At 46.9% G+C, this 288,358-nt stretch overlaps 13 protein-coding genes and 1 pseudogene across 21 annotated transcripts; 13 read left to right on the forward strand and 1 right to left on the reverse strand.

The window, feature by feature from the left end:
• Positions 1–27,849: 27,849 nt before the first annotated feature.
• Positions 27,850–28,836, reverse strand: LOC138793331 (olfactory receptor 52K1-like). Its single transcript, XM_069971858.1, has one exon. It carries the CDS (start codon positions 28,834–28,836, stop codon positions 27,850–27,852), a length of 987 nt encoding a protein of 328 aa, XP_069827959.1.
• Positions 28,837–40,681: 11,845 nt separating this feature from the next.
• On the forward strand, positions 40,682–41,649 carry LOC138793332 (olfactory receptor 52N4-like; annotated as a pseudogene).
• A 31,194-nt stretch (positions 41,650–72,843) lies between these two features.
• LOC138793333 (olfactory receptor 52Z1P-like) lies at positions 72,844–76,277 on the forward strand. Its single transcript, XM_069971859.1, has 2 exons — positions 72,844–73,763; positions 76,229–76,277. The coding sequence occupies exons 1-2, from the start codon at positions 72,844–72,846 to the stop codon at positions 76,275–76,277; spliced, it is 969 nt and encodes a 322-aa protein (XP_069827960.1).
• Positions 76,278–81,046: 4,769 nt separating this feature from the next.
• Positions 81,047–82,638, forward strand: LOC138793334 (olfactory receptor 52Z1P-like). The gene is made up of 2 exons (XM_069971860.1): positions 81,047–81,135; positions 81,649–82,638. Exon 2 carries the CDS (start codon positions 81,679–81,681, stop codon positions 82,636–82,638), a length of 960 nt encoding a protein of 319 aa, XP_069827961.1. The 5' UTR covers positions 81,047–81,135; positions 81,649–81,678.
• On the forward strand, positions 81,066–95,099 carry LOC138793335 (olfactory receptor 52B2-like). The gene is made up of 4 exons (XM_069971861.1): positions 81,066–81,135; positions 87,724–87,837; positions 88,744–89,042; positions 94,373–95,099. The coding sequence occupies exons 3-4, from the start codon at positions 88,780–88,782 to the stop codon at positions 95,097–95,099; spliced, it is 990 nt and encodes a 329-aa protein (XP_069827962.1). The 5' UTR covers positions 81,066–81,135; positions 87,724–87,837; positions 88,744–88,779.
• A 5,755-nt stretch (positions 95,100–100,854) lies between these two features.
• On the forward strand, positions 100,855–109,109 carry LOC138793336 (olfactory receptor 51G2-like). The gene is made up of 2 exons (XM_069971863.1): positions 100,855–100,986; positions 108,159–109,109. The coding sequence occupies exons 1-2, from the start codon at positions 100,855–100,857 to the stop codon at positions 109,107–109,109; spliced, it is 1,083 nt and encodes a 360-aa protein (XP_069827964.1).
• Positions 109,110–115,808: 6,699 nt separating this feature from the next.
• On the forward strand, positions 115,809–122,033 carry LOC138792195 (olfactory receptor 51G2-like). 2 transcript variants are annotated; one of them, XM_069969329.1, is made up of 2 exons: positions 115,809–115,920; positions 120,891–122,033. In XM_069969329.1, the coding sequence occupies exon 2, from the start codon at positions 120,951–120,953 to the stop codon at positions 121,893–121,895; it is 945 nt and encodes a 314-aa protein (XP_069825430.1). In that variant the 5' UTR covers positions 115,809–115,920; positions 120,891–120,950; the 3' UTR covers positions 121,896–122,033. The 2 variants fall into 2 exon arrangements, with proteins under 2 accessions (XP_069825430.1, XP_069825431.1); XM_069969330.1 differs by lacking the exon at positions 115,809–115,920 and adding an exon at positions 117,732–117,811.
• Positions 122,034–123,281: 1,248 nt separating this feature from the next.
• On the forward strand, positions 123,282–175,816 carry LOC138792194 (olfactory receptor 51E1-like). 3 transcript variants are annotated; one of them, XM_069969325.1, is made up of 3 exons: positions 123,282–123,334; positions 171,904–172,095; positions 173,230–175,816. In XM_069969325.1, exon 3 carries the CDS (start codon positions 173,261–173,263, stop codon positions 174,224–174,226), a length of 966 nt encoding a protein of 321 aa, XP_069825426.1. In that variant the 5' UTR covers positions 123,282–123,334; positions 171,904–172,095; positions 173,230–173,260; the 3' UTR covers positions 174,227–175,816. The 3 variants fall into 3 exon arrangements, with proteins under 3 accessions (XP_069825426.1, XP_069825429.1, XP_069825425.1); XM_069969328.1 differs by lacking the exon at positions 123,282–123,334 and adding an exon at positions 149,559–149,606; XM_069969324.1 differs by lacking the exon at positions 123,282–123,334 and adding an exon at positions 163,795–163,880.
• On the forward strand, positions 132,510–134,438 carry LOC138793337 (olfactory receptor 51E1-like). The gene has a single exon (XM_069971864.1). The coding sequence runs from the start codon at positions 132,510–132,512 to the stop codon at positions 133,464–133,466; it is 957 nt and encodes a 318-aa protein (XP_069827965.1). The 3' UTR covers positions 133,467–134,438.
• Positions 145,925–146,860, forward strand: LOC138793338 (olfactory receptor 51G2-like). The gene has a single exon (XM_069971865.1). The coding sequence runs from the start codon at positions 145,925–145,927 to the stop codon at positions 146,858–146,860; it is 936 nt and encodes a 311-aa protein (XP_069827966.1).
• A 10,386-nt stretch (positions 175,817–186,202) lies between the features above and the next one.
• Positions 186,203–187,144, forward strand: LOC138793339 (olfactory receptor 51E1-like). Its single transcript, XM_069971866.1, has one exon. It carries the CDS (start codon positions 186,203–186,205, stop codon positions 187,142–187,144), a length of 942 nt encoding a protein of 313 aa, XP_069827967.1.
• Positions 187,145–199,187: 12,043 nt separating this feature from the next.
• LOC138793340 (olfactory receptor 51G2-like) lies at positions 199,188–200,168 on the forward strand. Its single transcript, XM_069971867.1, has one exon. It carries the CDS (start codon positions 199,188–199,190, stop codon positions 200,166–200,168), a length of 981 nt encoding a protein of 326 aa, XP_069827968.1.
• Positions 200,169–215,463: 15,295 nt separating this feature from the next.
• LOC138793354 (olfactory receptor 51G2-like) lies at positions 215,464–244,362 on the forward strand. 2 transcript variants are annotated; one of them, XM_069971890.1, is made up of 2 exons: positions 215,464–215,522; positions 243,157–244,362. In XM_069971890.1, the coding sequence occupies exon 2, from the start codon at positions 243,273–243,275 to the stop codon at positions 244,197–244,199; it is 927 nt and encodes a 308-aa protein (XP_069827991.1). In that variant the 5' UTR covers positions 215,464–215,522; positions 243,157–243,272; the 3' UTR covers positions 244,200–244,362. The 2 variants fall into 2 exon arrangements, with proteins under 2 accessions (XP_069827991.1, XP_069827990.1); XM_069971889.1 differs by lacking the exon at positions 215,464–215,522 and adding an exon at positions 236,426–236,481.
• LOC138793353 (olfactory receptor 51E1-like) lies at positions 236,424–282,157 on the forward strand. Of its 5 annotated transcripts, none has more exons than XM_069971887.1 (3): positions 236,424–236,481; positions 273,821–274,004; positions 280,004–282,157. In XM_069971887.1, the coding sequence occupies exon 3, from the start codon at positions 280,035–280,037 to the stop codon at positions 281,001–281,003; it is 969 nt and encodes a 322-aa protein (XP_069827988.1). In that variant the 5' UTR covers positions 236,424–236,481; positions 273,821–274,004; positions 280,004–280,034; the 3' UTR covers positions 281,004–282,157. The 5 variants fall into 5 exon arrangements, with proteins under 5 accessions (XP_069827988.1, XP_069827987.1, XP_069827985.1 ...); XM_069971886.1 differs by lacking the exon at positions 236,424–236,481 and adding an exon at positions 246,128–246,571; XM_069971884.1 differs by lacking the exon at positions 236,424–236,481 and adding an exon at positions 246,128–246,560.
• Positions 282,158–288,358: the final 6,201 nt, after the last annotated feature.

Consider the following 288,358-nt stretch of genomic DNA (forward strand, 5'->3'; position numbering starts at 1 on the left):
ACGGCCGGAAATATACATAGTGTGAACATAGCCTTAGGCTGGGTTCACACTACGTATATTTCAGTCAGTATTGTGGTCCTCATATTGCAACCAAAACCAGGAGGGGATTGAAAACACTGAAAGGCTCTGTTCACACAATGTTGAAATTGAGTGGATGGACGTTATTTAAAGTGGTAGTGCGGCGCTAAACATTTATTCACAAAATAACACAAGTTACAAAGTTATACAACTTTGTAATGTGTGCTATTTAAGTGACTGGCCCCCTTCCCCGTGTTCTCTCCAACCCCGGAAGTGTGGTGCAGTATACTCACCAGATGACTGTCGACCCCCAGCCGCCATCTTGTGACAATGACGACAACTTCAGGAGACCGGCCGAACCGCTCCAGCCGTCCCTTATGCCGGCCCCCCTTTGCCGCGTCATCAGCCGCGTCATCAGCATAACTGTGCTCAGCCAATCGCAGCTGAACAGCTGATGACGCGGCAGAGGGGGGCGGCATGAGGGACTGCTGGAGCGCTCTGGCTGGCCTCCCAAAGATGGCGTTGTTGACCCAAGATGGCGGCCGGGGTCAACAGCAATTGAGTAAGTATAATGCACCACACTTCGAAGGTGGGGGGAACAGGGGGAAGGGGGCCAGTCACTTAAATAACACACATTACAAAGTTGTATAACTTTGTAATGTGTGTTATTTAGTGAATAAATGTTAAACACCGCACTACCCCTTTAAGAAGGTGTTCCACAGTGTGGCCATGCTAATCCAAGGTGATGCCAGTGGCCGAGCCGTGTCAGTAACTTCTTTCTCCTCCTCCTCCTCCTCCTCCTTGGCCTTTAGTTGAGCCAACTCTGATAGACGGGACCTCTGCCAGTAGCGCATCTACCAGCTTGCGCTTGTATTCCCCATCTTTAGATCACGCTCCACTGCTGGGATAACATTGTTGTCTTTGTAGCAGGGGCCCAGCAGGGTGGCCACCCAGTATACAGCACTGGTCAGCATGCGGGCAACTCAGCGGCCATTGCACAGGCGCTGTACATCTGTACTTTCTATCGCTACCTTGTTTGTGTATATGTGACTTTTCGATCACTTTTTATTACAATTTTTCTGGAATTGATGGAATTTTTTTGCACTTTCACCGTTCACCGTGTGCGATCAGGAATGTCATGTAATAGTTTGGGTGATTCCGCACGCGGTGATCAGGACCGCTTCTGCCATGAGATCCTGCGGATCTGCAGGGGGCGGCAAAATGTTTCCCCTGCTGTCATTTTACAGCAGGAAATTACATTTCCCATCATTCATTTCTCTGATTGGTTCATTCGTGTACTCGCCCCCTTAGCTTTCTTTCCTGCCCTCTGCTGTCATTACTAATGCACAGTAATCACAGGGCTGTTTTTTTTTTGTTATTACTGATTTTGCATCACATCATTCCATACTAGCTGATGATGTAGCAGAGCTGACGCGCACATGGTGTAGCTAGAGTATGTGCTGCATAACAGGCATCTGTTTACTGGAGGTAGGGGTGTAGTGTAGGTTTAGACCTTCCATCCATACTCTAAGACCATCTATAACACTTACAATATACAGAGCCGAGACACAAAGACAGGTACATATGCATGCATTCACTGACAGCAAGCAGAGATAGAACTATAATACTTCATATTACAGAAATCTAGGCTCAGGGACACATGTAAGTCTATGAAAGCAGCACAGGTGCATGGAGATGATGCAGATGATGTCTCCAAGTCAATAGACAGCTAACCCGGCCCCAGAGAGGAGATCACATGTCCTGTGACTACAAAGGGAGGAGGAAGAGGAAGCTGAGCGTGGTCAGAGTGGACCTAGAGTAGAGGATCTTACACATCCAGATCAGATAACTATGAAAAAGAAACACAGGGATAGGGCGCAGATTAGGTTATACATGTATATTAGAGATAGGGTGGTATTGGGAAGGGGGATAGTTTAGAACATTGCTTTTGTTACCTGGATAACCCTTGTTCAGGTCTGGGGACCCAAACACAAAGATTCAGGCTTGGGACGTCCGCTCATCTCTAGGTAAATATAAACCAGGTTTCCATGGATAATCAGTGATGAATAATTTTGTATTTTTTTTTACGTTACTATTTTATGTTACTATTTGTGCAGAAATGTGTCAGTCTCGTTTTTGCACTTATTTGTTGAATCACCTTTTATTTTTAATAGATCTTTTCTTCTGCCAATTGCTTATTGGCTTCTGCTAAATACAATGTACAATTCCTCACTAGAAATGCCAAAAACCTCACTGTATAGAAAAACAAGGGATAAAAATAACAAGGTACATTGCAAAAGTTACCACGCCTCTTAAGTTCTTTGTCGTACGTTGTATGGGTTAGATGTCTATAACATAAAAATGAAAGTCAGTCTGTCAGTCCTGTATAGACTTCCAAACGCCTGAACTGTTTGACCCCAAATTTGGCCCACAGATACATAGGGTGCCCGAGAAGGTTACAGCGAAGGTCCGGTCCCCGCCAGAGGTACAGGAGGGTTAGGGGAAGGGGGAAGAGCTCCCCATAGAGATGACTGGGAAAATCTCCACACTGCACACACAGGTGATATAATTAGCACTGCAGCTCCCCAGCAGTAATGGCAGTTGGAAGCCTTAGCAACCAATAGAATTACTACTTTCATTTTAATAGGGAGATGGAATTTTTTTTGTTGCTAGGGCAGCTGCCTTACAACAGATCCACAGAAATATCTGGTAGACCCACAACTATACAGTGCAGGTATACAGGACACTACAGGAACCCAAAACTATATACTACAGGTATACAGGACCCCAAACTATACACTACAGGTATACAGGAACCCAAAACTATACACAACAGGTATAGAGAACCTGAACCAACCATATATTACTGGTATACAGGACCCAAAAACTATATACTACAGGTATACAGGACCCCAAAACTATACACTACAGGTATACAGGACCTCCATTAACTCTATACTACAGGTATACAGGACCTCAAAACTATACACTACAGGTATACAGGAACCCAAAACTATACACTACAGGTATACAGGACCTGAACCAACTATATACTACAGGTATACAGGACCCCAAACTATACACTAAAGGTATACAGGAACCCAAAACTATACACAACAGGTATACAGGACCTGAACCAACCATATATTACTGGTTTACAGGACCCAAAAACTATATACTACAGGTATACAGGACCCCAAAATTATACACTACAGGTATACAGGACCTCCACCAACTCTATACTACAGGTATACAGGACCTCAAAACTATACACTACAGGTATACAGGACCTCAACCAACTAAATACTACAGGGGTACAGGACCCAAAACTATACACTACAGGTATACAGGGCCCCAAAACTATACACTACAGGTATCCAAGACCCTCAAACTATAAACTATAAACTACAAATATACAGGACCTCCACCAACTATACAGTATAGGTATACAGCATCTTCACCAACTAACACTGCCAATGTTGTATATAACCAGGCTCTGTATATAACACTGCCAATGTTGTAAATAATCAGGCTGTATATAACACTGCCAATGTTGTAGATAACCAGGCTCTGTATGTAACACTGTAGATGTTGTTTATAACCAGGCTGTATACAACACTGCCAATGTTGTATATAACCAGGCTCTGTACATAACACTGCCAATGTTGTATATAACCAGGCTCTGTATACCACTACCAATGTTGTATATAACCATTCTATATATGCACCTGGGTGTATGAGGTGTGTCAGTACTTAGGCTGCTCCACGCCTGCAAACTGTTCAGTAATATATCAAGGAGACACACACCACACAGTGGCAGACTTTTAACTTTGCACTCTTTAGTAGTTTTTCAAACTTTACATGGTAAATATTCACCACACGTTTATTTCACATGTCCATGAGAAACATAGTGCATGTAGAGGCAGCGACTTCAGTGGAAGACGTCCGGCATTAGCTGCATCTCAGCATCCCGAGAAGTTCTCCATATGTTCCATCGGAGGAGCAAGACACACGTGGAACGTCTGCGCTCTGATCGGCAACGTTTCAAGGGACAACACCCCCTTTCTCAAGCATAACGCAAGTGCACACCATCACCATGACTTATACAGCGAAATCTCGCAATATTACATCTGTAACAATTAAATCAATGTGAGTAATTACACAATCCACAAAATAAGATGTTATATTTTAAATTCTAACGGAGCAAAATTTACTAGAAACTCTGTTGTTGGTGACCCTGGACATTAAAAGTTTATGCACTAATATACGGGTACAGGAGGGTCTGGAGGCAGTAAGAGAACTTTTATGCCGCGATGCCATGCTGGACAATGGAAAAATGTATTTTCTCATGCAACTATTGGAGAGAATTCTTACTAAGAATTATTTCAGGTTGGGAGAGGGGCACTACTTGCTGCTGCAGGGGACTTCAATGGGGTTCCCTGTAGCTCCAAGTTTTGGAAATATCTTTATATATAAGTTTGAAGAAGAATTTGTCTGAGCACATACATTAAGTGAATATGTCGCCCTATGGTTGAGATATATGGACGATGTCTTCCTCCTATGGAGGGGGACTCGTCCACTACTAGATGAATATGTGTCTTACCTTAAGTGATGTCATGCATTGATAGAATTTGCATCAGAATGTAGTGAGCGCACTATACACTACTTAGATGTAGAAGTGAGAAAAGGAGAAGAAGCAGGATCAGTTGTGACTACGTTGTTCACCAAGGAAACAGATAGGAAGGGGTTACTTACCAGAGAGAGTTGCCATGCACCACAGGTTTTATGGGGAATCCCTAAGAGCAAGTTTACACGAGTACGTGGAATTTGAAGAGACAATGAATATGAAGAGAAAAAAGAAAGGGTAAATAAGGGTATAGAAGAGGTCAGATAGTAAAGGTGGAAGTACACCAAGGGAAGACATTAGCAAGTATAAAAAGACAAAAAAAGAAAGGAAGACGACTTACTATTTATTTCCACATACGATGGTCATTCTAAGTTGATTAAGAGAACAGTGAACAAATATTGGAATAGGTTGCAAGCAGACCCCAAATTTGGAAGGATATTTAATAGCAGACCCAGATTTGTACACTGTAAAGGTAAATCCATTGCTAATTACCTGGTAAGGGCCGACATTGGGGAGAAGAATAAATCCAGACAGATGTTTTTGCATGCCAAGAAAGTGGGTACATTCCCATGCTTGACATATCAAAATTGTAATGCCATCATGAAAGGGGACAGTGTTAGGCACCCATCTAAAGGGACGACAATTGAGATCAGAGGATGGTATACATGTGACTCTAAACAGGTCATTTATATGCTCAAATGCCCATGTGGCAAAAGGTATATTGGACAAACGTCAAGAAAGGTTAAAATACAGTTGAATGAACACAGAGTTGCCATTGGTAATTTCAGTGGCAGAAAACAGGACGAGTCACAATTTGGTGAGACCAGCGTAGCCAACACAGGGTTAGCGAATTACGCTGGATGATCCCAGAGGAAGTGAGGTCAGTAGGTCAGGAGGAGGCTAAGAAGAAACTACTGCAGCACAAAGTATTTTGGATGAAGAAATGAGACACTCTTACACCAAGAGGATTAAATGAGATTTGTCATTTTAATGTTGTTGTTTTTTTAACACTTTATTTTTGCTTTTATTAAAACAAACCAAAGACTCATCTAAGCAGGAAAAGAAGAGGTAAAGCATATATTCCCCACTATTGAGAAAGACATCAGCAGTCATTACATTTATATGATTTCCATAATTAAATATGCAGAGGCCCAATCTCCCTGACGCCAACCGCGAGACATCTCGCCACTAACAACTGCAACCTGTCTCAGTCCCCTATTACCATTCCTCCCCCTAAGCCTAATTGCCTATGATTCCATACCCTCCAGCCCACCCACCGGGTGACAGACCACCAGCCTCATTCTTTGGTCAAGATTTGCCACTTTTCATCTGTTACTCACTCCATTGTCTCTATCTGAAATAAGGCTCAAAAAGAGCCAGACCATTCGTACAAGTTAATTAAAGCGGTACTAAAGGTCGGCCTACCACCCTTCGGAATTATTCAGTACTGTCAAGTCCACTCAACTATTCACATGTATACAAGTGCGTGCGTCCTCATATTATAAGGCACACTCGCCCTATACCCAATGCTCCAAGTGGCTCTTCCAACCATATATTAAGGTGGAACAGACCCATGGTGAGCACCAGGTCATTCTTCACACATACCTGGTTCAAAAGTGGCTACATATGAACTTGATGTAATCTAGTTGTTAAACATTCAATTACATTATGTAGGCATATACTATTCATATACACATTGCCCCTAAATATATCTCAAAATCCACATAACATATTAACTTGCATTTTGTATTGCACTATTTGGCCGGGGCCACTACTCCACCACCCACTACACAGGCCGGAGAAAAAAAAACATCTTAGTACTTTTTTCAAAGTTTTTTTCCCCACTTTGATCCCTCCAGATTCCCCCAAAACAGCAAAAAGCAGAGAAGGTGTCAATTTAATACCAAATGCTACCAATACCAAATTTTGTATACCTCTAACCAATAAATCTGGATCTGTGGACAGACCCAAAGCATATGCAGAAAATCAGACTCCACCGATCCGCATCTAGGACACTCCCCAGCTCGCCTTTTCTTGATCTTATTTAAAAAAAAAATGGAGTATAATACAACTTGTGGTTTCTATTAAATTGTATTAACTGGTGATTGCCCGATCTGGAGCCCAAAGAAACATTTTGATAGATCTTACTCCATTGTTTGTCACTAATAGGCCCCAGATCTCTCACCCATTTCTTTTTACTGTTATTACTTCTACTGTTCTTTTTATATAACAGTAAATATAAGAGACAATTTTCGTTTTAATTGTTCCCTTGTGCATTTGCTCAATCAGGGTGTCCAGATCGAACTCCACCTTCTTTAACCATGCCGTATTTTCCAACATAACCTAACATAATCGTACCATACATTGTCCGCCAACTCGTATTCTCCCCTAATCCTATTCCAATCTTTGATTTAGCCTCTTACATATATATCACCTAAATTTAAAATTCCCTTTCCTGCCAAACTATCCAACACCCCAATTCTTCGTACCTCTAGAATACTCTCATTCCACCATATAGGGGTAAACTCAAATACCGATTTTAAATTTCATATATCCTTTAACATCTCCCAAGCTCTAATTGCTGTCCCCACCAGGGGTTGGTTTCCCTTTCCTCCTTTCCTCCATACTCCCATTTCTAAGATTTCATACAGGTTAAATAGACCAGACCAAATTACTTTCATACCCCCTCACCAGCCGATACCCTTATCCTTTTTAGATATCTATCTGATATCCAAATCGGAGATACCCCAAAAATATATAAAAATCTAGGGAGACAAATAGGTTTACATGAGACCATCCTGTCCATTTTAGAGATGGGGAGTTTTTGCCATACCGTTTCTCTCTACCTCCTCTATTATATTTCTCAAATTCAGTTCATTAACCTCCTCTATATCCCTAGAAACTCTAATGCCCAGATATCTAAAGCTGCTATTTTCTACCAACACCCTCAACTGGGGGAGGGAGAAATCTAATCCCCTACCCAGGGGCATTAGAATTAATTTGCTCCAATTAATACTTAGGCCTGAAATATAACCAATCTCTCCAATCAAATCCATTACTTTTGGCACACTCCTACGGGGGTCCTCAAGAAACAACAATACGTCGGCGGCGTAGAGCAACACCCTGCCCCCCCCACCTCTCGCCCCAAAGCCTATTATATCAGGATCCATTCTTATCAACTGGACCAAGGGCTCAATGCTAAGGACGAAAAGTAGAGGGGAGAGGGGACACCCCTGCCTAGTACCCCGACGCAGTGAAAAAAACTCTGATCTCTCCCCGTTAACCAATACAGCTGCTCTTGGATTCTTATACAATAACTGCACCAACTCTATATACCTAGGGCAAATGCCAAAATGTTTCATTACTTCCCACAGGTACCCCCACTCCACCCTGTCAAAGGCCTTAGTGGCATCTAATGACAGGATGGAGTGGGAGCACGGAGCACTCACCAGCTGCAAACACTCTCCTAATGTTATATTTGGCCATTCTGCCTGGTATAAACCCACATTGGTCCTCGTGGACCAGCTCGGGAATAACTTTCTGCAATCTAGTCGCCAACAATTTTGCAATGATCTTCGCATCCACATTTATCAGAGAAATTGGACGGTATGCCTCCATCTCCAGCTTATTTTTATCAGGTTTCAAAATAATGGATATTGCTGCCTCTTCCATTGAAGTCGGTAACTGCCCAGCCTCTACTGAAGATTTTATCACTTCCAACAGCTTTGGCAAGAGAATATCACGATGCTTTTTATACAATTCATACGGCAAACCATCTATACCTGGCGCTGTGTCCCCGGGGGAGTGATCCAATGCATTACTTAGCTCTTCTAAAGTTATCTGTGCATCTAACTCCACCTGCTGTTCTGAGTTCAACCTAGGAAGGCAACATCTATCTAGTACTTTATTAACGTCATCACTAGAGATCTCATGTTCAGATGCATAAACATTAGAAAAACCATTTCTAAACTGCTCTAATATCTCCTGTGTTCCATTGACTATATCACCAGCGGGAGTTTTAATCGCCTGAATGTCCCTATTAGCTAACTGATTTTTCACAATAGCCATTAGGCCTTTATTTGGAGCACCCAACCCCAAATAATTTTTTCCCCCAAAAAAAGCCATCTGGTTTCCTACTTTTTCTAAGAAATAGTTATCTAACTTTTGCTGGGCTGTCTCAAACCCAAGTTTTGCCTCATCTGACCCAGTTCTCTTATATTCCTCCTCCCTCTAGTTTTCTTTCCTTAACCCTATAGCCCTTCTTAAGTACACTAATTACCCCCAAGTATTTCCCTCTTATCACCGCCTTTAGTGTATCCCACACCACCTGTAATGGTTTCGAGTTAATTTTAATTTTCCATATTTCTTCAAATTCCTTCCCCAATTCTCCAATATTTGGAATTAAATTCAACCAGTGACCATTTATTCTAATGTTAAGTGATCTACTTATGCCCCCTGTAACTAAAGCCCCTATTTCACGGGTCGTTAAGAGGAGCAAACGAGCGCTCTCAGCACTCGTAGCGCTCGTTTGCTCCCCGCTCCCTGCTTGCTGCCGCCGCTATTCAATGCGGCTGCAGCGAGCGGTGAGTGCGGGAGGGGTGGCGGGGAGCTGCGGGGGGGGGGGGGGGGACTGCCCGGGGGATCGCTAATCGTCCGGGCAGCCCATAGGATAGTGCAGCGTCTGCTGCCAATGTTCCTATTCAACGCAGCGGCAGCAGCAGATCGCTGCTACATCAGTCACTTGGTTTTTCAATATGTTGAAAAACAAGCGACTGCAACGATCAGCCGACATGAACGATGTCAGCTGATTGTTGCACCCTATTCCACGTCCGTAGCGGACGATAATCATTCCGTGGAATAGGGCCTTAACTCAAACATAACTGGTGCATGATCAGATAAGCCTCTACTTGGGTGTTTAGACTTTTTACCTTCTGTAACATTAACCCATTCACAAACCCAATGTCTATTCTTGATAGTGTACCCTTTGCCCTATTCCAGCACGTGTACTCCTTTTTCTCCGGGTTTCTATCCCTCCAAACATCGTGCAATCCGTGTTCCAAAACCATAACCCCTAGTGCTGTTCTACGCAAATTTAACCTACAAAAAAACAAACAAAGAAAAAAAACACCCTAAAGAGCAGCCGCTGCAGGTCATCAGGACCCGTTTGCAGGCTGATGAGGGACTCCTGAATCGTTTACTGGCTGCTCTTAATCCTCCTCCTGGCGTCGGTAATGTACATATTAACCCCTCGCTGTTGGCTCTGAGCACAGGGAGCCACTGGTCCGCGCGGGTCACACCCACTGGCCAGCCTTAGCCCAGACTCTATTCCCCCCTCCGGCCGGCGCAGCAGCCGTTCTCGTCCTCCTTCCCCCAGTTGGCTCACTAGCCGTTCCCGAGCCCCTTCTCCCACGCCCCTCCTCCTTTCCGGAAGTGACGCGGCCGCCACTTCCGGTTGGCGCGCGGCAACTACTGGATCCTCCGCGCACATTTATAAAGCAGCAATTGGTGCCCAGGCGAGCTGCAGATCATCCTCTGAGCGCCCTCCATCTCCCCCCCCCTCAATATGCCAGCAGCAGGGGAGGCTCCGCCGGCGGCCGGATCAGAGCCTGCAGCAATTCAACCTCCGTCCGCCTCAATTCCACCTCCGCCCGCCGCAATTCCACCGGCCGCAGTACTAACGGCCCAGGTTCCTCCTCCCTCCATGGCCCCCTCCTCAGTCATGGCCCCCCCTTCTTCAGTAGTGACCACTCCTGTTCCCATAAGCTGCCTCACAGCAGCAGCAGTTACAGCCCCAGGTGCTCAGTCAGCAGCACCTCTGATCCCAAATATTGAGCACAGTGCTGCTGCATCTCACAGAAGACCCCTCAGACCCCGCCATCATTCAGGGTCCTCATCTTCATCTCCTGATAGCTGCAGTCACCGTGGTTTGCGGCTACGCCATTCCCGCCGCCATTCCCGAACATCCAGGAGATCCAGGTCATCCCGCTGGCGGTCTCCGTCATCCTCAGATTGGTCCTCTAGTGATACTGGCCGGTCACATGTTCGCAGGAGGCAGGAGCCTCCACCGTCCAGGACACGCAGCCTGGTTCTACAGGAGGAATCACCCGCTCTCCCCCTTCCCTTCGCCTATTTCTCCTATTCCTCCTGTTTTTCCAGCTCCTCCTGCTCCACCTGTGCGTCCTCCACCGGCTGCACCTGTGATTCCTCTCTTACCTCCTTCATCTGCGGCTGCTGGTGAGTTTAATTATGCTAATGCTTGGGGGGGGGCGGGTCAAGGGGATCTGTTAAATTTATTAAAATCATTGTTGGAAAAATCTCCTTCCCCTACTGCTGGATCTGCTGCTGCTAAAGAGAGTCCACGTCCGCACACCGGTGTGCTAAAGGACTCCTTTTTCTGTGGGAATATATAGATATTTGGTCCCTCATTTCAGTAGAACAATTTACCATCGACAAGGAGCGGCGCCTTGCAGACGCCAGGCCCTATGAGCGATGACCTTATGAGCGTAAGCGAAAACCGGCTAAAACAATGAACAATTGGTTACAGGCCTTTGCTGTGTTAGGATGCATGATGGGGAAGAAGCACCCGGAGCGTTGTCAGGAACTCTTCATCTACTTTGACACCGTTTATTCCGCTTACAAAACACACAGAATTTCGTCTGCGTTTAAGCCTCCAGTCTGAAATAGGCTGGGGGGTTTAAAGCAACAGATGTCTGTTTACGGCTCATGACTGCGCCGCAACGTCCGTACCCCTTTCAGAACGCGGCCACTGTCTCTGGAGCAACAGCCCGGGGACAGTGGCCGGGCGGAGACCAGGTGCATGCTGGTTGTTCAATGAGGGTTATTGCAGGTTTGCCGGTTTGTGCAAATACCGGCATGAGTGTTCAGCCTGCGGAAGTAACCATCCTGCAATCCTTTGCAAGCCCCACAATTCAAAAACACGCCCAGGTGTTAGTGACGTGAAGGACTCTGGTGAGCGCAGCCGCGAAGTCAGTACCCCAATAAGCAGACAGCTACGCAGTTAAGAGATGGTTTTCTGTTTGTTTTTTTCATCCCCTTTTATCTAAACCGTGCCCCCTTTTTTTCTGAAAACCTAAAATCAGCCAAGGAACAACCACAGGTCCTGAAGGAAAAATTAGCTAAAGAAGTTTCCCTGTGTAGAATTGAAGGCCCCTTTGATTCCCCCCTTTTAAGAATTTGAGAGTTTCCCCCTTGGGTGTTGTCCCCAAGAAGGAACCTGGCAAATATCGTCTCATCCACCACCTTTCGTACCCGAAGGGTGTTTCGGTAAACAACGGAATTTCTCCGGAGGATGCTTCAGTTTCCTATGTCTCCTTTGACCGAGCAGTCATGTTGATTGCTCAAGCCGGACACGGAGCCCTGATGGCCAAATCCGACATTGAATCCGTCTTCTCCCAGTCCATCCCGATTGCTATCATTTCCTGGGTTGCCACTTCAAAGGGAAGTATTACTACGACACCTGTCTTCCAATGGGCTGTTCCATATCTTGCCACTTTTTTGAGATGTTCAGCTCGTTCATCGAGTGGGTGGTAAGGTATGAAACAGGTTCCACACCGATAATTCCCTATCTGGATGACTTCCTTTTTGTAGCGGTGATAGTAACTGCCTTTATCTACTGAATACGTTTAGTTTCTTTATGAAGCATTTCGGTGTCCTGGTATCTGAAGAGAAGATGGAGGGCCCTACCACCACGCTGTCGTTTTTGGGCATAGAAACAGACTCTGTTCAAATGGTAGTAGCCTAGTACCCTACGGCAGATGCAGTCCCTGTTGGGCCTTTTAGTTTTCGCTTGTCGGGTAATGCCGATGGGCAGGGTCTTCTTCCGGTGCCTGACGCTATCCACCCGAGGAGTCAGGGCCCCTGGACATCGCATGAGGCTCACCAGACAGCTGAAAGGTGATTTGCAGGTTTGGAGATCATTCTTGGGGTGTTACAATGGGCGAACTTGCCTTAGAGGAGTCGAATGCAGTAACGGTGAACTCGAGCTTTATACGGACGCTTCTGGTGCCTGCGGTTTCGGTGCCATCTTTCAGACTGCATGGTGTTTTTCTGCCTGGCCGGAGCACTGGGGGGCGTCCTTATGTAAGAATTTGGCTCTCCTGGAGCTCTTCCCTATTGTAGTAGCTATTGAAATATGGGGTTCTCAATTCAGCAACAGACAAATATGTTTCTGGACTGACAACTTAGGTGTTGTTTACTATATCAATCGCCTGTCTTCCTCTTCCCTTCCGGTATTATTGTTGTTGCGACATATGGTTTTGTGTTGTTTAGAGTTCAACATTTATTTCCGAGCGCACTGTGTCCCCGGTAAGCAGAAGACCATTGCTGATGCTTTGTCTCGCTGTCATTGGCAGGAATTCCAGACGCTCTTCCCAACAGCGGATACCCATGGCCATTAGTGCCCTCAACACCTCTGGCACATAGTGGACAGCAGCTCATGACTTTAATTAGCTCTTCTGTGACACCCCCAACATGGCAGAGGCACGGTAAGGCGTGGGAGACTTGGTTGCAAATAGCGGGCTCAAGACAAATAGCTGTTTGCGATACTGTAAGGCTGCAGGTCACGATTGATTATTTGTTACACTTGCGTGGATCCGGCTTCTCCAGCACAGTCGCGATGCGCTCCCTTTCTGGCGTGGCATTTTTCCTTAAGCTGCACAGGTGGCCCGACAAAGCATTTTATAATTAGGCAAGCGCTAAATGGCTGAAGGGAGGAGCTCGTGCGTCGGGAAGCGAGATGCCCAGTGTCATACAGACTGCTAACACAGTTAGACAAAGCATGTCAAATTGTTTGCGCCTCATCTTTTAAGGCGCACCTTTTTTTGGCGTGTTTCTGCACTGCCTTTATTCGGAGCCCTGCGGATCGGGGAACTCTTGCCGCCTTCAAAACATAAACAAGGGGGCCTTCTTTTTAAAGATGTCCTGGTCGCGAATAGCTCTATGCACCTGCGCTTGCGCTGCTCTAAAACTGACCAATATCACAAGGGAACCTGGATACCAATAAAAGGGGTCCAGGGCATAATTTGCCCTGTGCGATGCGTCACCGACTATTTGTCTATACGGCCTCAATGAACAAATTTTTTCCTCTACGCAGATTTCAGTCCTCTTACAAGATACCAATTTATCTCTCATTTACGTCGCTGTTTAACCCCTTAAGGACGGGGCCCATTTTCGTTTTTGCATTTTCGGTTTTGCATTTGCACTTGCATTTTTCCACCTAGAAACCCACATGAGCCCTTATTTTTTGCGTCACTAATTGTACTTTGCAATTACAGGCTGAATTTTTGCATAAAGTACACTGCGAAACCAGAAAAAAATTCAAAGTGTGGTGAAATAGAAAACAAAAACGCATTTCTTTTATTTGAGGGAACTGTGTTTTTACACCATTCGCCCTGGGGTAAAACTGACTTGTTATGCATGTTCATCAAGTCGTTACGATTAAAACGATATGTAACATGTATAACTTATATTGTATCTGATGGCCTGTAAAAAATTCAAACCACTGTTAACAAATATACGTCCCTTAAAATCGCTCCATTCCCAGGCTTATAGCGCTTTTATCCTTTGGTCTATGGGGCTGTGTCAGGTGTCATTTTTTGCGCCATGATGTGTTATTTCTATCGGTACCTTGATTGCGCATATACGACTTTTTGATCGCTTTTTATTACATTTTTTCTGGATTTGATGCGACCAAAAATGCGCAATTTTGCACTTTGGGATTTTTTTGCGCTGACGCCGTTTACCGAGCGAGATCAGGAATGTGATTAATTAATAGTTCAGGCGATTACACACGCGGCGATACCAAACATGTTTATTTATTTATTTGTTTACTTTTATTTAAAACCTGGGAAACGGGGGGTGATTCAGACTTTTATTAGGGGAGGGGGCTTTTTACTATAAACAACACTTTTTTTTTTTTACACTTATACTAGAAGCCCCCCTGGGGTTAGGGTTATTCCCCCCTGGGGTTAGGGTTATTCCCCCTGGGGTTAGGGTTATTCCCCCTGGGGTTAGGGTTATTCCCCCCCTGGGGTTAGGGTTATTCCCCCCCTGGGGTTAGGGTTATTCCCCCCCTGGGGTTAGGGTTATTCCCCCCCTGGGGTTAGGGTTATTCCCCCTGGGGTTAGGGTTATCCCCCCCTGGGGTTAGGGTTATTCCCCCTGGGGTTAGGGTTATTCCCCCTGGGGGACTTCTAGTATATATACTTTGATCTCTCATTGAGATCTCTGCAGTATAGATATGCTGCAGAGATCAATGAGATAGGCACTCGTTTACTTCCGGCTGCTGCAGCCAGAAGTAAACGAGTGCCGAGCTGGGGACGGCGCCATCTTGGACGAGTCCCCGGCCGGCATCAGTAACGGAGATCGCTCCTCCGGGACAACGTCCCGGAGGAGCGATCTCCCCCACTAGACACCAGGGAACGGTTGCCTCCGGCAATCGGAGGCAGCTGTCAACTTTGACAGCTGCCTCCGATTAGCTAATTAGCGGGCACGGCGATCAGACCGTGCCTGCTAATAGTGGCGGTCCCGGGCTACACGCGGCACCCGGGACGCGGCATCGCTTTGAAGTGCTAATGAGGACATATGACGTACCAGTACGTCATATGTCCTTAAGAGGTTAACTGCGGTTGGGGCCCTTGCCAACGAATTCGCCTCCCATTCCTTCAGAATCGGGGCAGCCACGGAGGCTGCCAGGGCGGCTTTTTAGAAGCCAAAGTTCAGCGGATCGGCTGGTGGCGTTCAGCATGTTTTCTGCTACATATATTCGGCCTGACTTGTTATTATAACTCTTCTGTGGTTCTAATTTTATTTTGTGTTACAGGTCCTAATAGGCCTGAAATATGGTTACTGGGTCACTCATATATCGCCAGAGCGCTAAATTGAGCGGAATGTCGGCCTGGAGGTCGCAACCTAGGTTTTCAGGGTATTGAGGTCCACTGGCGCGGCATCAGCGGTCTATGATGGCCCCAAATATTCCCAGAGGTGGTGTATATCAGCAACAGTGTATCTGGTCCGGTCATCCTAGTGCTTCACGCTGGAGGAAACAACTTATGTTCCATGCGGATTGGCCGATCTGTTAACGCTGATGAGAGCTGACATGGAACGGTTCTCGACCTTCTTTCAAGACATCGTTCTGGTTTGGTCTGAAATTGTGTCACGGCTAGTATGGCAGAGGGCTCGTGAAGCAGAGGCAGTAGGGCGGGCCCGGAGGTCCATTAACTCAAGGGTCTCTAGATTCGTCAGGTTAAGGTCTTGGGTGGTGGTCAGACACAGGCAGCTTGAGGGGGATAACAGCCACCTTATGCGGCCAGATAGGGTGCACCTTTAAGACATAGGTTCGGATATCTTCATTTCTGGCCTCCAGGACGGCATCGAGCAGGCCATGTACTTGCTTGGTGGGGGTCGGAGCCCATTATAGGCCTATAGGTCTCCTCCTTGGCGGTTATGGTGGATAAAGTGTCTGAGAAATGGGAGCCTGCACGTACAAGGTGCTCGCTGGGAGTCCGGCAGCCGTCACGCAGCGTCCAGCCTGGTTACTATATCTCCACGTTGGAGAGTTTTCTTTGCGTGCCTTAAGTTTAAAGACAAAATAATAAATGCTGTGGCCGACCCTTGTCCAGCAAAAGGTTAAAGATTGTCGTGTCTTTCTTGTTCACTACTTGAGTAGCACATTGCCAAGGAGTTTGGGCTTACCTGGCTGCAGTCAGGCCAGGACACTGCTTCACTAGGGGAAGTAAAGAACCACGACTTGTCCTCATATTCAGTCCTAAGTTTTGCTGGAAAAATGACGGCATACTTAATATGCTTTTGTCTTAACCTTTTTTTAATCTGTAAAACTCCATCCTCTTTTTTTGGGTCTCACACGCAAAGTCCGGGTACAATGAAATGCAATTATTGTCAAATTTTAACTCTTTACTCTCCCTTGCCTTCCTAAGAATTACCTCCTTATCTCTGAAAGACAACACTTTCATTAATATTGGCCTTGGAAATCCTCCTGGAGGGGGGGGGGGGGGGGGGGGTTAGATGGCACTCTATGAATCCGCTCTATACACACTGACTCAGCCACCCCAAGCGTATTAAACAGCTAGTTCTGCATAAAACCTAGCACATCCTTTCCCTCCACACCTTCGGGAACCCCACTGCTCTAATATTATTTCTGGAACAATCTTCCAATTCTACCACCTTCCTTTTTAACACCTGATTTTCCTCCAACAAAATCTTTACATTACCCTGGACATTTTGCATAGTATCTTCTAGTGAACTTATCCGGACTTCCACTTCATCAAACCTCTCCCTCATCTTGTTAAAATCAGACCTTATGAGGGATATATCTGACCCAATAGACCCCACTTGTAGCGATAAATCAGATATGGAGGAATCACACTTTTTAATTGTAGATCGTACTTCTCCCAGCCAGGGTGGGCACTCTCCCCCATCACCCCCTGAGGCTCCACCACTCTCTTTACCACTGAAGCTTTTATCCCCAGCTTTTCCTGTGCTTTTAGATTTCACAATATTAGGAGAGCACAGCCATGAATAAAGAATGGGACCAGAATGTCCTCCAAAACCAACTTCCCCCAACCGTCCAAGAGCAGTTTGGCCACCAACAATGCCTTTTTCCAGCATGATGGAGCACCTTGCCATAAAGCAAAGGTGATAACTAAATGGCTCAGGGAACAACAAAGAGAGATTTTGGGTCCATGGCCTGGAAACTCCCCAAATCTTAATCCCATTGAGAACTTGTGGGCAATCATCAAGAGACGGGTGGACAAACAAAAACCAACAAATTCTGACAAAATGCAAGCATTGAGTGTGCAAGAATGGACGGCTATCAGTCAGGATTTGGTCCAGAAGTTGATGAGAGCAGCCGGGGAGAATTGCAGAGGTCCTGAAGAAGAAGCCGCAACACTGCAAATATTATAGACTTGCTGCAGTAACTCATCTACCTGTCAGTATAAGCTTCTGTTACTCATAATATGATGGAAATTCTATTTCTGTATGTGATAAAAACATCTGACAAACACACAGAAAAACCAGAGGGCAGAGGATCATGGGAAAATAGAAGATTTGTGTCATTCTCAAAACCTTTGGCCATGACTGTATATAACCAGGCTCAGTATAACACTGCCAATGTTGCATTTAACCAAGCTGTATATAACACTGCCAATGTTGTATATAATCAGGCTCTGTATATAACACTGCCAATGTTGTATATAATCAGGCTCTGTATACAGTCTGATCACATGACATCTCAGTTTGGCTATTAGGTAGCAGCTAATATCCAGAGCAGCCGCCATGTGCAGCACGGACAGCCTCTAGACAGGCACTTAGTGACTTAATGAGGTCCTGGTAGGTGTCACAGGTATCTGGAGCCATGCCAACTGCATCCCACAGCTGCTGGAGGGTCTATAGAGCCAACACTTTTATCCAGGTCCTACAGATGCATAATTGGGTTCAGGTCTGGGGAATTAGGGGCCAGTGTAGTACTTGGAAGTCATGCATGGTCTTCTGACCAATATTGGACATTTGTAGACCTGTGACATGTCGCATTGTCTTGCTGGAAGATTCCATTTGACCTTTTGGATTCATACCTAGGTCAGGTGACAGTGTCCAGAGAACACCACAGAAACATTCCCCACCATAATGCTCACCTGGCACATCAACATCCACCCGTTCCATGGAGCAAACCGCTCATCAGAGAAGACAACCCTGATGCTGATCACTGAACTCTTATGTTGAGCACATATCTGAGAACCCCCTGGTTTACTCCACTGTAGCCTATCAGTCCCCCTCGTAGCATTCACCGTTCTACAATGGCACGTGGGTTTCCGTGTTGCTTACTCACAATGGTCCCATATGTCAGACATGCCGCCATCCTGATAATTTTCCAAGAGCTGATATATATACCCACTAGTGATGAGCGAGTACTAAAATGCTCGGGTGCTCATTACTCGAGACAAGTATTTCCCGATACTCGAGTGCTCGTTTCGAGTAACGAACCCCATTGAAGTCAATGGGAGACTCAAGCATTTTTTGCAGGGGACCCAAGTTCGCTAGAGGAAAGGTCGTGTGAAAACCTGTCAACCTCAGAAATTAATGGAAACACAACGGAAATGGACAGGAAACAGCAGGGGCAGCATGTATGCATGCCTCTGAGGCTGCCTAATGGCACCATTATGCCTAATTCTGTGCAACAGCCTGGTTAAAACAGAGGTAGGCATAGGGACCACCCAAAAACTCTGACACAGCATGGCAGTGAGAACACAGGGAACCATTAAAACAGAGGTAGCATATCATGAACCAACCAAAAATTCAGCCTGACACAGCATAGTGGTGAGGACAGAGTGAACAAGGTAGAAGCGGTAGCCAGTCAGCCTTCCAAAAATTACAGTAACAGCAACAGTAACCAACATGGAGGCCAGGCAGGAGCAACAGTAACCAACATGGAGGCCAGGCAGGAGCAACAGTAACCAACATGGAGGCAAGGGCAGGCAACACAGTAGTCAGCAGTAGTCAACATGGATGCCAGGCAGCATCAGCAGTAGCCAACATGGAGGCAAGGGCAGGCACACCAGTAGTCAGCAGTAGTCAACATGGATGCCAGTTAAGGCCCAGCAGTAGCCAACATGGAGGCAAGGGCAGGCACCACGGTAGTCAGCAGTAGTCAACATGGATGCCAGTAAAGGCCCAGCAGTAGTCAACATGGATGCCAGTAAAGGCCCAGCAGTAGTCAACATGGATGCCAGTTAAGGCCCAGCAGTAGCCAACATGGAGGCAAGGGCAGGCACACCAGTAGTCAACATGGATGCCAGTAAAGGCCCAGCAGTAGCCAACATGGAGGCAAGGGCAGGCCCAGCAGTAGTCAACATGGATGCCAGTAAAGGCCCAGCAGTAGCCAACATGGAGGCAAGGGCAGGCACACCAGTAGTCAACATGGATGTCTATTACTGCTCTGGTCAATCCTGCCTTAAAAACGGCTATAACATAAAAAAAAGTTCGAAGGTACTGGTGAAAGAATGGCAGAGGACACCCGTAAGATAAGATGACATCCACAGATAATATGGTTCGAAATAGACAAGACAAGGAAGGTAAATTGAATTTGACTATTAAATTGACTCTAGCAGTTGGGGTAACATTCCCTGCATCATGTGACTCCCCACTTCTCCCCCCACCATTGTTTTGTGTTTGACCTCGTCCTCGACCCTTACCCCTGGGGTTCACCATTTTATGGTCACTGCACAGTATGGAACTTAGATAGGCCTTGTGTATGAAATACAGAAATCAGGAAAAATACTTGTGCTCCCACAAGTTTTGGGGGCTGTACGGTACAATCTGGTACTGGCTGGACCTAGATACATGCTGTGATACCCGCTTACAATGAGCAGTGAAGTTCTATGCCTGATGTACTACAAATCCCAGCAATACAGTGTAGTCCCCATGAGTTTTGGGGGGGCTGTACGGTACAATCCGGCTAGGCCAGCTGTCAGTCACTATCAAGGCTACACCTGATGCCTCTGGCTGGATGGCGGGGGCGCGATCGGCGGGCCCCGGGCAACCAGTCCTGCTCCTCCACAGCCGTAGGGCTGTGCGATACAATGTGTTAGTGGCTGGACCAATACACACTCTGTGACACCCCCTTACAATGAGCAGTGACGCTTTATGCAGGATGTACTACAAATCCCAGCAATACAGTGTAGTACCCACTAGTTTAGGGAGGGCTGAACGGTACAATCTGGTATTGGCTGGACCTAGATACACGCTGTGATACCCCTTACAATGAGCAGTGAAGTTCTATGCAGGATGTACTATAAATCCCAGCAATACAATGTAGTACAGCAGGACCAGCAGCCCCAAATTCAAAAAGGAGTACACTGAGCACTTCTTAGGGGTGTGTATGCAACACCTAATGCCCCCTTTCTGCCAGCAGCCGGTCACCACAGTGTGCTGCTGAAATTGTGGTAGCAGCACTACAAGTCCCAGCCAGCAGTCTGTAGTAATACTATTAAAAAACGCTTTTAGGCTATGTTCACACTACGTAAAAGTACAGCTGTTGTTGCCGATGGCAACAATGGCCGTACTTTTACCGCGGTGAAACAATGCCTGTTGTTCTATGGGATCCCGGCCAGAGCGTACACACATCGTATACGCTCCGGCCGGGATCCCATACGCCGCCGCAAATAACTGACATGTCAGTTTTCTGCGGCCGGAATTCAGTGAATTCCGGCCGCAGAAAGCCCTGTCAGTTCACACAGTGAAGCGAGCGGCTCCGGACTGTGCGCTATAGGAAGCTCTGATGCGGGCGCGCTGATGCATCAGAGCTCTGCAGAGATGATCCGGCCAGAGACTGGCCGTTCTGTGACCCAAGTACCATCGAGTACCCTAATACTCGATCGAGTACCAAACTCGGACGAGCATGCTCGCTCATCACTAATACCCACCGAGCCGCTCACCAGAAGAACACCATAATGTGTACGGGGACCTATATGCACCATTTGTAAAACATACGCTTTGTAATGGGGCGAGACGGGATCCAGAATGGAGATTTATTGTGTAAGACATTCGTCTATAATGGAAAACCCCTTAATGCTTTGGGAATTAGAGGGAAGAGAAAAGATTTCTTCTTCTTCCCAACATAAAGGGGCCGATGTGGGCTGAAGTTGTCAACATTGTTATGTAATAATAAAAGGTGATAATATACGGCCACCTGGTTGTACGATACAAGAACGAGGCTTCTTTATGTGAACAGGTAAAATGAGATTAATTTATTAAGATGTCCATGAGGAAAGGGATACATAGGCCAATTGTATACAGATAGATAACAGAGTCTAAGACCAAGAGATACCTGAAAGCTAAAATACAGAAGGAAAAGAAAACGGAACCCCACCTAAAGGGGTCTACCTGCCTCGTAAAGAGGTGGTTGAGAAGCTGAAAATGAAGCACAGGAGATAAAGTTAGGAAATTTGCATTACTCCCAATTAAGAGGTTATCCTGGCTTGGCAAAACATGGTGGCTTTCCTCCAGAAACTGCCCCTCTCCTTTCCGTAGGTTGGATGCGGATTTTGCAACTCTGTTCTATTGAAGTGAATGGAGCTGAACTGCAATACCACACACAACCTGAGGACAGAGGTGGCACTGTAAAGTAGTTGGCTTTTTCTGGATAACTTTTTAACTTTATTTGTACAACACCCATCTGTACCCACAATCTGTCCCCCCAAAACCACTTGTACCTTTGGATAGCTGCTTTTTATCCAAGATCTGTCCTGGGGTCCGTTCGGCAGGTGATGCAATATGACAATAACAAACAACTTTTAAACTTGCAGCCCAGTGCCAAATGGCCATGGCCCTGAGTACCCATACCCTAACCTTGTACCACTCCTCCATCTCTCCTCCCTGTCCTCTTCATCATTTGGAATGCCACTGGCAGGATTTTTCCTATTCCTCTGCAGTGAACACTACACAGGTGCCCTAACGATCCAGCCCATGTGCTGTGCTCACACAGGTGAGGAATAGGAGAAAATCTGCTAATGATGAGGAGGGACAGAGAGGTTGTGCCAGCCTAATGCATACACAATCTAGGCCACGGCTGTTTGGCACAGGGCTGCAAGTTTAAAAGTTGCTTTTTAGGACAATAACTGCATCCCCTGCCGAACAGACCCCAGGACAGATGTTTGATTAAAAGCAGCTATCCGAAGGCACAAGTGGTTTGGGGGGGGGGGGGGGGGGCAGATTGTGAATACAGAGTAGCTTTAAAGACAAAGGGAGTTAAGTAAATTGCAAAACTCTTATGTTTTGTCTCTTTTTGGCTTCACAACCTCCTCAAACCTCCAATGGCCTCAAAAATGATTTACTGCATCTAACATTTCTCCATTCAGCACTCGCTTGCTCCTCATTCCCCGCTTGCTGATGGCACTATTACACACGCCAACAGCGAGCACGCGGGGAAAGGAAAGGGGCCTGGGGAGGTGCGGGGTGAGGAAAGGGGCCTGGGGAGGAAAGGGGCCTGGGGAGGTGCGGGGGGAGGAAAGGGGCCTGGGGAGGTGCGGGGGGAGAAAGAGGCCTGGGGAGGTGCAGGGGGAGGAAAGGGGCCTGGGGAGGTGCGGGGGGAGGAAAGGGGCCTGGGGAGGAAAGGGGCCTGGGGAGGTGCGGGGGGAGGAAAGGGGCCTGGGGAGGTGCGGGGGGAGGAAAGGGGCCTGGGGAGGTGCGGGGGGAGAAAGAGGCCTGGGGAGGTGCAGGGGGAGGAAAGGGGCCTGGGGAGGTGCGGGGGGAGGAAAGGGGCCTGGGGAGGAAAGGGGCCTGGGGAGGTGCGGGGGGAGAAAGGGGCCTGGGGAGGTGCGGGGGGAGAAAGGGGCCTGGGGAGGTGCAGGGGGAGGAAAAGGGCCTGGGGAGGTGCGGGGGGAGATAGGGGCCTGGGGAGGTGCGGTGGGAGAAAGGGGCCTGGGGAGGTGCGGTGGGAGAAAGGGGCCTGGGGAGGTGCGGGGGGAGATAGGGGCCTTGGGAGTTGCGGTGGGAGAAAGGGGCCTGGGGAGGTGCGGTGGGAGGAAAGGGGCCTGGGGAGGTGCGGGGGGAGAAAGGGGCCTGGGGAGGAAAGGGGGGAGGAAAGGGGCTTGGGGAGGAAAGGGGGGAGGAAAGGGGCTTGGGGAGGAAAGGGGGGAGGAAAGGGGCTTGGGGAGGTGCGAGGGGCTGCCCGGATGATCTTTAGGAGCCCATAGGAGAGCTGACACTGCTCCTGTTACATTGAGCGACAGCAGTAGATCGTTGCTATACAGTTGTTTGTCTTTGAACATGTTCACCGACAACAATTGTGCATGTCGGCTGATTGTTGTCTTTTATTACATAAAGCTATTATTGATTGTAATGGACAATTATCGGCCAAATATGTCCAATAATCGTTTGTGTAATAGGGCCTTTAGTGTCTTGGCTTTATCTAAGCTGTCGGGGGAGAGCAAGAAAGTCCTTCAGTGCGTCAGGTAAGTCACACCTTAACCCATAGACGCACTAGGACGTTATAGTACGTGCTGGCAGGAGGTTACTTTCCGCACCAGGACGTACTATAACTTCCCGGCTCCCGGTGATCACTGTTTACATAAACAGTGACCGGGAGCCGAAACTAAACTGTCAGCTGATAGCTGACAGTTCAGTGTAGCTGCTGCTGGACCCCCTGAAGGGCTCCAGTACAGCCAATCACCTGCATCAGAGGATCGGTAACGATTCACGGATGACGGTGAAATAAGCAGTAAACCAGAAGCTGCTGCCGCGCCGTCCCCGCCCCCCGTTGCCGTTTGTTTCTGACCCCCCCCCCGGTGCCGTGTCCTGTGTCCTCTGTACCCCCCCTCCCGTGTCCTGTGTCCTCCGTACCCCGCCTTCCGTGTCCTGTGTCCTCCGTACCCCACCACCTCCCGCGATGTTGTGTCCTCCATCCTCCCCTGATCCGTGTCCTCCGTTTCTCCCCCTCCCTTGATGTTGTATCCTCCCCTGATCCTCCCACTGCTGCTGTGCCATCCCGCCCCCTATCCATACCACCCACCCACCACCGCCGCCGCTGCTGCTCACCGGAGGGTCACAGCCGAGGTCGCTCCATCCCCCTCCTCCTTGCAGCAGCAATAGCTTGCCGGATCCCGGAGCTCAGAGTGGGTTCCGGGACCGGAGAGCCAGTGCTGCAAGGAGGGGGAAGGAGCGATCTCTGCTGTGACCCCCTCCTGCTGCAGCAGCATGTACCAGCGTCTGTGTAATGACGCTGGTACATGCTGCTATATACTGTGATCAGAGCTGCCAATCACAGTATCTGATCATGGATGCAGGCTCTGATCCTTCACTTTGTGAGGAAATCAGAGCCTGCATCCATATATTGTAAAAAACCGACACACACACACATATAATAAAAAGTACCCCCTCCCCTGTGATCTCCCAGTAATAAGGGAGATCAGTTAGTTAGTGTCCGTCAGTCAGCGTCCGTTAGTAAGTGTCAGTCAGCGTCTGTTAGTAAGCGTCAGTCAGCGTCCGTTAGTAAGCGTCAGTCAGCATCCGTTAGTAAGCGCCAGGCAGCGTCCGTTAGTAAGCATCAGTCAGCGTCCTTTAGTAAGCGTAAGCGTCAGTAAGTGTCTGTCAGTATCAGTCAACGTCCGTTAGTAAGTGTCGGTGTCAGTAAGTGTCCGTTAGTAAGCGTCAGTATCAGTCAATGTCAGTTAGTAAGAGTCAGTCAGCGTCCATTAGCAGGTGTCAGCAAGCGTCAGTCACCTTCTGTAAGTGTCAGCCAGCGTCCATTAGTAAGAGTCCGTCAGTGTCCGTTACTGAGCATCAATCAGTGTCAGTTATCGTCAGTCAGCATCCATTAGTAAGTGTGAGTAAGTGTCAGTCAGTGTCCGTTAGTAAGTGTGAGTAAACGTCAGTCCGTGTCCGTTAGTAAGTGTCAGTAAATGTCCGTGCATTTACTGCTACAGCAGTAGTGCACACACAGACATAGGTGCTCCTTCTCTTCTGAACCCTGTTGTGCACCCGTACAATAATTTACGTTCACTAATGGGGTATTTCCGTACTCAGGAAAAATTGCTTTACAAATATCGGGGGGCTTTTTCTCCTCTAAGCTTTTGGAAATTTGAAAAATTTGGGGTTTCACCAATGCATAAGTGTGAAAAATGTGATTTTTCATTTTCACGGCCCACTTTTGCAAAAAACTGTGAATAACCTGTAGGGTCCACATGCCCACTGTACCCCTTGTTACATTCCTTAAGGGGTGTAGTTTTCAAAATGGGGTCACTTATGGGGGGTTCCCACTGTCTCGGCACTAGGGGGGCTCTGTAACTGTAACATGGTCTCCTACATTTATTTCAGCCAAATCCACACTCCAAAATTTAAAGGGTGCTCCTTCTCTTCTGAGCCATGTTGTGCGCTTGTGCAACACTTTATGTCCACAAATTGGGTATTTGTAAAAACTGCAGATTCAGAGGAATACATTTTTTATTGCATTTTACTTTTTATAGCAGGTTTGGTATGAAAGAAATAGGATTGAATTGCAATGTCTGCAAAGAAAATGGAAATTTTTACTTTTCACACTTACTTTGCAGTTATTCCTGTGAAATGCCTAAAGGGTTAAAAACTGTTTTAAATTTCAATTTGAATACTTCAAAGGGTGAAGAGTTCAAAATGGGGTGGATTATGGGGGTTTCTAGGATCCAGGCCTCTGGAATATGCTTCAAAACTGAACTGGTCCCTAAAAAATTCTGAGTTTAAATTTTCACAAAAATTTAGAAAATTGCTAATAAACAATCACAGCCTCTAAAATCCTAAAAAAGTTAAAGCATGTTCACCAAATGCTACCAACATAAAGTAGACATGTTATAGATGTGAATTAATCAATAACCTTTGTGGCATAACTATCTTCCTTATTGGCAGAGACTTTCAAATTTAGAGAAATGCAATTTTTTTCAATTTTTCACAACATTTTGGAGTTTTTCACAAAAAAAAGTTAAAGGTATCGTCTCAAATGTACCACTAACATAAAGTGGAACATGTCAAGAAAAAACACTCTTGGAACCAGAAGGATCGGTAAAAGCATTCCAGAGTTATTAATATATAAAGTGACACATGTCATATTTGAAAAATTTGGCCGTGTCATAAACACCAAAACTAGCTGTGTCCCCTGAGGGTTAAAGGACAACTCCCATGAAAAATGTTTTCCCAGTAATTGAAGCACATTACAAAGTTATATAACGGTGTAATATGCTTCAATCACCTATCTTCCTCCCTTCCCTGTCTTTTCCCCCGATATCCCCCCACCAGGAAGTGAAGGAAACTCACACATACCTAATGACTGTCATCCCCAGGCTCTTCTCTCAGCTCCTTCTTGTGATGATGAGTCAGCAGCAGGAGGGCTGCTCTAGCTCCTGTTACACCAGCCTCCCCCTCCCCTGCCTTGTCAGGTGACTCTGCTTGCTCAGCTCCGATTGGCTGAGCAACTTCAAGCCATCTGAGTCATGTCACTTGCTTATCTTCCCTCGGGACTGACTCCCAGCACATATCCAGCTACAGGACCCCCCTCCTCCTGCTGCCGAGTGGACTCATTGAGTGAAGGAGTCATGTCACTTGTTTATCTTCCCTCCATGACTGACCCCCATCTTATCTCTCCCCTGCTGCCCTGACCTAGTTAGGGGCGGCCATCCTGCAAAGTGAAAGTCTGTGTGTGCAGCTTGAGTGCAGGGTCTGACAACCTGTGTGATTATATAGCAGCCTGATGGAAGAGAGAGAGGGGGTCATATTTAGTGTATGATGGGAGTTGAAGTGAATGGAGGGGCAGGCACTTGCAACGTCACAGCAGCCAAAGTGCATCATGGGAAGCTGAAACCAGGAAGTAAGGAAGAAATAAAGACCAATACTAGAAATCAAGGGGTACGCAGACGGTGGGCAAATTCTAACAGTAACAGCTCAGGAGGGATGATAAGTATAAAAACTATGTTTCTGATTGTTTTTTGGGTTTTTTTCTTAGCACAGGAGTTGTCCTTTAAAGTTGCACAATTCCTTGTAAATGTTGTGGGACATATACTGAAATCCGCACAGTACTCCTCCCCTGGCCTACTACCCTGTCTGCACATGAGGCCTTATCAGGGTATGTGCACACTACGGAATCCTGACAGAACACCCGTCACGGAGTCCACAGCTCACACCCGCTTGAGAAATCTACAGTACAGTAATAACATAGTTCTACCTCTACAGTCACACCACATGTAATATGGTATACAGTGCTGAGTACCTGTGTATAAGGAGGGACCAGGGAGGTTGCAGAGGGATAACCAAGGTTATAAAGGAAATGGATAGAAGGAAGTTGCCTCTCCTGGACACTATAGAGATCTGTACGGCTGCTTTGGGCCTTCCTCTGGATTAACACTGTAGGATCATACATTTGATGAGATGGGGAGAGGGGTCTGTGTCTGGTCTTCTTAGGGTCATAAATAATACATAGACTGTAATATAAACCAAAGTAAATACTGCTTTCCATATAACACGTTCCACAATCTTCATCACTTACAACATTAGGGAATTCAGTACATTCCTTCCAACCTTGTTCATATTTATATTGTGTATTATTGGATGTAACGTGGGAGGAACAATCAGGTGTAGCTGGGACAGAATGATGAGCTGTGTGATCCCCAAACTATAGGCCGCCTATGCAGGATCCATGTCTTTTACGTAGGATCATAGGAAATTCAGCTTTTTATGTTTCAGGTTTAAAGACTTATGGTAAGAAAAGAATTTCCCCACATTCTTCTGAATCTCTTTTGTACTGATTCCGTATATTATTGGATTTAACATGGGAGGAAAGAGTAGATAAAGATTGGACAGAATGACTTGGGTGGACACCACCATGTGCTCCGCGTACCTGTGAGACAGGAATGAGAAGAGTGCTGGGATGTAAGCCACAAGGATGACGCAGATGTGGGTGACACAGGTGTTCCCGACCTTGTACCGAGCCTCGCGAGATGGAAGCCTCAAGACGGCTCTCACTATCAAGGTATATGAGGTCGCAATAAACACAAAATCTATCAATGCCACAGAGAGAGCGACAAATAACCCATAGGCATCATTAATCCTGATGTCGGCACAGGCGAGCTTGGCTACTGCCATGTGTTCACAATAGGTTTGTTCAATACTGTGGCTTCGACAAAATGGCAGCCACCTGAGCAGTAACAGGTGCGGTATCATCAAAACAGTTCCTCTCATGACCACCAGTATGCCAATCTTCATGATGAGAGGGGTGGTGAGAATGGTAACGTACCTCAGGGGGTGACACACTGCCACATAGCGATCAAAGGCCATCGCCAAGAGCACTGAGGAGTTCATGATGGAGAAGGAATGGACAAAGAACATCTGGACCAGGCAGCACTCAAAGCTGATCTCCCGGTTGTTGAACCAGAAGATGAACAGCACTTTGGGTACAGTAGAGTTGGACTGGACAAGGTCAGTGAACAATAACATTGAGAGGAAGAGATACATGGGTTGGTGGAGACTCGGCTCAGTTTTTATGATAAGCAGAACACAAAAATTACTCAACAAAGAAACAAAGTACATGAAAGAGACGGGCAAAGCAATCCACCCATGGACATCTTCTAGTCCGGGGACTCCGGCCAGGAAGAAAGGAGAAGTGAGGCTGAGATTCATAGTGTTACTAGTAATAACCATCATCTGGTCATCTCTGAGATCTTCTCACACATATACGAGGTCCCGATGTCTACAATGTATCTATAAAAAGGATTGCAACAAATAGTAAAATAAAATATGAATACAACATCTACAACCAGGTGACCGGCAGCTGATGAGGGGTAGAAGGAGGATAGAACACAAAGAAGCTCATGCGCACCTCCATGATATCTATCTACATCATAGAGCTGTCGTGCAGTTGCTTGGTTTCACCCATATTGGAGACAAGTGATCACTCATTCATCTCTAGTCCATTCTGTTCTACAAAAATATTTTCTTTGTCAATGTGTAATCAGCTCGGAGATCATCTCCGGGTGTTTAGCTTCGTTGATGTTACCCCCAGGAACGATCTACTTACTGTGGTTGGTGGATGTTCCTGTGTTACTGAGAAGTCGGAGGTTATTATAGAGTCGTGGTATCATCTCTGGGGACCTTCAGGCCTCGAAACAAAATGTCTCGAAATGATTGCACAATTACTTCCAATTATAGACGCTAAGTCCCGGAGGCTTCTTGTGTCTTTCTTGGGAAAATAAGATTCTTAGCTGTGACTTTTCGGGCCTTCAAAGAAAACCTTAACCCCCGAGAGGTTTCACGTTCTCTCCAGATTTATGTCTTTCTTGTATTGTTAAAGAGTTTTGATAGAAATAATGAATGAATGGTCAAAATGGCAAATGGCTGCAAAGTGATGACTGGCTGCGTGTGAAAATGTATTTGCCCTCTACGATACTTACACAATCTGGCAACATTTTTGCTACAATTGTTACAATTGCCAAGCCACCCAGTGTCTCCTCTATGGTACAGGCAGTGCGATTATACCTGCCCATACAAAGTCCCAGAACAGGTGTGCCATTGTTGTACTGTTTTCTCATGTAGGTCAGTGCTACCAGTTGTATATAATATGGGCTGAAGGTGTAGTATTGCACTCCCACCACTAGATGTCTACTGTATGTTTTGCTATTGCCCCGGCCAGCTGAAAGAAAGGTGTTAGCAGATTAAATGTATATGTGACCAAAGTCATGCACTGGGCCACCTACTATATGGAGACTGCACAGAGGAGGCCACCTACTATATGGAGACTGCACAGAGGGGGCCATCTACTATATGGAGACTGCACAGAGGGGAGTCATCTACTGTATGAAGACTGCACAGAGGGGGCCACGTACTACATGGGGGCTGCACAAAGAAAGGCCACCTACTATAAGGAGACTGCACAGAGGGGGCCATCTACTATATGGAGACTGCACAGAGGGGGCCATCTACTATATGGAGACTGCACAGAGGGGGCCATCTACTATATGGAGACTGAACAGAGAGGGCCACGTACTACATGGGGGCTGCACAAAGAAAGGCCACCTACTATATGGAGACTGCACAGAGGAGGCCATCTACTATATGGAGACTGCACAGAGGAGGCCACCTACTATATGGAGACTGCACAGAGGGGGCCATCTACTATATGGAGACTGCACAGAGGGGGGTCATCTACTGTATGAAGACTGCACAGAGGGGGCCACGTACTACATGGGGTGACCAAAGTCATGCACTGGGCCACCTACTATATGGAGACTGCACAGAGGAGGCCACCTACTATATGGAGACTGCACAAAGGAGGCCACCTACTATATGAAGACTGCACAGAGGGCGCCATCTACTATATGGAGACTGCACAGAGGGGGGTCATCTACTGTATGAAGACTGCACAGAGGGGGCCACGTACTACATGGGGGCTGCACAAAGAAAGGCCACCTACTATATGGAGACTGCACAGAGGGGGCCATCTACTATATGAAGACTGCACAGAGGGGGCCACATACTATATGGGGGCTGCACAAAGAAAGGCCACCTACTATATGGAGACTGCACAGAGGGAGCCACCTACTATATGGAGACTGCCCAGAGGGGGGAATCTACTATATGGAGACTGCACAGAGGGGGTCATCTGCTATATGGAGACTGAACAGAGGGAGCCATCTACTATATGGAGACTGCACAGTGGGGGTCACCTACTATATGGAGACTGCACAGTGGGGGTCACCTACTATATGGAGACTGCACAGAGGGAGCCAACTGCTATATGGAGACTGAACAGAGGGAGCCATCTACTATATGGAGACTGCACAGTGGGGGTCATCTACTATATGGAGACTGCACAGTGGAGGCCATCTACTGTATGGAATAAATAACAATTAACCCTTGTTCGACAAAATTAAAAACATACAATTACCCAAACATAATCTTTATTAAATCATGATCCACAAATACCCCATAAGAAATATGTACACAACGGACAATTAAAAACCAATGTGGAGGGTCCAGCTCGCATAATCAGTACACAGATCACACCATTTATTGTACCAGGGAAATATAAATCGTAATCAAAACGTAGACTCCTTATGTACTAATAAAAAGATTGTACAAACATGATGATAAAGTGGTAATACAGACTTCCGGTTCCAGCACAGGGATGTAAAGACACAGCTCCTCCAGACCACCTTTGCCTACCCGCATTTAATCCGCTCTGACCGGAGGAAACGGGAGCTAAGCCAGTCCAGATCTCCCTTGACTCCCCCCCACATCGTCCCTGCATGGATCGATTTGTCCTGCGGGTACCACCGGGCCCGTCAGCTGCCATGCGCAGGGTCACAAGATGGCGGAGGCAGCATGTGTGTCATCGCTCCCTGTGGAGCAAACACTGTACACCGGGACATGTCTTGCAACAGACACGCCAGCAAGCACATCAGGTACAGAAGATATTGATTATGTTCTCCTATCTCAGGACTCTCAAGTCTGCATACCAGCAGGGCCGTCTTAACAGCATTATGGGCCCCTGGGCAGAGGTGCGAATTGCCCCCCCTCCCCCAACCGCCGCCATCAAATCCCCCACATCTTTGCATATAGTGCCCCCCATAGTAGCCAATCCCCCCATATAGTGCCCCCCATAGTAGCCAATCCCCCCATATAGTGCCCCCCATAGTAGCCAATCCCCACATAGTAGCCAGTGCCCCCCATAGTAGCCAATCCCCCCATATAGTGCCCTCCATAGCAGCCAATCCCCCCATATAGTGCCCCCCATAGTAGCCAATCCCCCCATAGTAGCCAGTGCCCACATAGTAGCCAGTGCCCCCCATAGTAGCCAGTGCTCCTCATAGAAGCCAGTGCCCCCATAGTAGCCAGTGCCTCCATAGTAGCCAGTGCCCCCATAGTAGCCAGTGCCCCCCATAGAAGCCAGTGCCCCCCATAGAAGCCAGTGCCCCCCATAGAAGCCAGTGCCCCCATAGTAGCCAGTGCCCTCCATAGTAGCCAGTGCCCCCCATAGTAGCCAGTGCCCCCCATAGTAGCCAGTGCCCCCATAGTAGCCAGTGCCCCGATAGTAGCCAGCCAGCTTCCTTGCGGTGCTCAGCACTACTTGGGAGCCGTCTTCGCTTTATAGGACGCACTTAGTTTTATAAGTGCGTCTTATAAAGCGAAAAATATAGGTCACAGAGGGCAGGGGCCCCCTAGGACGCAAGGGACCCCGGGTAGCCGCTTACCCTGCCCAATGGGTAAGACGGCCCTGCATACCAGCAGAAATGGAGTCGGCACTACAGGGTCAGGTTTTACCTATCAACTATAAGCACCTCGCCCTAGCTGTGGCTGAAAGATTAGCTCCTGACTTGAAAGAGACTCTGATCTCTACACTTACTGCTTCCTTACAAGCACTCCAAATTGAGGTGCAACAACATGCTAAACATATTGGAGACTTGGCACACAGGATGGACCAGGTAAAAAACCTCTCGTCCTCCACTGTTGCGCAGGTCAGAATTAGAGATGAGCTAACTTTTCAAAAGTTCGGTCCGACTTTTGGATGGTTTCGGAAAGTTCGGTTCTACCGAATTTCTGATTTCTTCGGATTTCATAGTTTAAAGCATCTATATGATACGGGGATAGTGTATTTGGTTGAATTTAGGGCTCCACATGTCAGTAACATCATTATTAGGGATAGTCCGAATCTGTCGAGGTTCGGGTTCGTATGAACCGGAACGCTCGGCATCAGATTCCCTCTGTCTGCCCGCTCCGTGCAGCGGGTGGATACAGCGGGGAGACCGCCTGGAAAACTGGGATACAGCCTATGGCTATGGCTGTATCCCAGTTTTCCAGGCGGTCCTCCACGGAGAGGGCAGACAGCGGGAATCATTTCCAAAGGTTCGGGTTCGTACAAACCCAACCTGAACCAGGTTCGGACCATCCCTAATCATTATCTTTTCGATATCTCAAAGTCATTTTTATTTTTTTTAGACTTCAATAGAGATGAGCGAACCGGGTTCGAGTCGATCTGAACCCAAACGTTCGGTATTTGATTAGCTGGGGCTGCTGAACTTGGATAAAGCTCTAAGGTTGTCTGGAAAACATGGATACAGCCAATGACTATATCTCACCATTACAGGGTCTATGCCGGAAACTCACCATTACAGGGTCTATGCAGGAAACTCACCATTACAGGGTCTATGCAGGAAACTCACCATTACAGGGTCTATGCAGGAAACTCACCATTACAGGGTCTATACAGGAAACTCACCATTACAGGGTCTATGCAGGAAACTCACCATTACAGGGTCTATGCAGGAAACTCACCATTACAGGGTCTATGGAGGAAACTCACCATTACAGGGTCTATGCAGGAAACTCACCATTACAGGGTCTATGCAGGAAACTCACCATTACAGGGTCTATGCAGGAAACTCACCATTACAGGGTCTATGGGGGAAACTCACCATTACAGGGTCTATGGGGGAAACTCACCATTACAGGGTCTATGCGGGAAACTCACCATTACAGGGTCTATGCGGGAAACTCACCATTACAGGGTCTATGCGGGAAACTCACCATTACAGGGTCTATGCAGGAAACTCACCATTACAGGGTCTATGCAGGAAACTCACCATTACAGGGTCTATGGGGGAAACTCACCATTACAGGGTCTATGCAGGAAACTCACCATTACAGGGTCTATGCAGGAAACTCACCATTACAGGGTCTATGCAGGAAACTCACCATTACAGGGTCTATGGGGGAAACTCACCATTACAGGGTCTATGCAGGAAACTCACCATTACAGGATCTATGCGGGAAACTCACCATTACAGGGTCTATGGGGGAAACTCACCATTACAGGGTCTATGCGGGAAACTCACCATTACAGGGTATATGCAGGAAACTCACCATTACAGGGTCTATGCAGGAAACTCACCATTACAGGGTCTATGGGGGAAACTCACCATTACAGCGTCTATGCGGGAAACTCACCATTACAGGGTCTATGCAGGAAACTCACCATTACAGGGTCTATGCAGGAAACTCACCATTACAGGGTCTATGGGGGAAACTCACCATTACAGGGTCTATGCAGGAAACTCACCATTACAGGATCTATGCAGGAAACTCACCATTACAGGGTCTATGGGGGAAACTCACCATTACAGGGTCTATGCGGGAAACTCACCATTACAGGGTATATGCAGGAAACTCACCATTACAGGGTCTATGCAGGAAACTCACCATTACAGGGTCTATGCAGGAAACTCACCATTACAGGGTCTATGGGGGAAACTCACCATTACAGCGTCTATGCGGGAAACTCACCATTACAGGGTCTATGCAGGAAACTCACCATTACAGGGTCTATGCAGGAAACTCACCATTACAGGGTCTATGGGGGAAACTCACCATTACAGGGTCTATGCAGGAAACTTACCATTACAGGGTCTATGCAGGAAACTCACCATTACAGAGTCTATGCGGGAAACTCACCATTACAGGGTCTATGCTGGAAACTCACCATTACAGGGTCTATGCAGGAAACTCACCATTACAGGGTCTATGCGGGAAATTCACCATTACAGGGTCTATGCGGGAAATTCACCATTACAGGGTCTATGCGGGAAAAAGGTCACAAATGCAGGAAGGAGCAGCAGTGGAGGGCAGTGGAGGTCAAGCAACAGTAATTTGAGGCCAGGACAGGAGCAGCAGAAGTCGAGATGGAGGCCAGGCAGGAGCAGCAGTAGCCAACATGGAGGACAGGCAGGAGCAACAGTAGCCAACATGGAGGCCAGGCAGGAGCAGCAGTAGCCAACATGGAGGACAGGCAGGAGCAATAGTAGCCAACATGGAGGCCAAGCAGGAGCAACAGTAGTCAACATGGAGGGCAGGCAGGAGCAGCAGTAGTCAACATGGATGCCAGTTAAGTCCCAGCAGTAGTCAACAAGGAGGCAAGGGCAGGCACACCAGTAGTAAACCGAGATGCCAGTTAAGGCCCAGCAGTAGCCAACAAGGAGGCAAGGGCAGGCACAGCAGTAGTCAACATGGTTGCCAGTTAAGGCCCAGCAGTAGCCAATTATGAGGCCAGTGAAGGCCCAGAAGTAGCCAAGATGGAGGCCAGGGCAGGAGTAGTAATGGGGTGATATGAGCAGCAGAAGCAGAATAATGAGGTACATGGACAGGCGAGAGGTAGCAGGGCAGCAGGAAGGGTGGAATGACCAGTAAGGTCTAGTTCACATATAGGCTTTAATAGATGAAGAAAAGGTCCTACATCTTGGTGACAACAGGACCAAATCCTACTCTGTGGTATCAGGAGCAGGTGTCACAAAGTCCTTATCTATCCATGTGGCGCTCGCTCGGATGACACAGTGCTGGCCGGACAGGAGAGTATGTCCAAAGCAAATTCAGTGAGTTGTGGCCAGACATCTAATTTTCCCACCCAGTAGTCCAGGGGTTCAGGGATGTTAGGTGACATAGAGTCCAAAAACACCTGGACTTGCCGCCATGTCCTGCTGCTGTGCGGGTGCTCCTGTTACCCCGGCCTGTGGCTGCATGAAAGCGTGCATCATGGACATCAGGCTCAGACTGGTGCCGCTGCTCGTGCCACCCAAGCTGCTAGAGGAGGATGTGGAGGAGGCAGCGCTGCTGGTGTGGCCCTGGTGGGAATGGCGTGAATGAGAGCGTCGTGTTCCAAAGGCTGCCACTAACTGTGCACCCAGCTCCTCTCTATACTAATTCATTTTTTCCTCCCGTTGGGAAGGGTGAATGAATTTACGCAGCTTGTTGCGATACCGTGGGTCCAGTAGTGTGGCCAGCCACAAGTCGTCCCGTTGACAAATCCTTTGCAAGCGTGGGTCAGCCCGAAAGCATATCAACATGCCCTTAGTCATTTCCACCAGGAAGTGGGAAGGAATCCGTCTCCACAGCATACTGCCAATGGGTACTGCCTCCATCCTCATCATCCTCCTCATAGCCCTGCATATCCTCCTCTGGCCCCCCTCTGGTCTGGCAGGAAGGCTCATCTCCTTCCCCTCCACCCGTCTCCCCTTAGAGTTTCTGTGCGTTCAGGTCCTCCTCCTCCTCCTCAACTTCCTCTCCCTCCTCTTCCGCCAAGCCTTCCTCCAGTGACCCAGGCTGCGACAGTGGCAAGACCTCTTCCCCCTCGCCACTGAGTCGCATCAGCATCACCTCCAGTACATGAAGCATGGGTATGATGCCGCTCAGTCCTGTGTCTTGCCCACTGACCAGGAAGGTGGCCTCCTCAAAGGGTCGTAGCAAGCGGCAGGTGTCATGCATGAGCTGCCACTGGCCGAGCTCCAGGTTATACAGGGGAGTCGCCGTGTCCGCCTGCATCAAGAGGAAATCAGTCAAGGCCTTCCTCTGCTCATAGAGCCGGTCCAGCATGTGGAGGGTGGAGTTCCACCGCGTGGCTACATCGCAAATGAGACGATGGTTGGGAAGACCATTCCTCCGCTGCAGGTCGAGGAGGATGTGGTGAGAGCGACTTGAATGGCTGAAATGGTTACACAGCTTTCGAGCCATTGACAGCACAGTCTGTAAATGGGATGAAGACTTTAGAAAGTGTGTAACTATTAGGTTTAAAACATGTGCCATACATGGGGCAGATAAAAAGGACCCCTTTACACGATCTACACCACCCAAAAAATGTATTTAGGGGCTTAGGTTGCATGAGCTTTTAAAAATTTATTTTCCTAGATCGAAGGGGAGGGAGGCACAGGGAACTGCTAGCTGATCTCCCTGACACTATGGCAGCACGGGGGGAGGAGGAGGAAGCATGGAGGGAGGATGAGGTGGCAACGGGGGATCAACAAAGGCTAGGTCAGGATCACAGCTATACTTCTTCTCTGCTCGCCGATTGTCACAGAAATGAGAGAAGGAGCAATATTTTAGAGTGGTGAATTTGCCTGTGATTGGCCGGCCGGTGGCTACTGGCCAATCACGGGTGATCGGGGGCATGGTTCCACGGGAACGTGACGCTGTCTTGGTCAGCACCAATCACCACTCTATTCCGTTATACAGGCCCGGTATACCTGTATATCGCTGTGAGTGGCCGGTCAGAATTGACCGGCCACTCACAGCGATCAGCGTCACGGGGGGGCGGTGAGGATGCCCCTATGTGACAGTAAACAGCAGCAATCCTCCCCCGATTATGACCCGATGCCCCGTTAAAGGACCTGCATACGTCATGAGTCCTTAAGTGGCAGGATTCCATGACGTACCGGTACTGCATGGGTCCTTAAGGAGTTAAGGAACGTAGAGTTGAGAAGTTCTTTGTCATCTGCGAAACCTTTATCCCTACGTTAATTAAACAAACACACATAGTATCTTACGAGACAATTTGCAAGTGACCCACCAATCTAACAACACAGGGTGGGAATATGTAAGGAAAGTAGCCAACTTTTAGGGCAAATCCAGGAGCATGTGGAGACCCATGGGAACCCCTCCCCCCCCCCCCCTTCCCCTCTTTTTTTCCTGCTTTCTAGGTTTATTGAATTGTCAAGCTTCGGCAAGCATAACAGGCTCCCAAGTGCCTAAATTACTTGGCAGGATTTATTAATGGAGTCATTTTCATATGTTCTGATCCGCTGATCCTCTGTTCCATGCAGGAAGACGCTCCAGTGTAACAAAATTGTATTCTATATAGAGACTACATTCTAGAGAGGGTGTTCTATCTAGAGACTGTACGTTTTCCTACCTTTGTTGTCGGAATTGTGTATACTAATGCATCAATATATGACCAATGTACTCCTGACTACATTATTTGTACATGTGTTGCCGAAGACTTGTTTAATAAAAAGTGTCCTACTGGGGGGGGGTCGTCTCGTACAATCCCAATACGGGAGGTACATTGATGACCCCCTCTTGATATGGATAGGAAGACAATAGGAGGTGGAAAGTTTTGTGACATTCATTAATGCAAATAATGTTAACTTAAAATTTATGTATCAATGTGATTTTTATAAAATTTCTTTTTTGGATATTTAGTTGTATTTTGACCATGGAAAAATTTGTACGGCCTTGTATAGGAAGCTCAGTGCTGGAAATGGCATCCTTCATGTGGCAAGTATCATTATTAAAAATCTCCTTATAGTGGAATTTGTTTGTATACGCCGCAGACTTCCTATAGTAATGCGAGTCATGGTTTGGAGAATCAACTTTTATGCAGGAGTCCTCCCCAACATGTTATTACTAGAGCTAAAATTGCGGCCAAAAAACATCATCTAATTGACGAGGAACGCAATAAGTCGTGCAAAGATGTCAAAAATGATACTTCACGTAAGGGTGACAACACCTCTCCACTTACCTGTTCTACGCAGTATAGTCCTCGGTTTACAGCCATTAAAAATATTATACAGAAATATATCCCACTGTTGTATCATGTGAAAAGGTTCTAAAAGCAGGTGTTAAATGTGTTGCCGCAGGGGATTCCCATTAGTTAATTTACTTTCACCCGGCATGCTACTGAGAGCCATTGAAAAGGTACTTTGTGCCAAACGTAAAGGTGTTCAGGTTCACACCCTCCGTAAAAAGGAAAAACATTTTGGGTTTTGGGTACTAGAGCCCCAACAGGCATGAACCTGAAGTTTGATCTCTCATTCATTTATTGTCTGTTTGGTATCTATTGTACATTGGTTGCCATTTAGTGAATCATATTCAATCGCTTAGTGTGCATTGTAACCTATTGAATAATCTGTCAAAAATCACGTGACCCTTCCAATCATATGTCAGCATTGTTCCACCCCAGGGGGGAGGTTTCTTTTTGCATTGGTGTAAATTTCCTCTTGTATATAAATCTGTAAAATTGTATTATGTAACTGCCATGATTAAGGAATTTGTTATTCAAAAACGCGTTGGACTTTTAAATGATATGAAATAAAGCTTTCTACAATTTTTTTTTTTTATGCTGGAGATGTGTGACATTAAGAGGAAAGTGTGTGTCATAAAGAGCTGTGGAGACTTACAGACCATTCCTGCTGCACAGGGAATTCTGGGAAGAAAGCATATGCGAAATAGCTCTCACACCACTTAGGCAAATTGATATCCCTTCAAGCCAGTGTTTCTTTCCATCTAGGAGTCTTAGAACATTGACTGGGTAGATATGCCAAGCCAAACAATCTCTCCAAAAGGAATGCCTGCCCGTCTGCAGATATCTGTTTCAGGGTTGTTGCCCCTCTTCAGTGCAGAGCAGGGTGTTAACTGGCTAATGAGAGGCCTATAGATGTTGGTCAAAGGGATACTAGTTCTCTAAAAGGAGAGTCCGTCCTAGACGGAGTAAAACACTGACTTGAAGAGACATCACTTTGCATAAATGGTGTGAGAGCTATTTTGCATATCATTTCTTCCCAGGAGTTCTCCAAGTAGACCAGGAATGGTCTTTAGGTCTCCACACATCTTTATGACAGACCCTGCTTATGGAGAACTAGTATACCTTTAACCCACATCTATAGGCCTCTCATTAGCCAGACAACACCCTGCTCTGCACTGAAGAGGAGCAACCGCCCCGAAACAGCTCTCTGCAGATGGGAAGTTTCTCCTTTGAGAGACATTTTTGGCTTGGTATACATCCCCAGTCTAAGACTCCTGAATAGAGTCAAACACTGATTTAAAGAGGCACCACTTTGTTTAGGTGTTGTGAGAGCTATTTTGCATATCCTTTCTTTCTATAATCCCTGCCCAACCAAAGTCCTAACTATTGAGCCCTCTCCCAAAGCATAGGATAAAATAAACAAAGTGCAAAATCCATTACAAAGTCACAAGTTCCAATGTATTTCTCCCCAACAAACAAAAAGGGGGTTTATCAGGGTTGGGGGTCACTTAGGGGGCAATTACTTTTTGACACTTTATCTAGTTTTTAGAGCATTCATTTCCAGTCAGCTTAGTAATTTGATTATTTCATTTGCAACATCTTGTAACGCTAAAGGAAAGAAGGAGTTAAGGTTTTTCTTTAAGGCCCGGGCAAAGTCTCAGCTAGGAAACTTATCTATATTCCCAAGAGAGACACAGAAACCGCAGAGACTCAATTACTATCGGAAATAGATGTGCAGAAAAATCCCAAAGGCTTTCTACAAGGTTTGGATCTCTCTTGGGATGACGCCACCAGTATATAACTACCTGCAACTTCTCAGCAGCACAAAACCCACCGTTCATGTCTGCAGGAGAACGTCTGTGACTAGAGGGGTCTGAGGGGTCTGAGGGGAAACATCAGCAGCCGTGAGAGTCGGAGATGGAGTCATTGTTGATTATATAGAATTGTAGGATATGGTTTTGAGGGTTTTTGTAGAACAGAATGAAGTACAGATGATGGTACCACTCCGGTACATCTGTGCGGTGTAGATGGATATCATGGAGGTGCGGATGAGCTGTGTTCTGTTCTATCCTCTCTTTACCTCCCATCAGCTGCCGGTAACCTGGTTGTGATTGACGGATTAATATTCTTTTTTAATATTAATTTATATTTACCAGTTTCGCTGTAGACATCAGGGACCTCGTGTGTGAAGATTCCATAGACGACCAGATGATGGTTATTATTAGTAACACTATGAATCTCAGCCTCACTTCTCCTTTCTTCCTGGCCGGAGTCCCGGGACTAGAAGATGTCCATGGGTGGATTGCTTTGCCCGTCTCTTTCATGTACTTTGTTTCTTTGTTGGGTAATTTTTGTGTTCTGTTTATCATAAAAACTGAGCCGAGTCTCCACCAACCCATGTATCTCCTTCTTTCTCTGCTATTATTTGCTGACCTTGTCCAGTGTAATTCTACTGTCCCCAAAATGTTGCTTATCTTCTGGTTCAACAACCGAGAGATCAGCTTTGAGGGCTGCCTGGTCCAGATGTTCTTCATCCATTCTTTCTCCATTATGGGTTCCTCGGTGCTCTTGGCGATGGCCTTTGATCGCTATGTGGCAGTGTGTCACCCGCTGAGGTACGTTACCATTCTCACCACCCCTCTCATCATGAAGATTGGCATGTTGGTGACTATGAGAGGAATTCTCTTGATATCACCATACCCATTCTTGGTCAAGCGGCTGCCATTTTGTCAGAGCCACATTATTGAACAGACTTATTGTGAACACATGGCAGTAGCCAAACTTTCCTGCGCTGACATCAGGGTTAATGTCCTATATGGGTTAATTGTTGCAATCGCAGTTGCAGGAGTAGATTTTGTGTTTATCGCAGCGTCTTATACCAAAATAGTGAAGGCCGTCCTGAGGCTTCCATCTCGCGAGGCTCGGTACAAGGTCGGGAACACGTGTGTCACCCACATCTGCGTCATCCTTGTGGCTTACATCCCAGCGCTCTTCTCATTTCTGTCTCAGAGGTTTGGAGGGCACATGATGGTTTCCACCCAAATCATTCTGTCCAATCTCTACCTGGTCTTTCCTCCAATGTTAAATCCAATAATATACGGAATCAGTACAAAAGAGATTCAAAAAAATTTGCTTAAATTCTTCTATTCCCTAAAGCCATGGAAACACTAATATAAAGATCAGTATTTATTATTGCATTGCCACTTATTAATACAGATATGAGAAGACACAGAATATGGGTCCATAAAGTCCAGTGTTAATTTGTAAGAAGGTAAATAATAATCTTGGTTATATATAGGGGATAGATAGTATACACTATATTCCATGTAAAATCTGACTAATGATCTGTACAGAGACAAAACTATGTTCTTCTCATGTACTTCTTCTTGCCTTGGCAGCAGCTGTCCATCCCTGCTTTCTTTTCTGGAGTTTTCCATTTCCTAATATTGGTGATAAAAGGGTGCTCTGCAGGACCCTACATTTACCCACATGAAGAAATAAACATCCACTACCCTGATGATATGAGCGGTGTACCCTGATGATATGAGCGGTGTACCTTGATGATATGAGCGGTGTACATTGATAATACCAGCGGTGTACCTTGATGATACCAGCGGTGTACCTTGATGATATGAGCGGTGTACCCTGATGATATGAGCGGTGTACCCTGATGATATGAGCGGTGTACCCTGATGATATGAGCGGTGTACCTTGATGATACCAGCGGTGTACCTTGATGATATGAGCGGTGTCCCTTGATGATACGAGCGGTGTACCTTGATGATACAAGCGGTGCCCCTTGATGATATGAGCGGTGTACCTTGATGATATGAGCGGTGTACCTTGATGATACGAGCAGTGTACCTTGATGATACAAGCGGTGTACCTTGATGATATGAGCGGTGTCCCTTGATGATACGAGCGGTGTACCTTGATGATACAAGCGGTGCCCCTTGATGATATGAGCGGTGTACCTTGATGATATGAGCGGTGTACATTGATGATATGAGCGGTGTCCCTTGATGATACAAGCGGTGCCCCTTGATGATATGAGCGGTGTACCTTGATGATATGAGCGGTGTCCCTTGATGATATGACCGGTGCACCTTGATGATACCAGCGGTGTACCCTGATGATATGAGCGGTGTACCTTGATGATATGAGCGGTGTACATTGATGATACGAGCGATGTACCTTGATGATATGAGCGGTGCCCCTTGATGATATGAGCGGTGTACATTGATGATATGAGCGGTGTACCTTGATGATACGAGCGGTGCCCCTTGATGATACCAGCGGTGTACCCTGATGATATGAGCGGTGTACCTTGATAATATGAGCGGTGTACTTTGATGATATGAGCGGTGTACCTTGATGATACGAGCGGTGCCCCTTGATGATACCAGCGGTGTACCCTGATGATATGAGCGATGTACCTTGATGATATGAGCGGTGTACATTGATGATATGAGCGGTGTACCTTGATGATATGAGCGGTGCCCCTTGATGATATGAGCGGTGTACATTGATGATATGAGCGGTGTACCTTGATGATACCAGCGATGTACCTTGATGATATGAGCGGTGTACCCTGATGATATGAGCGGTGTACCTTGATGATATGAGCGGTGTACCTTGATGATATGAGCGGTGTACATTGATGATATGAGCGGTGTACCTTGATGATATGAGCGGTGTACCTTGATGATATGAGCGGTGCCCCTTGATGATATGAGCGGTGTACCTTGATGATATGAGCGGTGTACCTTGATGATACCAGCGGTGTACCTTGATGATACCAGCGGTGTACCCTGATGATACCAGCGGTGTACCCTGATGATACGAGCGGTGTACCTTGATGATACGAGCGGTGTACATTGATGATATGAGCGGTGTACATTGATGATATGAGCGATGCACCCTGATGATATGAGCGGTGTACCTTGATGATATGAGCGGTGTACCTTGATGATATGAGCGGTGTACCTTGATGATATGAGCGGTGTACCTTGATGATACGAGCGGTGTACCTTGATGATATGAGCTGTGTACCTTGATGATACGAGCGGTGTACTTTGATGATATGAGCGGTGCACCTTGATGATACGAGCGGTGTACCTTGATGATACCAGCGGTGTACCTTGATGATACGAGCGGTGTACCCTGATGATATGAGCGGTGTACCCTGATGATATGAGCGGTGTACCTTGATGATACCAGCGGTGTACCTTGATGATATGAGCGGTGTACCTTGATGATATGACCAGTGCACCTTGATGATACCAGCGGTGTACCTTGATGATACAAGCGGTGTACCTTGATGATACCAGCGGTGTACCTTGATGATATGAGCGGTGTACCTTGATGATACCAGCGGTGTACCTTGATGATATGAGCGGTGTACCTTGATGATATGAGTAGTGTACCTTGATTATATGAGCAGTGTTGCGACTAGAGCATTATTCACTCTCCAAAACCAGTAGGGAGTGGCACATTAAAAGGGCAAGCCGAAAATATTATGGGCAACTTGAGCAGGAGGCCTCCCCCTTGGCAGTACTGGTGTAAATAAATGATGAGACATCCTCACTTGGTGCTCGGGGAAGAAGAAGAAAGACCATAAGAGCTAAAGGGAGTCTGTGACTCATGTGGGTGAGGAAGGATGACTACTGAGAGACTGGGCCATGTACATTTGAGGGTCAGCAAAGAAGAAACTGGGAGGCCATGAGTAGAATGAAACTCTATAGGTGTAATAGAATCCATGACATTGTCTCAGCTTCAGAGGAAGGTTAGGAGCTCATACTTCTACTCTAGAGAAGCTGGAGGTGGGAAGAAGGGTAAGAGCCTATTGGTCATCTCTTCTCTCTGCTCTGAGTTCAGTTCCACCAGCCTCTTGCTATAGAACCTGGGAGATCATCGCAAGGTCCATCACCTATTGTAAGCACGTAGACCAGGGCCGTTTTAATACATTGGTGGGCCCGGTGCACAGCCCTCAAGAGTGGGCCCCCCCCTTCCCTTTTGGCACATTGTATTATGTACTGAATTTGCCCCCACACTGTATCAAGAGCCCCAATACATACAGTAGTTACCTTATAACACTCCTACCACCATACAGTGATTACATATTACATAAAAACTGCACTAAACAAAACAGAAATTACATAATACATAATACCGCCCTAACACTACAACCCTATAACAGAGTGCAGTTACATCCAGTGACTCACCGGGGGCGTCTTCTCCGATCAGAGTCTGTCACCTTTTCTTTTTCTCTCCATCCAGCCTGGGCCACCTTGAAGTCTTCTCCTGGCTGTGAATCTTCTCTCCAGAATCTGCCAGACAAATATTTTAGGCTCCAACACATACAGTAGTTAGGTCCCTTGTACCCCTATACAGTAGTTACACCCCTCTGTACCCTTACATAGTTACACCCCTCTGTGCCTCCATAGTTTTAAGGTGTCCCTGTAGTATATAGACCCTCATGTGCTCCTCCAGTTATATACAGACCTCCTGTGCGCTCCCCCATTAGTATATAGCCCCCCTGTGTACTCTCCCCAGTAGTATATAGACCCCCTGTGCTCTCCCCCAATAGTATATAGCCCCCCTGTGCTCTCCCCAATAGTATATAGCCCCCTGTGCTCTCCCCAATAGTATATAGCCCCCCTGTGCTCTCCCCAATATATAGCCCCCCTGTGCGCTCTCCCATTAGTATATAGCCCTCCTGTGCTCTCCAATAGTATATAGCCCCCCCTGCTCTCCCACAATAGTATATAGCCCCCCTGTGCTCTCCCCCCAATAGTATATAGCCCCCCTGTGCTCTCCCCCCAATATTATATAGCCCCCCTGTGCTCTCCCCCCAATAGTATATAGCCCCCCTGTGCTCTCCCCAATAGTATATAGCCCCCCTGTGCTCTCCCAAATAGTATATAGCCCCCCTGTGCTCTCCCCCATAGTATATAGCCCCCTGTGCTCCCCAATAGTATATAGACCCCTGTGCTCCCCAATAGTATATAGCTCCCATGTGCTCCCCAATAGTATATAGACCCCTGTGCTCCCCAATAGTATATAGCTCCCCTGTGCTCCCTCATAGTATATAGCTCCCCTGTGCTCCCCCATAGTATATAGCTCCCCTGTGCTCCCCAATAGTATATAGCTCCCCTGTGCTCCCCAATAGTATATAGCTCCCCTGTGCTCCCCAATAGTATAAAGCTCCCCTGTGCTCCCCAATAGTATATAGCCCCCTGTGCTCCCCCATAGTGTATAGCTCCCTGTGCTCCCCCATAGTATATAGCCCCCTGTGCTCACCCATAGTATATAGCCCCTGTGCTCCCCCATAGTATATAGCCCCCTGTGCTCTTCCATAGTATATAGTTCCCCTGTGCTCCCCAATAGTATATAGCTCCCCTGTGCTCCCCAACAGTATATAGCCCCCTGTGCTCCCCCATAGTATATAGCCCCCTGTGCTCCCCCATAGTATATAGCTTCCCCATAGTATATAGCTCCCCTGTGCTCCCCAATAGTATATAGTCCCCTGTGCTCCCCCATAGTATATAGCCCCCTGTGCTCCCCCATAGTATATAGCTCCCCCATAGTATATAGCTCCCCTGTGCTCCCCCATAGTATATAGCCCCCTGTGCTCCCCTATAGTATATAGCTCCCCTGTGCTCCCCCATAGTATATAGCCCCCTGTGCTCCCCCATAGTATATAGCTCCCCTGTGCTCCCCCATAGTATATAGCCCCCTGTGCTCCCCCATAGTATATAGCTCCCCTGTGCTCCCCCATAGTATATAGCTCCCCTGTGCTCCCCCATAGTATATAGCCCCCTGTGCTCCCCAATAGTATATAGCTCCCCCTCCCATATAACATTGAAAAAAACAAACACTTACTCACCTGGGTCCACGCGTTCCTCTTCTCTTCCCTCCTGTGGCCGCACTTCCTGCGGTCACAAGAGGCTGCACTCCCCTTACCCTCGCGCCGACGCTCAGTGACGTCGGGCGCTAGAGGGAGAGTGCGGCCTCTTGTGACCGCAGGAAGTGCGGCCACAGGAGGGACTGACAGGGAGGGAGCCAATGGCTCTCTCTCTGTCAGTATCGCTGCCGCTGAAGCGCTGAAGCGCCGCAGCAGCAGCGGACGGGGGCAGCGGCGGACGGGGGGGCCCTGCAGGGGGCGCCATGGAGGGGTAAGTAGATTACCCATCCATGGCGCTCCCCCCTGACAGGCTGGTGGCTGGAGCCCTGTGCGACCGCATTGGTCGCACATAGCAACGGCCGGCCTGCTCGGGGGGGCCCCTTTAACCAGTGGGCCCGGTGCACGTGCACCATGTGCCCTCTGGTTAAAGCGGCCCTGACGTAGACTATACTTATAATTGAGGGCTGCCATTACTAGTCTTTGCTGTGTGTCCACCATGGTGACAAGTCCTTTCCAGGCCATTGCCCAGAGAATGGAAGCCAGATGTAGTCTACCAAAATTTGCAGCAAGGTCTGGAACATGGCTGAAGTAATGGGATGAGGCAGGAGGTCAATTTGACTATGCAAATAAAAACAACATAGAGTGTAAAACATTTGCAACTATGTATACAACACTTGATCATAGCAATAAATCATAACAATAATAAAGGTAATCAGTGTGATGAATGCATGGAAAAATGTACAATATAAACAAGTCCTATTGTTTCATTCGTTCGTTCACTAATGGGCAGAGGAACAGACGAATGGGAAACTTATGACAGTCTAATAGTAAAGCAGCATTTCTTTGCAAAGGTTCATACCATGCGGAAAACAGATGTTAAGACAGAACATCCAAAATGCCTCTTTGTCCTTTAGCATTTTTTGTGTATCGCCACCCCTAGTGGGTGTCATGGCCGCGGCGGCGTCCCGTGCTCCAGGCCGCCGCCGCGACCTCTCTCTTCCCCATGCAGCCGCCGAGGTCCATGTGCAGGGACCCGGCGCTGCTGCCTGTTCGGCCCCGGGGGGCGCCTTACCTCGCCCCACTCCTGTCTCCGTCTGTGCCGGCCGGCGCGCGTCCCCGCCTCCTAGGGTGCGCGTGCGCCGGCTGTCTCAGATTTAAAGGGCCAGGCCGCCCCTAATTGGTGTATGCACACAATCACTCCCTATAAATCCCAGCATGCCCTGTCCCTCGTGTTGGAGCCTCTACATGCTTCCCATAGCGTTTGGCCCAGCTCCCTGTTGTTCCTGACCTCAGTCCCTGTTCCTAGTCCCTGTCTGCTGTCCCGGTCCCTAGTCCCTGTCCGCTGCTTACCCATTGTTCCTGAGTACTGTCTGCCACCTGCGGTTAAGCCTACAGACCTCTGCCTGCACTATCTTCTGCCTACTGCTCCTGCCACGCCTCGCCTGCCGTCACCAGCAACCAAGCCAGGGGTAGCAACCTGGGGGTCGCCTGCCGCAGCAAGTCCATCCCGCCTTGCGGCGGGCTCTGGTGAATACCAGCGGCCACTTAGACTCCGCTCCCTTGTGCGGTTAGTGCCATCGCTGGTGACGGTCCAGCGGATCCACTACTCCAGGCGCTACAGTGGGCACATGGATCACAGACTCCCCAGATGGACCAGTATCAAAACTGTCTTCCAGGATCTGAACAAGCCTCTATGACCTCTAAAAAACCAAATTTATCTAACATACAACAGGAAGCATTGGATGAATTGATGAGGGTGGAACAAATCGACATAAAGAACTGCGACAAGGGGGGACTGGTCGTAGTAATGGACGCTGACATGTACAATGTCCAAATGTAATCCTTACTCTCTGATCATACTGTTTATCATAGACTCTCTGGTGATCCGACCAGCACGTACATAAAGGAGCTTCAGCAACAATTAAGGGAGGGACAATCCTTGGACATGTTTACAGACAAGGAGGTAGAATACCTCTGCCCAAAAAATCCCATAATTCCAATACTGTATGGTTTGCCCAAAACTCACAAAGGGGAAATACCTCATGCGTCCTATTGTCTCTGGACGCCAGTCATTGTGTGAGAGACTCTGTGCATGGCTAGATGGGGCACTTCAACCCCTGGTACAAACGGTTCCAGGGTATCTTCAGGATACCACAGATGTGGTACAGTCCTTAAAATACAGTGGGGAAAAAAAGTATTTAGTCAGTCACCAATAGTGCAAGTTTCACCACTTAGATGAGAGGCGTCTGTAATTGACACCATATGTAGACCTCAACTATGGGAGACAAAATGAGAAAACAAATCCAGAAAATCACATTGTCTGATTTTGTAAAAATGTATTAGCAAATTATAGTGGAAAATAAGTATTTGGTCAGTAATAAAATTTCCTCTCAATCCTTTGTTCTATATCCTTTGTTGGCAATGACAGAGGTCAAACGTTTTCTGTAAGTTCTCACAAGGTTGGCGCACACTGTTGTTGTTCTGTTGGCCCATTCCTCCATGCAGATCTCCTCTAGAGCAGTGATGTTTTGGGGCTGTCGCTTGGCAACACGGACTTTCACCTCCCTCCAAAGGTTTTCTATAGGGTTGAGATCTGGAGACTGGCTAGGCCACTCCAGGACCTTGAAATGCTTCTTACCAAGCCGCTCCTTCGTTGGCCGTGTGCTTTGGATCATTGTCATGTTGAAAGACCCAGCCACGTTTCAACTTCAATGCCCTTGCTGATGGAAGGAGGTTAGCACTCAAAATCTCACGATACATGGCCCCATTCATTCTTTCATGTACCCGGATCAGTCGTCCTGGCCCCTTTGCAAGAAACAGCCCCAAAGCATGATGTTTCCCCCCCCCCCCCCCCCATGCTTTACAGTAGCTATGGTGTTTGATGCAACTCAGTATTTTTCCTCCAAACACGACAAGTTGTGTTTCTACCAAACAGTTCCACTTTGGTTTCATCAGACCATAGGACATTCTCCCAATACTCTTCTGGATCATCCAAATGCTTTCTAGCAAACTTCAGACGGGCCCAGACATGTACTGGCTTAAGCAGTGGGACCCGTCTGGCACTGCAGGATCTGAGTCCCTGGCAATGGCGTAGTGTCTTACTGATGGTAGGCTTTGTTACATTGCTCCCAGCTCTCTGCACTTCATTCACTAGGTCCCCCTGCGTGGTTCTGGGATTTTTGCTCACCTTTCTTGTGATCATTTTGACCCCACGGGGTCAGATTTTGCGTGGAGCCCCAGATCGAGGGAGATTATCAGTGGTCTTGTATGTCTTCCATTTTCTAATTATTGCTCCCACAGTTGATTTCTTCTCTCCAAGCTGGTTGCCTATTGCAGATTCAGTGTTCCCAGCCTGGTGCAGGGCTACAATTTTGTTTCTGGTGTCCTTTGACAGCTCTTTGGTCTTCACCATAGTGGAGTTTGGAGTCTGACTGTTTGAGGGTGTGCACAGGTGTCTTTTTATACTGATAACAAGTTTAAACAGGTGCCACAGGTACTACAGGTAATGAATGGAGGAAAGATAAGACTCTTAAAGAAAAAGTTACAGGTCTGTGAGAGCCAGAAATCTTGACTGTTTGTAGGTGACAAAATATTTATTTTCCACCATAATTTGCCCATAAATTCTTACAAAATCAGACAATGTGATTTTCGGGATTTGTTTTCTCATTTTCTCTCCCATAGTTGAGGTCTACCTTTTTAAGTGGGAGAACTTTAACTATTGGTGACTGACTAAATACTTTTTTCCCCCACTGTATATGACATGGGAATCACATTTCGCATGGGTGAGAATGGATGTAGTCTCGCTTTATACTTGTATTCCACATACTGTAGCTTTGCAAGCTTTGGATTTCCACTTGCAAACACATAGCGAGTATGACCAAGATTTCATCACATTCATCAAACTCACTACATGGTTACTTGCAACACACAATTTTTTCTTTTGCTCCAATCATTTTTACTTACAGATCAGTGGAGTTTCCATGGGTGCAAAATATTCACCAGCGCTTGCCAACTTAACCATGTTTTTCTGGGAGCACCAGTACATCTACACAGTGTCCAACCCCTTTCTCCGCTCCATGTAATGGTATGGGAGGTACATCGACGACCTCCTCATTGTATGGAGCGGAGAGATGGATGATGTTGACCTTTTCATATACTATGTCAACTCCAATAATTTAAGATTTACAGCGAACACAAATCCGAACATCATGTTTTTTTTGGACCTCACACTTGAGGGTAAGACATGCCAGACAGTGCACACCACTAATCACAGGAAAACCATCTCAGGCAACACCACTCTGCATGCCACCAGCCATCATCCTCCACACACTGTGAAATCCCAGTAGGTGAATTATTGAGGATGAAAAGAAATTGTGATCAGCCAGACAGCTACGCACGAGAAAAAACAGTATGCATCCAGCGCCTCTCTGATAGAGGATATAAAAAATGGATGCTTGAGAGAGCATGCAGGATAGTAGATGTGAGAGATAGAAATGAGCTACCTAATGGTAGGGAAAGGAACAAAACCACAAGGAACAATAGGAAACCCATTTTCGTTACTAGGTACAGCCCCCAGTTTTCCAATATAGGTAAAATTATCAGACAATATTTACCAATTCTACAAGAAGATCCCATATTGAAAAACATACTGTCACAGGGCATTGATGTAATCTCTAGAAGAGCTAAAACATTAGGAGACACTCTCTCACCTTCCCTACCTGAAAGCAGGGTAACAAAACTAATCAAACAACCGATGTGGTTAACTATCAATGGGTTCCACAAATGTGGACCCCATCCCTGCAAAACTTGTCTGTATGCAAAACCATGCACCGAGTACTGTGATTCAGCTGGCACCAAAACGTACAAAATTAAATCCTTTCTTAATTGTAATAGCTATAACGTAGTGTACATCATCCAGTGCACAGACTGTCATCTAATGTACGTAGGGTGCACTACACGTAAGCTGAAGGTACGAGCATGATATAAAACATCCGGGTGGCAGAACATTATCTGGGCATCCCGCCACTTCATTGAGGTACACAAGGGTTCCACACAATCATTTTGCATTTTCGCAATAGAGAAAATCCGTGTGCCCACTAGGGGTGGCGATACACAAAAAATGCTAAAGGACAAAGAGGCATTATGGATGTTCTGTCTTAACATCTGTTTTCCGCATGGTATGAACCTTCGCAAAGAAATGCTGCTTTACTATTAGACTGTCATAAGTTTCCCATTCTTCTGTTCCTCTGCCCATCAGGGAACGAACTCTTGCGGCTGGGACTTGTTTATATTGTACATTTTTCCATGCATTCATTACACTGATTACTGATTTATTATTGTTATGATTTATTGCTATGATCAAGTGTTGTATACATAGTTGCAAATGTTTTACACTCTATGTTGTTTTTATTTGTATAGTCAAATTGACCTCCTGGGTGATTCCGGGGAATTAGTCCAGGTGTCCACTGCCCCGGCACGATTGAGGGGAGGAGTCCGGTGCGGTGCACGCTGGGTACCTGTGACTATAAGCCGTGAACCTCTCAGACGTAGGTTAGCCATGATTAAGGTTGCGGTTGGCCACTGAAACGCGTTGGCGTCTTTTTGGGGGGGTTGCCGCAGTATGTGCATGGTGCGAAGGTGTCAATAAAGCTCGAATTGCATTCACCTGGCCAGGAGCTGGACTCTTTTCCCTTACTGCTTGTCTCTTAGCTGGTTGGAGCGGGAGCCCGTGTTGGGAGGCCAAGGTGGAGGCGGTAAGCTGGCTACTTTTATGTACTAGCAAGACAAAGGACAGATGCAGCCCTAACACTGGCACCCGCTCCGCTGTCCCTGCCTACTTGCCCCAACTGCGCTAAACGGCAGGAGACAACTGGTTGGTGTGAATACGTAACAAGGACAAGACAAACAAAACACAATATATCCAAGTCAGGGGTCCAAGTCAATGACAGTAGGTCGGCTCAGTACAATAATGAGATCTGAGAGAGTAGCCAGAGTCCAGAAAAACAGGTATACCAAAATGCTGGAAACGCTAGGTCAAGCCACATTTGTAAACTAGGCTCTATCGCAGGCAAGGAGGCAGGGGAATTGACAGGCTTATATGGCAGGTGAAGTAACAGCCCCAGAACTTATTGGGGCAGGGAACTTCAGCCTCCTAAACATTTCCCAAGCTGGCTGGCAGCTGCACCTGCCAGTCAGCATTACTGAAAGCGATACAGCTGAGCCCCCGGCTGGGAAGCAGCGCTTTCCCGCTCGTACTCAGATATGGAAGAGTCTAGTTATCTCACCTAATCCCCTTTTGCCCCGCAGTGTCAGGTTTCTATCCTTTTGGGGTAGTACGAGTGGAGCTGGCTTGTAGTGTCCTTTCTTAAAAACTGAGAATGTTGTCAGTAGAGAGCGGTGGAACTTGCACTGTGCTCTACTGCAGGTCCAGTCTTGAGTTTGTCTGTCCCTTTTCTAAGGTGGTCGGCTGTCCTGTTTTAGCTAGTCTGTCCTTGACGTAGGCAAGGGTGAAGACTGCCTTGTCTCTGGTTTCCCTAGGGGTCTTGTCTAGCAACCCATAGTGGTTAGGTAACTAGTGTCAGGAACAACTACATACACGCCCTGCCTGGCCTGTAGCTAACAGGCACTAACTAACAACTAAAGGGAAGTAGTTACTAGAAAGGAAGAGATGTGTGTGTATCTGAACCTAGTGTTATCTGTAGCTGTGCTGTGAAAGTGTGACATCTAGTGGTTGGAGTAAGGAACAGTGGCCTACTGTCCTAACCTGGAAAGTGATACAGTTTTACCAAGGTGTAAGAAGAGAAAATAAAACACGTAGTGGGACACTACACACTACCCCACTTAGAAATAAGCTGTCCCCAATGAAACACCTGAGGAAAAGTGGAGAAGGAAAGTGGCACAGCAAAGGTTAACATATACAATAACAATATATACAATAAGGCAAAAGTCCATAGGTCTGTGACTTTTACATAGGCCTAACTAGGCTAACTAAATGACTTTTCTACACACATAGATCAAAAATCCAGTTTGAATCAAAAGGTTTTGTAAAAGACAGGTCAGCAACAGGGTGGAGAGATGAGCTTAGAGATCTCTATAGCGAGCAGGCGGCTGGTCTAGTGAAATGCTCAGATTTTCTCAAGAGGGGCACCTCTGGAGAAGGCTCAGGAACTCGTCTGGGTTTCAGAAGGTGAACAGTGAGTTCTTGGAGCCAGGTCAGGAAAGTTTTCTTCAGCGCAATAGCTGAATGGACAAACTGGAAGTCTGCAGGTTCTGCACTTAGGAGTACATCTGTCCCTTATTGTAGGAAGTCTGGGAGGTTCCTCCAGAATTATAACAGCGACAGGAGCTGGAGGGGCTCCTCTTCTTTATGGCAGCGCTTCAGCCTATTACTGTGGTCATTCCTCAGTCTTCTGAACTTGATATACACCAGCTGCTGCATAAGGGAGGGCAATAACCACATAGAGTTCCTCATCCCAGAAAGAGTCTAGCTTTCCAAAGTGATGGGTTTTTTTGAGCCATACCCGATCTCAATTTGTAGGAGCTCGACATGAGCCTGACTATTATACTCATTCTCCTGTCATCGGTGGGCCTCTTCCATTCAGGCCCCCACAATCTCTTGAGCTTCATGGATTCTCCACTGGCACTTGTGAACCCAGTCAAAACTAAGCAGGGGGTCAAAGGAGTCCGCTAATTGAACCCCTAGGGCATGGTCCCTAGGCAATTGGCCTTGTCGCCCAAACATCAAGTAGAATGGGGAATATACTGGTCAGCTCTGCGGTACTGTGCCTGGGATAAGTAGCATTAGAATATGCTTTCTTGCCTTTTTACAGGTGTCTTTGCACAAGTATAAAAAAATAAAACATTGTATAGATTCTCAGCAGTTGATTGTGTGGTTTGGCAGTGAAGCGCACTAAAAACACCCACATTTTCACAGAAATCAATAAAGGAAGTCTCTGTTACACTATTGAAGGAGGTTCCCACTTGCGCAAAAACAGACAAATCCTGTTCGTGACTTGCCACATGGAGCGGTGCCGTGGCCCGGGTTGCTGGAACTGATGTTGGGGCCTGCATGTGGGCTCTGGTTTTTAGAAGGCTACTTGTCATGGTGGTCAGGAGTGGTAATACCCAGCCCTGGACACATGGCAACTGGACCTTGGTTAGGACTAAGGTGAGGTGCAAGGTGAAGGTGCAAGTGTGGCGGTAGAGATGACACAGAGTCTCACTTCAAATAACTTGTAAACTTTACTTGAAAAGGTCAAAAATAGTCACAAACAGTGCTCAGGTACTTAGTGCAAAGATAATCAATACAATAGTCAAACAGGTGGATAGATGAGTTGATAGTAGAAATGATAACAGGAGTTAGAGACCGGACAGGAGGGCCCTTGCCTAATGTACTATGTACTTTGCCGAGATGTGTTGAAGTTTTGAGAAGTGTTTGAAGAATCCTTGTACTCACGTATGGAGTATGGAGTCTAGTTATCTAACCTAATCGCCTTCTGCCCCACAATGTCGGGTTAACGTATTGTGGTAGTACTGGGTGGAGCTGGCTTGTAGTGTCCTTCCTACAAAGCTGAGCTTCTTGTCAGTAGAGAGTGGCTTACTGGAACTGTGCTCTACTACAGGTCCAGTCTTGAGTTTGTCTGTCCCTTTTCTAAGGTGGTCAGTTGTCCTGTTTTAGCTAGTCTGTCCTCGGTGTGGGCAAGAGGGAAGACTTCCTTGTCTCCGGTTTCCCTATGGGTCCTGGTTAGGCAGAAGACGGCACTATATCAAGTAAGTGGTGCACGTGGTAGGAAAGAATCCCAGGCAGTATTGTAAATAAATCGCGGCATTCACAGAGTAGGTTATACTTCTTTTATTAAAGTGATTCAAGCAGGTACATGAAAGAGGATGCGTTTCGGTCTATGGCCTTCATCAGCTCAAATAACAGTGATAACTAGCTGCCTTAAAAATACAAATACAGTGGGGGTAACCAACTGATAAAGTCATGGAGACGTCCGATGTAAAAAATACACAATGCAGCAAGAATGAAACATAGTAATGCGGTATATCACGTCCTGCAAGAGAAACACACACAAGACAGTGGTGATCAGGGGAGGGTAGTGTACAATAGCCTTGGGTTCCGTGGAGTGATACAAGGTGAAGCGATGCCTTTCTCTTGCAGGAAGTGAAATACTTACCGCATTACTATGTTTCATTCATACTGCATTACGTGTTGTTTACATCGGACGTCACCATGATGTTATCAGTTGGTTACACCCACTGTATTGGCCGTCTTTTTTGCATATTTAGGGCAGCTAGTTATCACGGTTAGTTGAGCTGATAAAGGCCATAGGCCAAAACGCATCCTCTTTCATGCACCTGCTTGAATAAAAGAAGCATAGCCTACTCTGTGAGTGGCGGGATTTATCGACAATACTCCCTATGGACCGAAAAATCTTTTGCTAGGCAACAAATCAAACAGAGTATTATACTCAAATGTCAACCCCCAAAAAAGAAAAACTTCCCCATATAGAAGAAACATCCGAGCCAACTTTACAAACAATTAATAAAGTTTTTTGATACAATTATATGATAAACAAGACAAAAATTCATAAAATCTTTTTAATACTACAAGGAGGACAACACAAACAACAGCACAACAAAGGGAAAGGAGAGCCACACAGTTCATGCATGAGTTAAATCAAAAAACAGACAACAGCCAGCGAATCATATATATCACAAAGTGTCGTATACATCATGCAATAGAATAACGGAGGCAAAGCATGCACAAACTGTATAACAGAGAATAAAAGTATTAGCCTGAGGTGATAAGATGCAAAGTGCTAGTATCAGCTAATAATCACCTCAAAAGCAATATGGAACGTGTAGTGAAAAGTGAAAATATCATGGATATGAACCATGCAGCTCCCTTACCCACATGAACACCCCAACACACCTTTCGGTACGCCCTTCGTCAGGAGGTGCATGATGGGAAGGGAGAGCAGTATTTACAGGGTGGAAGACCAATCAGAAAACGTTAACAGCAGATGCAAAGGATAATCAATCACTATACCTGGTGATGTAAGGTGTGCTAAGAAACGCCGGCGCCATGTTGAGTGGGACTCTGTGCCACCGCGTCAGCGACGAGTACACGTCACTTCCGCCTGAGATGACATATGCCCCAACCAACATGGCCGCCCGGGACACAGTGTGCATGCGTGCACCGTAAAATTGCACTGCAGCCATTATGGCCCTGATAACTAGATACATTTGAATATCATGGGGAGGTCAAGCAGGGCGGAACTGCATTTATTATACAATGAATAAAGGATAAAAGGCGTCTGTCTGACCATGCGGGGGCTACCTTTCCCTGTCTGCACTGATCTGACATGCTCTGAGAATCTCCTCCACATGGGACGGATGGTCTTCCCTATATAATATTTGCCACAGTTACAAATCAAAGCATATACCACATACTGGCTTTTGCATGTCATAAAGTCATTAACCACATGTTCATGGCCACCTAATTTAATGTATCTACCATTATTTAATGATCTACAGTAGTGGCAATGGCCACACTTAAAATTACCCTTCGCTGACCTGGATGTGAGCCATGACCCTTCGCTGACCTGGATGTGAGCCATGACCCTTCGCTGACCTGGATGTAAGCCATGACCCCTAGCTGACCTGGATGTACAGTAAGCCATGACCCTTCGCTGACCTGAATGTACAGTAAGCCATGACCCTTCGCTGACCTGGATGTGAGCCATGACCCTTCGCTGACCTGAATGTAAGCCATGACCCTTCGCTGACCTGGATGTAAGCCATGACCCCTAGCTGACCTGGATGTACAGTAAGCCATGACCCTTCGCTGACCTGAATGTACAGTAAGCCATGACCCTTCGCTGACCTGGATGTGAGCCATGACCCTTCGCTGACCTGAATGTAAGCCATGACCCTTCGCTGACCTGGATGTAAGCCATGACCCCTAGTTGACCTGGATGTACAGTAAGCCATGACCCTTCGCTGACCTGGATGTAAGCCATGACCCTTCGCTGACCTGGATGTAAGCCATGACCCTTAGCTGACCTGGATGTGAGCCATGACCCTTAGCTGACCTGGATGTAAGCCATGACCCTTCGCTGACCTGGATGTGAGCCATGACCCTTAGCTGACCTCGATGTGAGCCATGACCCTTCGCTGACCTGGATGTAAGCCATGACCCTTAGCTGACCTGGATGTAAGCCATGACCCTTCGCTGACCTGGATGTGAGCCATGACCCTTCGCTGACCTGGATGTAAGCCATGACCCTTAGCTGACCTGGATGTAAGCCATGACCTTTCGCTGACCTGGATGTGAGCCATGACCCCTAGCTGACCTGGATGTACAGTAAGCCATGACCCTTCGCTGACCTGAATGTACAGTAAGCCATGACCCTTCGCTGACCTGGATGTGAGCCATGACCCTTCGCTGACCTGAATGTAAGCCATGACCCTTCGCTGACCTGGATGTAAGCCATGACCCCTAGCTGACCTGGATGTACAGTAAGCCATGACCCTTCGCTGACCTGAATGTACAGTAAGCCATGACCCTTCGCTGACCTGGATGTGAGCCATGACCCTTCGCTGACCTGAATGTAAGCCATGACCCTTCGCTGACCTGGATGTAAGCCATGACCCCTAGTTGACCTGGATGTACAGTAAGCCATGACCCTTCGCTGACCTGGATGTAAGCCATGACCCTTCGCTGACCTGGATGTAAGCCATGACCCTTAGCTGACCTGGATGTGAGCCATGACTCTTAGCTGACCTGGATGTAAGCCATGACCCTTCGCTGACCTGGATGTGAGCCATGACCCTTAGCTGACCTCGATGTGAGCCATGACCCTTCGCTGACCTGGATGTAAGCCATGACCCTTAGCTGACCTGGATGTAAGCCATGACCCTTCGCTGACCTGGATGTGAGCCATGACCCTTCGCTGACCTGGATGTAAGCCATGACCCTTAGCTGACCTGGATGTAAGCCATGACCTTTCGCTGACCTGGATGTGAGCCATGACCCTTCGCTGACCTGGATGTAAGCCATGACCCTTAGCTGACCTGGATGTAAGCCATGACCTTTCGCTGACCTGGATGTGAGCCATGACCCTTAGCTGACCTGGATGTAAGCCATGACCCTTCGCTGACCTGGATGTAAGCCATGACCCTTCGCTGACCTGGATGTAAGCCATGACCCTTAGCTGACCTGGATGTGAGCCATGACCCTTTGCTGACCTGGATGCAAGCCATGACCCTTAGCTGACCTGGATGTAAGCCATGACCCTTCTTTTTGTGGATTCTGTTTGTCAAGTCTCCCATGGACTAGTAGATCTTTAATGTTCTGAGTGCGTCTAGATGTCACTGTGAGGCGCTCAGCAATGTGTCCTCTTAGGTGTTCGTCCTGTTCTACAATGTGCCAGTTTTTGTAAATAGCGTTCTTAATGGTTCTCTCCAGGGGTGAATAATCAAATGTGAATACCACTCTTTTTTATCTGCCTTGTGTTTTTTATTTACATGTATATTACGCTGTTTTGTTGTTGTGAGCAATTGGAGTCTGTTCACACTTGACGCCCTCTGGAGGCTCTCGCTAATTAGTTGTTGGGGATATCCTCTTTTTCTCAGTCGGTGGCTCAATTCCTCTGCCTGTTTAGTGAATAAAATGTCATTGTTATTTATGCGTCTCAATCTGATAAATTGACTGTACGGTAACGCTCTCTTAGTGTGGTGTGGATGGTAGCTAGAGTAATTAAGCAGTGAATTGACAGCCGTCTTTTTTCTATAGCATGATGTGGTAAGTGTGCCGCTGCTAATGTCCAGGTGTACATCTAAGAAGTCCAGCTCCAGTCCCCCATACACAGATGTATAAAACATGTTGAAATTATTATCATTTATGTATCCCACAAACTCCAGGAACCTTTCCTCCCCTCCCGACCACACAATGACAATATCATCTATGTATGTAAAAACCTACCAGACTATATAACATTAAATAGTTAATCAGTTCACAAGATCATAAAAATAAAAAAAGAAAAATAATAATAATCATAGGAAAATTTTAAGTATAATGTTTATGTCAAATAATATAGTTGCAAGGATTTGTGAATAATTGGTGTATCACTATACACTCACCGGCCACTTTATTAGGTACACCTGTCCAACTGCACGTTACCACTTAATTTCTAATCAGCCAATCACATGGCGGCAACTCAGTGCATTTAGGCATGTAGACATGGTCAAGACAATCTCCTGCAGTTCAAACCAAGCATCAGTATGGGGAAGAAAGGTGATTTGAGGCCTTTGAACGTGGCATGGTTGTTGGTGCCAGAAGGGCTGGTCTGAGTATTTCAGAAACTGCTGATCTACTGGGATTTTCACGCACAACCATCTCTAGGGTTTACAGAGAATGGTCCGAAAAAGAAAAACCATCCAGTGAGCGGCAGTTCTGTGGGCGGAAATGCCTTGTTGGTGCCAGAGGTCAGAGGAGAATGGGCAGACTGGTTCCAGCTGATAGAAAGGCAACAGTGACTCAAATAGCCAACCGTTACAACCAAGGTAGGCCGAAGAGCATCTCTGAGCGCACAGTACGGCCAACTCTGAGGCAGATGGGCTACAGCAGCAGAAGACCACACCGGGGGCCACTCCGCTCAGCTAAGAACAGGAAACTGAGGCTACAATTTGCACAAGCTCATCGAAATTGGAAAGTAGAAGATTGGAAAACGTTGCCTGGTCTGATGAGTCTTGATTTCTGCTTGAACATGACAATGAGGTCACTGTACTCCAATGGCCTCCACAGTCACCAGATCTCAATCCAATAGAGCATCTTTGGGATGTGGTGGAACGGGAGATTGGCATCATGGATGTGCAGCCGACAAATCTGCGGCAACTGTGTGATGTCATCATGTCACTATGGACCAAAATCTCTGAGGAAGCTTCCAGCACCTTGTTGTATCTAGGCCACCAAGAATTGAGGCAGTTCTGAAGGCAAAAGGGGGTCCAACCCGTTACTAGCATGGTGTACCTAATAAAGTGGCCGCTGAGTGTATATCTGCTGTTGTCATATAAGCATGACCACAATGAAGTCCTGTGAAAAATTAATTAATTATTGAGAAATGTAAAGAAATGAAAGGGTAAAAGAACATAAGGCAATGAAAAAACGCCATAAGGTATAAAGGGTTAATGTAAGGATAAATGACGTGAAAATGAATTAAGATTATAATGTCAGTGAGTTAATAAAAATGAATGCTGTACATATGGGCCAAATTTGTGTAAAAGTGAAGAAATCATTTGAAGACTGAAAGGGGGAAGAAATATATACATATAGGGGTATATCGCCATCTAGTGTCCATAATCAAAATGTTCAGATACAGTAAATGTTCTTCTCTTCATTTGTTTATTTATAGGAACCATCAACCCCTGTAGACACCAGAACACAAAACAAGCAACCACAAGACAGAAGAAGAAAAGACAGGGACCACCGACAAGACACCACAAAGGGGACGGAAAACAACTAAACAAGAAACACAAAACAGCAAAAGGAAAACGGGGAGAGAAGACCAGGAAGAAACCACACAACAACAGAAAAACAGCAGAAAAGGGAGAAGAGAAAAGAAAGCAGGTAAGTCACCATTAAATCACCATACATTGTAAGCATCTCATCAAATCTTGACCCGAATAAACTAGGGACCAAAGCAACTTCAAGAAGGATTGGTCAAACCTGCCATCAAAACAATAAAGACAAAACTAAAACCAACTAAGCGACAATTAAAACCAATATAATAACAATAAAAGAAATCCCCCCATCTAAAAACCAAACAGTCCTGGATAAAGAAAGGAGAATCAGGACTGAAGGATATAGAATAGAAGAGATAGAAAACTGGATCTAGCTCTCGGTATGATTGGATGCTATGAGTGATTTGATATTTTCTCGAGCCCAGTAGAGAAATTCTTCAGCCTCCTCTATATTGCAGCATGCTATGCATTTTCCACACCGTTTCATACCCCATTTTCCTTGCTATTTGTGAATGGATTAGGGGGTTTGTTACCTGTATAGTGACTTCTGTCTCGCAAGTTCTTAGTTATCGCTGGTTTGTCTTGTAAGTTTCTTGATAGTGTGTGATCTGTTAGGAGAATCGGCCAATACTTGTTTAAAAGTTCCCTGACCTCACGAATTCTGGGGTTAAAGGAGCAAATAAATCTGGTTACCTCATCTTGCTCCTTGTGTTTTTGGTTTCAAAAGCTCCTTCCTATCGCTATTTTTTGCTCGGTTATAGGCTTTTTGGATGACCCTCTTGCCATAGCCTCTTGCTTTAAATCTTTCGGTGAGTTCGCCCGCCTGTTTCTAAAACTCTGACATTTCTGAACAGATTCGCTTAGTCCTTAGATATTGTCCTGTGGGTATGTTATCGAGAAGACGTTGTGGGTGTGAGGAAGAAGCATGTAATAAGGTATTGGCAGCTGTTGGTTTTCTAAATGTGTTGATCTTACCAGTAGCTCCAACTTGTAATCGAACATCCAGGAAATCCAGTGTATTTCTGCTGTACTGATGTACTGAGGTGTGTGTGTAGCTAGACCTAGTGTTATCTGCAGCTGGGCTGTGTGAGAGTGACATCTAGTGGTTAAAGTAAGGAACAGCGGCCTCCTGTCCTAACCCGGGACACTAAAGTGATACAGTTTTATCAAGATGTAAGAAGAGAAAAGAAACCATGTAGTGAGACACTACAACTGGGCACATCAGATATAGTGACTGGGCACATCAGATATAGTGACTGAGCACATCAGGTATAGTGACTGGGCACATCAGATATAGTGACTGAGCACATCAGGTATAGTGACTGGGCACATCAGATATAGTGACTGGGCACATCAGATATAGTGACTGGGCACATCAGGTATAGTGACTGGGCACATCAGGTATAGTGACTGGGCACATCAAGTATAGTGACTGGGCACATCAGATATAGTGACTGGGCACATCAGATATAGTAACTGGGAACATCAGGTATAGTGACTGGGCAAATCTGGTTTAGTGACTGGGCACATCAGGTATAGTGACTGGGCACATCAGGTATAGTGACTGGGCACATCAGATATAGTGACTGGGAACATCAGGTATAGTGACTGGGCACATCAGGTATAGTGACTGGGAACATCAGATATAGTGACTGGGCACATAAGATATAGTGACTGGGCACATAAGATATAGTGACTGGGAACATCAGATATAGTGACTGGGCACATCAAGTATAGTGACTGGGCACATCAGATATAGTGACTGGGCACATCAGATATAGTGACTGGGAACATCAGATATAGTGACTGGGCACATCAAGTATAGTGACTGGGCACATCAGGTATAGTGACTGGGCACATCAGGTATAGTGACTGGGCACATCAGGTATAGTGACTGGGAACATCAGGTATAGTGACTGGGCACAGGATGTACCTCAGTGATTAATGGAAATGAGACACATCAAACACATGGATATCTCTGAAGCACTGAACAATAAGGTGCCAATCCTATGAACGCATCACCAACTGGGGCCATAGCCAGCTGGAAAGATGCATGACTGGAACTGGGCAAGGTTGTATAGAGAGGGAGGGACTGGCAGCGGATCTGATTGGCCAGAGGGTTTCTATATGTCCTGTGTGTCTCCACCCGCACACATTCTCTCTATAGCTCGTCTCCATATAATATGATCCCACAGAAATTTTGACGGCTTTTCTGTTTCTTATCACCAAACCATAAAAATATAAAAGGTAAAAACACTAATATAAACAGGTTCATAAAGTACAAAACACAAGTGTCAGACAATTGTCAGTAAATCACACAGCCTTTACTGATTGGATGAGTATCTAAGCACAGCCACCAACCTAATCAGTCACAGAAAACAACTGCACCATTAACATACCCAGAAACAGTATAAAGACTATCCCAACAGGTTTTCTCTGGTGGTAGCTGGTTTATCAGGGCACAGAAACTGGGATTGAAGGTAATCAGTGATAGTGTGGTGTCCCACCACAGGTGGTTCTTTATCTCTCATGTGCACCTCTTAAAAAGCTCCTTCCTTCATGTTAAGTGGTGATGAAGGGTACTTTGAAGTTTCACCACTAGATGTCAGTGTCTTCTATATGTCTATGTATTTCTATGCATTGCACAGCTGGGGAAGGTCATGGGTTAATGTTTTCTGTGTGCCATGTGTTACTAGTGACTAATAGGAGGTGTTCTCTATTTTCCGCTTTCTTTTGCACGCGCTCATCCCCACCACTCACAGGGAAGTTCACTTAAGCCCCTGTAAAAGGAGTTATTTGGTGGAGGAAGTGCAGCCTGAGTTCTAGTGGGATTCTTGTGGGAGAAAGACACACAGAGCGAGCGTTCTGGCTGTAGTCAAGCCAGGACCAGGCTCCATGGAGATCCCGTTTTTTTTCCTTTTTTTATTTATTTTTTTATTCATTTATTCTATTTAGTTTTCTTGTTTTGTTTTTTTTTCACTTGACTCTCTAACATATGGCAAAGGTGGGAACTAAAATGATTACATGGAATGTAAGGGGATTGTGTGATAAGGTAAAGAGATGTGCGGTCTTTGACAGACTGACTCGGTCTTTGCCAGCAATTGTCTGTCTTTTAGAGACTCATCTAACCAAAGAAACAGCTTATATGATACATAGGAGATGTCTGTGCAGAGCTTTCACTCCTGCTTCTCATCTTACTCCGCTGGAGTTTCAGTACTGGTTCATCATAGGCCAAACTTTGTGCTGTATGAGAAGATGATTGACAGCTGGGGTAGATATATCTTCTTGTATTGTAGGCTGGATGGTATACAGATGATATTGGCCTTTGTATATATCCCCCTCCATTCACATACGAGGTATTGGTACACCTAACACAATTTCTTAAAAATAAGGGTGAAATGCCCCTGTATGTGAGTGGGGATTTTAACATGGTTATGGACCCTCTAAGGGACAGGAGAAGTTTGGGGCGTCCGGCTGCTGTCCAGCACTCCCCCCTAGCTATATTTGCTCGGGAGGTGGGCTGGACAGACACCTGGAGGCACCTTTACCAGGAGAAGCAAGTTCTCATGTTTTAGCTCCTCATATAATTCTGCGTCACGAATAGACATGGTATTGGATCAAGCAGAGATAGAGAAAGCTTTTGTTCAATTTTATCAGGACTTATATACTACGGAAGAGGAAACAACAGCAGTGCTACTAGATAGCTTCTTCTCCAGGATAATACTACCCACCATATCAGGGGAAAAGAAAGAAGCATTAAATGCTCCAATTTCAATGTTAGAAATAAAACAGGCTATTATGTCATCTCCCCTTGGCTCAGCCTCGGGCCCGGTCGGCTTGCCGTTCGAGTTATATAGAAAATACGTTGACTCCCTCCTACCTATTCTCTATGAAGTCATTAATGAATCCTGACAAACTGGGAGACTTCCTTGTTCAGTGCAGGAAGCTATGATTGTTGTTTTTCCAAAAAAAGAGAAAGACCCCAAGCGGTTGGATTCATATAGACCCATATCATTACTTAACTCTGATAACAAAATTTTCGCTAAGATAATCACCAATCGGATAAAAGAGGTCATTACTCAGCTGGTAGGGCCTGAACAAAACGGGTTTATTCCGGGTAGGTCGGTATTTATGAATATTGACCGGGTGATGGCCAATATGCAGCTGGAGACTGGGGTCCCCCGCTCCATCCTGTCGATTGACGCGGTCAAGGTGTTCAACAGGGTGGAGTGGGGTTTCCTATGGAGGGTTCTAGAGGAGTATGGACTAGGTGCTAATATAATTCACTGGATAAAACTGCTGTATAGGTCACCGATGGCCAGACTCATCATTAACCCCTTAGCGACCCATGACGTATCTGATACGTCATGGTGCCGCTCGGGGTGTTCAGAGCGGGGTCCCGCCGGGACCCCGCTCTGAACGGCGCTGATCCCGGCTGACACGTGCAGCCGGGCAGTGCCTCTATTAGCCGGCGCGGGTCCCGTTGCCGCGCCGGCTAATTAAGCCTCTAAGTGCAGCTGTCAAACCTGACAGCTGCACTTAGAGGCTTTGTACACACTATCCCTGGTGTCTAGTGGGACGGATCTCCCACCCGCAATGCGATCGCGGGGGGGGGAGATCCGTTCTTCTGCCCGTGCCGGGCCTCAGCGTCGGAATGACGCTGATCCCGGCTCGGCAATAGATTGCTATGGCCTGCAGCAGGCCATAGCAATCTATGACCGATCTAATCAATCTTTGCTGTGTATATACACAGCATTGATCTCTATCAGAGATCAGTGCTGTCTATATACAAGTCCCCCAGGGGGGCTTATAGTTACAGTAAAAAAAAAAGTAAAAAAGTGTTTTTATTAATAAAAAATCCCCTCCCGTAATAAAAGTCCAAATCACCCCCCTTCTCCCATTTTATAAATATAAATTAATTAATAAATAAATAAATAAACATATTTAGTATCGCCGCGAGCGTAATCGCCCGAACTATTAATTAATCACATTCCTGATCTCGCACGGTAAACGGCGTCTGCGCAAAAAAATTCCAAAGTGCAAAATTGTGCATTTTTGGTCGCATCAAATCCAGAAAAAATGTAATAAAAAACGATCAAAAAGTCGTATATGCGCAATCAAGGTACCGGTAGAAAGAACGCATCATGGCGCAAAAACTGACACCTGACACAGCCCCATAGACCAAAGGATAAAAGCGCTATAAGCCTGGGAATGGAGCGATTTTAAGGAACGTATATTTGTTAACAATGGTTTGAATTTTTTACAGGCCATCAGATACAATAAGTTATACATGTTATATATCGTTGTAATCGTAACGACTTGAGGAACATGCATAACAAGTCAGTTTTACCATAGGACGGACGGCGTAAATGCAAAACTCCCCGAAATCAAAACAAATTCGGTTTTTTTTCAATTTGACAGCGCAAATGATTTTTTTCCGGTTTCGCAGCATATGTTATGGAAAAATAATGCCTGTCATTGCAAAGTACAATTGGTTTCGCAAAAAATAAGCGCTCATATAAGTCTCTCGGTGAAAAAATGCAAGCGCTATGGACTTTTAAACATAAAATGGAAAAAGCAAAAGCGCAAAAACGAAAATAGGCTTTGACCTTAAGGGGTTAATGGTAACGTAACCTCCCAATTTGCCCCCTCTCCCCCCTGTTGTATGCCCTGTATATTGAGCCTTTTTCGCTCTTAATTAAACAAGATCCAAGAATAGAGGGATTTGGTCTCAATGGTACGGAGGAGAAAATCGTGCTTTATACGGATGATCTCCTCCTGTTTGTACGGGAACCAGCAAAGACTATCCCCTTAATAATGGAGAGATTAAAGGAATTTGGTAGGGTTGCTGGGTTAAAGGTAAACTGGAGCAAATCTTCCCTATTGAACATTGAGCATGGGGGTGTACGCCCGATTTCGGGCTGAAGGTGGTGGCATCTGATCAGGGATTTAAATATCTTGGTATCTGGATCTCAGATGAAGTAACCAGATTCACAGAACTAAACCTTAAACCTTTGTTGCATAAAATGGAAAAAAAAAGTAGAAATTTGTGCCAGATTGCCTTTATCGGTGGCCGACCGGTTGGCTTTGATAAAGATGGTCCTCCAACCACAGATCCTATATAATTTAAGGGCATCTCCTGTATGGATATCGGATCGGTGGTTTAGAGGAATAGAGAGGATACTCAATAAGCTGATCTGGGGACGCAAACGTGTTCGCATTAAATACTGTAGCTTTACTTTACGGGAGGGAGAAGGAGGTTTCTCTATGCCAGACTTTAACCTGTACTTTTTGGCGATACAACTCCAGAATTCTATAATAGACCATAATCAGCCCTTGGGGAATGAGGTTATGGGCCAAAAAAAAAATACTTTGATAACATGTTGAGCTTTTTGGAAGCGGGGCTGACTCGCAGTCTACAAGGGGGTGGTGTACTTTATGCACCGTTATGGATTAAAGCATGGGCACGGGTGAAGAAAATCTGTGGTATCAACCACAGTCTTAAGTGTACCCCTCTTTGGGGAAATGACAATTTGGTAGAGTTTAATAAAAATATTGAATATAAATTCTGGACAAATAGGGGGATTAGAAATATTACACAGATATTTTTCCTGGTACACTTCTGCCGTTTGATACAATGGTTCAGGATTACGGCCTTTCGGCTACACATTATTTATATTATAAGCAATTAGAACATGCGGTTAAGTGCACACAGGATAAATCTATTTTCTATACACAGGATCCTGAGATCCCTACACAGGTCCTGGAAATGACAACACATAAGAAAGGGGACTTAGGTAGGTTATATAAATTATAGTGAGATATGGCACAGAAGGAACGCAAACTAAAATAGGTAGGTGGGAGAAAGAAATTGGGTCTATCCCAGGCACTGATTGGGACAGTATAGTAAGGAATAATAAGGTCACTGTATTAGATTATAATTATAGGATTATTCAGTTTAAAATAGTGAATAAATTACATTACACCCCCGATAAATTGGCTAAGATGGGACTGCGGTCTGACTCCAGATGCAGCAAGTGTGGCATGGAAGAAGCAGATCATCTTCACCTACTTTGGAGTTGTGTTTATATACAGGAATATTGGAGGGCAATAGCTGAGACTATTCAATCAAAACTGAGAGTTACTGTTCCCTTTACTTTCTTGTGTATGGTCCTGGGTTCATCTATGGATCTTCTGGGTAAAAAACTGTTGATTACCAAACTGTTACAGTCGGCACGGGTCATCCTTATGAGAGCTTGGATTGATCATAAACCCCCGTCGGTCAAGGAATGGGAAAAATTAATAAAACAGACTCAGCAATATGAAAAGGTCTATTATTATCGCACTATAAAGGGCCGAAAGAATTTCCACTTTATATGGGACTCTTGGGAATAATGATATAGATGAGAGTCTATTTATTATTATATTTATGTAGGTATTGGGGTTTATTTCATTTTATTTGTTTATTTATTCACTTATTTATTTATTTTATTTATTTATTTTTTGTTGTTTATTTCTCCTCCTTAACTCTTACCTCCGCTTCCCCCCTTCCTACTCCACGGCACAGGCGGGATGGGTTGGGTTGGGCGGGGTGGGGTGGAATGGGTGGGATGGGTTGGGAGGGGTGGGGTGGGATGGGTTGGGAGGGGTGGGGTGGGATGGGTTGGGTGGGATGGGTTGGGTTGGGTGGGATGAGTTGGGTTGGGTTGGGTGGGATGAGTTGGGTTGGGTGGGATGGGATGGGTTGGGTTGGGCGGGTTTCTTATAGGGGCTAATAAAGATTTAGATTTAGTGGCATGGGATTAGGGGTTGCAGATAACAGTCCGTATACCCTGAGGGGAATATGCTAACGATAAGATGGACTGTAGAGTGGTGATATTCTTTTGCTGTATTTGTATTATGTATATAATATATATTTATCTGAATAATGTAATGCAACTCACTAAACATGTACAATTAATTGTTAAATGTATATTGTGGAAAATAAAAAATTATTTGAAATAAAAAAAAAAAAGCCAGGGCCAGGCTTATGCCAGGACCCTTGTCTGGGACCAAAAGTGCAGTTTAGTCGACACAAGTGTGTACATATGCAGCCAGTGACCAATAGTTCTTTCAGTATTTCTACTATACCTACTATGCAGAACTAAGGACTTAAAGGGAGAAGAGTCCAGGAACACTCTAACCCACGCCGAGAACAAGTCTAAAAAGTGCAGGGCAGTATCCTGAAACACAACAGGAACTAGCCTGGATAGGACAAAGCTACCAAAAGAGGTCTTTGTATCCTATCTCGCAATGCAGGTAACTGGGAAGTCCCGGAAGCTTAGCTACACCCAGATAACCACAACTGGGGCTTGTATCACCCTCTTAGGATGGGTAGCTCAACACTGTAGGGCAGAAGGAGGTCAGACATAGTTTGTACATGGATACAAGTAAAGTTTTCACTCTAAAGTATTTGTTCAAAGTTCTGCCAGAGTACATTGCTACACTGGGTCAGGGCTCCTTCGACAAACTCTTCTCCCCTCCTCTACTCAACTCTTCAAGCACCGCTACAACTACCTCTCTTCTACTCTACTTCTCTAGACACCTCCTCAAGCACAAACAAGTTCCAGCATTAGAGTGTGTATGAAGATTTATCTATTCTACTGAAGTGAATTGTATTTGCTGAAAGACTTTACAGTAAAGCTGTTCTATTTTTATATCACTGGGAACCTTGGGTTATTTTTCCCCTTTCTGTGGGTGGCGGTACCGATAGTCCGGGTGGGTCAGTTGCCACTCAGGACGGCTGTGACAAGAGCCCAATGGACCAATCACAGCCCGGCAGGTCACCGACCATTGGGGATCACAGCCAGCCACAACACAAAGCAGGTACCAACATCACACCTGTGTGCTGGACAAGCACTGGTGTCAAGACGTTCACACTTTCCGTGAAATTGTCCGTGCGCACGGATCTGTGCACAGGGACAAATTTATAGTCCATTGCTTTGTATTGGGCTATTCACATGTCATTACTCAGAACGGAAGCACTGATTCTGCATGTCACCTCCATGTTCGTCCGTGAAAAGCACGGATGTGATGTAATCAATGTAATTTAAAATGCTTTAAAACAGATCCATGAAAAAACGGACACGGATGCAAATGTGGTGTACCCCCGGAGGTGTAATATCAGAGGAGTGGCCGGTCACTTGCTAGGTGTTGTAGTGTGACACTCCTCCTGTGGTGGATGGCCGAGATACAGCCGGACCTTGGGATGTTGTCATGTGACGCCAGTACCTGGTGGGCGCACAGGTGGGATGGCACACCTGCTTTTAGTTGATAAGGCCGGTTGGACCCTTTTCCCCTGTGGTCAGTGTCCTGCCGGGCTGCTACCGGGTCCCTTGGGATAATGTCACAGATGATGTAGTCACAGGTGTCCAGAGCGGTGTAATGACCCTCCCGGATAGTAGGACCCCCCACCCACAGAAAGGGGAGGTGTCCCAAGGGTGCGGTGTGGATGCTGTGCAGGTGGTGATGACTGACCACAGACTCTTGGAGTAACGTTGAGTTGGTTACTGCTTATAAATGTGGAGCAGGTAATACAGAAGGTCTCTGATACACTTGACAAAAGTTCCAATAAACAATTGCACATAAGACAACCAGATCTGTGATATAAGTAGCGCCCCCAGCAGGTTATCAGGGATAGGACTGTGATCACACTGAGAGTAGCGCCCCCAGCAGGTTATCAGTGATAGAACTGTGATCACACTGAGAGTAGCGCCCCCAGCAGGTTATCAGGGATAGGACTGTGATCACACTGAGAGTAGCGCCCCCAGCAGGTTATCAGTGATAGGACTGTGATCACACTGAGAGTAGCGCCCCCAGCAGGTTATCAGTGATAGGACTGTGATCACATAGAGTAGCGCCCCCAGCAGGTTATCAGTGATAGGACTGTGATCACATAGAGAAGCGCCCCCAGCAGGTTATCAGGGATAGGACTGTGATCACATAGAGTAGCGCCCCCAGCAGGTTATCAGGGATAGGACTGTGATCACATAGAGTAGCGCCCCCAGCAGGTTATCAGGGATAGGACTGTGATCACATAGAGTAGCGCCCCCAGCAGGTTATCAGTGATAGGACTGTGATCACACTGAGAGTAGCGCCCCCAGCAGGTTATCAGTGATAGGACTGTGATCACATAGAGTAGCGCCCCCAGCAGGTTATCAGTGATAGGACTGTGATCACATAGAGTAGCGCCCCCAGCAGGTTATCAAGGATAGGACTGTGATCACACTGAGAGTAGCGCCCCCAGCAGGTTATCAGGGATAGGACTGTGATCACACTGAGAGTAGCGCCCCCAGCAGGTTATCAGTGATAGGACTGTGATCACATAGAGAAGCGCCCCCAGCAGGTTATCAGTGATAGGACTGTGATCACATAGAGTAGCGCCCCCAGCAGGTTATCAGTGATAGGACTGTGATCACATAGAGTAGCGCCCCCAGCAGGTTATCAGTGATAGGACATTATAAATAAAAGCATTATTATAGGACAGGACTGTGAGCACATAAGGGGTTAATATTCTGCACATTTTGTTCTCATTATTTCTATTTATTATATTTCTATGGCTTTTGCTCCGGCCTCGGTCTCCAGAGTGAATTCTTCTCCCGGAGGCTCGGCCTCTGCTGATCAGACCCTGGATATATAGGAGAGGAATCTCCTCGGAGCTCTCGCCGCCTCCTCCTCATCGCTCGCTGCTGGTGAGATCCTTCACTACACTACATTTTTGCCCACATTTAAGAAGAAAATGGCAAAATGAGCAAATATCTAACTCAGAGTTTCCCGCGGGCGGGTTATATCGTATAATAATGTTATGGTTGGCAACGATACGCACAGAGCGATACCCAACATGTCTCCTATATAGGGGAGATGGGGATCATGGGGACATTTACTATTGGCTCTAAAACGTGTGATTATTCCTCTGTTTTTTATCCAGCCGCATGGGACTCATTTACCAAAATATCCATCGACTTCTGCATAAAAATAGAAGAAAAAAAATTGCTGAATATTTGCAGAATAATCACAAAGACATCGGCCTGCCCCAGATGTGGGAACCAATAAAGAGAGGCCGGATCTGTCAGAAGTGCGCTCTAAATAACAAGCACATTCGTTATCTTTATGGTTGGAATCAGTTACGGTCGCTATTCTATAGCATGTAAACTGCCGGCCAATTTCCTATTGGATTATTATAATACTGCCTATGTGTGAATATTGCTACAGGGTGATAGATATGTAACCATATAAATCCATCGCCATTGGTGACCCCAGAGGGATGTGTCACCACTTATTGATGCCATTTTCTTTCTGCCACAATACCTCGTTGAGCATGTAGGTTATTAACCGGTATCAGGCGGTATCCATATCTTGTCTATATCCAGGTGACCTTCTGGTAGGAAATTCATAGTCATACCTAATACCTGATACCTAATGCTCTTTGTTCTTCTGGAAAACTGATAAAGTGGTTTCTCATAGAGCTTTTTACGGTAGTAGTTGTATGTTGGGCGTCCAGTTCTGGTGTGAACTATTCCTTATTGATTTCTGTTCCCAGTTTAGGTTCTGCCAGTGATGATGCCCGACTGCTCTACAGTCTCTATCGGAGGTGGTCCCATGTTTTCAGACTGTCTCTACCTTTAAAGTTTCCGCCAATGTTCTCAGTAGACCTTGGGGATTGGACTCTCTCAGGAACAGGCGAGACTAGATGTCCCATTTGTAGACGCTGTTTGGTTTTGTGGAGGTTTTCTCTTTGGTTCCATCATGTGGAACATTCTGTGGTTTCCATCTTCCACCTTTGCCATACATTTTGCTCTATTCATGGTTTCTTGTTCTCGAAGTATAATATACATTATTAGTAATTTTCAGCTTGTTCTTCACGTCACAGGAGACCAGAGAGAAGAAAGTTTATGTTAATATGTCGAACATGACGGCCTTCCACCCGGACTACTTCCTCCTGATGGGAATCCCCGGTCTAGAGGAGTCACATCTTCTGCTCTCCATCCCGTTCTGTATCATGTATGTCACCGCTCTGCTTGGAAACTCCATCTTGATCTTGGTCATTGGAACCAATAAGTCTCTCCAGCAGCCGATGTACCTGTTCCTGATGATGCTGGCCACCTGTGACATCCTCCTCAGCTCCACCACCGTACCCAAGACTCTCTGCATCTTCTGGTTTAGGTCTCACATAATCTCCTTTGCTGGTTGTATTGTCCAAACATTCTTCATTCATTTTAACTTTGGCACAGAGTCGGCCATCTTGGTGAGCATGGCCTATGATCGATACTACGCCATTTGCCACCCTTTAACATACACCACCACCTTCACCGGATCCTTCATAAGGAAGCTGGTTGTTTTGGTCATTGTTAGAAGTATCTGTATCATATCTCCATTTGTTTTTCTGCTTTACAGATTACCGTATGAGGGCAGCAATGTGATAGAGCACACGTATTGTGAGCACATGTCCATGGCCAGCCTGGCTACTGCCGACATACTGGTCAATGTGGTGTATGGACTCATAATAGCGGCTGCTGCTTCCGGTGTAGACCTGATCCTCATAGTCATTTCTTATGTTGTTATTGTCAGGGCGGTTCTTAGACTTCGGTCCTCAGAGGCGCGTCTCAAGGCCTTCAATACGTGCGTGTCTCATGTCTGTGTCATCACCCTCTTCTACATTCCGGCCTTCTTCTCTTTTATTGCCCATAGAGTTGGCCACAAATACATCTCTGCCCAGTTCCACATCCTCTTTGCCAATTTCTATGTCCTCCTCCCACCAATGATGAACCCGATCATCTATGGGGTGAAGACGAGAGAGATCAGACAGCGGGTGGCCTCCATGTGTTGTAAGGTGCCGCGATGATATTGTCATGTAGACTAATTTCTGCACAATCCCCATATTTCAGTGTCTTCTTATCCTTCTATTTCTTAAATTTCCCCATAGAAATACACATGCATGCTTATGGTGTCCAGGTTAAAAGAGGTACTCCAGCAAAAAAACTTTTTCTTTCAAATCAAATGGTTTCAGAATGTTATGTAGATTTGTAATTAACTTCTATTTAAAAATATCCAGTCTTCCAGTACTTATCAGCTGCTGTATGTCCTGCCAGAAGTGGTGTATTCTCTCCAGTCTGACACAGTGCTCTCTGCTGCCACCTCTGTCCATGTCAGGAACTGTCCAGAGCAGGAGAGGTTTTCTATGGGGATTTGCTGCTGCTCTGGACAGTTCCTGACATGGACAGAGGTGGCAGCAGAGAGCACTGTGTCAGACTGGAGAGAATACACCACTTCCTGCAGGACATACAGCAGCTGCTAAGTACTGGATGACATCAGATTTTTGCAACTATTTGCTTATAGCCAAACCTGAGACAATTATTTCATCATAAAACATAAACATTCATTATGAAAACAGCAACAACATATAAACTGAGATGGCCAGCTGACAGGCCGGGCTGAGTTCCCAGTGGGACACTGCACAATGCCAACTGGAGAAACCTTGTAGTGATGGATAGTTAGTTCATAATGAACTCATCTTCAAAGAGAACTAAATGATTTTCTGGAAAAGATGAGTTCACTATGAAGTAAAGCCAGGGGGCAGCAGAGAGTCCAGCACAGCTGCTCCAGCTCTCTGTCAGTGTCGTCATCCAGCTCACCTGTAGTGCTGCCATCTTGTTAGCCCAGAGCTCCAGTCTTCCATCATGAGTCAGTACCTCCCCACAGGTGTCACTGCTGAGCTCATTCATGTGGTTTAACTATTCTCTCCTGATCTCCTGGCATATTTAGTTCAAAAGTTTATTTAGATCAGTAGTTCACAGATCATATGATGCTCCATCACTTAGGAGGCTCCTTAGGACACAGAGATGTAAGCCGCAGCCATGATGGAGCCTGTACTGTACTTCTCTGTACTCCACCATGTATCTCCATCACCTAGGAGGCTTCTCAGGACACAGAGCTATAAGCCGCAGCCATGATGGAGCCTGTACTGTACTTCTCTATACTCCACCATGTATCTCCATCACCTAGGAGGCTCCTTAGGACACAGAGCTGTAAGCTGCAGCCATGATGGAGCCTGTACTGTACTTCTCTATACTCCACCATGTATCTCCATCACCTATGAGGCTCCTTGGGACACAGAGCTGTAAGCTGCAGCCATGATGGAGCCTGTACTGTACTTCTCTATACTCCACCATGTATCTCCATCACCTATGAGGCTCCTCAGGACACAGAGCTGTAAGCTGCAGCCATGATGGAGCCTGTACTGTACTTCTCTATACTCCACCATGTATCTCCATCACCTATGAGGCTCCTCAGGACACAGAGCTGTAAGCCGCAGCCATGATGGAGCCTGTACTGTACTTCTCTGTACTCCACCATGTATCTCCATCACCTAGGAGGCTCCTTAGGACACAGAGCTGTAAGCTGCAGCCATGATGGAGCCTGTACTGTACTTCTCTATACTCCACCATGTATCTCCATCACCTAGGAGGCTCCTTAGGACACAGAGCTGTAAGCTGCAGCCATGATGGAGCCTGTACTGTACTTCTCTATACTCCACCATGTATCTCCATCACCTAGGAGGCTCCTTAGGACACAGAGCTGTAAGCCGCAGCCATGATGGAGCCTGTACTGTACTTCTCTATACTCCACCATGTATCTCCATCACCTAGGAGGCTCCTTAGGACACAGAGCTGTAAGCCGCAGCCATGATGGAGCCTGTACTGTACTTCTCTATACTCCACCATGTATCTCCATCACCTGACGGAGATGGAGATGAGCTAGTAGTACTCGATCAAGTAGCTATTCAATCGAATATTACACTATTCGATATGTATGTTTTCAAAACTGCAGTAAAAATTTGTTCTCCCACCTTGCTTGGCACTTTTTTCTATGCGGGGGATGTGAGAGGCCCTAGGAGCACGCTGGAATCGCGAAAACAGCGTCTACAATTATTGGCTGGCTTACTCATGTGACCTCCAACTCTAAGAACTTGGGATTTCCTGCTCGTTGTCAGATGCCATCTTGAAGGTTTTGAGAGAGAGATACTGGAGTAGGGACAGTGAGGATTTATCTGATTGTAGACAGGAAAGGCCCTAAAAGTCTCAGGGCTACTACAGTACACAGCACAGCATACATTCATATTGGGCAGGAAACCTTATTGCGCTCTGCGCTACATAAAAAAATCTGTTACGTATCGCCTGCTGCCACACGTCAAACTCTACAAGCATACTATATACACCAGCGTTGGCTTAGTTGAGTTCCTGTTAGATACTAATTGTCACAGAACACCGTATTGCACTCTGCGCAAGGTTTGACAAAAGAAAAAATCTGTTACGTATCGCCTGCCGCCATACATAAAACAGAATTTTTGGAGGGCTCACCTCAAGGGCCTCAAATTTAATTTTGCGTGGTGTCCATGAAACCCACAGCCTTTATATGCAGGACGTGACTGACCACATCACTTAAACACACACAGACAGTTAGTGGTGGGGGCTGTGTGATTTACCCCTTGCCTATGCCATATGTGGTTATCATAGGCAACGTGATTTAAAGGGGTGCAGAAATATTTTTCTTTTGCTTACAATGTGGCTTTCTGTCTATGCTAATGTACAGGAAAAAAGGTTTCCATGCATTTATTACACTTTGCAAAGAGGTTATAATGTGTTTGGAATGTAAAGTTGATAGGCTGTAATAGTGGCGTAATGCTGCGACTTTGGCACGTTAGATGCACCCAGGCATGCATCCCTGCTGTCCCCGATGCATTCCAGAGGTGTTTGCATCAATGTCTGAGGTGTCATTCTGGACTTGGTGACTTCCAAGTGTTGGAATTTAGATTTCCAAGAAACAAGCATTTATCTCCCATAGACTTCAAAGAGTTTCAATACTCTACAAAGCTTTGAGCTTTAGGCTACAAACCCACTTGCCGGATCAGCCGGAGTCCCCTTGCTGCGTATTTGCATCGAGACTCGCTGCAGATCCCGGCCCTATACTTTCAATGGCAGACAAACACGTAGCAGGCATATACATCCCTGCTGCGAGTTTGTCCGCAGCCCGCCCTGTTAACCCCCCGGCCGCCGGAGCTGATACTTTACCTGATCCCGGCTCCGGCTTGCTTGCTCCGGCAGCCCCTTTAACACCTCCCGCAGCCCTGGCTGCCCGATCGCCCACCCGCAGCCCTGATTACCCCCCGCGCAGCACCGATCGCTCCCCCGAAGCCCCAATTGCCCCCCTGCAGCCCCGGCCGCCCAATCGCCCCCCTGATCAGGGCTGCAGGGGAGCGACCGGGCGGCCGGAGCTGCTGGAGGCGTTAAAGGGGCTGCGGGCGGGCGGCTGGCTGGAGTGTATACTTCACCTGGTCCCCGCTCCGGCTTGTTGAAGACACCGGGAACCGCCGAAGCAAGCCGGAGCCGGGATCAGGTAAAGTATCAGCTCCGGCGGCAGGGGGGTTTGTCTGCCATTGAAAGTATAGGGCCGGGATCTGCAGCGAGTCTCGCTGCAAATACGCAGTGAGGGGACTCGCTGGAGATCCGGCAAGTGGGTTTGTAGCCTTATGGTTTATTCGAATGGAATTTCCAGCTTTCAAATATTTTACTACTCGCTCATCTCTATTGACTAACAACACTTTCAAAAGTGAAAATTCTGCGGATAAGCAAAAAAATACGGACGATACGGATCTGCAGAACAGATGATTTGCGGATAACAAAATGTGGATGCAAGTTTCAGTCATCAAAAATATACTGACGTGTGAAAGAGGCCTAAGGCTTTAGAGACATTCTGTGGATAAAGGTACTTTGCTCACCACAGCAGCATCAAGGGCAAAAAAACACCATAAACCAGGATACCCTATACGGGTCGGCCCCAGGGAAATCTCTACAGAGGTGGCAGGCCTACTAGGTGAGAGGGTCTACCAGGTGACTGGGCCTATCAGGTCACAGGGTCTAGCACTGGACATGACTGTGAGCACATGAGGGGTTAATATTCTGCACATTTCAGCCTTATGTGTCTATGGTTTTTGCTCTGGTCTTGGTCTCCCGGGTGAACACTATCTCCCAGTGGCTCGACCTGTGCTGATGAGACCCTGGATATATAGGAGAGGACTTTGCCGGTATCTCAGCCTCATCCTCCCGGTCACACCGCTCCTTGTTGGTGAGTAGAGCGTTCCTTATGATTTTTCACTGCCTCAAATATCACTGTACATTATAAATGTGGGGGCTCAGCCATAATGTGGGGGCTCGGCCACACCACCCATCGGACTGTTAACCCCTTCAGGACACGTCCAGTTTTATCGCTTACATGTAGTCATGTGTTTAGTTTTCTCACTGACTGGGTGATTGTTTCTTTGTTATTGTATTTTATTTGTTCGGTAACGTTAAATCAATAAACCTGTGTTTATTTCTTGAATAAAAAGATATGTAAATCTAAAATTGGTAAAAATTTTCTGCTTTTACAATGGATGACATGCGGAAATCTGTGAGCTTCCCCATCTGTCCTGAGATCTTGTATATTGTAATTCTCAGGATGTTCTATTGCTTAGAAGTTGCATCATTTTACACATTTTAACCCATTAGTCACTGCCAATAGGTCTTTCCACTAATGGGCCTTATTCCGATACATATCGTCTTTTTACAATGTAATTGGAATAGGGATCTGCTCCTGCGTTTCTGGCATCATGGGGGTTCAGCTGTAGCTACCCGTAGTTTAACCTGTTAAATGCCACTATCAAATCATGTCATGTAGCAGGTTCCTTTGGTGATCTACTTACCGATCAGAAGTTCAGCAGCCTGGTCTGGCTTCAGCTCCGTGCCCATGGCGGTCCCGGGGGTCTGTGAAGGCCACAGGCTGTGTACATTGCCTGTCAGTATACAGTGGGGGTGCAGTGTATTGTATCAGAGGTCAGAAGATTATAGTGAATAGTGAATATACACTAATGTACACTAGTGGAAAAGGGAAAAAAGTCAGGTCATTTTGCTGAATTTTAAAGTGAATAATTACAATTTGTGGCCATGTTGACAGAATTTGGTAAATCTCCCTGGTTTCATTTCTCACATTTTTAAGAACATTTTTGAAACCTTTTTTTTTAAAATTATTCAGTTCTGAAGCAGCTTTGAGGGTCCTGTATCCAAAACCCCATAAATCTACTGTATCCCTCCAATTATTCCCGATGGCAGCTAGAATAGTTTGTTAACCCTTTAGGTGTTTTCTTCCAATATTCCTGTTACACAGCAGGGATTTACAGGGAGACGCTCCTCAGTATATATTCCTCTGGTTCTGAAGTTTTTAGAATCTGCCATGTCAGACCTTAGTGCTAGGCCTCAAACAGTTTTTTTTAGGATGTCTTTTAGGCATATGGTAGTATTAAATGAGTACTGTCACTTTAAAATTGTGTTGACCTGCTCTAGAGACAAACCCTGTTATGTTCCTGTCTTCTCCATATAAGCACAGGAGAAAGTCTCTACTGTAAGTCTATGAAGCCCATCTCAGCGTCCCAGAGAGAGAGGCACTTAGCTCTTCTCCCAGCATGATCCAGAGAAGGTGGTGGTTTAAAAAATGAAACGGACAGAGGCAGTGGTAAAATATTGTTTCCACCTAATAAATAATGAAGAGATTTGATACTTCCAATAAGTATTTTGTAGACCCGCACACTAAGATCTGTATCCACTCGACTGTCCAGATGTTTGAACCTTTCTTGCAGTTATTTCTGATACAACTAATAGGTAGTTTTAGTTTACTTATTCATTTTATCCAACAAGGTATAGAGCCAGATACCTGGCACATAATGGGCTGTCGGGCTGGAATCCTTATACATGTTATGGTGTAAATCAAGGAATAACCCGAGGTGGTGCTCTACTGTGGAATAGTGCATACAAAGAGTTAATTGCACCGGCACTACGGGATCCCGGCTGATACACGTTTGACAGACCAGTGTTACCTTCACCTTCTGGTGGTCCTAGTGGTGCTATGTTCCTGATAGTAAGTCCAATCAATGAGTAGTAAGAAGAAAAGCAGTGGAACGGCACTTCACCTTAAAAAGACTTTTTGTCGGCAGGGAGAGAGCGCCTCTCGGTTGCAGTCTACTGTTTATTGTCCGATGAAATAAAGGTGAAGTCTTTTTAAGGTGAAGTGTCGTTCCACTGCTTTTCTTCTTACTACACTACTGTGGAATAGACACATTGTAAATCTGTGCTGAAGATAAAACAACAAGACAGTAGCCTCTCCCCATGAAGAGCAGGGTTATTCCAAGAACCAGTAAACAACTCAATCAAATAGCGGCTGCATCCCAATGAGGCTACAGCTGTTTTGCGTGTGCACGCTTCTTCCAGCCTCATGATAAATTATGGCATCAACATATGTGGGATCAAGAGTGGATTTTGTTCTTATGACATTCACCACACGGTATAAATGACATGTTGACTATTTTACAGATCAGTACGATTACGACCACACCAATTTAGTTATTTATTTTTTAACAAAAACATGTTTCATTGCTGTATTCTAAGAGACGTGACTTTTTGTTTCATTTATTAGCAGAGTTGTGTGGGTTCGTGCTTTGTTTCTACAGGAACAGTTTGCATGTCGGAGACCGGGGTGATAGCCATACTTGAAGAATTTCCTACAGGGTGCTGCACAAAATCACTAAGTGTTTCTATACTGGAGTGTATTAAGCCCATGGCAAAGCCTGATAGGTTTCCTTAGATGGAGGCCATTATCAGGCTTCTCACTCCATCGGCAAGCCACTGGAGGGGGGGGGGAACAGACTTGGCCCCCACCATCTTACAAATGAACAAGGTCTTGACACAATGTTTGAGGATTTTTTGCGGTAGTATTGTTTTTGTATTTTTAATATAATGATCTTATTTGAACAAAATCTTCCATCAAATCCACGTACAAGGAGCTACCACAGTGGAGATAAAGCATTACATGGCTACCTTTGGTATCAATAGTATTTTCTTGTATTGTTGGGTCCTTATACTTTTTTAGCTAATCATTCCACTTTGTCAAAAAACCCATTCAGGTCATCAATATTCCTCATCGATTTCCCCACATTCTGTTCTCAGGTTCTCTCCAAACTTCAACCTGTGATAATCTTTGACTCCTGCACAGTGTGTATCACAGAGGTGGTCCGTCCTTCTCAGGGTGAAGAAGTCTCCATTTTAAACCTGAACGTTCTCCTCGATGTTCACTGTTGATCTTGGTGACTGGATTCCATCAGTAGCAGGTGAGCCTAGATTTATATGAATGACCCCCCCTGGACAGCTTAGTAAACCTGCTACCTACAGATGCTTCTTTTTTTAGGAAAGATTCTAGTTCAAAGTATCACACAGACATGTCAAATGTTTTCATCAGTTGGGGTCCCATTGCGGAGACAATCCGTCTCATCGTAGGAGATGAGCCCAGTATAAGTCTCTGGTAATCAGTTGAAATGGTTGATGAGTCTGGGAATACAGCATGCTGATATGTGCTTCTTCAGGCTCTTCCTAGAGACCATCTGGGTTCCAGCACTGAGATCCCAACCGATCAAAACGTTTTTGACGTGTAAATAATAGTATGCCTTCAGGTAATAATCCCTGGTCATGTTTCCAGGATCTTTGAGGGGTCGCACATTGATTTACTGGGACTCTCCCTCCTATTGGTGGCACTAGAAAGCCACCTATTGTACCTGTCTTATTAATGAGACCTACTCACCATACTAATCAGATTATAACATATTAATTTTCAACTCTGTTAATAGAATACAGGAAAAAGGAAAGTTTATGTGGAAATGTTAAATGTGACCGTCCCCCACCCGGACTACTTCCTCCTGATGGGAATCCCTGGTCTAGAGGAGTCACATCTTCTGCTCTCCATCCCGTTCTGTATCATGTATGTCACCGCTCTGCTTGGAAATTTCATCTTGATCTTGGTCATAGGAACCAATAAGTCTCTCCAACAGCCGATGTACCTGTTCCTGATGATGCTGGCCGCCTGTGACATCCTCCTCAGCTCCACCACCGTACCCAAGACTCTCTGCATCTTCTGGTTTAGGTCTCACATAATCTCCTTTGCAGGTTGTATTGTCCAAACATGCTGCATTCATTTCAACTTTGTGATGGAGTCGGTCATCTTGGTGAGCATGGCCTATGATCGATACTACGCCATTTGCCACCCTTTAACATACACCACCACCTTCACCGGATCCTTCATAAGGAAAATAGTCACTATTGGTCTTGTAAGGAACGTTTGTATGATAACCCCCTTTGCTTTTCTGCTCCACAGATTACCGTATGAGGGCAGCAATGTGATAGAGCACACGTATTGTGAGCACATGTCCATGGCCAGCCTGGCTACTGCCGACATACTGGTCAATGTGGTGTATGGACTCATAATAGCGGCTGCTGCTTCCGGTGTAGACCTGATCCTCATAGTCATTTCTTATGTTGTTATTGTCAGGGCGGTTCTTAGACTTCGGTCCTCAGAGGCGCGTCTCAAGGCCTTCAATACGTGCGTGTCTCATGTCTGTGTCATCACCCTCTTCTACATTCCAGCCTTCTTCTCTTTTATTGCCCATAGAGTTGGCCATAAAAACATCTCTGCCCAGTTCCACATCCTCTTTGCCAATTTCTACGTCCTTTTTCCACCAATGATGAACCCGATCATCTATGAGGTGAAGACAAGAGAGATCAGACAGCGGGTGGCTCATATGCTTTGTAGAGTATCTCTGGGAGGAGGCCATAAAAGATAATTTTAAGGCTATGAGATCTGCACCAAGACATACCGGACTCAATGACTCTTCACACTGTAATACAACTCAAGAAAATCTATGGAAAGGATCGGCCATGTAACGTGTTTGGCATTTATCTTTATGGGGGTTAATCTTCAAAATGAGACACAGTCATGGACAGGGGAGGCGATGTTTATAAAAATTATTTTTTTAATTCTTGACAATGCAGCGTTGATACTCACAGGGACCTGCCCCGGTAGCCACTCACTGCAGAAGCAAGTCCCATCATTTGGCTCAAGCTGCCGGGTGACGTCACACATACCCAAAGGTGTCCCTGGTTACTATGTCACCTGACGGGGGTCTTGGCATGTCAGCAGCTGTGCTGCACCTAAGTGATGGTTGCCTGGTAATCACCTCTTGGATAGGGCCCCTGGCATCCTATAAAGTCAATCATTACCCTGCTATCCATGCTGGCTATTAGACTAGTTTACTAGTGTGCAAGCGTCTCCTTTATTTATTTATTTTTTGAACAATATTTTATTAGTGGCATATGTATTATTTGTATATGTATATTATCACATACTGTACAATACAGCGTAGTCTTACCAAAAAACATAGGTAGAAAAACAGTAACCTATAATATCACCTTAAACATGATATAGATGTCAGATATTCAAATATACTATCAGTAGAATAGAAAGAATTGTCTTTAACAGAGAAAGGTAAAAGCTTAAGAAATTTGGAGTGCACCCAGAGTTCCTTATGGGCGACCATGCAATACCAATCAGTGTCCTTAAATTAATTAATGACAGAGTCTCTCTCTTCTATAGTAAAATCATGAATTAGAAATTGTGTCCATTTGGACATAAATGTTTTTGGTGATTTTTCTTCAGAAGTTCCCAATGAAATATCTGGTAGAATATCCAGTATCTTAATAAACATTTCAGGGAAACTAATAGAGTTAAATGAATTCGTTTAGAAGTAATATATGAGAGGGAGTAGTAGAGTCTATATCAATAAAATGAAAAAGATAACTAAGAGGGAGTAGTGGTATGGCATGGCCCCAAGTGGATAAAAGATAGAGCCGCACAGAGTCCCAAAATCCCTGCACTCGCGTGCCGGCCCAGGCACAATGACACAAGTCTGCTTTAGGAAGTGAACATTTCGGGCAACTGTTTATGTGAGCAGTGTGGGAGTTGGAAAAAGGAATATTAAAGGCATATATAGCCTTGTGTATAAAGTGGAAATGTATTTCACGTAGAACCACATTGGGAGTGGCAGAATGCACTAGTTGAGATCCTCTCAATATTTGTTGGGTCAGATCCTCTCAAGAAATTACGGAGGACCATTTTTTTTTTTTTTTAATTGTCTAGATAATTCTTTTGAGAGCGTGATCTAAGTTCTCCATATGTATGTGATAAAGAATTATGTACCAGTGGCGTTGGGAATAGATTATCAAATTCTATATCACTTTCTGCTTCTGCTATGTCCCGTACTCTGGAAGTAAGAAATTCAATTATAGAATTGTATTGAGGTAAATTAAATGAAGACAATTTAAATCGTGTTCTGACGATATCCCATGATAAGAAAGTGCTGGGATTAGTATCCAGCCGATCCCCAACAGAAGAAACATGTGCACTCTGCCACTCCGAGTAGTCCAATTTGTCTGAGTCAGGTGGGTAAAGTGCTGAATGCCACAGAGGAAATCTTTGATAGACAAAGGGTAAACCATATCATTTTCGTATCGCCTTCCATGTGGCAATGGTGTCTTTAAAGATAACACTTCTCTTAATTTCTGGGGGTAGTTCTGGTAATTTCGCATGTAGCAGGGTGGGTAAAGGCCAAGGTGCTGCTAAAGCTTTCTCAATTAAAATATTGGAGAAATATGACGTGTCCATAATCCAATCTTTAGCGTGGCGAAAGAGAGCGGCTAAATTATATAATCTAATATCTGGGCATTGAGCGCCACCTTTAGAAGTAGGGAGACAGAGAGTGGAATAGGCAATACGAGGTCTCTTTGATTGCCAAATAAATTTAGTGAAATATGATTGGAGTAGGGAAACGTCAGAATGTTTGAGTAAAAGGTGTATTGTTTGCATTGGATATAACAGTTTTCCAAAACACATCATTTTGATTAAGTGGTTACGGCCTAGAATTGACAATGGTAGAGATTCCCATCTCTGGAGATCTTGTTTTATTCTCTTAATTATAGGGCGATAGTTCAGGGAATATAGTGAGGAGGGAGTTCTGCCAATCTGGATTCCAAGATAACTAATATAGGATTTAGCGATGGAGACCCCCGTAGGACCCGAAGTAGACCTCTTATGTGGAGTTAGGTAAAGAAGTTGACTTTTATGTATATTGATTCTATACCCAGAGAAGGAATGAAAAAATGTTAAGGCATCTAATACTGCCGGAACATGTAGATCTGGGTTATCTAAATATATCAAAGTATCATCAGCAAAGCATGTAACTTTAATGGCTTGGGAACCAACCCGTATGCCTGAGAAAAAGTCAGAAGAAATAAGATATCTAGCAAGAGGCTCCATCGCCAAATGGAAAAATAGAGGGGATAGGGGGCAACCCTGTCTGGTACCTTTTTGTAAGGGGAAGCTATCTGAAAGGAAATCTGGGGGAAGGAATTCTAGCTTTCGGAGATGTGTATATTGTGGAAATAAAATCTTTGAATTGACCTGTGATACCGAATATTGTTAAGGTCATGTCCAGCCACTCCCAGCCTTTTCGGTGTAAATTGCCAACAGACCCGGAGAACGACATCCAGATTGGACACCAGACTGGGCCGCTAGTACCGTTCTTATATTAGTGACACCAGAACGTCCTTTTATAAAGCCAACTTGATGGCTGCCTATTAGTGATGGTAGGATGTCTGCCAATCTATTGGTCTTAATCAATTGGTCAACAATTTTAGGTTTAAATTTATTATAGAGATTGGCCTGTAAGAATTAGGAGATATTGGATCCTTCCCCTGTTTGTGTAGTATTCTGATATATGTGGTATCTCCCGAGGGAAGCATGTGATGGTCAGTCAGAATAGTTAAGAAAGTAGAAAGAAGTGTGGGGGAGATGACAGAAGACATAGGTTTATAAAATTCCGCACTATAGCCATCAGGGCCTGGAGCTTTGTTATTTTTAAGTGTAGAGATAGTAATTTCCTCCAATGTGACTGGGGCGTTGAGAGAATCAAGAGAAGGTGTATCAAGAGAAGGTAGAGTTAATGACTCTAGAAAGTTCTTACCAGCAGCCAGATCAAGCCTATCTTTGGAATATAGTGAGCGGTAAAATTGTTGTAAAAGTTGTGATATGACTTTAGGATCTTTTTGTATATTACCCGCTGTATCTCTGAGAGCAGGGATATGTGTAGTAGGTCGACGTCCTTTAGCAAGGTTAGCTAACATTTTCCCTGATTTATTACCATAGCGGAATAAACGGGATATGTATTGATCTCTATATATAGCATTGAGTTTTTCCTGTGCAATTTCGAAAGCTTGTCTAGCTGCTGTCCATTTAGATTTATTGTCATCTGTAGGGGAAGACAGGAAAAGAGTGTATGTAGAGCGCAGATCCTGGGGAAGTTTCTGGACAGCCACATAAGAAATTATTTGGCCCCTTAGAACTGCTTTTGCAGTCTCCCAGAAAAATATTGGGGATTGTGTATGTTGAGCATTGTTAGAATAAAAGTCTGACCACCATTTTTTAATAGTTTGATAAATGATTCATCATTAGCTAAATGAGAAGGAAATCTCCAAATAATATTGGATCCCTTCTGAAAAATATCTCTATAATTGTAAACTAACAGGGGAGTGATCCGAAATGACTATATCATGAATTCCAGAGTCTTCTACTCTGCCAAGAGAGTCCGGTGACACTAAACAGTAGTCTATTCTTGACCAGGCCGTTTGGGAGTGAGAGTAAAAAGAGTATTCTCTACCATCTGGGTGTAGATGACGCCAAGAATCAGATAGGGAGGTAGAATTAAAGGGGTTGTCCGGCGATAAAAAATTATTCACAGAATAACACACATTACAAAGTTATACAACTTTGTAATGTATGTTATGTCTGTGAATGGCCCCCTTCCCCGTGTCCCACCACCCCCACCCGTGTACCCGGAAGTGTGGTGCGCTATACATTACCTGTCACGTGCCGACCACGGTCTCCGATCCTCAGCAGTGACGTCTTCTTCGGGAGGCCGGCGGATCTTCCCGAGTGCCGGCCGCCCTCTGCAGCGTCATCTGAAGCTCAGCCGCGATTGGCTGAGCATAACTGTGCTCAGCCAATCGCGGCTGAGCGGCTGATGACGCGGCCACGTCATCAGCCGCAATTGGCTGAGCTCAGTTATGCTCAGCCAATCGCAGCTGAGCTTCGGATGACGCTGCAGAGGGCGGCCGGCACTCGGGAAGATCCGCCGGCCTCCCGAAGAAGACGTCACTGCTGAGGATCGGAGACCGTGGACGACACGAGATGCGGTGAGTATAATGCACCACACTTCCGGGTCTAGCGTGGGTGGGGGGAAACACGGGGAAGGGGGCCATTCACAGACATAACATACATTACAAAGTTGTATAACTTTGTAATGTGTGTTATTCTGTGAATAATTTTTTATCGCCGGACAACCCCTTTAAGGAAGTTGGATAAAATATTATCTGATGAAGTATATACAGTAGGGGTCTTAGTTCTTTTTCTATCTTCAGTTGTATTAAGAACAGTATTTAGATCTCCACCAACTTTTTTAACATTATTGTCATCTTGCAGAATGAGGTTTTCCAATTTGTTTTTAATAAAAATTTGGTCTCTGAGTGTTGGGACCATAAACGTTATATATACTATAGTTGCCGCCTTACCGCCCGGGCCCCGTAGCAGCTTTATGGTCTGCCATCATGGTACCTAAGCAACTAGTACCTTGGCTGATTTCACTTCTCCAATCACTTCAGACTAATTCTTGAAATTAAACAATTGCATTTTGATCGTTACTTTAACACTGAGCACAGTAAGGGTTAATATTCCACACATTTCGGCCTCATTATTTCTATTGATTATATTTCTATGGCTTTCGTTCCGGTCTGGATTGCCGTTCCGCCTCGGTGTCCAGAGTGAATATTCTTCTACCGGAGGCTCGGCCTGTGCTGATCAGACCCAGGGTATAAAGGACTCTCCTCTCCTCTGTAGGTACCTGGGCTCTCGCCTCTTACTGATCTCACCGCTGGTAAGTACGACCTTCCTCATCATTCCCTTTCATCATGGTTATTGCGATTGTCACTGAATTACATTAATGTGGACAGAAGCTCTACCATTTTTTTAAAAAAAATTCTCACATACAGCACACTACTCACAAAAAGTTTGGGATATTTGCAGGAGCTGGCTTGCAAATTTTAGCCTGGGGGGCAAGCACACATCGGTGGCCCACGAGTAGCGTCCAATCATCAGGGTATGTGTACAAATACTTAAATGAGAACACCGTCTGCACCTAAACATCCCAATCCTTCAAGGAGTGTAGGAAACATAAAAGAGAATTTATACTTATCTGTCCCTGTGCCCCGCAGCCATCCTCCAGCACACCACTGCAGTCACTGACTGGCTGGGCGGGTACTCCCTGCCGGGACATGACAATGCAGGAATAGAATAAACGGCAGCTGTGAGTGAGCTGGTGACCCTCTGCTACAGTTGGCATAGGGGTGGGCAAGTATAGATGCTTTATTATAATACTTGGATGCAGCGTCTATAGCACAGGACACAATACTTGGATGCAGCGTCTATAGTGCAGGACATAATACTTGGATGCATTGTATATAGCGCAGGACATAATACTTGGATACGGCATCTATAGCGCAGGACATAACACTTGGATGCAGCATCTATAGCGCAGGACATAATACTTGGATGGATTGTCTATAGCGCAGGACATAATACTTGGATGCGGCATCTATAGCGCAGGACATAATACTTGGATGCATTGTCTATAGCTTAGTAGTGATAATCCCCGGTCATAATTTAAGGCTCTTAGAGGGGTCGCACATTGACTTACAGGCACGCTCTCTCCTATTGGTGGCACTAGAGAGCCACCTCCTTTTCTTCTTGACAAGACCTTCTTACCTTACACATTCATTTTCAGCTTTATTAATAGAACACTGGAAGGAGGAAAGTTTATATGGAAATGTTGAACATGACCGCCTTCCACCCGGACTACTTCCTCCTGATGGGAATCCCCGGTCTAGAGGAGTCACATCTTCTGCTCTCCATCCCGTTCTGTATCATGTATGTCACCGCTCTGCTTGGAAACTCCATCTTGGTCATTGGAACCAATAAGTCTCTCCAGCAGCCCATGTACCTGTTCCTGAAGATGCTGGCCGCCTGTGACATCCTCCTCAGCTCCACCACCGTACCCAAGACTCTCTGCATCTTCTGGTTTAGGTCTCACATAATCTCCATTGCTGGTTGTATTGTCCAAATATGCTGCATTCATTTTAACATTGTGATGTAGTCCGCCATCTTGGTGAGCATGGCCTATGATCAATACTATGCCAATTGCAAAAACAGACACGGCCATGGACAGGGGAATCATGGCGCTGATGTTGAAAAAAAAAAGATAATTTATTTACTTGTCCTCCTCAGTATTGGGTTTGTTTAGTATTGTGTGATGTAGAGCCGTATAAAATGTGGTGCCTATAAAACTTTGTTCTCCAGAAACTTTTTTTATGCTTTATTGTATAGAAATGATTGTATTGTATGGAAATGCAGAGATGTCCGGATATTCCCTCTTATTTATCCTAGCCTTGATGGATTTACATGCACAGCGTCGTGCTGGAAGCTGAGCGGGGAGGGGGAGGGGAGGGAGGAGGCGTGCATACTGGGGCTCAACACCACCTACTTGACACTTGAGCTTTGAGCATGATCTCAAGTGACGGGTTCCATTTTAGGCAATCTGAGGTAATGAGAAAAGATCTCTTGCTGCTTCTGATTTCCCATTTCATCGGCTGTGGAGGGGGCGCTATATCTCTTCACCATTTTTATGTGTCGATAAGAAATAATATAAGAGCAGTGAGTCTGCAGGCTCCTCTTCTCACCTTTCTCCTCGGGACCTCAGATAATTGTAGATAATTGCTTATCTTTTCTGTCAGAGGTGCGAGGTCCCAGGTGGCTTATATAGAAAAACTATATAAACTGCAGGATCCTCTCATACAGTGAAGAACAACGTCCCCGAGCAGCGACTACGACTCCATCTCCGGTGAGTGAGAAGAAATCTCGGCTTTTACTTCACTAAGTTTATTATTCCTACACAGATAAGTTACTGGGCTTATAGGGTGTCTGCTATCTGAGGGGGTCAGGGAGGGGTATGGGGGGAGATACTGGGCTTATAGGGTGTCTAGAGAGGGCTATAGGGTGAGAAGTTACCAGGCTTAGAGCATGTCTACTATCTGAGGGGATCTGGGATGGGTATAGGGAGAGAGGTTACCAGGCTTATAGGATGTCTACTATCTGAGGGGGTCAGGGAGGGGAATAGGGTGTCTGCTATCTGAGGGGGTCAGGGAGGGGTATAGGGTGTCTGCTATCTGAGGGGGTCAGGGAGGGGTATAGGGTGTCTGCTATCTGAGGGGGTCAGGGAGGGGTATAGGGTGTCTGCTATCTGAGGGGGTCAGAAAAGGTTAAAGCATGAGAAGTTACTGGGCTTATAGGGTGTCTACTATCTGAGGGGGGTCAGGGAAGGTCATAGGATGAGAAGTTACTGGGCTTAAAGGGTGTCTGCTCTCTGAGGGGGGTTAGAGAAGGTTATAGGGTGTCTGGTATCTAAGGGGGGTCAGGGAAGGTTATAGCGTGTCTGCTATCTGAGGGGATCAGGGAGGGGTATAGGGTGAAAAGTTATTGGGCTTATAGGGTGTCTGCTATCTGAGGAGGGTCAGAGAAGGTTATAGGGTGTCTGCTATCTGAGGAGGGTCAGAGAAGATTATAGGGTGAGAAGTTACTGACCCAGAAGTTAGTGACCCAGCCTGGCACAATGTACAGATGTTACGTATCGCTATTAGTGACCCAGCCTGGTATAATGTACAGACATTACGTATCGCTATTAGTGACCCAGCCTGGCACAATGTACAGACGTTACGTATTGCTATCAGTGACCCAGCCTGGTACAATGTACAGACGTTACGTATCGCTATTAGTGACCCAGCCTGGTACAATGTACAGACGTTACGTATGGCTATTAGTGACCCAGCCTGGTACAATGTACAGATGTTACGTATCGCTATTAGTGACCCAGCCTGGTACAATGTACAGACGTTACGTATTGCTATCAGTGACCCAGCCTGGTACAATGTACAGACGTTACGTATCGCTATTAGTGACCCAGCCTGGTACAATGTAGAGACATTACGTATCGCTATCAGTGACCCAGCCTGGTACAATGTACAGACGTTACGTATGGCTATTAGTGACCCAGCCTGGTACAATGTACAGATGTTACGTATCGCTATTAGTGACCCAGCCTGGTACAATGTACAGATGTTACGTATCGCTATTAGTGACCCAGCCTGGTACAATGTACAGACATAACGTATCGCTATTAGTGACCCAGCCTGGTACAATGTACAGATGTTACGTATCGCTATTAGTGACCCAGCCTGGTACAATGTACAGATGTTACGTATCGCTATTAGTGACCCAGCCTGGTACAATGTAAAGACGTTACGTATCGCTATCAGTGACCCAGCCTGGTACAATGTACAGACGTTACGTATCGCTATTAGTGACCCAGCCTGGTATAATGTAGAGACATTACGTATCGCTATTAGTGACCCAGCCTGGTACAATGTACAGACATTACGTATCGCTATTAGTGACCCAGCCTGGTACAATGTACAGACATTACGTATCGCTATTAGTGACCCAGCCTGGTACAATGTACAGACGTTACGTATCGCTATTAGTGACCCAGCCTGGTATAATGTACAGACATTACGTATCGCTATTAGTGACCCAGCCTGGTACAATGTACAGACATTACGTATCGCTATTAGTGACCCAGCCTGGTATATGACCCAGCCTGGTACAATGTACAGACATAACGTATCGCTATTAGTGACCCAGCCTGGTACAATGTACAGATGTTACGTATCGCTATTAGTGACCCAGCCTGGTACAATGTACAGACGTTACGTATCGCTATTAGTGACCCAGCCTGGTATAATGTACAGACATTACGTATCGCTATTAGTGACCCAGCCTGGTACAATGTACAGACGTTACGTATCGCTATTAGTGACCCAGCCTGGTACAATGTACAGATGTTACGTATCACTATTAATGACCCAGCCTGGTATAATGTACAGACGTTACGTATCACTATTAATGACCCAGCCTGGTATAATGTACAGACGTTACGTATCACTATTAATGACCCAGCCTGGTACAATGTACAGACGTTACGTATCGCTATTAGTGACCCAGCCTGGTACAATGTACAGATGTTACGTATCGCTATTAGTGACCCAGCCTGGTACAATGTACAGACATTACGTATCGCTATTAGTGACCCAGCCTGGTATATGACCCAGCCTGGTACAATGTACAGACGTTACGTATCGCTATTAGTGACCCAGCCTGGTACAATGTACAGACATAACGTATCGCTATTAGTGACCCAGCCTGGTACAATGTACAGATGTTACGTATCGCTATTAGTGACCCAGCCTGGTACAATGTACAGACGTTACGTATCGCTATTAGTGACCCAGCCTGGTATAATGTAGAGACATTACGTATCGCTATTAGTGACCCAGCCTGGTACAATGTACAGATGTTACGTATCGCTATTAGTGACCCAGCCTGGTACAATGTACAGATGTTACGTATCGCTATTAGTGACCCAGCCTGGTACAATGTACAGATGTTACGTATCGCTATTAGTGACCCAGCCTGGTACAATGTACAGACGTTACGTATCGCTATTAGTGACCCAGCCTGGTACAATGTACAGACATAACGTATCGCTATTAGTGACCCAGCCTGGTACAATGTACAGACGTTACGTATCGCTATTAGTGACCCAGCCTGGTATAATGTACAGACATTACGTATCGCTATTAGTGACCCAGCCTGGTACAATGTACAGACGTTACGTATCGCTATTAGTGACCCAGCCTGGTACAATGTACAGATGTTACGTATCGCTATTAGTGACCCAGCCTGGTATAATGTACAGACGTTACGTATTGCTATTAGTGACCCAGCCTGGTACAATGTACAGACATTACGTATTGCTATTAGTGACCCAGCCTGGTACAATGTAGAGACATTACGTATCGCTATTAGTGACCCAGCCTGGTACAATGTACAGACATTACGTATTGCTATTAGTGACCCAGCCTGGTACAATGTACAGACGTTACGTATCGCTATTAGTGACCCAGCCTGGTACAATGTACAGACGTTACGTATCGCTATCAGTGACCCAGCCTGGTACAATGTACAGACGTTACGTATCGCTATTAGTGACCCAGCCTGGTACAATGTACAGAGGTTACGTATCGCTATTAGTGACCCAGCCTGGTACAATTTACAGACGTTACGTATCGCTATTAGTGACCCAGCCTGGTACAATGTACAGATGTTACGTATCGCTATTAGTGACCCAGCCTGGTACAATGTACAGACATTACGTATCGCTATCAGTGACCCAGCCTGGTACAATGTACAGACGTTACGTATCGCTATTAGTGACCCAGCCTGGTACAATGTACAGAGGTTACGTATCGCTATTAGTGACCCAGCCTGGTACAATTTACAGACGTTACGTATCGCTATTAGTGACCCAGCCTGGTACAATGTACAGATGTTACGTATCGCTATTAGTGACCCAGCCTGGTACAATGTACAGATGTTACGTATCGCTATTAGTGACCCAGCCTGGTACAATGTACAGACATAACGTATCGCTATTAGTGACCCAGCCTGGTACAATGTACAGATGTTACGTATCGCTATTAGTGACCCAGCCTGGTACAATGTACAGACATAACGTATCGCTATTAGTGACCCAGCCTGGTACAATGTACAGATGTTACGTATCGCTATTAGTGACCCAGCCTGGTACAATGTACAGATGTTACGTATCGCTATTAGTGACCCAGCCTGGTACAATGTACAGACGTTACGTATCGCTATTAGTGACCCAGCCTGGTACAATGTACAGATGTTACGTATCGCTATCAGTGACCCAGCCTGGTACAATGTACAGACGTTACGTATCGCTATTAGTGACCCAGCCTGGTACAATGTACAGATGTTACGTATCGCTATTAGTGACCCAGCCTGGTACAATGTACAGATGTTACATATCACTATTAGTGACCCAGCCTGGTACAATGTACAGACGTTGACTTGTTGGTGTTCCTGAATGCCTCAACCGATTTTGCTTTATATCATGAATGATTTTGTTCTCTTTTTAGATGCAGGAATCTTTTCCCGCCCTGATCTTACTTCATGATGTCGAATATGAGCGGATTCCACCCTGAATACTTCATCTTACTGGGGATCCCAGGCCTGGAGGACTCTCACCTCCTGCTCTCCATCCCCTTCTCTATCATGTACGTAATGGCTTTGTTTGGGAACTCCATGTTAATGTTTATTATTGGCTCCAATGAACATCTCCACCAGCCCATGTACATCTTCTTGATCATGCTGACGGCCACCGATATTCTTCTGAGCTCTTCTGCTGTTCCCAAGACCCTCAGTATATTCTGGTTCAGCTCTCATGAGATTCTCTTTGACTGTTGCCTCATCCAGCTTTTCTTCATCCATTACCTGTTTGTCATTGAGTCGTCCATCCTCCTAACAATGGCTTATGACCGATACATTGCCATTTGCTCCCCGCTCTCCTACACAACCATCATCACATCCTCATTCATCAGGAAGGCAACACTTATAGCCATTATAAGAGCCTTCTGTATTATCACTCCTCTCGTGCTTCTTCTCAATCGGCTTCCATACAGTGGAAGCAATGTCATTGCCCATACCTACTGCGAGCACATAGCAGTGGCCCACAGAGCAACTGCAGACATCACAGTCAATAGTGTCTACGGCTTGGCAGCTGCATTTTCCTCCACAGGAGTAGACTTGATCCTCATTGCTGTGTCCTATGGGGTCATCATTCAGACAGTCCTGAGGCTTCCCAGCTCTGAGGCTCGATCCAAGGCCTTCAATACCAGCATGTCTCATGTATGTGTCATCATTCTCTTCTACATACCGGCATTCTTCTCTTTCATCGCCCATCGAGTCGCACAAGGTAAAATTCCACCTTCTGCTTATATCATGGTGGCCAATCTCTATGTCATCATTCCTCCAATGATGAATCCCATAATCTACGGCATCAGAACCCGAGAGATTAGACACAGGTTGGCCGCCACATTGTGTAAAAACATGAGGAAAAATTCCTTCTCTGTCTTCAGTGTGGGCCAGAAGATAAGACCATTTTAGAGATTCTCAATTGGATCAGCCAAAGAGGGAAGAGACAAGGACAAAATGATGGCATGTGGAGAAAATCTCATTACCAATATATAAGGTGCTCGGAAAGTCTTCGCCTTGGTCACTTTTCACACATTTTGTTATATTGTGTCCTTCCTAATTCATGTTTTCCTCATTTTATTCTGCCCCAAATACCCCATAATGAGAATGTATAAACTTAATTGTAGCAAATCTTATTACAAAAGAAAAACTAACATTTAGAGCTCCTCCTGCTGATCTCAGAGATGCTTCTACACTGTGATTGGAGTCACTAATGGTAAATCAGATGATTGGACTGGATCTGGAGAGACTCCACCCTGTCTGTATAAGGTCTTTCAGCTGACAATGCATCAGAGCAAACACTAGGCCATGTGGAGGAAATAGCTGCCTCTAGAGCTCAAACACAGGATTGTGTGGAGGAGGAAAGAGCTGCCTGTAAAGCTCAGAGACAGGATTGTGTGGAGGAGGAAAGAGCTGCCTGTAAAGCTCAGAGACAGGACTGTGTGGAGGAGGAAAGAGCTGCCTGTAGAGCTCAGAGACAGGACTGTGTGGAGGAGGAAAGAGCTGCCTGTAGAGCTCAGAGACAGGACTGTGTGGAGGAGGAAAGAGCTGCCTGTAGAGCTCAGAGACAGCACTGTGTGGAGGAGGAGGAGGAAAGAGCTGCCTGTAGGGCTCAGAGACAGGACTGTGTGGAGGAGGAAAGAACTTTCCAAATCGTGCCAATCTCATTCTTAAGTGTCTTGTTACAAAGACACTGAAAAAAAGAGATCAGCATTATTTCAAAACGCGCTCTGTATATTTTAATAAAAGTTTTTAGCAGTTATTACCCTATTTATCATGTGGTCTCTTATTAAAAGTGGTCTCTGGGGTTGGCTGCGGTGAGTGTTGTGCCTCGAGTTGCACCAGATGAGAACCTCTAATAGCTCTTTTACCTGTCTGTGAATACTGTATTTCTGAGTTACACTATGGAGCGCTGTTCTTTTTTGTGTTTTTATCAAACCCAATGAGATATCTCTGGAGAGACCTAACAATGGCGCTCAACAATGGCCTCATCCAAGCTTACAGAGGGTGAGAGGATCGGCACAGAAGAATGGCCGAACATCCCCAAATCCAGGTGTAACTCTTGTGGCCTCAAAGCCAGGAATACTGGAGGCTGAATCACTGCCAAAGGGGCTTCACCTCATACTAAGGAGCCGCTCCGAATATTGATGCAGATTATAGGGGTTACAAAGATTTCTACCCCCCTGCCCCCTGTCCTTATTGACAGGGTGTATTAGGGACAGAAAAAAACGGAATGAGGGGCAATAAAACAAAAGTGTCCGAGGCTGAAAACTTCTGAATAGATTTGTCCCTTCTCCCTGGCCTACACCTGACGTATCCCCTACTCACCCGATAGGTGGGCAATGTGGGCGCGGCAAGGTAGGGACGAGGTGTGGCCTTCTCCCACCCCTCATTTATCATGACTTATGCCTGCTGGCCGGCGTAGATAATGATCCAAATCTACACCTGCAGATGTAGATTTGGTGTGCTGGGCACAGGGTCTGGTGCACAGCCGTCCAGATTCAGTAAAAGGTGTGCGCCTCTTATTGAATTCGGCCAGGGAAAATTCGGCAGGATACAAGTACTCCAGTCTTAATAAAGGTTCCCCCTTATGTACATGAAACGACCACAGAGGCCCAATACATGTCACATAGGGCCCTTTTACACAGAAAGATTATCTGCCAAAGATTTGAAGCCAAAACCAGGAACAGACTATAAACAGAGTTCAGGTCATACATGAAAGCCTGAGATTTCTCCTCTTTTCAAATACATTCCTGGCTTTGGCTTCAAATCTTTGGCAGATAATCTGTCAGATAATCTTTCTGTGTAAAAGGGCCCATAGGCGGTGATTGCTCAATTGGTACTGATATATCCAATGAGGCCAGGGGTGAAGTGAGGACAATTGGGTGGACTGTATGGAGTATGACGGGATTACTGAAGTTCTTCCTGTCAATGGTGTCAACACTTATGATGTTTTCTTTTTTTAAATTATAATTATTACTATATGATTGTCCATTACCTCCTGCATTGTACAGAGTGATTAATAAGCATTATATCCCTTTATTACTGCCTTCTGTCTGTTAGGCTTTTCCCATCTCATTTTCTTTACTATCGGTGTATATGCCCAGGGCCGGCCCTGTAAATGCCAAGAAACGATCTCAACATGTACGTTAATTGGAGGCTGTGACGGGGGCCACAATTATAGGGGTAATAAAAAGGAACACATGACGTAGGGATGGTGGTCTCATGACTTCCCCATAAAACTTTGAAGGGCTTTCCCCCTTCCAGTACAGCCGGTCATCCAGCACTATAGTTGTAAGTCACTAGACAGTGGTCGTAGCCACTATGAAGCAATCTGACTGGAAAACTCTCCTGTAGCGATACAATCTGTGAGTTTCCAACCTCCATCACACCATTCGAGAATCCACCCGATAATCCAGGGACTGGTACCACCGACATCTGATGGCAGCATTTATTTACCAAAGCCAATTTAAAGGAACATCCCAGGTCTTAACCCAAGTGAGGCCTCTCTTATGTGCAGGATGGCAACCATCTTATACTATAATGTCGGATACACCTAGCAATCGTTGGCTGCAAACGCCTTTACACAACACAACTGATTGAGCGTCAGGACCACACGAACAATCTTTGTATTGTTTGTGCGGCTATTTAAATACATTGCTATTGGCTGCATATTCCCTGTTTACATGTAGAGATGTACGGCCGATAAACAACAATTTATTAATGAGCGAGTACTAAAATGCTCGGGTGCTCATTTCGAGTAACAAACCCCATTGAAGTCAATAGGAAACTCGAGCATTTTTGCAGGAGACCCAAGCTCGGCACAGGGAAGGTTGTGGGAAAACCTGTCAACCTCAGAAAATGATGGAAACACCACGGAAATGGACAGGAAACAGCGGGGGCAGCATGCATGGATGCCTCTGAGGCTGTCTAATCGCACCATTATGCCAAATTCTGGGCAACAGAATGGCAGTGATCACACAGGGAACCATTAAAACAGAGGTAGCATATGAAGCACCCCAAAATTTTGCCTGACACAGCATGGCGTTGAGAACACAGGGAATAATTAAAGCAAAGGTAGCATATGGACCACCCAAAAACTTAGCCTGACACCACGGAACACCATGGAAATGGAAAGAAAATAGCAGGGGCAGCATGCATGGATGCCTCTGAGGCTGTCTAATCGCACCATTACGCCAAATTATGGGCAACAGCCTGGTGGTCAACCTCACGACAACTGTGCTGACCCAGACCAAGATGGGCAAGGCACATGCGACCACGGTTAAAGGCCTAAAGGTCACTTTGAAGGTCAAAGGCCTTGGAGAGTGTTCTCCTGCCAGTGCCTGACAAGCTGACTGCTCCCCTCCTCCCCTTAATAACTTGTCTTTTTAAGTTACTAGACTGACCTGGGCTGGGGCATGACACCCCCTGACTACTTTAGCAGTTGGGGTAATTTTCTCTGTATCATGTGACTCACCACTTCTCCCCACCGCTGATTTGAGTTTTAGTTTGAATTTCAGTTTGAATTTGAGTGGCTCAGTGGTTAGCACTGTAACCTTGCAGCGCTGGGGTCCTGGGTTCAAATCCCACCAAGAACAACATCTGCATGAAGTTTATAAGTTCTGTCCACGTGATCACCTGTTCACACTGCTGCGGTTTCAATACCGGTGTACCCTGAGGCCCCATAAGTTGCAAGAAGAAGCTAGGGAGTGAATGTCTGTGGTGTGCTTTGAAAATTGAAATTGAACATTAAAAAAAAGGCCATGAAGTGGCCTTTACCGGTCTTTAGATGAGACAGGAGTGGAACCTCCAAAAAATTATGCATGACAGTGAAAACTCAGTGAACAAGGTAAATAAGCAGGCATTCAAACTCACAAAAATTATGCCAGACACAGCACAGTACCGAGGGACAGACACCGCCATGAGGTTCCTAAAAGCCTGGGGCCTGGGCGGGGTACTGACAGAGACAGCATGTGACACAGGGGAAGGAGCAGGGGCGTGACTTGCAGTAACTCAACGGCCTTGAGCACTCATATGCCTGCGCATGCTGGCATTGGTGAGGCTGGTAGTGTTGGCTCTCCTGCTGATCGGATTCTTTAAAAAACCTCCAGATTTGGAAACAGCTAGGCCTGGCCATGGGAGTTTGACTCCATGAAACAGTTGCTGATCTACTTGCTCTGCCCCTGCCTCTCCCTCTGCCCACCCCTCTTCCTCTTCCAACTGGTCCTGTGACTGAACTTGCCTCCCCCTCAGAAGCACGGTCTTCACTAGGCTTATCCACCCAGCTCGGGTCAGTCACCTCGTCCTCATCCACCAGCTCTTCCTCCAATTCCTCACTCTGCTCCCCACTTTGACTTACAGCATGACAACAAGCTCACTGTCTGACAACCGGGTCTCATCGTCATCATCAGACACCTCTTCCAACCCCGCATGCAAGTCCCGACTCTCATCACCCACTGACTGCATGAGCTGCATAGTTTGGGTATCGGGACAGATCAACTGCTCCGGTTGGTCTGTCTCAGGGAAGGGTCCAGAAAAGAGTTCCTGGGAGCATGGTGGTGGATCTGAATCCCTTCTTTCCCTGGAGGGGCCAGGCTGTGGGGAAGGAGGCTGAGCTAATGGAGCAAGGGTTCCACTCCTTTGGCTAGCGTGGGTGGACACATTATCCACCATCCACGTGATCACCAGTTCACATTGCTGCGGTTTCAATAGCGATGTACCCTGAGGCCCCGTAATTTGCGAGAGGAAGCTAGAGAGTGAATGTCTGCGGTGTGCCACTGCTACCTCCTCAACAGGTGCTCCTGTGTCACCCTGCCCTAAACCACGGCCTCTGGCAACTGCATCGCTTGGAACCCCACGCCCTCGACCCTTACCCCTGGGGTTCACTATTTTATGGACAATGCAAAGTCAAGACTGGATAACTGCACTAAAGATCACAGCAAGCAAATATATTACTCAGACTACTTTTGGAGGTAGTTGTATATTGTCGGTGTGTAAGTGCTGCTATATAGTGTATACCACCCTCGCACACAGGGCAATTAGCAGTGAGCTTGGATATGGCTGCACTGAGCATTAAAGAAATAAGAAAATATGCTGGTGGTCACACTAGTTTTTGGAGGTAGTCGTATAGTCTGTGTGTAAGTAGTGGTATATGGTCTATGCTACCTGTTACACAGGACAATGAGCAGTGAGGTTCTATGCAGCTGTACTACAAATCACAACAATATAATGTACAACAGCAGCAGCACCAGCCACAAAATAATATAATAGTACTGAGCACTTCTTAGGGGTCTGTATGCAACACCTAATGCCCCCTTTCTGCCAGCAGACGGTCACCACATTGTGCTGCTAAAATCGTGGTAGCTGAACTGCAAGTCCCAGACAGCAATCTGGAGTAATCAAAAAAAATAAATAACGATTTTAAGCCCTTACAAGGACTGTTGGGTTCTGTATATAGTATTCCTACCTACTGCCGCCTGGAGAAAAAAAGGATTAAATCTCCGGAGGCGACAAGTCTTCTTTACCATGAGAACTGTGAATCTGTGGAACAGTCACCACAGGATCTGGTCACAGCAACAACAGTAGAGGGCTTCAAAACCGGCCTAGACAAGTTCTTAGACCAAAATAATATAAATGAATATGTATATGTATGAGAACTGTGATGAATATGAATATGTATGAGAACTGTGAATCTGTGGAACAGTCACCACAGGATCTGGTCACAGCAAGAACAGTAGAGGGCTTCAAAACCGGCCTAGACAAGTTCTTAGACCAAAATAATATAAATGAATATGTATATGTATGAGAACTGTGATGAATATGAATATGTATGAGAACTGTGAATCTGTGGAACAGTCACCACAGGATCTGGTCACAGCAAGAACAGTAGAGGGCTTCAAAACAGGAGAGACAAGTTCTTAGACCAAAAAAATATAAATGAATATGTATAGAACCTATCACCCCTTCCCTGTATCCATCCCCTCCTTGGTTGAACTTGATGGGCATGTGTCTTTTTTCAACCGTATTAACTATGTAACTATGTAACTACTGGAACGCTAATTCTCTCCCTAACGCTCTCCCTGACCAGCAGCAGCTCTGTCCCTATTCTCTTCCAGCATACATGTGAGGCGAGCCTTGGCGGCCGAGATTTTTATATGGCAGGGTCATCTGATCTGGCCAACCAATCGCTGCTATCGACATGTATGGGTCCTACGGATGTACCAAAGAGTCTCCTGCATGTTGATTGGTTGAGAAATTGCGGCCAAACTTACAGGAGAAGGATGATGCCATTTTCTCGAGTATCGGAGATGCTCGTCCGAGTAATGAGTACCATCTAGTACCCTAATACTCGATCGAGTACCAAGCTAGACATCACTTTTATCTGATTGCTTCTAGCAACACTGATTGCCAATAATCAGCCCGAGTAAAAGGGCCTTTACTCACAATACCAATGTTATTGACCTGTAGACCATAAGTGACCATGTGCCATTCCCTGATACAAGACTGCAGCTCAGTCTCAGCACTATATCGCAGGTATCTCCAGCTTGGGGGTGCATAACCTACCCAGCTAAGCTACATATCCTAGCCCCTCACACCACTGACCCCCTATATAGCCCTTGTTTCTGTTGACCCCTTTTGGCCTTCAAATGGTCCCTGACATTTTAAACAACCTCCTTGAAAGTGATCGTCTATGGGATTTCTAATATTTCTGTAAGTGACTTCATTTACTAGTACACTTGGGATACAGGATACTGATATGCTGACACTTGGGGTACAGGATAGTGACACTTGGGGTACAGGATAGAGACACGCTGCCACTTGGGGTACAGGATAATGATACTTGGGGTACAGGATAATGACACGCTGACACTTGGGGTACAGGATAATGACACTTGGGGTACAGGATAGTGACCCGCTGACACTTGGGGTACAGGATAATGACACTTGAGGTACAAAATAGTGACACTTGCCGTACAGGATAATGACATGCTGACACTTGGGGTACAGGATAGTGACACACTGACACTTGGGGTACAGGATAGTGACACACTGACACTTGAGGTAAATTTTCACACTAGTAGTCGCTCTATGTGATTTCAGGTAATGAGGTGATTTGGGAGTATGCACTTCTCTCATTTTCGGTCTCATACATAAGAGAAAATAATTCCATACAGTCCAGGACTCGGAGGATTTCCCCGGACTATAAATCCTCCTCAGATCTGATCACTCTCTGCAGTCTCTACAGGAAATCTACAAGACATGACCCTGAGCTCCGGCCTCATCACTGCTTCTCATCTCCTGCTGAATCCTCTGCGCTGCTGTGGTGAGTGTGAGGAGTGTGCACTGTGTGGTGAGTGTGAGGAGTGTGCACTATGTGGTGAGTGTGAGGAGTGTGCACTATGTGGTGAGTGTGAGGAGGATAAACATTATGCACATGCATACAGATCAGGTGCGAAGCATAAAATACATAACAGCAAAGCAATAACATGGCATTACTGTATCTTTTATTCACCCGTGCGTATATACACAATGACTTATATACTACTGCGTATATTACACTCTGCAGTCACTGGCACAAGGCAGAGTTGGACAGGACGATCAATGAGATATATATACACTACCGTTCAAAAGTTTTGGGTCACATTGAAATGTCCTTATTTTTGAAGGAAAAGCACTGTACTTTTCAATAAAGATAACTTTAAACTAGTCCTAACTTTACACAAATCCCCTCTATACATTGCTAATGTGGTAAATGACTATTCTAGCTGCAAATGTCTGGTTTTTGGTGCAATATCTACATAGGTGTATAGAGGCCCATTTCCAGCAACTATCACTCCAGTCTTCTAATGGTACAATGTGTTTGCTCATTGGCTCAGAAGGCTAATTGATGATTAGAAAACCCTTGTGCAATCATGTTCACACATCTGAAAACAGTCTAGCTCGTTACAGAAGCTACAAAACTGACCTTCCTTTGAGCAGATTGTGTTTCTGGAGCATCACATTTGTGGGGTCAATTAAACGCTCAAAATAGCCAGAAAAAGAGAACTTTCATCTGAAACTCAACAGTCTATTCTTGTTCTTAGAAATGAAGGCTATTCCATGCGAGAAATTGCTAAGAAATTGAAGATTTCCTACAACGGTGTGTACTACTCCCTTCAGAGGACAGCACAAACAGGCTCTAACCAGAGTAGAAAAAGAAGTGGGAGGCCGCGTTGCACAACTAAGCAAAAAGATAAGCACATTAGAGTCTCTAGTTTGAGAAACAGACGCCTCACAGGTCCCCAACTGGCATCTTCATTACATAGTACCCGCAAAACCCCAGTGTCACCATCTACAGTGAAGAGGCGGCTGCAGGATTTTGGGCTTCAGGGCAGAGTGGCAAAGAAAAAGCCATATCTGAGACTGGCCAATAAAAGAAAAAGATTAAGATGGGCAAAAGAACACAGAGATTGGACAGAGGAAGACTGGAAAAAAGTGTTGTGGACGGATGAATCCAAGTTTGAGGTGTTTGGATCACAAAGAAGAAGGTTTGTGAGACGCAGAAGAAATGAAAAGATGCTGGAAGAATGCCTGACGCCATCTGTTATACATGGTGGAGGTAATGTGATGGTCTGGGGTTGGTGCTGGTAAGGTGGGAGATTTGTACAGGGTAAAAGGGATTCTGAATAAGGAAGGCTATCACTCCATTTTGCCCAGACGCCATGCCATACCCAGTGGGCAGCGCTTGGTTGGAGCCAATTTCATCCTACAACAGGACAATGACCCTAAACACCTCCAAATTGTGCAAGAACTATTTACAGCAGAAGCAGCAGCTGGTATTCTATCATAGGTAATGGAGTGGCCAGCGCAGTCACCAGATCTGAACCCCATTGAGCTGTTGTGGGAGCAGCTTGACCGTATGGTACGCCAGAAGTGCCCATCCAACCAATCCAACTTGTGGGAGCTGCTTCTAGAAGCGTGGGGGGCAATTTCTCCAGCTTACCCCAACAGATTAATAGCTAGAATGCCAAAGGTGTGCAATGCTGGAATTGCCGCAAAAGGAGGATTCTGGGACGGAAGCAAAGAGTGATGTAAAAACAATGTTATATTTTCATTTCACAATGTATGGTGGTGAATAAGTGTGACTTTTCATGGAAAACACAAAATTGTTTGGGTGACCCCAAACTTTTGAACGGTAGTGTGTATATATAAATTATCCCTGAGAAGCACTGCTGGGTTCTTAAGTTTTTTTCCACAGATGACGCTTGCCAATAATGGCTACTACAATACGTACAATACACCTTCATTGGCTCTTTCAGATTGGCGTACATCGCGAGATAAACTTTCGCATGTTTAAATGTGTTCGTAAATGATCATTGTAACCATTCCAATCATCGAACAAATTGTTCGTGATCGCCAAACAATTAGCGGCATGTTCATATGAACCTATACGAACATGTTTGCTTATTACTTATTATACACAATAGGACACATCAGGATAGAACAGTGGAGCGAGCACACAGTGGACATTATATAACTGGGTATTATCATCCACCTCTGTCCTAGATCTCTGCTCCTCACCCCAAGCTCAGGACCTTTTTGTTATCAGAATGAATTATATCAGTTCAATTTCTTAGCGGATTGTTTTGCTAAACTCTGTTCATATTTCATGATTCTTGCGACCTGCGACTCCCATTCAGCTATCTGCGGAGCTTTCTCACTACACCAGTGTCTATGGATTACAACTTTGGCGGTCATAAATAGTCTATTCAGAAGAGAGCCTGTCTCTGAATCTTCCGCAGGTCCCCCCAATAGGATTTCAAACAGGGATACTGTCAATTCCCTTCTCAGTCTATATTTGATGCGTTCCATGATTCCATCCCAAAAAACCTTAATAACAACACATTCCCACACCAGATGAAACATATCTGCTCTTTCCAGATCACATCTGGAGCAGTTAGAGTTCTGTCTTATTCCTGCATCATATAATAAACTGGGGGAATAATATAACCCATAGAAAAACTTAAATTGGATTAAATGGTGCAAAACATTTACAGAGCATTTTCATATTATGCGTAACCAATTCCCATTCTTCATTCTGTATAGTGCCCAATTTCTCCTCCTATTTTACCCATCTGTATTGTACCCGATGTAGTGGTTCCACTTCGTGTTCCAAAAAAGATATTTTTTTAAAGTTTTACGCTTCCATAATTCACTCATCTTATTAAATTTGTGCAATTTTGCATTTCCCCAAATTGGGGTGAACTCCAAACTATTTTTAATCCCACATATATGCTTCACCGCTTTCCATGTCTTAGTGTACAATTTAGCGAAGAGAAAAAAAGCAAACTTATCCCCTTTCAGCTGGCCTCCTTCTAAATTTTCAAAAATCCTTTCCTTCGACACGGCATCTTGAAATATATATATCCAACTGTAGGAGTAAGGACTCCCCGCATCAAGTCTTGTAACTTCATTGCTAAGAAATATAGCCTCAAGTCTGCCATGCTCAGTCCCCCTTCCCTCTCTCTCTGCACCACTAGCTGGTATTTAATCTTCACTTTTCTCCTCCCCCATATTAACCTATTTACCAGGTCAAGTAACCTTTTAAACCATCTATCCTGAATCCAGATTGGGGCTGCGAAAAAAAAAAAAAAAATAGTACCTGGGGGAGGATTATCATCTTCACTATTGCTAATCGATCTGCCATGGAGAGGGGGAGTTTTAACCACACCTCAGTTTTCTTCTCAATTTTCCCTAGTAAGGGCAGAATATTATTTTTACAATAATCCTCCACCCTTATACTCACTTTAGTCCCCAAGTAGTCTAATGTCTGATGGATTTCCAACACCATAACACCAGTCACTAAGGGGGAGGGAAGGGGGTCAACTGGTAAGAAAGAGGATTTCTCCCAATTTATTCTATGCCCAGATAGCTGACCAAACTCATTAATAGTGTTCATGACTATCGGAAGCGTCCTACTGGGGTCTGCAATAAACATAATCATGTCATTCGCATAAAGAAGAATTTTGTCGTTTCTACCATCCATCCCAAAACCAATTATCTTCTCCTCCCTTCTAATCTTCTAATCCAGGGGCTCAATATAGATTGCAAATAATAAAGGAGATAGAGGACACCCTTGGCAGGTGCCTCTACTTAACTTGAAGCTTGGAGTCAGAACATCATTAACCACTACTCTGGCAGTAGGGGAAGAGTAAAGCAGCCTCATCCATCCGATGAAATCTTGATCGAAGTTTAATACCTCCATTACCTTCCATAAGAAACCCGACTCCACCCTGTTAAAGGCTTTTGCAGCGTCTAATGACTAGATGGAGCGGGGAAGATCACATCTCACCTGCAAGTTCCCAAATGCTCTGGAAAGGTTGTCATATATCAGTCTGCCAGGGATAAAGCCGGTCTGCTCTCCCCCCACTACCTTTTCTACTACCCTTGATAGTCTCTGTGCCAACACTTTAGCTATAATTTTACAGTCAGTGTTGAGGACAGAGATCGGACGGTATGATTCTACTCTAAGGGGATCTTTATTTTTCTTTAAATAAGCACAATATTTGCCTCACACATAGACTGCTGCTAATATTATTTCCCTATCATAAATTTTACGGTACAAAAAAAGAAACCTTCCTTTTGCATCAATTCTTTTCTGCAATAGCTGAAAAGGGATCTGTCTATAGATTAAGATGGAGACCCCTGATGAGTAGCTAGTGTAAAAGGAGTGGAATTCCCACCCTGTCCATCTGCTATGTAGTCGAACCGCTACCTCCTCTGTGCAATGTGTCTCAAGGAGACATACGATGGCTGGTAGGCAGCGGGTCAAGACATCGAAGACGGCAACCCGCTTTATCCGATCACTCATGCCCCGAACATTCCAGAAAAACAAGTTAAATGGTGGCATAATTTAACAGAAAAGAAGAAAACAGACAAAACAAAAAGGAACAAAAAAAAAACCTGCACCGCCATCCAGGACCCACCCCCTTCCTGCCTGACTAAACACTGCCAGACTCTGTGCTTCGTCTACTCAATCCTCCCCCTCCCTTCAACCCCCACCCACCATTTTACAGCAACATGATATAAATTATTAACATTATGACTACTGACAGAGCTCCCTCAAAGCCCTACTGAATCCAGCCATGTGACCGCCTCCTGAACATCTACAAATAGATGTGTTATGTTGTTATGCACTATTCTCAGTTTTGCTGGAAATAAAACAGAAAACGGGACATTAGCTTTTGACAACCTTCTCTTCACATCCCTAAAAGACATCTCTGCTGAGTCCCTCTTGAAAAATCCGAGTAGAAAGCGATTCTTGACCCATTGAACAGGAGCTGCTCTTTGTGTCCAGCTAGCCGGAGAATATTATCTCTATGCCCTGAACAAAGAATTTTTAACAACATAGTTTTAGGGGGGGCCCGGGGGTGGGGACTTAAATGGCACCCTATGTGCTCTTTCCACTGTAAAGAGGGGGGTAAGGGCTTGTGTACTGAAGGAATCTATAATCCATTTTTGGCAAAACTCATTATTCCTTCTAGTTCGATCTTCCATATCATTGATTTTTGATTGAAGTGAGCTAACTCCTCTACCATTTATTTCAGCCCGCTCCTGTAGTTTACCCACCATCTCTTCTACACGAGGAACTGATTCTTGCAATAGTCAAACTCTTTCTCGTATTTTATTGCAATCATCCCTTATCAAAGGAATATCTGCTGACACCACCCCCATCTGGTTTGTAAGATCAATAAGAGACTTGTTGCATTCTTGCACTTCACTAAGGATGGTGGCAAGTACCTCTTTAGCTCAAATATTAAACTTTTATATAAATATTTAATCAACTTCAGAGATTGTTAATTTAAGTTTCCATTTCCTGTGGAGTTATCTTGAGCATGGCGAAACTGATGAGGCTGATAATGTTCTGTTATATATAACATAACGCCTATTACTTCCATCCATTAGGGCCTCGTCTCCTGACATTACCTGCAGATCACCATGCTGAACAGCAGCCGTATTCCCACCACTTTCTACCTCATGGGGTTGTCGGGACAAGAGGACATCTATGGTTGGATCTCCATTCCTATGTGTTTCATGTTCTTTGTCTCCATCACCGGGAACGGTCTCATCCTCCATGTGATCTATTGGGACTACAAGCTCCGCCAGCCGATGTTCCTGTTTCTGTCCACGCTGGCCGTCACTGACATCCTCTTCTCACTGTTCACAAGCCCCTCGGTGCTCAGTATCTTCTTGTTCCATCACCACAACATTCAGTCTCAGGCATGTCTTCTACAGATGTTCTTCATCCACTCACTGTCAATCACTGAGTCCTCCATCTTGGTAGCCATGGCCTTTGATCGTTTCATTGCCATCTGTCATCCTCTAAGGTACACAGCCATTCTTACTAACTCAGTGGTGGGCAAGATCATCCTAGTTTCAGTCTTCCGAGGGACACTAATTCATATACCACCAGTGAGTAGTCTTGTGTTCCTTCCATACTGTAAGGGGAACGTCCTGTCCCACTCATACTGTTTGCACCAAGATGTGATGAAGTTGGCGTGTGATGGCACCAATACCTTTAACATCATATATGGCCTTGTGGTAATTCTCTGCACAGTCACTGTAGACTTGATCCTTATCACAATCTCCTACATCTTGATCATCAGATCTGTCCTCCAGGTCACCTCCAAGCTGCAGCAGCATAAACTATTTCACACGTGTGTGTCACATCTCTGTGCCGTCTGCATGTTCTACATCCCGATAGTGACACTATCTATAGTGCACAGATTTATGATACAGGTGCCTCCAGTTTTCATAAAATTTATGGCCAATACATACCTGTTTATTCCACCAATGCTCAACCCAATAATTTACAGCATCAAGAGTCGACAAATACAAGAGAGCTTCTGCAGAGCCTTCCATCTAGGGAAGATCACCGGGTAAAGGATACAAAGCCCAAAATGAATGACCATCAAAAGTCCTGAAGACTTCCATAGTGATCAGCACAGATAACTTCTATTGTATTTGGGGCCATGTGTAAGGGTTAAGAGGGCAGATTTGCCGTTCAGGACAGAGCTTTAGTCATATTAGTGTCACTCAAGGACCTGGGATTCCACCTTAGATTTCTACATTGACTACTAATAAAATGTGATCTGATTCTCCGAATCATGATGCCACCTCAGCTATGCCCTACAGCTCTGATAAGATTTTGTTAAGAGACAGTCATCCTTTTCCTCCATGGTATTTTGCATCCTTGTTGAAAAGTCCCACTTTTGTCTCATTCGTCAATGTAGCATTTTCCCACAAGCACTCTGGATTATCTAATGGATCAGTAAACATGGTGGTACATGGCCATAATGATGATAGATCCAATGGCATCAGGCATGTGGTGGCAGACTTTCCTATTTTCAATTACACTTTGAACTACTTAATTTTAACCCCTTGAAGACCCGGCCAAAAATGACCCAAAGGACCGCGCCAATTTTCATTTTTGCCTTTTCGTTTGTTCCTCCTCCCCTTCTAAGAGTTCTAGCACTTTAATTTTTCTATCTATAGGGCCATGTTTTTTTTCAGGAATAGGCATACTTTGACAGAAACCCCAAAAATATAATTTATGAAAATAAAAATAGGTGAAAATGGAAAAAAGAATGCAATATTATAACTTTTGTGGGGTTCCCGTGTCTACGTAATGCACTATACGGTAAAAGTGACATCGTAACAATATTCTATAGGTCAGTCAAAACACAGCTATATGCAGGTTTACACAGATTCTCCAATGTTTGTTTGTTTTTTATAAAATCCTTTTTTGCTATTTCGTCATAGGCATAGCATTGATCAGTGTTATCGGCGCTCTGCTCATTGAGCCTGCCTGTGGCCATAGGCATATGATTGATCAGTGTTATAGGCACTCTGCCGATTGAACCTGCCTGTGGCAGACTCAATGAGCACAGCACCGATCAGACCGCACGGAGGAAGGTAAGAGACCTCTGGCGGTCCGGCACATCGATTGGCACCCCTGCAGTCACACCGCAGAGGTAAATAACAGGAGCTGCTTAGACTTGAAAGCTGCGATCTCACAGTTTATGGGGTTAATGACAGGCTGCAGTGCAATCGGTGCAGCCAGTCATTAACGATGAGGACCAACTGCTATGAAGCTTACTCTGCTCCATAGCACATGAGGAACTCAGGGCATACCCATAAATCCAGGGTCGTCTAGGGCAGGGGTACTCAACAACTTTTAGTGAGGGGCCACTTACCGGGGTCTATTGTCAGGTGAAGGTCCGAGCTGAACATCAGTAGGAAACGTGTTTTGTTACTTTTCACAAACGTTAAACTATTTACATACAGAATTGCTGCTTATTAGCGGGAAAACTGGCATTTTTTCTCTCTCACCAGTCCTTTAAAGAGAACCAATCACGGAAGAAATTAAAAAATTTTTTATTTTCTAATTCAATGTAATTATTTATTTAATTAACATTTGTAAATACTTTTATTTATTTTTTCGGCCGCGTTTTTGTTTTATTCACTTTTTAATTCACTGTCTCGCGCCGGCTCTTTTCAAAAGAGCCGGCTCGAGACAGGAAGCTCCCGTCATCCACAGCGGCAGCAATGCCGGCCGCCGCCATCTTGATTACGTCATTTGCGTTCCAGTGGTGGAACGCAAGTAGCGTAATCAAGATGGCGGCGGCCGGGCTGAACAAGAGGAACAGGTATAGTATAAGATACAGACTGCAACAGCAGTCTGTATCTTCATTTTGTCTATTTATAAAGATACAGACTGCCTTTGCAGTCTGTATCTTATACTTTACCTGATCCTCTTGTCCGTTGCAGTCTGATGCCGGGCGGCGCCATCTTGAATACGTCACTTGCGTTCCAGCGGTGGAACGCAAGCGACGTAATCAAGATGGCGGCGCCGGCCTTGCTGCAGCAAACAAGAGGAACAGGTAAAGTATAAGATACAGACTGCAAAGGCAATCTGTATCTTCATAAATAGACTGCCTTTACAGTCTGTAGCTTATACTTTACCTGATCCTCTTGTTCGGTGCTGGAAGGCCGGGCGACGCCATCTTGAATACGTCACTTGCGTTCCAGCGGTGAAACGCAAAGTGACGTCATCAAGATGGCGGCGCCCGGCCTTCGTTCAGCAAGCAAGAGAATTGGGTAAAGGGATAAGATACAGACTGCACAGGCAGTCTGTATCTTCTTAGATAGACTTATGGAGAGATTTCCTTTGATAATAGGGATAGTGATTTTTAGGTGATTGGTCCTCTTTAAAATTAGGTACACAGGGGGTGACTGCATTAGTAGTATATAGCTCCCTCTGTAGTATATTGCCCCCCTGTGCGCTCTCCCCCTGTAGTATATAGCCCCTGTGCGCTCTCCCCCTGTAGTATATAGTCCCCCTGTGCACTCTCCCCCTGTAGTATATAGCCCCCCTGTGCTCTCTCCCAGTATATAGCCCCCCATGTGCTCTCTCCCCCTGTATATAGCCCCCCCTGTGCGCTCTCCCCCTGTATATAGCCCCCCCTGTACTCTCTTCCCCTGTAGTATATAGCTCCCCTGTGCTCTCTCCCCCTGTATATAGCCCCCCCTGTACTCTCTTCCCCTGTAGTATATAGCTCCCCTGTGCTCTCTCCCCCTGTATATAGCCCCCCCTGTGCTCTCTCCCCCTGTATATAGCCCCCCCTGTGCTCTCTCCCCCTGTATATAGCCCCCCTGTGCTCTCTCCCCTGTATATAGCCCCCTGTGCTCTTTCCCCCTGTATATAGCTCCCCTGTGCTCTCTCCCCCTGTATATAGCCCCCCCTGTATATAGCCCCCCTGTGCTCTTTCCCCCTGTATATAGCCCCCCTGTGCTCTCTCCCCTGTATATAGCCCCCCTGTGCTCTCTCCCCCTGTATATAGCCCCCCCTGTGCTTTCTCCCCCTGTAGTATATAGCCCCCCTGTGCTCTCTCCCCCTGTATATAGCTCCCCTGTGCTCTCCCCCTGTATATAGCTCCCCTGTGCTCTCTCCCCCTGTATATAGCCCCCTGTGCTTTCTCCCTCTGTATATAGCCCCCCTGTGCTCTCTCCCCTGTATATAGCCCCCCTGTGCTCTCTCCCCCTGTATATAGCCCCCCTGTGCTCTCTCCCCCTGTATATAGCCCCCCTGTGCTCTCTCCCCCTGTATATAGCCCCCCTGTGTTCTCTCCCCCTGTATATAGCCCCCTTTGTTCTCTGCCAGTATACAGGCCCCCTGTACATAGCCCCCTGTGCTCTCTCCCTCTGTATATAGCCCCTCAGTGCTCTCTCCCCCTGTATATAGCCCCCCCTGTCTTTAGTCCCCCCTGGGCTCTCTCCCCCTGTATATAGCCCCCCCGTGCACTCTCCCCGTGTATATAGCCCCCCCTGTGCTCTCTCCCCCTGTATATAGCCCCCCCTGTGCACTCTCTCTCCCTGTATATAGCCCCCCCTGTGCTCTCTCCCCCTGTATACAGCCCCCCGTGCTCTCTCCCCCTGTATACAGCCCCCCGTGCTCTCTCCCCCTGTATATACCCCCCATGTGCGCTCCCCCCCCCCCATATAGCATAAACAAAAAAAAAAAAAACACGTATACTCACCTAAGTCCTGCGCGTCCTCTTCTCTTCCTCCTGTGCCGCACTGCAGCGGTCACTAGAGGCCGCTCTCCCCGCCGGCGCAGGAATGTTACACGACGCCGACACCAGACGGGGAGTGCGGCCTTTAGTGACCGATGCGGCCAGTAAGAGGTGACTGACAGGGAGGGAGCCAATGGCTTCCTCCCTGTCAGTGCTGCTGCTGCTCGGTATCTGGCAGATTACCATTAATAGAAAACCACTCCCTGGGACAACACCCAGGCAGAAGCCCATACTACAGAACTGTGGTGTACTCCACCGTGATGATGTTAAAACAGGTGGTTGAAACTGCTCAGCCAGAGATGAAAATGTCATGATGCCAGTGCTAGTCCAGCACACAGGTGTGATATTGATACCTGCTTTGTGTTGTGGCAGGCTGTATTCCTCTGAAATGGTCGGTGACCTGCCGGGTTGTGATGGGTCCCTTGGGTTCTTGTCACAGTAGTCCTGAGTGGCAATAGACCCACCCAGACTATCAGTACCGTCACCCACAGAAAGGGGAAAAATATCCCCAGGGGTGCGGTTGGTGTGTATAGGTGCTGGTGCGGAGGAAAGGATGACTGAGTCTCAGTGATATAAAAATATAACAGCTTTTGTACAGTACAAAACACTTTTGCAGCAAATAGATAAATCTTTACACGGACTATAGTGCTTGAACTCGTTTGTGCTGAGGAGATACTTGAAGAAGTAGAGTAGAGGTAGTTGTAGCAGTGCTTGAAGAGTTGAAAGTAGAGTAAAACAGCGTAGAGGAGAGGAGTTTGTCAAGGGAGTCCCAACCCAATGTAGTAATATACTCTGCCAGAACTTGAGAGAATACTTGAAAGATGTTTTTTGGACCTGTGTATAGACTACAGCCTGACCACCTTCTGCCCTACAGTGTCAAGGGACTCATCCTAATAGGATGATACAAACCCCAGCTTTGGTTATCTGGGTGAAGCTAAGCTTCTGAGCCTTCCCAGAGACGTAGACCCTTTGGTAGCTTTGTCCTATCCAGGCTAGTTCCTCTTGTGTATCAGGATACTGCCCTTCACTTTTTAGACTGGTTCCCAGCGTAGGCTAGGATGTTCCCAGACTCTTCTCCCTCTGTAGTGTTTATCATTGCATAATAGATATAGTAGGATCTACCCCTTCTCTGTCTCTCCTGCTATCTCTGTATATCTCCCCCTTCTCTGTCTCTCCTGCCATCTATGTATATCTCTCCCCCTTCTCTGTCTCTCCTGCTATCTCTGTATATCTCCCCCTTCTCTGTCTCTCCTGCCATCTCTGTATATCTCCCCCCTTCTCTGTCTCTCCTGCTATCTCTGTATATCTCCCCCTTCTCTGTCTCTCCTGCTATCTCTGTATATCTCCCCCTTCTGTCTCTCCTGCCATCTATGTATATCTCCCCCTTCTCTGTCTCTCCTGCTATCTCTGTATATCTCCCCCCTCTCTGTCTCTCCTGCCATCTCTGTATATCTCCCCCTTCTCTGTCTCTCCTGCTATCTCTGTATATCTCCCTTCTCTGTCTCTCCTGCTATCTCTGTATATCTCCCCGCTTCTCTGTCTCTCCTGCTATATCTGTATATCTATCCCTTCTCTGTCTCTCCTGCTATCTCTGTATATCTCTCCCCCTTCTCTGTCTCTCCTGCTATCTCTGTATATCTCTCCCCCTTCTCTGTCTCTCCTGCTATCTCTGTATATCTCCCCCTTCTCTGTCTCTCCTGCTATCTCTGTATATCCCCCTTCTCTGTCTCTCCTGCTATCTCTGTATATCTCCCCCCTTCTCTGTCTCTCCTGCTATCTCTGTATATCTCTGTATACCTCCCCCTCTGTGCAGGAATAACATATACACTTCTGCCCCTCAGTCACACATACAAGCACCCAGCTTTCCCAGGTAGCAGAGTTGTATATATCAGTCAGTAATAGACAGATAGATGTGAGGTAATCCCATATAGGAGAGTACAGGACCTGCCTGTGTGAGGCCATTACTGACATCCATATAGGAGAGATTCCCTCAGCATGGTCATGTGATCAGTATCCCAGCCTGCCTGCTTATTGGCCAGCAAGCACCATGTGACTAACAGGCCAATCAGAAGTGACAGGACAACTGATGCAAATTAGCCATGAGGAAGGGGGATGGTTTACAGGCCAGGACAGAGGATACCCAGCCCAGAGCAGTGACTGCACACTGACAGGATTACACAAAATGGCCGCACACTGACAGGCTGACACAAAATGGCTGCACACTGACAGGCTGACACAAAATGGCCGCACACTGACAGGCTGACACAACATGACTGCACACTGACAGGCTGACACATAATGGCTGCACACTGACAGGCTGACACAAAATGGCCGCACACTGACAGGATTACACAAAATGGCCGCACACTGACAGGATTACACAAAATGGCCGCACACTGACAGGCTGACACAAAATGGCTGCACACTGACAGGCTGACACAACATGGCCGCACACTGACAGGCTGACACAAAATGGCCGCACACTGACAGGCTGACACAAAATGGCTGCACACTGACAGCCTGACACAAAATGGCCGCACACTGACAGCCTGACACAAAATGGCCGCACACTGACAGGCTGACACAACATGACTGCACACTGACAGGCTGACACAAAATGGCCGCACAATGACAGGCTGACACAAAATGGCCGCACAATGACAGGCTGACACAAAATGTCCGCACACTGACAGGCTGACACATAATGGCTGCACACTGACAGGCTGACACATAATGGCTCCACACTGACAGGCTGACACATAATGGCTGCACACTGACAGGCTGACACAAAATGGCTGCACACTGACAGGCTGACACAAAATGGCCACACACTGACAGGCTGACACAAAATGGCTGCACACTGACAGGCTGACACATAATGGCTGCACACTGACCGGCTGACACAAAATGGCGGCAGCTAGAGATAATAGGGGACACAAAATGGCGGCAGCTACTGATAAGAGGGGACACAAAATGGGGGCAGCTAGAGATAAGAGGGGACACAAGAGGGGAGATAATAGGAATCAACAGTAATAGGAAAAACAGCAACTACAGAACTTCCTGGGCAGCGGAGAGCAGAAAAGTGGCTGAAAGCAGCAGAGGAGATGAAGCCTCCCTATGTGAGTGATGTACATGCTGGGGAAAGGAAGAGACGTGTGGGTGAATGTTTTTTAGTGGAGTACCCCTTTAAGTATTAGTTGGGTAGATAGGTGACATGTTTTAAAGCCATCCACACATCAGAACTCACCCGCCCGGGCAGCTTGCAGTCTGCAAGGAGCAATGCTCTGCACTGCTTAAAGGCCCTATTACACAAAACGATTAACGGCCGTTATGGAAGATACTCGCCTTGTGTAATAGAAGGCAACGATCAGCCGACATAAACGATGTCGGCTGCTCATTGCTGTCGTTTATCTTTTAACGACGTATATAGCAATGATCAATCATCTCCGCCGTGCCATTGACACTATTCTATGCACGGGCAGATTCCGCATTCCACCGCAAGAAGTGACATGTCAATTCTTTCGGCGGAATCCGCCCGTGCATAGAATAGTGTCAATGGCACGGGCGGAGATACATGCCGCCACGTGTGGGTATGAGCTACGGAATCCCCCGCGGGTCATACACGGGAATTCCGTAGTGTGCACGCACCCTAATAGGAGCTTAATTGTTCAGGCTTGCGACCACACCCAGGGAGACGTCCTGCCAGAGACTGCAGGAGTGGGGTCTCTTCACTCCATCCTCCTTGGATAGCTCGGCTGCGCCTGTGACAGTCTTAGCTCCTGTCTGGCTTCACCAGCTCCTTGTGTCTTGAGTTTATCTCCTGTACGTTTCCTGTCTGTATCTTTGTTCTGTGCTTTTGTACTTGTGAGGCAATACGCAGTGTGTGTGGTGATACCTGTCACTGACCACTCAGCAGGTGCGCAAACCAGTTCAGACTGGTGCAAAGGAAATAATTCAGACACTGAATTGTGGCCACAAGAGCCGTCTCAGTCATATGTTACGGGCAGAGGACCGGGCTGAGGTCTGAACAGGCACAGATATAGCAGGTGTACTATCAGAGCCAATGGCAGCTTCAGATACGGTGAAGTCTAACTGGCGATTCTGTACAGAAAACTGACCACAAACGAATGCAGAAAACCTGATGTGAATAGGGTTATAGAGCGCTGAGTATACGGAACAATGGAGGTGAATACACGAGACAATTACGCCGAGTATACAGGACAATGGCGCCGAGTATACGGAACAATGGAGGTGAATACACGAGACAATTGCGCCAAGTATACAGGACAATGGCGCCGAGTATACGGAACAATGGAGGTGAATACACGAGACAATTACGCCGAGTATACAGGACAATGGCGCCGAGTATACGGAACAATGGAGGTGAATACACGAGACAATTGCGCCAAGTATACAGAACAATGGAGCCGAGTATACGGGACAATGGCGCTAAATACAAGGAACAATTGAGCTGAGTATACAGGACAATGGCGCTGAGTATACGGGACAATGGCAAAGAGTATAAAGGACAATGGCGCTGAATACACAGAACAATTGAGCTGAGTATACAAGACAATTGAGCTGAGTATACGGGACAATGACGCTGAGTATACAGGACAATGGTGCTGAGTATACGGGACAATGACGCTGAGTATACGGGACAACGGCGCTGATACAGCACCAACATGGAATATACTGTTACACTTTAGGGTCAGGGTAGATTATAGTTTCTGATTCTTATTTTAAGTAAGAAGAAAAAAACTAAATCGTCCTTCTGTGAGATATCAGGAAATAATGAAGAGGTCGGGGATTTTCTTTGGGGAGTTTTCTTTTCCAGATCCGCACATATAATTCCATACAGTCCAGGACTCTGAGGATTTCCCCGGACTATAAATCCTCCTCAGATCTGATCACTCTCTGCAGTCTCTACAGGAAATCTACAAGACATGACCCTGAGCTCCGGCCTCATCACTGCTTCTCATCTCCTGCTGAATCCTCTGCGCTGCTGTGGTGAGTGAGGTGTGTGCACTATGTGGTGAGTGTGAGGAGTGTGCACTATGTGGTGAGTGTGAGGAGTGTGCACTATGTGGTGAGTGTGAGGAGTGTGCACTATGTGGTGAGTGTGCACTATGTGGTGAGTGTGGTGAGTGTGCACTATGTGGTGAGTGTGGTGAGTGTGCACTATGTGGTGAGTGTGGTGAGTGTGGACAAATAGAAGAAGGGGATAATATGTTTAGTTATATATCTCCAAAATCTGCCACATTTCTGAAGGCTTGAAGTGTAGGAAGAGGTGACTGTATGTACAGGTGTAAGTGCTTGGATTGTAGGGAGAGGTGACTGTATGTACAGGTGTAAGTGCTGGGAGTGTAGGGAGAGGTGACTGTATATACAGGTGTACATGCTTGGAGTGTAGGGAGAGGTGACTGTATGTATAGGTGTAAGTGCTTGGAGTGTAGGGAGAGGTAACTATGTACAGGTGTAAGTGCTTGGAGTGTAGGGAGAGGTGACTGTATGTACAGGTGTAAGTGCTTGGAGTGTAGGGAGAGGTAACTATGTACAGGTGTAAGTGCTTGGAGTGTAGGGGAGAGGTGACTGTAGGTACAGGTGTACATGCTTGGAGTGTAGGGAGAGGTGACTGTATGCACAGGTGTAAGTGTTTGGAGTGTAGGGAGAGGTGACTGTATGCGCAGGTGTAAGTGCTTGGATTGTAGGGAGAGGTGACTGTATGCACAGGTGTAAGTGCTTGGAGTGTAGGGAGAGGTAACTATGTACAGGTGTAAGTGCTTGGAGTGTAGGGGAGAGGTGACTGTAGGTACAGGTGTACATGCTTGGAGTGTAGGGAGAGGTAACTATGTACAGGTGTAAGTGTTTGGAGTGTAGGGAGAGGTAACTATGTACAGGTGTAAGTGCTTGGAGTGTAGGGAGAGGTGACTGTATGCACAGGTGTAAGTGTTTGGAGTGTAGGGAGAGGTGACTGTATGCGCAGGTGTAAGTGCTTGGAGTGTAGGGAGAGGTAACTATGTACAGGTGTAAGTGCTTGGAGTGTAGGGAGAGGTAACTATGTACAGGTGTAAGTGCTTGGAGTGTAGGGAGAGGTAACTATGTACAGGTGTAAGTGCTTGGAGTGTAGGGAGAGGTAACTATGTACAGGTGTAAGTGCTTGGAGTGTAGGGAGAGGTGACTGTATGTACAGGTGTAAGTGCTTGGAGTGTAGGGAGAGGTAACTATGTACAGGTGTAAGTGCTTGGAGTGTAGGGGAGAGGTGACTGTAGGTACAGGTGTACATGCTTGGAGTGTAGGGAGAGGTGACTGTATGCACAGGTGTAAGTGTTTGGAGTGTAGGGAGAGGTGACTGTATGCGCAGGTGTAAGTGCTTGGATTGTAGGGAGAGGTGACTGTATGCACAGGTGTAAGTGCTTGGAGTGTAGGGAGAGGTAACTATGTACAGGTGTAAGTGCTTGGAGTGTAGGGAGAGGTAACTATGTACAGGTGTAAGTGCTTGGAGTGTAGGGAGAGGTAACTATGTACAGGTGTAAGTGCTTGGAGTGTAGGGTGAGGTGACTGTATGTACAGGTGTAAGTGCTTGGAGTGTAGGGGAGAGGTGACTGTATGTACAGGTGTAAGTGCTTGGTGTGTAGGGAGAGGTGACTGTAGGTACAGGTGTACATGCTTGGAGTGTAGGGAGAGGTGACTGTATGCACAGGTGTAAGTGCTTGGAGTGTGGCAAATAAAACGCTACACAATGAGGTAGGAGTAAAACCAGGAAAGACAGACAGAGCGGAGCCCAGGGAGGGGGAGCTGGTGTTCTAGTATCAAACACTGCATAGAGATCCAGGAGTGTTAGCTGAGACCGGTCGTCCTTAGATCGGGCAGTGAGGAGATCATTAGAGACTTTAGTTAGGGCAGTTTCTGTAGAGAGGAGAGTGTGGAAGCCAGACAGTAAGTGCACCTTTACACGGACCAAGTATCACAACCAGCATTCCTAGGAACACGTATTCAGCCAATAATTGGGCTCCATAACAGTGACAGAGATCAGCAAATGCCCGCTCTTCGGTCAATCTGATCTTTTGTACGACAGTAAAATTTATCGTTATCGGATGGAGATGAGTGGCTGATAGCAGTGATTATTAATGGCCACACGAACAATGCAGCAAAGGAGAAAGTTATCAGATATTGGATTAGTCTGGAATAGACCAGATGTCTTAGGAGTGTAGAGAGAAGTGGGATTAGAGACAGGTCGATAGTTGGCTGCACAGGTCGGGTCCTGAGATGGTTTTAACAGTAATATGGCAAGGGGACAGAAGGGTAGAAGGTTTGAAAGCTGAGGGAAAGAAAGGTAGAGACTATGTACTGTAAGTAGTAACAGGAGAAGAGAGCAACTGGAGGAAGTGTGAGGGAATAGGGTTACTAAAGCAGGTGGTGAGGCGAGAGGAGCCTGGAGGAAGTGTGAGGGAATAGGGACACTAAAGCAGGTGGTGGGGCAAGAGGATGGGAGGAGCCTGCAGGAGGTGTGAGGGAATAGAATCATTAGGGCAGGTGGTGGGGCAAGAAGAGGGGAGGAGCCTGCAGGAGGTGTGAGGGAATAGGTACACTAAAGCAGGTGGTGGGGCAAGAGGAGGAAAGGAGCCTGGTGGAAGTGTGAGGGAATAGAATCCTTAAAGCAAGTGGTGGTGCAAGAGGAGGAGGGGAGTCTGGAGGAGGTGTGAGAGAATATGGTCACAAGCGGAGGTTGTGGGATGAGAGGACAACTAGAGCACAGTCGAAGTGAGCAATTATTAATAGAGGAGACGTAGGAAAAAAAAAATACTAAAAGGCCTTTTACACTGGGTAATAATTGGCTGAGCCGTCCCGTTACTGCCCCATCTTATAGGTAAAGATATGCGCTTTTTCATCGGCTGATCATCTTTTCTGTGAGTATAAAGTCCATCGCTTGCCGTCCGCTCATCTTCCTGCCTGACCCTTTACTAACTTCTCCATATATTATACACTGAGTTACTGAATATACAATTCACCATATTGGAACAACCTTCTGCCCATCAGTGAACATTTTCTAACCTTTTCTAATCTCTTCTTTCCTTTGGCTTTAAAGACTACATCCAGAAGCCTGAACATGGAAGTCAGTGTTTCCTGACACTGCCTGCAGACCACCATGCTAAATAGCAGCTGTTTTCCCACCACTTTCCTTCTCATGGGGTTGTCGAGACAGGAGGACATCTATGATTGGATCTCCATTGTTATCTGTTTCATGTTCTTTGTCTCCTTCACCGGGAATGGTCTCGTCCTCCACGTGATCTATTGTGACTACAAGCTCCGTCAGCCAATGTTCCTATTTTTGTCCACACTGGCCGTCATTGACATCTCCTTCTCACTGCTCACAAGCCCCTCGGTGCTCAGTATCTTCTTGTTTCATCACCATAACATTCTCTCTCAGGTGTGTCTTCTACAGATGTTCTTCATCCACTTATTATCCATCACAGAGTCTTCAATCTTGGCAGCCATGGCCTATGACCGTTTTGTTGCCATCTGTCATCCTCTAAGGTACACAGCCATTCTTACCAACACACTGGTGGCCAAGATCATCCTGGTTTCAATCATCCGAGGGACATCACTTCTACCAGCAGTAAGCAGTCTTCCATTCCTTCCATACTGTAAGGGGAACGTCCTGTCCCACTCATACTGTTTGCACCAAGACGTGATGAAGTTGGCGTGTGATGGCACCAATACCTTTAACATCATATTTGGCCTTGCTGTCATTCTCTGCACCGCCACTGTAGACTTGATCTTTATTGTGGTCTTCTACGTCTTGATCATCACATCCGTCCTCCAGGTCACCTCCAAGCGGGAGCAGTACAAGTTATTTAACACGTGTGTGTCACATCTCTGTGCCGTCTGCCTTTTCTACACCCCAATGGTAACGCTATCGATAATCCACAGGTTTGATATCCACGCATCTCCAGTTTTTATAGACTTTGTTGCCAATTCGTACATATTTGTTCCACAAATACTAAACCCAATAATTTACAGCATCAGGAGTCGTCAGATACGTGAGAGCTTCTTTAGAACCTTCCGCTTCTTAGTCGTGAAGTGGCAATAAAATGACCCGCTGTAATCCAGAAGACATCTTGCCCAACTTCTAATATATATGGTGGTTACGTGAAAAGCATAGACATCTACATACCCAAGCTTTCGTTTTCCCATGATAAAGCACTACTTTCGAGTTCTTGGCGTTCAGGTCCCACTGGTGCTTTAATGACTGTTTGGAGTCTATAGTGCATTTGAAGGGGCTGAAAGTCCTTGTCTTCCATGCATTTCTATGAGAGTCACTGTATATAAGGTACTGACTTAAAGTCTCTGTAGACTCGGCACAGCCAAAGAAGTCTCCAGTGCAGGCACCAGCGGGAGTCATATGGTGTTGGATCTTGGAAATAACGTCACACTGCAGGATTGTGATCAGCCTAGGGAAGAATATGCCTACGCTTGTGGCCGGGAAGAAAATTAAAGACAAGAAGCGGACTCCAGAGCTATAATCATCGTTTTTATGTTTTCTATGTTTAAATCAACCTTAAACGTATGGTCACTAGGGGTCTCCCTTTTTCTCAAACTGCAGTCTATGCTCCCTCCTCGTCTTTTCTCTTTTTAAGAAAAAGAGACCAAACACCGGAAGCGACCTGTTCAGTCCCAGCAGTCCCAGACATGGCGTAGGTATAATACCATTATAAAGCAGTCAGCGACTGCTTGCTATGTGCTTGTCCTTCTCGCATGGTGAGTGTGTCCATGTCAGGTGTGTAGGAATCGTCTTGTGTTAAAAGAGACAAGTTGGCAAAGTTTCTGTTTTATTACAGGGATGAGTGAACATGTGACTTTTACACAGCACATGTATTATTCCCATGATGCCACAGCAGCTGTAGTGTTGTAGATAGGAAACACAATAAAATGCAGAACTGAGTAATATCTTTATGTAAATCTATACCTATCTATCTATATGTAAACTACAACTTCTATCATGCCCGATATTTATTGTTATTATGGGAGTAGTAGTTATGCCAGGCTTTATGGTACATTCCTGGTTATGGTATATTTCTGGGGATACGGCTTCTGTTTTATTGTTTTAGATTTTTATTTGCTTCACTGAGGCAGAATTAGATCATGAAGGATGATTTTTTATAATGTGCTAGGCAACTGATATACAGTTATATAATGACATGCTAATAAAATATTATGGGAGTGATATAAAAACTTTACCATGTGTGTTGGAGTTACTGTCTCTCTTCTGGAGCGTTCCTTACTGAATTCCTCTACCGCCCCTACTTGGCAGGCTGTGAGGACAGATGACATAATTTCCTCCTCTACTGCCCTTACTTGGTAGGCTGTGAGGGCAGATGACATCACTTCCTCCTCTACTGCCCTTCCTTGGCAGGCTGTGAGGGCAGATGACATCACTTCCTCCTCTACTGCCCTTACTTGGCAGGCTGTGAGGGCAGTTGTCATCACTTCCTGTACACGCCCGCGGAGTTTAGGGAAACTGCCGATAAGGTAAGCAAAGGAATGGGGATAACTGCTGGGACGATCACAGACACTGCCCAAGTCTACATGTATTATTTTATTTTATTTGATGGATACACTTAAAGGAACATCTTACATAACGTAGTTAGATTTAGAAGTGACATAATTAGAGAAGAGCGAGTACCAAAATACTTGAATGCTTGTTACTCCAGTCTAGTGTTTTTCAATACTCTTTTGCTCTATTCAAGTAATGAGTCCCATTGAAATCAATGGGAGACTCAAGTATTTAACCAGGTGGCCCCCGCTCGGCATTGCAGGGGGTACCTGGTTAGTCTGAAAGTGATAGTCTTACCCCCAAGACCATGCTATGGGAAAGTGGGGGCGTGATTATACTTACAATCGTAAGCATCAGGGATTACATCGATTGCATTATATCTGCCAACTTCCTAACAGTATATTAACTTAAAACATGATATTTTCACTTCAGTTTTGATTTTTTTTAAATTAAAAACATTAGAATGAAAATATGCTGTATTTTGTAAATATATAGTAAAGAAGTTGGCGGCTATAATGCAATAGACGCAATCTCCTTTCCTTCTGTTGCTTTAAAGTTGCCAGTTTCTTTTCTATATTTTAACTCCACACTGGATATTTTTGTAAACATGAAAATATCAGTAAGACAAAAGTCCATTTCAAAAGTCAAACTATCCCTTAAAAACAAAGTCTACCCAGCCTTAGGCCCCACCTGGCTGGACATCCTAATGTCCAGCGCACCCCCCCCCCCCCCTTTCTTCCCAAACAAAGTCACAGCACATATCTCAATCATCAACTGTAAGTCAAGATTGATAATATCTGCACCTACTTCTGACAGATGAACAAAATTGTATCCATACAAGGAAGTTATAAAACCTACACAACAGAATAAAAAGTCACATGGCACAAACTTTTCCATACTCTTATTCACTCTTTTTTTCTAATCCGGTCACAAAAAACTTAAGGTTTCTATGACCGAATGAACCAGGGCACTATTTCTGAAAATAACGGCATAGAATCAGAGAGCCATGTCCCTCTTCATTTTCTAAATCAAGTTGAGAGTCTTTAATTTGCTCACATCATCTCCCAGATAAATTATAATCACATCTGGAGAATAACGCAGCTAGCTTCTTCAGGGTGGTGTACAATTCTCTCCAACGAAGGTCCTGAATACTGAACCAAGAAACTTGAAACAATTCAGTATCAAGATTAAGATTAATACCATAGATCCTTGCTTGCGCTCTGTGCTTCGCCCAAAAAACATAGGAATTGTAAGGACTGTACCTGTTGGGACCTCGGCACAGTCCACAGGTTGCAGAAAATGACTGTTATTGCACTTTTGGCTATATTTTGTTCTTTTTCTGTGTGTTTTTTTTGTTCTTCTTACAGCTTATTCCCATGTCCCCTATTTAAAGGGCCCTATGGACAGGGAAGCCCTGTAATGGAGTGTTTCCCTGGCCAGCATGATGTATCAATAGCATGCTGGGAGCTGCGCAACAATGCCGCAGAGTTTTAAACTTTTGTTTGTAGGTGACAGTGTCAGGTCCTGCTCATTAATTCTGGAGCTTCCCCTAATTTTATAAATTCATCTTTCTTGTTCAGCAGGGGCGTAGCTAATGTCTCTTGGGCCCTGGTGCAAGAGGTCAACTTGGGCCTCCCCTTCCTCGACCAAGCAATGCTATTGGTATATCTCAAGACCAATATTACCAATAATACCAGTATATAGGAAATATTATCACCATACATATTAACGCCATACTGTTACTAACCAAATCTTGTATACTGAGACCAATATTGTCAATAATACCAGTATGCAAGGGGCAAATATTACCACCACTACTATCACCACCATATTGTTATTGACCAAATTCTGTATACAAAATCCAATAAAAAACAGTACCAGATTACAAGTAACAAATATTACCACCACATACTGACTAACACCGCCACATACTGACTAACCACCACTGCTACTGAATAATCCACTGTACACATATCATTATCACCTCATCCAGTCATATAGAGGTGGACGCAGCTCTACACAGGCTCTGTACACTATATACATTACAGTGTAGTTATATTTAGTGACTCACAGGGGACGTCTTCTCTGATCGGAGTTCTTCTCTTTTCATTTTCTTCTTCTCCATCCGTCCTGGGCCGTTATGAGAACTTCTCCAAGCCACAAATCCACAGAGTCTGCCGGGCAGACATATAAGGCCCCTCACTCTGCACCATCCTCATCTCTATACTAACTGCACATCTGTATTGTCCCCTTTACACCCTGGTTTGGTTGGTAGACTGACTCTTTGTGACCCCCCTAATAGTATATACCCCCCTCTGTGTAGACCACTATAGTATATGCATTCATCTGTTGTCCTATTGTACACGCCCCCCGTGTAGTCCCCCTTATAGATGGCCCCCCAATGTTTCCCCCTTATAGATTGTCCCCTATGTGTTGTGCCCCTTATAAATGCGCCCTGTTATCCCCCTTATAGATGCCCCCATGTATCCCCCTTATAGATGCCCCTCCTGTTATACCCCTTATAGATTGCCTCAATATATCCCCCTTATAGTTGGCCTCCATGTTATCCCCCCTATAGATGCCCCATGTTTCCCCCTTTTAGATGCCCCTCCTGTTATCCCCCTTATAGATGGCCCCCATGTATCCCTCTTATAGATGGCCTCCATGTTATCCCTCTTATAGATGCCCCCATGTATCCCCCTTATAGATGCCCCTCCTGTTATCCCCTTTATAGATGCCCCATGTATCCCGCTTATAGATGCCCCTCCTGTTATCCCCCTTATAGATGGCCCCCATGTATCCCCCTTATAGATGGCCTCCATGTTATCCCTCTTTTAGATGCCCCCATGTATCCCCCTTATAGATGCCCCTCCTGTTATCCCCTTTATAGATGCCCCATGTATCCCGCTTATAGATGCCCCTCCTGTTATTCCCCTTAAAGATGCCCCCCATGTTATACCCCTTATAGATGCCCCCCTGTCTGTGCAAAGCAGATAAGAAAAGAAAAAAAACTCACCTGCAACTCGCTCCCCGCCGTGTCTCTCTCCTGCAGCCTCGGTCTGGCTGTCGGCTGACGTGCGGCTCCCCGGCTCTGTCCCGTCCCCAGCAGCACACACACACCAGTGAGCTCTGTGTGCGCTGGGGATATTACTTCTGGCACAGGGGGCGCTTGTTATGGATGCCCCCTGTGCCAGAAGTACTGTACTTTCCTGGCGCACACTTAGCTCACTGATGCGTGTGCTGCCGGGGATGGGACAAAGCTGTGAGCCACGCTTTAGACGCGGGGCCAGCCTCTTGTGACCGCAAGCAAAACACTGCTAGCGGTCACAAGAGGGAGGGGGGAAGTGTGGTGGAGAGGGTGGGCCTCGCGTGCCCCCCTTGGTAGTGGTCGCTACGCCACTGTTGTTCAGTTTAGAAGCAGGCCCAGTCTTGTTGAAATGTCTGTTGTCTGTGACAGGTGTGGATTTTACCCAACTGGCTAGGGGTAAGATTGGATACGCCAAACCTCCTATTAACATTCATTTTGGTTCCATCCATTTGGAGGTCATGGATTTTTTTTTCTTAGTTATGGATCAGTTGTCATCTGATGTGATACTCGGATTGCCTTGGTTGGACCAACATAATTCAGTCTTTGATTGGTCAAGTGGGGCCCCCAGTGCACGTCACATTGTAGCATGGTAAACATGGCTGACTGCACTCTGGGGGGGGGGGGGGGGGGGGAGAGATTCCTGACTTTGAGCCTATGATTGTGGAATAGATTTCATTCCTGGAGCTAACTACCCTAAAGGGGAAATTTTAAACCTGTCTATGCCAGAGAGGAAGGCTACGCATGAATATATCCAGAAAAGCCTTCTTAAAGGGCATATTCACCCATCCAACTCTCCTTTAGGGGACGGAATCTAAAAAAAAACATGGTGGTCAGCTTTGTTCAATCAGACTGTTGGTTTCTCAAAATTAATCTTTGTCGGGCCTACAAAGTAATCCGGATAAGGGAATTGGATTTATGGTAAAAGAGTTTTAACACTCTGGAGGGCCATTATCAATATTTAGTGATGCCCTTCGAGTTGTGTAAAGTGCCAGCTGTTTTCTAGCATTTCAGTAATGATGTGTTCACGGAGTTACTCGGCCGCTATGTAGTTGTATATTTAGATTGTCTACATGTCTAAGAGGTGATAGAATTACTATGTGAAAATCACTTGTCTTCTAAGTTGTCCAAAAGCCTGTTTGGAGTTCAGAGGGTCACTTTTCTGGAATATATTATAACCTTCAATTCCTTCTGCACGGACCCTCTTAAAATGGTCGCCATTGTAAACTTGGAGCAACATTCTAATCTTTAGGCTCTCCAGCTGTTCCCTGGTTTTGCCAACTACTACAGGAAGTTTATTAAAGGATTTTCTATTATCGCTAAACATTTGACAGATCTCACCAGGAAAGGGGCCGACTTAGTCAACTGGACCCTGGAGGCAGAACAGGCATTTGGGAAACTAAAAAGTGTTTCTCGGATGCTCCTGTATTAATTAAGGTGAATGGTTCTGAGGTTGGGGTGGCGGCGGTCCTCTCTCAGGGTCCCGAGCCCCTCACCAATCTTAGGCCAGTGGTGTTGTTCTCAAGAAAGTTCTCCAGTTCCCAGCAAAACTATGACATTGGCAGTAGGGGACTGCTGGCCATCAAATGGGCCTTTGAGCAATGGAGACACTATATTGAGGGAGCCAAATATAGAATTACTTTTTTAACAGACCATAAAAATCTGTTATATCTTGACAAAGCTAAACGTCCATCACCCAGACAGGCCCAGTTGGCATTGTTTTTTACTTGTTATAACCTATTGACCTGGGTCGAAGAATCTTTGTGCGGATTCTCTGTCCTGCAGTTTCAGTGCCAACTATGCCCCCCAGGGTTCATCCTGAAAAGATTTTAGTGTCTGATATGGTTGTTCATTCCCATCAATCTGATCTTGCTCCTCAAGTGGGGAACTCTCAGTCCCTAGTTCCTCAATATGCCCCAGAAGGCAAATCGTTTGTACCTCAAACTTTTTCTTATAGTCTTGGAGGAGACTCATTGCTCTGTTTTGGAAGGACACCCGGGCATCGCTGGCACAAATATCTGCTCTCCCAGAGTTACTGGTGGCCAGCATGGTTGAGGGATGTCCAGGAGATTGTGGAGGCTTGTGAGGTCTGTGCTCGATCCAAGGTCCCTCAAAGGCTACGCGAGGATATTCTTAACCCCTTCCTTTACCTGAGAGACCTTGGACTCAGATATTGATGGATTTTAATACTGATTTGCCTGCTTCTAAAGGGACATCTGAGAAGTGGTTTTCTAAAATGTGTCATCGTATCCCCCTCAGGAAACTTCCCAGTGCATGATCCCTGGCCTCTCTAATTATTGATCACATCCTACGCATCAGTGGGGAACCTGAAAATATGGTGTCGGGCAGAGGGGTGCAATTTGTGTCTAAATTTTGGAGGGAACTCTGCGCTCGACTGGCAGTCTCTCTGTCATTCTCCTCAGCCTTTCACCCACAGACTAATGGTGAAACAGTGACTTAGGGCCCTATTCCACCAGACGATTATCGTTTGCATAATCATTAACGATTAACGATCTCAAGCGACTGCTATTGCGAAAGACCTGAAAACGATCACTCATTTCCATGGAACGATAATTGTTACTTACGATCGTATTTGCGATTGTGTTTTCTTCGCTATTTCTTTGCTATTGCGTTCGTATCTACTGCGAACGACCGAACGATGTCTTATTCAATGCGAACGATTTGCGAACGTTTTGTGAACGAGCAACGATAAAAATAGGTCCAGGTCTTATAAAGCGATCAACGATTTCTCGTTCGGTTGTTAATCGTTAACTGCATTTCAACCGAACGATTATCGTTTAGATTCGAATGATTTAACGATAATCTGAACGATAATCATCTGGTGGAATAGGGCCCAATCAGTCATTGGAACAATTCCTCAGATGCTTTGTGTCTAATGGCCAGGATAAATGGAAGGAGTCCACCTTGAATATTAGGTAAAGAACCTCTACCAAGATTTCACTGTTTTATTGTAAGTATGGTTTTAACCCAAGGTTTTCATCCATTCATAGTTCCAACTCCGTAAACCCGTCTGCAGAGGTCGTCTACCATATATTATATATATATATTATATATAGATACAGGAGAAAGCCGCACATCCAAACAATTATGAAGCAGGTGCTGTACAGAGCCAGTCCCTTGGCTCGGGGATCCCCAATAGTATGTACAGATATTCTGCAGCACGCCAGCATACGTGAAAAATTGTGGTTTATTGCAAAAAAGGTACAAAAATAGCAGAGATGCGACGTTTCGACCCTCTCACAGGATCATTATCAAGCATGCTTGATAATGATCCTGTGAGAGGGTCGAAACGTCGCATCTCTGCTATTTTTGTACCTTTTTTGCAATAAACCACAATTTTTCACGTATGCTGGCGTGCTGCTGAATATCTGTCCATTGGTGTATATATATATATATATATATATATATATATATATATATATATATATACCAATCATATAGGAGCTGAAAGCCCAGGAAGTCATCAGATCCTTTCATCTCTTTTTACAGTTGCCTACGTTGCATCCTGGTCCTAAGATGGAAAGGAATCCGGGTTTCCCTATCATCCCCATCGCCAATACTCCATAATGAGACGGGAGGACAGGAGGGTAGAATTCTATACAATCCTATCATCTCCGGTTTTCATATTTACATTCAGGGCAAGATGACAATATCATATAATAATTGTATAAATGTAGAACTGGGGTCAAAGTGTTGTACAAATGAGAGAAAACAATTCATAACTGATGATGATGATGGATTGATTATTATTATTATGACTTTGTGTTGTTCTCCTGTGTAAAATGTCTTAGTAAACATTTACAACTTTATCAAGCCCCCCCCCCCCCCCCCGAGTCCTCTCCTGTAAACAGATGACCCCGAGTCCTCTCCTATAGATAGATGCCCCCCCCGAGTCCTCTCCTGTAGATAGATGACCCCCGAGTCCTCTCCTGTAAATAGATGACATCCGCCCTGGTGTTTATGCCGTGGCTGATTTCCCTGGATGCTCCACCAGTGATGGCCGTGTATTCCCAGCACTCGGCTCCATCGCTCCCTATAAATGTCCTGGTGTCGGGAGCCGAGCACATCTGCCGCATAGACCTCTGGAGCGCAGGAGCCCAGGTGAGTGCCCATGGCCGTCCCCTGATAAGACCCCCCTGTATGCTGGGTGTATTATAGGAGTATATTATAGTCTTACTGCAGGGCTCATGTGTGTATAGTGTAGATTGTGGATGGGTCTCATCATCAGGACTGTATAATACTGGAGGATTTATCATCATATCCATCATGTGCTGAGGGCTTTGTTACAGTGTGTCAGTCCTCTCCTTCATTATGGATGAGTATAGTGACTGGAGCCTGACTGTCCTAAGATAGAATGATAGATGTTACTATAGTCATAGAAGTAGCGGCAGCATAGGCAGTAGCAGTGATAATAGTAATGGAGGCCTACAGGTATTATTACACAGTGTAGTTCTGTAGGAGTAACCTTGGGAATAACTGTAGGGGGTGCAGAGGTCACATCTGAGTGCTGGGTCGGTAATAATAGACCAGTGATGTAATCGCTGACCTCACATCTTTGTTGTAGTGATGTAATTGTCACCACAATGACAGAGGATATGTGCATATGGAGCAGCATACGCACAGCATCCCTGTCATTTTAAAAGCTACTGACGGACATAAGTGCGAGGAGTCAGCAATAATGTGCAATGAGTCAGCAGTGGGTGGGGTACTCAGCAATATGTGCGGAGAGTCAGCAGTGTGTGCGGAGAGTCAGCAGTGTGTGCGAGGAGTCAGCAGTGTGTGCGAGGAGTCAGCAGTGTGTGCAAGGAGTCAGCAGTGTGTGCGAGGAGTCAGCAGTGTGTGCGAGGAGTCAGCAGTGTGTGCGAGGAGTCAGCAGTGTGTGCGAGGAGTCAGCAGTGTGTGCGAGGAGTCAGCAGTGTGTGCGAGGAGTCAGCAGTGTGTGCGGGAAGTCAGCAGTGTGTGCGGGAAGTCAGCAGTGTGTGCGGGGAGTCAGCAGTGTGTGCAGAGAGTCAGCAGTGTGTGCGGGGAGTCAGCAGTGTGTGCGGGGAGTCAGCAGTGTGTGCGGGGAGTCAGCAGTGTGTGCGGGGAGTCAGCAGTGTGTGCGGGGAGTCAGCAGTGTGTGCGCCAGACCCCCGAGTTGTCCCGCCCTCCCTCCCTACATGGGGCTAGACTCTGCTGGGCTCTAGTGTTGGGGGGGGGGGGGGTCACAGCAGACAGTTGTTGGTTGGGGTACGGGGGTGTAGGTTTTCATTGCAGCCATGGCGGGGGAGGTCCTTGTGGTTGGAGGTCAAATTGGAGGGGGGACGGGGGGGGGGGGATCATTGTGGGGTATGACCCTTCTTGTCAATAGTCATGATAATTTACTGGTGGTCTGGTGCAAAATTTTGGGCTCTCACTGGCGGTAGCACCAGAGAGCGACAGGTGGCAGGGTAGCCACAGTTGGATGGGGTCTCAGAGTTAGGCTGGGCAACTGGAGGCAATGACAAAAAGATAATTACGATAGTAAGCTAAGTGGGCGTCAGATCTTTTGGTAGCTACAAGGACCTCCTCCAGGGTTGTTAGTTATATGGTTGAGGTTATTGCACATTATTGAACAATGTTATTTGCTGTATATTGGCTGCTGTGGCCAAAATGTTTTCCAAACGGCAACTCTGGGTTGTAATTTAAATGTGTGATAAGCAGGGGGGGGGGGGGAGGGAACATGGTTGGTGGGGTGGGGGTGGGGGGGTATGATTGAACCGTACTCTACAATACCAAAGTCATGGGCGGAGAGTCAGCAGTGTGTGCAGGAAGTTAGCAGTGTGTCTGAGGAGTCATTATTGTTTGCGAGGAGTCAGCAGTATGTGCAGGAAATTACATACAGTGGATTATATTATAGCTGGGTAGACATTTCTTCTTGTTATCTTACTAGCCATGTTACTATAGGATTACACACATCACCTGTATATTACACCTTATGACTCTCGTACTATTACATAACGACAATTTTTTTTACTTTTCTCTGTCAATGTAGAAGATGCTTCCTTTATGACTTTTCTCCGGTCATGTCAACCACTGGCCAACCCAACTGCAGCCACATCGGCCATTTCCTGCTCAGCGGGATCCCGTATCTGGAGGACTTCAACCTCTGGCTTGGGATTCTCCTCATCTCAATGTACATTGTCGCAGTGATGGGGAATTCTTCCATTCTCTACATCATTAGGGTGGACCAGGAGCTTCATGAGCCCATGTACATCTTCCTCTTCATGTTGTCAGTGGTAGACCTATTGATTGCCACCACCACCATGCCGAAGATGCTGGGGATCTTTTGGAGAGACAACAAGGAGATCCCATTTGGTAATTGTCTTACCCAGATGTTCTTCATCCACTTCCTTTCTACTCTGGAGTCTGGGATCTTGGTGGCCATGGCTGTGGATCGCTATGTGGCTATCTGTCACCCATTAAGATACTCGTCTATTCTAACCAATGAGAGAATTTTTAAGATGTCCATCCTGATCGTGGGGAGAGGCATTCTTTACATGGTTCCCATCCCGCTAATCATCAATCGGTTTCTGAAGTGGAAGGATAACGTCCTATCACATTCCTACTGCCTGCACCAAGAGGTAATGAAGCTGGCTTGTGAGGACATTACGGTCAATATTATTTATGGACTTTTCATCAACATCTTGGGCATGGGTATCGACTCGCTCTTCATCTCTATTTCTTACCTGCTGATCATTAAGACGGTGCACGGTCTTGTGGAAGATGCCAGCATGAAGGCCTTCAGTACGTGTACTGCCCACATCTGTGCTGTCCTCATCTACTACATCCCAATCATTGGTATCTCCGTTGTACACAGGTTCAAGAACCCCACAGCTCCGAACCTTCATATTCTTTTTGGGAATGTCTATCTCCTGGTGTCCCCCGTCATTAACCCCTTAATCTATGGGATTAAAACCAAACAGATCCACGTTGGATTTAAAAAGGTTTATAGTCAGGTGAAAACCTCCAGGAACATATGACCTTAGCAGGACATGGACTGGGCTAACACGGAACCCATCCATGTACTGGATTTAAAGGGAGCCTCTAGCCAACATATCTATGACCTCTCCTGTGTATAGGCCTTGGGCCCCCATATTCTTTATAACAGTGTGGGTTCTACATTACAAGGTCCATCGTTGCTACCTTAATCGCATATACTATCCCTAAGCGGCTGAGGGAGGCTCAAAGATAGAAAAAAAAGGGTCACTCACCTGCCCCATTGTCCATCAAGTGTTGCCCCGGTTTCCTCTGTTCACCACTTTCTGGTCCTTAACTTAACCTAAAGGACATTTCCACTTAGTCAATGACAGTCTGAGGTAGTTCAACTGTTTGGTCCGTGATTGGCAGAATAGGCATCTCCTAGATGATAACCCGAGAAGCAGTGATCATCAGCAAGGACCTGGGTACCAATAGGGTGGTGGGGATCAGTAATTCTGCCCTAACTTGGTGACACACATTTTTCACGTGAGCCTATAGTATCTTTTTGCACACCGAGTGGACTGCGACAACCGGCACAGATATCCTAATCCTACATTACAAGACCTCCTGCTTATGCTCTCACATCAGAAATGAGGAAGCCTTGGGACAGTCATGGATAGATTGGTATTGAACAATGACTTGTATTAGTTTGAGTAGTTTTGAGATGCTGGTGTGTAGCACAATTGTATATAGTGCAACAAAAAAGAACAATGGGCATTGGCCACTTTTCTACTTCTTTAGCACATCCACCAAGAAGGGCAGATACAATGCCTGGACCTTTGCGCTGTAGACCCCAAACCCTATGCCCATGATCCTTACCTGGTGTTATGTAGTATCGTTGATAGGGTCAACACTCAGGTCCTCGGTCATCAACACTGTTTTCTCTTTACTCTATGTCCACGTTCCTTCACATGTGGGAAACCTTATTGTAGGAATGTTATGAGTCTGATGTAGCAGGTTACATTTACTTTGTGGAGAGCAATGACATAGCATGTAATAAACATAATGGGCGTCCTTCAGTATAAGAGTGAAGTGCTATCCTTATTCTAGCGCGTTGTTATGTGCCAGTAGGGTAGAAGGCATGGTATCCATCATAAGAAGAACTCCACCTTGAGAATATTACTTTATATACCTCACAGCATGGATGGAGGATCACTCTCCGATATAGGAAGACTACTTGGCTATCTCATTGTATGTATGAGTATATGTGTGATTACAAGTCTTGTCTTCATACATCTGTATCTAACCCTGTGGTGTTCTTTGGATGTCTTTCACGTATGGTTCAGAAAAGATCTTAAACATTTAAAGGATCTGCAGCAATAGAATGTGGGGTTCTAATATAGAATATGAATGCGGCTGCTCCACCTTACTCTCTTACAGCAGGAAATGATGGCAGAAGTGGAAACACTAACCAGCAGTTCATCATATCATATAACTTTAACATTGTCCATGCCTGGAACTCTGAAAACCTTACAGGGCTTCATCTGATGGTAGAGATGAGCAAGCCGAACTTCACAAACTGAGACTCGATAGGAAACTCTCTTGTGGGGCATCCTGCCTCCTCCTCTGTCCCTGCAAGCAATAATTACTGTCATACATAAGGAAGATAAACCTCCTCATCTCTGAAGTATTTATCGACCAATCTCGTTACTAAATGTTGATATTAATGCAGTAACCTGGGGTTAAAATTAGCAGTAGGCTAGGTGTTAGGTATAACAACTTGTCACGGTGGTCAGAAGTGCCCAACCCCGGGTATACTGACACAAGACTTAAAATAGAACAGGTATAGGTGTGAGGAAGGAGGAACCACAGAGTCCAGTTCTTAAACAAGTGAACAGTTTACTGAAGTATTCAGAGCAATACAGGGTACAGCAGTATACATCATGAAGGTTCTTTTCCTTGAGGTATATACTGTAGGTATATATAAGACAGGATCTCTGTACTTAGTTTACTAAGTAGGTTAGGTTAGGGTTTAGTTTGACTTTTGAGAATGCTAGGGGGCTACTGAGGGGCCTTGCCTAATAAGTAGCAGAACTCTATCAGGGTGACTTGTGAAGATCTTGTTAAATAAACTTGTAGTCACAGTTTAGAAGAGATACTGCCTCATGCAAGAAAGATCACTGAGTGCCAGTTCTGGTAGCATCCGGAGATGGCCGAGCAAAGTTCAACAGAGTACTTCGGCTTTAGCTGCATTTTGCTCCGCTGCAGATAAACCTTCTCTTTCTGGAATGTGTTGACTTGAACACGTAGACGAAGTGCCCCCTAGGCATAAGCAAGCTGTACCCTGAATGGTAGTTATCACACCTAAGGCTTTTAGCACTGCACAGCAGTTGTTGAGATACTTAAGAAGAATGATGAATCTGTCATAGAGTGCCTGTCAGAGAACCTGGTCTCTAGGCCAGGCCCTGGAGTAAGTTTCTGCAGGAACTACACTTCCTACACTCTCCCTGAAGCTCCAACCCAGGAGCTTAGGGTCCATTTACACAGAAACATTATCTGACAGATTATCTGCCAAAGATTTGAAGCCAAAGCCATGAATGGATTGAAAAAGAGGGAAAAATCTCAGGCTTTCCTTTATGACCTGATCTCTGTATATAGTCCATTTCTGGCTTTGGCTTGAAATTTTTGGCAGATAATCTGTCAGATAATCTCTCTGTGTAAATGGACCCTTACAGGTAGTTATATAGTAGTGGTGACACACCTGCTCTGGGACACTCCATTAAGATCTGGGCTAAGCTTTTGGCTTCTTGTATCAATCAACCCTTACCCAGACTTATACATGAGCAGGTTGGGTTCATCCCTTCGAGAGAAGGTAAATATATTATTCATAGACTTATTTAGATTATCAACCATGCTACAAGACACAACATCCCCTTTAGTGCTTTCAGGAACCGATGCAGAAAAAGTATTTAATAGAGTTGACTGGACCTTTAAGACAAATATGACAAATTTGGATTCACAGCACTCTCTATAGACGCTATTCTTACCTTCTTACTTATCTGCTAGAGTCTTAGTTAATGGTGAACCATCTCCTCCTTTTCAAACTAAAACAGGGGGAGACAGGGATGCCCCTTATCACCTTCCTTTTTGTGCTCATAATGGAAACCCTATAAGATCCCACCCGAACATCTCGGGAAAGATGAGCATGACACAACATGTCACTGACCCTGAAATCTATTCCCCCATAGATTCGCCCATCTAATGCGTATTTTTGATGAGTTTGGGAGAGCATCTAACTTTAAAATAAACCAAGAAATATCGGAGGCGTTCCGTGTCTCAAAATAAAAAAACTCTATACAAGAAAAATTCTCAGTTCAAGTGGCCAACAAAACATAGCAACTTTCTAGGAAATCGTCTATCTCAAAACCTTCATGACCTCTTCCTAAAGATTCTGAATTATCCCCCTCCCCTAATCCCAGCTAGACACCTTATCTGCCATATATCTATCCTGGATAGGTCGAAAAAACTTTTAAAGTCTTAAATACTTCCCAAACTCCTATATGTAAGGCAGCTACTTCCTACCTCACCAAATGCAACGCCATTGTATGGAAGCAACAAAACCCATGTATCTCCTATGCCGCGCTAACCCATACGAAAATAGATAGATATCAGGGCTGAGCAGGCCCGAATTCCGCTTGGACACTTGTTTTGGTCCAGACCCAAGTAAGTTCCTAAAAATATTTTATCGCCGATCACACAAGAATTAGCAGTGGTCTAGGTGTTGGGGTACCAAGTAGGCACTTGTCACGGTGGTCAGGATATGCCCACCCCGAGTATACTGACACACGGCTTTTTAAGTAGAACAGATGTAGATGTAAAACCACAGAGTTCAGTTCTTAAACAGCTTAACAACTTTACCGAGCAAATCTTCAGTACAATACACAGGAAAAATAGTGCTTTAGGTACTATATATATTTATATATAGATATATATTTAGAAACAATAGTTCTTCTCCTTGTGGACAACATAGAATAGCTGGATACTAGAGGTGTATAGTTAGGAGTAAAGTCCCCATTACACGGGGCGACTGAGAGGGGCAAATGAGCACTGTCACCGCTCGTTTGCTCCTCGTCCCCCACTTGCTGCCGCCGCTATTACACCTATTACAGCTGGTGAGTACAGGGGGACCGCAGGGAGCTGCGGGGGAGGGGGGTGGGCGGCTCGCCCGTGTGATCGCTAGATCGTCCGGGCAGCCCATAGAAGATAGCAGCGGTTTGCTGCCGCCTCCTACTCCACGGAGCGGTGGCAGCAGATCGCTGCTATATTAGTTGTTTGCCTTTCAACATGTTGAAAGATAAACTACAGCAACTATCAGCCGACATCGTTCATATCGGCTAATCGTTCCCTCCTATTACACAGCATAATTGTCTTGGCTGGTAAGGTTACAGTGAAGTGAGGTTAGGCTAGAGATAAGGCTACAGGGCTACCAAGGGGACTTGTCTGATTAGTAACAGTACTCTGTTGGGGTGACTTGGGAGAAGAACTCATACTAATGGTTAGGAAAGATACCGCCTCCTGTCAGAAGAGATTAGAAGTGTCAGGTCTGGGAGCACGAGCCCCAAGCTTGCACAGCTGGGTGTAGCTAGCCACTCAAGGTTCCCTGAGATAGCCGAGCGAAGATAAACAGAGTACTTCGGCTTCATCTGCTCCCCACTCTGCTGGAAATGAACCTATGCTTTCTAGAACGTTCTGACTAGTAAGGATTGTCACCCCAGCCATAGACAAGGTTATCCCTATGAGGTAGTTACCAGGGGCAGATTAACTTTACCATAGGCCCTGGGCTGTTCACCAAGCCCCCCCCCCCCCCTCCTCCCACTGTAACTATAGTAGCACTAGCATGGTGTCCATAGTACAGGATAGATAATGTCATAATGCCTTGATTTGTGGCAGAACTTTATCCAGTAGACAATAAACCACTGAAAGTATAAGTCTGTTTGCCTGGCCCTGGCCTTCAGGCCAGGCCCTGGACTAAGCTTCTGCAGGAACACTATCTGTACACTTTCTCCCAGAATATTGACTAGAAAGGATATCCAGCCTAAGGATTGGACAATAAAAGAACCAAATAAGTGCATGGTGGTTAACCCTTATGACACTAAGACGTAGTGGCACACCTGCTCTTTGATCTTGGATCTGCGGGTTGGGGGGACACACATTGATCCGGGGGCTCTTAGGATCAGTAGACAATTACCCAGTACTATATGATCACAGGTCAAATACAAACTGCAAACCAATACAATCACTGAGACAATTCTATCTCATAGCAAAAAGAAGCAAAAACTCATACGTCATTCTGTGGGATATCGGGGGAATAATGAGGCAGGTTGGGATTTTCTTCAGAGTGATCTTTTCTTTTCCCACATCCGCACATATAATTCCATACAGTCCAGGACTCGGAGGATTTCCCCGGACTATAAATCCTTCTCAGATCTGATCACTCTCTGCAGTCTCTACAGGAAATCTACAAGACATGACCCTGAGCTCCGGCCTCATCACTGCTTCTCATCTCCTGCTGAATCCTCTGCGCTGCTGTGGTGAGTAAGGAGTCTGCACTATGTGGCGGGTGTGAGGAGTGTGCACTATGTGGCGAGTGTGAGGAGTGTGCACTATGTGGCGGGTGTGAGGAGTGTGCACTATGTGGCGAGTGTGAGGAGTGTGCACTATGTGGCGAGTGTGAGGAGTGTGCACTATGTGGCGAGTGTGAGGAGTGTGCACTATGTGGCGAGTGTGAGGAGTGTGCACTATGTGGCGAGTGTGAGGAGTGTGCACTATGTGGAGAGTGTGACCGCTCTTACAGTATATACCCCATAGTGTGACCGCTCTTACAGTATATAGCCTATAGTGTGACCGCTCTTACAGTATATACACCCCATAGTGTGACCGCTCTTACAGTATATACTCCATAGTGTGATCGCTCTTACAGTATATACACCATAGTGTGACCGCTCTTACAGTATATACACCATAGTGTGACCGCTCTTACAGTATATACCCCATAGTGTGACCGCTCTTACAGTATATACCCCATAGTGTGACCGCTCTTACAGTATATACCCCATAGTGTGACCGCTCTTACAGTATAGACACCATAGTGTGACCGCTCTTACAGTATATACACCATAGTGTGACCGCTCTTACTGTATATACTCCATAGTGTGACCGCTCTTACAGTATATACACCATAGTGTGACCGCTCTTACAGTATATACACCATAGTGTGACCGCTCTTACAGTATATACACCATAGTGTGACCGCTCTTACTGTATATACACCATAGTGTGACCGCTCTTACTGTATATACTCCATAGTGTGACCGCTCTTACAGTATAGACACCATAGTGTGACCGCTCTTACAGTATATACACCACAGTGTGACAGCTCTTACAGTATACACCCCATAGTGTGACCGCTCTTACAGTATATACACCATAGTGTGACCGCTCTTACAGTATATACCCCATAGTGTGACCGCTCTTACAGTATATACACCATAGTGTGACCGCTCTTACAGTATATACCCCATAGTGTGACCGCTCTTACAGTACAGACTCCATAGTGTGACCGCTCTTACAGTATATACCCCATAGTGTGACCGCTCTTACAGTATATACCCCATAGTGTGACCGCTCTTACAGTATATACACCATAGTGTGACCGCTCTTACAGTATATACTCCATAGTGTGACCGCTCTTACAGTATATACACCATAGTGTGACCGCTCTTACAGTATATACACCATAGTGTGACCGCTCTTACAGTATATACACCATAGTGTGACCGCTCTTACAGTATATACCCCATAGTGTGACCGCTCTTACAGTATATACACCCCATAGTGTGACCGCTCTTACAGTATATACACCATAGTGTGACCGCTCTTACAGTATATACCCCATAGTGTGACCGCTCTTACAGTATATACACCATAGTGTGACCGCTCTTACAGTATATACCCCATAGTGTGACCGCTCTTACAGTATATACACCATAGTGTGACCGCTCTTACAGTATATACCCCATAGTGTGACCGCTCTTACAGTATAGACACCATAGTGTGACCGCTCTTACAGTATATACCCCATAGTGTGACCGCTCTTACAGTATATACACCATAGTGTGACCGCTCTTACAGTATATACCCCATAGTGTGACCGCTCTTACAGTATAGACACCATAGTGTGACCGCTCTTACAGTATATACACCATAGTGTGACCGCTCTTACAGTATATACCCCATAGTGTGACCGCTCTTACAGTATATACCCCATAGTGTGACCGCTCTTACAGTATATACACCATAGTGTGACCGCTCTTACAGTATATACACCATAGTGTGACCGCTCTTACAGTATATACCCCATAGTGTGACCGCTCTTACAGTATATACACCATAGTGTGACCGCTCTTACAGTATAGACACCATAGTGTGACCGCTCTTACAGTATATACCCCATAGTGTGACCGCTCTTACAGTATATACCCCATAGTGTGACCGCTCTTACAGTATATACACCATAGTGTGACCGCTCTTACTGTATATACACCATAATGTGACCGCTCTTACAGTATATACCCCATAGTGTGACCGCTCTTACAGTATATACACCATAGTGTGACCGCTCTTACAGTATATACTCCATAGTGTGACCGCTCTTACAGTATATACACCATAGTGTGACCGCTCTTACAGTATATATACCATAGTGTGACCGCTCTTACAGTATATACCCCATAGTGTGACCGCTCTTACAGTATATACCCCATAGTGTGACCGCTCTTACAGTACAGACTCCATAGTGTGACCGCTCTTACTGTATATACCCCATAGTGGGACCGCTCTTACAGTATATACACCATAGTGTGACCGCTCTTACAGTATATACACCATAGTGTGACCGCTCTTACTGTATATAACCCATAGTGTGACCGCTCTTACAGTATATACCATAGTGTGACCGCTCTTACAGTATATACACCATAGTGTGACCGCTCTTACAGTATATACCCCATAGCGTGACCGCCCTTACAGTATATACCCCATAGCGTGACCGCTCTTACAGTATATACGCCATAGCGTGACCGCTCTTATAGTATATGCGCCATAGCGTGACCGCTCTTACAGTATATACACCATAGTGTGACCGCTCTTACAGTATATACCCCATAGCGTGACCGCTCTTACAGTATATACCCCATAGTGTGACCGCTCTTACAGTATATACACCCCATAGTGTGACCGCTCTTACAGTATATACACCATAGTGTGACCGCTCTTACAGTATATACACCATAGTGTGACCGCTCTTACAGTATAGACTCCATAGTGTGACCGCTCTTACAGTATATACACCATAGTGTGACCGCTCTTACTGTATATACTCCATAGTGTGACCGCTCTTACTGTATATACACCATAGTGTGACCGCTCTTACTGCACCACTGTCCACATAACTCAGTAGAACATGGAAGGGTTGTAGTTCTGATACCTTAGAAATATGTGAATAGAAAAGAAGGATACAACGGCGCTGCGTGTGCAGGTCAATAAAACAATAACATATAGATGAAAACTGTGCTCATGCGCGCTCACCTGGAAGGGTCGTACACAGTTAGGCAGGACTCTAATGTGCGCATGTAGTTATATATAGCAGGGTTGCTGCCGGCCAACTTCCAATCCCCAGATGGGTAATCGGTGCAATGTAGAACTTCAGCAAGTGAGAGAAAAAAAGTGGTGGATTCCTATTGGCTCCAAACCCTCATTTGAAAACCATCCAGGTGTCTCCAACTTCCCAGAGAAATGGCTCACGGCTTCTGAAGTCAAGCCACACTTTATTGGTATGCTACGCGTTTCGAGGGTGAGAATCCCCTCTTCATCAGGCATGATATGGTTACTGATCTGCACATATTTATATCAAAAAGACAATGAATGACCCGGAACAGGAAGCCTGGCCACGGGTGTCATGATGACATCATCAGAATCACCTGATCTTGTCAGGTGGGAAATCCCTTGCAAACACATGCTTTAAAAAACATAATATATAAGAAATCCACATCCACATGCAAAAAAGTTGTTGTTTGGGTTCAAAGACATTCGGTATTTTGATTATTAAAACCAATGCAATCAGTCCTGCCCTGCTGTATCTATCATAATGCAGCAAGATCATTGCTAAATTCCCCAGCCAGAAGCAAACTGCAGGGACAGAGTAAGTGGTAAGTATTCGGACTTTGCACGCTCCCGGCTGTGAGTTCAATTCCATGGGGGGAAACCATTAATACTACTTCCATATATTTTTGTATACAAATTATAATTAAAATAAATATAAAAACAACTGTGTGGATGTACATATTCTCAACATGTGCATCTTTCCATATAGATACCTAGTTCACTGCTAAAACATGCCTTAATATATAGAATGATAATAGATAGATAAATAAATAACAATATTGATATAAAAAAAATGGCTTCCAAGCCTAAAAACATATGTACTTATAAATATGATATACTGAATATATATAACATTTTTGTACTATGTATCAATTTATCTGGAATGCCCCTGTGGACTCCAATACGTGGGTCGCGGCCCCTCCACTGCCGATTGAATGGACACAGATTGAATGTGAAAAAAAAGTTTTCTAAAGCATGGGGTCTCCAGGCACTATAACGAAACACATAATTCCGATCCAACTTCATTGAAGATTTGTCCCATCGATCAGATCGACCCCCCATGTTAGCAATCGGTTTGATCAGTTAATCAAGCGTGAGATGTATTGGATCTATGGACTACAAGCATTACAGCCCTCAGGGCTCAATGAAATTACAGAGCTGATAGTCTGAGCAGGGTAATACTATTGAGGTTCGACACCACAAAGTGGGTTGTGTAGGGGAAGTGGCCCTGTTACGAAAACACTTCCAATATAAGGGTTTTTAGCTATAAAAAAATAATAATTTTTTTTTATAGATATTTAGTATATCATATTTATAAGTAGATATGTCTTTAGGCTTGGAAGCCATTTTTTTTATATCAATATTGTTATTTATTTATTTATCTCTCTATTATCATTCTATATATTAAGGCATGTTTTAGCAGTGAACTAGGTATCTATATGGAAAGATGCACATGTTGAGAATATGTACATCCACACAGTTGTTTTTATATTTATTTTAATTACAATTTGTATACAAAAATATATGGAAGTAGTATTAATGGTTTCCCCCCATGGAATTGAACTCACAGCCAGGAGCAGGGTAGGTAGATAGATACAGCAGGGCAGGACTGATTGCATTGGTTTTAATAATCAAAATACCGAATGTCTTTTAACCCAAACAACAACTTTTTTGTATGTGGATGTGGATTTCTTATATATTCTGTTTTTTAAAGCATGTGTTTGCAAGGGATTTCCCACCTGACAAGATCAGGTGATTCTGATGATGTCATCATCAATTTACCACTTTTTTTCTCTCACTTGCTGAAGTTCTGCTACCTTAAAAGCCACAGGTTGGGGGACACAGCCCATATTAGTCTTCCTCCCTGAGTTCTACTAACTGGCTGATTCAAGAGAACAGTAGAGTGACGGCATGTGGTGAGGGGTCTGGTGATCCCCCTTAGCGCAAGGGGCCAGTCGCAATGGTGAATGTTGCAACCCCTTTTGTGGTGTCCCACCACAGGTGTTTCGCGTTCCACACCTGCCGCCAAAACTGTTTACTCAAAGTTCAGTGGTGATTAATGTATTTTTATAGTTTTGCCACTAGATGTCAGTGTTTTCTATATGTATGCTCTTAGGTATTGCACAGCTGAAGCGAACAATGGGTTAATGTTTTATTGATTACCATGTGTTCAGTGCTAGCCTATAGGAGGTGTTCTTTTCTAACCTATGATCTTTCTTCTTTCTTTCTTTTGCACACATGATTCTCCACCACTCACAGGGTAGTTTACTTCAGCCCCTGTAGGAAGTTAGTTACTTGGTGGAGAAAGTTCCAGTCAGTCTTACTCAGATTCTCGTGGGAGAAGGACATACAGAGTAGCCGTTCCTGCTGTAGCTAAGCCAGGGCCTAGCTCTGCCGGGACCCCTGTCCGGGACAGTCCAGTTGTGTTAGTGAGTCTGAGACACATATGTATGATGCAACCAGAGACACTCAGTTTATTCAGTCTATCTGTACCCACTATGCAGTGCTAGACACTACAAAGGGAGAGAGTCGGCGATAAACCCAGCTCACGCCGAGAACCATTCTACAAAGTGCAGCTCAGTATCCTAAGCTACAAGAGGAACTAGCCTGGATAGAAAAAAGATACCAGAAGGTCTACATATCCTATCTCGCAGTACAAGTGACACCGGGAAGGCTCGGACACTTAGCTTCACCCAGGTAACCATGGCTGGGACTTGTATCACCCTATTAGGATAGGAAGCTAGACATTGTAGGGCAGAAGGTGGTCAGACATCAGTCTAAACACAGGTTCAAGTTAACTTCTCACTCTCAAGTCTCAAGTATTTATCTAAAGTTCCGGCAGAGCACAGTACTACTTTGGGTTGGGACACCCTTGACAAACTCCTCTACGCTGCTCCACTCTACTCTAAACTCTCAACTTTACAAGCACCCCTACAACTACCTCTCTCTTTCAAGTGAAGCACTAAAGTCTGTATGATGATTATCTATTTGCTGCCAAAGTGTTCTGTATTATTCAGAGACTGCACAGTTAAGCTGTTCTATTTATTCACTGGGACTCAGTCATCTTTTCCTCCGCACCAGCACCTATACTCATCCGCCACACAATTTGGGTCATATTTCCCCTTTCTATGGGTGGCGGTACTGATGGTCCGGGTGGGTCAATTGCCAATCAGGACTACAGTGACAAGGGCCCAAGGGACTCATCACAGCCCAGCAGGTCACCGACCGTTTCAGAGGAATACAGCCAGTCACAACACACAGCAGGTACCAAGATCACACCTGTGTGCTGGACTAGGCGTCACAACAGTTACATCGTTGGCTAAGCTGTACAGTGGCACATCAACACACACAGTACTACAATTCCACAATTTTACTATGCCACTGGTGGTCGGGGGAGAGGACAACTAGAGGCCAGGCAAAAGGAACAACCAGGAATTATTGGCATTATAACCATCTTATAGGTCCAGGGATCAGCGGACAAACAAGCACCTGTTCTTTCTTAGGTTGATCTCATCTTCTCTGTGAGAATAAAGTTCATTGCTTGCCGGCAGCACATCTCCCTGCCTGGCCCTTTACTACCCATCACATATATATTGTACAATCATCACAACTCATATCGGACTGTTTTTATCCAACTAAATAGACCCTAAAATGTTCTAAACTCTTCTTTCCTTTGGTATTAGAGACTGCATCCAGAAGCCTGACCATGGTGGCTCACCTATCTATGGAACCTTTCTGAACTTCCTGAACTTCCTTCCATCCATTAGAAGGAGGGTGTCTCCTGACATTGCAGACCACCATGTTGAATAGCAGCCATATTCCCACCACTTTCTACCTCATGGGTTTGTCGGGACAGGAGGACATCTATGGTTGGATCTCCATTCCTATGTGTTTCATGTTCTTTGTCTCCTACACCGGGAACGGTCTAGTCCTCCAGGTGATCTATTGTGACTACAAGCTCCGTCAGCCAATGTTCCTGTTTCTGTCCATGCTGGCCGTCATTGACATCTCCTTCTCACTGCTCACAAGCCCCTCGGTGCTCAGTATCTTCTTGTTCCATCACCATGACATTCAGTCTCAGGTATGTCTCCTACAGATGTTCTTCATCCATTTAGTAACCCTCACTGAGTCTTCACTCTTGGCAGCCATGGCCTATGACCGTTTTGTTGCCATCTGTCACCCTCTAAGGTACACAGCCATTCTTACCAACAAAGTGGTGGCCAAGATCATTCTGATCTCCCTCATCCGAGGAACATTATTCCTACCAGCAGTAAGCAGTCTTCCATTCCTTCCATACTGTAAGGGGAACGTCCTGTCCCACTCATACTGTTTGCACCAAGACGTGATGAAGTTGGCGTGTGATGGCACCAATACCTTCAACATCGTATATGGCCTTATTGCAGTTGTGGGCTCCGCCACTGTAGACTTGATCCTTATTGCAATTTCCTACGTCTTGATCATTAGATCGGTCCTTCACGTCACCTCCAAGCGGGAGCAGTACAAGTTATTTAACACGTGTGTGTCACATCTCTGTGCCGTCTGCATTTTCTACACTCCGATGGTGGCGCTATCGGTAATCCACAGGTTTAATATTCACGCATCTCCAGTTTTTATAGACTTTGTTACCAATTCTTACATATTCATCCCACAAATGCTCAACCCAATAATTTACAGCATCAGGAGTCGTCAGATACGTGAGAGCTTCCACAGAACCTTCCGCTTCTTAGTCATCTGATGAAGTCTTGATAAGTCGACCCACTGAAATCTAGAAGACATCTTACCCTAAGTCTAATGTTTATGGTGGTTATGTGAAAAGCATAGACATCTACATACCCAAGCTGGTCGTGTTCCCACGATGTGGCACTACTTCCGAGTTCATGCCGGTCAGGTCCCGCTGCTGTCTATGTGACTTCTCTGATTGTTTAGAGTCTACAGTGCTTGTAAAGAGGCCAGAAGTCCACATGATATACAGGGGGTGGAGCTATGACTACCTCTCAGTATACATGATATACAGTATAGGGGGCGGGGCTGTGACTACCTCCCTATACACATGATATACAGGCTGGGTGTCAGCAGTAATAGATGAATAGCTGTTCCTGTAGTGTAAGGTGCGTGGTTCTCATGTCTAATTTCTTGTCATTATATTACTATTATATTAGTGATGTAATGATTGTTTTAGAGCACAGTATGCAGAATATATGGTCTCAGCCTCTGAGGTGATCTACAGATATTGTAATAACCACGGGGACCCTATTAGGTCAGGCTACGGAGCACCCAATACCCCTGACCCCCCGTCTGCTGTGGCCGAGGGTTCGAGTGCAGATATTGTGTGCAGCTGGTGGACTCCAGTGTTTTCAGGCTACTTGTCACAGTGGCCAGGAGAGGTAACACCCACCCCCACACACACGGGGTAGAACTATTGTGAGGTGGAAGTGAGAGTGCTTAACTTTTACTGAAAAATACTTAGTGCAATACAAGACTAAAAGAACAGTTCTGGTACTTGTACTAGTGCAAAAATACTTGAGCAGATAGTGATAGAAGAGAGGGTGAAGACTTGAGAGAGAAAGAGGTGCAGGGGACTCTGTAGGTAAAGAACGATACTTGAATTTTGTAGTGAACTGTTCGAATTCACATTTAAATAAGTCTCAGTTCTTTTATCTGACCACCTTCTGCCTCCCAGTATGGATGACTGCCCTGAGAGGTAGAATGAGTCCCAGGCCTCTGTCTCTGGGTGCAGCTCTTACTGAAGCCTAACCCCAAGTGGACAAACATCTGTCATTATAGTACGTAGACCTAGTTGATGCTTTGCTTTACTGGGGATGAGTCCCTTTTCCATAGGGGGTGACTGTTCTGACTGAAAAATCCTCAGCGTAGGCAAGGGGGTCTCTCCTATGATCCCGGTTACCCCACCTCTTGTTTAGCACTGCATCTAGCTAGTTACTTGCTCCTAACAAAGAAGAGAGATGTAGTCCCTGTTCAGGGTTCTGGCCTAAGCCAGGCCTGCTTAAGTCACTGCAGCAGGTACCAGTGTCTTGTGTCCTACCCACTCTATAGAAGAAACAGAACTACAATTGCCCACCTAACAGGAAATCACTACCTTTTATAGGGTGGTGTGACAGGAAGTGTGTAAGAGAGAGGGGAGGAGTGTACAGAGTGTCTGCTCAATAAAACAACCATATAGACAACATAGTCCTTTTACATATTCACTGCAGCTGTGCACAGGGGGAGTGAGACACCTAGTGGCTGCAGCAGAGAATGCAGCTAGAAAACCTGAACAAACTAGTTTTACCTGGGTGTGTTAAGACAGGAAGAAACTACGGGGGGAATTTATGAAGACCGGCATACTAGTACAACGGTCTTAACTTAGGCCCTGCCCCCTTTTCCCCCGCCAGATTCACTAAGAGGCGCGCGCCTCTTATTGAATCCGGCCAGCCGGGCACCCGAACCTGTGCCTGGCACACAAAATCTACACCTGCTTCCAGCAGGTGTAGATTTGGGTCATGATTTACATCTAGATAAATGCGGCGCGGGAGGAGGCCATGCCTCCTCCCCACCTTGCCGTGCCCCCCCCCCTTGAGTTCCCCCTGCCCACCCATCGGGTGAGCAGGGGATCCAGCATCTGTAAACCTTCTCCCTGGCGTACGCCTCAGACGGACTATTCATAAATGTCCCCCTACATGTGGCACTACATGTCTACTGCCAATCTATGATGTCCAAATAATATAAAGCTTATTCTACCAAAACTGTTTTGTTCTACTATATATTCATTACAATACATATAGAAAAAAGAAAAGGTGAATTACCTGAGGTTCTGCTGCTGTTATTCCTTATACCTGAGAATAGCTGCAGGTCTGAAACATGATACCACAGATAGTAGCCCTCACTGGTATCCAGGTAACCATAGATAGAAGCCCTCACTAGTATCCAGGTAACCACCGGTACTAGGCCTTGCTGGTATCCAGGTAACCATAGATAGAAGCCCTCACTGTATCCAGGTAACCACAGGTACCAGGCCTGACTAGTATCCAGGAAACCACAGGTACTAGGCCTCACTGGTATCCAGGTAACCACAGATAGAAGCCCTCACTGGTATCCAGGTAACCACCGGTACTAGGCCTCGCTGGTATCCAGGTAACCACAGGTACTAGGCCTCGCTGGTATCCAGGTAACCACAGGTACTAGATCTCACAGGTATCCAGGTAACCACAGGTACCAGGCCTCACTGGTATCCAGGTAACCACAGGTACCAGGCCTCACTGGTATCCAGGTAACCACAGGTACCAGGCCTCACTGGTATCCAGGTAACCACAGGTACCAGGCCTCACTGGTATCCAGGTAACCACAGGTACCAGGCCTCACTAGTATCCAGGTAACCACAGGTACTAGGCCTCACTGGTATCCAGGTAACCACAGATAGAAGCCCTCCCTGGTATCCAGGTAACCACCGGTACTAGGCCTCGCTGGTATCCAGGTAATCACAGGTACTAGATCTCACAGGTATCCAGGTAACCACAGGTACCAGGCCTCACTGGTATTCTGAAAGTGGAGTCTTTGTAAAGTCAAGCACTCGCTATGTTTAGCACAATTTTCTTAGTTTTTTGCCTATACATGTAATTTTTACGTTATATGTTTATGGCATTAAGTGGAGTATATAAATAAAAATACATGTCACATAGTCACATAATTTGGAAGTTGGGAACTCATTATTAGTGTTTCTCGAACCGTTCAAGAAAAGTTAAGTTTGAGTCGAACATCGCGTCGACTTGCAGGACCGTCAGGCCTGTCATCTCTTGCTCATTTCCCTGTGCACCTTATTACTGAACAATAATAAATCTGTTCTTCAGCGGTTATCGGACCCTGACTACAGCAATTTGACCTCTTCGGCGGCGGCGGCGACGACGACGACGACGACGACATTGCGGATCCAACTAGATCTTTGGAGCATCATCAGTGGAGGATGGGGTAGTGACAGTGCGGGTCCGACCTTTAGAAAGGGTGGTCGCACAAGTCCGCTGATATTACTGCGCCAAACATGGTAAGTGGTGGCAGCAGGGAGACCGGTACTAGGTTTTCGCCGTCTAAGAGGTCCCGAACCTGTGAAGCCTGGGCCTTTTTTGATCAAGCCTTTGATTCTCATAGTGAGGTGATATGTTGTATTTGCCGGCAACGCGTCAGTAGAGGTAAAAATGAGAAGTGTTTAAGTACCACAAGCATGAACAGGCACATGCAGGGAAAGCATGAATTGCTGTGTAATAGTCACTCCGAGAAAAAAGGCCACACAGGTCCTGGGCTTCCAAATACCGTCACATCTACTGCCTCCTCCTCCACTTCCAAGCCAAAGCGGCCCTCTGCTGCCAACGTGCCGGTGCAGCATGACCAAGCACCGTCTCCAGTACCTGATACTGTTGGCCGCTTTCCACCACCAGCAACACAGTCCACTCCTTCTCCTACCACCAGTGTGACCTGCACTCCGTACAGCAACCAGTCCGGCAGCCAGCCTTCTGCGTACCAGGTGTGGGATCATAAGAAATGCTTTCACCCCAACCATCCCAAAGCCAAAAAACTTAACTTCGGTATTGCCAGGCTGTTGGCTTTGAAAATGTTGCCTTTCTGCCTGGTGGATACAGATGGCTTCCGCCACATCATGGCCCTGGCATGCCCCCAGTATCAGATGCCTAGCAGGCATTTCTTTGAAAGAAAAGCTGTCCCTGCCTTGGTCCAGCACATTGCAGAAAATATATCAAGCACGTTGGCTGCATCTGTGTCCACCAAAGTTCATCTGACTACAGACACGTGGTTCAGTAAGCACGGTCAAGGTCGTTACATATCCCTGGCTACTCACTGGGTGACTTTGGTGGCTGACACTGCCTCTGGTGCCTCTGGGTTTCCGTCGACAGTCTCCAAATCTGCTGGGATGGTGCACAGCCAGGATCCCCTACCCCGACAGGTAACATCTCGTGCCAAGAGAAACCAGGCCATTCTTAAATTAATTTGTCTTGGAGACCGTCAACACACAGGTCAAGAGCTGTGGAGGGCTCTGCGCACTGAGACCGACCACTGGCTGGGTGCTAAGAACCTGGCACCAGGTAGGGTGGTGTGTGACAACGCAAGCAATCTCCATGCTGCCCTTAAGATCGGCAGACTTAGGCATGTGCCTTGTCTGGCACACGTCATGAAACTGATTGAGCAGAAATTTCTTAAATGCTACCCAGGTCTTGACTGTCTCCTGAAGAAGGCTTGAGGTCTTATGTGAAACCCCCTAATAGATCTTCCAGTGTAGGAGGGGTTTTTGGTTTGTTTTACCTTCTCACTAAGTGCAGTGCCTTTATCTGAGTCTTGATAAGAACTTGCATGGTATGCAGGAGGTCTTCACTATTCTGCCAGGGGCTGACTCTGGAAACCCCCCACTAGCTCAGTACACACTCATGACTGATAGTCAGATAAATGTCTATACATTGGGGCCCAGTTACTGCTGATGTCAGTGTGCTTTAAAATTGTTGGTGTACTTAAAGTGTCACTGTGTTCACAAGGTCACAGCTCTTGTGAACAGAACAGATTCCAACAAGGTCTAAACTGTGATTCTTTGTCACTGTCCAGCCACAGCTTCACCAGCCAGGATACAAAGGGTTACTCAAACTGCTGCTGATCTACACACCAGGCTCAGTACAGGTTTCCAACATGGAGCAGCATCATTTAGGAAGGATCTCACTGAGGGAGTGGGTGGCAGGATCCACCTCACTGGACACACAGGAGCTGGGGAGTCATGTCGGGGCTCAGTCCTTCCTCTCTCAGCTGTCAGGTCTCTCTCTGTTACCTCTGACACAGATACAGCACTGGCCAGCACAGGTGGGGGTCTCCTCTCTTCTGACACAGCACTGACCAGCACAGGTGGGGGTCTCCTCTCCTCTGACACAGCACTGGCCAGCACAGGTGGGGGTCTCCTCTCCTCTGACACAGCACTGGCCAGCACAGGTGGGGGTCTCCTCTCCTCTGATACAGCACAGGTGGGGGGTCTCCTCTCCTCTGACACAGCACTGGCCAGCACAGGTGGGGGTCTCCTCTCCTCTGATACAGCACTGGCCAGCACAGGTGGGGGTCTCCTCTCCTCTGACATAGCACTGGCAAGCACAGGTGGGGGTCTCCTCTCCTCTGATACAGCACTGGTGGGGGGTCTCCTCTCCTCTGACACAGCACTGGCCAGCACAGGTGGGGGTCTCCTCTCCTCTGATACAGCACTGGCCAGCACAGGTAGGGGTCTCCTCTCCTCTGACATAGCACTGGCCAGCACAGGTGGGGGTCTCCTCTCCTCTGATACAGCACTGGCCAGCACAGGTGGGGGTCTCCTCTGACATAGCACTGGCCAGCACAGGTGGGGGTCTCCTATCCTCTGATACAGCACTGGCCAGCACAGGTGGGGGTCTCCTCTCCTCTGACATAGCACTGGCCAGCACAGGTGGGGGTCTCCTCTCCTCTGATACAGCACAGGTGGGGGGGTCTACTCTCCTCTGACACAGCACTGGCCAGCACAGGTGGGGGTCTCCTCTCCTCTTATACAGCACTGGCCAGCACAGGTGGGGGTCTCCTCTCCTCTGACATAGCACTGGCCAGCACAGGTGGGGGTCTCCTCTCCTCTGATACAGCACTGGCCAACACAGGTGGGGGTCTCCTCTCCTCTGACACAGCACTGGCCAGCACAGGTGGGGGTCTCCTCTCCTCTGACACAGCACTGGCCAGCACAGGTGGGGGTCTCCTCTCCTCTGATACAGCACAGGTGGGGGGTCTCCTCTCCTCTGACACAGCACTGGCCAGCACAGGTGGGGGTCTCCTCTCCTCTGATACAGCACTGGCCAGCACAGGTGGGGGTCTCCTCTCCTCTGATACAGCACTGGCCAGCACAGGTGGGGGTCTCCTCTCCTCTGACATAGCACTGGCAAGCACAGGTGGGGGTCTTCTCTCCTCTGATACAGCACTGGTCAGTACAGGTGGGGGTCTCCTCTCCTCAGACCATACACTGTCTCTTTCTGGGCTTTCTTCCTCTTCCTTCAGCTCGCTGTCCCAGGGAGAGATGCGCGATGTAGTTGGGTCTTTCTCTCACAACCTGTACCTGCTGTTCTCCCTAAATCCTCTCCAGTGGTAACACTTAGTTCTCACTTCCGGCATTCGCACCATTGGCCCTTGGCTTCAGCATATTGGGCAGCGTTGTAACGTGATCCTGGCCTCCCCGTTAACCATCTCATCTGTGATGTGGCAACACTCTGGAATTCCACGCTCCACATGCTCCAGCGGTTGTGGCAGCAGAGTAATGCCATTATACAGTGCGAAATGTCACATGGCCTGACTAGCAGTGGTGCGGACCTTGGGGTGTGCACCATCCTTGCCAGTTTTGAAGAGGCCACCAAAATGGTCAGTGGAGACGATGCCCTTATCAGCATCACTGTTCTGGTGATATCTTTACTGGAACAAGCGTTAGGCACTCTGCGGCAGCAGGTCTCAGCAGTGATGGAGGAGGGCGGAGGATGTAGAGGACCAAACTGTTTCACAGTTGTATAGGTCTCCTTTAGGCAGTGGTTCGAGGTTGAGGGCAGCTGCAGGACAGCAGTACAGCTCCCACGGTAAAGCGCATGAGGCTAGCCAGGGCTCTGGTGAGATTTAGGATATACAAGTGGAGGAGGATGAGGAGGCAGGGGTGGACACCACCGGTACTCATTAACCTTCACTGGTAAGAGGTTGGCACAGATTACAGGAGGAGGAGGAGGAAGATCCTGTTATTTCCCCTCGACCCCGGATTTGGGAGATCCCGGTAGCATCTCACACATGAGTGCCTGGATGCTACATTACTTCCAACACGATCCACGCATCAAGGCAATAAAAATGAACAGCGATCACTGGGTGGCAACCCTCCATGATCCACGTTACAAAACCAAAGTGAGCAATTTCCTTCCACCCACAGAGATTGATAGTAGAACAGCGTCAGCAACGCGGCAGCAATAGAATCACAAGTAGCCGCAGCAGCAGGCAGGGTGGTCAAACCTTACTGGGTGACATTTGGCAATCAATTTTTACCACCTGATTATGACACACAGAGACGGCCTTAAGACCATGGTCCATGACTATCTGCCCCTCAACATCGATGTTTGTGGACTTACTCTAGACCCATTCAACTTCTGGGGACATAGGTAAATAGGAGTTGGTTGTTATCATCATTATTATTATTTATTTATAGAGCACCCTTCATTCCAGAGCGCTATACAAGCGATAGGGGGTAACAGACAGGAACAATACAAGATCAAAAACATTACATGAAGGCAAATGGCCGACTAGTACATAGGGGAAGAGGAGCCTGCCCGCGAGGGAGAGTACAGGGAGAGAAACAGCAGGTAAAGTGCAGCCAGTCAGTGTGATGCAGAGTTATTATAGTGCTTGATAATCCCTACATTGTAATCCGTATTCTTCTTCTTCCGTTTCTTCTTCTTCTTCTTCTTCTTCCAGCCATTTTTCTGCGCGTAATACAGACCGAACCACAGACTGCGTTTCGAAGCCCTCGGCGGTGTGTGGTGTGCTATCTATTTTTCGTTTCGATCGGATTTGTCGTTTTTAAGAAATTTACGTTTAAAGACCCCAAATTTCCCATAGAAAATAATGGCCACACTCTAACCGCTAACAGCCAATCACAGCACATATGCAAATAGCTGAAATATAGCAGCCAATAGGAACTCTAAGGTCTCGTCAGGCAATGTATCACACCATCCACAGTCACATGTCCACTGTTGGCCAATAGAAGATGTAATATATGGAAGGTCCTTAACCATTTTGTCTCCCTGACATGAGTAAGGTTGTCATGGTAACCGAGCAATGATCTTTACCATTATAAGTAGCAAAGGTCAGTCAGTAAAATAGCAGAGCTGAGGCAGGCGTGTGGCAGGGACGGGATCCAAGCCGCTCTTAAAAGGGACGGTACCCAAGCCGCTCTTAAAGGTACGGTACCCAAGCTGCTCTTAAAGGGACGGTACCCAAGCCGCTCTTAAAGGGACAGTACCCAAGCCCCTCTTAAAGGTACGGTACCCAAGCTGCTCTTAAAGGGCCGGTACCCAAGTCGCTCTTAAAGGAACAGTACCCAAGCCGCTCTTAAAGGGGCAGTACCCTAGCAGCTCCTAAAAGGGACGGTACCCAAGCCGCAGTGTAAGGGGAATTACCTAAGTTGCTCTTAAAGGGACGGTACCCAAGTCGCTCTTAAAGGGACCCAATTCGCTCTAAATGGGTCCCTTTAAGAGCGACCTGGGTCCCTTTAAGAGCGACCAGGGTCCCTTTAAGAGTGAAATATGTCCCTTTAAGAGCAAAATATGTCCCTTTAAGAGCAACCTGAGTCCCTTTAAGAGCAAAATGGGTCCCCTTAAGAGCAACCTGGGTCCCTTTAAGAGTGAAATATGTCCCTTTAAGAGCAAAATGGGTCCTTTTAAGAGCGACCTGGGTCCCTTTAAGAGTGAAATTGGTCCCTTTAAGAGCGACTTGGGTCCCTTTAAGAGCGACCTGGGTCCCTTTAAGAGTGAAATGGGTCCCTTTAAGAGCGACCTGGGTCCTTTTAAGAGGGAAATGGGTCCCTTTAAGAGCGACCTGGGTCCCTTTAAGAGCGAAATGGGTCCCTTTAAGCATGAAATTGGTCCCTTTAAGAGTGAAATTGGTCCCTTTAAGAGCGACCTGGGTCCCTTTAAGAGCGATCTGTGTCCCTTTAAGAGCGACCTAGGTCCCTTTAAGAGTGACCTGGGTCCCTTTAAGAGCGACCTGGCTCCTTCTAAGAGCGACATGGGTCCCTTTAAGAACGACCTGGGTCCCTTTAAGAGCGAAATTGGTCCCTTTAAGAGCGACCTGGGTCCCTTTAAGAGCGAAATATGTCCCTTTAAGAGCGACCTGGGTCCCTTTTAGAGCAAAATGGGTCCTTTTAAGAGCGACCTGGGTCCCTTTAAGAGTGAAATTGGTCCCTTTAAGAGCGACTTGGGTCCCTTTAAGAGCGACCTGGGTCCCTTTAAGAGTGAAATGGGTCCCTTTAAGAGCGACCTGGGTCCTTTTAAGAGGGAAATGGGTCCCTTTAAGAGCGACCTGGGTCCCTTTAAGAGCGACCTGGGTCCCTTTAAGAGTGAAATGGGTCCCTTTAAGAGCGACCTGGGTCCTTTTAAGAGGGAAATGGGTCCCTTTAAGAGCGACCTGGGTCCCTTTAAGAGCGAAATGGGTCCCTTTTAGAGCAAAATGGGTCCTTTTAAGAGCGACCTGGGTCCCTTTAAGAGTGAAATTGGTCCCTTTAAGAGCGACTTGGGTCCCTTTAAGAGCGACCTGGGTCCCTTTAAGAGTGAAATGGGTCCCTTTAAGAGCGACCTGGGTCCTTTTAAGAGGGAAATGGGTCCCTTTAAGAGCGACCTGGGTCCCTTTAAGAGCGAAATGGGTCCCTTTAAGCATGAAATTGGTCCCTTTAAGAGTGAAATTGGTCCCTTTAAGAGCGACCTGGGTCCCTTTAAGAGCGATCTGTGTCCCTTTAAGAGCGACCTGGGTCCCTTTAAGAGTGACCTGGGTCCCTTTAAGAGCGACCTGGCTCCTTCTAAGAGTGACATGGGTCCCTTTAAGAACGACCTGGGTCCCTTTAAGAGCGATCTGTGTCCCTTTAAGAGCGACCTGGGTCCCTTTAAGAGTGACCTGGGTCCCTTTAAGAGCGACCTGGCTCCTTCTAAGAGCGACATGGGTCCCTTTAAGAACGACCTGGGTCCCTTTAAGAGCGAAATTGGTCCCTTTAAGAGCGACCTGGGTCCCTTTAAGAGCGAAATAGGTCCCTTAAAGAGCGACCTGGGTCCCTTTTAGAGCAAAATGGGTCCCTTTAAGAGCGAAATATGTCCCTTTAAGAGCAACCTGGGTCCCTTTAACCTCTTAGAGGTCAGAGCCAATTTCGATTTTTGCGTTTTAGTTTTTTCCTCCTTGTGCATAAAAGGCCATAGCACTTGCATTTTTCCACCTAGAGACCCACATGACCCCTTATTTTTTGCGTCACTAATTGTACTTTGCAATGACGGCTGAATTTTTGCATAAAGTCACTGCGAAACCATAAAAAAATTCAAAGTGTGGTGAAATTGAAAAAAAAAAAGCATTTTGTTTATTTGGGGAAAATGTGTTTTTACGCCATTCGCCCTGGGGTAAAATTGACTTGTTATATATGTTCCTCAAGTCGTTATGATTACTATGATATGTAACATGTATAACTTATATTGTATCTGATGGCCTGTAAAAAATTCAAACCATTGTCAACAAATATACGTTCCTTACAATCGCTCCATTCCCAGGCTTATAGCGCTTTTATCCTTTGGTCTATGGGGCTGGGGGAGGTGTCATTCTTTGTGCCATGATATGATCTTTCTATCGGTACCTTGATTGCGCATATACGACTTTTTGATCGCTTTTTATTACAATTTTTCTGGATTTGATGCGACCAAAAATGCGCAATCTTGCACTTTGGGATTTTTTTGCGCTGACGCCGTTTACCGTGTGAGATCAGGAATGTGATTAATTAATAGTTCGGGCGATTACGTGTGCGGCGATAGCAAACATGTTTATTTATTTATTTGTTTACTTTTATTTATAACCTGGGAAAAGGGGGGTGATTCAGACTTTTATTAGGGGAGGGGGCTTTTTACTATTAACAACAGTTTTTTTTTTACTTTTACACTTATACTAGAAGCCCCCCTGGGGTTAGGGTTATTCCCCCTGGGGTTAGGGTTATTCCCCCCTGGGGTTAGGGTTATTCCCCCCTGGGGTTAGGGTTATTCCCCCTGGGGTTAGGGTTATTCCCCCCCTGGGGTTAGGGTTATTCCCCCCTGGGGTTAGGGTTATTCCCCCCCTGGGGTTAGGGTTATTCCCCCCTGGGGTTAGGGTTATTGTTATTCCCCCCCTGGGGTTAGGGTTATTCCCCCCTGGGGTTAGGGTTATTCCCCCCCTGGGGTTAGGGTTATTCCCCCCTGGGGTTAGGGTTATTCCCCCCCTGGGGTTAGGGTTATTCCCCCCCTGGGGTTAGGGTTATTTCCCCCCTGGGGTTAGGGTTATTCCCCCTGGGGTTAGGGTTATTCCCCCCTGGGGTTAGGGTTATTCCCCCCTGGGGTTAGGGTTATTCCCCCCCTGGGGTTAGGGTTATTCCCCCTGGGGGACTTCTAGTATAAGTGCTTTGATCTCTCATAGAGATCTCTGCAGCATAGATATGCTGCAGAGATCCATGAGATAGGCACTCGTTTACTTCCGGCTGCTGCAGCCGGAAGTAAACGAGTGCCGAGCCGGGGACGGCGCCATCTTGGAGCGGTCCCCGGCCGGCTTCAGTAACGGAGATCGCTCCTCCGGGATAACATCCCGGGGGAGCGATCTCCACCACTAGACACCAGGGAACGGCTGAATCCGGTAATCGGATGCAGCTGTCATGTTTGACAGCTGCATCTGATTACTGTATTAGCGGGCACGGCGATCGGACCGTGCCCACTAATACCTACGGTCCCGGGCTATAAGCGGCACCCGGGACCGCAGCGGTTCAGAGCGGGGTCGCCGTGCGGCCCCGCTCTGAACGTCCTTACCGGCATCAGGGCGTAAAGGGGTTAAGAGCGACCTGGGTCCCTTTAAGAGCGACCTAAGTCCCTTTAAGAGCGACCTGGGTCCTTCTAAGAGCGACATGGGTCCCTTTAAGAGCGACCTGGGTTCCTTTAAGAGCGAAATGGGTGCCTTTAAGAGCGAAATTGGTCCCTTTAAGAGCGACCTGGGTCCCTTTAAGAGCAAAATGGGTCCCTTTAAGAGCAAAATGGGTCCTTTTAAGAGCGACCTGGGTCCCTTTAAGAGCAACCTAAGTCCCTTTAAGAGCGACCTGGGTCCTTCTAAGAGCGACCTGGGTTCCTTTAAGAGTGAAATGGGTCCCTTTAAGAGCGACCTGGGTCCCTTTAAGAGTGAAATGGGTCCCTTTAAGAGCAACCTGGGTCCCTTTAAGAGCGACCCGGGTCCCTTTAAGAGCGATCTGGGTCCCTGTAAGAGTGAAATGGGTCCCTTTAAGAGCGACCTGGGTCCCTTTAAGAGAGAGATATGTTTCTTTAAGAGCGACCTGGGTCCCTTTAAGAGCGAAATGGGTCCCTTTAAGTGCGACCTGGGTCCCTTTAACAGCGATCTGGGTCCCTGTAAGAGTGAAATGGGTCCCTTTAAGAGCGACCTGGGTCCCTTTAAGAGCGAAATGGGTCCCTTTAAGAGCGACCTGGGTCCCATTAAAAGAGACCTGGGTCCCTTTAAGAGCGACCTTGGTCCCTTTAAGAGCAACCTGGGTCCCTTTAACAGCAACCTGGGTCCCTTTAAGATCGACCTGGATCCCTTAAGAGCGACCTGGATCCCTTTAAGAGCGACCTGGGTGGCTTTAAGAGCTACCCGGGTCTCTTTAAGAGCCAGCTGGGTCCCTTTAAGAGCCACCTGGGTCCCTTTACGAGCCACCTGGGTCCCTTTAAGAGCCACCTGGGTCCCTTTAAGAGCGACTTGGGTCCCTTTAAGAGTGAAATGGGTCCCTTTAAGAGCGACTTGGGTCCCGTCCCTTTAAGAAAGTCATGGGTCCCGTCCCTTTAAGAGCGACTTGGGTCTCATCCCTTTAAAAGCGACCTGGGTCCTTTTAAGATCGACCTGAGTCCCTTTTAAGAACGACCTTGGCACCTTTAAGAGCGACCTGGGTCCCTTTAAGAGCGACCTGGGTCTCTTTAAGAGACGGCTCTTAAAGGGACTCAAGTCGCTCTTAAAAGGACCCAAGTCGCTCTTAAAGGGACCCAGGTCGCTCTTAAAGGGACGGGACCCAGGTCGCTCTTAAAGGGACGGGACCCATGACTTTCTTAAAGAGACGGGACCCAAGTCGTTCTTAAAGGGATGAGACCCAAGTCGCTCTTAAAGGGACCCAGGTCGCTCTTAAAGGGACGGGACCCAGGTCGCTCTTAAAGGGACGGGACCCAAGTCGCTCTTAAAGGGATGAGACCCAAGTCGCTCTTAAAGGGACGGGACCCATGACTTTCTTAAAGAGACGGGACCCAAGTCGCTCTTAAAGGGATGAGACCCAAGTCGCTCTTAAAGGGACCCAGGTCGCTCTTAAAGGGACGGGACCCAGGTCGCTCTTAAAGGGACGGGACCCAAGTCGCTCTTAAAGGGATGAGACCCAAGTCGCTCTTAAAGGGACGGGACCCATGACGCTCTTAAAGGGACCCAAGTCGCTCTTAAAGGTATGGGACCCAAGTCGCTCTTAAAGGGACAGGACCCATGTCGCTCTTAAAGGGACCCATGTCGCTCTTAAAGGGATGGGACTCATGTCACTCTTAAAGGGACCCAGGTCGCTCTTAAAGGCACGGGACCCATGTCGCTCTTAAAGGGACGGGACCCAAGTCGCTCTTAAAGGGACGGGACCCATGTCACTCTTAAAGGGACGGGACCCACGTCGCTCTTAAAGGGATGGGACCCAATTCGCTCTTACAGGGATGGGACCCATGTCGCTCTTAAAGGGACGGGACCCAAGTTGCTCTTAATGGGACGGGACCCAAGTTGCTCTTAATGGGACGGGACCCAAGTTGCTTTTAAAGGGATGGCACCCAGGGAAGTCACTAGTAAAGGGGCTCTCTAGGAGTCACTGGTAAAGGGGCGCTCTGGAAGTCACTGGTAAAGGGGCGCTCTTTTCAAGCACTATGTATTTCCCTGGAAATGCAAATCTAGTTGTAGGTTGTAGCCTAGTTTGAAGAGATGAGTTTTCAGGTTACTTTTGAAGGACTTGATGGTGGATGAGAGCCGGATGTGTCGGAGTAGCGAGTTCCAGAGTATGGGGGAGGCTCGGGCAAAGTCATGGAGGTGGTTGTGTGAACAAGGGGGGAGCGTAGACGGAGGTCACTGGAAGATCGAAGGTTGCGTGAGGGACAATAGCGGGATATCAGGCCAGAGATGTACGGAGGCGACAGGTTGTGGACGGCCGTGTAAGTCATGGTCAACAACTTAAAGTGAATACGTTGGGCAATGGGAGCCAGTGGAGGGATTGGCAGAGGGGAGAGGCAGATGCAAAGCAAGGGGAAAGGTGGATTTGTCGGAAAGCAGAGTTAAGGATAGACTGGAGGGGATCAAGGGAGTTAGATGGAGGCCAGAGAGGAGGATGTTACAGTAGTCCAAGCGGGAAATAATGAGAGCATGGGCCAGCAGTTTTGTGGAGTCAGGGGTGAGAAAAGAGCGGATTCTGGAAATGTTTTTGAGGTGAAGGCGGCAGGAGGTGGTCAGGGGGGTGACAGAAGGTGGTCAGCAGGAGGTGGTCAGGGGGGTGACAGAAGGTGGTCAGCAGGAGGTGGTGAGGGGGGTGACAGGAGGTGGTCAGCAGGAGGTGGTCAGGGGGGTGACAGGAGGTGGTCAGCAGGCGGAAGGTGGTGGTCAGGGGGGTGACAGAAGGTGGTCAGCAGGCGGCAGGAGGTGGTCAGGGGGGTGACAGGAGGTGGTCAGCAGGCGGCAGGAGGTGGTCAGGGGGGTGACAGGAGGTGGTCAGCAGGCGGCAGGAAGTGGTCAGGGCTTGAATATGTGGTTTTAAAGGGAACCTGTCACCCCCCTGCCGGGGTGACAGGCTCCCGACTCCCCGTTAGAGCCCCCTATACTTACCTAATCCCGCCGGGTCCCGCTTCTGGAGGTGGTCATGTGATGAAGATCTCAGCCGCTGCAGCCCGGCGCGCGCGCTGAGAGATGAGTCCAACTCTCATAGAGAATGACGGAGCGCTGGACTCTCCTGTCATTCTCTATGGGTGTTGGACTCATCTCTCAGCGCGCGCGCCGGGCTGCAGCAGCTGAGATCTCCGTGACCTGACCACCTACAGAAGCGGGACCCGGCGGGATTAGGTAAGTATAGGGGGCTCTAACGGGGGGTCGGGAGCCTGTCACCCGGGCACGGGGGGGGGACAGGTTCCCTTTAAAGACAGGGCTGAGTCAGAGGTCATCACGAGGCAGCGGACTTGGGGGACAGGGGACAGGGAGCAGCCATTGAAAGTGATTGACAGATTAGACGGCAGGGTAGAGCGAGATGGGGGAAAGATTTTTTCAATCTCTGCACACATACCGTACCTGCAGAAGAGGAATGGCAGTTGTGATTCTCTTTCTCGAATGGGTCGCACTTAAGCACGGACATCTGGAGTTTCAGCTATGGCCAGGGACGGTATATGTCTGTGACTGACCACTGGATAAATGTCCTGCCGAGAGAAGGAATGGAGGTTACACCACATCGCTTCCTAGATTTATTTGTGGCCATTACACTGACACTTCTTTTTCTGCCTCCAACACCTCACCCTGTAATCACACCCTGTCCCTGTGGTGTACCAATGCTGCCAAGACCAGCGCTGTCAGGCTGTCCTTAACCTGCGAAGCCTGGGTGATCGTAGCCACATTGGGCAGAAACTTCTTTGGGCCATAGAGGACGACATATCCAGGCTCCATCATTCTCTATCCCATGGTCCGGGCTTCTGCAGGTCGGGTTTTCCCGTTTATTTGTATTCAAATTGGCCAGGTGTTCAGCTGTTTTTTGGCAGCTAAATCTCCCATTCACCTCACCTTACAGTAAGATTACTTTACATGTTATTCATTGGGGGGCTATTTTTTTTTTTCAAATAATTAAAATAATTGAAGAAAGTGATTGACTGGCTGATTAACGTTAATGACATTTTGCAGTTTTTGGCACTGTCACAGCTGTATTGTATTAGAGTCCGACTATTGCAGCAATAACCTCAAACCTCCGCTACAATTCATGAACCTAATAAATGATGTTTTGACTGATTTGCTCATCTCTAAATATAATAATAACAACAACAACAATTTCTATATAACGGGGGCAGGGTACTGACAAATGTTCTTTAATTTTAGAAATAAAAAAAGTTGTCACCATTGAGTAGATGACCCCCCCCCCCCCCCCACCGAGTCCTCTCCTGTAAATAGATACCCCCCCCCCCCCACCGAGTCCTCTCCTGTAAACAGATGACCCCCGAGTCCTCTCCTGTAAATAGATGACCCCCGAGTCCTCTCCTGTAGATATATGAGGACCCCCCCCCCCCCCGAGTCCTCTCCTGTAAATAGATGACCCCCGAGTCCTCTCCTGTAGATATATGAGGACCCCCCCCCCCGAGTCCTCTCCTGTAAATAGATGACCCCCGAGTCCTCTCCTGTAAATAGATGACCCCCGAGTCCTCTCCTGTAGATAGATGACACCCCCCCCCCCCGAGTCCTCTCCTGTAAATAGATGACCCCCGAGTCCTCTCCTGTAAATAGATGACCCCCGAGTCCTCTCCTGTAAATAGATGACCCCCGAGTCCTCTCCTGTAAATAGATGACCCCCGAGTCCTCTCCTGTAGATAGATGACCCCCGAGTCCTCTCCTGTAAATAGATGACCCCCGAGTCCTCTCCTGTAGATAGATGACCCCCGAGTCCTCTCCTGTAGATAGATGACCCCCGAGTCCTCTCCTGTAGATAGATGACCCCCGAGTCCTCTCCTGTAGATAGATGACCCCCGAGTCCTCTGCTGTAAATAGATGACCCCCGAGTCCTCTCCTGTAAATAGATGACATCCGCCCTGGTGTTTATGCCGTGGCTGATTTCCCTGGATGCTCCACCAGTGATGGCCGTGTATTCCCAGCACTCGGCTCCATCGCTCCCTATAAATGTCCTGGTGTCGGGAGCCGAGCACATCTGCCGCATAGACCTCTGGAGCGCAGGAGCCCAGGTGAGTGCCCATGGCCGTCCCCTGATAAGACCCCCCTGTATGCTGGATGTATTATAGGAGTATATTATAGTCTTACTGCAGGGCTCATGTGTGTATAGTGTAGATTGTGGATGGGTCTCATCATCAGGACTGTATAATACTGGAGGTTTTATCATCATATCCATCATGTGCTGAGGGCTTTGTTACAGTGTGTCAGTCCTCTCCTTCATTATGAATGAGTATAGTGACTGGAGCCTGACTGTCCTAAGATAGAATGATAGATGTTACTATAGTCATAGAAGTAGCGGCAGCATAGGCAGTAGCAGTGATAATAGTAATGGAGGCCTACAGGTATTATTACACAGTGTAGTTCTGTAGGAGTAACCTTGGGAATAACTGTAGGGGGTGCAGAGGTCACATCTGAGTCCTGGGCCGGTAATAATAGACCAGTGATGTCATCACTGACCCCACATTTCTGTTGTAGTGATGTCACCGCCGACCTCTCCTTAGAGTTGTAGTGACCTCACATGGAGTCAGACTTTTTCCTTCAGCCTCAGCTGTAACTATGTCTGGGGATGGAGCTGACCTTCCCCTCTCACCATCGCTTTCGTTCCTCGTGTCCTTCCTGCCTTCAGTCTGTGTATCCATCGACCTCTCTGGCCTTTATGAATCGGCCTTCCCATTACCTTCCTTACTCATGTTCCTGCAGGACTCATCCTTTGTATCCTCATCCTACCAACAAATCTCCATGATTTTCTATTTTTTATATGTTTTGTCTTTAGATACTAAAAAAAGCAACAAAAATGTCCCATAAAACATGTGGACCTCACAAATAATACAGGTGTAATGTCCATAGGGGAAGAGTGAGCGCTAACTGTCCCCAGCCCACTCTGCCTACCTAATGGGATGGACTGTCCTAGACAGGAGGCCCCAACTGGGCGGTGGCCCCTACGCTGGCTATGTGCGGGGCCACCAGCAAGAAGGAGCAAAGTTTAAAATAATTCAGTTCGCCAGGTTTGCAAATTTTTGTGTACAATTCACTAACTTACAAATCGAACCATGAGACTGAAAAATGTGAGGAAGGTGGGGGAGTGAGGGAAAAGACAAAGTAAACTCACCTCTCCTCAGCCCGTACCGTTGGGCAACCTGCAGCTCTTCCAGCTGCAACATCATGGCCCGGATGAGTGATTGCCTGCTCAGCCAGTCAGTTACTGAGGAGAGATACCGCTTCAGACACTGACTGACTAAGCAGGCAATCGCTCAACCAGGCCATGTTGTTGCAGCTGTGAGAGCAGTGTACATGACATATCTGTATTCCAGCAGAAGATGTCAGCTGGCGGGCCAATGGGACCCAGAGGCGGTACTACAAAGGCTCAGAGACAGTTAAGTTTACCTTATTATTTTCCTGTTATTTCCAGACCGCTCAGCCAATCACTGACTGAGACAGAACAGCTCCCCGCACAGTGATTGGCTGAACAGGCTGTCACTCTCCGTTGTTTACAGCTGCCTCCAGCCTGCTCAGCCAATCACTGACTGAGATAGGACAGCTCCCTGGGCAGTGATTGGCTGAGCAGGCTGTGTCTCTTTGTCTGGCCGGGGAGCTGTCCCAACTCAGTCAGTAATTGGCAGCATGGGCTGTAGGAGACTGAAGACACCACAGACATAGAGGGGTAAACTGGGGGAGTGTGAACAGGTGAGCATCTTTTTTTTTTTTTTCTTTCCACAAATTTTTGTAATAAAGCTTGCAAACTTCAATGTGAATGCAGCTTATCCTTAGTCAGCAGTCCGCGTCCAAACCAAGAAACCACGACACAATCAGATAGCAAGGACAAAGTCAGAGTCAGACCGACAGTGTCAGAAACCAGGAAAAGAGGCGAAGAAATATATAAGGATCAGGAGACAAAGCCAGAACACGCCAAGGGTCACACACATACGGTAGTGAAGTACAAAATTAGGAGACAAGTAAAGTCAGGAAAACAAGGCAAGGTCCGAAACTCTTCAGGAATAGCAGGGGATAACGCTGGTGATGCAGCACAAGACACACAATAACCGGCGGCTATGCTTCTCCCACCGGACCTTACTCCAGAGCACTGGGCTGCCCCCTGTAATTGGCCCAACACTCTGGAACTCCTATAAGGCTGCCGAGCCACCTCATCACGTAGCGCGGACAGCCTAACACTCCAGGATACACAGCTGCCGCTGGAAACCGCAGGACCTCCATGATAAAATGGTGGAATGGCCGCCTCAGGACCGCGGATGGGTATGTTCCTGACAACAGGATTCTTGGTTCTCTATAGTAAAACAGCTCCAGCCTGTACAGACTCAGGATGATGAGAAGATTGGACGGGTTCCGGCTGTCGGTGACTTTGGCCCCATAACTTTGTGGTGACATCTTGGCTCCATCCCAGACCCGGAGGAAACCGAACTCTAAACAAACTTCTCATACCAGCAGATTGTGTTCTCCTTAGGAGTCATGTGACCGGCGTCCTGCTTAAGTATGAGGTCACATGGTAACCAGGACTTCTTGGTTCCCTCAATTTATTTTTAGCAATGTGAGATTTTTGGATTCTAGTCACTGGCAAAACCCCTCATATTAATGCATTACCCGGCCTGGCCATAAGAGATGTGTAATACTTCATTCCACCTGTGGAGGTGCTGCAGGTGAACAGAACACATACCGTCTAAGGGCAGGAGATAAGGTTAAAGGAGTCTTCTAGACAGCAGGGTTCCACTGTAATATAAGGTGTAAAGATCCCCATATCTGATGTCATTATATTAGTGATGTCATATGGGGGGGGGCTGTGACTACCTCTCTATACACATGATAAACAAGGGGCAGGGCTGTGGCTACCTCTCTATACACAGGATATACAGGGGGCGGGGCTGTGACTACCTCTCTATACACATGATATACAGGGGGCGGGGCTGTGACTACCTCTCTATACACAGGATATACAGGGGGCGGGGCTGTGACTACCTTTCTATACACATGATATACAGGGGGCGGGCCTGTGACTACCTCTCTATACACAGGATATACAGAGGGCGAGGCTGTGACTACCTCTCTATACACAGGATATACAGGGGGCGGGGCTGTGACTACCTCTCTATACACAGATATACAGGGGGCGGGGCTGTGACTACCTCTCTATACACAGGATATACCGGGGGCCGGGGCTGTGACTACCTCTCTATACACAGGATATACAGGGGCGGGGCTGTGACTACCTCTCTATACACAGGATATACAGGGGGCGGGGCTGTGACTACCTCTCTATACACAGGATATACAGGGGGCGGGGCTGTGACTACCTTTCTATACACAGGATATACAGGGGGGCAGGGCTGTGGCTACCTCTCTATACACAGGATATACAGGGGGCGGGGCTGTGACTACCTTTCTATACACATGATATACAGGGGGCGGGCCTGTGACTACCTCTCTATACACAGGATATACAGAGGGCGGGGCTGTGACTACATCTCTATACACATCATATACAGGGGGCGGGGCTGTGACTACCTCTTTATACATATCATATACAGAGGCTCGACCGGTCGGTACAGGGGGCGGGGCTGTGACTACCTCTCTATACACAGGATATACAGGGGGCGGGGCTGTGACTACCTTTCTATACACAGGATATACAGGGGGGCAGGGCTGTGACTACCTCTCTATACACAGGATATACAGGGGGCGGGGCTGTGACTACCTCTCTATACACAGGATATACAGGGGGCGGGGCTGTGACTACCTCTCTATACACAGGATATACAGGGGGCGGGGCTGTGACTACATCTCTATACACATCATCTACAGGGGGCGGGGCTGTGACTACCTCTTTATACATATCATATACAGAGGCTCGACCGGTCATTTGCTAGATGGTGAAGTGTGATTCCACTGCAGTGGTTGGTCGGGATATAGCTCAGCCAGATATTAGGTTGTCGTGACGCCAGTGCAGATTGGGCACACAGATATGGTGGCACACCTGCTTTAATTTTAGGAAGGCAGGCTATATCTTTCCCCTGTGGTCAGTGACCTGCCGGGCTGTTTGGGGGCCCTTTGGGCGCTTATCACAATGGTCAGGAGTGGAGTTGTGACCCACCCGGACTATCGGTACTGCCACCCACAGAAAGGAGAAATGACCCAAGGATGGTGCTAGTACTGTGTAGGTGCTTAGGTAATAATATCTGAGTTCTGTTACCTTAAATAAACTCTCTTTTACGTTAGAAATACTTGATACAGTGATATACAGTAGACTTGTCACGTGACAATATCCTTTGAACTTGACTGACAAGACTTGTGCTGAGAGCTTGAGAGGTAGTATAGCCATGCTGGCTTTGTTGCGTGTTGAGAAGTAGAGTAAGTTCAGAGAAGTAGAGAGGAGGATGTCGAGAGAGTCCCAACCCAATGTAGTACTGTGCTCTGCCGGAACTTTAGTAGTAGAATAAGTAGAATGCTTGAGTAGAGAAAATACTTGTGCTCGTGTTTTGATCTCTTTGATCTTCACACCACCTATTGCCCACTAGTGTTGGGTGACCCATCCTAGAGGGTGACACAAGCCCCAGACCTCGATACCTGGGTTGAGCAGAGTGGCCAAGGTTTTCTGGCTACACCCGCGTTGCGAGATAGAGAACGTAGGCTTCTAGCAACATTGCTGTATCCGGATCAGTTCCTCTTTCTTCGGGATACTGTCCTGCACCTTTAGACTTGTTCACGGCATGGGCTGGGATGATCCCTGACTTGTCCTCTCTGAGAGTGTCTAGCACTGCATAGTGTGTGGAAATTCTGCTTTTAAGAAGAGAGTGTCCGTACTTCCCAAGTGCGTCTGTAGACTACCAGACCTCAGACTACACTCGACTTGTCCTCTAACAGGGGACCTGGCATAAGCTAGGGCCCAACGTGACCACTGTAGGGACCGTTCTGGCTTGCATCCTCTCTGTACAGGAACCAGACTAAGACTCCCTAACACTTCCTCTCCCCATGTGACTACCTTCTACGGGGTATGTAATACCTGCTGTGAGTTACATAGTTACATAGTTAATACGGTTGAAAAAAGACACATGCCCATCAAGTTCAACCAAGGAGGGGATGGATACAGGGAAGGGGGAGGGGTGATAAGTTCTATACATACAGGGAAGGGGGAGGGGTGATAGGCTCTATACATACAGGGAAGGGGGAGGGGTGATAAGTTCTATACATACAGGGAAGGGGGAGGGGTGATAGGTTCTATACATACAGGGAAGGGGGAGGGGTGATAAGTTCTATACATACAGGGAAGGGGGAGGGGTGATGAGTTCTATACATACAGGGAAGGGGGAGGGGTGATAGGCTCTATACATACAGGGAAGGGGGAGGGGTGATAGTACTATACATACAGGGAAGGGGGAGGGGTGATAGGCTCTATACATACAGGGAAGGGGGAGGGGTGATAAGTTCTATACATACAGGGGAGGGGGAGGGGTGATAGGTTCTATACATATGCATTTATATTATTTTGGTCTAAGAACCTGTCTAGCCCTGTTGTGAAGCTTCTACTGTTGTTGCTGTGACCAGATCCTGTGGTGACTGTTCCACAGATTCACAGTTCTCATGGTAAAGAAGACTTGTCGCCTCCGGAGATTGAACCTTTTTTTTTCCAGGCGGAGGTAGTGCCCCCTTGTCCTTTGAGGGGGTTTTACCTGGAACATCTTTTCCCCATATTTCTTGTAGGGGCCATTTTTTAGTTTAGTTGCCCTTGTACCCTCTCCAGCTCTAGAACATCCTTTTTATGAATCAGGTTCCAAAACTGGACGGCATACTCCAGATGAGGCCGCACCAAAGCTTTATAAAGCGGTAATATTATATCCCTGTCCCGAGAGTCCAGGCCTGTTTTAATGCATGACAATATCCTGCCGGCCTTAGAAGCAGCTGACTGACATTGTGCTGTTCTGTAGTCTATTATCTACAAGTACACCCAGATCCTTCTCTATCAGCGACTGCACCAGAGTAACTCCCCCCAGGACATATAATGCTGCAGGTTATTACTCCCCCCAGGACATATGATGCATGTGGGTTATTAGTACCCAGGTGCATAACTTTACATTTATCCACATTGAACCTCATTTGCCAAATGGACGCCCAAACACTCAGTGTGTCTAAGTCATCTTGTAACATCTGCACATCCTCCATAGACTGTACTGTACTACAAAGCCTGTAACATCTGCACATCCTCCATAGACTGTACTGTACTACAAAGCCTGTAACATCTGCACATCCTCCATAGACTGTACTGTACTACAAAGCCTGTAACATCTGCACATCCTCCATAGACTGTACTGTACTACAAAGCCTGTAACCTCTGCACATCCTCCATAGACTGTACTGTACTACACAGCCTGTAACATCTGCACATCCTCCATAGACTGTACTGTACTACAAAGCCTGTAACATCTGCACATCCTCCATAGACTGTACTGTACTACAAAGCCTGTAACCTCTGCACATCCTCCATAGACTGTACTGTACTACACATCCTGTAACATCTGCACATCCTCCATAGACTGTACTGTACTACAAAGCCTGTAACATCTGCACATCCTCCATAGACTGTACTGTACTACACATCCTGTAACATCTGCACATCCTCCATAGACTGTACTGTACTACACATCCTGTAACATCTGCACATCCTCCATAGACTGTACTGTACTACACATCCTGTAACATCTGCACATCTTCCATAGACTGTACTGTACTACAAAGCCTGTAACATCTGCACATCCTCCATAGACTGTACTGTACTACAAAGCCTGTAACATCTGCACATCCTCCATAGACTGTACTGTACTACACATCCTGTAACATCTGCACATCCTCCATAGACTGTACTGTACTACACATCCTGTAACATCTGCACATCCTGCATAGACTGTACTGTACTACAAAGCCTGTAACATCCGCACATCCTCCATAGACTGTACTGTACTACAAAGCCTGTAACATCTGCACATCCTCCATAGACTGTACTGTACTACAAAGCCTGTAACATCTGCACATCCTCCATAGACTGTACTGTACTACAAAGCTTGGTGTCATCTGCAAAGATAGAAACATTGCTGTTAATTCCACTCTCACTATCATTAATAAACAAGTTAAACAGAAGAGGGCCCAGTACTGACCCTTGGGGTACACCACTTATTACCAGGGACCATTCGGAGTAGGAATCATTGAGTGAGTGAGAAGAGTGTAGAGAAAGAAGGAGAAAAGAGATAGGTGGAAAAGAGCTCTCATTGGCGCACAAATCACAAACAACAATAATTGAGTAATACAGCTGTGCAATACCTAAGCATACAATATACATACTAGCGACATCTAGTGTCAAAACTTAGGTACAACTGCATCACCACTTCTACTTATAGTACAGGCTTTTGCGAATGGTGTGTACATCAGTAACACCCGTGTTGGGACAACACAACTACCTCTATACACATGATATACAGGGGGCGGGGCCGTGACTACCTCCTTATACACAGGATATACAGGGGGCGGGGCTGTGACAACCTTTCTATACACAGGATATAGAGAGGGCGGGGCTGTGACTACCTCTCTATACACATGATATACAGGGGGCGGGGCTGTGACTACCTCTCTATACACAGGATATACAGGGGGCGGGGCTGTGACTACCTCTCTATACACAGGATATACAGGGGGCGGGGCTGTGACTACCTCTCTATACACATGATATACAGGGGGCGGGTCTGTGACTACCTCTCTATACACATGATATACAGGGGGCGGGGCTGTGACTATCTCTCTATACTCATGATATACAGGCTGGGTGTCAGCAGTAATACAGCAGTGTGGTGCACATGTAGATGGGTGTACATGGTGTGTATGTGGGTCTCGCGATCTCTTGGCTGTCTCTCATCTCTCTCAGAGTCGGTTTCCTCCCAGTTCTCGGCTCTCATCAGATAATCTTCACCATTTCCTCTTCCTCCATCACCTTGTGTAATCATTGAGCTCGGCGCAGTCACTGCTCTATTCTTCTCCTTACAGACTCCTCAGCCCTGTACAGTCCTGCACTGATCTCATCCTCTCCTGGTGTCACCATGGATCCCGCACCCATCACCTTCTGAGGCCTCATCCCCAATCTCTGCAGAAACCCACAGAACACCTGTAACCAGATGGGGAATACGGAGCAATGTGTACCAAGCTGTGAGACGTGACGGAGAGACGGACATTACATAGGTATGTAACAAATACAGGGGATATATAGTGCCCAGGTTATACCAGGCAAGATGATGTATAACTTATACCAGCTGTACATATATAATTATATACAGGATATACCCAGGTTATACCAGCTAGACATATATAATTATATACAGTATATACCCAGGTTATACCAGCTGTATATATATAATTATATACAGGAGATCCCCAGGTTATACCAGCTGTACTTATATAATTATATACAGGAGATCCCCAGGTTATACCAGTTGTACATATATAATTATATACAGGAGATACCCAGGTTATACCAGCTGTATATATATAATTATATACAGGAGATCCCCAGGTTATACCAGCTATACTTATATAATAATATACAGTATATACCCAGGTTATACCAGCTGTACATATATAATTATATACAGAGATCCCCAGGTTATACCAGCTGTACATATATAATTATATACAGGAAATACCCAGGTTATACCAGCTGGACATATATAATTATATACAGGAAATACCCAGGTTATACCAGCTGTACATATATAATTATATACAGAGATCCCCAGGTTATACCAGCTGTACATATATAATTATATACAGGAGATACCCAGGTTATACCAGCTGTACATATATAATTATATACAGGAGATACCCAGGTTATACCAGCAGTACATATACAATTATATACCGTATATACCCAGGTTATACCAGGAAGACATATATAATTATATACAGTATATACCCAGGTTATACCAGATATATATATATATATATGTATATATATATATATATATATATATATATATATATATATATACACACAGGAGATCCCCAGGTTATACCAGCTGTACATATACTGTATAATTACATATGGGAGATACCCAGGTTATACCAGCATGCTCCATTTCACTATAGAAAGGATATGTAAAACCTATAGCAGCTGTATGCATACAATTATATGCAAAGAATATCCTAGTTATACCAGTATGCTTCATTGCATTATATACAGGAGAAGAATAACTTATACGAGATATATATATTATATTATATGATATTATACTATATATAAATATATCATTACATACAGCGTCATATCACCTGTATATTACATAATGACCATCGTTGGACTTTCCTCTCTTATTGTAGAAGATGCTTCCTCTATGACTTTGCTCCGGTCATGTCAACCACCAGCCAACCCAACTGCAGCCACATCAGCCATTTCCTGCTCAGCGGGATCCCGTATCTGGAGGACTTCAACCCCTGGTTGGGATTTTTCCTCATCTCAATGTACATTGTCGCAGTCATGGGGAACTCCTCGATTCTCTACATCATCAGGGTGGATCAGGAGCTTCACGAACCCATGTACATCTTTCTCTTCATGTTGTCCCTTATAGACCTGCTGCTAGCCACCACCACCATGCCGAGGATGCTTGGGATCTTCTGGACAGATGACAGGGAGACCAAGTTTAGTAACTGTCTTACCCAGATGTTCTTCATCCACTTCTTGTCTGCTCTTGAGTCTGGAATTTTGGTGGCCATGGCTGTGGATCGCTATGTGGCTATCTGTAACCCTTTAAGATACTCGTCTATTCTAACCAGTGAAAAAATCTGTAAGATGTCTGCCTTGATTTTGGGTAGAGGTGCTCTTGTCATGGTTCCCATCCCCCTCATCATCAATCGGCTTCCGGAGTGGAAGAGTAACGTTCTATCACATTCCTACTGCCTGCACCAAGAGGTGATGAACCTGGCTTGTGGAAACATCATGGTCAATGTCATCTATGGACTCTTCATTATCCTCTCAGTCATGGGCATCGACTCGCTCGTCATCTCTCTTTCTTACCTGCTGATCATTAAGACGGTGCGTGGTCTGGAGGACGCCAGCATGAAGGCCTTTAGCACCTGTGCCGCCCACATCTGCGCCGTCCTTGTCTACTACATCCCACTCATTGGTCTCTCTGTCGTACACAGGTTCAAGAACCCCACAGCTCCGCACCTTCATATCCTCTTTGGGAATGTCTATCTCTTGGTTCCCCCTGTCATTAACCCCTTAATCTATGGGATTAAAACCAAAAAGATTCGCATCGGATTTAAAAAGGTTTATAATAAGATAATCCATCGGGTGAAAACCTCCAGGAACATATGACTCGAGCAGGACGTGGGCCGGGCCAAATCATCAACACCAAACACCTATATATTGTTCTTTGAAGAGATGAGAGATGGACTGTAATCCTACTGATCATCTGTGATGTTTGGTGTATTGATCTATGAAAGGAGGGCGATTTAAAGGGACAAAAAATTAACACTGGTTCTTCCATAGCATAGCTCCCTCCATCCCCATGTAAAGTCCTTGTGCCCCCATAGTCGTTGCTACAGTGTGAGTTCTTAATTTCAGCCGTCGTGGTAGTTACCTTCATGGCATTATGAAGGATAGGGCAGGTAAGTATCCTTTTTCACATTTTTCCGATATATATTCATGGCAGGAGATGTGGTTTCTCATAGACCTCTTCAGTCCTCCTCACTTCCCCAGTGGAGGTGGTGGGGCATCGGTAATTCTGCCCTAACTTGTACTTGTACTTTAGCCACATGCAGCGTGCAACCTACAGTGTGAACAGAGGCATTGGAGTGCTGCCAATTTTTGCTTTTTTCAGGCCAATAACAGGGTCAACGCTCAGGTCCTCTGTCATAAACAATGTTTCCTGTTTATTTTATGTCCATGTTCCTTCAGATGTGGGTAACCCATATTGTAGGAATGTTGAGAGTCTTATATAGCAGGTTACTAATATTTTGTGTGCAGGAATGACATAGCGTGTAATACATGTGTTGGGTGTCCAGCAGTATATCAGTAAAGAGGTATCTTTCTTCTAATGCGTTGTTATCTATCCGTAAAGACTTCACATGTGGTTTGATTAGATTATGTCATGCAATAAGAAGCACAGTATGGTTGAGGACGGTGGAGTTCGACCTGGACGTGTTCATTGAACAAATGCGTAAGGGAGTAATTAAAACTAGGAGAGATATCATATATTTATTCCTACATAAAAAGATCAGTAAGTAGTAGTAGTAGTAAGAAGAAACGGGAAAGAGATTTGGGGCCAATTAGTGATATACAATGGACAAAGATCTATTAACATGTGAATTTAATGTCCAGATCGGGCAACCACCGTCTAATCCAGATTAATTTAAATCATAGATTGTATTATACCCCATCGTTTTTATATAAGATCAAGAGGCGGTCTGATGGGAAATGCCCTGGATGTGGCTCTTTGGAGTCAGGTCTTGTGCATATGGTTTGGGCCTGCTCAATGATTCAGGACTTCTGGAGTTATATAAAAGTTATAGAGTTATATAATAGGACAGTTGATGCAAATGGTATTGAACTACCTTTTTCTCCGTTATTTGCTATATTGGGGACTAAAGAGATTAAAATAGGAGAAGAAGTCCAGAAGTCCAGTGTTAAGGTGTTTTTTTTTATGCCAGACTGCTCCTAATATGTAACTGGATGGGCTCTGTGGCCCCTAGTATGAAGGCTTAGGAGAATTGTAAAACTAGATATAAAGAATATTATAACTAATTGAAACATTTATTTTAGTTTTTTGTTTTTTTTATATTTTTCTTTTGCTCCCTTTGGCTTGGGGTGGGTGGTGGGGTAGGTGGTATGGTTTTGGTATACTTTATTGTACTATTGTTGTATGATTTATTGTTTGAAGATTTTTTAATGTTTGTAAAATGAAGTTTTGTGGAAAATAAAAAAAATGTATAAAAAAAAAACTTCACATGTGGGTGGGAGTTGTGGTACCTAACATGATGTTGCCTGCTCTGTTGCCTCCTTCATACCCCGCTGTCCTTTCCCAACCCCTTCTTCTGTTCCTCACCACCTTCCATTTCCTCCTCCAGACCCCTTGTGTCTCGTATGCTCTGCAGAAGGCTCTCTAAAAGGTGTAAGAAGGTGGTGATCAGGAAATAAACACTGTCTAAAAAAAACGTACGCACCTCTTTCCTCCTGACTGCCCCATCGCTGTCCTCTATGACTCCCCCATCTCTGCCCTCTATGACTGCCCCATCTCTGCCCTCTATGACTGCCCCATCTCTGCCCTCTATGACTGCCCCATCTCTGTCCTCTATGACTGCCCCATCTCTGCCCTCTATGACTGCCCCATCTCCGTCCTCTATGACTGCCCCATCTCCGTCCTCTATGACTGCCCCATCTCTGTCCTCTATGACTGCCCCATCTCTGTCCTCTATGACTGCCCCATCTCTGTCCTCTATGACTGCCCCATCTCTGTCCTCTATGACTGCCCCATCTCTGCCCTCTATGACTGCCCCATCTCTGCCCTCTATGACTGCCCCATCTCTGCCCTCTATGACTGCCCCATCTCTGCCCTCTATGACTGCCCCATCTCTGTCCTCTATGACTGCCCCATCTCTGTCCTCTATGACTGCCCCATCTCTGTCCTCTATGACTGCCCCATCTCTGTCCTCTATGACTGCCCCATCTCCGTCCTCTATGACTGCCCCTTCTCTGTCTTTTATCATTGTCCCATCTCTGCCCTCTATGACTTCCTTCTCTTTGTCTTCATGTCTGACATTTGTTAACTCTGATTCTGCTCCTCCTCTACCCTGCTGGTTTCCTCCTCTTCCATCATGATTGCTGCTCCTATCTTCTTCCATCATGACTGCTGCTCCTCTCCTTCTCCATTACTGCTTCTTCTCTCCTCTTGTATGACTGATGTTCCTCCTCCGTGACTGTGACTGATGCTTGTCGCTTCCTCCTGCCTCCAGTCTCTACTAATTTCAGGCATCGGATGACCAGGTAATAGTTTAATAACGTCTATAAACAAGGTTTCTCTTCTTTTCTCCATTGGTCTTACTGATGCAGATCATCTCTCACAGTCTTCATTATGGGAAACCATAACAGTAATAAGTGAGCCAACTTGCTGTTGGATGTACTAAGCTGCCAGGAAATCCCAATGTTCAGGAATAAGATAAACATCTGCTCATGTGGCTGGAGACAGATATCAACCCGAAGAGAGGAAGAGGCAGTGCGGAAAACAATACAAGAAACCTCATCAATTCTAAAATCTTTCAAACAAAAGCCCTTGGTCCAGCCCATGGCTGTACTGAGAAGGGAGCCAGGACATGAGGGTGGAGGAGGCTTCAGCCAGGGCATGAGGGTGGAGGAGGCTTCAGCCAGGGCATGAGGATCGATGAGGCTTCAGTCAGGGCAAGGGCATAAGGGTGGAGGAGGCTTCAGCCAGGGCATGAGGATCGATGAGGCTTCAGTCAGGGCATGAGGGTGGAGGAGGCTTCAGCCAGGGCATGAGGGTGGGGGAGGCTTCAGCCAGGGCATGAGGGTGGAGGAGGTTTCAGCCAGGGCATGAGGGTGGAGGAGGCTTCAGCCAGGGCAAAAGGGTGGAGGAGGCTTCAGCCAGGGCAAAAGGGTGAAGGAGGTATCAGCCAGGACATTATGATGGAGGAGGCTTCAGCCAGGTAATGAGAATGAAGGAGGCTTCAGCCAGGACATGATGGTGGAGGAGACTGCAGCCAGAGCGTGAGGGTGGAGGAGGCTTTAGCCATTGTATGAGGGTGAGAAAGCTTGAGCCAGGGCATGAGGGTGAAAGAGGCTTCAGTCAGGGGATGAGGGTGGAGAAGTCTTCAGTTAGGGCACCAGGGTGGAAGAGGCTTACGCTGAAACATTGTTAAGATGGTGAAGGAGGCTTCAGCTAGGGCATGTGGGTGGAGGAGGCTTCAGCAAGGCTATGAAGGTTAAGAAAGCTTCAATCAGGGCATAAGGGTGTAGGTGGCTTCAGCCAGGGCATAAGGGTGGAGAAAGCTTCAGCCAGGGCATGAGGATCGATGAGGCTTTAGTCAGGAAATTAGGGTGGAGGTGTCTTCAGCCAGGGCATGAAGGTGGAGGAGGCTTTACCCATGGCGTGTTGGTGGATGAAGGTTCAGCCAGGGCATGAGAGTGGAGGAGACTTCAGCCAGTGCATCAGGGTGAAGGAGGCTTCAGCTAATGCATAGAGGTGGAGGAGGCTTCAGTCAGGACATGAGGGTGGATTAGGTTTCAGATGGGGCTGGGGGTGGATAAGGCTTCAGCTACTGCATAAAGGTGGAAGAGGCTTTAGTCAGGACATGAAGGTGCATGAGGCTTCAGATGGGTGCTGAGGGTGGAGGAGGCTTCAGCCAGGGCATGAGGGTGGAGGAGGCTTCAGATGGGGGATGAGGGTGAAGCTTGAACATTAGTATTAAGGTGGTGGAGGGTTCAGTCGAAAAATAAGGGTGGAGGAGGCTTCAGTCAAGACATGATGATGGAGGAAGCTTACGCAAGGACGTAATTATAAATGTAGTAATCAGTGTAAAGGTAGTGAAAGATTTTTTTTAAAAAACTATATGTTTGGTATCGCCACATCTGTAAGAATTCATAAATGATGCTATTATTTCTACAGCATGGTTAAAGGAGAAGTCGGTAGGATTATAAAATCCTGCATCCGGCAGGGGGGAAATTCATTACAACTTCTAACTTACCTCTACCCGTGCCTGCGGTAAGTGGCAGGGCCAACCGGCGGGAATCCTGCCGGGCACCAGGATCTCTGGAGCTCACAAGTCAGGACCCGGCGGATGGACTGGCCGCTCAGCCAATTAGTGACTGGAGTGACATCCCGAGCGACCAGTCCATCAGCTGGGAGTCATCACAACTTGGGGGAAAATGCCTTCTGGAGGGGGTCCCTTAGCTGGTCCCACCACTCACTGTGAGACCGGAGAGAGATAAGTTAGTACTTGTAATCAATTCCCCCCCCCCCCGCCACCTGCAGGATTTTATTATCCACCAGACTTCTGATTAAATGCTGTACAGAAATATTTAACAGCACCAGAATTGCTGAACTTAAAAAGACATCTATAAAGACATAGATGAGATCAAAAAAGTCATATATAAGTAAAAAAATTATATAATATCAATAAAAATTATATATCATCCCAAAAAAATGAGCCAACACCTAGCTCCCACACCTAGAAGAAGAACGCTATGGATCTTGGAATGTGCTCAACAGTTTGTTTGTTTTTGGAAAAAAGTTTCTATCGTGACAAAGTGATAATAGTGGACAACTAGAGATGAGTAAATTTTCAGTATTAACAAAGCAAAGTCGTCAGAGGGGTGCCGGAAAAAGCTGGATCCCATCCTGGGAAACTTCTCCCAGTTTTGCCGGACTGGAAACCATTAGCCCAGAGTGGAGCGGCTGATAAGCCGACGGCCGATCTAATAAGTTGCTTTGCATCGTTAATGCTGTAAATTTGTTTATCTCTAGTGGTAACAAATTTGATATTAATAATTGAAGATAAAGGACGTCTTGCACTCCACCCAAAGCTGGTGGAACCTTCAATTAATTGTAGACAACGAAGAGCAGGCAAGGAAGGAGGAAGGTGGTACTATGTAAAGTGCTGCGGAATCTGTGTGCAGCACCGCTCTTGTCTCTAGATCAGGTGGGGTTTGCAATTAAGCTCCATTCACTTCAATGGAACAGAGTTGCAAAACCTGCACCCAACCTGGAGACAAGAGTAGGGCTGTCTCTGGAAGAAAGTGGCCATGTTATTCTAACACAGAATAACCCCTTTAAGGGTATATTCACACGGGCGGGCTCGCAGCGAGATTCTCGCTGCGAGCCCGGCAGGTCCTGTCAGTTTCCATAAACTACATACTCGCTGCGGTCCGCAGCAAGTATGTAGTTGTACCGCGCTTAACCCCTTCTACTCCCGCCGGCTCCCCCGCTGTAAGCAGCATACATTACCTGTCCTTGCTGCACGGGTCCGGCGTCCTGCTCTCCCGTCCGGCCAATTAGTGTGTTGCCCAGCCGCAGCCACTAATTGGCCGGACGGGAGAGCAGGACGCCGGACCCGTGCAGCAAGGACAGGTAATGTATGCTGCTTACAGCGGGGGAGCCGGCGGGAGTAGAAGGGGTTAAGCGCGGTACAATTACATACTCGCTGCGGTCCGCAGCAAGTATGTAGTTTATGGAAACTGACAGGACCTGCCGGGCTCGCAGCGAGAATCTCGCTGCGAGCCCGCCCGTGTGAATATACCCTAAGGATGTCATCCAGGGGCGAGCACGGTGGATCCCTCTTATTGCTGTTTAGCTGAGTGCTGTATGTCAGGCAGATGGGGATCTCTCAGTATATGTGAATCCCAGTGGCCGAGCCCTTCTCCTGACTCTTTTGATAGTTTAGTTTGCGAGTTAAGTTGTGGTTATTTTAACACACAAATAGTGTGATGTGCATTTAATCCTTATGGTGCGTTTACACAGACAGATTTATCTGACAGATCTTTGAAGCCAAAACCAGGAACAGACTATGAACAGGGATCAGGTCATAAAGGAAAGACTGAGATCTATCCTCTTTTCAAATCCATTCCTGGCTTTGGCTTCCAAAATCTGTCAGATAAATCTTTCTGTGTAAACGCACCCCTAGTCTGTGATTATTGTTATTGGGAGTGTTTTTAAAGGAAGGTGAAGGCCCATATCCAGGAATCACATATCATAGTGACAATTCACAGGAGTATCGGAGAACGTTCCTCAGACCCAGCTCACACCTGACAACGTGATTTTCATATTGTCGTCTATTCTGGGTGTGATTTGCATTTTATAGATGAGAACAGAAGATTCTATGGAAATGACTTGAAAACAGTCAGTAACCCAATGAGGTCCATGGGATTGTGGCCAGAAGATGTAACATTGACCGCATGTCCGTCAGTGGTGTAACCCGTCCTCGTGCCGCAGTCTCAGAAACCTGCACCAGCTCCGGAGAAGGCCACGTCCCCGCCATGCCTTCAACTTTCATAAAAGAATTATTACTAATTGATGATGATGAGCCGTAATTAACATTAATAACTTTTGCCATCTGCTTCCCAGTCCTCTCCTGTAAATAGATGCCCCCCCCCCCCCCCCCAGAGTCCTCTCCTGTAGATAGATGACCCCCGAGTCCTCTCCTGTAGATAGATGACCCCCGAGTCCTCTCCTGTAGATAGATGACCCCCGAGTCCTCTCCTGTAGATAGATGACCCCCCCCCCCGAGTCCTCTCCTGTAGATAGATGACCCCCGAGTCCTCTCCTGTAGATAGATGACCCCCGAGTCCTCTCCTGTAGATAGATGACCCCCCCCCCCCCCCCGAGTCCTCTCCTGTAAATAGATGACCCCCCCCGAGTCCTCTCCTGTAAATAGATGCCCCCCCCCCCCAGAGTCCTCTCCTGTAGATAGATGACCCCCGAGTCCTCTCCTGTAGATAGATGACCCCCGAGTCCTCTCCTGTAGATAGATGACCCCCGAGTCCTCTCCTGTAGATAGATGACCCCCCCCCCCACCGAGTCCTCTCCTGTAAATAGATGACCCCCGAGTCCTCTCCTGTAGATAGATGACCCCCCCCCCCCCCCGAGTCCTCTCCTGTAAATAGATGACCCCCGAGTCCTCTCCTATAGATAGATGACCCCCCCCCCCCCCCCCCCCCGAGTCCTCTCCTGTAAATAGATGACCCCCGAGTCCTCTCCTATAGATAGATGACCCCCCCCCCCCCCCCCCCCCCCGAGTCCTCTCCTGTAAATAGATGACCCCCCCCCCGAGTCCTCTCCTGTAGATAGATGACCCCCCCCCCCCCCCCGAGTCCTCTCCTGTAAATAGATGACATCCGCCCTGGTGTTTATGCCGTGGCTGATTTCCCTGGACGCTCCACCAGTGATGGCCGTGTATTCCCAGCACTCGGCTCCATCGCTCCCTATAAATGTCCTGGTGTCGGGAGCCGAGCACATCTGCCGCATAGACCTCTGGAGCGCAGGAGCCCAGGTGAGTGCCCATGGCCGTCCCCTGATAAGACCCCCCTGTATGCTGGGTGTATTATAGGAGTATATTATAGTCTTACTGCAGGGCTCATGTGTGTATAGTGTAGATTGTGGATGGGTCTCATCATCAGGACTGTATAATACTGGAGGATTTATCATCATATCCATCATGTGCTGAGGGCTTTGTTACAGTGTGTCAGTCCTCTCCCTTCATTATGGATGAGTATAGTGACTGGAGCCTGACTGTCCTAAGATAGAATGATAGATGTTACTATAGTCATAGAAGTAGCGGCAGCATAGGCAGTAGCAGCAGATTCAGGAGTCTGGAATATGTACCGATGCAGGGGTCTGTATTGACTCAGGGGTCTGGGGTATATATTAATTCAGGGGTCTGGGGTATACATTGATTTAGAGGTCTGGGGTATACATTAATTCAGGGGTCTGGGGTATACATTGATTTAGAGGTCTGGGGTATACATTGATTCAGGGGTCTGGGGTATGTATTGATTTAGGGGTCTGAGGTATACATTGATTTAAAGGTCTGGGGTATACATTGATAAGGGGGTCTGGGGTATACATTGATAAGGGGGTCTGGGGTATACATTGATTCAGGGGTCTGGGGTATACATTGATTCAGAGGTCTGGGGTATACTCTCAGTGGTGTGCTGCTCTCAGTGGTGCGCTGCTCTCAGTGGTGCGCTGCTCTCAGTGGTGCGCTGCTCTCAGTGGTGCGCTGCTCTCAGTGGTGCGCTGCTCTCAGTGGTGCGCTGCTCTCAGTGCTGTGCTGCTCTCAGTGGTGCGCTGCTCTCAGTGGTGCGCTGCTCTCAGTGGTGCGCTGCTCTCAGTGGTGCGCTGCTCTCAGTGGTGCGCTGCTCTCAGTGCTGTGCTGCTCTCAGTGGTGCGCTGCTCTCAGTGGTGCGCTGCTCTCAGTGGTGTGCTGCTCTCAGTGGTGCGCTGCTCTCAGTGGTGTACTGCTCTCAGTGCTGCGCTGCTCTCAGTGGTGTACTGCTCTCAGTGGTGCGCTGCTCTCAGTGGTGTACTGCTCTCAGTGGTGTACTGCTCTCAGTGGTGTACTGCTCTCAGTGGTGTACTGCTCTCAGTGGTGTACTGCTCTCAGTGGTGTACTGCTCTCAGTGGTGTACTGCTCTCAGTGCTGCGCTGCTCTCAGTGGTGTACTGCTCTCAGTGGTGCGCTGCTCTCAGTGGTGTACTGCTCTCAGTGGTGTACTGCTCTCAGTGGCACGATGCTATCAGTGGTGTACTGCTCTCAGTGCTGTGCTGCTCTCAGTGGTGCGCTGCTCTCAGTGGTGTACTGCTCTCAGTGGCAAGATGCTATCAGTGGTGTACTGCTCTCAGTGGTGCGCTGCTCTCAGTGCTGTACTGCTCTCTATCAGACACCAAGAACTGTAATCGCTCTCCTCTACTCAAGTAACTAACTCTACCCGGAAACTAACTGGGCCTTAGGGCCCTATTCCACCGGACAATTATCGTTCAGATTATTGTTAAATCGTTCAAATCTAAACGATAATCATTCGGTTGAAATGCAGTTAAAGATTAACGACCAAACGAGAAATCGTTGATCGCTTTATAAGACCTGGACCTATTTTTATCGTTGCTCGTTCGCAAAACGTTCGCATTAAATAAGACATCGTTCGGTCGTTCGCTATAGATACAAACGCAATAGCGAATAAATAGCGAAGATCGCAATTACGATCATAAGTAACGATTATCGTTCCATGGAAATGAGTGAACGTTTTCAGGTCATTCGCAATAGCGGTCGTTTGAGATCGTTAACAATTATGCAAACGATAATCGTCCAGTGGAATAGGGCCCTTAAGTAGTGGTGGCCGGGACTAACTTCCCATTGGAAAGTACTAGAAGCAGACAGACCTGGGTGTTTGATATGATATGATGTGTAGTGTGAGCTAACAATTGGCTAACAAAACAGAGTAAAAAGCACGGTTAACCCTTTGTGAGACAAAAGTGGTGGAGTTGCAAACAGCGGTCTTCAGCCCAGAGTTTGCCACTTAACAGATGTACCTGATGACAGGTGAAACTAGGACGTAGCGGCACACCTGCTGTGAGACACTAACATTATCACCTTGTGTAATCATTGAGCTCGGTGCAGTCACCGCTCTATTGTTCTCCTTACAGACTCCTCAGCCCTGTACAGTCCTGCACTGATCTCATCCTCTCCTGGTGTCACCATGGATCCCGCACCCATCACCTTCTGAGGCTTCATCCCCAATCTCTGCAGAAACTTCTCATCTGAAACCCACAGAACACCTGTAGGAGAATATAGAACAACGTTTACGAAGCTGTGAGAAGTGACAAAGAGAAAGATATTATATAGGTAAGCAACAAATACAGGGGATATATTTTGCCCAGGTTATACCAGACAAGAGGTTGTAGAACTTTTACACACCCTGTAGGAAGTAGTCACATGGGGAGAGGAAGTGTAGCGTCACTTAAGGGTTAGTTTCCCTCTGATTCTCTGAGGCGTAGGACACACACAGACCAGGCATCCCTGCTGAACTTAGCCGGGGCCTGGCTCTGCCAGGTTCCCTGTCCAGGACGGTCCAGCTGTGACAGTGAACAGACGCACAGAGACTTTTCTTTTCTCAGTTAGGCTACGTTCACACAGAGCAAAAGGAGCGGATTACGCAAGGAAATATTTCCGCCTGAAATCAACTGACGCTGAATTCCGAGCAGAATATAAGCAGAATGCAAGCAGAATCCCTGCGTATTCTGCTAGGAAAGTGTTCAGCTCGTAATCAGCTCTTGACAAATTCAGCGCGGAATACTCGAGGAATCCGCGCTGAATCCGCATGCATTCAGCGCTGAAATTCAGCGAGTATTTGGTGAGTAAACTAGACTATACCAGAACATATACTAGAATCCTCCTCCCCCCCCTTTTCCCCATTTCCGCGCTGATTCAGCAAGTAATTTCCGCTTGTATTACGCTTGTATTCCGCGCTGAATCCGCGCTGAATCTGCGCTGAAACAGAAAATCAGAGCCCCATTGATTTGTATAGGCTTCCGCTAGCGGAAGAATGAACATGTTCATTCTTCTGGCGGAAAGCGGATTAGTTCAGTTCGGAAATTCCACTGTGTGAACTGCAGAGCAGAATTTCCATTCAACACAATGGAAATTAGCTCTGCACCTATTTTAACGGCTGAAATTTCAGCGCTGATTCAGCGCAGAAATTCAGCTGCTTTTGCTCAGTGGGAACGAGCCCTTATACTCACAGACACAATGCAGTGTTAAGCAGCTAAAGAGGACAAGTCAGAGATCACCCAAGCCCATGCAGAGAACCTCTCTTAAAAGAGCAGGGCAGTATCCTAGACAGAGTAACTGACCCGGATAGAGCAAAGCAACCGTAATCAAGTACTGTACCTCGCAGCGCAGGTGAAACCGGATAAATTCGGACACTTAACTATTTAACTACAGGTAACCAAGACTGGGGCTTGTGTCACCTTCGTAGGACGAGTAACAGGTCGAAACACAGGCACAAGTATTCTCTTCTTCTCAAGTATCTTTCAAGTATTTCTTCTCACTAGTTCCGGCAGAGCACATTACTACACTGGGTTGGGTCTCTCCCAACAAACTCCTCTCTACTCTTCTGAATTCTTCTACTCTACTCAACTGAACCAGCACTGCTACTCTACCACTGCTAGTCTATCTCAGCACTTCGGTATCTCTCAGAACAGATTCAGTGAACTCAAGTCTGTATCTTAGAAGTCACTTGTCACACCACTATCCCGTATTGTAAGAGACTTTTCAGTAAAGATCACCTCATATATTCTATTGGGACTCAGTGATAATTGCACCAGCACCTATACACACAGAAAACACCGTCCTTGGGTAATTTTCCCCTTTCTGTGGGTGGCGGTACAGACAGTCCGGGTGGGTCATCTTCCCCCTCCGGACGACCGTGATAAGAGCCCAAGGGACCCATCACAACCAGGCAGGTCACCGACCATTGGGGAACAATATAGCCAGCCACTAAACAAAACAGGTATACCTGTGTGCTGAGTTAGCACTGGCGTCACGACTATACCACCATCACTGGCTGAGCTATATTCCAACCACCGACATAACATCATCCCGGCGGTTGGGCACTGAAAGGTGGGACCACCACAGCATGGCTTCTTATAGTCTAATTAGCCATGTTACTATATTACAGATGCACCCCCTATATAAAAAGCTATATGACTCTCTTAATATTACATAATGTCCATTGTTGGACTTTCCTATCTCATTGTAGAAGATGCTTCCTCTCTGACTTAGCTCCAGTCATGTCAACCACCAGTCAACCCAACTGCAGCCACATCAGCCATTTCCTCCTCAGCGGGATCCCGTTTCTGGAGGACTTCAACCTCTGGCTGGGGATTCTCCTCATCTCGATGTACATTGTCGCAGTCATGGGGAACTCCTTGATTCTCTACATCATCAGGGTGGACCAGGGGCTTCATGAGCCCATGTACATCTTCCTCTTCATGCTGTCCATGCTAGACCTGCTGATCTCCACCAACATCATGCCGAGGATGCTGGGGATCTTCTGGACAGATGACAGGGAGATCCCATTTGGAAATTGTCTCACCCAGATGTTCTTCATCCAGTTCCTGGCTGCTCTGGAGTCCGGGATCTTAGTGGCCATGGCTGTGGATCGCTATGTGGCTATCTGTCACCCATTAAGATACTCGTCTATTCTAACTAGTGAAAGAATTAGTAAAATGTCTGCCCTGATCGTGGGGAGAGGTGCTCTTGTCATGGTTCCCATCCCCCTCATCACCAATCGGCTTAAGGAGTGGAAGAGTAACGTCCTATCACATTCCTACTGTCTGCACCAAGAGATAATGAAGCTGGCTTGTGAGGACATCACGGTCAACATTATTTATGGACTCTTCATTGTCCTCTCAGTCATGGGCATTGACTCGCTCTTCATCTCTATTTCTTACGTGCTGATTATTAAGACGGTGAGTAGTCTGGAGGACGCCAGCATGAAGGCCTTCAGCACATGTACCGCTCACATATGCGCCGTCCTCGTTTACTATATCCCACTCATTGGTATCTCCATCATACACAGGCTCAAGAACCCCACAGCTCCGAACCTTCATATTCTCTTTGGGAATGTCTATCTCCTGGTTTCCCCAGTCATTAACCCCTTAATTTATGGGATTAAAACCAAACAGATCCGTGACGGATTTAAAAAGGTTTATAGTAAAATAATCCATTAGGTGAAAACCTCCAGGAACATATGACAGGAGCAGGACCTGGGTCGGGCCAACGCATCAACACCAAACATTTCCGGCAGGACTCCGACCAATCCGCTCAAATCAGATACAAGGAATCCTCCAGGGTGGAGGGGCTGGTATTGGACAATGATTTATTATAGAGTACAGTAGTTTTAAGATATATAGTTGTATAAAATGCAAGAAATCTCAAAAGAGAGTCATGGGCATTGGCCACTTCTCTTTGGCACATCCAACAGGAAGGGTATTGGCAGATACCTGGACCTTTAGGGTGTAGGTTATATTTTATGGCACTCTTGTGCGGCACGATCAGGCCAATAGCAGGGTCAACACTCAGGTCCTCGGTCATAAACACTGTTTCCTGTCTACTAGTGATGAGCGAATACTGTTCGATCGAATAGATATTCGATCGAATAGTAGGGTATTCGATCTATCGAATATTATCGAATAGTTCGCTGAATATTCGATAAGCATTCAAATCCCCCAGCTTCCGTTTTTTACCTCCAAGTGGTTATGTTAGATGTTATGTAGATGTTTTTCAGTAATCGAATACTTGTTCCCATTGACTTTAATGAGATCGAATATTCGATCGAATATTCGAATATTTGGGAGATATTCGTACGAATATTGAACATTCGAATATTTCACTATTCGCTCATCACTACTGTCTACCCAATGTACTTGTTCCTTTATATGTATGAAACCTAAATGTTACGAGTCTTATGTAGCAGTCTATCTTGTGGACAGCAATGACATAGTGTGTAATAAATGTGTCCAGCACGTAACAGTAAAGAGATATCCTACTTCTAGTGTCTTGTATCTGTCCATAAACACTTCATATGTGGATGGGAGCCGTAGTATCTCTCATGAGGAAGCCTCGTCATTTCTTTAGAGATGATCACTCAGATTAGTAACACCCCCTTCCCCCCACAACCATCTGTCCCCCCACCCCGATTGCTCTGATACCTCCTCTAGACTCCTGTTTTCTATAGACACCTCTGACTGTACCCTGTTATAAAGATAAGTGTTGAAGTTTATTATTCCTGATACATCTTACAGCTTGGAGTTACAGTTACATAGTTAATACGGTTGAAAGAAGACATGTCCATCAAGTTCAAGCAAGGAGGGGATGGATACAGGGAAGGGGGATATACAAGGAGGGGATGGATGAGGGGAAGGGGGATATACAAGGAGGGGATGGATGGAGGGAAGGGGGGTATACATGGAGGGGATGGAGGGAAAGGGGATATCCAAGGAAGGGATGGATACAGGGAAGGGGGGTATACAAGGAGGGGATGGATACAGGGAAGGGAAATATACAAGGAGGGGATGGATACAGGGAAGGGGGATATACAAGGAGGGGATGGATGCAGGGAAGGGGCATATACAAGGAGAGATGGATGGGGGGAAGGGGGATATACAAGGAGAGATGGATGGGGGGAAGGGGGATATACAAGGAGAGATGGATACAGGGAAGGGGGATATACAAGGAGAGATGGATGGGGGAAGGGGGATATACAAGGAGGGGATGGATGGAGGGAAGGGGGATATACAAGGAGGGGATGGATACAGGGAAGTGGGATATACAAGGAAGGGATGAATTTAGGGAAGGGGGGGTATACAAGGAGGGGATGGATACAGGGAAGGGGGATATACAAGGAGGGGATGGATGAAGGAAAAGGGGGGATATACAAGGAGGGGATGGATACAGGGAAGGGGGGTATACAAGGGGGGGATGGATAAAGGTAAGGGGGATATACAAGGAGGGGATGGATAAAGGTAAGGGGGATATACAAGGAGGGGTTGGATAAAGGTAAGGGGGGTATACAAGGAGAGATGGATAGGGGGAAGGGGGATATACAAGGAGAGATGGATGGGGGGAAGGGGGATATACAAGGAGAGATGGATGGGGGGAAGGGGGATATACAAGGAGAGATGGATACAGGGAAGGGGGATATACAAGGAGAGATGGATACAGGGAAGGGGGGGTATACAAGGAGGGGGATGGATACAGGGAAGGGGGATATACAAGGAGAGATGGATGGGGGGAAGGGGGATATACAAGGAGGGGATGGATGGAGGGAAGGGGGATATACAAGGAAGGGATGAATATAGGGAAGGGGGGGTATACAAGGAGGGGATGGATACAGGGAAGGGGGATATACAAGGAGGGGATGGATACAGGGAAGGGGGATATACAAGAAGGGGATGGATGGAGGGAAGGGGCATATACAAGGAGGGGATGGATGGAGGGAAGGGGGGTATACAAGGAGAGGGAAGGATACAGGGAAGGGGGATATACAAGGAGGGGATGGATACAGGAAAGGGGGATATACAAGGAGCGGATGGATGGAGGGAAGGGGGATATACAAGGAGGGGATGGATACAGGGAAGGTGGGTATACAAGGGGGGGATGGATGGAGGGAAGGGGGATATAAAAGGAGGGGGATGGATACAGGGAAGGGGATATACAAGGAGGGGATGGATGGAGGGAAGGGGGATATACAAGGAGGGGGATGGATACAGGGAAGGGGGATATACAAGGAGGGGATGGATACAGGAAAGGGGGATATACAAGGAGGGGATGGATACAGGGAAGGGGGATATACAAGGAGGGGATGGATGGAGGGAAGGGGGATATACAAGGAGGGGATGGAGACAGGGAAGGGGGATATACAAGGAGGGGATGGATGCAGGGAAGGGGGATATACAAGGAAGGGATGGATGCAGGGAAGGGGGATATACAAGGAGGGGATGGAGACAGGGAAGGGGGATATACAAGGAGGGGATGGAGACAGGGAAGGGGGATATACAAGGAGGGGATGGATACAGGGAAGGGGGATATACAAGGAGTTGATGGATGGAGGGAAGGGGATATACAAGGAGTTGATGGATGGAGGGAAGGGGGGTATACAAGGAGGGGGATGGATACAGGGAAGGGGGATATACAAGGAGGGGATGGATACAGGAAAGGGGGATATACAAGGAGGGGATGGATACAGGGAAGGGGGATATACAAGGAGGGGATGGATGGAGGGAAGGGGGATATACAAGGAGGGGATGGAGACAGGGAAGGGGGATATACAAGGAGGGGATGGATGCAGGGAAGGGGGATATACAAGGAAGGGATGGATGCAGGGAAGGGGGATATACAAGGAGGGGATGGAGACAGGGAAGGGGGATATACAAGGAGGGGATGGATACAGGGAAGGGGGATATACAAGGAGTTGATGGATGGAGGGAAGGGGATATACAAGGAGTTGATGGATACAGGGAAGGGGACATACAAGGAGGGGATGGATGGATGGATGGAGGGAAGGGGACATATGATGATAGGTTCTATACATATGCATTTATGTTATTTTGGTCTAAGAACGTGTCTAGGCCGTTTACTGCCCCCTGCTCTAGTAGAAGCATTATGATTACCTCTGCCCCCAGACCCCAAGCAATGCTCTGTGAGGCCCACTGACCACCAACATGAAAGGACATAAAGAGACTAGACAAGGAAGAGTAAGATCCAAGCAGTAATAATACCAAGCTATTCAATAACAGCTATAACAAATGACATCATTCAATGAGAATTAGGTTGCTCCTTCCATCACTTATGATCAGTGTACCTGACTAATAACCTGTTACCTGTAGCCGCACACACCTGACCCAGGGGCCCCCAGATTGTATATACTGTACAGTGTTATATCCAGCTCATCACTATAACTCAGCTCATCACTCCAACTCAGATCTCTCCCCTGTCCTCAGCCGTACTCACCAGACCCAAGGACACCACCAGGAGAGACCAGCACCATCTTGTCCCACAGGAACCCCATCACTCTAGCTGAGTAATTTCCAGGGTCACCTGCTGTTGGACCCCTTTCACCTGCTGTTACTCCACCTCGGTAACCGTATTTCTCTAACACAAATGGGAAGTTGCTCGGGCCACCAGTATGGACTATGGCTCTGTGACGGCTATGGCTCTGGGCTGACTATGGCTCTGTGACGGCTATGGCTCTGGGTTGAGTGACTATGGCACTGTGCTGGCTATGGCTCTGTGCTGTCTATGGCGCTGTGATGACTATGGCTCTGGGCTGGCTATGGCTCTGTGTGTGCTGGCTATGGCTCTCGCTCTGGGCTGGCTATGGCTCTGTGCTGGCTATGGCTCTGTGCCGACTATGACACTGTGCCGGTTATGACACTGTGCTGGCTATGCCTCTGTGTGTGCTGACTATGGCACTGTGCTGGCTATGGCTCTGGCTCAGGGCTGGCTATGGCTTTGTGCTGACTATGGCTCTGTGCTGGCTATGGCTCTGTGTGTGCTGGCTATGGCTCTGTGCTGGCTATGGCTCTGGGCTGGCTCTGTGTGTGCTGGCTATGGCTCTGTGATGGCTATGGCACTGTGTGTGCTGGCTATGGCTCTGTGTGTGCTGGCTATGGCTCTGTGTGTGCTGGCTATGGCTCTGGCTCTGTGTGTGCTGGCTATGGCTCTGGCTCTGTGTGTGCTGGCTATGGCGCTGTGCTGGCTATGGCTCTGGGCTTTACTCCCCAGCCCCTTTAGCATCCAGGTAAAAGCTGAAGTAGGCGACACTCCAGGATCATATTGGATAAGAAGTGCTTTTATTCAGCCATCATGTGCAACGTTCCAGTCCCACCCTGGCATCGCTTGGGAAAGATGGTGTGCCGCCGCCATCCTCATCTTTTATCTGGACTGGAATAAACATTCAGCATCATGTAAGGGCGACACCATAGGGAAGAGTGATTTCAATACAATCTACAGTAGTATGCCAACATACATCACGAGTACCCACATAGCCTAGTGTACCGTGTAATCATCTCCCCCTCTTGCCATGTGTCATCCTCTAATCTGTTGCAGAACTTCCACTCCCATTATGTGATTTAGTCCTGCATATTACCACACAAACCATGATGGGAGATGTAGTTCTACTGTGCCACTGCCTCCCCCCTCCTATACTGTGTCAACCTCTAATCTGTATCAGAACTACAACTCCCATTATGAACTGCCAATAGGGCATAATAGGGGTCGAAGTTCTGTAACAGGGAGAGCAACTGACTACTAAAACTACTACTACTACTAGTGATGGGAGTAGTAGTTCTGCAACCTGAATGGCCACATGTTGCAAACTACAACTCCCATCAAGGACTGTCAGAGGGACATGATGGGAGTAGTCGAGAATGGGGTCGGGTGGTGGGGGCTGCTTTCCGGGGGGGAGGAGCAGATTGGTAGTGTTGGCCGGAACGGGCGTTGGGGGCGCTGAGGTCCGGGGGGGAAGGGGGAGGATGAGGGACGCCCAGAATGTTGGTGTCGGGCTGCCATAAGGCATACCAGGAGTTTTACTGATGGAGGAAGTACAGTCAGTCTTATCCAGATTCTCAGAGAGGAAGGACACAAAAGCAACAAGTTCCTGCAGAATCTACACCAGGGCCTGGCTGATGCCAGGACCCCTGTCAGGGACAACAGTTCAGTTCAGTTGAGTCTAGTCACGAGTGTGAACAGATGCAGTTACAGTGGGGAAAAAAAGTATTTAGTCAGTCACCAATAGTGCAAGTTGTCCCACTTAAAAAGATGAGAGGAGTCTATAATTTACATCATATGTAGACCTCAACTATGAGAGACAAAATGAGAAAACAAATCCCGAAAATCACATTGTCTGATTTTGTAAGAATTTATCTGCAAATTATGATGGAAAATAAGTATTTCGTCACCTATAAACAATCAAGATTTCTAGCTCTCACAGACCTATAACTTCTTCTTTAATGCTGGGTTTACACGGAGCGATAATTCGCCCATTCGTACGATTAACGATTTCTAAGTAACAATTTTTCTTTTATAACGATCAGTGTTTAGATGGAACGATATATCGTACAGAAAATTAGTTTTCCGATCGTTTTGCGATCGCTTAAGCCTATCTCGCACATAGGTAAAATCAGTGAACGACTGTTTACACGGAACGATCGGCGATTTTTTTGCGAACGACGATTTAAGAACAAGTTAAAAGATCAAAATGAACGATTTCTCGCTCGTCGTTCGATCGTTCGCTGCGTTTACACGTGTGCACACCCTCAAACAGTCAGACTCCAAACTCCACTATGGTGAAGACCAAAGAGCTGTCAAAGGACACCAGAAACAAAATTGTAGCCCTGCACAAGGCTGGGAAGACTGAACCCCGCGGGGGGGACCTAGTGAATGAACTGCAGAGAGCTGGGACCAATTTAACAAAGCCTACCATCAGTAACACACTACCCCGCCAGGGACTCCTGCAGTGCCAGACGTGTCCCACTGCTTAAACCACTACATGTCCGGCCCGTCTGAAGTTTGCTAGAGAGCATTTGGATGATCCAGAAGAGTATTGGGAGAATGTCCTATGGTCTGATGAAACCAAAGTGGAACTGTTTGGTAGAAACACAACTTGTCGTGTTTGGAGGAAAAAGAATACTGAGTTGCATCAAACACCATACCTACTGTAAAGCATGGGGGTGGAAACATCATGCTTTGGGGCTGTTTCTCTGCAAAGGGGCCAGGACGACTGATCCGGGTACATGAAAGAATGAATGGGGCCATGTATCGTGAGATTTTGAGTGCTAACCTCCTTCCATCAGCAAGGGCATTGAAGATAAAAGGTGTCTGGGTCTTTCAACATGACAATGATCCAAAGCACACCGCCAGGGCAACGAAGGAGTGGCTTGGTAAGAAGCATTTCAAGGTCCTGGAGTGGCCTAGCCAGTCTCCAGATCTCAACCCTATAGAAAACCTTTGGAGGGAGTTGAAAGTCCGTGTTGCCAAGCAACAGCCCCAAAACATCACTGCTCTAGAGGAGATCTGCATGGAGGAATGGGCCAACATCCCAACAACAGTGTGTGCCAACCTTGTGAAAACTTACAGAAAACGTTTGACCTCTGTCATTGCCAACAAAAGATATAGAACAAAGGATTGAGATGACATTTTGTTGCTGACCAAATACTTATTTTCCTCCATAATTTGCAAATAAATTCTCACAAAATCAGACAATGTGATTTTCTGGATTTATTTTCTCATTTTGTGTCCCATAGTTGAGGTCTACATATGGTGTCAATTACAGACGCCTCTCATATTTTTAAGTGGTGGAACTTGCACTATTGGTGACTGACTAGATACTTTTTTTCCCCACTGTAGAGACCAACACTTTTTCTGTAACTACCACTATGTTCACTATGTAGTGTTAAGCACACCCAAGGAAGAGTAGTCACAAAGAAACACCCTGACCCACGCCAGGAACACATCTCAAAAGAGTAGGACAGTATCCTGAACAAGATAGGATCTAGCCTCAGTAGGACAAAGCAGCCAGTATACAAGGTCTACCTATCCTACTGCGCACTGCGGGTAACCGGGAAGACTTTGACACCTAGCTACACCCAGATAACCACAGCAGGGGCTTGTACTACCATACTGGGGCGAGTTTTATGCTACCAGAGGGCAGAAAGTGGTCAAACAGTGTCTATACGTGAGTACCAGTATCACTTCACTCAAGATATATTTACTACAAGTTCCAACAGAGTACACAGCTATACACTCTGAGGCCGGGTTCACACAACGTAAGACACCAGCCGTTCTTTGACACGGCCATGTCAGAGAAGTTCATCCTGGCCGATACTGCAGTACCGGCCGGATGAACTTCATTTCTGTGCCAGCATTCCAAATCACAATAGCAGACAATGTAGCCGCACTTTACATTGTCTGCTCTGTCAGTCTTGCGCGGCCACTATACAATAAAAAGCGACAGCACAAACTCACATGTCAGTTTTTTGTGCAGCCACAAGGAATCCAGGTCGGAGTGTATACAGAGTGTATACACTCCGGCCGGTATTCCATTGAAATTAATGCAATGTATTTTTTCATTTAATAACGGCTGTTGCAACAATGGCAGTTATTACATGAAAAAAATACATTGCTTAGCTATATATTGTAACCTGCTGGACTACACTCTCCTCACATGTCCTAGACTTCACTGGTATCCAGGTAACCACAGGAACTAGGCCTCACTGGTATCCAGGTAACCACAGGAACTAGGCCTCACTGGTATCCAGGTAACCACAGGTACCAGGCCTCACTGGTATCCAGGTAACCACAGGTACCAGGCCTCACTGGTATCCAGGTAACCACAGGTACCAGGCCTCACTGGTATCCAGGTAACCACAGGTACCAGGCCTCACTGGTATCCAGGTAACCACAGGTACTAGCCCTCACTGGTATCCAGGTAACCACAGGTACCAGGCCTCACTGGTATCCAGGTAACCACAGGTACCAGGCCTCACTGGTATCCAGGTAACCACAGGTACCAGGCCTCACTGGTATCCAGGAAACCACAGGTACTAGGCCTCACTGGTATCCAAGTAACCACAGGTACTAGCCCTCACTGGTATCCAGGAAACCACAGGTACTAGGCCTCACTGGTATCCAGGTAACCACAGGTACCAGGCCTCACTGGTATCCAGGTAACTACAGGAACTAGGCCTCACTGGTATCCAAGTAACCACAGGTACCAGGCTTCACTGGTATCCAGGTAACCACAGGTATCAGGCCTCACTGGTATCCAGGTAGCTACAGGAACTAGGCCTCACTGGTATCCAGGTAACTACAGGTACTAGGCCTCACTGGTATCCAGGTAACCACAGGTACTAGGTATCACTGGTATCCAGATAACCACAGGTACTAGACCTCACTGGTATCCAGGAAACTACAGGAACTAGTCCTCACTGGTATCCAGGTAACTACAGGTACTAGACCTCACTGGTATCCAGGAAACTACAGGAACTAGACCTCACTGGTATCCAGGTAACTACAGGTACTAGACCTCACTGGTATCCAGGTAACCACAGGTTGAGGGAGTATAGAAAACACTAGGCCTAAGTTATCTTCTGGGTACTCCACTCTCATTCCCCTCACCTGGCGTATTATTTGCAGCCGTCTGGTCTGTGACCACTGTAATTGTCAACAAAATCTTTATGATGGGTTTAGATTCAGGTGCCGTCTGTCACAGTAATGTATAATACACATGACAGCTGCTGCAGAACCTCTTTCTTTTCAGCATAAAGAGTGGCTTCATACTAGTTAGATAGTCAGTGACTATTTCTTTGTTAAAGAAGTTAAGCAAAAGCTGAGGTAACACATGGCCCCCACCACTGATAAATCTTTCACACAAGGGGCTGAATGTTACATACCCCAGGATACAGCCATGTAATCAATGCATGCTATTATGACCATTGGTGCCATGTGGGGGTTAACCAGGATGGGTCCCCAGCGCCCACCATGGGCTCCTCTGAGCTGCACTGGCTCCCAATGGTTTATATCCTGGTTATATAAAAATCCCTCATTATACAGACTGAGGCTTGTCTGCGGCTCTGAGGTCTGTACAGGAGACGCAAGGTATGATTGACCTCCGGAGGTAAGGATGCGCTCCGATGAGGCTTCCTACACATGTCTCAGCTGCTCTTGGCCAGTGTGGACACCATTCACCACATACTGTCCATGCTGTATGCCCAAAGCAAACTTACTGCCAAAGAAATACAGATGTGCAGGAATTTTATAGGAGTCAGTGACCTGACTGTAGAGACTACCAGATAACAGTGCCATCCAGTGAGCCAACCACTGCCCATAGATACCCTGGACCACCATCGGTATTGCTATTAACCCCTTCTCCACCCTCCAGATACAAGATATTAATGTAGACTCCGACAGGTATCGCTGTAGGGGTATTACTTATTCTTCATCCTCCCTGTGTAAGGATATATAATGTACATGCAGAAGGATGGAAAGGTTAGTATAATGGAGGGTGGGAAGGTCCGGAGGGTAAATTCTATATCTTCTCGAAAGTGGTACAAATATGTAAAGACCTTTTAGGAAAAAAATGGATTATGGGATTGGGTTCCAGAATCAACATATTAGTCTTAGATAGTGGTTCTGGCTTTTCACACACACCTGCTCTCTGTATATATGGTAATCAGTCTTATATGATGAGGAGCTTGGCCTTTTGGTTTCTTTTCTTTTTCATGCCTAAAATGTGACTAAAAGAATAATTCCAAGAGACTGGAGATCTATGGACATTCTATCCTCAGAGGAATGGTTACAGAATTCACCCACATCAGTCACATAGAAGAACTACTTGCCATATCTCCCATGGAGGTTTCAAGATACACATCTAATTGGTTGTTTGGCGAGACCTTCTCACCTCCTCCTAGGTTGGGGTAGCCTCAGTAGCTTGTTCCCCCCCCCCCCCCCCCCTTCCTCGCACCTCTCTTTTTACTCATTTCCTTAGTGTCACTAGCACTCCAGGGCATCCCTGAACCCAGTTTAGGCTTTTCACTAACCGTCTCAAATGTTTAACTCTAAGGGTCCTATTAGAGGTGCTGATCAATAATGTAAAGGAGCGCTCATCTGCTAGATTGGTGCTCATTTACTGAGCCTTTTACAAAGCTCGATGATCATTTAGCAAGGTCTGCACGGACATGGTCAGTCCTTGGCCTAAACTGTCATACATTACCTCTACACGCTCCCACTGCCCCCTGCTTTCACTTCCGGCGCTGCGGCTGCAGCTTCAGAGCAACCTGTTTGAGCTGACAGGCCGCTCAGCCAATCACTAGTCGGAGGTCTAATCCCTATAATCTCTATCAGTAATTGGAGCAGTCCTTCAGTATGAGGTGAAGCCCCTATGTTAGTGATCCTGGCCTCCAGTTTTCCTGGTTATGAGGCCACAAGGTTTACACCTAGATTTTGGGATGTTCGGCCATTCTTCTCTGCAGATCCCCTCCCCTCTGTCGGGTTGGATAGGGTCGACGGTAGACACCATTGTCAGGTCTCTCCAGAGATGTCCCATTGGGATCAAGGCTCTGGCCAGGCCACTTAAGGAGATTTATAGAGTTGTCCCTCAGCTGCTTCTGTGTGGTCCTGGGTGTGTGCATAAGAGATATTGTCTTGTTGGAAGGTGAAGCTTCGGCCCAGCCTGAGGTCCAGAGAGCTCTGGGTCTGGTGATCAGTAAGAATCTTTTTACTCATTCCTCCCTGTCTGAGACTCCTTTAGCAGCTTCTATGTAAACTTGCGGCGGCTTTTATGTGTTTGTTACTGAGGAGCGGCTTCTTTTTGGCCCCTCTGCCATATAGCTCAGGAGGCTGCAGTGATGACTTGTGCAAGTTTCAGCCATCTATACACACAATCCACAATTTGCTCTTGGAGACTTAAATATATCAGGAACATCTACACCTCCACACAATCCTGTCTCTGAGCTGTATAGGCAGCTATTTCCCCCTCATGGCTTGCTCTGATCCGTTGTCATGTGTGAGACCTTACCTATACAGGGGATGAGTCTTTCCAGATCAAGTCCAATCCACTGAATTTACCACCAGTGACTCCAGTTAAGGGCAGAAACTTCTCAGAGATTAGCTTTTTAATACATTAATATTTTCTAAAACGCTCACCTTCACATTATAGCATACTGAGCGCAGATTGACGAGAAAATCAGACTTTTTATTTTTATTTTAGGCCTCAACATAACAAAATGTGGAAAAAGGAGTTAAAGGGTCGGAAGATTATATATTAAGTAGTAAAAAGTCATTATGGTGGACCAGGTGATGTGACATTGTAGAGGAACCAACGACCACGTTATAAGAGCTAGTCTGAAGACATCTCTTGAGGCAGAATGGAGGAACCTTCTCATGTGACCCTTGTCTTATCTTCCTGTTGCAGGCTACTGGCGGATCCTTGTTATCCTGAGACCTATGATGTGAATCCATCTGTTCAGTAGCTTAGCAGACATGTATCCAGCGTACATATCTGGCTAGAAGTGAATTATTAATATCGATGGAACATATGGAAATATACATGGTTCACCAAATTCCTATCTCCCTTCCCCAAGCAGATGTCCAGTGTGGTCAGAAGTTTATCATAAAAAAATAACACACATGAATATCGTCTGGCCTCATTTTTCCGGGAATTTAAAGGGTTTCAGCACACGTTCCTCACTTTAAGCTCTGCAACCTATATTTATCATGGACGTCTCTACAAATGTTTCGGTGATATTTCTTCTAGGTGGGATACCAGAGCTGGGTGCCAATCAGACCATCTTAGCCTTTCCACTGTGTTTACTATACATCATTGCGTTATTTGGTAACTGTAGTATTCTGGTCATCATTAAGAGAGAGCAAAGCCTTAACCAGCCCATGTATATACTGCTTGCTATGTTGGCACTGACTGACTTTGGCGTGTCACTTGCTACATTGCCGACAGTTCTTGGAATTTTCTGTTTTAATTACAATCAAATTCCTCTAGATGCGTGTCTCACCCAGATGTACTTTCTCCATGCATTAGCAGCAATGGAGTCTGGGGTCTTGGTGGCCATGGCCATTGATAGACTGATTGCTATATGGGACCCTTTGAGATATGCTTCCATCTTGACTCATTCAATCATTGGGAAGATCGGACTATTGATATTGTTCCGGAGCCTGTGCGTGGTCTTTCCGGTCCCTTTCCTTACCAAGAGGTTTCCATTTTGTAAGAGTCACGTCCTATCCCATTCCTACTGTCTTCACCAGGATATCATTAGACTGGCCTGTGCCGACACCACAGTGAACAGCCTCTATGGCCTGGTGGCTGTCCTCATGACCAAGGGTGTTGACTCCATGTTCATAATTATCTCCTACATAATGATCCTTAAAGCTGTCCTAAGCATTAAGGCAAATGAAGCTCGGCTTAAGGCCTTCAACACATGTGTTTGTCACCTATGTGCCGTCTTGCTGTTCTACATTCCCCTCATCGGCCTGTCCGTTGTCCATAGGTTTGGCAAGAACGCCTCCCATCTGCTCCCTATCTTAATGGCTGATATTTACCTTCTAGTTCCTCCTGTGATCAATCCAGTAATTTACAGTGTGAAAACCAAACCCATCCGCCAGAAGATCTTCAAGGCCTTCAGGTTCACCATTATGGGAAAAAGGACTCTTAGTAATAGGGTGACTGTTATAAAGATCTCCTAATTTCCTGTATGGACTTCACTGCAGGTGGCTACCAGGTGGCCATCCCTGGGAGTGATCCCAGTGTGAGTGGCATCTGGCTTAAGGAACCAAGAGACCTGAGGGGTTAAATAGTTCCTGTCATTTAAAAGAAACTGTCAATAAATAGTACAAGCCAAAATAAGAAACTTGGTAATATATCTTCGACAAAAATGTGTCCCTTATCATGTATCATCTGTCTCCCCCTCTCTGCTAAACTGTTTTCCACTCTAAAAAATCAGCCACCTACCATTCCAGAGATGCCTAAGGGATCAAGTTACAACAAGGAAATTCTATGGATGGGAGATAGGAGGGGAGTGCCAGAGTACACAGGCAGGGATCACTGAAGTGGAGAAACATGGCCGGTCTGATGGATCCAGATCTGTGTGGACAAACATGGCCGGTCAGATAGATTCAGATCTGTGTGGAGAAACATGGCCGGTCAGATGGATCCAGATCTGTGTGGACAAACATGGCCGGTCAGATGGATCCAGATCTGTGTGGACAAACATGGCCGGTCAGATGGATCCAGATCTGTGTGGACAAACATGGCCGGTCAGATGGATCCAGATCTGTGTGGACAAACATGGCCGGTCAGATGGATCCAGATCTGTGTGGAGAAACATGGCCGATCAGATGGATCCAGATCTCTATGGATAAACATAGCAGGTCAGATGGATCCAGATCTGTGTGGACAAACATGGCCGGTCAGATGGATCCAGATCTGTGTGAACAAACATGGCCGGTCAGATGGATCCAGATCTCTATGGATAAACATAGCAGGTCAGATGGATCCAGATTTGTGTGGACAAACATTGCCGATAAGATGGATCCAGATATCTGTGTAGAAACATGGCCGGTCAGATGGATCCAGATTTCTGTGGAGAAACTTGACCGGTCAAAAGGATACAGATGTGTGTTAAGAAACATACAGGCCAAGTTCTAGGGCAGGCAACAGAAAAGCATAGTCAAGAACCGGCAAACATGTCAGGGTGGAGCACAGGTTGGTAGTAAACAGTCCAGTTCATACACAGAAGAGGTGAAATGGTACAGAGGATCTAGTAGAAATGTGCTAAGGAAACGGCATTTGGAATACCATGGGGCCTGAACCATGTACAATTTTATTTTAATTTGATTAATTATGGTATAAATTACAGATTTATCAGATTTATTACAGAATTACAGGTTATCAACCCTTTAAGCTCAAGGGAAAGGCAATCCTTTAGCTATGTGTTAGGATAGGGATGGGGAAACACAAGGACAGGTGAGCCCTAAAGCAGGCACCTGCCATGCTGTCCCTACCTGCTTGCCTCAGATGCTCTAATAGCAATGGACAACTGGACGGCAGTCCCTGATCTCACTAAAGTGGAACCCAAAACCAGACAATACACAACACAATAAAGGAAAAGTCAGGAGTCCAAGTCAAAACCAACCGAGCAGCAAAGTACAAAATCGAGTCTAAAGGGGTAGTCAAAGGGTTAATAGCAGAAGTCAGGTAACCAAAGAATAAAACGCAGAAAACCCCTAGGTCAAGTATTACTAGTAACTAGATACTATCACAGGCAAGGAACATGATACAAGTGCAGGTACTTATGGAGCCTGTAGTCCCAGCCCCTGGGCGTGATTGGGGCTGAGGCTCCAGATACCGAGGTCCAGATACCGACAGCTTACTGGTGAGTCAGCTGTCAGTCAACAATCAGTGAACACACCACACCTTATGCTGATCAGCCAGGGAGAGAATGCTTGCCACTTCTACAACAAGGAATAGCAGAGCAGAGTAGAGCAAAAACATGAGAAGCATTCTCACTGCTATGGACACCGAACCGAACGCACGTCCCAAGTCCTCACAGAACACTCCCCCGAGAAGGAAGCTCCGTACCCTCACAAGGACCTCTAAGCTTATCAGGATACAACAGATGAAGATTTGTAATCCTAACCAGCGACCAACAAATTTTACTTCCCAAACGCTGAGTAATATATAGGGCATATACTTAATTATATGATGACATTCGCAGCGGTACAACTGCCGAGGAAGACTCCATCTTTAACCAAATCCCTCCTGGAATGGTATAATAAGTAGATTAAGAACTATCCCCCAAAACCAGCATAACCCCTAACAGTACAGCCAAAAAGATCAATCCCAACCCACCCCAGTAACCTAAACCCCTCTATCTACTCAAAGATAGAACCCTAAAAATAAAAAAAAAACATCCAGCCCTAACATATTATAACAGTAAGTCTCAACTAGGGACCCATATTCCCGTCATCCAGTTTCCATGTTTCTGTGAGGCCAGGCTTCGATCACAGGCAGAGATCATATGCATAAACTTAGGGAACGTCTCGCAAACTTTGCAGAAGTTCAGGTAAGAACAGGAGCCGGAGCAAGGATATCAGAAGATGATGATCTCAGTAAGTTGCTCCCCATGCCAGGTGAATTCCACCTTTACTTTACTCGGATGCAACAGAACATAGGGGCCCGCACCGGGTCACTACACAAGCAGCAGCATGTAATAGAACTGCAGCCACTCCCAGGTAACCACTACAGGACACAGCAGACAAAACTTCCTCCACTCCACAATGGCTATGTTGGCTGACCAAATCTTCAATGCAATATACAGGAAAAATAGTGCTTCAGCAATTAGGTGCTATATATATATATATATATATATATATATATATATATATACACTCACCGGCCACTTTATTAGGTACACCATGCTAGTAACGGGTGGTCTTCTGCTGCTGTAGCCCATCTGCCTCAAAGTTGGACGTACTGTGTGTTCAGAGATGCTCTTCTGCACTGAGTTGCCGCCATGTGATTGGCTGATTAGAAATTAGGTGGTAACGTGCAGTTGGACAGGTGTACCTAATAAAGTGGCCGGTGAGTGTATATATACACTCACCGGCCACTTTATTAGGTACACCTGTCCAACTGCACGCTACCACTTAATTTCTAATCAGCCAATCACATGGCGGCAACTTAGTGCATTTAGGCATGTAGACATGGTCAATACAATCTCCTGCAGTTCAAACCGAGCATCAGTATGGGGAAGAAAGGTGATTTGGTGCCTTTGAACGTGGCATGGTTGTTGGTGCCAGAAGGGCTGGTCTGAGTATTTCAGAAACTGCTGATCTACTGGGATTTTCACGCACAACCATCTCTAGGGTTTACAGAGAATGGTCCGAAAAAGAAAAAACATCCAGTGAGCGGCAGTTCTGTGGGCGGAAATGCCTTGTTGATGCCAGAGGTCAGAGGAGAATGGGCAGACTGGTTCGAGCTGATAGAAAGGCAACAGTGACTCAAATAGCCAACCGTTACAGCCAAGGTAGGCAGAAGAGCATCTCTGAACGCACAGTACATCGAACTTTGAGGCAGATGGGCTACAGCAGCAGAAGACCACACCGGGTGCCACTCCTTTCTGCTAAGAACAGGAAACTCAGGCTACAATTTGCACAAGCTCATCGAAATTGGACAGTAGAAGATTGGAAAAACGTTGCCTGGTCTGATTCTCGATTTCTGCTGCGACATTCGGATGGTAGGGTCAGAATTTGGCGTCAACAACATGAAAGCATGGATCCATCCTGCCTTGTATCAACGGTTCAGGCTGGTGGTGGTGGTGTCATGGTGTGGAGAATATTTTCTTGGCACTCTTTGGGCCCCTTGGTACCAATTGAGCATCGTTGCAACGCCACAGCCTACCTGAGTATTGTTGCCGACCATGTCCATCCCTTTATGACCACAATGTACCCAACATCTGATGGCTACTTTCAGCAGGATAATGCGCCATGTCATAAAGCTAGAATCATCCCAGACTGGTTTCTTGAACATGACAATGAGGTCACTGTACTCCAATGGCCTCCACAGTCACCAGATCTCAATCCAATAGAGCATCTTTGGGATGTGGTGGAACGGGAGATTGGCATCATGGATGTGCAGCCGACAAATCTGCGGCAACTGTGTGATGCCATCATGTCAATATGGACCAAAGTCTCTGAGGAAGCTTCCAGCACCTTGTTGTATCTATGCCACCAAGAATTGAGGCAGTTCTGAAAGCAAAAGTGAGTCCAACCCGTTACTAGCATGGCCGGTGAGTGTATACACACACACACACACACACACAGACACACACAGTAGTACCAAGAAGAGCTCACAGTTTTTCAAAATAGTAACTTGGTGTAAGAGCATTGCTTTGATGTAAGAGCTCCCTGTACTGGGTGGGAGGGGGAGAGGGGAGGGGCATGGTCTGCTTAGCGGGCTCTACAGCCCTGTACTCTGACCCAGAGGAAGGCTCCCTCACCTTCCAAATCATAGCAGATCCACTTCAGGCTGGGGATTGCATAGGGGGACAGGACTGTGGAGGTAATCTCTTCATAGCTGTAACCCCTCTCTCCCCAGACAGAGAGTGCTGCATGTATGTGCCCACATCTGTCCTGCTCATTCCTTCATCCTCCCTGCAATCTCTGTAAGTCCTTGTGTTTCCCATCCTCTCCATTTCTGCTATATGCCTAAAATTACACTCAGCTATACACACTGCTGCTATACTGTGCGTGCACTCACACTCAGCTATACACACTGCTGCTATAATGTGCCTGCACTCACACTGAGCTATACACACTGCTCCTGTCACTGTCCTCCTGCACAGCTCTGTTATTCTCAATTCCTGATTGGTTTATGCTGAACACACCCCTTCCCCATTGCTGTCATGTGACCAAACAGACCTCTGACAGCAGCCCTGCTTCTCTATTCTAGCCTGTTGTACTACTCTCCTGCATTATGGGGATCTGCAGCTCCATCCTGTATCTACAACCTGCTGCTGTGTTATCAGGGTTATGCAGTTACTATACATTATACACCACATACTGCTATACTGTACAGTAACTTATATATCACATATCCAGCTGCTGTGTTATCAGGGTTATACAGTTACTATACATTATATACCACATGCTGCTATACTGTACAGTAACTTATATATCACATATCCAGCTGCTGCTGTGTATCAGGGTTATACAGTTACTATACATTATACTCCACATGCTGATTGCTATACTGTACAGTAACATATATCACATATCCAGCTGCTGTGTTATCAGGGTTATAAAGTTACTATACATTATATACCACATGCTGACTGCTATACTGTACAGTAACATATATCACATATCCAGCTGCTGCTGTGTTATCAGGGTTATACAGTTACTATACATTATACACCACATGCTGATTGCTCTACTGTACAGTAACTTATGTATCACATATCCAGCTGCTGTGTTATCAGGGTTATACAGTTACTATACATTATATACCACATGCTGCTATACTGTACAGTAACTTATATATCACATATCCAGCTGCTGTGTTATCAGGGTTATACAGTTACTCTACATTATATACCACATGCTGCTATACTGTACAGTAACTTATATATCACATATCCAGCTGCTGTGTTATCAGGGTTATACAGTTACTATACATTATATACCACATGCTGCTATACTGTACAGTAACTTATATATCACACATCCAGCTGTTGCTGTGTTATCAGGGTTATACAGTTACTATACATTATACACCACATGCTGATTGCTATACTGTACAGTAACTTATATATCACATATCCAGCTGCTGTGTTATCAGGGTTATACAGTTACTATACATTATACACCACATGCTGATTGCTATACTGTACAGTAACTTATATATCACATATCCAGCTGCTGTGTTATCAGGGTTATACAGTTACTATACATTATATACCACATGCTGATTGCTATACTGTACAGTAACTTATATATCACATATCCAGCTGCTGTGTTATCAGGGTTATACAGTTACTATACATTATACACCACATGCTGCTATACTGTACAGTAACTTATATATCACATTTCCAGCTGCTGCTGTGTTATCAGGGTTATACAGTTACTATACATTATACACCACATGCTGATATACTGTACAGTAACTTATATATCACATATCCAGCTGCTGTGTTATCAGGGTTGTACAGTTACTATATATTATATACCACATGCTGATTGCTATACTGTACAGTAACTTATATATCACATATCCAGCTGCTGCTGTGTTATCAGGGTTATACAGTTACTATACATTATACACCACATGCTGCTATACTGTACAGTAACTTATATATCACATATCCAGCTGCAGTGTTATCAGGGTTATACAGTTACTATACATTATATACCACATGCTGCTACACTGTACAGTAACTTATATATCACATATCCAGCTGCTGTGTTATCAGGGTTATACAGTTACTATACATTATACACCACATGCTGATTGCTATACTGTACAGTAACTTATATATCACATATCCAGCTGCTGTGTTATCAGGGTTATACAGTTACTATACATTATACACCACATGCTGATTGCTATACTGTACAGTAACTTATATCACATATTCAGCTGTTTCTAAATGTTTGTTTTATTTGTTAACATGTTATTCAGAATTTTTTTTAAAAATCATTATTTTTGGGGTGTGGAACCAATTTTTTTTCAATTTCAATGATTTTCTATGGGAAAATTTGCTTTGGTTTAAGAGTGATTAGGAGCACAGTCCCAGAATGAATTATGCTCGTAAACAACAACTTTATGTATGTATGTACTTTACATACACACACACATATATATATATATATATATATATATATATATACGTAAAGATGTTCCGCAGCACACCAGCATAGGTGAATAAGGTGATTATTTATTGCAAGTAGTACAAAAATACAGAGAGATGCGACGCTTCGACCCTCTCACAGGGTCTTTATCAAGCTTTATCAAGACCCTGTGAGAGGGTTGAAACGTCGCATCTCTCTGTATTTTTGTACTACTTGCAATAAATAATCACCTTATTCACCTATGCTGGTGTGCTGCGGAACATCTTTACGTATTATTGGGGATCCCCAGGCCGGGGGACTGTCTTTGTACAGCACCCGCTTCATGAAGCTCTGGACGTGCGGCTTTTTCCTGTATCTATATCTATATATATATATATATACATACATACACATACAGTAGAACCTCGGTTTCCAAACACCTCGGTATTCGAACAATTCGGTTTTTGAACTAAATTTCCCCCTGAAGTTTTGCTCGGTATCCGAACATTGCTCAGTATCCGAACAAAACCAGGGGGATAACTGTCGGCTGAACTGATGTTCAGCTGACAGTTAGAGGTGTTCGGGAACACTGAGAGGCAGGAGCGGGCGGCTATTTAAGATTGCCGCCGCGCTCCTGCTCCTCTCAGCTGCGGGGGACACCCTGTAAAGAAGCGGGGATTCCCCTCATTATGATGGGATTCCCCACTTCTTTACAAGGTGTCCCCGGCAGCTGAGAGGAGCAGGAGCACGGCGGCAAGTTTAAATAGCCGCCCGCTCCTGACTCTCACTGCGGGGACGCCCTGAAGTCGGCTGCACTGACCTGACACTCCACGTCCCCCCCGCTGGCCCGGAGCTCTTCCTGTATGCGTCCCCCCGCAGCCGCACGCATCTGCTGTTCTGCACGCGGCCCCCCTCATCAGCTCCTTAGCCGCTTCCTCCTGCCAAAAATATCACTGTTAGGAATCAGGGACAGGATGACACATGGACAGGTGAGCCCCGAAGCTGGCACCCGCCCCACTGTCCCTGCCTACTTGCCTCCGAAGCTCTAAAATGGCAATGGACAACTGGTCGGCAAACTCTGTTCTCAACCAGGTGCAACACAGAACAAAACAAGACAAACAACACAATAGGAACAAAGTCAGAAGTCTGAGTCCAAGGGGGTAGTCAAAGGGTCAATAGAAGAAGCCAGGTAACCAGAACATAAATGCAGGGAAATGCTAGGTCAAGTAACTCTAGGATGAACCAGGTACTATCAAAGGCAAGGAACATGAGACAAGTGAGGATACTTATGGAGCCTGGAGTCCCAGCTCCAGTTCCTGCCCAGATACCGACAGCCAACTTGTCTGTCAGCTGTCAGTCAACAATTAGGGAACTCACCACACCTTATGCTGATCAGCCAGGAAGAGAACACTTGCCACTTTTACAACAAGGAATAGCAGAGCAAAGTATAGCAAAAACGTGAGAAGCATTCTGGCTGCAATGGATGCCCAGCCGAACGCACAGCCCGAATCCTAACACTGACACTGTATTGGCCACTTAGAGTCCTAACAGAAAACTGTTGTACCGGTGGTACATGACACCATATCGCTTGGCTAAAATATTTCCAACTTTGTCACTATTGTGTTGGAGGTGCAACAGTAATGTGAGGACCCTCCATGTGTGGTTTGAGTGCCTCCATTTTAGTGTCCGAAAGTTAATAGAACAGGTTCTTATGTACCCAGTGGAATGGGGCCCAAGTTTAGCCCTTATAAATATGGATACAGAGGATATCCCTTTTAAGGATATAACGGTTTTCACTCCTTCACTCAATGAACACCTGTCCAATATAACTACAGCTAGGAACAATAATCTTCCACAACTGGAGAAAAAATGGTGTAAGTGGAGCGCACTTATTTTTCTGTGTAATTGCTCAGGTCACAGCATTGTTCATTAGGATTTCTTTACTATGGTTATCTTACACTATGTTACTTTTAGTAGTAATGGGCTGGTGTAGCTACTCACGATATGGATGGTGCGAGTAAATCTCTTACCTGCACACGTGCCGAGATTAGATTAGATGAGCTGAGCATGCGTATGTTGGGTAAACAATAGATATCAATTTTTCTTTACTCATATGTACTCTGCAGGATCTGTAAGATATGTTATTTGTATGTGTTGGCTGATTGTTCGTCGGCTGTGTTTGTTAAATTTTTTTTTTTAAATGTCACGTAATCCCACAGCTTCTAGTGTATACTAAACACAATTACTATGATAAGGCGAATAAAGCTCATACCCTACTAGCCTCGCAACTTCGAGACCAATCCCTGAAAACTGCACCTTTTGCTTTAAAGGACAAGAAGGGAGTTGTTTGTGCATTATGATCCAAGACGCATGGCTGATATCTTCTCGGAGTATTATGGAACATTGTACTCTCTTCCTGACTCTACTGCCCGTGCACACCTTCTCCAGCAGTATCTTTCCGACTGTCACCTACCCATGATCCAAACTGATGACTTGAATACACTAAATGCCCCTATCACAGTGGAGGAGTTGACTGCTGTGCTCAAGGGATTGCCCAATGGGAAATGACGGCCTGCCCTACACCTACTATAAAGTCTACTCTGGACTTCTGATACCTCACTTGCTCACTCTATTCAACTCCTTTCTCTCCGATACCCCAATTCCCCAAACAATGCTGGATTCATTTATCACAGAGGTCCCGAAAGACGGTAAAGACCCATCTGACCCGGTGAGCTACAGGCAGATCTCGCTGCTCAACACAGAACTTAAAATATTCACGAAGATCTTGGCACTCAGACTGGGAGCACTCCTGCCTGGCCTGGTACATGCCGACCAGGTGGGCTTTGTTTTACAACGCCAGGCTGGAGATAACACTAGGAGGACGGTAGACCTCATTGAGGTCCTGAATGGAACTGGATCACAAGGGCTCCTACTGAGCCTCGACGCGGAAAAAGCCCTTGATAGGCTAGGGTGGCCCTTTCTTTTTTCCGTGTTGGAGGCTTATGGTATATCAGGGCCTTTCCTCCAAGCCCTGCGAGCTTTGTACAATTCGCCTATTGCTCTAGTGAAACTGCCCCATGCCACCTCTGGTCCAACTCATATTCATAACGGAACGAGGCAGGGGTGCCCCCTCTCACCGCTACTTTTCGTGCTGAGTATAAAGCCTATAGCAGCCCGTATTCGCCTCTCTCCTGACATTCAGGGAGTTCAGGTCCAGGAATCTCTGTTCGCAGATGATGTCCTGTTGACTCTGCGGAATCTTTTAATATCTCTCCCGAACCTGCACTCTCTGTTTGAAGGCTACAGTGCTCTATCAGGTTACAAAATTAATCCCACCAAGACAGAAGCACTGCCTATCAATCCTCCTCCCCCATTGCTAGCAACCCTTAAATCTTCTTTTCCCTATAAGTGGCCGGATACCTCTATACGCTATTTAGGGACCAATATTACTCCCCAATATCGCAGTTTATATAGTAACAACTTCCCCCCCTATTTCAAGAGATCCAAACCCAGCTTTCTAAATGGTCCCTGTTACCCCTCTCCTTGATCGGGTGCATAAGTGCCATTAAAATGGCAATCATACCCCGTTACCTCTACCTCCTGGTGACATTACCGGTTCCTGTCCCCCGGACAGCCTTGCGTATGTTGCAAAAAGACCTTCTTAACTTTGTATGGGGTGGGGGCAGACACAGAGTATCTCAAAAGGTGCTGTGTGCCAACAAGGCGAGAGGGGGCCTTGGGATGCCTGATGTGTATCTTTATTATTTAGCAACCCATTTGCGAAGAATCCCCTGTTGGACATCACTGTCTGCGTTCAACAAGTGGATGGAAATTGAAAAGCTATGGATGGCCCCCACACATCCTTGTGAACTAGTATGGTCCCCGGGGACATTGGAACCCCCTGTTGCCTTACTGGGCCCCATGCGACTGACAAGGGACGTATGGACACAGGCCTGTAATACCTTTACCTTAAAATCCCACCCTTCCCCATTAATGCCACTCTTATACACAAACCAGATAGAGGGGAGATTCACCCGGGACAACATAGCTTGCTGGCAAAAAGCTAAACTGTATCATTATGCGGACGTGGTAGACCCCTTCTCTAGAAGAGTCCTCCCTTTCTCCACTCTCAGGGAAAGGTACAATCTCCCTCTAAGAGCGGCGACGTTCCATGAGCACATATCCTACATTGCCTCAGTGGTTACGGACCACAAGCCATTCCCGAAACCAACTTCTTTTGAGCTTCTATGCAAGAGCTGCCCCTCCACTAATGGACTTATCTCCTCGATTTACTCCCATCTCAATTCTCCACAGGGTGACAATGAGGTGAAACACCTTTATATGGAAAAATGGGAAAAGGTCCTGCGACACACTATTTCGCCCAAATTATGGGACATTATATGGTCCCAAGCAGCTAAATCGTCTAAAGCAGCTAAATTCTGGTACCACACCACAGACCTCCTCCCCGCGACTCCCCCGGAGTGCTGGAGATGCCTTTCTGGAGAGGGTTCCCTCCCTCACATTTTCTGGGAGTGCCCCCTTCTGAAGCCTTACTGGGAGGGGTTCCAGGGCCTAGTTGCAGCAGTATTGAGCCAAGTTCTGCCCCTTGATCCGCTCACATACATACTCAATGTCCCACCCAAGGGTATGCGTAGACACACGACCCGGTTACTTTTGCACATGCTGACGGCAGCTAAATGCCTTTTGGCCACTTTCTGGAAGCGTAGGTCGATCCCAACAGCGGTGGACCTTGTCAACCGGATGGAAATCTTCCAGAAAATATGGTCCCCCAGGGATGCCATATATAGTGCCCAGACCACCACGCAATAAATAAATGGTGTACTCTGTAACACCCCCCATACCGTGTGTTCTCACCCTTTGTCCCCCCTGTCATTGTCTTGTTTGACGTAGTTCAATATGTCTTTGCTGTCTCTGTTATCCCCCTTTGGGACGCCTTTCCTGAATAGAGCGTTAGTAATAAGATTATAGACACGTAGAACGTTCTTTCTCTGTTGCACCACTTTAGTATGCTCAATACGTTATAATTGCTTCAGAATAGTTCTCTTTTTTGTATCACGTGGCTGGCTTTATCCAATCCTTTTTGACTCGTGTTACACCTCATGACAGCCAATTGTTATCTTGTCTTTGCCTTATGGGCGTCTGTATGTTATTGCTTGTAATGTTTTTTGAAAAATTAATAAAAATACAATTGATTAAAAAAAAATGTTTAAATCATAACAGTCTTTCACCGATTTACCCTATGTGTGAGATGGGGTTAAGCGATCTTGAAACGATCGCAATAATGAATTTTCCAAACAATATATCGTTCCGTCTAAATGCTGATCGTTATAAAAAAACACATCATTACTTCAAAATCATTAATCGTGTAAACGCAGCATTAGCTTAGTGGATAATTCTTGATAGAAGAACTCGTACTCATGGTCTGGAAGGATAACGCCTCCTGTCAGAAGAGATTAGAAGTGCCAGGTCTGGAAGCACGAGCCCCAAGCTTGCACAGCTGGGTGTAGCTAGCCACTCAAGGTCTCTGAGATAGCCGAGCGAAGATAAACAGAGTAGTTAGGCTTCATCTGCTCCCCACTCCGCTGCAGATGAACCTATGCTCTAGAACATCCTGACTAGTAAGGATTGTCACCTCAGACGTAGACATTCCCTATGGAGTAGTTCCCCCACCTTTAGCTCTGCATAACTTTCGGAAGAAAGTACTTGGAAAGCATCAATAGCATAAAGTCACCATCAGGGGAGCTGGCCTTCAGGCCAGACCCTGGACTAAGCTTCTGCAGGAACACTATCTGAACACTTTCTCCCAGAATACTGACTAGAAAGGAAGCCCCATCCAGGAACTAATGGGACCCTAAATAGTGGTAGATGGGACTAAGCTCCCATTGGTGGAGAAGCTTCTAGAAGGGACAAGGCCTGAGTGTGTGATAGGTTGTGGTGCTGTGTGGTATCCAGCCTAAGGATTGGACAATAAATGAACCAAATAAGTGCTTAGAGCTTAGCTTGGGTAAGGGGGAAACACTATGCATACTGCAGGGTTACACCTGCGGTTTGAGCAAGTGAATCCCTAATCGGAGTAGTGGACTTTAGGAATGGGGTCTCTCTATTGGTTCCCGACTCGGTACAACCAAGCAAGGCCATGAGTCTGTCTACATGGAGCGGTAAATTGCTCTACGTGGTGTGGATATCAGTGCCGAAGCCAATAAGAATGAGTATGGAAAATGTTTTTTTAAATGAAACGTACTACTGAAGAGCTGAGCAGAGATTCGGCGGGTCTTGTCTTACATACCACGGTGACTCCAGGCCACTGAATGGACTTGTACATAGCACTATTAATGGACTTTAATATCTGACAAGTTTTTATATCTTTTTGTATTATGCACAAACACTATTGGTGCTACGAGTTGGACTCTTGGATATATAGAGTACCACTCCCTATCACTCACTGGAGGACCCCATGCGGCTAATGGACATGATTATCACAGTGAACTTTGACACATGATGGACACTTGTTAGGACCAATGATTGTTCTTGAATTATCTGTACCCCTGTATTTAAATCCACTATTATGTTCACGTACCGTTCTTGAACATGGCTACTTACTGAAAGGTCGCGCTTTGGTATTCTGTTGTGCTGCACTTTATTATTAAAGGTTTTTGATGGAATAAATTCACAAGTTTTTTCACATTCTAATTTTGAGTGCTGTGGATTATCTGATGGATATCTACTTTGCCCTTGGTCAGGACTAGATCCGCTGGCACCACATTTTGACGTCTGAGTACTGCTGAATTATCTTCTACACATATCTATCTATCTATCTTCTATCTATCTATCTATCTATCTATCTATCGATCTCAGCAAAAGGAAAAGGGGGATTTGGAAATCGGCACTCCAGGACGTAGTAGACTAAAATATAACTTTTATTCGTGCATTAACCCCTTAAGGTCAAAGCCAATTTTCGTTTTTGCGCTTTTGCTTTTTCCATTTTATGTTTAAAAGTCCATAGCGCTTGCATTTTTTCACCGAGAGACGTATATGAGCGCTTATTTTTTGCGAAACCAATTGTACTTTGCAATGACCGGCATTATTTTTCCATAACATATGCTGCGAAACCGGAAAAAATAATTTGCGCTGTCAAATTGAAAACAAAAACGAATTTGTTTTGATTTCGGGGAGTTTTGCATTTACGCCGTTCGCCCTATGGTAAAACTGACTTGTTATGCATGTTCCACAAGTCGTTACGATTACAACGATATATAACATGTATAACTTTTATTGTATCTGATGGCTTTTAAAAAAATCAAAACATTGTTAACAAATACACGTTCCTTAAAATCGCTCCATTCCCAGGCTTATAGCGCTTTTATCCTTTGGTCTATGGGGCTGTGCGAGGTGTCATTTTTTGCGCCATGATGTGTTCTTTCTATCGGTACCTTGATTGCGCATATACAACTTTTTGATCACTTTTTATTACATTTTTTCTGGATTTGATGCGACCAAAAATGCACAATTTATCACTTTGGGATTTTTTTGCGCTTACGCCGTTTACCGTACGAGATCGGGAATGTGATTAATTAATAGTTCGGGCGATTACGTGTGCGGCGATACTAAATATGTTTATTTATTAATTTATATTTATAAAATGGGAAAAGGGGGGTGATTTGGACTTTTATTAGGGGAGGGGATTTTTTATTAATAAAAACACTTTTTTACTTTTTTTTTTACATGGACTAGAAGCCCCCCTGGGGGGCTTGTATATACATAGCACTGATCTCTCATAGAGATCAATGCTGTGTATATACACAGCAAAGAGCAGGCCATAGCAATCTATTGCCGAGCCGGGATCAGCGTCATTCCGACGCTGAGGCCAGGCACGGGCAGAAGAACGGATCCGGGGAGATCCGACCCACTAGACACCAGGGATAGTGTGCATAAAGCACTTCAATGCAGCTGTCAGGTTTGACAGCTGCATTGAAGTGCTTAATTAGCCGGGTCCCGTTGCCGCGCCGGCTAATTAAGGCAACAGAGGCACTGCCCGGCTGCACGTGTCAGCCGGGATCAGCGCCGTTCAGAGCGGGGTCCCGGCGGGACCCCGCTCTGAACACCCCCCGCGGCACCATGACGTATCAGATACGTCATGGGTCGCTAAGGGGTTAAAATCCCATGGTGGGCACAACAGGACCTACGTGTTACACGCTACTGCGCTTAATCATGGTCTAAAGGAAAGTGAATTGGGAACGAATATCGATCTATCTATCTCTCTCTCTCCTATCCATGTATCTATCTTGGATCTGCAGGTTGGGGGGACACACGTTGATCCGGGGGCTCTTAGGATCAGTAGACAATTACCCAGTACTATATGATCACAGGTCAAATACAAACTGCAAACCAATACAATCACTGAGACAATTCTATCTAATAAGCAAAAACTAATACGTCATTCTCTGGGATATCGGGGGAATAATGAGGTGGTTTGGAATTTTCTTTAGGGAGTTCTTTTCTTTCAATTTTTTTTCAGATCCGTACATATAATTCCATACAGTCCAGGACTCTGAGGATTTCCCCGGACTATAAATCCTTCTCAGATCTGATCACTCTCTGCAGTCTCTACAGGAAATCTACAAGACATGACCCTGAGCTCCGGCCTCATCACTGCTTCTCATCTCCTGCTGAATCCTCTGCGCTGCTGTGGTGAGTAAGGAGTCTGCACTATGTGGCAGGTGTGAGGAGTGTGCACTATGTGGCGAGTGTGAGGAGTTTGCACTATGTGGCGAGTGTGCACTATGTTGCGAGTGTGAGGAGTGTGCACTATGTGGCGAGTGTGAGGAGTGTGCACTATGTGGCGAGTGAGAGGAGTGTGCATTATGTGGCGAGTGTGAGGAGTGTGCACTATGTGGTGAGTGTGAGGAGTGTGCACTATGTGGCGTGAGGAGTGTGCACTATGTGGCGTGTGTGGAGTGTGCACTATGTGGCGAGTGTGAGGAGTGTGCACTATGTGGTGAGTGTGAGGAGTGTGCACTATGTGGCGAGTGTGCACTATGTGGCAAGTGTGAGGAGTTCTACCATTGTATATAGATGGGGTTGAGCACATAGGCCCACATTTATCATTGTGATTACTTCAGTTTTTTAGGCTTGCTTTGCATCTTTTTACTGCTTGCTCCTCCATTTTTGGCTCAGAAAAAAAAAAAAACGTTCCGATGTAGTTTGTAGGATTACCATTAAATGTATGATTCATTCTCATTAGTTTTTGGCGCATAATGTTGGACATCATCTAAATGGGTTGAGCAAAAATGTAAAAATTATATAATGTAATATTAAATGTCACTGTATCAAATGATGTTGTCTATTTTTTATATTGTCTGGCACAAACATTAATGTCAATCCTGTTCATTATGAAGGCTTGTGTGTGGCCGGGCTGTTGCTGAGTGACCTGTGTGTGTGTTGCCGGGCTGTTGCTGAGTGACCTGTGTGTGTGGCCGGGCTGTTGCTGAGTGACCTGTGTGTGTGTGGCCAGGCTGTTGCTGAGTGACCTGTGTGTGTGTGGTTGGGCTGTTGCTGAGTGACCTGTGTGTGTGGCCGGGCTGTTGCTGAGTGACCTGTGTGTGTGGCCGGGCTGTTGCTGAGTGACCTGTGTGTGTGTGTGGTCGGGCTGTTGCTGAGTGACCTGTGTGTGTGTGTGGCCGCGCTGTTGCTGAGTGACCTGTGTGTGTGTGGCCGGGCTGTTGCTGAGTGACCTGTGTGTGTGTGGTTGGGCTGTTGCTGAGTGACCTGTGTGTGTGGCCGGGCTGTTGCTGAGTGACCTGTGTGTGTGTGGTTGGGCTGTTGCTGAGTGACCTGTGTGTTTGGCCGGGCTGTTGCTGAGTGACCTGTGTGTGTGTGTGGTCGGGCTGTTGCTGAGTGACCTGTGTGTGTGTGTGGCCGCGCTGTTGCTGAGTGACCTGTGTGTGTGTGGCCGGGCTGTAGCTGAGTGACCTGTGTGTGTGTGGCCGCGCTGTTGCTGAGTGACCTGTGTGTGTGTGTGGTCGGGCTGTTGCTGAGTGACCTGTGTGTGTGTGTGGCCGCGCTGTTGCTGAGTGACCTGTGTGTGTGGCCGGGCTGTAGCTGAGTGACCTGTGTGTGTGTGGCCGCGCTGTTGCTGAGTGACCTGTGTGTGTGTGGCCGGGCTGTTGCTGTGTGACCTGTGTGTGTGTGTGGCCGGGTTGTTGCTGAGTGACCTGTGTGGGGCCGGGCTGTTGCTGAGTGACCTGTGTGTGTGTGGCCGGGCTGTTGCTGAGTGACCTGTGTGTGGCCGCGCTGTTGCTGGGTGACCTGTGTGTGTGGCAAGGCTGTTGCTGAGTGACCTGTGTGTGTGGCCGCGCTGTTGCTGAGTGACCTGTGTGTGGCCGGGCTGTTGCTGAGTGACCTGTGTGTGGCCGGGCTGTTGCTGAGAGACCTGTGTGTGTGGCCGGGCTGTTGCTGAGTGACCTGTGTGTGGCCGGGCTGTTGCTGAGTGACCTGTGTGTGTGGCCGGGTTGTTGCTGAGTGACCTGTGTGTGGTTGGGCTGTTGCTGAGTGACCTGTATGTGTGTGGCCGGGCTGTTGCTGAGTGACCTGTGTGTGTGGTTGGGCTGTTGCTGAGTGACCTGTGTGTGTGGCCGGGCTGTTGCTGAGTGACCTGTGTGTGTGTGGCCGGGTTGTTGCTGAGTGACCTGTGTGTGTGTGTGGCCGGGCTGTTGCTGAGTGACCTGTGTGTGTGGTTGGGCTGTTGCTGAGTGACCTGTGTGTGTGGCCGGGCTGTTGCTGAGTGACCTGTGTGTGTGTGGCCGGGTTGTTGCTGAGTGACCTGTGTGTGTGTGTGGCCGGGTTGTTGCTGAGTGACCTGTGTGTGTGGCCGGGCTGTTGCTGAGTGACCTGTGTGTGTGGCCGGGTTGTTGCTGAGTGACCTGTGTGTGGTTGGGCTGTTGCTGAGTGACCTGTATGTGTGTGGCCGGGCTGTTGCTGAGTGACCTGTGTGTGTGGTTGGGCTGTTGCTGAGTGACCTGTGTGTGTGGCCGGGCTGTTGCTGAGTGACCTGTGTGTGTGTGGCCGGGCTGTTGCTGAGTGACCTGTGTGTGTGTGGCCGGGCTGTTGCTGAGTGACCTGTGTGTGTGTGTGGCCGGGTTGTTGCTGAGTGACCTGTGTGTGTGTGTGGCCGGGTTGTTGCTGAGTGACCTGTGTGTGTGGTTGGGCTGTTGCTGAGTGACCTGTGTGTGTGGCCGGGCTGTTGCTGGGTGACCTGTGTGTGTGGTCGGGCTGTTGCTGAGTGACCTGTGTATGTGGCCGGGCTGTTGCTGAGTGACCTGTGTGTGTGGTTGGGCTGTTGCTGAGTGACCTGTGTGTGGCCGGGCTGTTGCTGGGTGACCTGTGTGTGTGGCCGGGCTGTTGCTGAGTGACCTGTGTGTGTGGTTGGGCTGTTGCTGAGTGACCTGTGTGTGTGTGGTCGGGCTGTTGCTGAGTGACCTGTGTGTGTGGTTGGACTGTTGCTGTGTGACCTGTGTGTGGCCGGGCTGTTGCTGAGTGACCTGTGTGTGTGTGTGGCCGGGCTGTTGCTGTGTGACCTGTGTGTGTGTGGCCAGGCTGTTGCTGAGTGACCTGTGTGTGTGTGTGGCCGGGTTGTTGCTGAGTGACCTGTGTGTGTGTGTGGCCGGGTTGTTGCTGAGTGACCTGTGTGTGTGGCCGGGCTGTTGCTGAGTGACCTGTGTGTGTGTGTGGCCGGGCTGTTGCTGTGTGACCTGTGTGTGTGTGTGGCCGGGCTGTTGCTGAGTGACCTGTGTGTGTGTGGCCAGGCTGTTGCTGAGTGACCTGTGTGTGTGTGTGGCCGGGTTGTTGCTGAGTGACCTGTGTGTGTGTGTGGCCGGGTTGTTGCTGAGTGACCTGTGTGTGTGGCCGGGCTGTTGCTGAGTGACCTGTGTGTGTGTGTGGCCGGGCTGTTGCTGTGTGACCTGTGTGTGTGTGTGGCCGGGTTGTTGCTGAGTGACCTGTGTGTGTGTGTGTGTGTGGCCGCGCTGTTGCTGAGTGACCTGTGTGTGTGTGGCCAGGCTGTTGCTGAGTGACCTGTGTGTGTGGCCGGGTTGTTGCTGAGTGACCTGTGTGTGTGTGGCCGGGTTGTTGCTGAGTGACCTGTGTGTGTGTGGCCGGGTTGTTGCTGAGTGACCTGTGTGTGTGGTTGGGCTGTTGCTGAGTGACCTGTGTGTGTGGTTGGGCTGTTGCTGAGTGACCTGTGTGTGGCCGGGCTGTTGCTGAGTGACCTGTGTGTGTGGTTGGGCTGTTGCTGAGTGACCTGTGTGTGTGGTTGGGCTGTTGCTGAGTGACCTGTGTGTGTGTGGTTGGGCTGTTGCTGAGTGACCTGTGTGTGTGGTTGGGCTGTTGCTGAGTGACCTGTGTGTGTGGTTGGGCTGTTGCTGAGTGACCTGTGTGTGTGGCCGGGTTGTTGCCAGCCCCCTCAGCCACGCCCACTGCTGCTAAGCCAGCCCCCCCTCAGCCACGCCCACTGCTGGTAAGCCAGCCCCCCCTCAGCCACGCCCACTGCTGCTAAGCCAGCCCCCTCAGCCACGCCCACTGCTGCTAAGGCAGACCACTAGCCACCTCAACTTAATGAGGCCAATACTATCACCCAGGATATCACATCAGACACCGCACAGCTCCTCCTGCCTCTCATCCATCACACAGTGACTCATGAGCACCTGGGAAAGCTGGGTGCCTGCCTGTGGATAATCGTGATCTTATAACAACATGGAGAGCGAGATATACAGAGATAGCAGGAAATGGAGATAAATGGAGACAACCACCCAACTTTCCCAGGTGCTGATAAACCAAGCTTAAAAAGTAGTTAGAGCTGCAGCCACTCACAGGAATTAGAATGAGGTGAAGATATGGGGCGTTGCTAGGGTCCAAAAACATCCGGGGCAGGGGCCCTCAAGTGGCGTCGGTTAGTGAAGGAGCCCAGTGCCCAATGACCGCTCTATTAGCCCAGCTCTATTGCCGCCACTAATAATAACTACGGCTAAGCAGCCACCCGCTCTGGGCTCCTGTCACTGTCATTGGTAATGGTGCACTGCCCAGGCAGCTCCCTCACAGCTCCCCCTGCACACACAGCCTCTGGGAGGTCTGCCCTAACTCCTATCCTCTTGGCCAGTGTTTCCCAACCTTTTCTACCTCGGGGAACTCCTACCAGATAACATTCTACAAAATGCAAAAAACCTCATTCAGTGACTCACAGGTGACGTCTTCTTTGATCTGAGATGTTCTCTTTCCCTTTCCTCCATCCGGTCCAGGCCTCCATGATGATTTCTTCCAGCTACAATTCATCTTTTCAGAACCTGCCAGACAAACATCTTAGGCTCCGCACTTTTCCTTCAACTTACTTCCCTTTTCCCTCCTATAGGCTCCTATCCAGTAGTAATTCCACCGCTTGGTGTCAGTGAGTAAGTAGGTGTGTTGCCCTCTGTATGTAGAATCCTCTGCTGTGCCTCCATATAGTAATAATGTCCAGTGTTGTGCCCCATAGTAATGATGCCTCCTGTTGTTACCCCACATTGTAAAATGCCCCCTATTGTGCACCCTTATATAGTAATAATTCCCCCTGCTGTGCCCCATATAGTAATAATGCCTCCTGCTGTGCCCCATATAGTAATGATGCCTCCTGCTGTGCCCCATATAGTAATAATGCCCCTGCTGTGCCCCATATAGTAATAATGTCCCCTGCTGTGCCCTCTAAATAGTAATAATGCCCCCAGTGTGTCCTCCATATAGTAATAATGCCCCCTACTGTGTCCCTATATAGTAATGTCCCCTGCTGTGCCCTCATATTAATAATGCCCACTGCTGTGTCCCTATATAGTAATAATGTCTCCTGCTGTGCCCTCCATATAGTAATAATGCCCCCTGCTGTGTCCCTATATAGTAATATAGTCTCCTGCTGTGCCCCCATATAGTAATAATGCCCCCTGCAGTGTCCCTATATAGTAATAATGCCTCCTGCTGTGCCCTCCATATACTAATAATTCCCTCTGCTGTTCAATCCATATAGTAATAATCTCATCTACTGTGCCCTGTATAGAATAATGCCCCCTGCTGTGCCCCTATATAGTAATATTGTCCCCTGCTGTGCCCCTATATAGTAATAATGCCCCCGCTGTACCCACCATAGTAATTAGGTTCCCCTCCTGCATGCAATTAACCTGACCACCATCCCCCCCACTACTTCACCTGACCCCCCACACACAAACACTACCCCACCTGACCCCCCCCCCCCCCCCAGACACACACACTACCCCACCTGACCCTCATCCCCCCACAAACTACCCCACTAACACACACACAACCTCACCAGACCCCCTCCATACAAGCATACTACACCACCTGACCCCCCCCCCTCACACAAACACACACATATATTACCCCACCTGGGCCCCATCTTAGCTCCCCCCCAACACACACTACCTCTACTGACCCTCTCCATACACACATACTATACCACCTGACCCTCCTCCACACACATACATACATATTACCCCACCTGGGCCCCATCTTAGCACACCCACCCCCTAAACACACACACGTTACCTCATTTGAGCAGTGATTGCCCTGAGGTGAAGAAGCGCGGTGGGGCATGAGCTTTCCGGGTGACTTCCTGGCACCTGGAGAGAGGCTGGGCTGGGCAGGAGCGTGGCTGCCATCAGTGAGCGGTACCTGAGAGCGCAGCTTCAGTGACGTCACCCGTCACTTGTGCATTGTCCGCGGCGCACGCATCCAATGCTTGAGTGACAGGTGACATCACTGAAGCTACCGCCTCAGGTACCGCTCACTGAGGGCAGCCAATCCGAGGTGAGGGTCAGGCCAGGGGTCAGAGGCCGCGGCTGCTTATAATCCGATACTGGCGGGTGGCGGCAGCAAATAACTTTCGAGGCCTATGCCTAGCGACGCCACTGGTAAAGGTGTGTCTGCACCTGGGAAAGCAGGGTGTACAGCCTGCACTAACACCTCACTCTTTGTCTCTTTCACACTTCACCTTTCTCTGTCTCTCCTGCTATCTCTGTATATCTCCCCTTTCTGTCTCTCCTGCTATCTCTGTATATCTCCCCCCTTCTCTGTCTCTCCTGCTATCTCTGTATATCTCCCCCCTTCTCTGTCTCTCCTGCTATCTCTGTATATCTCCCCCCTTCTCTGTCTCTCCTGCTATCTCTGTATATCTCCCCCCTCTCTGTCTCTCTCCTGCTATCTCTGTATACCCCCCCCCTTCTCTGTCTCTCCTGCTATCTCTGTATATCTCCCCCTTCTCTGTCTCTCCTGCTATCTCTGTATATCTCCCCCTTCTCTGTCTCTCCTGCTATCTCTGTATATCCCCCCCTTCTCTGTCTCTCCTGCTATCTCTGTATATCTCCCCCCTTCTCTGTCTCTCCTGCTATCTCTGTATATCTCCCCCCTTCTCTGTCTCTCCTCCTATCTCTGTATATCTCCCCCCTCTCTGTCTCTCTCCTGCTATCTCTGTATACCCCCCCCCTTCTCTGTCTCTCCTGCTATCTCTGTATATCTCCCCCTTCTCTGTCTCTCCTGCTATCTCTGTATATCTCCCCCTTCTCTGTCTCTCCTGCTATCTCTGTATATCCCCCCCTTCTCTGTCTCTCCTGCTATCTCTGTAAATCTCCTCCCTTCTGTCTCTCCTGCTATCTCTGTATATCTCCCCTTCTCTGTCTCTCCTGCTATCTCTGTATATCTCCCCTTCTCTGTCTCTCCTTCTATCTCTGTATACCCCCCCCCTTCTCTGTCTCTCCTGCTATCTCTGTATATCTCCCCCCTTCTCTGTCTCTCCTGCTATCTCTGTATATCTCCTCCCTTCTGTATCTCCTGCTATCTCTGTATATCTCCCCCTTCTCTGTCTCTCCTGCTATCTCTGTATATCTCCCCCCTTCTCTGTCTCTCCTGCTATCTCTGTATATCCCCCCCTTCTCTGTCTCTCCTGCTATCTCTGTATATCTCCTCCCTTCTGTATCTCCTGCTATCTCTGTATATCTCCCCCTTCTCTGTCTCTCCTGCTATCTCTGTATATCTCCTCCCTTCTGTATCTCCTGCTATCTCTGTATATCTCCCCCTTCTCTGTCTCTCCTGCTATCTCTGTATATCTCCCCCCTTCTCTGTCTCTCCTGCTATCTCTGCATATCCCCCCTTCTCTGTCTCTCCTGCTATCTCTGTATATCTCCCCCTTCTCTGTCTCTCCTGCTATCTCTGTATATCTCCTCCCTTCTGTATCTCCTGCTATCTCTGTATATCTCCCCCTTCTCTGTCTCTCCTGCTATCTCTGTATCTCACCCTTCTCTGTCTCTCCTGCTATCTCTGTATATCTCCCCCCTTCTCTGTCTCTCCTACTATCTCTGTATATCTCCCCCCTTCTCTGTCTCTCCTGCTATCTCTGTATATCTCCCCTTCTCTGTCTCTCCTGCTATCTCTGTATATCCCCCCCCTTCTCTGTCTCTCCTGTTATCTCTGTATATCTCCCCCTTCTCTGTCTCTCCTGCTATTTCTGTATATCTCCCTTCTCTGTCTCTCCTGCTATCTCTGTATATCTCCCCCCTTTTCTGTCTCTCCTGCTATCTCTGTATATCTCCCCCTTCTGTCTATCCTGCTATCTCTGTATATCTCTCCCCCTTCTCTGTCTCTCCTGCTATCTCTGTATACCTCCCCCCTCTCTGTCTCTCCTGCTATCTCTGTATATCTCTCCCCCTTCTCTGTCTCTCCTGCTATCTCTGTATACCTCCACCCCTTCTCTGTCTCTCCTGCTATCTCTGTATATCTCCCCCTTCTCTGTCTCTCCTGCTATCTCTGTATATCTCCCCCTTCACTGTCTCTCCTGTTATCTTTGTATATTTCTCCCTTCTCTGTCTCTCCTGCTATCTCTGTATGTCTCCCCCCCCTTCTCTGTCTCTCCTGCTATCTCTATATATCTCCCCCCTTCTTTGTCTCTCCTGCTATCTCTGTATATCTCCCCCTTCTCTGTCTCTCCTGCTATCTCTGTATATCTCCCCCCTCTCTGTCTCTCCTGCTATCTCTGTATGTCTCCCTCCCTTCTCTGTCTCTCCTGCTATCTCTGTATACCTCCCCCTTCTCTGTCTCGCCTGCTATCTCTGTATATCTCCCCCTTCTCTGTCTCTCCTGCTATCTCTGTATATCTCTCCCCTTCTCTGTCTCTCCTGCTATCTCTGTATACCTCCCCCTTCTCTGTCTCTCCTGCTATCTCTGTATATCTCCCCCTTCTCTGTCTCTCCTGCTATCTCTGTATATCTCTCCCTTCTCTGTCTCTCCTGCTATCTCTGTATATCTCCCCCTTCTCTGTCTCTCCTGCTATCTCTGTATATATCTCCCTCTTCTGTCTCTCCTGCTATCTCTGTATATCTCCCCATTCTCTGTCTCTCCTGCTATCTCTGTATATCGCCTTCTCTGTCTCTCCTGCTATCTCTGTATATCTCCCCCTTCTCTGTCTCTCCTGCTATCTCTGTATATCTCTCCCCCTTCTCTGTCTCTCCTGCTATCTCTGTATATCTCCCCCTTCTCTGTCTCTCCTGCTATCTCTGTATATCTCTCCCTTCTCTGTCTCTCCTGCTATCTCTGTATATCTCCCCCTTCTCTGTCTCTCCTGCTATCTCTGTATATATCTCCCTCTTCTGTCTCTCCTGCTATCTCTGTATATCTCCCCATTCTCTGTCTCTCCTGCTATCTCTGTATATCGCCTTCTCTGTCTCTCCTGCTATCTCTGTATATCTCCCCCTTCTCTGTCTCTCCTGCTATCTCTGTATATCTCTCCCCCTTCTCTGTCTCTCCTGCTATCTCTGTATATCTCCCCCTTCTCTGTCTCTCCTGCTATCTCTGTATATCTCCCTTTTCTGTCTCTCCTGCTATCTCTGTATATCTCCCCCTTCTCTGTCTCTCCTGCTATCTCTGTATATCTCCCCCTTCTCTGTCTCTCCTATCTCTGTATATCTCCCCCTTCTCTGTCTCTCCTGCTATCTCTGTATACCTCCCCCTTCTCTGTCTCTCCTGCTATCTCTGTATATCTCCTCCTTCTCTGTATCTCCTGCTATCTCTGTATATCTCCCCCTTCTCTGTCTCTCCTGCTATCTCTGTATATCTCCCCCTTCTCTGTCTCTCCTGCTATCTCTGTATATCTCCCTTCTCTGTCTCTCCTGCTATCTCTGTATATCTCCCCCTTCTCTGTCTCTCCTGCTATCTCTGTATATCTCCCCCTTCTCTGTCTCTCCTGCTATCTCTGTATATCTCCCCCTTCTCTGTCTCTCCTGCTATCTCTGTATATCGCCTTCTCTGTCTCTCCTGCTATCTCTGTATACCTCTCCCCTTCTCTGTCTCTCCTGTTATCTCTGTATATCTCCCTTCTCTGTCTCTCCTGCTATCTCTGTATATCTCCCCTTCTCTGTCTCTCCTGCTATCTCTGTATATCTCCCTTCTCTGTCTCTCCTGCTATCTCTGTATATCTCCCTTCTCTGTCTCTCCTGCTATCTCTGTATATCTCCCCTTCTCTGTCTCTCCTGCTATCTCTGTATATCTCCCTTCTCTGTCTCTCCTGCTATCTCTGTATATCTCCCTTCTCTGTCTCTCCTGCTATCTCTGTATATCTCCCCTTCTCTGTCTCTCCTGCTATCTCTGTATATCTCCCCCTTCTCTGTCTCTCCTGCTATCTCTGTATATCTCCCTTCTCTGTCTCTCCTGCTATCTCTGTATGTCTCCCCCCCCTTCTCTGTCTCTCCTGCTATCTCTATATATCTCCCCCCTTCTTTGTCTCTCCTGCTATCTCTGTATATCTCCTCCCTTCTGTATCTCCTGCTATCTCTGTATATCTCCCCCTTCTCTGTCTCTCCTGCTATCTCTGTATATCTCCTCCCTTCTGTATCTCCTGCTATCTCTGTATATCTCCCCCTTCTCTGTCTCTCCTGCTATCTCTGTATATCTCCCCCCTTCTCTGTCTCTCCTGCTATCTCTGCATATCCCCCCTTCTCTGTCTCTCCTGCTATCTCTGTATATCTCCCCCTTCTCTGTCTCTCCTGCTATCTCTGTATATCTCCTCCCTTCTGTATCTCCTGCTATCTCTGTATATCTCCCCCTTCTCTGTCTCTCCTGCTATCTCTGTATCTCACCCTTCTCTGTCTCTCCTGCTATCTCTGTATATCTCCCCCCTTCTCTGTCTCTCCTACTATCTCTGTATATCTCCCCCCTTCTCTGTCTCTCCTGCTATCTCTGTATATCTCCCCTTCTCTGTCTCTCCTGCTATCTCTGTATATCCCCCCCCTTCTCTGTCTCTCCTGTTATCTCTGTATATCTCCCCCTTCTCTGTCTCTCCTGCTATTTCTGTATATCTCCCTTCTCTGTCTCTCCTGCTATCTCTGTATATCTCCCCCCTTTTCTGTCTCTCCTGCTATCTCTGTATATCTCCCCCTTCTGTCTATCCTGCTATCTCTGTATATCTCTCCCCCTTCTCTGTCTCTCCTGCTATCTCTGTATACCTCCACCCCTTCTCTGTCTCTCCTGCTATCTCTGTATATCTCCCCCTTCTCTGTCTCTCCTGCTATCTCTGTATATCTCTCCCCCTTCTCTGTCTCTCCTGCTATCTCTGTATATCTCCCCCTTCACTGTCTCTCCTGTTATCTTTGTATATTTCTCCCTTCTCTGTCTCTCCTGCTATCTCTGTATGTCTCCCCCCCCTTCTCTGTCTCTCCTGCTATCTCTATATATCTCCCCCCTTCTTTGTCTCTCCTGCTATCTCTGTATATCTCCCCCTTCTCTGTCTCTCCTGCTATCTCTGTATATCTCCCCCCTCTCTGTCTCTCCTGCTATCTCTGTATGTCTCCCTCCCTTCTCTGTCTCTCCTGCTATCTCTGTATACCTCCCCCTTCTCTGTCTCGCCTGCTATCTCTGTATATCTCCCCCTTCTCTGTCTCTCCTGCTATCTCTGTATATCTCTCCCCTTCTCTGTCTCTCCTGCTATCTCTGTATACCTCCCCCTTCTCTGTCTCTCCTGCTATCTCTGTATATCTCCCCCTTCTCTGTCTCTCCTGCTATCTCTGTATATCTCTCCCTTCTCTGTCTCTCCTGCTATCTCTGTATATCTCCCCCTTCTCTGTCTCTCCTGCTATCTCTGTATATATCTCCCTCTTCTGTCTCTCCTGCTATCTCTGTATATCTCCCCATTCTCTGTCTCTCCTGCTATCTCTGTATATCGCCTTCTCTGTCTCTCCTGCTATCTCTGTATATCTCCCCCTTCTCTGTCTCTCCTGCTATCTCTGTATATCTCTCCCCCTTCTCTGTCTCTCCTGCTATCTCTGTATATCTCCCCCTTCTCTGTCTCTCCTGCTATCTCTGTATATCTCCCTTTTCTGTCTCTCCTGCTATCTCTGTATATCTCCCCCTTCTCTGTCTCTCCTGCTATCTCTGTATATCTCCCCCTTCTCTGTCTCTCCTATCTCTGTATATCTCCCCCTTCTCTGTCTCTCCTGCTATCTCTGTATACCTCCCCCTTCTCTGTCTCTCCTGCTATCTCTGTATATCTCCTCCTTCTCTGTATCTCCTGCTATCTCTGTATATCTCCCCCTTCTCTGTCTCTCCTGCTATCTCTGTATATCTCCCCCTTCTCTGTCTCTCCTGCTATCTCTGTATATCTCCCTTCTCTGTCTCTCCTGCTATCTCTGTATATCTCCCCCTTCTCTGTCTCTCCTGCTATCTCTGTATATCTCCCCCTTCCCTGTCTCTCCTGCTATCTCTGTATATCTCCCCCTTCTCTGTCTCTCCTGCTATCTCTGTATATCGCCTTCTCTGTCTCTCCTGCTATCTCTGTATACCTCTCCCCTTCTCTGTCTCTCCTGTTATCTCTGTATATCTCCCTTCTCTGTCTCTCCTGCTATCTCTGTATATCTCCCCTTCTCTGTCTCTCCTGCTATCTCTGTATATCTCCCTTCTCTGTCTCTCCTGCTATCTCTGTATATCTCCCTTCTCTGTCTCTCCTGCTATCTCTGTATATCTCCCCTTCTCTGTCTCTCCTGCTATCTCTGTATATCTCCCTTCTCTGTCTCTCCTGCTATCTCTGTATATCTCCCTTCTCTGTCTCTCCTGCTATCTCTGTATATCTCCCCTTCTCTGTCTCTCCTGCTATCTCTGTATATCTCCCCCTTCTCTGTCTCTCCTGCTATCTCTGTATATCTCCCTTCTCTGTCTCTCCTGCTATCTCTGTATATCTCCCCCCTTCTCTGTCTCTCCTGCTATCTCTGTATATCTCCTCTGTCTCTGTCTCTCCTGCTATCTCTGTATACCTCCCCCTTCTCTGTCTCTCCTGCTATCTCTCCCCCTTCTCTGTCTCTCCTGCTATCTCTGTATATCTCCCCCTTCTCTGTCTCTCCTGCTATCTCTGTATATCTCTCCCTTCTCTGTCTCTCCTGCTATCTCTGTATATCTCCCCCTTCTCTGTCTCTCCTGCTATCTCTGTATATATCTCCCTCTTCTGTCTCTCCTGCTATCTCTGTATATCTCCCCATTCTCTGTCTCTCCTGCTATCTCTGTATATCGCCTTCTCTGTCTCTCCTGCTATCTCTGTATATCTCCCCCTTCTCTGTCTCTCCTGCTATCTCTGTATATCTCTCCCCCTTCTCTGTCTCTCCTGCTATCTCTGTATATCTCCCCCTTCTCTGTCTCTCCTGCTATCTCTGTATCTCCCCCTTCTCTGTCTCTCCTGCTATCTCTGTATATCTCTGTATATCTCCCTTCTCTGTCTCTCCTGCTATCTCTGTATATCTCCCCTTCTCTGTCTCTCCTGCTATCTCTGTATATCTCCCCTTCTCTGTCTCTCCTGCTATCTCTGTATATCTCTCCCCCTTCTCTGTCTCTCCTGCTATCTCTGTATATCTCCCCCTTCTCTGTCTCTCCTGCTATCTCTGTATATCTCTCCCTTCTCTGTCTCTCCTGCTATCTCTGTATATCTCCCCCTTCTCTGTCTCTCCTGCTATCTCTGTATATCTCCCCCTTCTCTGTCTCTCCTGCTATCTCTGTATATCTCCCTTCTCTGTCTCTCCTGCTATCTCTGTATATCTCCCCTTCTCTGTCTCTCCTGCTATCTCTGTATATCTCCCCCCTTCTCTGTCTCTCCTGCTATCTCTGTATATCTCCTCCGTCTGTCTCTCCTGCTATCTCTGTATACCTCCCCCTTCTCTGTCTCTCCTGCTATCTCTGTATATCTCTCCCCCTTCTCTGTCTCTCCTGCTCTCTGTATATCTCCCCCTTCTCTGTCTCTCCTGCTATCTCTGTATATCTCTCCCTTCTCTGTCTCTCCTGCTATCTCTGTATATCTCTCCCTTCTCTGTCTCTCCTGCTATCTCTGTATATCTCCCCCCCTTCTCTGTCTCTCCTGCTATCTCTGTATATATCTCCCTCTTCTGTCTCTCCTGCTATCTCTGTATATCTCTCCCCCTTCTCTGTCTCTCTCCTGCTATCTCTGTATATCTCCCCCTTCTCTGTCTCTCCTGCTATCTCTGTATATCTCCCCATTCTCTGTCTCTCCCCCTTCTCTGTATATCGCCTTCTCTGTCTCTCCTGCTATCTCTGTATATCTCCCCCTTCTCTGTCTCTCCTGCTATCTCTGTATATCTCTCCCCCTTCTCTGTCTCTCTCCTGCTATCTCTGTATATCTCCCCCTTCTCTGTCTCTCCTGCTATCTCTGTATATCCCCCTTCTCTGTCTCTCTCCTGCTATCTCTGTATATCTCTGTATACCTCTCCCCCTTCTCTGTCTCTCCTGCTATCTCTGTATATCTCCTTATCTGTCTCTCCTGCTATCTCTGTATATCTCCCCCTTCTCTGTCTCTCCTGTTATCTCTGTATATTTCTCCCTTCTCTGTCTCTCCTGCTATCTCTGTATATCCCCCCTTCTCTGTCTCTCCTGCTATCTCTGTATATCTCCTTCTCTGTCTCTCCTGCTATCTCTGTATATCTTTGTATATTTCTCCCTTCTCTGTCTCTCCTGCTATCTCTGTATGTCTCCCCCCCTTCTCTGTCTCTCCTGCTATCTCTGTATATCTCCCCCTTCTGTGTCTCTCCTGCTATCTCTGTATATCTCCCCCTTCTCTGTCTCTCCTGCTATCTCTGTATATCTCCCCCTTCTCTGTCTCTCCTGCTATCTCTGTATATCTCCCCCTTCTCTGTCTCTCCTGTTATCTCTGTATATTTCTCCCTTCTCTGTCTCTCCTGCTATCTCTGTATATCCCCCCCTTCTCTGTCTCTCCTGCTATCTCTGTATATCTCCTTCTCTGTCTCTCCTGCTATCTCTGTATATCTCCCCCTTCTCTGTCTCTCCTGCTATCTCTGTATATCTCCCCCCTTCTCTGTCTCTCCTGCTATCTCTGTATATCTCCCCCTTCTCTGTCTCTCCTGCTATCTCTGTATATCTCTCCCCCTTCTCTGTATCTCCTGCTATCTCTGTATATCTCCCCCTTCTGTGTCTCTCCTGCTATCTCTGTATATCTCCCCCTTCTCTGTCTCTCCTCCTATCTCTGTATATCTCCCCCTTCTCTGTCTCTCCTGCTATCTCTGTATATCTCCCCCTTCTCTGTCTCTCCTGCTATCTCTGTATATCTCCCCCTTCTCTGTCTCTCCTGCTATCTCTGTATATCTCCCCCTTCTCTGTCTCTCCTGTTATCTCTGTATATTTCTCCCTTCTCTGTCTCTCCTGCTATCTCTGTATATCCCCCCCTTCTCTGTCTCTCCTGCTATCTCTGTATATCTCCTTCTCTGTCTCTCCTGCTATCTCTGTATATCTCCCCCTTCTCTGTCTCTCCTGCTATCTCTGTATATCTCCCCCTTCTCTGTCTCTCCTGCTATCTCTGTATATCCCCCCCTTCTCTGTCTCTCCTGCTATCTCTGTATATCTCCTTCTCTGTCTCTCCTGCTATCTCTGTATATCTCCCCCCTTCTCTGTCTCTCCTGCTATCTCTGTATATCTCCCCCTTCTCTGTCTCTCCTGCTATCTCTGTATATCTCCCCCTTCTCTGTCTCTCCTGCTATCTCTGTATATCTTCCCCTTCTCTGTCTCTCCTGTTATCTCTGTATATTTCTCCCTTCTCTGTCTCTCCTGCTATCTCTGTATATCCCCCCCTTCTCTGTCTCTCCTGCTATCTCTGTATATCTCCTTCTCTGTCTCTCCTGCTATCTCTGTATATCTCCCCCTTCTCTGTCTCTCCTGCTATCTCTGTATATCTCCCCTAGGGCTGGGCGGTATACCGCAAAAATACCGATACCGTCACTGGCGTCGGTTAACCGACCTCAACTTAGCCAGGACGGTATTTGCGGTATTTTTGTATTTTTTTTGTATTTTTCTGCTGCTCCTCCAGCTCGGACATGCCGGCGTCACTGCACACACAGCACAATAACTTGTGCAGGGACGCCGGTATCAGAGCGGGAGGTGGAGGAGCAGCGGGGTCCAGGTGACAAAGCCGCCCGCCCCCCGCAGCCAAGCGCCCCCCGCCCGTCCGAGCGCCCTCACCACTTCCCTCCCCACCCGTCCAGGCCCCGTCCCGCCGCACCTGTCCGTCCATGCGCCCACCCGTCAAGTCCGGTCCCATCCGGCGTCCCTGCACCTGCACACACAGCATTGCCCTCCCCGCCCCGCTCGGACGGGACTTGTGCCGGGAAGTGAGGTGCAGGTCGGTCGGGCATTCCGCCTAACAGCCGCGGCTGACCAGCTGTACATATCGCGTCCCGTCGCCGTCACATGCAGGTCCCGGTCTCTGGCTGCAGAGACTGTAATGGTGATAGCGTCCTGCGGGTCCTGGAGCTGAACAGCGGGATCTGCATCCCCCGATCCCGCTCTACAGCTCCAGTAATGGCAGCGACGCTATCACCATTACAGTCTCTGCAGCCAGAGACCGGGGACCTGCATGTGTGGCCGGGAGGGGAACCTGTGTGCCTGTGTGCCCTGTGTCCCCCCCCCCAGCTGCTCCAGTCCCCCTGTGTCCCCCCCCAGCTGCCCCAGTCCCCCTGTGTCCCCCCCCAGCTGCTCCAGTCCCCCTGTGTCCCCCCCCAGCTGCTCCAGTCCCCCTGTGTCCCCCCCCCAGCTGCTCCAGTCCCCCTGTGTCCCCCCCCCCAGCTGCTCCAGTCCCCCTGTGTCCCCCCCCCCCAGCTGCTCCAGTCCCCCTGTGCCCCCCCCCCCCAGCTGCCCCAGTCCCCTGGTGTCTGCTCCAGTCCCCCTGTGTCCCCCCCCCAGCTGCCCCAGTCCCCCTGTGCCCCCCCCCAGCTGCTCCAGTCCCCCTGTGTCCCCCCCAGCTGCTCCAGTCCCCCTGTGTCCCCCCCAGCTGCTCCAGTCCCCCTGCGTCCCCCCCAGCTGCTCCAGTCCCCCTGTGTCCCCCCAGCTGCTCCAGTTCCCCTGTGTCCCCCCAGCTGCTCCAGTCCCCTGTGTCCCCCCCAGCTGCTCCAGTCCCCCTGTGTCCCCCCCAGCTGCTCCAGTCCCCCTGTGTCCCCCCCAGCTGCTCCAATCCCCCTGTGTCCCCCCAGCTTCCCCAGTCCCCTGGTGTCTGCTCCAGTCCCCCTGTGTCCCCCCCAGCTGCCCCAGTCCCCCTGTGTCCCCCCCCCAGCTTCCCCAGTCCCCTGGTGTCTGCCCCAGTCCCCCTGTGTCCTCCCCAGCTGCCCCAGTCCCCCTGTGTCCTCCCCAGCTGCCCCAGTCCCCCTGTGTCCTCCCCAGCTGCCCCAGTCCCCCTGTGTCCTCCCCAGCTGCCCCATTCCCCCTGTGTCCCCCCCCCCAGCTGCCCCATTCCCCCCCATGTCCCCCATCTGCCCCTGTCCCCCCCGTGTCCCCCCTGTCCCCCCGTGTCTGCCCCTGTCCCCCCGTGTCTGCCCCTGTCCCCCCGTGTCTGCCCCTGTCCCCCCGTGTCTGCCCCTGTCCCCCCATGTCCCCCCCAGCTGCCCCAGTCCCCCCCGTGTCCCCCCAGCTGCCCCAGACCTCCTTCAGTCACCCCCAGCTGCCCCAGTCCCCCTTTGTCCCCCCCCCCCCTGCTGCCCCAGTCCCCCTGGTGTCTGCTCCAGTCCCCCTGTGTCTCCCCCAGTCCCCCTGTGCCCCCCCCCAGCTTCCCCAGTCCCCTGGCGTTTGCTCCAGTCCCCCTGTGTCCCCCCCCCCCCCAGCTGCCCCAGTCCCCCTGGTGTCTGCTCCAGTCCCCCTGTGTCTCCCCCAGTCCCCCTGTGTCTGCCCCAGTCGCCCCATTCCCCCTGTGTCCCCCCCCCCCCCCAGCTTCCCCAGTCCCCTGGTGTCTGCCCTAGTCCCCCTGTGTCCCCCCCAGCTGCCCCAGTCCCCCTGTGTGTCCCCCAGCTGCCCCAGTCCCCCTGTGTCTGCCCCAGTCCCCCTGTGTCTGCCCCAGTCCCCCGTGTCCCCCCAGCTGCCCCAGTCCCCCTGTGTCTGCCCCAGTCCCCCTGTGTCCCCCCAGCTGCCCCAGTGTCCCCCCCAGCTGCCCCAGTCCCCCCGTGTCACCCCCAGTCCCCCTGTGTCACCCCCAGTCTGCCCCAGTCACCCCCTGCCTGCCCCAGTCACCCCCAGCTGCCCCCCTCTTATAATCATACACCCCTGTCCTCCCCCCGTATAGTCATACGCCCCTATCCGCCCCCCTATGTATAGTCATATGCCCCCATCTGCCCCCCTGTATAGTCATACACCCCTGTCCGCCCCCCCATATAGTCACACACCCCTATCCACGCTCCCTGTATAGTCACACACCCCTATCCGCCCTCCCTGTTTAGTCATACACCCCTATCCGCCCCCTATCCCTATGCGCTGCCTGTATAGTCCTGTAACCCGATCCCAACCTCCTGTATAGTAATACACCCCAATCCATCCCCCCCATATAGTCATACACACCTATCCCTCTGTGACCTGTGTATACCCTGTAGAGGCTGTATACCTGTATATACACATGTCCAGGTCTCTGCTGAGACCCCCTAATAATGACAAATAATAATAATAATGATAATAGACTAACCATGGGTTGCTGCTCAGTGAGTTCTATTTTACTTTTTTGAATCAAAATATCGCCAGTTTGGCACGGCAAGTGGGTGTGGTTTGCAAAAAAGGGGTGTGTCATAATTATCGTTCAATTATCGTTACCGCGGCTACATGTGCGATAAACCGCGATATTGATTTAGGCCAATATCGCCCAGCCCTAATCTCCCCCTTCTCTGTCTCTCCTGCTATCTCTGTATATCCCCCCCTTCTCTGTCTCTCCTGCTATCTCTGTATATCTCCTTCTCTGTCTCTCCTGCTATCTCTGTATATCTCCCCCCTTCTCTGTCTCTCCTGCTATCTCTGTATATCTCCCCCCTTCTCTGTCTCTCCTGCTATCTCTGTATATCTCCCCCTTCTCTGTCTCTCCTGCTATCTCTGTATATCTCTCCCCCTTCTCTGTATCTCCTGCTATCTCTGTATATCTCCCCCTTCTGTGTCTCCTGCTATCTCTGTATATCTCCTCCACCTTCTCTGTCTCTCCTGCTATCTCTGTATATCTCCCCCTTCTCTGTCTCTCCTGCTATCTCTGTATATCTCTCCCCCTTCTCTGTATCTCCTGCTATCTCTGTATATCTCCCCCTTCTGTGTCTCTCCTGCTATCTCTGTATATCTCCCCCTTCTGTGTCTCCTGCTATCTCTGTATATCTCCTCCACCTTCTCTGTCTCTCCTGCTATCTCTGTATATCTCCCCCTTCTCTGTCTCTCCTGCTATCTCTGTATATCTCTCCCCCTTCTCTGTATCTCCTGCTATCTCTGTATATCTCCCCCTTCTCTGTCTCTCCTGCTATCTCTGTATATCTCCCCCCCTTCTCTGTCTCTCCTGCTATCTCTGTATATCTCTCCCCCTTCTCTGTATCTCCTGCTATCTCTGTATATCTCCCCCTTCTGTGTCTCCTGCTATCTCTGTATATCTCCTCCACCTTCTCTGTCTCTCCTGCTATCTCTGTATATCTCCCCCTTCTCTGTCTCTCCTGCTATCTCTGTATATCTCTCCCCCTTCTCTGTATCTCCTGCTATCTCTGTATATCTCCCCCTTCTGTGTCTCTCCTGCTATCTCTGTATATCTCCCCTTCTCTGTATCTCCTGCTATCTCTGTATATCTCCCCCCTTCTCTGTCTCTCCTGCTATCTCTGTATATCTCCCCTTCTGTGTCTCTCCTGCTATCTCTGTATATCTCCCCTTCTCTGTATCTCCTGCTATCTCTGTATATCTCCCCCTTCTCTGTCTCTCCTGCTATCTCTGTATATCGCCTTCTCTGTATCTCCTGCTATCTCTGTATATCTCCCCCCTTCTCTGTCTCTCCTGCTATCTCTGTATATCTCCCCCTTCTCTGTCTCTCCTGCTATCTCTGTATATCTCCCCCTTCTCTGTCTCTCCTGCTATCTCTGTATATCTCCCCCTTCTCTGTCTCTCCTCCTATCTCTGTATATCTCCCCCCTTCTCTGTCTCTCCTGCTATCTCTGTATATCTCCCCATTCTCTGTCTCTCCTGCTATCTCTGTATATCTCTGTATACCTCCCCCTCTGTGCAGGAATAACATATACACTTCTGCCCCTCAGTCACACATACAGGCACCCAGCTTTCCCAGGTAGCAGAGCTGTGTATATAACAGTCAGTAATAGACAGATAGATGTGAGGTAATCCCATATAGGAGAGTACAGGACCTGCCTGTGTGAGGAAACAGCCGTATATTGTAGCTGGGAAGGTGCATGGCCATTACTGACATCCATATAGGAGAGATTCCCTCAGCATGGTCATGTGATCAGTATCCCAGCCTGCCTGCTTATTGGCCAGCAAGCACCATGTGACTAACAGGCCAATCAGAAGTGACAGGACAACTGATGCAAATTAGCCATGAGGAAGGGGGATGGTTTACAGGCCAGGACAGAGGAGACTCAGCCCAGAGCAGAGACTGCACACTGACAGGCTGACACAAAATGGCTGCACACTGACAGGCTGACACAAAATGGCTGCACACTGACAGGCTGACACAAAATGGCTGCACACTGACAGGCTGACACATAATGGCCGCACACTGACAGGCTGACACATAATGGCTGCACACTGACAGGCTGACACAAAATGGCCGCACACTGACAGGATGGCGGCAGCTAGAGATAATAGGGGACACAAAATGGCTGCACACTGACGGGCCGACACAAAATGGCTGCACACTGACGGGCCGACACAAAATGGCTGCACACTGACAGGTTGACACAAAATGGCTGCACACTGACAGGCCGACACAAAATGGCTGCACACTGACGGGCCGACACAAAATGGCTGCACACTGACAGGTTGACACAAAATGGCCGCACACTGACAGGCTGACACAAAATGGCCGCACACTGACAGGCTGACACATAATGGCTGCACACTGACAGGCTGACACAAAATGGCTGCACACTGACAGGCTGACACAAAATGGCTGCACACTGACAGGCTGACACAACATGACTGCACAATGACAGGCTGACACAAAATAAGGGGGTCACAAAATGGCGGCAGCTAGAGATAAGAGGGGTCAGCAGTAATAGAAAAACTTCCTGGGCAGCGGAGAGCAGAAAAGTGGCTGAAACCAGCAGAGGAGATGAAGCCTCCCTATGTGAGTAATGTACATGCTGGGGAAAGGAAGAGACGTGTGGGTGAATGTTTTTTTAGCAGAGTACCCCTTTAACACCATATCCTCAACTAACTGTGTTTTTTTTTCATGTGATGCAGGATCCTTTATTCTGGTGAACAGCTCTCACACTAAGGGCGCGTTCAGACTACAGAATTCTTGTGGGTAACTTGCTACTGATTCTGCTGCTTGCCCCCGCTTGCATGGGATGGGTGGAGAGCCAAGCAGGTTAATCGAAATAATTCCGTAGTCTGAACGCGCCCTCACATGCTGTTTACACCATCGTCTGGCACTATTTCCATGTGGTGTATGCAGTGCAAACTCCTAGAAACGCACTACACCTGCTCATCTTACATGTGTCAGCGCCATTAACGCCTGTGGGCCGGGAACATACTGTACCAGGTCCCCGCTCCTGCTTGCTTTGGGGGCTCTCAGTGTCTTCTGGCGCTCAGCCAATCAGTGTGCTGCCCCGATGCAGCGCACTGATTGGCAAACTGCTGGGAGACGCCGGGAGCCCTCGAAGCAAGCAGGAGCGGGGACCCGGTACAGTATGTTCCCGGCCCACAGGGGTTAACGGCGATGAGTTTGACATGACAGTGGGATGACCATTAAAGTGAATGGGCGAGTATCTGCAGTGGATTTCGCTGAGGATACGTTACGTGTGAAGCTACCCTTTAGGGTGTGTTCACACGTACAGGATCCGCAGCAAATTTGATGGCGCAGATATCAATGTGGATTTCGCTGAGGATACGTTACGTGTGAAGCTACCCTTTAGGGTGTGTTCACACGTACAGGATCCGCAGCAAATTTGATGGCGCAGATATCAATGTACCTAAATAACTGTACACAGCATCAAATCTGCGCCTTGAAATCTGCTGTGGATCCTGTACGTGTGAACACACCCTTACATTATATTGTACAAATTAAAAAGAAAAAAGAAAAGAAAAAAAAGATTTTGGGCCTCTCCTGGTGTCACATAACAAGAAATTTTTACAGAGGCAGGTAGGGACGAATCTGGAGAGAAACAAGCACACAAACCAGTAGGGTTGTGGTCAGACAGGGCTTTTTACAAAAAAAAAAAACACAGTCAGGGTAGCTTCACACGTACCGGATTCACAGCAGATTTCACACTGCGAGTGTGCAGAGAAATCCGCTGTGAATCCACACACACAGGTAACTCAGCAACAGCCCGCACACACATACACAGGTCACAAAGCAACAGACCGACCACACACACAGGTCACTAAGCAACAACCCGGCCACACACACAGGTCACTCAGCAACAGCCCGCACACACACACACAGGTCACTCAGCAACAGACCGACCACACACACAGGTCACTAAGCAACAACCCGGCCACACACACACACAGGTCACTCAGCAACAACCCGGCCACACACACACACAGGTCACTCAGCAACAGCCCGGCCACACACACACAGGTCACTCAGCAACAGCCCGGCCACACACACAGGTCACTCAGCAACAGCCCGACCACACACACAGGTCACTCAGCAACAGCCCGACCACACACACAGGTCACTCAGCTACAGCCCGGCCACACGCACACACACACACAGGTCACTCAGCTACAGCCTGGCCACACGCACACACAGGACACTCAGCAGCAGCCCCGCCACACACACAGGTCACTCAGTAACAACCCAGCCACACACACACAGGTCACTCAGCAACAGCCCGGCCACACACACAGGTCACTCAGCAACAGCCCGGCCACACACACAGGTCACTCAGCAACAGCCCGGCCACGCACACACACACACACAGGTCACTCAGCAACAGCCTGGCCACACACACACAGGTCACTCAGCAACAGCCCGGCCACACACACAGGTCACTCAGCAACAGCCCGGCCACACACACAGGTCACTCAGCAACAGCCCGGCCACGCACACACACACACACAGGTCACTCAGCAACAGCCTGGCCACACACACACAGGTCACTCAGCAACAGCCCGGCCACACACACAGGTCACTCAGCAACAGCCCGGCCACACACACACACAGGTCACTCAGCAACAGCCCGGCCACGCACACACACACACACAGGTCACTCAGCAACAGCCTGGCCACACACACACAGGTCACTCAGCAACAGCCCGGCCACACACACACACACAGGTCACTCAGCAACAGCCTGGCCACACACACACAGGTCACTCAGCAACAGCCCGACCACACACAGGTCACTCAGCAACAGACCGACCACACACACAGGTCACTCAGCAACAGACCGACCACACACACACAGGTCACTCAGCTACAGCCCGGCCACACACACACACACACACAGGTCACTCAGCTAGAGCCCGGCCACACACACACACACACACACAGGTCACTCAGCAACAGACCGACCACACACACAGGTCACTAAGCAACAACCCGGCCACACACACAGGTCACTCAGTTACAGCCCGGCCACACACACACACAGGTCACTCAGCTACAGCCTGGCCACACGCACACAGGTCACTCAGCTACAGCCGCCCGACCACACACACAGGTCACTCAGCAACAGCCCGACCACACACACAGGTCACTCAGCAGCAGCCCAGCCACACACACACACACAGGTCACTCAGCAGCAGCCCGGCCACACACACAGGTCACTCAGTAACAACCCAGCCACACACACACAGGTCACTCAGCAACAGCCCGGCCACACACACAGGTCACTCAGCAACAGCCCGGCCACACACACACACAGGTCACTCAGCAACAGCCCGGCCACACACACACACACACAGGTCACTCAGCAACAGCCCGGCCACACACACACAGGTCACTCAGCAACAGCCCGGCCACACACACACAGGTCACTCAGCAACAGCCCGGCCACACACACACATAGGTCACTCAGCAACAGCCTGGCCACACACACACAGGTCACTCAGCAACAGCCCGACCACACACAGGTTACTCAGCAACAGACCGACCACACACACACGCACACAGGTCACTCAGCAACAGCCCGGCCACACACACACAGGTCACTCAGCAACAGCCCCGCCACACACACAGGTCACCCAGCAACAGCCCGGCCACACACACAGGTCACCCAGCAACAGCCCAACCACACACACAGGTCACTCAGCAACAGCCCGGCAACACACACACAGGTCACTCAGCAACAGCCAGGCCACACACACAGATCACTCAGCAACAGCCACACACACACAGGTCACTCAGCAACAGCCCGGCACACACACACAGGTCACTCAGCAACAGCCCGGCCATATACTCACAGGTCACTCAGCAACAGCGCGGCCACACACACACACAGGTCACTCAGCAACAGCCCGGCCACACACACAGGTCACTCAGCAACAGCCCGGCCACACACACAGGTCACTCAGCTACAGCCCGACCACACACACAGGTCACTCAGCTACAGCCCGGCCACACGCACACACACAGGTCACTCAGCAACAGCCCGGCCACACACACACACACACACACAGGTCACTCAACAACAGCCCGGCCACACACACACAGGTTACTCAGCAACAGCCCAACCACACACACACAGGTCACTCAGCAACAGCCCGGCCACACACACACAGGTCACTCAACAACAGCCCGGCCACACACACAGGTCAGTCAACAACAGCCCGGCCACACACACAGGTCACTCAGCAACAGCCCGGCCACACACACACAGGTCACTCAGCAACAACCCGGCCGCACACACAGGTCACTCAACAACAGCCCGGCCACACACACAGGTCACTCAACAACAGCCCGGCCACACACACAGGTCACTCAACAACAGCCCGGCCACACACACAGGTCACTCAGCAGCAGCCCGGCCACACACACAGAGGTCACACAGCAACAGCCCGGCCACACACACACAGGTCACTCAGTAACAACCCAGCCACACACACACAGGTCACTCAGCAACAGCCCGGCCACACACACAAGTCACTCAGCAACAGCCCGGCCACACACACACACAGGTCACTCAGCAACAGCCCGGCAACACACACACACAGGTCACTCAGCAACAGCCCGGCAACACACACACACAGGTCACTCAGCAACAGCCCGGCCACACACACACAGGTCACTCAGCAACAGCCCGACCACACACAGGTTACTCAGCAACAGACCGACCACACACACACGCACACAGGTCACTCAGCAACAGCCCGGCCACACACACACAGGTCACTCAGCAACAGCCCGGCCACACACACAGGTCACTCAGCAACAGCCCGGCCACACACACAGGTCACTCAGCAACAGCCCCGCCACACACACAGGTCACTCAGCAACAGCCCGGCCACACACACACAGGTCACCCAGCAACAGCCCGGCCACACACACACAGGTCATACAGCAACAGCCCGGCCACACACACACAGGTCACCCAGCAACAGCCCAACCACACACACAGGTCACTCAGCAACAGCCCGGCAACACACACACAGGTCACTCAGCAACAGCCAGGCCACACACACAGATCACTCAGCAACAGCCACACACACACAGGTCACTCAGCAACAGCCCGGCACACACACACACAGGTCACTCAGCAACAGCCGGGCCATATACTCACAGGTCACTCAGCAACAGCGCGGCCACACACACAGGTCACTCAGCAACAACCCGGCCGCACACACAGGTCACTCAACAACAGCCCGGCCACACACACAGGTCACTCAACAACAGCCCGGCCACACACACAGGTCACTCAGCAACAGCCCGGCCATACACACACAGGTCACTCAGCAACAACCCGGCCGCACACACAGGTCACTCAACAACAGCCCGGCCACACACACAGGTCACTCAACAACAGCCCGGCCACACACACACAGGTCACTCAGCAACAGCCCGGCCACACACACAGATCACTCAGCAACAGCCTGGCCACACACACAGGTCACTCAGCAACAGCCCGGCCACACACACACAGGTCACCCAGCAACAGCCCGGCCACACACACAGGTCACTCAGCAACAGCCTGACCACACACACACAGGTCACTCAGCAACAGCCCGGCCACACACACAGGTCACTCAGCAACAGCCCGGCCACACACACAGAGGTCACACAGCAACAGCCCGGCCACACACACAGGTCACTCAGCAACAACCCGGCCACACACACACACAGGTCACTCAGCAACAGCCACACACACACACAGGTCACTCAGCAACAGCCCGGCCACACACCCAGGTCACTCAGCAACAGCCCGGCCACACACCCAGGTCACTCAGCAACAGCCCGGCCACACACAAGCCTTCATAATGAACAGGATTGACATTAATATTTGTGCCAGACAATATAAAAAAAGACAAAGTTATAACGATAACATTACTCAGTACAATGACATTATGTGAGAAAATCATTACATGATATAATTTTTACATTTTTTGCTCAGCCCATTTAGATGATGTCATGTATTATTGAGTCCAGTAGACGACACATAAGGGTACTTTTATACAGAGAGATTTATCTGATTATTGAAGCCAAAGCCAGTAATGGATTTGAAAAGGAAAAATCCCAGTCTTTCCTTTATGACCTGTTCCCTGTTTATATGCGCTTCCTGGCTTTGGCTTCAAAGGTTTTGTTTGTTTGTTTTTTTCCACTAACAGAAACTGTGCAAATGATATTTTGCCCTTTCAGTTCCCCTCCTGGTTTATATTCCAAAGGACTGACAGAAATCCTGTGTGTGACCATAGCCTGACGCTGGGTTCTTGCTATTTACAGACGATGTTTCCCAACAGGGGACCGAAATAATGTCTGTGATTATTACTGATACCCATTGTGTGTTTCATGGTTGTGATGTCCCTGGAAGCCATGAAGTGAATTACCCCCCACACCCCCCGGCATCATCTTTCAATATTGGGGAAAGTCACAATTTGTTACGATCATTTTTGAACATATTCAAACTTGCGAAGGTACGCAACTGCGTAATTTACACTTTGTACCTGGTAATCTGCATGCATGTGCGTAGACCAAAGAGTACGATTCTACAGTAAGTTCGTTATTTGTTCATGAATGTTCAGCGAACAGGAACCCATCATGATAAAAATGTAATGTTCGTGCTCAGAATCCGAACCAAACATCGGGATGTTCACTCCTCACTAGTGCTGATAGAATGGAATAGAAAGAGCTGTCGGCGGACTCACTGGAGTTCTAGATACTGGCTTTCATTTTACCAGCTGATTCAAGAGAACAGCAGAGTGACGGCATGTGGTGAGGGGTCTGGTGAGCCCCCTTAATGTAAGTCACAATGGCGAATGGTGCAACCCCTTTTACTACACCACTGGTGGTGGGGGGAGGAGACATCTAGAGCACCGTCAAAAGGAACAACTAGAAATAGAGGAGACATAGAAAGAAAAGACTAAAGAGCCTATTACACTGGGCAATTATTGGCTGAGCGGTCCGGTTACTGCCCCATCTTATAGGTCCAGGGATCAGCGGACAAACAAGCACCTGCTCTTTCTTAGATTGATCTCATCTTCTCTGTGAGAATAAAGTTCATTGCTTGCCGGCAGCACCTGCCCCTTTACTACCCATCACATATATATTGTACAATCACCACAACTCATATCGGACTGTTTTTTTATCCAACTAAATAGACCCTAAAATGTTCTAATCTCTTCTTTCGTTTGGCATTAGAGACTGCATCCAGAAGCCTGACCATGGTGGCTCACCTATCTATGGAACCTTTCTGAACTCCCTGAACTTCCTTCCATCCATTAGAAGGAGGGTGTCTCCTGACATTGCAGACCACCATGCTGAATAGCAGCCGTATTCCCACCACTTTCTACCTCATGGGGTTGTCGCTACAGGAGGACTTCTACAGTTGGGTTTCCATTCCTATGTGTTTCATGTTCTTTGTCTCCTTCACCGGGAACGGTCTAGTCCTCCAGGTGATCTATTGTGACTACAAGCTCCGTCAGCCAATGTTCCAGTTTCTGTCCACACTGGCCATCATTGACATCTCCTTCTCACTGCTCACAAGCCCCTCGGTGCTCAGTATCTTCTTGTTCCATCACCATGACATTCAGTCTCAGGTGTGTCTCCTACAGATGTTCTTCATCCACTTAGTAACCACCACCGAGTCTTCACTCTTGGCAGCCATGGCCTATGACCGTTTTGTTGCCATCTGTCACCCACTAAGGTACACAGCCATTCTTACCAACTCAGTGGTGGCCAAGATCATCCTGGTCTCACTCATCCGAGGAACATTATTCCTACCAGCAGTAAGCAGTCTTCCACTCCTTCCATACTGTAAGGGGAACGTCCTTTCCCACTCATACTGCTTGCACTCAGATGTGATGAAGTTGGCGTGTGATGGCACCAATACCTTCAACATCGTATATGGCCTTATTGCAGTTGTGGGCACCGCCACTGTAGACTTGACCCTTATTTTGATCTCCTACATCTTGATCATCAGATCGGTCCTTCACTTCACCTCCAAGCAGGAGCAGTACAAGTTATTTAACACGTGTGTGTCACATCTCTGTGCCGTCTGCATGTTCTACACCCCAATGGTGGCCCTATCAGTAATCCACAGGTTTGATATCCACGCATCTCCAGTTTTTATAGACTTTGTTACCAATTCGTACATATTCATTCCACAAACGCTCAACCCAATAATTTACAGCATCAGGAGTCGTCAGATACGTGAGAGCTTCTGCAGAACCTTTCGCTCTTAGTCATCTGGTGAAGTCCTGATAAGTTGACCCACTGTAATCCAGAAGACATCTTACCCTACATCTAGTGTATATGGTGGTTATGTGAAAAGCATAGACATCTACATACCCAAGCTGGTCGCAATTCCACGATGTGGCACTTCTAAGTTCATGTCATTCAGGTCCCGCTGCTGCCAACGTGACTTCTTTAATTGTTTAGAGTCTCCAGTGCTTGTAAAGAGGCCAGAAGTCCCTGTTTTCTAAGCAAGTCTATGTGAACGCTCTGTAGACTTGGGACATGTTACACAGACACCAGTGCAGCCTATATGACCCTGTAACGTGATCAGCCTGGGTAAGTAAATGGCCTAGCTTGCTGAAGGAAATTAAGACGTGGACTGCTTTTTTTAAGGACCTCAGAGCTGAAATCTTAGTGGTGTCCACATATCATTTATTATTATAAATCAATAGTTGTTGCTGTAGTATAAGGTGGGTGAAATTTATAACATTATATACCATCAGTGATGTCATCCAGGGGGTGGGTCTGTGACTACCTCCCTATACACATGATATACAGGGGGCGGAGCTGTGACTACCTCTCTATACACATGATATACAGGGGGCGGGGCTGTGACAACCTCTCTATATACGTGATATACAGGGGGCGGGGCTATGACTACCTCTCTATACACATGATATACAGGGGGCGGCGCTATGACTACCTCTCTATATACAGGATATACAGGGGGCGGGTCTGTGACTACCTCTCTATACACATGATATACAGGGGGCGGAGCTGTGACTACCTCTCTATACACATGATATACAGGGGACGGGGCTGTGACCACCTCTCTATACACAGGATATACAGGGGGCAGAACTGTGACTACCTCTCTATGCACATGATATACAGGGGGCGGGGCTGTGACTACCTCTCTATATACAGGATATACAGGGGGCGGAGCTGTGACTACCTCTCTATACACATGATATACAGGGGACGGGGCTGTGACTACCTCTCTATATACAGGGGGCGGAGCTGTGACTACCTCTCTATACATATGATATACAGGGGACGGGGCTGTGACTACCTCTCTATACACAGGATATACAGGGGGTGGGGCTGTGACTACCTCTGTATACACAGGATATACAGGGGGCGGGGCTGTGACTACCTCTATACACAGGATATACAGGGGGCGGGGCTGTGACTACCTCTCTATACACAGGATATACAGGGGGCGGGGCTGTGACTACCTATCTACACAGGATATACAGGGGGCGGGGCTGTGACTACCTATCTATACACAGGATATACAGGGGGCGGGGCTGACACTACCTCTATACACATGGTATACAGAGGGCGGGGCACTACCTCTCTATATACAGGATATACTGGGGGCGGGGCTGTGACTACTTCTCTATACACAGGATATACAGGGGGCGGGGCTGTGACTTTCCTCTATACACATGATATACAGGGGACGGGGCTGTGACTACCTCTCTATACACAGGATATACAGGGGGCGGGGCTGTGACTACCTCTCTATACACATGATATACAGGGGGCGGGGCTGTGACTACCTCTCTTTACGCATGGTGCAGCGCTTACAGCTCAGAGTAGACTTCAGACAGGGAGATAGAAATACCGCAAATACCGTCCTGGCGAGGTTGAGGTCGGTTATATGCAGATATTGTAATATCCACGAAGCCCCTTTCAGGTAAGGCCATAGAGCACCCAAATGCAGGTAACGACAGGTACTAGGCCTCACTGGTATCAAGGTAACCACAGGTACTAGGCCTCACTGGTATCCAGGTAACCACAGGTACTAGACCTCACTGGTATCCAGGTAACCACAGGTACTAGCTCTCACTGATATCCAAGTAACCCCAGGTACTAGACCTCACTGGTATCCAGGTAACCACAGGTACTAGACCTCACTGGTATCCAAGTAACCCCAGGTACTAGACCTCGCTGGTAATCACAGGTACTAGGCCTCACTGGTATCCAGGTAACCACAGGTACTAGGCCTCACTGGTATCCAGGTAACCACAGGTACTAGACCTCACTGGTATCCAGGTAACCACAGGTACTAGGCCTCACCCGTATCCAGGTAACCACAGGTACTAGACCTCACTGGTATCCAGGTAACCACAGGTACTAGGCCTCACTATGGCAGGTGATTGTGTGCATGCACTGGCCTCCAGAACAGCCAGCAAGGGAGCTCACACACACTTTGGGAAGATCCAGAAGCTGAGAGTATCACACAAGCAAGAGTGGACCGTCAGCACTACGGTCACTAAAACAGCCAGCAAGAGTTGAGGGAGGCCTTGGAAAGTGGAGATGCCTGAGGAGTTCTGTGGTATCTGGTACCATGTAAAACTTTGGTCAGTTTCAGGTTGGCATTAACCCTTTAAGTCAGAGGAAAATACAGTCCTTTAGCCATGGTTCTATAGAGGTTTCCGTTTGCCTGGACATATAATTTTACGTAATAAGTTTATGGCGTTGAGCTAAGTATATAACTAAAAATACACGTCATATAGTCACCTAGTTTGGCACTTGTGGACTCATTATAGCTAACAGAGGAGGTTGAGCCTCACGTTGGTGAGCAGGCTGGGCTTGTGGCCAGCATGAAGGATGTGACAATGGTAAGTCCATCCTGGGGAGGGCACGGTGATCATCCATACTGCTGTCCTGCTACGTGCTGGATGTCAGACAGCTGGAGATCTCTCACTATATGGGAATCCGGTGGCTGAACTCTTCACCTGACGCTTGTGATGTTAGTTCTGTGAGTTAAATAAATGTTCTGTCTGTTTTAACATGCAAATAGTATGTTTTGCATTAAGTCCATAGTTTGTGTTTATTGACCATATCCAAAAGTCATGGTGACCATTAACCTGAGTGATGGAGAACGTTCCGCAGACCCTGCTCACACCTGAGAATGTGACCTGTTTAGTTTCATATTGTCAGAGTAAAAGAAAGGCAGCTGACTGAACCTCCGCTGGGAAACCTGGATGGTGCACGGGACAGCTGTATGGCACACAGCAAATGCAGAGACAAGGAAAGAAGGATGTCCGGCTCCAGATATCCATAACCAGTTATTTGACGATGAACCAGATACTCCTAGTCCAAAGGATGGACGTGTTTCAGGCTGCATGCCCTTAAACATACAAATTCACAATGACAAATCCATTAAAAAATCTGTCCCCCCCCCCCCCGGATACAATTGAAACAAGGAGAAATGATCCATGTGCTATTGCATGTTTTGTAATTGCTGACACACAGACTGAGCATAAAAGCGCACATGTGAACAGCGACCAACAAATTTGTCTTCAAAAACCAAAACATGCAGATTTACAAATACTGATAACATGATTATAATAAATGTAATCATACAAACATGCAAATATACAAGTATTGGTAACATGATTATAATAGCAATGCAATGAATGTAATCACCTACTGACACACACACACAAAAAACTGGCAGCAGCCAGACGCCTGCAGGGGCTCCCGACCTGGACCAAGAGGTCTCTGATGAGGAGCGGGACCCCCCGGGCTGGTCCCTTACACAGCGCTCGGACCCCCCGAATGACCCGCTGGCGCAAGGTAGGAGGAGGAGCTGGCTTCCTGAACGACGGCCACTGAGGATGCGGCCGCCATCTTGTCAGCACGGGTGGATAGCTTAGAGCAGGAAATGGCGCACTCATGGGCCCATACTTAGAGGCTCACGCTCCTCCTGGACGACCAGGAAAACTGCGGTTGCAGAAATAATGTCCGACTTAAAGGGCTACCAGAACACCAACCACATGATGATTTGCCACGTCGAGTGTCTGAAATATTCAACTTGGCCACTAACAGATTGTTGGACTCTACATTCCAAATAGACCGAGTGCACAGCGTGGCACGGTTCTCAACCCTGGACAACTCCACACCTAGAGACATTCTGTGCCGCTTGCATAACTATTCTGATAAAGAGTCTATTCTGCTTGCACTGCGCAACTCGGGTACAGTGCAATATGAAGGGGCAACGATCCGCCTGTTCCCGGATATTTCTGTATGCACCCTGCATATGAGACGCCTCCTCCACCCGGCCCTAGCGCCTCTGTGATTGTGCGTAAGGGCTAAGGCACCTTTACCTTACGCCGCAATGAAGACCTACCACAGCTGTTCAGTTTTCTAGGGACATCCCCAGTGCAAGTTCCTGATTGGCTAGCAGTGGACCTGCTCGCCAACGCAGATCCCGAGCACCATCCATTTCGGAGCTGACTTCTGGTTGGACTTGTCGTAGAGTCTCTAGCTGGAGGCCTGAGTGGGCCACCTACCTATGAGGGATTCTTGTTCCCTAATTCATGAGTAACTGTACCACTTCTTTGATCCGAAGGGACCTTGTATATTATACAACTTCTGTGAGAGATCATAATGTTGGGTAAAGAAAAGTCCCAATTTTGAAACAGGAGGTCAGATATTTGGGAGTGTGGATTAGTCCAGGTCAGAGACGCCCCCTGCAGGAAAGAATGGAGACCATTGCATCACTGCCTGTCCCTACAACATACAAGAGTCTGAGACAGTTTTTGGGGCTTGTGAATTTTTCTAGAGAATTCATTGAAGGATTTGCCAAGAAAGCCAAACCCCTATATTATGTACTAAAAGATACTGCTGATGACAAGTCCTTTGGACCATGGGGTTATGATCAGCAGAAAGCTTTTGAGCAATTGAAACCTGATTTGCAAAGAGCTCCTGCTCTGGCTTCAGTGTATCGTGGGATTTGACAAATTCATTTTGCAAACTCCCCACTCTACAGTCACGGCCAAAAGTTTTGAGAATGACACAAATCTTCTATTTACCCATGATCCCCTGCCCTCTGGTTTTTATGTGTGTTTGTCAGATGTTTTTATCACATACAGAAATATAATTGCAATCATATTCTGAGTAACAGAAGCTTATACTGACAGTCAGAATGAGTTACTGCAGCAAGTCAGTATTTGCAGTGTTTCGCCTTCTTCTTCAGGACCTCTGCAATTCTCCCTGGCTGCTCTCATCAACTTCTGGACCAAATCACATGCTTGCATTTTGTCAGAATTTTTGGGTTTTTGTTTGTCCACCCGTCTCTTGATGATTGACCACAAGTTCTCAATGGGATTAAGATCTGGGGAGTTTCCAGGCCATGGACCCAAAATCTCTATGCTTTGTTCCCTGAGCCATTTAGTTATCACCTTTGCTTTATGGCAAGGTGCCCCATCATGCTGGAAAAGGCATTGTTGGTGGCCAAACTGCTCTTGGACGGTTGGGAGAAGTTGCTTTTGGAGAACATTCTGGTACCATTCTTTATTCATGGCTGTGTTTTTAAGCAAGACTGTAAGAGAGACAATTCCCTTGGCTGAGAAGCAACCCCACACATGAATGGTTTCAGGATGCTTTACAGTTGGCATGAGACAAGACTGGTGGTAGCGCTCACCTCGTCTTCTCCGAATAAGCTGTTTTCCAGATATCCCAAACAATCGGAAAGGGGATTCATCAGAGACAATGACTTTCCCCCAGTCCTCAGCAGTCCACTCCCTGGACCTTTCCCCCAGTCCTCAGCAGTCCACTCCCTGGACCTTTCCCCCAGTCCTCAGCAGTCCACTCCCTGGACCTTTCCCCCAGTCCTCAGCAGTCCACTCCCTGGACCTTTCCCCCAGTCCTCAGCAGTCCACTCCCTGGACCTTTCCCCCAGTCCTCAGCAGTCCACTCCCTGGACCTTTTGCAGAATATCAGTCTGTCCCGGATTTTTTTTTCTGGAGAGAAGTGGCTTCTTTGCTGCCCTCCTTGAGACCAGGCCTTGCTCCAAGAGTCTCCGCAGTCGCACATTGCACAGTGCAGATGCCCTCACACCTGCCTTCTGCCATTCCTGAGCAAGCTCTGCACTGCTGGTAGCCCCATCCCGCAGTTGACCTCACTTAAGAGACGGTCCTGGCGCTTGCTGGTCTTTCTTGGGCGCCCTGGAGCCTTTTTGGCAACAATGGAACCTCTCTCCTTGAAGTTCTTGATGATGCGATATATTGGTGACTGAGGTGCAATCTTTCTAGCTGCAATACTCTTACCTGTTAGGCCATTTTTGTGCAGTGCAATGATGACTGCACGTGTTTCTTTAGCGATGCATGGTTAACAGAAGAGAAACAATGATGCCAAGCACCAGCCTCCTTTTAAAGTGTCCAGTGGTGTCATTCTTACTTAATCATGACAGATTGATCTCCAGCCCAGTCCTCATCAACACCCACACCTGTGTTAATGGAGCAATCACTGAAACAATGTCAGCTGGTCCTTGTAAGGCCGGGCTGCAATGATGGTGAAATGTGTTTTGGGAATAAAGTTCATTTTCTAGGCAAATATTGACTTTGCAAGTAATTGCTGTTAAGCTGATCACTCTGTATAACATTCTGGAGTATATGCAAATTGCCATTTTAAAAGCTGAAGCAGTAGACTTTGTAAGAATTAATATTTGTATCATTCTCAAAACTTTTGGCCATGACTCTACTTTGAAACTTATTTTTGAAAAGTGTGTCCCATGTGTTTCCCATCAGAGATTTGCACATTGGTTGTCTTTGTCACCAAAGCAGATTGAAGTAGATGATAATGCTAAGTACGTTCTTCCTCAGCTGTATGAGGGGTAATGTCATAAATGCATTGATACGTTTCAGGGGGAGTACCCAATTCTTTGAGAAGAGAAACAGATGGAAATGAGGAGCCAGTCTTTGTAGATGGATCAAGTTTCTGCCTTAGAGGCACCTATCATACTGGATGTGGCATCGAGCATTAATGTACAGATTACCAGGAGCAGAACTGGAAGCTGTTAAAATGGTTTTGGAGCTCAATGAGAGAGAGAACGGTGGTCCCTTGGTAATTTATAGTGACAGCTCTTATGTTCCATCATTGACTGACTACCTATCTGTGTGGAAGAGGAGAAGATTTGTGGATTCTTCTAATAAAGTGTTAGTCCACAAAGACACATTACAAACTATCATTGAGTTTGCTTCCAAAAATCCTATCAAATCCGCCATTGTCAGAATCCCAGGACACAGGAAAGGGACCAATGAATTAGCTGTGGGCAATGAGAAGGCAGATTCCCTCGCAAAGGAAGCAGCTCTGATAGGAGAGATAGTGATGGAGACTGAATCTCTGGAAGCATTACCAGCAAGGACTGTAGAAAATAAGGTACTGTTATTCAGCGAGGATTGTATAGAATAAGGCACTGTTATTCAGCGAGGATTGTATAGAATAAGGCACTGTCATTCAGCAAGGACTGTAGAAAATAAGGTACTGTTATTCAGCGAGGATTGTATAGGATAAGGCACTGTCATTCAGCGAGGTCTGTAGAGAATAAGGTACTGTCATTCAGCGAGGACTGTAGAGAATAGGGTACTGTCATTCAGCGAGGTCTGTAGAGAATAAGGTACTGTCATTCAGCGAGGACTGTAGAGAATAGGGTACTGTCATTCAGCGCGGTCTGTAGAGAATAAGGTACTGTCATTCAGCGAGGACTGTGGAGAATAAGGTACTGTCATTCAGGGAGGACTGTGGAGAATAAGGTACTGTCATTCAGCGAGGTCTGTAGAGAATAAGGTACTGTCATTCAGCGAGGTCTGTAGAGAATAAGCTACTGTCATTCAGCGAGGACTGTAGAGAATAAGGTACTGTCATTCACTGAGGACTGTAGATAATTAGGTTCTGTCATTCAGCGAGGACTGTAGAAAATAAGGTACTGTCATTCAGCGAGGACTGTAGATATTAAGGTTCTGTCATTCAGCAAGGACTGTAGAAAATAAGGTACTGTCATTCAGCAAGGACTGTAGAGAATAAGGTACTGTCATTCAGCGAGGACTGTAGAGAATAAGGTACTGTCATTCAGCGAGGTCTGTAGAGAATAAGGTACTGTCATTCAGCGAGGTCTGTAGAGAATAAGGTACTGTCATTCAGCGAGGACTGTAGAAAATAAGGTACTGTCATTCAGCGAGGACTGTAGAGAATAAGCTACTGTCATTCAGCGAGGTCTGTAGAGAATAAGCTACTGTCATTCAGCGAGGACTGTAGAGAATAAGGCACTGTCATTCAGCAAGGTCTGTAATGAATAAGGTACTGTCATTCAGCGAGGTCTGTAGAGAATAAGGTACTGTCATTCAGCGAGGTCTGTAGAGAATAAGGTACTGTCATTCAGCAAGGACTGTAGAAAATAAGGTACTGTCATTCAGCGAGGACTGTAGAGAATAAGGTACTGTCATTCAGCGCGGTCTGTAGAGAATAAGGTACTGTCATTCAGCGAGGTCTGTAGAGAATAAGCTACTGTCATTCAGCAAGGTCTGTAGAGAATAAGGCACTGTCATTCAGCAAGGTCTGTAGAGAATAAGGTACTGTCATTCAGCGAGGACTGTAGAGAATAAGGTACTGTCATTCAGCGAGGTCTGTAGAGAATAAGGTCTTGTCATTCAGCGAGGTCTGTAGAGAATAAGCTACTGTCATTCAGCAAGGACTGTAATGAATAAGGTACTGTCATTCAGCGAGGTCTGTAGAGAATAAGGTCTTGTCAATCAGCGAGGTCTGTAGAGAATAAGGTACTGTCATTCAGCGAGGTCTGTAGAGAATATGATACTGTCATTCAGCGAGGTCTGTAGAGAATAAGGCACTGTCATTCAGCGAGGACTGTGGAGAATAAGGCACTGTCATTCAGCGAGGTCTGTAGAGAATAAGGTACTGTCATTCAGCGAGGTCTGTAGAGAATAAGGTACTGTCATTCAGCGAGGTCTGTAGAGAATAAGGTACTGTCATTCAGCGAGGTCTGTAGAGAATAAGCTACTGTCATTCAGCGAGGTCTGTAGAGAATAAGGTACTGTCATTCACTGAGGACTGTAGATAATTAGGTTCTGTCATTCAGCGAGGACTGTAGAAAATAAGGTACTGTCATTCAGCGAGGACTGTAGATATTAAGGTTCTGTCATTCAGCAAGGACTGTAGAAAATAAGGTACTGTCATTCAGCAAGGACTGTAGAGAATAAGGTACTGTCATTCAGCGAGGACTGTAGAGAATAAGGTACTGTCATTCAGCGAGGTCTGTAGAGAATAAGGTACTGTCATTCAGCGAGGTCTGTAGAGAATAAGGTACTGTCATTCAGCGAGGACTGTAGAAAATAAGGTACTGTCATTCAGCGAGGACTGTAGAGAATAAGCTACTGTCATTCAGCGAGGTCTGTAGAGAATAAGCTACTGTCATTCAGCGAGGACTGTAGAGAATAAGGCACTGTCATTCAGCAAGGTCTGTAATGAATAAGGTACTGTCATTCAGCGAGGACTGTAGAGAATAAGGTACTGTCATTCAGCGCGGTCTGTAGAGAATAAGGTACTGTCATTCAGCGAGGTCTGTAGAGAATAAGCTACTGTCATTCAGCAAGGTCTGTAGAGAATAAGGCACTGTCATTCAGCAAGGTCTGTAGAGAATAAGGTACTGTCATTCAGCGAGGTCTGTAGAGAATAAGGTCTTGTCATTCAGCGAGGTCTGTAGAGAATAAGGTCTTGTCAATCAGCGAGGTCTGTAGAGAATAAGGTACTGTCATTCAGCGAGGTCTGTAGAGAATATGATACTGTCATTCAGCGAGGTCTGTAGAGAATAAGGTACTGTCATTCAGCGAGGTCTGTAGAGAATAAGGTACTGTCATTCAGCGAGGTCTGTAGAGAATAAGGTACTGTCATTCAGCGAGGACTGTAGAGAATAACCATCCAATCCAAATTGACCACTTTTATGCCAAGCCTTTGTTACGGAATGGATCATTTGCCACCATTGTTTGGACATTTAATATCACTCATTGGGAAATATCTTCCACTTATCCCCAGTGTAAACGACATCTTCGGAACATGGAAGAAGGTTTAGCACAATGGTTAGGACCACATGCAGCAAAAACCACCAAAAAGAGACAAGCAGCGGTAGAAGGGTTCTAGGAGGATTGGGATCCATAGGAAGTTTAGTCAATACTATGGACATTAATATCCTGAAAACAGATTTAAGTTCCATAGGATATATTGGTAGTAAGGGAGTAGCTGTGCAAAAAGGCTTCAGCTTAAGACACGTGACAGGCCTAGTACAAGCTGCAGCCAAGGTGGTGGTAACACTGGAAATTCCTGGAACTACCGCACACCATGATAGGCCTAGTACAGGCAGCAGTACAGGTGGTGGTAATGCCAGTACTACTGCACGCCATGATAGGCCTAGTACAGGCAGCAGAGATGGTGGTAATACTAGGACTACCACACACCATGATAGGCCTAGTATAAGCAGCAGCTGAGGTGGGGAAAATACTGGGACTACCGCACACCATGATAGGCCTAATACAAGCAGCAGCAGAGGTGGTGGTAACACTGGAAATTCCTGGAACTACCGCACACCATGATAGGCCTAGTACAGGCAGCAATACAGGTGGTGGTAATACTGGAACTACTGTACACAGTGATAGGCCTAGTACAGGCAGTAGTACAGGTGGTGGTAATGCCAGTACTACTGCACACCATGATAGGCCTCGTACAGGTGGTGGTAATGCCAGTACTACTGCACACCATGATAAGCCTAGTACAGGTGGTGGTAATGCCAGTACTACTGCACACCATGATAAGCCTAGTACAGGTGGTGGTAATGCCAGTACTACTGCACACCATGATAGGCCTAGTACAGGTGGTGGTAATGCCAGTACTACTGCACACCATGATAGGCCTAGTACAGGTGGTGGTAATGCCAGTACTACTGCACACCTTAATAGACCTAGTACAAGCAGCTCCTACTTTGCGACTATGCTGATCTGGCTTGGCAACAGAAGCTTCTGTCAATCTTCCAAGGCCACTTTTGGTGGGATACTGTCTCTAGGCCGGAAAACTACCCAGGATCCTTCAGGGGAGGGATAGCTGTGCTAAGTCCCACCAGGCTCCAGGATCTTTTTGTCCAGTGACTGGGGTCAGACACAGCTGTAGTCTTTGGCACATGGGGCAATCAATCAGCTGGGTGGGGTATTTCCCCCCTCGCGACTACATCTGAGCTTGGGCGAAGAAGAGTTCCATTGGGGTCCAGGGGTCTGTGATGCGGCACTTTGGGGGCACGGGGAGAGGTAAGTAGAGCTTGTTTATTATGTTCCTCCCTGCACCTGCCTGCTAGAAAGGTTTCAGTTTTGCCCGTGACCGCAAAAGAGTGCCGATCAGTGAGATTTGCAGTGTTGGCAGTGTATGTGCAGTGTTGGCAGTGTGTATGCAGTGTGTGTGCAGTGTTGGCAGTGTGTATGCAGTGTGTGTGCAATGTTGGCAGTGTGTATGCAGTGTGTGCAGTGTTGGCAGTGTGTATACAGTATGTGCAGTGTTGGCAGTGTGTATGCAGTGTGTGTGCAATGTTGGCAGTGTGTATGCAGTGTGTGCAGTGTTGGCAGTGTGTATGCAGTGTGTGTGCAGTGTTGGCAGTGTGTGTGCAATGTTGGCAGTGTGTGTGCAGTGTTGGCAGTGTGTATACAGTGTGTGCAGTGTTGGCAATGTGTATACAGTATGTGCAGTGTTGGCAGTGTGTATACAGTGTGTGCAGTGTTGGCAGTGTGTATACAGTGTGTGCAGTGTTGGCAATGTGTATACAGTATGTGCAGTGTTGGCAGTGTGTATACAGTGTGTGCAGTGTTGGCAGTGTGTATACAGTGTGTGCAGTGTTGGCAGTGTGTATACAGTGTGTGCAGTGTTGGCAGTGTGTATACAGTGTGTGCAGTGTTGGCAGTGCCTTTACAAGGTACAATACAATCACTGCAGCATGCGTTTGTCCATTGATATTCACAAAAGCTGCGATCAGCAGATGTAAGAATCAAGAAGCAGGTTCAGCAACAAGGTGTTGTCCCACCCACATAAAAACACAATTTATATGTCACAACCAACACTTAACCCTTAATCATGGCATCAATTATTATTATTATTATTATTATTTAGTGATGTTCTCTCCTGCAGAATGTATTACAGAGCAGTAATAAACATTCAGAACTTTTGTCATCAATCACCTCCCCGACCCCCGAGTCCTCTCCTGTAAATAGATACCCCCCCCCCCCCGAGTCCTCTCCTGTAAATAGATACCCCCCCCCCCCCCCCGAGTCCTCTCCTGTAAATAGATGACCCCCGAGTCCTCTCCTGTAGATAGATGACCCCCCCCCCCCCCCCCCCCCCCCGAGTCCTCTCCTGTAAATAGATGACATCCGCCCTGGTGTTTATGCCGTGGCTGATTTCCCTGGATGCTCCACCAGTGATGGCCGTGTATTCCCAGCACTCGGCTCCATCGCTCCCTATAAATGTCCTGGTGTCGGGAGCCGAGCACATCTGCCGCATAGACCTCTGGAGCGCAGGAGCCCAGGTGAGTGCCCATGGCCGTCCCCTGATAAGACCCCCCTGTATGCTGGGTGTATTATAGGAGTATATTATAGTCTTACTGCAGGGCTCATGTGTGTATAGTGTAGATTGTGGATGGGTCTCATCATCAGGACTGTATTATACTGGAGGATTTATCATCATATCCATCATGTGCTGAGGGCTTTGTTACAGTGTGTCAGTCCTCTCCTTCATTATGAATGAGTATAGTGACTGGAGCCTGACTGTCCTAAGATAGAATGATAGATGTTACTATAGTCATAGAAGTAGCGGCAGCATAGGCAGTAGCAGTAACCAGGACCGGAATAGGACTAAAAAGCAGCCCTGGTGTCCGGCTAGAGAGACAAGGACAAAACAGTGAACCCTGAAACTTGCCCCAACCAATGTCCCTGCCTACTTGCCACGGACGACCCTAAACGGTTGCGGACAACCACGGAGTCGGTCCCTACACTGAGTAGGTGAACACACAAAACGTAGACAGACAAACAAAACACAATGGAGGTTAGTCAGCTAGCCGAGTCAGAACCAAACAGACAACGCAGTGCAAAATCAGAAAGAGAGCGGATAGTCAGATGTCAAGCAAGAGGTCAGAACACGGGCAGAGCAATAGCAAGGGGATTAGGACAGGGAACGCTGGGAAAGGAGCAGGGGAGCTGGGACTAGTAACAACCAATAGCCAGCAAGGAAATGAGGATCTGACTGCTTTTTATCCAGGATCAGAGACTGGGTCCAGCAGCTGATTGGAGCAGCCCTGATCCCAGCACCAAGCTCAGCTGAACAGACCTAGCAGTGCAGTAACCCTTGCACCGCCAGAAGTCTGACAGGCAAGGCAGGTGTGGCTGAAAAGTAAAACACAATTCAGACACAACTCATTCGGTGCAACCACAGACAGAAACTCAGTGCTTCCTCGGCCGCCCGGCACGGACGGAGGAGCGCAAAGTCACATTCCTGACAGTACCCCCCTCTTACGAGGGGCCTCAGGACCCTTAGTCAACGGACCAGGCCTAGAAAGATTCAGTACATGGTATCGCCGTACCAGGCGAGGAGCGTGCATGTCCCGGGCAGAAACCCACGTACGTTCCTCTGGCCCGAAGCCCTTCCAGTGGACAAGATACTGCAATGAGCCCTGTACCCAACGAGAGTTCATACTCCAATTCACCCTGGATGATGAGCGGAGCAGGGGGAGGCGACAGAGACACTGGAGGAACATACCTCTTTAAAAGAGCCTTATGAAACACACTATAAATACGGAGAGATGTAGGCAGTTTTAATCTGAAAGTAACAGGGTTAATGATCTCCACAAGCGTATATGGACCAATATATTTGGGTGCCAGTTTACCGGAGTGCACCCTTAACCTTAGGTTCTTGGTAGAGAGCCAGACCTTCTCACCTAGTACGTATTGATGGCCAGGTATGCGTCTTTTATTAGCATGTTTTTGGTATAGCTCTTGGGCTTTAACCAAGCTCTGATGAGCTTGGGCCCAAACTGTGCACAGTTTTGAGTATATAGCTTCAGCTGAGGGGTTCACAAATTTGGTGGAGTGAGTGGATGAATACCTAGGGTTAAAACCAAAATTACAAAAGAACGGCGACATCTTAATTGAACGTTGCTCATGATTGTTTAGAACAAACTCTGCTAGTGAAATAAAGTCCCTCCATTTGTCCTGGGCATCAGCCACGAAACACCTCAGAAACTGTTCTAGTGACTGGTTGATTCTCTCAGTCTGTCCATTAGTCTGTGGATGGAAAGCAGATGAGAAAGATAAAAAGATACCTGCCACAAAATTCTCTCCAGAACTTAGCTACAAACTCAACACCTCTGTCGGAGACAATGTTTTCAGGGACACCATGCAAGCGCAGAATGTGGTTAATAGACAGTGTGGCTAGAGTGCGGGCGTTAGGGAGCTTACACAGAGGGATGAGATGGCACATCTTAGAAAATCTATCCACGACTACCCAAATGACAGTCTTACCCTTAGGGTACTATTACACGGAACGATAATCGGCTGAATTGGCCCGATTCGGCCGATTATCGCTCAGTGTAATAAATGCAACGATCAGCCGATGACAACGATCATCGGCTGATCGTTGATACAGGTTAGAACCTATTTTTGTCGGGCGCCTACCGCGCACCGACTAACGATATACATTACCCATCCACGTTCCAGGGCTGCTCCTGCCGTCCGCTTCTCCCGGGGTCCCGCGCGCACTCTAACTTCACAGCGGCCTGTCAGCTGATAGGCCGCTCAGCCAATCACAGGCCGCTGCGGGAGCGCGCGCGGGACATGGGGAGAAGCGGACGTCAGGAGCAGCCCTGGAACGTGGATGGTTAATGTATGCCAGTTTAGCAAGGGCTGTAACGATGTCCTTGCAGCTCTTGCTAAACGATTATCGGGCTGTGTAATAGGCCCAGTAAACGAGCAACGATCTACCAGATCCAGCAGAGGACAAAAGAGACCCTCCGGTGGCCTATGGGGAACCTCAGACCAAGCACAAGTCTCACAAGCCTCAACGAAGGACTTGACGTCCCGGGCCCAAGCTGGCCACCAGTAATGACGTGAGAGCAAATAATTAGTTCCTGCCACCCGGGGTGACCAGCCAACACCGAACTATGAACCTCCTCCAAAACCCGAAGGCGAAGGTTTGGAGGCACAAACAAGAGAGATCCCGGAGTATTACGGGGGGCCAGGGCCTGAGATTCCGCAATTTGAGTCAGTAAGTTGGGTTGCAGAACCGACACCATAACACCGGGTTTTAAAATCTTATCGGGCTGGTTCCTGGGAGAATTCTCAATGTCAAAACTGCGAGACAGGGCGTCATCTCTGACATTCTTGGAACCAGGCTGATACGTGATTTCAAAGTTGAATCTAGAAAAAAACAAGGCCCATCTGGCCTGACATGGGGTAAGGCGTTTGGCACTGTCTAAGTATACCCGATTTTTATGGTCAGTAAGTACCACCACCTTATGTTTGGCACCCTCAAGGAAGTGCCTCCACTCATCGAACGCCATTTTGATAGCTAGCAATTCTCTGTTGCCGATATTGTAATTACATTTGACGTGGGTGAACTTCCTTGAAAAGTAGGCAACAGGGCGAAGATTGGTAAGAGTTTTAGATCCCTGAGACAACACTGCTCCCACCCCCACCTCGGATGCGTCCACCTCCACAATAAAGGGACGTTCAAAATCTGGCTGTGTTAGCACTGGAGCCTCTGAGAAACATTGCCGAAGTTTATCGAATGCCTTAATAGCTTCAGTAGTCCAGTTCACTAGATCTGCCCTCTTCCTGGTCAGATCCGTAAGGGGTTTAGCTATAATTGAGAAGTTTTTGATGAACTTCCTATAGTAGTTGGCGAAACACAAAAACCTCTGCAGGGCCTTGAGATTATTGGATCGCTTCCAGTTTTTAATGGCTTTCACCTTAAGGGGATCCATACCAAATGAGTTAGGGGTTATATTGTAACCCAAAAATGAGACCTCCTGGATACCGAACTGGCATTTCGATAACTTGGCACACAGACTATTTTGCCTCAGAAGCTCCATAACTGTACAGACATGTGATATGTGGGAATCCCAATCAGGGGAAAAAATCAAAATGTCATCCAAATAAACAACCATAAATCGACCCAAATGTTCACGAAAAATGTCATTCACAAAGTGTTGGAAGACCGCCGGAGCATTACATAACCCAAAGGGCATGACAAGGTATTTGAAATGGCCCTCTGGGGTATTAAAGGCGGTCTTCCACTCATCACCTTCCCTGATTCTGATAAGCTTATATGCCCCCCGTAGGTCTACTTTGGAAAACCATTTAGCTCCTACTATCTGGTTAAATAAATCTGGAATCAGGGGTAACGGATGCTGATTCTTAATGGTAATTTTGTTTAACTCCCGGTAGTCGATACAAGGGCCGAAGCCCACCATCCTTTTTACCCACAAAAAAGAACCCCGCCCCCATGGGAGAGGAGGACGGGCGAATATGGCCCTTACGCAGACTGTCCTTTATGTACTCCCACATGGCTTCCCTCTCAGGACAGGACAAGTTAAATATACGACCCCGGGGATATTTGGCACTGGGAACTAATTCTATAGCACAGTCATATGGTCTGTGGGGTGGCATGCCATCCACAGCTCTCTCGTCAAACACATCAGAGTAGTCCGACAAAAATTCCGGAATATCCTCGCCCTTAGAGGAACATTGTGCAAGAGATACCGCAATGCAGTGGGGAACAAACTTAGGCCCCCATTTTACCAGTTCCCTGTTGGTCCAGTCGAAGACAGGGTTATGTGCCTCCAACCAGGGTAATCCTAAAATCACATCAGATGACAAATTATGCATAAGGAGAAAGGCAAGGTTTTCAACATGAACAGACCCCACCTCTACTTCCAGGTGGGGGGGTTATATACCGTACGTCCCCTTGGGCAAAGGGGGCAAAGTCGGCTTCAGAAACATTTACAGGGGACCGGAGCTGCAGGGGACATACCTCTAAACCAGAAAAAAACATAGGGTTAATGAAATTTGCTGATGACCCAGAATCGATCTGGGCGTAGCCAGAAACACCTTTATTCCCCAACACCAGGGAAATAGGCAACAACAGCTTATTTCTGAAGGTTACCTGTGCACCTGAGAGACCCCCTCGATAGTCTCTCAGGGGCTGAAGTTTTCCGGCGGTGGTCCCGGCTTGGAAGGACATTGCCGAACTCTGTGTCCTGTTTTCCCTCAATACAAACAGAGATTGTTCTGCAGGCGAAGTGTTCGTGGGGCCTTGGCATCGGTGGAGTCTAACTGCATAGGCTCCTCTGGTGTGGGTAAGGCAGTAGGGGAAGGGTTAGGGTAGGAGACAGGTAATAAAGAGTTTCTAGGATGGTCAGGACTACCCCTCTCATGCTGTCTGTCCCTCAACCGTCAGTCAACTCGAATGGCCAGTGTCATACTTTCCTCAAGGGAGTTAGGAGTAGGATACGCCACCAACATGTCCTTTAACCGGTCACTAAGCCCCGCGCGGAACTGAAAACGGAGGGCAGAGTCATTCCAGGTGGAGAGGCCACTCCACTGTCTAAACTCTGAGCAGTACTCCTCCACTGGACGTCTGCCCTGCCTCAGCCCCGCCAGCTGACGCTCAGCATTGACAGCACTGTCAGGGTCATCGTACAGCAACCCCAATGCCAAAAAAAAACTGGTCCACTGTCAGTAAGTCAGGAGAATCAGATGGTAGAGAGAAGGCCCATTCCTGTGGTGGCCCTTGGAGAAGCGACATGACTATGCCCACCTTCTGGGTCTCATCTCCTAAGGAGCGGGGACTTAACTTAAAAAATAACTTGCATCCCTCCCGGAAGGCATGAAATTTTCTCCTGTCCCCCAAGAACTTGTCTGGGAGCTGAATGGGCGGCTCAGGAGGTGCTGGGGAGCTCACAGTAAGTTGTTGGGGCGCCATCTCCTGATCTTGGACTCTTACAGCAAGCTCCTGAACCATGGTATTGAGCCGCTGCATTTGGTCCACAATATTGGTCATGGCCATTCTGTTGTCCATGAGGCAAGATGGCAGGGCTGGCTATTCTGTCAGGCTAGAGAGACAAGGACAAGGCAGTGAACCCTGAAACTTGCCCCAACCAATGTTCCTGCCTACTTGCCACAGACGACCCTAAACGGTTGCGGACAACCACAGAGTCGGTCCCTACACTGAGTAGGTGAACACACAAAACGTAGACAGACCAACAAAACACAATGGAGAATAGTCAGCTAGCCGGGTCAAAACCAAATGGACAACGCAGTGCAAAATCAGAAAGAGAGCGGATAGTCAGAGGTCAGAACACGGGCAGAGCAATAGCAAGGGTATTGGGACAGGGAACGCTGGTAAAGGAGCAGGGGAGCTGGGACTAGTAACAACCAATAGCCAGCAGGGAAATGAGGATCTGACTGCTTTTTATCCAGGATCAGAGACCAGGTCCAGCAGCTGATTGGAGCAGCCCTGATCCCAGCACCAAGCTCAGCTGAACAGACCTAAACCTAGACCTAGCAGTGCAGTAACTCTTGCACCGCCAGAAGTCTGACAGGCAAGGCAGGTGTGGCTGGAAAGTAAAACACAATTCAGACACAACTCATTCAGTGCAAACACAGATAGAAACTCAGCGCTTCCTCGGCCGCCCGGCACGGACCGAGGAGCGTAAAGTCACATTCCTAACACCTGACACATAAAGCACCTTCCAGCCAACGTAACATATGAAACCTCTCCCCCCCCCCCACACACACAGATACACATACAGATACACATACACACACAGATACACTTACACACACAGATACACATACACACACAGATACACTTACACAGATACACATACATACACACAGATACACATACATACACACACACACACACACACACACAGATATACATACACATACATACAGATACACATACATACACACACAGATACACACACACACAGATACACATACATACACACACAGATACACATACACACACAGATGCACATACATACACACACAGATACACACACACACAGATACACTTACACAGATACACATACACACAGATACACATACATACACACACACAGATACACATACATACACACAGATACACATATACACATACACATACATACAGATACACATACATACACACACAGATACACACACACACAGATACACATACACACACACACAGATACACATACATACACACACAGATACACATACACACACAGATACACATACATACACACAGATACACATACACACACACCCGTAATTAAAAAAAAAAAACAAGAAATGTGCTCCAGAAAAGTTTTCTGTATTTGATCCCACTTCTCAGCATTCTCTGTTCCATCCACCATTACCGCTACTGAATAAACCCACTGTAACACTGTCCAACGTGACCCCCACATAGGGAGAATATAGTGACTGAAAGTGCAGATATATCCACCTGTGACTCCTTTCAGTCCGGCCCATGGTGAAGACTTCTGTCCGCCATGACTTGTCCCCGCAGCATCTATCGGACAAACATCTTAGGCTCCACACTTTTCCAGCATGTCTATACACCCGTCACCTCTATATGATACCCCGTCCCTAGTGCCTCAAACATGAATAGTTCCCCCTATTACTGACCTGCACAGATATGAGCCCCTTCTGTTCCTCTACGCTGTGTATATACCTGCCAATTGACAAGATCCCAGCCGAACCCCCAAACTATTATAAAGCCCCCTTTTGTGTCCCCAAATAGTAATAACCCCCCTACTATGCCCCTGAGTAGCTGTAACCACCCTATCTTGTGCCCCCAAGTAGCAATAGTCCCTCTCTGTGGCCAGAAATGGCAGTGATGATCCCCTCTAACCTTCCTCCTGTACCCCCCCCCCCTCCTCCCAGTAGTGATGGTCCCTTCTTACCTTCCTATCCTTCCCCCAGTGGTGGTGCCCCCTCTAATGTCCTTCGATTATGGACAAAAACAAACGTTACCCACTTGTCAGCTGCACGCCGATGTCATGGAGCAGCAGAGTCAGTCATCACTTGTAGATGTCCGGCCTAACGCGGCCTAATGCAGCCTGTGGTCTCGCAGTGAAAGGCTTAGAGAGCTGAGTGCTCCCTGCCCTGTGCCACCTGTCAGCACCATGCATAGACCACCACAACAGGAACACATTAGTAGCTCACATTTACTGAACGTTGTGTTGACACGCGGCCCCCTCAGTCCGGTAGCGGCCGTCAGCATGGTCTAAGGCAGGCATGTCCAAAGTCCGGCCGGAGGGCCATTTGCGGCCCGCATTCCGAACTTTTACGGCCCCCCAGGTATCCAGCTTGCTATTATCTGCCTGTGTTATAAAGCATATAGCATGTAGCATGTAAAATGGTCGGCCCTCGCACATGTTCACTTCATCAAATTTGGCACTCTTCGAAAAAAGTTTGGACATGCCTGGTCTAAGGGGTCCCCAGCCGCTGCCAGAACTTCCTGTCATAAATCAGGTCATCATTTAACAGTAACAGGCAGCTGCATGGCCTCCCGTCTCCGCACTGCTGACAGTCCCACCACCGGACTGAGGGGGCCGCATTACCACATGGCATTCAGTCAGTGTGAGCTACTAATGTGTACCTGCTGGTGGTGGCCTATGCATGGTGCTGTGTGACAAGTGTCTGGCTGCATCCGGCCCTCTCAGTCCGCCGCTGCCAGGCAGGATTTAATGAAGCACCATTTCATTCAACAGCCCGGGCGGCCCCCACAGAATGGTAATGTGAGGGGCCCAGCGGGCATTGTCAGTCCAGGCCTGCCAGTAATAATAGGAATGGAGGCCTAGAGGTATTATTACACAGTGTATTGACCCCACATCTCTGTTGTAGTGATGTCACTGCTGACCTCTCCTGACTGTTGTGATGATGTCACCGCTGACCTCTCCTGAATGTTGTGGTGATGTCACCGCTGACCTCTCCTGACTGTTGTGGTGATGTCACTGCTGACCTCTCCTGACTATTGTAGTGATGTCATCGCTGACCTCTCCTGACCGTTGTGGTGATGTCACCGCTGACCTCTCCTGACTGCTGTAGTGATGTCACCGCTGACCTCTCCTGACTGCTGTAGTGATGTCACCGCTGACCTCTCCTGACCGTTGTGGTGATGTCACCGCTGACCTCTCCTGACTATTGTAGTGATGTCACCGCTGACCTCTCCTGAATGTTGTGGTGATGTCACCGCTGACCTCTCCTGACTGCTGTAGTGATGTCACCGCTGACCTCTCCTGACCGTTGTGGTGATGTCACCGCTGACCTCTCCTGACTATTGTAGTGATGTCACCGCTGACCTCTCCTGAATGTTGTGGTGATGTCACCGCTGACCTCTCCTGACTGCTGTAGTGATGTCACCGCTGACCTCTCCTGACTGCTGTAGTGATGTCACCGCTGACCTCTCCTGACTGCTGTAGTGATGTCACCGCTGACCTCTCCTGACTGCTGTGATGATGTCACCGCTGACCTCTCCTGACAGTTGTAGTGATGTCACCGATGACCTCTCCTGACTGTTGTAGTGATGTCACCGATGACCTCTCCTGACTGTTGTAGTGATGTCACCGATGACCTCTCCTGACTGTTGTGGTGATGTCACTGCTGACCTCTCCTGACTGTTGTGGTGATGTCACCGCTGACCTCTCCTGACTGTTGTGGTGATGTCACTGCTGACCTCTCCTGACTGTTTATAGTGATGTTATCGCTGACCTCGCCTGACTGTTGTAGTGATGTCACCGCTGACCTCGCCTGACTGCTGTAGTGATGTCACCGCTGATCTCTGCTGACCGTTGTAGTGATGTCACTGCTGACCTCTCCTGACCGTTGTAGTGATGTCACCACTGACCTCTCCTGACCGTTGTGGTGATGTCACTGCTGACCTCTCCTGACCGTTGTAGTGATGTCACCGCTGACCTCTGCTGACCGTTGTAGTGATGTGACTGCTGACCTCTCCTGACTATTGTAGTGATGTCACCACTGACCTCTCCTGACCGTTGTGGTGATGTCACTGCTGACCTCTCCTGACCGTTGTAGTGATGTCACCGCTGACCTCTGCTGACCGTTGTAGTGATGTCATCGCTGACCTCTCCTGACTGCTGTAGTGATGTCACCGCTGACCTCTCCTGACTGCTGTAGTGATGTCACCGCTCACCTCTCCTGACCGTTGTAGTGATGTCACCGCTGACCTCTGCTGACCGTTGTAGTGATGTGACTGCTGACTTCCTCCACTGTTCCTCTGCACACTATAACCTCTGACTCTTCTCCCTTCTTTCCCTCTGGTATGTTCCCCACCTATAGGAGATTGGACCCGGTCACCCCTGTATACGTGAGTAAAGGGCCTATTGCACTGGTCGTTAAGAGGAGCAAACGAGCGCTCTCAGCGCTCGTTTGCTCCTCGTTCCCCGCTCGCTGCGGGGGGGGCTGTCAGGGTGATCGCTGATCGTCCGGGCAGCCCATAGGATATAGCAGCGTCTGCTGCCGACGCTCCTATTCAACGGAGCGACGGCAGCAGATCGTGGTGTATTATGAGGTTCTGCAGCAGCTGAGGTGTATGAGGTTCTGCAGCAGCTGAGGTGTAGTATGAGGTTCTGCAGCGGCTGAGGTGTATGATGAGATTCTGTAGCAGCTGAGGTGTATGATGATGTTCTGCAGCAGCTGGGGTGTATGAGGAAGTTCTGCAGCAGCTGAGGTGTATGATGAGGTTCTGCAGCAGCTGTGGTGTATGATGAGGTTGTGCAGCAGCTGAGGTGTATGAGGAAGTTCTGCAGCAGCTGAGGTGTATAATGATGAGGTTCTGCAGCAGCTGAGGTGTATGATGATGTTCTGTAGCAGCTGAGGTGTAGGATGATGTTCTACAGCAGCTGAGGTGTATGATGATGTTCTGCAGCAGCTGAGGTGTATGATGAGGTTCTGCAACAGCTGAGGTGTAGTATGAGGTTCTGCAGCAGCTGAGGTGTAGGATGAGGTTCTGCAGCAGCTGAGGTGTATGATGAAGTTCTGCAGCAGCTGAGGTGTATGATGAGGTTCTGCAGCGGCTGAGGTGTATGAGGAGGTTCTGCAGCAGCTGAGGTGTAAAATGAGGTTCTGCAGCAGCTGAGGTGTATGATGAGGTTCTGCAGCAGCTGAGGTGTATTATGAGGTTCTGCAGCAGCTGAGGTGTAAAATGAGGTTCTGCAGCAGCTGATGCGTATGATGATGTTCTGCAGCAGCTGAGGTGTATGATGAGGTTCTGCAGCAGCTGAGGTGTATGATGAGGTTCTGCAGCAGCTGTGGTGTATGATGAGGTTCTGCAGTAGCTGAGATGCAGTATGAGGTTCTGCAGCAGCTGAGGTGTATGATGAGGTTCTGCAGCAGCTGAGGTGTATGATGATGTTCTGCAGCAGCCGAGGTGTATGATGAGATTCTGCAGCAGCTGAGGTGTATAATGATGAGGTTCTGCAGCAGCCGAGGTGTATGATGAGATTCTGCAGCAGCTGAGGTGTATGATGATGTTCTGCAGCAGCTGAGGTGTATGATGAGATTCTGCAGCAGCTGAAGTGTAGTGTAGTATGATGTTCTGCAGCAGCTGTGGTGTATGATGAGGTTCTGCAGCAGCTGAGGTGTATGATGAGGTTCTGCAGCAGCTACAGTTACAGGAGGAAGAAGGGAAAGGGGGACATGATGGAAACCATTATATATGTTACAGGAGGAAGAAGGGAAAGGGGAGACATGATGGAAACCTTTATATATGTTACAGGAGGAAGAAGGGAAAGGGACATGATGGAAACCTTTATATATGTTACAGGAGGAAGAAGGGGAAGGAGGACATGATGGAAACCTTTATATATGTTACAGGAGGAAGAAGGGAAAGGGAGGACATGATGGAAACCTTTATATATGTTACAGGAGGAAGAAGGGAAAGGGAGGACATGATGGAAACCTTTATATATGTTACAGGAGGAAGAAGGGAAAGGGAGGACATGATGGAACCTTTATATATGTTACAGGAGGAAGAAGGGAAAGGAGGACATGATGGAAACCTTTATATATGTTATAGGAGAAAGAAGGGAAAGGGAGGACATGATGGAAACCTTTATATATGTTACAGGAGGAAGAAGGGAAAGGGAGGACATGATGGAAACCTTTATATATGTTACAGGAGGAAGAAGGGAAAGGGTGGACATGATGGAAACCTTTATATATGTTACAGGAGGAAGAAGGGAAAGGGAGGACATGATGGAAACCTTTATATATGTTACAGGAGGAAGAAGGGAAAGGGAGGACATGATGGAAACCTTTATATATGTTACAGGAGGAAGAAGGGAAAGGGAGGACATGATGGAAACCTTTATATAGGTTACAGGAGGAAGAAGGGAAAGGGAGGACATGATGGAAACCTTTATATATGTTACAGGAGGAAGAAGGGAAAGGGAGGACATGATGGAAACCTTTATATATGTTACAGGAGGAAGAAGGGAAAGGGGGACATGATGGAAACCTTTATATATGTTACAGGAGGAAGAAGGGAAAGGAGGGACATGATGGAAACCTTTATATATGTTATCGGAGGAGGAAGAAGGGAAAGGGGGACATGATGGAAACCTTTATATATGTTACAGGAGGAAGAAGGGAAAGGGAGGACATGATGGAAACCTTTATATATGTTACAGGAGGGAAGAAGGGAAAGGGGGGACATGATGGAAACCTTTATATATGTTACAGGGGGAAGAAGGGAAAGGGGGGACATGATGGAAACCTTTATATATGTTACAGGAGGAAGAAGGGAAAGGGAGAACGTGATGGAAACCTTTATATATGTTACAGGAGGAGGAAGGGAAAGGGGGACATGATGGAAACCTTTATATATGTTACAGGAGGAAGAAGGGAAAGGGAGGACATGATGGAAACCTTTATATATGTTACAGGAGGAAGAAGGGAAAGAGGGACATGATGGAAACCTTTATATATGTTACAGGAGGAAGAAGGGAAAGGGAGGACATGATGGAAACCTTTATATATGTTACAGGAGGGAAGAAGGGAAAGGGGGGACATGATGGAAACCTTTATATATGTTACAGGGGGAAGAAGGGAAAGGGGGGACATGATGGAAACCTTTATATATGTTACAGGAGGAAGAAGGGAAAGGGAGAACGTGATGGAAACCTTTATATATGTTACAGGAGGAGGAAGGGAAAGGGGGACATGATGGAAACCTTTATATATGTTACAGGAGGAAGAAGGGAAAGGGAGGACATGATGGAAACCTTTATATATGTTACAGGAGGAAGAAGGGAAAGGGGGGGACATGATGGAAACCTTTATATATGTTACAGGAGGAAGAAGGGAAAGGGAGGACATGATGGAAACCTTTATATATGTTACAGGAGGAAGAAGGGAAAGGGAGGACATGATGGGAACCTTTATATATGTTACAGGGGGAAGAAGGGAAAGGAGGACATGATGGAAACCTTTATATATGTTACAGGAGGAAGAAGGGAAAGGAGGGACATGATGGAAACCTTTATATATGTTACAGGAGGAAGAAGGGAAAGGGGGACATGATGGAAACCTTTATATATGTTACAGGAGGAAGAAGGGAAAGGGGGACATGATGGAAACCTTTATATATGTTACAGGAGGAAGAAGGGAAAGGAGGACATGATGGAAACCTTTATATATGTTACAGGAGGAAGAAGGGAAAGGGGGACATGATGGAAATCTAAAAGAATGTTGAAGGACTAAATAAGTTTCTGGAGGGAAGTGTTTTTAGTGAAAAACTTAACTCAAGATGAATAAGAGGAGACAGTGAGAAGTTACTGGGGGAAAGGTCAGAAGCAACGTGAGAAAATATTACCTCACTGAAAGAGTAGTAGATGCTTGGAGGAAACTTCCAGCCGATGTGGTTGGTAAATCTACAATAACGGGATTTACACCCGCCTGGTGTATACATATATCTATCTGCCTGGTGTATACATATATCTATCTGCCTGGTGTATACATATATCTATCTGCCTGGTATATACATATATCTATCTGCCTGGTGTATACATATATCTATCTGCCCGGTATATACATCTATCTATCTGCCTGGTGTATACATATATCTGCCTGGTATTTACATATATCTATCGGCCTGGTATATACATATATCTATCTGCCTGGTATATACATATATCTATCTGCCCGGTATATACATATATCTATCTGCCTGGTGTATACATATATCTATCTGCCCGGTATATACATCTATCTATCTGCCTGGTGTATACATCTATCTATCTGCCTGGTATATACATATATCTATCTGCCTGGTATATACATATATCTGCCTGGTATTTACATATATCTATCGGCCTGGTATATACATATATCTATCTGCCTGGTATATACATATATCTATCTGCCCGGTGTATATATATATATATATATATCTGCCCGGTATATACATATATCTATCTGCCTGGTGTATACATATATCTATCTGCCTGGTATATACATATCTATCTGCCCGATGTATACATATATCTATCTGCCTGGTATATAAATATATCTATCTGCCTGGTGTATACATATAACTGCCTGGTATATACATATATCTATCTGCCCGGTATATACATATATCTGCCTGGTATATACATATATCTATCTGCCTGGTATATAAATATATCTATCTGCCTGGTGTATACATATATCTGCTTGGTATATAAATATATCTATCTGCCTGGTGTATACATATATCTGCCCGGTATATACATATATCCATCTGCCCGGTATATACATATATCTATCTGCCTGGTATATACATATATCTATCTGCCTGGTATATACATATATCTATCTGCCTGGTATATATATATATATATATCTGCCTGGTATATACATATATCTATCTGCCTGGTATATACATATATCTATCTGCCTGGTATATACATATATCTATCTGCCCGGTATATATATATATATATATATATATATATATATATATATATATATATCTGCCCGGTATATACATATATCTATCTGCCTGGTATATACATATATCTATCTGCCCGGTATATACATATATCTGCCTGGTATATACATATATCTGCCTGGTATATAAATATATCTATCTGCCTGGTGTATACATATATCTGCCCGGTATATACATATATCTATCTGCCCGGTATATACATATATCTATCTGCCTGGTATATACATATATCTATCTGCCTGGTATATACATATATCTATCTGCCTGGTATATATATATATATATATCTGCCTGGTATATACATATATCTATCTGCCCGGTATATACATATATCTATCTGCCCGGTATATACATATATCTGCCTGGTATATACATATATCTGCCTGGTATATACATATATCTATCTGTCCGGTATATATATATATCTATCTGTCCGGTATATACATATATCTTTTTGCCTGGTATATACATATATCTATCTGCCTGGTATATACATATATCTATCTGCCTGGTATATACATCTATCTATCTGCCTGGTATATACATATATCTATCTGCCTGGTATATACACCTATCTATCTGCCTGGTATATACATATATCTATCTGCCTGGTATATATATATATCTGCCTGGTATATACATATATCTATCTGCCTGGTATATACATATATCTATCTGCCTGGTATATACATATATCTATTTGCCCGGTATATACATCTATCTATCTGCCTGGTGTATACATATATCTATCTGCCCGGTATATACATCTATCTATCTGCCTGGTGTATACATCTATCTATCTGCCTGGTATATACATATATCTATCTGCCTGGTATATACATATATCTGCCTGGTATTTACATATATCTATCGGCCTGGTATATACATATATCTATCTGCCTGGTATATACATATATCTATCTGCCCGGTGTATATATATATATATATATATCTGCCCGGTATATACATATATCTATCTGCCTGGTGTATACATATATCTATCTGCCTGGTATATACATATATCTATCTGCCTGGTATATACATCTATCTATCTGCCTGGTATATACATATATCTATCTGCCTGGTATATACATCTATCTATCTGCCCGGTATATATATATATCTATCTGCCTGGTGTATACATATATCTATCTGCCTGGTATATACATATATCTATCTGCCCGGTATATACATATATCTATCTGCCCGATGTATACATATATCTATCTGCCTGGTATATAAATATATCTATCTGCCTGGTGTATACATATAACTGCCTGGTATATACATATATCTATCTGCCCGGTATATACATATATCTGCCTGGTATATACATATATCTATCTGCCTGGTATATAAATATATCTATCTGCCTGGTGTATACATATATCTGCTTGGTATATAAATATATCTATCTGCCTGGTGTATACATATATCTGCCCGGTATATACATATATCCATCTGCCCGGTATATACATATATCTATCTGCCTGGTATATACATATATCTATCTGCCTGGTATATACATATATCTATCTGCCTGGTATATATATATATATATATATCTGCCTGGTATATACATATATCTATCTGCCTGGTATATACATATATCTATCTGCCTGGTATATACATATATCTATCTGCCCGGTATATATATATATATATATATATATATATATATATATATATCTGCCCGGTATATACATATATCTATCTGCCTGGTATATACATATATCTATCTGCCCGGTATATACATATATCTGCCTGGTATATACATATATCTGCCTGGTATATAAATATATCTATCTGCCTGGTGTATACATATATCTGCCCGGTATATACATATATCTATCTGCCCGGTATATACATATATCTATCTGCCTGGTATATACATATATCTATCTGCCTGGTATATACATATATCTATCTGCCTGGTATATACATATATCTATCTGCCTGGTATATATATATATATATCTGCCTGGTATATACATATATCTATCTGCCCGGTATATACATCTATCTATCTGCCCGGTATATACATATATCTGCCTGGTATATACATATATCTGCCTGGTATATACATATATCTATCTGTCCGGTATATATATATATCTATCTGTCCGGTATATACATATATCTTTTTGCCTGGTATATACATATATCTATCTGCCTGGTATATACATATATCTATCTGCCTGGTATATACATCTATCTATCTGCCTGGTATATACATATATCTATCTGCCTGGTATATACACCTATCTATCTGCCTGGTATATACATATATCTATCTGCCTGGTATATATATATATATCTGCCTGGTATATACATATATCTATCTGCCTGGTATATACATATATCTATCTGCCTGGTATATACATATATCTATCTGCCCGGTATATACATATATCTGCCTGGTATATACATATATCTATCTGCCTGGTATATACATATATCTATCTGCCCGGTATATACATATATCTGCCTGGTATATACATATATCTATCTGCCTGGTATATACATATATCTATCTGCCTGGTATATACATATATCTATCTGCCTGGTGTATACATATATCTATCTGCCCGGTATATACATATATCTGCCTGGTATATACATATATCTGCCTGGTATATACATATATCTATCCTAGGATAATAAGAAGGGAAACACTAATAGGGCGATGGTCCCAGTGGTCTTTCTTTCCCGACAATCTTCTATGTTTCCATCACCTTGTGTAATCATTGAGCTCGGCGCAGTCACTGCTCTATTCTTCTCCTTACAGACTCCTCACAGTCCTGCACTGATCTCATCCTCTCCTGGTGTCACCATGGATCCCGCACCCATCACCTTCTGAGGCCTCATCCCCAATCTCTGCAGAAACCCACAGAACACCTGTAACCAGATGGGGAATACGGAGCAATGTGTACCAAGCTGTGAGACGTGACGGAGAGACCGACATTACATAGGTATGTAACAAATACAGGGGATATATAGTGCCCAGGTTATACCAGGCAAGATGATGTATAACTTATACCAGCTGTACATATATAATTATATACAGGAGATCCCCAGGTTATACCAGCTAGACATATATAATTATATACAGTATATACCCAGGTTATACCAGCTGTATATATAATTATATACAGGAGATCCCCAGGTTATACCAGCTGTACTTATATACTAATATACAGTATATACCCAGGTTATACCAGCTGTACATATATAATTATATACAGAGATCCCCAGGTTATACCAGCTGTACATATATAATTATATACAGGAAATACCCAGGTTATACCAGCTGTACATATATAATTATATACAGGAGATCCCCAGGTTATACCAGCTGGACATATATAATTATATACAGGAAATACCCAGGTTATACCAGCTGTACATATATAATTATATACAGGAGATACCCAGGTTATACCGGCTGTACATATATAATTACATACAGTATATACCCAGGTTATACCAGCTGTACATATATAATTATATACAGGAAATACCCAGGTTATACCAGCTGTACTTATATAATTATATACAGTATATACCCAGGTTATACCGGCTGTACATATATAATTATATACAGGAAATATACCAGTTGTACATATATCATTATATACAGTACTAGAAAATGTACCCGACACTGCCCAGGTATAAGGTGTCAGTGTGTTAATTAGATTTGTCGCCCAGGAAGGTCGCCCAGGAAGGTCGCCCAGGAGGCCAATCTATACCCTTGTTTTTTTTGTTGTTGTTTAAGGGGAAATCGCTAGGAGCCCTATATACCCCTATATACACTATATACCCCGACAGATCTGCACTGTTTATGTAAATTGTAGCTTATGCACATTAGAAATAAACTAAAAACTTTAAACATCCTAAATACTTAATAGCCGAACTGAGATGTAATGTGATCAGAATGTATACAGAGCCTGGTTATATACAACATTGTCAGTGTTATATACAGCCTGGTTATATACAACATTGGCAGTGTTATATACAGCCTGGTTATACTATATACAACATTAGCAGTGTTATATACAGCCTAGTTATATACAACATTGTCAGTGTTATACAGTATACAGCCTGGTTATATACAACATTGGCAGTGTTATATACAGAGCCTGGTTATATACAACATTGGCAGCGTTATACACAGAGCCTGGTTATATACAACATTGGCAGTGTTATATACAGAGTCTGGTTATATACAACATTGGCAGTGTTATACAGTATACAGCCTGGTTATATACAATATTTGCAGTGTTACAAACAGCCTGGTTATTTACAACATTGGCAGTGTTATACAGAGCCTGGTTATATACAACATTGGCAGTGTTATATACAGCCTGGTTATATACAACATTGGCAGTGTTATACAGTATACAGCCTGGTTATATACAACATTAGCAGTGTTAAACAGAGCCTGGTTATATACAACATTGGCAGTGTTATATACAGCCTGATTATACTGTATACAACATTGGCAGTGTTGTATACAGCTTGGTTATATACATTAGCAGTGTTATATACAGAGCCTGGTTATATACAACATTAGCAGTATTATGCTGAGCCTGGTTATATACAACATTGGCAGTGTTATATATAGCCTGATTATATACAACATTGGCAGTGTTGTATACAGCTTGATTATATACAACATTAGCAGTGTTATATACAGAGCCTGGTTATATACAACATTGGCAGTGTTATACAGAGCCTGGTTATATACAACATTGGCAGTGTTATTGCTAGATACATAAACATAAAGATTTTTACCTGAGACAACTCTGGAGCAGCAACACACAATTGTTCATGCGGAAAACCAGATGCAGAATCCAGATTCATGCCGCCACCTGCAGTGATCGGCCTTGGGCCTTGTTTATTGTCATTGCAAATGATGCTTAACGGGAAACTGCAATCGTGTAAAAGGTATTGTTTCATCTGAGTTAATCAGTGGAATTCGTTTATACCTGTAGTGTATAGTTGGAGGGGTTCTGTATACCTAAAGTGTATAGTTTTTAGGGGTCCTGTATACCTGTAGTGTATAGTTGGGGGGGGGGGTGCTGTATAGCTGTAGTGCATAGTTTGGGGGTCCTGTATATACCTGTACTGTCATTGTCATTGCGTGAGTTAATCAGTGGAATTCATGTATACCTGGCGTATATGGTTGGTGGAGGTCCTGTATACCTGTAGTGTATAGTTTGGGGGTACTATATATCTGTTGTATAGAGTTGGTGAAAGTCCTTTATACTTGTAGTATATAGTTTTGGGGCCCTGTATACCTGTAGTGTATAGTTTGAGGGTCCTGTATACCTGTAGTATATAGTCGGTGGAGGTCCTGTATACCTGTAGTATAGAGTTGGTGGAAGTCCTGTATACCTGTAGTATATAGTTGGTGGAGGTCCTGTAAACCTGTAATGTATAGTTTTGGGGTCCTGTATACCTGTAGTGTATAGTTTGAGGGTCCTGTATACCTGTAGTATTTAGTTGGTGGAGGTCCTGTAAACCTGTAATGTATAGTTTTGGGGTCCTGTATACCTGTACTGTATACAGGGCAGGCTTCAGCACCCGACTTACCTGGGCAAGTACCGGTGCCCACAGGATCCCTAGGGGCCCTGTCCCGCCAGGGCTGCTTTCATTCCTCACTAGGGAGGTAGGGAACATTCACCTCTCTGCCCAGCCGGCCAGCGTCTCCTCCGTGCTGTAGATCAGCCTGATCTACACTCCCTGCATCTTTCTGCTCAGTTCCCGGGCCAGGAGACTGGTGAATGCAAAAAAGGGAAGGGGGGGGGGCAGTGTTTTGTGGAGTGTTTAGGGGCCATGTGACTCTCCAATTGCTGCAAAACTACAACTCCAATCATGTACTGCTAGCAGGACATAATGGGAGTTATAGTTTGATAACAACTGCAGAATCACTAGTTAGGAAACAGTGATTTTTGGGACTGTATATTTAGTGTGGTGTTCTCTAAGATATAATTTTCAAATGCAGAAAAACTACAACTCCCACCATGTACTGCTAGCAGAAGATGATGGGAGTTGTAGTTTGATTATAACTGAAGAGTCACTTGTTGGGAAACAGTGACTTGTGGGACAGTTTATTAGTGCAGTGTTCTCTAACATGTGACTTTTCAGTTGCTAAAAAACTACAACTCCCACCATGCATTGCTGGCTGGGCATAATGGGAGTTGTAGTTTTGCAACAGCTGAAAAGCCACTGATTGGGAAACAAATATTTAGGAGGAGAGTTTATTTAGTGCAACTACAACTACAACTACAACTTCCATCATCCACTACTTGCAGGACATGATAGGAGTTGTAGTTTGGCAACAGCTGTTGAGCCACTATTTGGGAAATACTGATTTATGGGGACGATGGCACACGTTATCTAGGGGGAGCAGTGGCACAGATTATTGGGGGGCAGTGAGAGTTTATTGTGGGGAGGGGGGGCAGTGGCACAGATTATTGGGGGGCAGTGAGAGTTTATTGTGGGGAGGGGGGGCAGTGGCACAGATCACAAGGGCTAAGTTCTTTTTGCACAAAGAGAGGCCTTATTACAGATTGAAGCCCAAAGGGGCTCACCTACAGATGAGGGGCACAAAGGAGGTCTGACTACTAGGGGGCACAGCTACAGATAGGGGTGAAGAGAGGGGGCACAGCTACAGATAGGGGTGAAGAGAGGGGGCACAGCTACAGATAGGAGTGAAGAGAGGGGGCACAACTACAGATAGGGGTGAAGAGAGGGGGCACAACTACAGATAGGAGTGAAGAGAGGGGGCACAGCTACAGATAGGGGTGAAGAGAGGGGGCACAGCTACAGATAGGGGTGAAGAGAGGGGACATAGCTACAGATAGGGGTGAAGAGAGGGGGCACAGCTACAGATAGGGGTGAAGAGAGGGGGCACAACTACAGATAGGAGTGAAGAGAGGGGGCACAACTACAGATAGGGGTGAAGAGAGGGGGCACAGCTACAGATAGGAGTGAAGAGAGGGGGCACAACTACAGATAGGAGTGAAGAGAGGGGGCACAGCTACAGATAGGGGTGAAGAGAGGGGGCACAGCTACAGATAGGGGTGAAGAGAGGGGGCACAACTACAGATAGGGGTGAAGAGAGAGGGCACAGCTACAGATAGGAGTGAAGAGAGGGGGCACAACTACAGATAGGAGTGAAGAGAGGGGGCACAGCTACAGATAGGGGTGAAGAGAGGGGGCACAACTACAGATAGGGGTGAAGAGAGGGGACACAGCTACAGATAGGGGTGAAGAGAGGGGGCACAGCTACAGATAGGGGTGAAGAGAGGGGGCACAACTACAGATAGGAGTGAAGAGAGGGGGCACAGCTACAGATAGGAGTGAAGAGAGGGGGCACAGCTGCAGATAGGTGTGAAGAGAGGGGGCACAACTACAGATAGGGGTGAAGAGAGGGGGCACAACTACAGATGGGGGTGAAGAGAGGGGGCACAGCTACAGATAGGTGTGAAGAGAGGGGGCACAACTACAGATAGGGGTGAAGAGAGGGGGCACAACTACAGATAGGGGTGAAGAGAGGGGGCACAGCTGCAGATAGGAGTGAAGAGAGGGGGCACAACTACAGATAGGGGTGAAGAGAGGGGGCACAGCTGCAGATAGGAGTGAAGAGGGGGGGCACAGCTACAGATAGGGGTGAAGAGAGGGGGCACAGCTACAGATAGGGGTGAAGAGAGGGGACACAGCTACAGATAGGGGTGAAGAGAGGGGACACAGCTACAGATAGGGGTGAAGAGAGGGGGCACAACTACAGATAGGGGTGAAGAGAGGGGGCACAACTACAGATGGGATCCCAACTAAAGAATAAGGCATAAAGAAAGGACACAACTTTAGGGGCACCAAGAGGGTCCTGTTACTGTTGGGAGCTTTTATAGAGGAAGGTGCTGAAGTGCCTAAGATGTTTGTCTGGCAGAGTCAGGCATCTATAAGGGGGCTACACAAAGGGGGGCACCTATAAGGGGGCTACACAGAGGGGGGCACTTATAAGGGGGCTACACAGAAGGGGGCATCTATAAGGGGGCTACACAGAGGGGACCTACTGTTTTACTGTCGCCACATGATTTGATCCACAAAGGGGACCGCTGAGGCTCTGACACCTAATGGCCCATAAAACCTGGAGTGGCCCTGACTGTATAGTTGGAGTAGCAGGTCTACCATTTATTCTTGTGGATGTTGTGAGGCAGCTGGCCCTAGCAACCAATCAGATTCCAGCTCCCTATGAAAATGAAAGCAGTAATCCTATTGGTTGCTAAGGCTTCCAACTGCCATTTCCGCTGGAGAGCTGCAGCACTAATTATGCCACCTGTGTGTGCAGTGTGGAGATTCTCCCATTCATCTCTATGGGGTGCTTTTCCCCTTCCCCCTCCCCTCCTGTACATCTGGTGAGGACGGGACCTTCACTCTAACCTTCCCAGGCACCCAATGTCTCTGTGTACCAAATTTAAAGTCAAATGGTTCTGGCGTTTGGAAGTCTATACAGGACAGACGGACAGACAGACAGACTTTCATTTTTATGATATAGATATACCCAGGTTATACCAGCTGTACATATATAATTATATACAGGAGATACCCAGGTTATACCAGCTGTACACATATAATTATATACAGGAGATACCCAGGTTATACCAGCTGTACATATATAATTATATACAGGAGATCCCCAGGTTATACCAGCTGTACATATATAATTATATACAGGAGATACCCAGGTTATACCAGCTGTACTTATATAATTATATACAGGAGATCCCCAGGTTATACCAGCTGTACATATATAATTATATACAGGAGATAGCGTGGCTTCTTATAGTCTAACTATCCATGTTACTATGTTACTACATTACAAACACACCCCCTATATAAAAAGCTATATGACTCTCCTAATATTACATAAAGACTATTTTTTTATTTTCCTATCTCATTGTAGAAGATGCTTCCTCTATGACTTTGCTCCAGTCATGTCAACCATCAGCCAACCCAACTGCAGCCACATCAGCCATTTCCTCCTCAGCGGGATCCCGTATCTGGAGGACTTTAACCTCTGGTTGGGGATTCTCCTCATCTTGATGTACATTGTCGCAGTCATGGGGAACTCCTCGATTCTCTACATCATCCAGGTGAACCAGGAGCTTCATGGGCCCATGTACATCTTCCTCTTCATGTTGTCTGTACTAGACCTGCTGATCGCCACCAACACCATGCCGAGGATGCTGGGGATCTTCTGGACAGATGACAAGGAGATCCCATTTGGTAATTGTCTCACCCAGATGTTTTTCATCCACTTCTTCTCTACTCTGGAGTCTGGGATCTTGTTGGCCATGGCTGTGGATCGCTATGTGGCTATCTGTCACCCATTAAGATACTCGTCTATTCTAACCAATGAGAGAATTGGTATGATGTTTGCCCTGATGGTGGGTAGAGGCGCTCTTGTCATGGTTCCTCTCCCCTTTATTATCAATCGGTTTCCTGAATGGAAGGGTAACGTCCTATCACATTCCTACTGCCTGCACCAAGAGATAATGAAGCTGGCTTGTGGGGACATCACGGTCAATATTATCTATGGACTCTTCATCAACATCTTGGTCATGGGCATCGACTCTCTCTTTATCTCCCATTCTTACCTGCTGATCATTAAGACGGTGCACGGTCTGGTGGAAGACGCCAGCATGAAGGCCTTCGGCACGTGTACCGCCCACATCTGCGCCGTCCTCATCTTCTACATCCCAATCATTGGTGTCGCTGTTGTACACAGGTTTCAAAACCCCACAGCTCCGAACCTTCATATCCTCTTTGGGAATGTCTATCTCTTGGTGCCGCCTGTCACTAACCCCTTAATCTATGGGATTAAAACCAATCAGATCCGCATCGGATTCAGGAAGGTTTATGATAAAATAATCCATCAGGTGAAAACCTCCAGGAACATATGAGGAGGACATAGGCCGGGCAAAATCATCAACACCGAACACCTACTCACTGTAAAATTGAAGGAGGACTTAGGCAGAGGCTCTCCTTAAATCCAAGATGAACCCTGGATCCTCAGCCGCATGTGTTTGAGCTTTTCCCCTTCCCCTGGTAAAGCTCTTGTGCCCCCCTTGCCGTATTTACAGTGTGAGTTCTACATTGCAGCAGCATGTGGTTGCTATCTTCATCTAACCAGTTCAGGGTGCCTAAAAAATAAGGGTCACCCACCAGCCTGATTGACCAACGCTGCTTCTCCAATGGTGCCGAGGTTTCCATTGCTCACCTGATGATGATTTTGACACACTTAGCCAATGACTGAGGTGGGACGCCACTTTGGCCAGTGAGTGTTGGTACATTGACCAAAAACCCAGTGTACCCAGACTTCATTAAAGTAGTAATGGTGGGGATCAGGCTGGTGAGTATTTTTTTTTTCTGAAACATTTTTCAGATATACATTCATGGCAGGAGATCTGGTTTCTCATAGACCTCTTCAGTCCTCCGTATCTGCTCAGGAGGTATTGGGACATCAGTAATTTTTTCTTTGGTGCCACAGACTCTTCATTCCCATTTCTGAATTACCTATTTGGACACCAAGTGGGCTGCAGGGGGCGTGACTGTTAGAAGCGTCATAGCCATCTTATTCCTGCATTACACGGCCTCTGGGTTATCTGCAGGACCAATCCCCTCACATCAGAAACAAGGAACCTCATGGTTGTGCTGGGGGGATTGGCATTGGATGATGACTTATAATAGTGTGAGTAGTACTGAGATTCACAATTGTATATAGTGCAAGAAGTCTCGAAAGATTTCCACTTCTCTACCTCTTCGGCACATCCACCATGAAGATAAGCGGCAGATACCTTCAAAGTGTAGACCCAAACCCCTAACCCCATATTCCGTACCTTGTGTTGAATGTTATGGCAGTGCTTCTCAATTCCAGTCCTCATGGCCCACCAACAGGTAGTGTTTTGAGGATATCCCATACAAAGAATACCTGTGATAATACCTGATGCACTGAGTATAATGATATCACCTGTGATAATACCTGATGCACTGAGTATAGGGATGGTCCCAACTTGCTGAGGTTCGGGTTTGTACAAACTCGGACTCTCAGCAATGATTCCCGCTGTCTTAAAACTCCATGGAGAGGGTGGATACAGCGGGAGGACTGACTGGAAAACCGGGATACAGCCACAGCCATAGACTTATCCCGGTTTTCCAGGCGGTCCTCCCGCTTTATCCACCCTCTCCACAGAGGTTTAAGACAGCGGGAATCATTGCCGAGTGTCCGGGTTGGTATGAACCTAAACCTCGGCAGGTTCGGACCATCCCTAACTAAGTATAATTATATCACCTGTGCTAATACCTGATGCACAGAGTATAATGATATCACCTGTGATAATACCTGATGCACTGAGTATAATGATATCACCTGTGATAATACCTGATGCACTGAGGAAATCCTCAAAACATGACCTGCTGGTGAGGCCTGAGGAATTGAGCTGAGAAGCACTGTGTTATGGCAATAAATTTCAGCACAGCTGGAGGATGAACCACATGGGCGAGCATGTCAGCCATGACCAGGCCGATCATGGGGCCAACACTCAGGTCCTCAGCCATCACCACTGTTTCCTCTTTACTCTATGTCCTTGTTCCTTCACAGGTGGGAAACCTTATTGTAGGAATGTTAGGAGTCTTATGGAGCAGGTTACATTTATTTCATGGAGAGAAATGTCATAGTGTGTAATAAACATGTCGGGCGTCCGTCAGGGTAAGAGTGAAGTAGTTTTGTCCTTCTTCTAGTGTGTTGTTATCTCCACCTCCCTCCACCTCCCCCTCTACCTCCACCTCCCTCTCCACCTCCCCCTCCACCTCCCTCTCCACCTCCCCCTCCACCTCCCCCTCCACCTCCCTCCACCTCCCCCTCCACCTCCCCCTCCACCTCCCCCTCCAACTCCACCTCCCCCTCCACCTCCCTCTCCACCTCCCTCTCCACCTCCCCCTCCACCTCCACCTCCCTCTCCACCTCCCCCTCCACCTCCCTCTCCACCTTCCCCTCCACCTCCCTCTCCACCTCCCTCTCCACCTCCACCTCCCTCTCCACCTCCCTCTCCACCTTCCCCTCCACCTCCACCTCCCCCTCCACCTCCCCCTCCACCTCCCTCTCCACCTTCCCCTCCACCTCCCTCTCCACCTCCCTCTCCACCTCCCTCTCTTACAGCAGGAAGTGCCAGCAGAATTGGGAACACTAACCAGCAGCTCATCATTACATATAACATTGTCCATGCCTGGAACTTTCACCCTAAAATAAAAGTGGTGATACAGCTGTCATCTGCGGCGTAACCAATGCCGTAACAGCCTTAGCCACTGCTATTGGGTTCACCACATCAGGGGGCTCCAGTGGGCCACTCCTGCATTACATTGGGCCCCTGAGCCTTCATCATGGCTACACTGGCTTTAGGGTGCTGCATATGACTACATGACTGCTGCTCCTCTCCTCCTCCATGACTGCTGCTCCTCCCCTTCTCCTTCTCCATAGCTGCTCCTCTCCTCATCCATGACTTCTGCTCCTCGCCCATGACTGCTGCCCTTCTCCTTCTCCACAGCTGCTCCACTCCTTCTTCATGATTGCTTCTGCTCTTCCATCATGGCTGCTGCTCCTTGTCCATGACTGTTACTCCTCTCCTCCTCCATGACTGTGGCTCCTCTGCTCCTTCATAACTGCTGCTGCCCCTCTCGTCCTCCATGACTGCTGCTCTTCTCCTCCTAAATGACTGCTGCTCCTGTCCTCCTCCATGACTGCTACTCCTCTCCTCCTTCATGACTGCTGCTCCTCTCCTCCTCCATGACTGCTGCTCCTCTCCTCCTCCATGACTGCTGCTCCTCTCCTTTTCCATGACTGCTGCTCTTCTCCTCCTCCATGACTGCTGCTCCTCTCCTCCTCCATGACTGCTGCTCTTCTCCTCCTCCATGACTGCTGCTCTTCTCCTCCTCCATGACTGCTGCTCTTCTCCTCCTCCATGACTGCTGCTCCTCTCCTCCTCCATGACTGCTGCTCTTCTCCTCCTCCATGACTGCTGCTCCTCTCCTCCTCCATGACTGCTGCTCTTCTCCTCCTCCATGACTGCTGCTCCTCTCCTCCTCCATGACTGCTGCTCTTCTCCTCCTCCATGACTGCTGCTCTTCTCCTCCTCCATGACCGCTGCTCCTCTCTTCCTCCATGACTGTGGTTCCTCATCCATCATGGCTACTGCCCCTCTCCTTCTCCATGACTGCTGCTTTTCTCCTTTTCCATAGCTGCTCCTCTCCTTCTTCATGACTGCTGTTTCTCCTCAATGACTACTGCTCCTCTCCTCCTCCATGACTGCTGCTCTTCTCCTCCTCCATGACTGCTGCTCCTCTCCTCCTCCATGACTGCTGCTCTTCTCCTCCTCCATGACTGCTGCTCCTCTCCTCCTCTATGACTGCTGCTCTTCTCCTCCTCCATGACTGCTGCTCCTCTCCTCCTCCATGACTGCTGCTCCTCTCCTCCTCCATGACTGCTGCTCCTCTCCTCCTCCATGACTGCTGCTCCTCTCCTCCTCCATGACTGCTGCTTCTCTTCGACTCTTCTACTTCTCACCTTAGGCCGTTTTCCAGTTTATTGTTACATCTTATTTTCAGTCTTTTTGCCTGTGGAGAATCATTTGGCCTCTATAAAATGAACTGTGCAAATAGGGAAGGAAACAGGTTTCCTGACAGCACGGAGGATTTCAGAAGAAGAGTGTACTGGTGTTATCAGTGATCTGTCCATTCCTGGGAAGATGTTAGTGAGGACAAGTGACTGGAGCCCATTATGTATGTATGTATGTATCTATCTAGCTATCTAACTATCCATGTATGTATGTATGTATGTATCTATCCATCCATGTATGTATGTATGTATCCATCCATGTATGTATGTATCTATCCATGTATGTATGTATCTATCCATGTATGTATGTATGTATGTATGCGTGAATGTATGTATGTATGTATGCATGTATCCATTATGTATGTATGTATGTATCTATCTATCCATGTATGTATGTATGTATCTATGTATGTATGTATGTATGTGTGTGTGTATCTATGCATGTATGTGTGTATGTATATATCCATGTATGTATGTATGTGTGTATGTATATATCCATGTATGTATGTATGTGTGTATGTATATATCCATGTATGTATGTATGTTTGTATCCATTGTAGGGATCTTCCCGGGGGATGGTGTGTTTGGACACAGTTCACATCAGGCTTGGACTTATAAAAAATCAACTTGGCATTTATTTGCAGCATAAACCGTCCAGTAAACAGAAATACAGCAACACCGTGCTTTTAAGAACAAAACAAACAGAAAGGTCTTGCCTGTCTAGGCGCTTACTAACAGGTTTCTTCACCTATCTAACACTTGAAAACAGGACGTCTTTCACCTGAATACCGCAAGGTGTGTATTAGCTCCAGCAGAGGCTATGTTCACAGGTTGCTCCCAAACAGACACCCAGGCTGATCACTCCTGTCTGAGAGCGAGGACCTGTACACTGAGCCCACCTTTTACCTTCTCAGGCTGATTAGGATCAGAGCTCACCTGATCCCAAAACCCACACTGGATCGAGGGGGAGGGAATGGCAGATCCCACTACCAACCTATCCGCCATTCCAGTAAATCTGGCCCGGAAAATTAAATAACAACTCAGCAGCATATCACTGCTGAGCAACCGACCTCTTCCGGACTTACCATCTCACGTTATGTATCAGCCTAGGTGAGATGTACACCCCCTCGAACACTCTACCAGTGACATGTCTACATATCCCCCCAGACCGGAGGGCTGAGCGTATTGTCCCCACAGACAGTGTACCCGTGACAGGGCGTCAGCATTTGCCTGTAATTTTCCTGGCCTGTGTTCCACACTGAAATTAAAGTTTTGTAGGGACAGAAACCATCTAGTCCCCCTCGCATTTCTCTCCTTATTAAGCTTCATCCATGTTAGGGGGGTATGGTGGATCACGTGTGCTGAACAAAATAGCAGCCTTTTTATGAGGAAAGGTAATGGTATCACCAATGACACCACTCTACTGATGGTCAACAAGCCAATGTGTATTATTAGGCATTTGGTCAGTATTGAGGTGTATCTTAGAGGGTTACAGATGGTGGCATATCTATCAAAAGCCATAGCCAGGAGTAGCTCTAACTCCATAATGGCACTAGAATGGAGGAAGAACATCTGAGGCATGCCTCAGAATAAATCAATTGAAAGTTCACCCATAGGATCCCCAACATCTTGGGTGAAGTAGAATTGGACAAGATGAGATCAATGCATGACAAGTTGCAGAAAATAGTATATGGGCTCATAGAGGCTCCTTATGATGAAGAGCATTGTCAAGTTTCCTATGACAGAGGTGACATAAACCATGGTAAAGATGAGCCCAAGATAGCCGTAGAGATGTTCAAGGTCCGGGATCCTCAGAAGGATAAACTGAGCAGGAAATAACATGGTGATGTTCTGCTGAGGCGTGACGTCTTATATCACATTCATAGGTTCCTAAGTAAAAACAAGAGACATCTTGAATGACATGGAGAAGATGTGGTCTTATATGGTACCCACATATGGTTCTCTCTACGGTGGTATGTTCTCCATCAGGTGGAAACATGTAGATGTTGGGATGGGCAGTTGGCCATGATGATGTGGCCTTGTATGTTACCTACAAATGTCTTCTCTATGAGTATATGGTCTCTATCAGGTGGAAATATGTAGATGTGGCCCTGAGATGGACGGTCAGCCATGATGAAGATGCAATTTACTTTCACAGAATCAATTAAAACGATGGCTCCTTATTGGATGTTTCCTACCTTCCTCTGGACTGTTCTTCTGGCTGATCAGTTGATTAATGTTTTCTTCTAATCAATAGACTTTTGAAACTGTGTAAGGACCTATTACACGGAGCAATAATCACCCGAATCAGGCCAATTTGGCCTATCATTGCTCTGTGTAATAGACACAATGATCAGCCGATGAAGCGATCATTGGCTGATTTTTCTTTGGGCAGAGACCAGACCGGCCAGATGGCCGGTGATTGTGTAACAAAAAATCCTACATACCTCTACATAACTTTTTTTTTTTTTTACAAGGGCTACATGGACATCGCTAACTATGTCCGTGCAGCACTTGCTGCCTGATTATCGGGCAGTGTATGGGCTCAGTAAGGCCCCCTTCACACGTCCGGAAAAACCACCCGGATTTCCTATCAGGAAATCCAGACGGTTTTCCGGTCCCAAACACTTTAATTAGGCACGGACACCCTTCCGGGTTTCTCCGGAAGGGTGTCCGTTCCGGAAAAATGATCCGGAAAAAATAGGACATGTCCTATTTTTGTCTGGAATTCCGGCCCGGACGCTCCCATAGAAGTCTATGGAAGCGCCGGAATCACGGGCACTTTCCTGATGTACATCAGGAAAGTGGCCGGGATTCTGGACTGCCTACTCACCCCCCACCGCCTATACCCCTCTCCCCCACAACTCACCCTGTACCCGGCTCCCTCGTCCTCCTGCTCCCTGGTGCCGCGCGTCCTGGTGTGCACCGGGTCCTGCTGCTGCCACCGCACCTGCCCTGGCCTCAGGTTGGCGGCCCCCGCCCGGCCCCCTCGCTCAGCAGCACCCGCCGCCCCCCCCCCCCCCCGGACCTCAGGTTGACGGCCCCCTCACCCAGCGGCACTCTGTGCCATGTGTCCCCCCCCCCCCGGACCTCAGGTGTGCGGCCCCGCCCGGCACCCGACGGACCCCCCCATGATGGGAGTTGTACTTCTGCAGCCTGTGGCCATCTAGGTTGCAGAAGTATAACCCCCATCATGCCCTGCTGACAGGTCATGATGGGAGTTGTACTTCTGCAACCTGGATGGCCACAGGCTGCAGAAGTATAACTCCCATCATGACCTGTCAGCCGGGCATGATGGGGGTTGTACTTCTGTAAGCTGTGGCCATCCAGTTTGCAGAACTACATCTTCAATCATGTCCTATTTTTACTTCTTCCATTAGGAAATCCTGAAGGTTTTTCCTGATGGTTTCCTGAAGGTAAAAACGGATTACTGTCAGGAAATCCTGATACTTTCCTGATGACATTTGAGGCCTCCTGATCAGGATTTCCTGACAGTAAAAACTGACACGGACGTGTAAAGGGGGCCTAAGCGAGCTAATCTAGGAGATCATCTGGCCGTGTATTAGGGCCCTAAGGCTTTGTCTTAATTAGTTGAGGACATTGTCATGGGAATAATCCTCAGCTAAAACTGTCGGTGTCATTGAAACA

This window comes from Dendropsophus ebraccatus, chromosome 5, assembly GCF_027789765.1.
Source record: "Dendropsophus ebraccatus isolate aDenEbr1 chromosome 5, aDenEbr1.pat, whole genome shotgun sequence".
Classification (NCBI taxonomy): domain Eukaryota; kingdom Metazoa; phylum Chordata; class Amphibia; order Anura; family Hylidae; genus Dendropsophus; species Dendropsophus ebraccatus.

Excerpts from the sequence above, each read along its gene's own strand:
- LOC138793331 (XM_069971858.1), bottom strand. The coding sequence starts at position 28,836 with ATGATGGTTATTACTAGTAACACTATGAATCTCAGCCTCACTTCTCCT.
- LOC138793333 (XM_069971859.1), top strand. The coding sequence starts at position 72,844 with ATGTCGAACATGACGGCCTTCCACCCGGACTACTTCCTCCTGATGGGA. Across the intron at positions 73,764-76,228 it reads AGACAGCGGGTGGCCTCCAT|GTTTGACAAAAGAAAAAATC; the intron begins GTGTTGTAAGGT and ends ACTCTGCGCAAG.
- LOC138793334 (XM_069971860.1), top strand. The coding sequence starts at position 81,679 with ATGTTAAATGTGACCGTCCCCCACCCGGACTACTTCCTCCTGATGGGA.
- LOC138793335 (XM_069971861.1), top strand. The coding sequence starts at position 88,780 with ATGGAAATGTTGAACATGACCGCCTTCCACCCGGACTACTTCCTCCTG. Across the intron at positions 89,043-94,372 it reads CTCTGCATCTTCTGGTTTAG|CTCTCATGAGATTCTCTTTG; the intron begins GTCTCACATAAT and ends ATTCTGGTTCAG.
- LOC138793336 (XM_069971863.1), top strand. The coding sequence starts at position 100,855 with ATGAATATGTATGAGAACTGTGAATCTGTGGAACAGTCACCACAGGAT. Across the intron at positions 100,987-108,158 it reads ATATAAATGAATATGTATAT|ATCACCATGCTGAACAGCAG; the intron begins GTATGAGAACTG and ends CATTACCTGCAG.
- LOC138792195 (XM_069969329.1), top strand. The coding sequence starts at position 120,951 with ATGCTAAATAGCAGCTGTTTTCCCACCACTTTCCTTCTCATGGGGTTG.
- LOC138793337 (XM_069971864.1), top strand. The coding sequence starts at position 132,510 with ATGTCAACCACTGGCCAACCCAACTGCAGCCACATCGGCCATTTCCTG.
- LOC138793338 (XM_069971865.1), top strand. The coding sequence starts at position 145,925 with ATGTTGAATAGCAGCCATATTCCCACCACTTTCTACCTCATGGGTTTG.
- LOC138792194 (XM_069969325.1), top strand. The coding sequence starts at position 173,261 with ATGTCAACCACCAGCCAACCCAACTGCAGCCACATCAGCCATTTCCTG.
- LOC138793339 (XM_069971866.1), top strand. The coding sequence starts at position 186,203 with ATGTCAACCACCAGTCAACCCAACTGCAGCCACATCAGCCATTTCCTC.
- LOC138793340 (XM_069971867.1), top strand. The coding sequence starts at position 199,188 with ATGGACGTCTCTACAAATGTTTCGGTGATATTTCTTCTAGGTGGGATA.
- LOC138793354 (XM_069971890.1), top strand. The coding sequence starts at position 243,273 with ATGCTGAATAGCAGCCGTATTCCCACCACTTTCTACCTCATGGGGTTG.
- LOC138793353 (XM_069971887.1), top strand. The coding sequence starts at position 280,035 with ATGTCAACCATCAGCCAACCCAACTGCAGCCACATCAGCCATTTCCTC.